General features: G+C 47.2%; 6 protein-coding genes and 1 long non-coding RNA gene across 26 annotated transcripts; 3 read left to right on the plus strand and 4 right to left on the minus strand.

Moving 5' to 3' along the window:
- Positions 1 to 4,471: 4,471 nt before the first annotated feature.
- On the minus strand, positions 4,472 to 48,429 carry SH3GLB2 (SH3 domain containing GRB2 like, endophilin B2). Of its 6 annotated transcripts, none has more exons than XM_006119057.5 (11): positions 48,198 to 48,429; positions 31,863 to 32,004; positions 31,374 to 31,502; positions 28,191 to 28,324; positions 27,470 to 27,562; positions 22,287 to 22,349; positions 15,498 to 15,566; positions 11,651 to 11,740; positions 11,010 to 11,110; positions 7,045 to 7,312; positions 4,472 to 6,072 (listed from the first exon to the last, which is right to left on the minus strand). In XM_006119057.5, the coding sequence occupies exons 1-11, from the start codon at positions 48,258 to 48,260 to the stop codon at positions 5,965 to 5,967; spliced, it is 1,260 nt and encodes a 419-aa protein (XP_006119119.4). In that variant the 5' UTR covers positions 48,261 to 48,429; the 3' UTR covers positions 4,472 to 5,964. The 6 variants fall into 6 exon arrangements, with proteins under 6 accessions (XP_006119119.4, XP_006119121.2, XP_075761330.1 ...); XM_006119059.5 differs by having other exon boundaries at positions 15,498 to 15,521; positions 48,198 to 48,423; XM_075905215.2 differs by lacking the exon at positions 48,198 to 48,429 and adding an exon at positions 47,483 to 47,640.
- A 328-nt stretch (positions 48,430 to 48,757) lies between these two features.
- Positions 48,758 to 88,406, plus strand: MIGA2 (mitoguardin 2). Of its 11 annotated transcripts, none has more exons than XM_075905208.2 (17): positions 48,758 to 48,959; positions 57,468 to 57,711; positions 61,208 to 61,403; positions 63,120 to 63,232; positions 63,524 to 63,586; positions 69,719 to 69,836; positions 70,687 to 70,820; positions 75,420 to 75,555; positions 77,593 to 77,693; positions 78,100 to 78,215; positions 79,090 to 79,162; positions 80,681 to 80,767; positions 82,104 to 82,202; positions 82,553 to 82,687; positions 84,156 to 84,209; positions 86,102 to 86,218; positions 86,973 to 88,406. In XM_075905208.2, exons 2-17 carry the CDS (start codon positions 57,616 to 57,618, stop codon positions 87,171 to 87,173), a joined length of 1,839 nt encoding a protein of 612 aa, XP_075761323.2. In that variant the 5' UTR covers positions 48,758 to 48,959; positions 57,468 to 57,615; the 3' UTR covers positions 87,174 to 88,406. The 11 variants fall into 11 exon arrangements, with proteins under 11 accessions (XP_075761323.2, XP_075761319.2, XP_075761318.2 ...); XM_075905204.2 differs by having other exon boundaries at positions 48,762 to 49,050; positions 61,193 to 61,403; XM_075905203.2 differs by having other exon boundaries at positions 48,762 to 48,959; positions 61,193 to 61,403.
- A 16,335-nt stretch (positions 88,407 to 104,741) lies between these two features.
- DOLPP1 (dolichyldiphosphatase 1) lies at positions 104,742 to 129,148 on the plus strand. 3 transcript variants are annotated; one of them, XM_006128329.5, is made up of 9 exons: positions 104,762 to 104,867; positions 109,527 to 109,581; positions 110,762 to 110,862; positions 115,119 to 115,203; positions 115,484 to 115,583; positions 116,607 to 116,705; positions 119,225 to 119,353; positions 120,851 to 120,940; positions 122,040 to 129,148. In XM_006128329.5, the coding sequence occupies exons 1-9, from the start codon at positions 104,850 to 104,852 to the stop codon at positions 122,074 to 122,076; spliced, it is 714 nt and encodes a 237-aa protein (XP_006128391.2). In that variant the 5' UTR covers positions 104,762 to 104,849; the 3' UTR covers positions 122,077 to 129,148. The 3 variants fall into 3 exon arrangements, with proteins under 3 accessions (XP_006128390.2, XP_006128391.2, XP_075761331.1); XM_006128328.5 differs by lacking the exon at positions 109,527 to 109,581 and having other exon boundaries at positions 104,742 to 104,867; XM_075905216.2 differs by lacking the exons at positions 104,762 to 104,867; positions 109,527 to 109,581 and adding an exon at positions 104,958 to 105,262.
- A 1,455-nt stretch (positions 129,149 to 130,603) lies between these two features.
- Positions 130,604 to 157,010, minus strand: CRAT (carnitine O-acetyltransferase). 2 transcript variants are annotated; one of them, XM_006128331.5, is made up of 15 exons: positions 156,765 to 157,010; positions 153,958 to 154,103; positions 151,565 to 151,828; positions 150,829 to 150,947; positions 148,085 to 148,138; positions 141,472 to 141,637; positions 140,546 to 140,720; positions 139,837 to 140,015; positions 137,255 to 137,355; positions 136,521 to 136,640; positions 135,830 to 135,952; positions 135,002 to 135,137; positions 133,303 to 133,365; positions 132,682 to 132,819; positions 130,604 to 132,029 (listed from the first exon to the last, which is right to left on the minus strand). In XM_006128331.5, exons 2-15 carry the CDS (start codon positions 153,988 to 153,990, stop codon positions 131,814 to 131,816), a joined length of 1,887 nt encoding a protein of 628 aa, XP_006128393.1. In that variant the 5' UTR covers positions 153,991 to 154,103; positions 156,765 to 157,010; the 3' UTR covers positions 130,604 to 131,813. The 2 variants fall into 2 exon arrangements, with proteins under 2 accessions (XP_006128393.1, XP_006128394.1); XM_006128332.5 differs by lacking the exon at positions 153,958 to 154,103 and having other exon boundaries at positions 156,765 to 157,009.
- A 3,106-nt stretch (positions 157,011 to 160,116) lies between these two features.
- PTPA (protein phosphatase 2 phosphatase activator) lies at positions 160,117 to 198,384 on the plus strand. 2 transcript variants are annotated; one of them, XM_006128333.5, is made up of 10 exons: positions 160,117 to 160,254; positions 163,911 to 164,011; positions 167,040 to 167,126; positions 173,750 to 173,875; positions 175,323 to 175,440; positions 177,888 to 177,987; positions 180,266 to 180,390; positions 182,548 to 182,648; positions 187,342 to 187,449; positions 195,155 to 198,384. In XM_006128333.5, exons 1-10 carry the CDS (start codon positions 160,230 to 160,232, stop codon positions 195,227 to 195,229), a joined length of 966 nt encoding a protein of 321 aa, XP_006128395.1. In that variant the 5' UTR covers positions 160,117 to 160,229; the 3' UTR covers positions 195,230 to 198,384. The 2 variants fall into 2 exon arrangements, with proteins under 2 accessions (XP_006128395.1, XP_025043154.1); XM_025187369.3 differs by having other exon boundaries at positions 160,136 to 160,194.
- On the minus strand, positions 177,983 to 189,396 carry LOC142819369 (uncharacterized). Its single transcript, XR_012897248.2, has 3 exons — positions 189,071 to 189,396; positions 183,823 to 183,886; positions 177,983 to 178,796 (listed from the first exon to the last, which is right to left on the minus strand). It is a non-coding gene; the product is annotated as an uncharacterized LOC142819369 (long non-coding RNA).
- Positions 198,385 to 224,736: 26,352 nt separating the features above from the next.
- On the minus strand, positions 224,737 to 227,544 carry IER5L (immediate early response 5 like). The gene has a single exon (XM_075905349.2). The coding sequence runs from the start codon at positions 227,302 to 227,304 to the stop codon at positions 226,225 to 226,227; it is 1,080 nt and encodes a 359-aa protein (XP_075761464.1). The 5' UTR covers positions 227,305 to 227,544; the 3' UTR covers positions 224,737 to 226,224.
- Positions 227,545 to 227,583: the final 39 nt, after the last annotated feature.

The raw sequence follows: 227,583 nt of genomic DNA on the forward strand, positions 1-227,583 counted from the left end.
TGTGAGGGCAGGGGGTGGAGGCTTCATGTACTGCCCCTAGCACAATCCCATTGGCCAGAAACTGGCCAATGGTACTGCTTATTTGAATAACAGGCAGCACACCATGCCCCTCCTCCCTTCCAGCTTGTAGTAGTCACCCAGGAACATGGCCTGTGCAGGGGTGGGGCAGGGAAGCTGCCTGAGAAATATGTTGGGCTGCTGGCTGGGAATCACCCAGGTGTCTCGTGGCCAGAGCCTGCCTTTGGCACCCCAGCCCCTCCCTTCCCCACCCTCTGCCCCCCACTCCTACCCGCCTACTCCCTGTAACCCAAACCCTCTGCCCCACTCCTGCACCCATATTCCCACAGCCCAGACCCCTGCACCCCAGTCCAGTGCCCCAGATCACAACTGCCTCCTTCACCCAAACTCCCTCTTAAACCCTACACACCCTCCTGCACTCCAATCCCCTGCCTAAGGCCACAACCCAAACCCCTGTGTCCTCTCCTGTACCCCAATTCCCTGCTCCAGGTCACAACTCCCTCCTGCCCAACACAAACCCCTGCATCCCAGGTTGCAACCCCTTTGTGTTCTAGGGCACCCTCTTCTGTATCCCAGTTCCCTGCCCTAGGTCACATCTCAACCCCCTGGTACCCCAGTTCAGTGCCCCAGGTCACAACTGCCTCCTTCACCCAAACTCCCACCCAGACCCCACACTCTCTCCTGCACCCCATGCACCATTCTGCACCCAATCTCCATCCCAGACCTTGTACTTCCTCCATGAATATCTTGGCAGAGTTGACCACTTACCAAATTCTTGAAGTACCCCCCCCCCATCACAAATTATCGCCCACTCCTGTCTTAGACTCTCACGCTACTGTATGCAGTGTAATTGACACACCTACAATCTCAGGTGAGTAGAGTTATTTTGGGTGAGGTGGAACTCCCGAAATAACTATTTTGAAATCGTGCATCCGAGGCAGGCTCCCTTAATGTGGATGCACTACCTCAACTTAGAGCCCCAGGAAGCGCTGGGTAGTAATTGGTTTGAATGACTCTGGGGAGTAGTTATTTTGAAATAGCAGCAGTGGAGCTACTGCTATTTTGAAATAACTGTTTCAAAATAAGCATTAGTTCAAAATAACCAACCCCTTAAATAACAGGCTTGGTAGTGTGAACGCTCCGCTTGTTATTTTGAAATCACTTTCTAAGGTAGACTAGGGCTTAGACACTAACAGATTTGTGGGTGTAAAACCCACAAGCTTATGCCCTGATGAATCTGTTCGTCTTTTAAGGTGTCACAGGGCTCATTTTTACAGGGCAGGTCAGATACCTTTAGCGTAAGGTCCAGCTGCCACCACCAGGGGTTAAGTGAAGAAAAAACAAAGCTACAGGTTGGTGCTGCCACCTTATTACCTCTTCATGTAACCCCAGACCCGCTGCAGAAATGTGGGCAAGTTTAATACAACTGAGCAGGGGTCTAGTTTCATTAGCACCTTTGAAAAACCACCTCTCCTTACAACTGCATTGGGGTAGTAATGACAGGAAACCACTCCTTCAGCTGTGTACACATTGCTAACGGCGTTGCAGCATGTGTAGACATAGGCCAATAGCTTAACACCTGTGAAGCTATAGCAGGCCAGCTGTGTCAGTCTAGTCCTGTTAAATTTTATCCCATTATGAAATCTTAGTTGAGGACTGGTTCAGTGCAGCTTATAGTCATGCATTTTAGTCATGACTTTTACTGAAAATATGGACAGCTCACTGGTCCATGACTTGTGCTGTATATCCTGTCTAAATCTTGGACCCACCATGAGTGCTAGAGGAGAGGGAGGGGCAGGCTAGGATCCCTTCTGCCCCACAAGTGACTGGCCTAGGGGCTGCCCAAGCTGCTGAGGCAGTGCTGTAGCCAACCACATTAGAAGTTAGAGGTCCTGAAAAGTGCTCCAATTGTTTCCATCCATCTGCAGAATAAATTCTTTTGCACTGAGACATGGAAAAAGGTCTAGGTTGGATATTAGGAAAAACTATTTCACTAGGGTTAAAAAGGTGATGGAATCTCCATCCCTAGAGGTTTTTAAGTCTCAGCTTGACAAAGCCCTGGCTGGGATGACTTAGTTGGGATTGGTTCTGCCTTAGGCAGCCCGACTTGATGATCTTCTGAGGTCTCTTCCAGCTCTGTGAAGATGTGGATCACCAGTAGAAACATGCTGTGGGCACCCTGCTAATCAGCTGGCTGCCCAAGTGCTCAGCTTACAGAAAACCTGGTCATAGACTGTCACAGAATCTGCAGCTGCTGTGATCAATGTAATAGTCACATGCTTACATATAGCTAGGGAGGAGATCTCAGGAATTTTATGGCAGCTATCACTTCACCTTGGGCTCATCTACATTGGCCCCTTTTCCCGGAAGGGGCATGTTAATTTCAGAGATCGCAATAGGGAAATCCGCGGGGGATTTAAATATCCCCCGTGACATTTAAATAAAAACGTCCACCGCTTTTTTCCAGCTTTTAGAAAAGCTGGAAAAGAGCATCTACACTGGCCCCGATCCTCCGGAAAAAGTGCCCTTTTCCGGAGGATCTTATTCCTACTTTGAAGTAGGTGCTTTTTCTGGAGGATTGGGGCCAATGTAGATGCTCTTTTCCGGCTTTTCTAAAAGCTGGAAAAAAGCGGTGGACATTTTTATTTAAATGTCACGGGGGATATTTAAATCCCCCAATTGCGATCTCTGAAATTAACATGCCCCTTCCGGAAAAGGGGCCAGTGTAGACGTAGCCCTTGAGTTTACCCTGATCCTTTTTTACTTCCTTAGAGCTGTGAGGGGGGCAGTAATTCACAGAAGAGAAGTGCTCTGGCCAGTGATGTGATTGGTCCTGTTGCAAGGGAAGCATAGCACAGTGATTTAAGGCCTGGTCTTATGAGGAAGAGATGCTAGTGCACCTCATCGAAGTGAATCAGAATAGTTAACTATCAAAAATTCAGAGGGGTTAACAATAGAAACATGCTTAACTGGAGAATCTACTCAACTTTGGTGATTAGTAAAGTGACAGCTCTAAGTCAGCAGCAAGACCAGGCTGGTTGTTTGCTCTTCATTTTCATGCACTGGAAGACAGCTGGCTCTCCCTCAACTTGAAAGGTCAGCTTACAGTGGAGGGCTCCACTGTTTTTTGTTTTTTTTTTACCTGTGGAGTTGTAAACATTATCATTGTACAAGCTGTAGCACTTGAGAAGTTCACAGATGTGTTGGGAGAGAGCCATTACTCTAACAGCTAATTGAAGTTTAATATTCATTTTAATCTGGTGTGTCAGCAACAGCCCAATAGCTATACTTAGGGCTGGTGACAGACCACATGTAGAAAGGTAGGTTCACCCTCACTCTGATTCTTGCAAACTTCCTTCATGTGATCATTTCCTAACCTCACAGCAGCATGCTGGATCTGAAGAGCAATGACGGATCAAGGATGATAAAAGGTGAGGGTGTAAGTTAAAATAATCCTGCCCCTAACTCTTGAAAGCTGGATAACAATTTAATTCCGTAGTTATTTTTAAAGTAGACCAGAGCAAACTCAACTTTATTACTTTTGCCAAGTTGTTAGCAGTATGCAGCTGCTGTAAACAATTAGACCAATGGCACAATAGCAATCCCCCTCCCTCCCAACAACAAATCCTGAACTACACCCATAAGGCCTCCAAGTTGTTGTCTTGGCCATCACTCTAAAATGAAGAGCAGGAACTGGTTCATCTTTCTCTAATGCAGCTCTTAAGGCACACAACGATAGGTCCTGTGTCTATGCCTAGTTGAGACAGTACTTTCATGAACAGTGGTCTTGCTGCTGAGGAACAGCCCAGCATGTGGAGGTAGCTGTGTCCATGCTGGTGCCAGGGATTATTGAAGTCTAAAGAGCAGCGTGGGTTGGAGTGTGCAGTTGATTTCTGTAGTTGTTGCATGCGAGACCAACACTTGAGTAAGGAACTCAAGTGAAGTAGCAGGGGATGCTTAGGAGTCCACAGGATTTTAAGATAAATCAGCAAATACAGAGCTTCTATTGGCAATAAAGGAAGAGTCAAGCCCAGAATAGTGGGATTGGAAGTGTAGCCAGAGTGTGGCTGCTGTACCCTTTATAAAGCACACCTATGGTAACACAGCAACTGTTCCTTGGTAATTGAGGTTGCCTGTCTTGTTTGCTTCCGTAGCAGAAGACACTCAAGCTCTACTATGGCAGACTTTCTCCAAACCCCCCACCCAGGAGAGCACGGTGCAAAACTGAATAACTAACTTTTTCAGCACTAGCTCATCTGAAAAGCATCACAATAAAGTTGAGTTTACACTAATGCAATAGGCAAGAGAAAGGAGAAGTGTCTCTGTGGATACAGAGTCTTGTTTAATCGCAGCTCCTAACAGCAGCCTTCCATGGCTCCTAATGGTTACATTACCCCATGTAGTACTGTTCACTGCTATCTAGAAAATGAAGCAGGATCGAAACCACACAAGAGACAGGAGAGCAGACTGGTTGTTTATTGGCAAATAAATGCTGAAAACCAAGAGCCCTATATTCACAGGTGCTCTGTGCCCTGTTACATTAGGATGGTCACAAAGCAATCAAGGCAGAGTGCAAAGGATCAGTGGGGAAACAAGGAAGTCAGTGTCTCTAGCCACACTAGGGAAAGGGTAGTGAACAAAGATCTTGTTACAGTCAAATGCTTTTGCCACACAGCTCGAGCTGCCAAAACAATTTCACTTTGCTATCTAAATCCCTTAACTGTTCAGTTATCACTTTATAGGGAGAGCTGAGCAAGATGCCTATTACTCTATCCATTTTCTGCCTCACTATTTGAGATAGTTCAAGTTACAGGGCTCCTTGCACAGCAAAATGGGAAAGGAGGGATGAGAAAGCAGAACCACTAACTCTTGGCATACAAAGTAGTTAAGAGGCTCATTATAAATATACAAAGTGTAAGACAACCCATCCCACATGCTGTGCTAGAATGTACCAGGTGTGTTCCTTACCAGCGGGATGGGACAAGAAAGCATTTAAATTAATCTGATTAAAAAAGACTAGCAAGCTAACCCCCCCCCCCCCCCCCCCAAAAAAAAGCAGGCCTGAAAAAAAAAAAAAACACCAAGAGGAGTAGTGAGGCTGGACAACACCCCAAGCTTGTTAGCTCAGTCCATGCCCAATTGCTTGGAGGATATGCAAGCAAGATGCACATTCTCTTGCGCTGAAAGGGAATTTAGTTCTTGCAGTACCAGCCTTAGGTCATTAGATTATGGAAACAAAATTTAATAGCCAGTCATTTAGTGCTAGGCAGGGGCACCAAGCACCATTAGAGCCAAACAGGGCTGCTAATGCCCTGCTTTTTTGGTCCTCCATCAGTAAAGGAGTGCTCTGGAGTGCACGAGCAATTGTCCTCAGAGACATGCTATCCAAATACAGCTATATCCCCTACAGCTCCTTTTGATCTTCGCTCTGTTGGAACATGCCAGGGGTAGCGTTTCAGAAAGCATCCAACACCCTTGCCACACCGGAATGCATACAGTAATGTGGGGCAAGCAAGAGTCAAGAGCCTGAGAAGACAAGAGGGAGGGTAGAGGCACCAAGACACAAAAAACCCCAACCAATTTAATCACCATGAGCAGCTGCTGAGGAAGAAACAGGGCTGGCTCCTGGAAAGCCACCATAGCTAAAACACAAGTGGGGAGGGAAGGGCTCAGTAGAGGGAATCCCCATACAGGACACAATCCTTACAACTAAACCCTCAAAGCAGGCTGCATGGACAGTTAATGAATTCAGCTCCAGGGGGTTAAAGGTAAAGTGACCTTTCCTCCCCCACCCACCACCAGCCTTGTCACCACTTTCCAATTCCCATGTTAGTAGTGAGTGAGTTGATCCTGAAGAGAGCAATGGTCTCGTGAAGGAATTGGCATTAAAAATGCTCGGACATGGAGGGCTGCATTTTGCTTGTAGATTCTCCTTCCTGGCAGCATTTAACTGAGCAGTTCTAAGTAGGTGACAGGAACTTTGCCTTTCTGGTTTCCCCTCTCCCCTATGAGCCAGTCTGGATCCATCCCTGGCAGGCTGTACACTGTGATTAGCTGGGGAAGAGAAGAATTAGATGAAATCTCATTCCTCGGATAGAGCCAAGAATCTAATTAGGTTTGTGATTTATTTATATTTCCTGCTGTAACCATCTAGTGTTTCCCAGTTTCTCTAGACCTTTCTCCAACATTGAGTTGGTGTCATTAGTACATATTCTTGCCTGGGATTCCCCAGCAACCCTTCAGTAGCTTCCAAATTTGTAAGTTGTGTTATGGCAGAAATTCCAGCCACCCCATTGTCTCTGCCAAGACACCTCTCGTCAGGCTGCAGCACTGCACACAGACACTCCCCTTAAGGAATGGGTTTCAGAGGCACAGCCAAGAAGTTACTTCAACTTCAGTCTGCTCTGAAGTATTAGTCTCTTCCATCAACCACTAGACCTGTAGAAAAGTCCTAGGAAGTCCCATTCAGCCTTTTCCTCTAACCCCTGGGCGGGTGAGACAGCAGCTGAGGGAATTCTTTATATTGTTATCTAGGCCTTAGTGCAATAATGGTAAAGACAACAGACTTCAGTAGGAGCAAAAGGAAGCAGCAGGCGTGTCTTTGGGTTGATTTATGGCACTGAAGAATTAGGACCAATTTTCCTACTCTTTCCCCATCCATGTGTGGAATAATGTGTCATGTGCACCAAGGAGTATGTGGATGTGCACCACCAACAGAAACATGCTGCTGGCTGTGGCACTCTGCCAATCTGCTGGGCAGCATTTGAATCTCTCCTGGGTGGAAACCCAAGTGCTCAGCTTATGGGGAACACTGATTTGGACCCATTCTACTAACAGCAGTAGGAGTGACTCCCAATTCACACTGGTGTAAACAAGGAGAAAGTCAGACTCCCACTTAATAGCCCCACTAGTGAACAGACTGAAGTGGCTAATCTCAGCAAGCAGTGCCTTGCCAAGCCCTTGTTCAGCACTGCTGTGCAGCAATGCAAAGAGCAGGAGCAGCTGAGATTAAGGGCAGATACCTACCTCATCTGCTAACAGCGCCAGCTCACTGCTGTCAGCCACTTCATAGTCATAGAGAACTCTGGCCTTCCGGGTCCCACTGGCTGGCGGCTTGACATCATTCAGGTTCAGTGCCCTGTCAACTGCTGTGGCAGGGTTAGATGCCCCACCCACAGTGGGTACAACAGGAATGATGGGTACAGCTGGAATTGTGGCAGCAACGGTGGTAGGAGAGGTGGTGGCTGGAGGTGGTGATGTAGATTCTGCATTGCCTACAAATGTACCTGGAAATCTTAAGGAGAAGAGGAAAAGGCAAGTTAGTGAGGCTCCAGCCTTGCCAAGAGAAATAGCCTGTTGGTTCAGGATTCTGACTGCTTCCAAAGGGGGCTCTGAGCTATCCCTCACAAAGGGCCATTGGCAGGGTAACTAGAGATGCAGAAAGGAAGTGCACAACAGCCCGGTCAGCCAGCCCCAATCAAGCAGCTGTCTCCTTCGTAGCTGATAGGGCTGTCTGGTCACCGAGTCAGGCTTTGGACAGCAATGTTCACATTTACAAGAGTGTAACAGACGGTTCTCCAGTCCCCACTGCAGAGCTGGGATCTGAGTATCAAATCAGAAGTACTGTCCCAAACTGTGTCAGTGAAAGGTTTTAGAACAAACTTAAGTCACCAGGAACATGGCATTCACCTAAGAGTTGTCAAGGAGCTCAAATATGAACTACAGGTTGAACCTCTAACCTGGGACTCTCTGGTCTGACCACAGATATTCCAGGACCCAAGTCCCAATGGAAGGCTGGTGGCTGTGAAGCCTGGTCAGGGGAGCGGGCCAGGCCAGGGTGGTCGGCAAAATCCCTCAGCCAGAACCAGTCCAACTTGTATATAAGCAACCTATCACCAACATCAGCCTCTGTACCAAAGAATTGGAAGGAAACACCAATTTTTGGAAGGCTCCAGAGGAGATCCTGGCAATCCCAGTAAGCCTGACTTCAGTAATAGGCAAAACTGCAAAAACTAGCACACAAAGTTAGACACTCAGGGTGTGTCTAGATGGCAAGTTTTTGCACAAAAGCGCGCACTTTTGCGCAAAAACTTGCCAGCTGTCTACACTGGCTGCTTGAATTTGCGCAAGAACACTGACTTTGTAATGTACAAAATTGGTGCTTCTTGTACAAATACTTTCACGCTCCCGCTCAGGGATAAGCCCACTTGCACAAGAATACTTGTGCAAGAGGGCCAGTGTAGACAGGCACCTAAATTTTTGGCACAAGAAAGCCCAATGGCTAAAATGGCCATCGGCGCTTTCTTGCGCAAAAGCATCCATTCCTATCTAGACGCTCTTTTGCGGAAATACTTTTAACGGAAACGTTTTTCCGTTAAAAGTATTTCTGCAAAATCATGCCAGCCTAGACGTAAGCCTCAGGATGCAAGTCATAGAAAACTAGAACTGGAAGGGACCTCGACAGGTCATCAAGTCCAGTCCTCTGCCCTCATGGCAGGACCAAATATGGTCTAGACCATCCCCGATAGACATTTATCTAACCTACTCTTAAATATCTCCAGAGATGGAGATTCCACAACACCCCTGGGCATAGTCGATGACTGACTAATCGAATAGTTAATCCAAATTCAACATCCCTATTAGACACACAGATAAACACGATTTGAGGAAGTGTCAACATAGGGAGGCAGGATTTCTTTACAAATGTATTAGAATTTGTGAAGGGAGTCTGGGGGTGATCCAATCCATGCAGTGTACTTGGACCATCAGAAAGCCTTTGACAAAGTCCCTGATGGAACTTACAGCCACACCTACACTACAGCTTACTTCAACAAATGAAGTCTCAGGGATGTGCATTAACTAACCCAGAAGTGATGTAATTTGTGCCCATGTAAGCAGACAGTGCTATGTCAGCAAGAGAACTTCCTCTTCCCAGGGGCTGAAGTAATTAAGCTGACAGGATCTGCTCAGCATAGAGTGGCAACCCTAGAGCGTTCACAGGGCTGCAGCTGCACCAATGCTACTGTAAGCTCTCTAGTGTAGCTACAGGGTAAGGACAGTCCTTGTGGATCAGTAACTGGTTGGAAATTGAGGGTCGGAATAAAGGGTCAGTTTTCAGTGAGATGAAGAGTGGGGTCCCTCAAGAATCTACTGGGACCCATGCTGTTCAACATATGCATAAGTGATCTGGAAAAGGGTGGGAGACAGTGAAATGGCAGAGTCTGCATCCCAAAGTTATTCAAGATAGGCAAGTCCAAAGCAGACCGCAAGGGTCTCAAAACTAGATGGACTAGCAACAAAATGGAATTCCAAATAAGGCTGACGGGAAGAAGAATTACATCCCCACATCTAGAATGGGTCAGAAAGGTTAAGAAAAATGGGAACTGAGGAGAACTATCACACCATGGTATAAATTCATGGTGCCTTCACATCTGACTTGTTTCCCATCCTGATTCTCCTTTTTGGGATGGGGCAGAGTGGAACAGCAAAAGATGATTCAAGGGTATGGAATAGCTTCCATAGGAGACCACCAAAAATGGGGCTATTCATTGGAGAACTAACTCTTGGGACAGGGAGGGGAAGACAGAATATGACAGACCAATACTTCAGGATTCTGTATTCACCACTTCACATACAAAAAACCCAGGGGCCACCTTACTTGCAGCAAGTTTAATGCCATCAAGAGAAAGCACTCTTCAAACAGTTCGTTGTGCATTGTGTGGGAAAACTCATTGCCACAGGATGGTGGGATGGTCAAAAGCATAACTGGATACAGCAAATAAGATGGGTAAGTTCCTGGAGGCTCGGTCCATCACTGGCTATTAGCCAAAGGGGTCAGTGATGCAACCCCATGCTTGGGGCAGCCCTACACCTGACTGCTAGGAGCCAAGAATGGATCACCTCAGTTGCCCTGTTCTGAATCTCTGGGAGGCTACTGGGCAAGAGGGAGCACGATCTGACCCAGTGCAGCTCTTACATTCACACTCAGTACAAGACCAGCTCACGCTCAGCACCATTTCAGTTAGACGCTCTATGGCGCCTGTGTGGACTGACAGGGGTTCCAGGCTGCACAGTTAATTCAGGATTAATGTGAACGGAGAAGATGAAGAGATTCCTGGTCTTATCAGAGGGCATCTTACTTACATTTCTCCTCTAGAGCTGCAGGCATGGAAAGAAAAGCAAACAGCTGTCATTCTGCAGCAACACACCCACCTGGTCAAAGCTGGCTGCTCTGATCATTGGCCAAGGAACACCCTTCACCCCCACCCCACAGCCAGCTGACCAGCAGTTGCTGACAGTGCATGCAGTACATGGCAATACGTTACATGCAACACAAGTTAGAGTTCAACAGAAGAGTGATAGAAATTTTCTTCACTATTTTTTTCCCCCCCACTATTTGATCTGAGGAAGTGGGTCTGGCCCACGAAAGCTCATCATCTAATAAACCATCTTGTTAGTCTTTAAAGTGCTACATAGTCCTGTATTTTGTTTCTTCAACAGAAGAGTTCCTCTTGAGCTAAGAGCTGTTAATCCAACCTGGTTCCAAGTACGGGTGCAAACTCCCGTTCAACTAGTTAACTGGCCAGTGGAAACAGCAGCCCCATACAGGGCTGGCAAATGCAATGCCCCCGTGAAAGGCTGCCGGCTCCCAGTCCACATGGGCTGGCAGCCCTGCATTGGGGCTGGTTGGTGTCTGGCAGGGGACTGCTCCCTGGGTACCAGTAACTGGTTAACCATTAACTTGCCTAGTCAAGTCTCCTGACCTGTTTCTCCATTTAGAAAGGTGAACTCAAACACCCCAATCTCTTTGGGCCCCAGGGAGCATCATCATGATTTCCCATTACAAAGGCTGCTCAGAGGTGCTTGTGCAGAACGAAAACTTTAAGGACCTGATTTTTAATCCTGACCTCAGTTTTGTGTGACGGTGTAAAGGCGGAGAATGCTGAGAACAGGAAATGAAGCCTCAAAGGCAAGAAGGCTCCATCCCATACCTGCCCAGCTGCTTCTGCAGGTCCAGCATGAACTGGTAGCCCTGAGCATAGTAGGTAGTCTGAGATTCTACGAACTCATGGAGACAGCGAAGGTGATTCACCTGAAGGGAGAAGACAGATCATCAGCTGGTTTGTGTGACTGAGTAGGTGCAGCAGCACAGAAGAGCACCTTACACACACCTATTCCCATATAGGGAAGTGACAGCAGAGATGTGCAGGGGCTGCAAGGTGCAGGATGGTATTTAAGATTTGATCAAGGGGGGTTTGTACCAGCGGCTTCTATCCAGGTGCTTGGCGACTTTGGGAACAAGTGGGCGGGGTCTCTGACTGGGGCTTGCATCTTCTGCTCTAGCTGACTGCACTGGCTTAGAAGCCCCTCTAGCTCATCCCCACAGCGGAAGTTGCTCCCTAGGCAATAGGAAGAGCCAGGCTTCTCCCCCTCAGTGAAGTGCACTGATGCCTGCAGAGCTGTAGGCGCCAGGTAGGATTTTGCTATTTCTATAGCACTGAATGTATACAGCTCATTACGTCCCTGCCTTGTGTGCTCTCGATTTGCATGAAGGCCTCAGGGTACCCCATAATGCCATGAGTCTCCTCTTCCTCCTGCTCTGCCTCAGACCACTTGACCCCTAGGAACTCACATGTGTGCTGCTGATCCCCTCCAGCAGGAGGCGTGTCACTTCCGCCTGCCGATCAAACTCCGTCTGGGCGAGCCGGAGCTCGTGTTCTGCCTGCAAGAGAAAGGGAGCACCGTGCATTTTCCTGGGCTGTAGAGTGGAAGGCTGGGGTCCAGCTGCCTCTGTCCCGGAAGAAGCTGGACACCAGCTACCGACAGGGACGGTCACAGAAGTGGGCACTGATCAAACCCCTCCATTTGTGGGCCCCGATGTCAGATGCACAATTCCTGGCAAGCAGAGCCCCCCTGGATTCACAGGGAGCTCTACATGCTCAGAATGCCCAGCCCCACCACTGCCATGAGTCAATAGCTACTCAAAGGCGAGGTCCCAAGCCTACATGTCTCCAGCAGAGTCCACAAAGCCTACTGATAGCCCAGAACCGCTTAGATCAGACATTCCCCAGAACTGCAAACCTGGAGGCCACAAAGACCAATCCATGACAGGAAGGAGGGCAGGTGGTATAACCCCCCCACCCCACTGAAGTCAGAGAATTGGCATGCTGTATGGAGCTGGGGGCATCCATAAGGCCAGTCCTTTTCTAGCCCTTCCCCCCCCCCCCCCCCCCCAGCCTACTGTCCATAGGAGGAAGGCTCTGCCCGGAACTGAACACTGTGGAAGGGCACCTGGCAGTTCTGCATTCCCATGAGAGTTGGCAGAAGATGCTGCTGAGGAAGGTACTCATGTAGCTCTGCTCTTTTCACCCCCCACCTAAGCCTAGAGAACCAGAGATGGAGGAATTTCCACAGCTCAGCTAGGAGTCATCATCTTACTTTTGCCCCAGCAGTACTGGGGCAGTTTTAAGAGGTTTCTCCATTGTAACTCAGAACTGAGCAATAGTCATCACTGGAGTTGCTCTCAGCTTGTGTTAGCACAAGACCAGGCTCAGGAACGTCCCCTACAAGTCAATTCAGCAGCAGACGCCCCAGGAGGGAACACCCCACTGGCTAGCACTGCTGCCCATGTGGGAGACTAGCTCATAGAATTGGACTAAGGCTTTACATGTAAAGGCCAAAGCCTTGCCAGGCAGAGTGATTAATATACAAAACCAGAGCTCTAACTGGCTTTGTAGACAGCTTGCTTACAGATCAATGGGTTGTTTGCAATGCAGGAACAATAACCAAATAGGTATTTCCAAAGTAACAATCAGTTCAATTAGAACAGTCCAAGGGTTTGTGTTGAGGCCATGGAAGCTGGAGAGCATACCCTGGTAGGAGGTAAGTGGAGTACCCTAGCAAACAGAGTTCTTCCCATGAGCTTCAGTGCAACACAGCCAGTTTCTTCTCAGGGCTTGTATTCATAGGGAAATTGACCAGAATAGCTCTTGCCTGCCACTATTCTGTAAGAGTACGTCTACACAGCAACCTGATTTCCAAATAACTTTTGTCTGTCTACAAAGCAGGCAGTTATTTCAAAATAATGTTGAAATACTGTCAAACTGAAGGACTTCTTACTCTGACTCCCGTAACTCTCATTGTAGGAGTAAGGGAAGTCGGAGGAAGAGTGCTCTATTTTGAAATAAGTGCTGTGTAGATGCTCCCAATTTTGAAATAAGCTACGCAATTGATGTAGCTCAATTTGTGTAGCTTATTTCGAGTTAAGCTGTGTAGATGCACCCTAACAGTCCCTCTTACGCCAGAAAAGTGACACCAGAGATACTGCAGAATAGTTATTCTGGTTAGTTTTCCCCACTTAGCCAAGCCCATAGTAGCAGATGTTTAAAAAATTATTTTTAATGGCTGAGGAAATACAATTGAGTGCCAGCCTAAGAGGGATCACCTCTGAAAGGAGTCCAGTGCCTACACATGCAAATCAAACTTGGGTTTACAGCTTGGTTTTAAAGCTTGTGACACCTGCTGTTTTGGAGCCAGTGTGGTGCTAGAGCTGCACGTACTCCAACAAAAACCCTCTAAGATTGGCTTAAGAGGGAGCAATGGGATTGAACGGTTTCTTGCATCCTCTGAAAAGAGATTAAGTTGGGGGGGGGGGGGAGAGAAGAGGGGGAAGAAAAAGATTTCAGGGAGGCTCAGCAACAGCGTATTATGCATCTGCAGCGAGACCTTTGGGAAACTGTTGGCTACAGATACAGCTGAGCTGAGTTCTGGCAGACAACCCTGGCTCCATTCCCATTGGGCAGAGCCAGGCATGTCATTGCTATCAGAAGTAAAGCATCATGCCACACAAGCCACATGCTTTGCTCTTGCACATCCTGTGATCGCTGCCAACAACTGGAGGAGTGTAAGGGGGCAGGGAGGAAATCTTCCCCCCCCCCCATCCAAGATCCAGGAATGTCTTGGCAACACCCTGAACTGGTTCCAGCATTTGCAGGTCCTAGAGATCTGAGGAGCATTAAGATAGTTTCACAATACAGGGAAAGATAGGGGGATAGTAGCTAGTTCATGTTTTGGTGCTAAATAGGGTATGTCCAATGGAAGAGGCCAGTGGCCCTGGTTGGGACCAGGGGTGCCATAAAGGAATAGCACTTCCTCCTGCATAATGCTACCTGTGCATTTCACCCCTACCAGCTCTTAGTCTGCTCTTTGCAGGCCATGATCATGGCACACTAGGCTCCATGGCAATTTGGGGATCAGGTTAAAGACCCACATGTGCCCGCTGGGTGCCAAGAGATGAAGAACCACCACACCTGCCTAGCACATCAGAAAGCCTGTGCCTGCCCAAGTCTGTTCAGTACCCTACTGTTCCAAGGCCCTAGACAGAAGGTCAATGCCCAAGTCTGTGCAGTCACATCTCAGCAGAATAAATTCACACTATACAAAGGCTGAGTGCTCCAAAGGGGGAAGCGCTGGTTAAGTGTCCTGGCTTGAGGAAGGAAATGAAACATGCATACATCTTCTGCACAGAATCTCCATCTTCATGGAGCCAGAGCATTTCTCCCCACTTTGCTGCATGACACAGAACAACTCTTAAGGACCATCCCCTATGCTGTGGGGCAATCCTTCCTCATGGTTACTTCTGTCTAGACTGAAAGCTCCCAGATCAACCCGATTCCTCCAGAACAAGTAGAAGAGCTGGCTCCTAATAGTGCAATGTACATCAGGGGTGGGCAATAATTTTTGCAGGGGTGCCACTTATTGAATTTTGGTATGTGGGCATGGGCCAGCACACCCTCGGAAGTGGCATGGCCTGGGGCTGACGAGTCATCTGGGGCTGGAGGCTTTGAATTTAAAATAAAAAACCCACACACCAGCAAAGGACTCACAGCCCCAGCCGCTGTTGGGGTAGCGCCACAACAGAGCTGCGAGCCATTTAAATAGGCTTCTGCTGCCTGAGCCACTGCCTGAAAATCCGGTGACACAGGATCTAAACAGAAAGCAGCCAGATGCAGCCCCCGGTCCGGATCTAGCCCCCGGGCTGCATCTTGCCCAGCCCTGATCTAGATTAAGGTGGGAGGTTTGTGCCACAGGAAAGGAGGTGAACCTGCCATTACAGTGCACTGGCTCTGCTGCTAGCCCAGCAGCACAGGGAGCTCATAAGACTACTCTGTACTATAGGCAGGGAGATCAATTTTTTCAGATGCTGAGGCCTTACTAGGCAAGGCAAATGGGTAGGTCTTGGAGTCGTGGCAAGATCGCTTCCTTTCCAGTCCTACTAGCATTAGCTAGATAGAAAACTAACTCATTCACCACCTAACCCCAGAGGCATGCACCTACACGGAGCGATCTCTCTGCGTTCAGCCTGGGAAACAGCGGCACCCTGGAGCAAACACCCCCTTCGCCTTTGGAGGACGAGTTCTGCAGTATGCATTAACTGCCCCCCCCCCCCATTCCCAGCACTATTTCACCTGGGTACTTACTTTTTCCACCTCGTCGCTCCAGAGCTGGTGGGGCCACAGGGCAACAGGAAAGGAGATCAGTGTTGGAGACTTCAAGCAGCATTCAGCAATAACAGCAATTGGTGGGGACACTCCACAGATGCAGCAGGCTAACTCCAGGAACAATCCAGCCCTTCACCCAGCAGCAGCCTTCTGCTCCGGACAGGACACCTTTCAAGGAGCTCATTTTGTATTCCCCCCATCCCCCCATATCCTCAAACTCAGGAATGTCTACATGTGGCCTTGAGGTTTTTGAATTCATACTCCCAACTTATTCTGGATTAATTTCCAGAGTGGATGCTCTTAGTCCAGAGGATCGCACATGTTAAACCAGACGGCTACGTCTAGACTGGCCCCTTCTCCGGAAGAGGCATGCAAAGCAGGCAAGTCAGAATAGGGAAATCCGCGGGGGATTTAAATATCCCCCTTGGGATTTAAATAAACATGGCTGCCACTTTTTCCCAGCTTGGGGAAAAGCTGGAAAAGAGCATCTAGACTGGCGCGATCCTCCGGAATAAAGCCCTTTTCCGGAGGATCTCTTATTCCTACTTGCAAGGGCTTTATTCCAGAGGATCACGCCAGTCTAGACGCTCTTTTCCGGCTTTTCCCCAAGCCGGAAAAAAGTGGCGGCCATGTTTATTTAAATCCCGCGGGGGATATTTAAATCCCCCGCGGATTTCCCTATTCTGACTTGCCTGCTTTGCATGCCTCTTCCGGAGAAGGGGCCAGTCTAGACGTAGCCAACCAGTTTAACAGCCGTTCAAGCGACCCCCTGTATCCAAGCCTCAGGGAGACCATCCAAGCCTCAGGGAGACCATCTGAGAGGAATCCTTAGCTGTCTGTTAGACTCCCTAGTCAGACCCGCCATCGCACTATCGTGCAAGTATGAAATACTCCCTGGTCAGAACAGGATGTGAGAGCTGGGATGGGCAGATGAAGGGAGGGGTAGGCTGTAGCTCCCTGAACAGTGAGGGCAGAGTAGCCCAGCAAAGCAGGGACCTGCACTCCTCTAGCTAGGGGGAAGCAGGAGTTGAAGGACAGTTTCTTCCAGAATGCTGGTGGGGGAATGGAGTAAAGCGGAGCTAGATCTGCAGGGCTAGAGAGGGCAGGTCACCATAGCCTGAGGGGGCCAAGTGAGCAGCTAGGATGGTTTATAGGAGTCCCTCACCCACTGAGCTACAGCTCAGTAACAGGAAAAGCCACATGGAATCCAGGCTAGTCTGGGGCTCTGGCTAGTTCAAAGCAGCCCGGGAGGAGGTGGGGAAGAAAAAGAGACCAAGCCCAGCCAGAGGAAAACAACCCAGCTCCCTGCCAGTGGCTCCCCTTCCCAGGCCTGCTAGAGCTTGCAGGCAGGGACAACAGGCTTTCTCCAGAGAGCTTTGCCTCTGTCTGAGGAAGAGGCTTGCCTGCTCCTAGCACCAGTCTCCATCTCCCATCATCCCTACTAACTGAGGGGCAGGGCGGCACAGTCAGCTGCTCCCTGGGATCTGGCTTGGGAGGTATGAAACAAACACCACAAAACAAAATACAGCAACGGGGGGGGGGAGGGGGCGCGGGGAGGAGAGAACAAGCAAGAAAACATTGATCCAGCAAGAAGGTCCTTGGCCTCATCTTTCCCATGGTGAGGACTTCCCCTCCAGCACAGCCACACACACAATTACTAATGGGGAGAGGGAAAGAGGAGCAAGCTGGGAGAAGGGCTTAGTGGCCTGGAAGCCAGAGACCTGAGCACCAGCCAGATAAAGTCAGAGACTGAACCGAGACCTAGTTCTGAGGACTCCCTACCTAGGAGAGGGTGCCTGGGCTGAGGAGAGGGTGCCTGGGCTGAGGAAGGGAAGATCAGTGTGTAAATATTTTTTAAAAAATGGAACCTCAGGATGTGAATGTTGGAGCAGGTGGAGAGCTGCTCCAGCCCCACTGGTTAACCTTAACTGGTAAGCCTCACCTATTGAGAAGGAGGCTTACTGGTTAACCCTTCACAACCAGAGTCACCATTTAGAACTTCCTGGCCAGAAAGTCTCAAGTCCTCCTGATGCAGGAGTGCACGTCCTTTTACAAAAAGGGCTCATGGCATCTCCATCAGAGGGCCTATGATGGAGGTAGCAGGTTTGGATCTATCCAGTAGAAGGCAGTGGTACACACCTACTACCCCTCACCTCAATGGCCCAAGCTAAAGAACAGAGCTGTTTGTGGACAAAGTGACACCAAACATTTGACTACACCATGAGGCTACAGCACTAGTCTCTGCACATGAAAGTTCATCCATTGCTTTAAACATTGTGAGCTCTTTCCCTTCTAGCCATGTAGTTCGCACACTAGGCACCAGAGTTCAGCTTTAATCTAGCTTTGTACTGCCTAAACCAGCCCTAGATTGTTTCCCCCGCTGTCCAGGACTACACTTGAAGCACTTCCTACTGGTTTAGTATGGTCTTTGTAATCTCTGTATGCTCAGCTACTAAGAGCTGGGCCCAGAGACCTCAACATCCCATACTTGGGGTGGGGAGAAAACATGCTCAGTTCCAATGTAAGCCTTGAAAACCTACAGATATCCACTTTATCTGTGGATAAGGATGCGGATATGCACGACTGACTTTTGCGGATATGAATGAGGATGCAAATTTTATATCTGCAGGGCTCTAGCCATATGCTCCCATCCCAACCCTAGTAGGCAGTGAGGCAGGGCAGGAGTCCATGCAGGCAAGTGCTCTTTAAAAGGCTTCTATCAAAAGGCGGTAGCTGGCAATCCCACTCTAACACACTCCCAGCAGTACAGGGCCTATGATATTTGTTAGGCTGGGGAAGCACATTTGCTCATCTTCTATCCTGGGATGTTTCCATAAGCACCAGCTCTCCCTTCCCACTAGGTAGTGAAAGCTTCAGCTCTAAGCCTTGTGGAAGTGTAGTTATAAGCCAGCATTCACAGGTTAATATTCTCATTCAGTGAGATCTGTCCAGCTAGATACAGCTACTTGCTCAGCAGTGGCAGTGACAGGCCTACTAAGGACAGCATGAATCAAAGATGACCATCCCCCATACACTCTAAAGTGTACCACTGCCCTTTACTGATTGAATTGGTGCCATTTGCTCAAGGTTTTTGGGAGCCCAGCTGCTTGTGTTTGAAGTTACCTAGTTAGGCCCCTGCACTTTTCTGGAGCATGAAAATTCCATGGAGGTGTGTTGCTGGTCAGCCACGTACTGTAGGCAATTGTGCATTTCAAAATGCTTCAGCAAGGCACCAGATCCCCAGTGCCACCAAAGGCAGCAAGTGACACAGGGCCAAGAGAGAATGCAGTGCTACCTTACCTCCTCCCCCCCCTCTCGCTCTAAGGGACACAGCCCAGCTGTTTCAGTAGGGAACTCCAGCTCCAAGCCAGGCTGAGAACAAGGGCCCCTTCTTAGGGTTATGCAATAGGTTTTCCTTAGCGCCTGTCCTAGGAGTGGAGAGCTTGGCAAGCTATGCCAAACCAGCATCCTACAGGAAAGGACACCAGATCCACCTGAGAGTGCGGGTTACCCTGCACTCTGACAGAGCCATGGGGGAGCAGAAGGGAGAAGGGGTGCTCCTCTGCTCCTACATGTCAGCTCAGGACTATAGCTGAGAAACGAGGGCTGGGGTGGCCTAAGGGAGAGGCACATCCTTTCCCTAGCTGTGATGAGCTCCTCCAGGACCATCGCACTCCTCTTCTCACAAACAGAGCTGGACTTTGGCTGTCTGAGGCCAGCTCTGTCCAAGTTGTATCTGGCTTGCCCAGCTGTCCACTGTTTAGAGTCATGAGAAGCTGGGAACCTACTAACCCATTTGCTCACACAAAAAAACAAGCCTGTTATCTGGGAGACAATAATCCCGCCCTCCCCCCGCGACCACCACCAGAAAGGAGGGAGAAAAACAACAAAAGCAGAATTAGCAGCTACAACCACAGGAGTGAAAGGGTTAACATTGTCAAACAGCAGAGGCACATGGGAGTTTGGCCTAGAAGAGAAGCAGGGCAACAGCGTGAAGGGTTCCTCCCCCACTGGGATGCCAGGCCCTTTGGGATGGATGCTGGATTCAAAGCTAGCTGGAGAAACCTCCACAGTTACTAAGGTCTGTCTGCAATGGCAAGGGAAGCTCATTTAACATCTCTCCAGCTCGCAATAGTGGACTAAGCCTTCCTAGAGCTACCACCCAGATCTCTGCTCAGCGCAGGCAGGGGCCATGGTGGCACTTCCTCTCCCTCCACCTGCCAACTGAGGCTGCTAGTTGCAGAAGAAAATGCTACCAGCCCTTGTGAATGTGCAGAAAGCAGGCAGAGCCCTACTCCTCCTCGCCAGTGAGTGAGTTGGCTGACGAGGCCCATCTGCAATTCTACTATTAAAAGGGCACATCCTGTGTAAGAGTTTGGCTTAGCTGTAAACTCTGTATTATGTCAAATCCAATCAAGCCTCCTATTATTTCAATTCTCAGTGCACTCTGGGACAGCAGTTCCCAACCCCCAGTCTGCAGACCAGTGCCATTGTGTGGCAGCTGACCAAGCTAAAGCTAGCTGCTGTACAGCTGCTTTCGGGGCTGGGGCATATATTTTGGTGGACAGGTAACTATTTGCATAGTCATTTTAGGGATGTTAAATATCAGTCAACTGAATAGTCAATTAACCTCATGAATTCTTAACAGTTAGCTGACTATTCCATAGTCCTAGGGGGTGGGGCCGGCAGCCAGTGCCCTCTGGCCCCACTCCCAGGGAGCCCCTTGCCATCCCACACTGATGCGTCGCTATCAGAGGCAGCAGTGTGAGGTGCCATGTGGGAGCTAGTCTGAGGGGAGCCAGTTTAAAAAATGGCTCCCCTCATGGACCAGCTGCCTGTCACCTTACGCTGCTGCCTCTGTATCAGACGCAGCAGCATGGGATGGCAGCAGCCACAGTTGGGAGGGAGGGGGTGGGGGGTTGGGGTTTGAGCTCCAGAACGGAGCCGGGCTACCTGCCGGGCTCCTAATACACTTTAGATGCAGAGCTGCAGCGGGGGTAGGTCCCAGACAGTGCAAGTCTGGACTGCTGGCGAGCCTGCTTAAAAAAAGTTACTGGCAAGGAGGAAATGCGTGTAGTCTACAGCATTAACCAATAAGCTTTTACTTATTGGTTAAACACTATTACATCCCTAATTAATTTATGCAAATAATGTTACCAGTCCACCAAAAGTGTGTGAACTGGTTTAGTGGTCTGTGGTAAAAAAAGTGGTTGGGAACCACTGCTCTAGAAGACCAACTCTTACTACAAAGGGCTTGAGCTGCCCCTCAGAGCTAACTGCAGGGCTGAGCAAGCTGTGGATTAGCAGAGGGGATACACCAGACAGGAGTCTGACCTGGGCTGAGAGGTGGGAAGAATTCTATGGGCCACGGTAGGATTAAGCACTGCGAGCCCATTGTGCAGTTAAGTCTTCTAGTCTGTGGCTATGAGACATGGAATGCCATAAGACACTGAAGTCACAAGCTAGCCAGAGTCTTGGCTTCAAGCACACGCCAGTGTTTTGGTCTGATCAGAGATGCCCAATGCTAGTAAGGAACAAGTCCTGTTTTCCCTTTCCACTCCAGTACTCCGAGTTACTGCAATCCTTCTAGTGCCATTAAAGGTCTCTCCCCTGAACCAGGGGAGCCAGAGCTGATGATTGACTGGAGGAGAAAGGAGAGGTCTGCAGCAATTGCTTTCTCAGTCTCCTACAGACCAGGTTTCTAATGAGTTACTGAGTAACTGGCCTATTGGTAGCAGTTGCACCAGCATCATAATCCAAAAGGGCCAGGACAGATTCCCTCTGGAACCAACACTGATGTTTCAGCCCAGGCACTTTGCTCCAGCACATTAAAAATGCTGAATCACCCCCATGCGGCTGCGGGTTGCTTGTGTATTGGGCTTCCCAATTTGGTGCCAACACAAGTGATCTCCCAGCCTCCCATTCCCAGGCCACTAGCCCTGACAGGTGCATCAGTGTTGTTTCGCCAGTGGTTCAGAACACGAGAGTCACTACGTTTTCAACATTTTAACAGGAGACTGGATATCGTGCAATGGGAAGCCTTGAGCCAAGCGCTGGACATGGATGGCTCAGCCACGCTTGATGCAACATGCTCGCGGGGCAGTGGGCAGCTCAGCCACCCCCACCCCAATTCAACTTTATCTTGCCACAAGTCTCCCACCTGGCAGGGACTCCGAATCAAGGGGACAGTTGTGAGGCCATTTCCTCAACACCTCTAACAAAGAGGGGCCTTGTACTGCTGGCCTGCCATCACTCATGCCATAGGTAGCAAACGAGCCTGAGGAGTGGGATTGGAGGTTTGTCCCTTGACCAATTTAACAAGAAGTCTCCTGAACATCAATCCCCTGGAGGAAGGTTTTGCTCTGGTCAGGGAGCCACATGCATGGTACTCCACCTGGGCAGTAACCCTGCATTGGCCCCACGGAGCTCAGAGGATTTTATTCCTCCCTCTTCCCAGGCCCTGTGGGAGCAGACAGAACACTGGCAGAGGATTCCCAGTTTGGGTTGGGAAAGAACAGAGGGTCAGTAAACACTCAGCTGCCGCTCACGGACACTCTACCCATAGCTCTATGCCTTAACAGGCAAGGTTTAGCCACAGCACAGCTCAACTCCCACCACTCAGGGCAACAGTCTGGTAGAAAAGGAGGAATCCTGGGCAGCCCATTTCACATTAAAATGTTGAAAACAGCGTAATGCTGGGTCCGAGCTGAAACTGGGTTGGGAGAAACAGGTTAGAATGCAGATGTCTAGCAGATGAGGTGATCTTACCGCTGATGCGCTGGCGGAGAGAATGAAATTACGAGGTCTAGTCTCCTGAAAGTCAGGCACAGCCTAGGGAGGGGGGGAATAGAGTTTCATGTACAAGTCACGCAGAAGAGTCAATGGAAAAATCAATACTCCCAGTGAATGGTGGAAGGGCTAAAACTGTTCTAGGAGCTGGACATGGATGAGGTCTCCTAGAGTGCTGGGGGGTGTGAGGTAGCTGCCAGCTGTGGGTGTGTTCTTTGGAGATCATGAGAACTTCCAGCTAAGTCGAGGGCCTTTCCTACACTGGGCTCATCTGTCACCTAGGGGAGCAGATCCGTATCATTTACACCAAGTCAAACCAGCATCAGAGTGGAGTATTCGGAAGCGGTTTGAGCCTAGCCCGTGTGTTCTTGCTCTGGCTGATTAATGTGGATGGATTTGTAATGGTTTTAAGCTAGACCCAAGGTGAAGACTCAGAACACACTTCCAAGTCCTGTGCAGACAGGTCCATAGCATCTCTTGCACATTCACATTTCTCCTCCTCTGCAACCTGTGGATCCTCACAGGCTAAAGAATGAATATGCAGCTAGAATAGCCACAGGATGGGGGACACAAGGGAATCCCTAACTGGGTGAAGTGTGCTCTAGCATCCAACATTGTGTTCATGAGGAAGTGCACTTTCTCTACCCAAGCTGCCATTAGCATGTGCCAATGGGGCTTCATCTACCAGTTCCATTCTCTCCAGTGTCAGTTTCTGCCAGAGGCAAAGCCTCTCCCCCCATTGTTCTCCAGTCTGGTGCCGGCATCTGGAGACCCCTTGCTTTTAGTGCAAGGAAGGAGATGCAAGTCTTCCCCCACACGCTGCATCCAAACCTCAGAAGAGTCCCCCCCCCCTTCCACATGCAGAGGAGCAGATCTGGCCCATCGCCTTGCTGGCCAAGACTCCATTCAGTAGCATGTGCAGACTCTACTTCACAGAAGTGGGGGGAGGGGAAGAGGAAAGCAATCAAGCCATTTTGGCCATTGTTGAATCCTGCTATTGAGGCAGGTAGGACAGGAAGGTTAAAGCTGCAGATTCTTCCCTTATGGGAACATGGACCATGGCATGGGGAAGATCCCTCACGATGGGGGGCGATGCAAGATCCAGCCTTTCCTCTGCCCTAGAGGCCACGTCCTCATTTGCCACTTCAGCATCGTGCAGCAGCATTAGCCAGGTTGCAATCAAGACTATGCTATGGCCTTCAGTTTAACAAGGGCAGTTGGCTGTAAGGGACTGGGTTGGTTGTCAGATACGCCAGTGCAAGCCCCTCCATTTGATTTGCACAAGTAACATCAGAATATGGCCCAGCAAGTTCTAATCATATGCAGCGAGCTGGTGAGAGTCACATGATCCAGCATTTCTAACCTCACGCGGATCTCTATAATCCTCTCATCCAACTCCATCCCACCCTGCTCAGCTTTTTACAGCACACTCCGCTCTTAAACAACTGGCTGCAAATAGCAGCATTGCTGAGCAGATGCACGGCTGCCATACACAAGAGGATGTAGCCAGCCTCATCAATAAGGGAGTTTCCCTCCTGGATTTATGGGGGCGAGAGGCGAATAACCTAAGCTAAAAAGGAAAATACCAAACCCAAGAAGAAATGCAGTAGCTGATAAGGGATTCCTGTGTAGGGCACAGCTGACCAAGTCCACACTCCCACTGGCCAGATGTGTCAAGTAAGAGGAGCTCTCCAGAAGAGCAAGATCCTTATGCCTCAGTTTTCTGGGAAAAGTAGCTATGCTGAAAAGGTCCCTCCTTGGTTTCCAGTATGGCTTCCTTGAATTGGTCTTCTGTGCAGCACATGATATGGAGAAGGCAAGCAGCTATCACACCCCTGCACACTGGCAGGTTTCATTTGCAAGCAGTGGTCAAAAGGGAACATAAGACTCAAGGAATACACCCACCTTCCCTCCCTCCCGTACTGGGAATAGACGAGTGCCCTGGAGCTTAAGGAGGGACAAAACACCACTGCAGACCAAATTCAATCCCTGCCCATCATTGTCTATCTTCTCTCCTCCCCCCCCCCACTTGTTCTCCAACCCCACCCCTTTTCCCACACTGAGCCACAGGGAAGAATCCAGTCGTGTGTGCATATGGGACCCAACCTCCTTTGAGCACTGCTTGCAAGAGGTATTCATGGAAACTGATTGCATGCTCCTGGAACAGGGCTGCAAGCAACCAGGAGATTTCCAGGGTTTTTTGGGCACTCTTGTGTCAGGCAGCCACTAGCTCAGACTGCATTTGGAATATGCTCCAGGGTTGCTGCGGGAGGCAGTTGAGTTTTTTGAAAGGGGGAGGGACAATGAGGGGTGTTTAGAAAGTCACAGCACTAGTAACACAGTTAATACTCACATCTCCCTCATACTGAGCAAATTACAGAAAAAACAAGACAAAACAAAAAAGGTTAGTGAACAAAAACACCATCCATGTCAAAGACAAAGCAAGAGCCCCACAGAGGTTAGAGGGGACACAAACGAACCCAGGGGACAGAACTGCAACTCACTGATTTGGAGATACCAACCTCAGCAGCACCATGAGAAACAAAAGCCAAGGGGAACAGGAGTGGAAGTGCGCAAAAGCAGCACTATATTGGAGGAAGACATGACCACAACCTTGGGGGAAGAGATGTCACTAATGCCAGGGGTTGTTTCCTACAGCAGACTTCAGGTTAGGGAAGTAAAATCCCATTTAAATTAGTTAACCAGTTAAACATTTAACCAGCTAACTAATTAAATGGGAGGGTGGGCAGGGAGGTGCTGCTCCAGCTGGGCTGGCCAGAATACTCTGCAGCACAGAACCCTCTCCCCATCCCCCAGCTCTGCTGAGGCCAGGTAACCAGTATCCAAAAGACCGGGCTTGATAAGATTTTTATCTATGCTGGTATCCAAGGTGACCACCTGAGTCAAGGCTGCTCATTTACGTCATGACATTAGCGTTGTTCCCAGGAAGCAGGGCAGTGCATGGGCACCTGCATTTCAGGACTGTTGAGGATATTTGGGAAAAGACTTAATACCCCGCAACAAGGCTTGTGATCTGCTGTAGCACAGTTCATGGTTGCGGTTGCACTCAGTCTGATGCCTAGCCAGAGGTAACCCTTCCAGAGCTTGGATTACACACTGTAGAGCACTGGGCAAAGCCTTTAAGGGCACTGGGCTACTGAGTCACTGCCCAGAGTTGCACTGCCTAAGCAACTGAAGAGGGAAAGGAAGGCAGATCTAAGAATACTGCTCTAAGAGCAAGGCAGAAAAAGAGAAGGGGTTAGCATACACTGACTGCAGTAATCAAGTACCATTTCCAGAAAAGCAAGGGGCACCATGAGCTGGATGGGCTGGGGGCAGAAGTAGCAGATTTTCCAGATTTGGACCCAGCCAATATTCATCATTTACCTCCTTGAAACAAAGAGCATGTCTCCCCACCTCACAACCTGAGCATCTACCCATGGGGAAACTGGTGTTCTTGAAAGGTGAGTATCTGGGGGAGAACAAGAGTCACCTGAAGTGGGGAAATGGAGGGCATGTTTTCATGCCACCACAGCTGTTCCCTGTTGGGTGGCAGTACCATAGTCTCAGTGACTGGACAGTCTGCTCAGCCAGGGGAACTGGCTTGTGTATGAACACAGTGTCAAGACTCCAGGGTGCAAAAGCCACCTCAGAGGGGACAGAGCAAGTGTTCACAGATGTTAGCACTGGGATCGATTGACTGAAGGTATTTGATGTTCGCATTACTACCCGCACTCCTCAGAGGATGCCACACAACAGGAACCAATGCTGGAAAGAGGGAAGAAGAATCTCTGGGACATGTAGAGAACCAAAGCCTAGCCACACGGACAGCTGGTGGATGGGCCAAGGCCAGGACACCTGGTATTTTGCATCAGGGGGGAGCCAAACTGGGTGACAAGGATTCAGCTTGTTCTGATGGTGGCCATTAGTTCACTGGCTAAAGCTTGAAGCCTCATTGCAAGACCTAAGGCTTGACACAGCTTGTGTGACATGGACATGAGTCCATGTTTACTTTGGCTCTACTGCAAACCTATTGAACAGGATATTCGGAGGAACCCACTTACACAGCTGCATCTGCACTAGCTTTTCCTTCCTATTTCCCCCCCAACAATGCACTGCTAACACAGCCCAAGCAGTAAAGGGAGTATTGTGGTAGCCAGCCCCTGGGAGTTAGCACCATCATGTGACGCAGGGACAGGCACAGACATCTGGTCAGAAAAAAAACGTAGAGATTCTCTTCAATTGCGTCCCAAGTCCTGTTGTCTCAGTTCTAGAGGCAGAACAAGGTTCCCTGCACTCCAGGACTGGATCTGGAGTTTGAGTGGCACTTGTCAGGCCCTGCCCTTTCTGTTTCAGGCTGTAACCAGAGATTCTTGAACTAAGAAACTACCAGCTAATAGAGCAGCCAGCTTGTTTTTTGCAGTTAGCCTGGCCATGCCAAGAGACAGACTGTCAGTCGTCTCATCAGCGAGCTAAGTAGACATGACTTGGGCAGCCAAGGGAGCAGCTATCAAGAGGCTCCAATACTTGTTTCTCTGACCTTGGCAGCATGCTTTGCAGGCTCCTTAATGGCAGAGCCCAGGGCAGGCTAGATCTTGCAGTGCAACACGGCTCTGTTTTGAGCCCTCGTTTGGGATTCCAAGACACCTGTGGGCTCCCAGTAAGATTTACAATTAGCCCCTGCTTCCCCAATCCTCACTTGATTTGCTAGGGGAGAAGCCCACCATTCCACCTGAGTCCCTATATTCTGGCTGGAGTTTTACAAGTTTTACGACGGACACTCTTGCTGTGTAGTGGCACAAGCTTCACCAAGCTCAGACAGACGCTGTCACTCAGAACAGCTGGTAACCTGTCCCTGCCAATCACAAGACAGGGTTTCAAGGAGCAGTTAGACTCAGACCTCCAAGAACTCCCCAGCCAGGCCGTGCCCGTAAACAGGCACGCCCCTCCTGTGGGCAACCAATGCTCAGCAGCCTCACACTAGGCCAAGTTGTTCCCTGGCCCCACTCGTGGAGAGATCACCCACACCCCTATCAGATGCAGCACCGACAGCAACGCAGGCAATACAGACAACTCCGGGTCACAGAGCACTTGGCATTCCCCCTCACATGCATACGTGTTCCAAGCGCTGATGCGCAGAAAGCAATTATGGGAGACATTACCGATGCTTTTGCCTCAGCAGCCTTGGCTTTCTTCAGCCTGGCCTTACAAGCATCCAGATCCAGACGGCGGTTCTCCAGGATCCTCCTTTCTTTCTAGAAAAAGGGGACAAATAAGGAACAAGGTGCTTAAAAATGGTCTCTCAAAAGGCCGGAGAGAAGCCACCTAGGAATCAAGCTGTTTTGTTTGGCAGTGAGGGGTGATGGGGCAGGAGTAACAGATATCCAGCTCCTGACAACGGTGCCAGCATAAGGATAAAGGATCAGCCTTCTCTAGAGGCTAAAGAGGAGCTTCTGGTCTGGCTGGCATTGCCAACAGGGCTATAAGGACAATAAATTAACCTTTATCCCAAGAGGAAGACAAAGCCCCAATTCCTCCATCCCCATGCAGATGAGGGAGGCTAGTGGGAGAACTGGGATTATAACTTCAAGTATGTAGCTTTTATTTCCCTGCCCTAACAGGCTTGTTAGAAGTTTTGACAGGCTGGGGGAGTCCTCTGGCCTTGTTTTTACCCCTCCCCCCAGTTTCTGGAATAGGAAGAATGTAAAGACACTGGTGGATGAACACTGGTCTTCTCCCCTCTCCCCCCCGAATCTGGGATAAATTCATTTGTCAGCTGCCCGCCCCACACCTCCTTACTCACAGTAATGGTTCAGCTCCCCGCCCCACACCTCTTTACTCACAGTAATGGTTCAGCTCCCCGCCCCACACCTCCTTACTCACAGTAATGGTTCGCCAGTCCCCTTCCAGGAAGTTGCGCAGAGGAGTCAGGAAGCTGACAGAAGCAGAGTGCATGAAATCACGTTCAGCTCCCCCCAGGCGCTTCTGCGTCTCTCCAACTTTGAGTAGGGTTTTGCCTGCAAGTTACCAGAGCCCAGATGAGAGAGGCATAAGATCCAGCAGGCATTGTGTTAACACTATTAGCCTTATCATCACAGCCCAGCACATCTAGGTTAGGATGCTCTCACACAATCCATTGTTTGGGTGGGGCACATTGTGGATTCTAGACCAGGTGGTTATGGCTCGCTGCTTGCTGGCGGCCAAGCCAATTGTAGCCAAGACGGGAAGGGGGAGGGGGGAGAGAAGAGAAAGGACATTCAGTCAGCACTATGCTAACAGCCTACCCTTTGTTTGAAGCCTCTCTTCTCAACGGCTCTCTGCAGTTTTGATGTTATCTGCCAGCTGGTGCATTTATTCCACTGCAGTCTTCAGTATCAGGCCTGCCCAGGACTAAGTGATGCAGCCCACACTCTCATAAGGGAGTTATGGGACAGGGATTATTACAGCCCCAGGCATATTTCATGGATGTGCAAAACAGAGCATCAAATTACCAGAGACCAGAGCAGATAAAAGGTGATTGAGGGTCTGATCAGGGCAATGCCGGCTGGCTACAGGCACAATTACAGTCGTTCTGGCTGCAACAGGACCTGCTATGAGCAAGCTATTGATTTAGAGGGCGGTAAACCCAGAGCCTGCTGCCCGGGCTGTGACTGAGCTGAAAGTAAGAGGGAAAGTCAGTGTTTGATTTCAGAGTCCGCTACTTGAGCAGCAATTGGGTCCCTCCAGCAGGCTTAGGGTGCTCTGCTGGATTTTAGAGGCAGAAAGACATTAACCTATGAGAATTCTGGCTGAGGCTACAGGGTAGACATTTGTATGTAAGCCCCGGTTAATCAGTTAACTGGCTGAATGGCATATTTAACTGATTAAATGGTGGCAGGCAGGGTCAAATTCCACTGGTTTCCTTCCATAGTTTTTTCCATTGGTATTGAAGTGACATACATAATGAGCAAGGGCACATGCAGTGAATCCTAGGGCTGGAAGAGAGGTGCATGCAGATTGCACACAACATTGTCTGCAAGAGCTGCATGCTCCCACTGCATCCAGTCAAAACGCTGCAGTTCAGTCAGCACACCCCACAAATTCAGGGTACACAAGCGCAGCGAGCAAAACTGCCCTATCCTGGGAGACCAGCTTGGTTATGACAATCTTGTGGCCCACAGAGATGGAGGGCCACTCACTAGCCCAGATTGCCCATTGCTGGTCTAAACTAGGGATGTGAATGGTTAATCGGTAAGCACCATCCTTACTGGTTACAGTTAACAGGTGTGGGCTGCAGCAGCCCCCTTCCCGCCATGGGGGCAGAAGGCTGCTCCAGCTCAGCAGGGCCTGCCACAGACAGGGGTGCTCCAGCCCACTCCCCCATTTAACCAGTTAACTGGATAACTAGGATTTTACATCCCTCGTCTAACCCCCGCACATTACTCAGAGCACAGATTGGAAAGTGTAGACATGGGGGCGTAGGTTGGAGGGAAAGAGTGGATAATAACATTTGAGCCATCAGAACAGACTGCCAGTAGGATTCTCAGCAGCTATAAATGCCATCCTTAAAGAGGTCTTCAGACACCACCTGCAATTTGCTGCTCCCAGGAGCCACCGCTCATTTCCAGCATATGCAGAGCTCTGCTCCAGTGAGGAGACCAGATTTACTTAGGTACTTTGCTCCCAGCCTTAAACCTTAGGGAGGGGAACTTGTGCCATCAATGTGTTTGCCCCATCTGTTAATCGGCTCCCAAGCCCCTGAGCAACAAGGGCGCAATGAAGGACTTGGTGGAGGAGGGGGTGCAAAGAAGTACAAAAGCTGAAGGAAAAAGGGATAGCTCAGGGGAAGTAAGGAGAATTGAGACATGGCTTGAACCAGTTATTGTATGGAGAAGTCCAGGAGACTGGTAATGGCCCATTTGTATTGGGCTGGAGATCACGTTAGTATACCAAGAACAGGGGAAGCAACCCACCCCTAAGTCATAGTACCAAGACTAGGGAAGAGAATGGAGCAAACAGACTCACTGGCACGGCAATGCTGCTGGAACATGTGGAGTTACAAGGTACTCCCTCTAACACCAATTTCTAGAAACAATGACTTTTCCTGAGCCTTCTGCCACTGATTCATTAGGGCTGCTAGAGCAGTGGTGGGCAGCCTGTGCTTCATGGGCTGCATGTGACCTACTGGGGTTTCACCTGCAGCTCATGGAACCCATCTGCCCCCTTCTCCCACACCTCTCATGCACCAGGGCACTGAAGCCCTTCACTTACTGCTCCTCTCCAACCTTCCCAGCACTTTGAGCATCATGCATCTGCTGATTTACACTCTGTCCCTGCTTCTCCCCCTCCCAGAGCTTGAATGCTGTGAATCGGTGGTTTGCATCTATTCAAGCTCTGGGAAGGAGGGAGCGGGGAAGTGCCAGGAGTCACTGGATTCGTGGTGCTCTGAAAGTGCAGGAGGGCAGGGCTCCAATGCCCTAGAGTGCGAGACATGTAGGTGGGAGGGGGCAGGAGGAGTGTGGGGGCTGCATGCAGTCCGAGTTGGAGAGCCATTCACCGTGGCTGCTAAAGGTACTAGCAGCTGATCTTGCCTTTACCACTGCTGTGACACCAAGGATATAGAAACTTGAACCCAATTGTGTTTAGGTGGAGGAGACACTAAAGCAAAGCTTCCCAAAAGCCACTGTGGAGAAGAGCTTCTCCCTCCCTATCTAGAAATAAAAGCAGCTTAGCACAACTGTACCACCACCTGAAGGTGCCATAAACCCAGTTTATCCACAGTGCACCACATGTTCCATTTAATAGACCTCCATGTGGAAAAATTTGGGATGCTGTCTTAAGGATCCTATCACGGTGTCACATTCCATTTCAGTTCCAACTTACACAAGTGTAGTCAATGGTATACATTTACAGCTTTCCCTAGAAGCCTGCCACTGGTAACTGGCATTGGAGACCAGAAGGCATCAGGTCTCAGATGAAATCTTTGGGCTGGGTGACAAGAGAAAGGTTCCAGAAACTCCAGGGGATTTGTGGAGACTGAACCAAACACACAAGATGTTGCCCGTTTGCCAATGCCAAGTGACTCACCATATGGCGTCCCTGGCCCAAAGTCATTGGCTGCCTCCATCATGTACTGGGCCAACAACTCCCCATTGGTGACACGAGATGGCACCTTCCGGTCTAGTTTTTCATAGAGGAATTCTTCTACTCTGGCACCTGGAATAAGAATGCTTCAGACAGTTACAGACAAGCAGGGAAAGCAGAGGGAGCTGCTCTGCTTGCATAGCCCTCATGTGACAGTAGCCAATGTAGGAGGACATCAGGATTGAGATGGAGGCATCAGAACAGGGAGAAAGTTCAGTATTCAGAATCCACCGGGAAGGTCAAGGCTACTGAATGCCAGCCAGAAACAGGCCCTTTCCTGGGGATGGTGGCTCTGTCTTTGTAACACCATCAGATATTCCCCTGTGGATCTGATTCAACAGAGATCGGCCTCGGGGAATTTCTATTAACTCCATTACTGCTGTACCACAGAGCACCAGCACTGTAAACGCTTGCCACGGAATTGGTGCTTACTTGGGTTTGGCTGCAGCAAGACCTCAGTCTGATGCAAGATCTTCTCAGTCCAGTTCTTGGTAGTGTCCGCCCTGGCCAGAAGGTTTTCAAAGTGTGCATCTAGTTCAGTCTTCTCAGCCTGGCCCAGCTTCTCCTCTGTGAACTACAGGAGCAGAGGGGAGGGTGTAGGATACTCATTAGAAGCCCTGCTCCAGGTTACAAAGCTATTTGAAGAGATTGTGAAACCTGCCATGTCTAGCCAGTTGGCCATTCCCCTCAAAGGAATGTTCCGTGAACAAGTCCATTAGAATCCTCTTTAATTACAATTCTGATGCTTTTGTCTGTACAGCTCCATGAACCTTACAGGTGAGGGCAAGTATTGTGTATCTTCAGCATGGATAGGCAGCAAGGTATCATGCCCACTGCTGAGTGACTGGCAGAAAAGCTAAAATAGAACCTGGTCTGACTAGCACTCAGGGCTAGCCTACCTCTCAGTTTAGGGAGTTATTAAAATCCAAGTTAACTGGAGAGGGATCTAATCAGACTGACAGTTAATATTTCAAATGCTAGACTGTCAGATATTGCATTCCTTTACACAGAATTAATGCAAATTTAGGGCCCACTTCTGCAACATGCAGGCTTCTCCAACCCCCTTTGACAATACAGAGCACCGGGAAGAATTAAGCACTTTGTTTTCAGCCTGGAGAGAAAGTTGAGTCAGCCCCCGAGTTTACCACCAACATTCCCAGAGGAGGGAACATTGTTATGAGGTTCTACTCAAAGAATGGCTGTTTAACCTCTACTATTATGACCAGGGAACTCACATCCCATGTTTCACCCACTGCTTCAGTGCAGCATCCCATGCCCCTCCCCCCCAGCTCCTTTACTAGTACATTGTTCTAAACAGCTAATAAACCTTTCAGGCCAAGGTTCTGGGGAGAACCTGCAGCTGGGGGGAGAAGGGAGAGGAGGAAACAGGGGACTAGAACTCTAACAGCCAATCCATCTTTTTGCCCTTCTGACCTAGAGCTATTCTGGGAGTGGGGGGGTGTAACAGACTTGTTTGCAATAGGGTTCTCAGAAGGCAGATTTACAATTGTCTACAACAGTGCCTGTACCAAGGGAATCATCCCCTTGCTGGATACAGAGCTTATAGAGCCCTCAGCCAAGGGTCTGAAGAGCCAAACACTCTTTGGGGATTAGATAAACAAACCCTCTTGTGCACTGGAGGTAAAGAAATGTAAACCATCTCCTTAATCTTTAAGGGGAGAGGCACCAATACACTTTAAATGGCCACTATTTAACCTTAAATTCCTAAAGTCTTAAGAGTCCCCCTTGCCCTCCAAATCTGAAACACTATGGATGTGTACACAGTTGAGAAGTTATTCTCCTCTCTAATTCCCAGGAAATAGCCAGTTTTCATGCAAGTCTAGAGGTAAGCAAGTTCTAACACCTTCCTACTCAATTTCTACTCCAAGCTCTTTGCCTCAGTTTCTCTTGTCACTCCTTCTCACTAGGTACTTATACTAGCTATCTTCATGAAGTGCTTTAAGATCCTATAGAAGTGTTATGAGCTAAAAGGAAGTCAGGTAACACTGTCAGAACAGGTCTGATACAAACATTTTGTCTACATTTTGCCTAAATTAATGTACTCAAGTAATTGACTACTCAGGTAATCCTATTCTCTCCCCCTCCCCTTCCCAGCCACTCAGTTTCCTTCTGTATTTATTCTGATACAAAATTGCATCACAGCTTAATCAAGCAAGCGCCAAAAAGGCTCATCTGCAGGATTTTATCATACACTGATGCAAACTAGTTTTATTAATGCTAGAAAAGCCTATAAAACAGCTGGATGGTAATGAATGGCCCAAGAAACCATCCACTGTTTATAGAAGGTATGCCACCTTCCCTCGAGATCTTTAATATTTTGATAAGCTTTAATGCTTTATAGCTCCAGATACTCTCAAGTAGATATATACAAAGCCCCTGTTGCTGGCCCCTCTAATTCACTTCCTAAGCCATCATAACCCATTTGTGTTATTGCAATATTGGAAATACCTGGTACAATCACTGACAAGAAATTAAGGACAAGGAACCTGGAGTACAAATGAAGACCTGATCCTCCCTATCTTATCACCCCTTCATGGATAGTCTTAAGGGGGCTGTGAAGCCCCTCTAGAGGGGAATGCTAGAGATGCAAAAGATTAACCAGTTGACCTGTAAGCATCACCCTTACTGTGTGATGGTAACAGTCAACTGGCAGCCTGGAGCAGCCCCTTGCCTGATACGCATTGGGCTGCTCTGGCCTGGGCCACGGGTGTTCTAGCCCAGCCAGAGCAGTCCCTGCCTGCAGCAGGCCCAGCATAGTCAAAGCAGCCCATGGCAGGCGTTAAGGGGGAACAGGCCTGCCAGGTCACGCCACAGACTGGAGCAGCCTCCCACTCCCACTGAAGTAGTTAACCAATTAAATGCAATGTTTCCCATTTAATCAGTTAACTAGTCATTTTACATCTCTAGTATCTCCTGGGGCTGCTAAGGTTTCTTCTTAAAGTCTATGGAGCAAGCCCCACTCTGCTGCAGCAGGGAGAAGCACTGAATGTGGACCACTAGAGCCATGCCAGTACAATGCCTGAAATGAAGCAGTCAGTAGCAAAGCAGAACTGGCACATGATGTGGGAATGCTGCCTGAAAAGCATTTTGGCTTCCTGTTACCAACCATGTGCAAATTTCAGATGCCAGAGATATGCAAAATCCACAGCAGGGCTCTTTGCACAATGACCTCTTATGTCTGGATTGTGCTAGATTTAAAGAACTATTTGCTGAAGTTGTCATGTGTTGCAAGTTCTGTTGAATCACTGGAACAATTAAACTACCCCCTCCAAATCAGCATGGGCAGATAAGCAACAGAAATAGAGCTTGGAAAAACAAATGAGGGATGGGGACAGTTCGAACACATCTGTCTAGAGCCTCCTGCGGATACAAAGTTTGTATCCACACCTGCATCCATATCTGCAGATACCTGTGAATATAAAGAGCATACCTGCAAATTTGCAGGGCTCTAAATCTCTAATCACATCCATCACCTCCTGTTAAGGCAATCTTGGAGGTCATTTATAGCAACCATAGTTACAAGGTTAAGGCAATTGTGATTCAAGGTGACTGACCTTTTAAAACACCCACAACAGCTGTTCCATTCAGGGATTTTTGTATAACCCAAGTTTCAGAATGAAGCACCTAGCACTTCCACAGCTCTGAGTACTTTATGAAAGCAGGCAGAACTACAACAGAGTGAAAACTAGATACAAGAAAGTTAAGTGACTTGTCCAAAGCCACATAGGAAATCAGTGGCAGAAACGGACGAACTATTGTATTCCAAGTTTGGTGCCATAACCACTGGACTATGCTGTTGCCCCTTTGAGAGGCCAACAGGAAGACGGAAAGTAGTACTAGAGTCAGAGGATTTTTGCATTGTCATGTTTCATTTGCAAAGATAAAACCAGTCACAAGAGAAGTAAAGATATTACATTATTTTTCTGGCAAAGAGTGTGCGCGTGCATACAAACACCACGCTGGCTAGCCACTGGTTGAACCTGAGCCCAATTAAAGTGAGAACTGGGTGGCACCTGGAGAGGTGATAGGCACAACTGGTGATCAAGTACATTTATATCTAGTCTAAGCCACAGTCATAACACAGCAAACTGGGGCACCCCAGATATTTGGCTCTAGGATATTAGAGTTCCTATTTGTTTATCAAAATCTGTAGAGAACAGAGCACTGGGGAAATCTTTGGTGCTCCCCTGCTATGGCTGCTCTCCAGTCCAACAGAAAAATCTCTTAAACTTAAGAACCTGAATCTGAAGAGTCTCAATCCCCCTCCCCCCAGGGTTCCAGAAACCTGTGAAACAGCTGTGTTGAGAAGGCTCTGATTCCACTTCCTAGACTACATGGGGAATAAGAGACTGTTGTGGAACTGCCAAGCATCTGCAGCAAAGAGGGCTGGTTGGGTTTGAGGGCTCTTAAACCATTTATGATTTTAGGCTGACTATACACCAGCTGGAAAAAGAGTCAGAACAAGTTTGCCTTCAGACAAAGCTGCACATGAAAGATTGCGGCTGACCCTTCAGCACTGCCTTGTCTAGACTTTCCACAGATTTGGGACTTCACCTGTGACTTCCACAGGGAAGTCATCCTCTCCAAGTGTTATTGCACATTTACAGCTCGGGTGCTACTTCCATAACTAAACACCTCTGTCCCTCAGTCCACTCCTTTTGACAGATTGACAGCACACTTACACATACCACACAGTAGCTAGCAAGTCTTAGCACCATCATTGCTTCAATTCATGCATGCAGAGAAACCTGAAAAACCTAATGCTTTATCTTGCAGCTATCATGGTCATGTGGTCTGAATGATTGTTGCAAACCCAGGCTTACAGAAGGAAGGAGAAGGGCAGCAGGGGGATGGAGGGGGAGAGGTGATTTTGCAAACCCAGGCTTACAGGAGGGAGAAGGGCAGCAGGGGGTGGGGGAGGAGGGATGGAGGGGGAGAGGCGATTTGACAACCTATGACAGGCAATTTTGCAAACCCAGGCTTACAGAAGGAGGGAGAAGGGCAGCAGGGGGATTGGGGGTGGGTGGGGGGGGAGGCGATTTGACAACCCATGACAAGGTTATGTGAATGGTCAGACTTCTGAGTGTTTAAATGCACAGCAGGAAGTTCAGAGGCAATGCAAGATGTGTCACTAGGGATGAAAAGAAATCTAAAGATCTTGTAGTTCACATAAAGCAGAAGTAGCTACTCTAATTTGCCTATTCTTGGTTTTAGTACTTCGGTCCCATTTCCTCCCAAGCCTCAAATGCTGCTCTTCAGTCCCCTCAACATGTAAGTTACACCAGTTGAGACTCCAGTATGCTGATTGGGCCAGATTCAGAGCTAGCTATATTTACACAAAAGTGTACATATATCACCTAGCAGGATGCAGGAAGGTACAAGTTACATTTACTTGACTCTGAACCTCTTAGAGCTGCATTTTTCCCCCAGAGATCTGAACTTTGCATTGGGGCCCATATCTACCAGAAACATGCCCCTAGTGAGACTCTGCTTCTAAGGCAGCCCAGAACAAAAGGCATCTAGAAGCAGCTGTTCGATATGAAAGCGGGAAGATGCACATATGGCACAGTGAAGTAGAAAATCTTCTCCCCTGCCCCTAACGTGCGAGATCTAGGGATAACCCACAACTCCTGAAATCAAGCTGCTCTGTCCCTCTATCTCCATTTAATGGAACCTGGTTGTTAAAGGTTCCAGTATTGATCCCAATTTTGAAATAATTCAATTCTACTTCCTGGGATTCAGTGTGCACCATACACTGTCAACTTGTTCCTACAGATTGCAGATTCCTCCTTTCCCTGTCCTTCAGGCTAGTGCTGCTGCACCTCTGGCCCAGTTAAATATCTGGGCTTGTTTTTGTGCAAGCAGCCAATATAGTAATGAATAATGAAGTGCAGTCTTTCACTGAGTGCTACTCTTACTCTACAAGGGAAGAGAAGAGTCATTCTGCATTCCAAGGCCTCAATAATTCATTGAGGGGTTGGGTTTCCCCTTTGAAGCTTGGAAGACAGCAGGAGTAGTCTGCTTTGTTAGTTCTCATCTGTCCTTCTGTCAAAATAGTTGATGGGGACCCCTGAATTGAGAAGAGGCTAGGGATGTAAACTGATGAGCATACTATGAAGCTTCCTTGTTACCCAGCTCTTACCAGTTCACTCCAGTGGTGGCCACCAAAGCAGTGTGGGCAGGAGGACTCCAGTCATAGCATCTCGGTTAAAGCCAGCTAACCAGATAAGAACTATTGACTAACTCAGGGCACGTCTAAACTACATTCCTCTTTCAAAAGGAATGTAAACGAGGCAAATTGAAAATGCAAAAGAGGCGCAGATTTAAATATCCCACACTTCATTTGCATCCAAGAGCTTTTTCGAAAAAGGGTTTTTCGAAAGTGAAAGCACAATCTAGACAAGGTTCTTTCAAAAAAAAAAAAAAAAACCACCCCACAAACAAACAAAAAAAACCAACCTTTGAAAGAGCAAGTACTCCTGAAAGTGAAGAGTATGGGTTTCAAAAAAAGTCCCCCCCAAAGAACCCAGTCTAGACTTCTTTCCACATTCAAAAAAGCGAACGAATGCAAATATGCAAATGAAGCATGGGATATTTAAATCCATGCTTCTTTTGCGCTTTCGATTTGTCTCATTTACATTCCTCTTTTGAAAAAGGAATGTAAGTGTCTAGCTATAGCTTCAGGGATGGGGGAATCTGAGTCAGGGGCCACTGACCCACAGGGGAAAACAAAAAACCAGTTGGGGACCACACACAAATGAGAAAAACAGAAAAAAACAAAACAAAAAAAATCTCAGACATGGCCCTTGACTGAGAAGGAAAGACACTCCCCACATACCCCTCACATACCAGAGCCTGGGGGGGCCCAAGCCTAGTAGATTTTGGGTGCTCCTGATGTGGAGTGGTGAGGGGGCTGGAGTGCCAGCACAGGCACCCCAATGCTGGGGGGCAGCCCTGAGCCTCAGGGGCCAGATCTAGGCAAGTTGAGGCCTGCATCTGGCCCCCAGGCCTGAGCTTTCCCACCTGTGGTTTAACTAGTTACCCATCTTAGCATTCCTAGGGAAGACTGGATGACCAGTGTAGGTTAGGAAGAGGGGCTAGCAGGCTCTGCATAGCAGCTGAAGCAGCAGTCAAAACCCTGGGGATAGGAATTGCAGCTTGCTAGAATCACCATCAATTCTTGAGAGAAAGGCAATGCTGTGCTTGGCACATGGGAGAAGTCCTTTCTGCTGCTCAGGAGTAAGGTTGAGGGTGGGTCTTAAATGGAGGATGTAACATTCAATGGCATGTGCTGCCTGAGCTGTCCCTGCATCACAGTCACACCTTTAGACTTCAACATTCACAGCTTTAGTGGATGAAGATCAACTCCCTTGGAAAGCCCACTCCGCCAGGAGTCAGACGATTTCTGCCCTTTCTTCTAACATGGTGCCCACGTGATGCAATTCTGTTGTACAACCAGGCCTCCAATGGAGGGGAGGGGCAACTGCTCCGGGGCCCAGCCATTCAAAAGAGCCCAGGACTCCTGGCTGCCGCCATCACTACTGCAGTAGGGAGGCACTAAGCTGGCTGTGGCCAGGGGAAGCATGGCATGGTCCAGGTAGTGCTGAGGACTGGCTGGCCCCCACCCCACCACCTGAGGCCCCACCCCTTCTGGGAGCACAGAGCCACTCCTTGTCCAGGGGCCGGGCAGTTCTGTCTGCCCCACTGTTTAAAACACTCAAGGGCAGGCCCATGTGAGAATAGGGAAGACAGCCTGAGATGTAAGGCAGAGTTTAGATCAAAGTAGGAATCTTAGTCAGATCTTTACTTTTAGTGATGAATTATTTTACTGAGATCTTCCCCACCATAAGTCCTTTTTAAAAAAGAAGCTTAGAGGCCTTTGAAACAGAAGATTCTGTCTTCAGCAAACTATTAGCAAATAGAATGTGTGGCAAGGCCTTCTTGGATATCCTGCCAGTGATTTTACTCAGTGCCTGTCGCACTGTAGGAGCTCATTGCCCTTGGCTGCTGAGATCTCTGCTATTTCAGAGACCGCCCACAGATGATGAATAAAGTTAGACACCTAAAAACCCTCTAATCTAAGCAAAGTTCATCCAACCTCAGCAGTTCTAGTAAGGAAGCTTTCCATTACTCTCCCTCTGTAGAGCACCACTTTGGAAAAAAGCTGTTGCAACTCACAATATGCCCTCAATCAGAGACCTAAGCCCAATTGGCATCAGGTTCCATATACTGGGTAACATGGCAATAGTGGGTAGAGGATGCAACTAGTTCTGAAGCAGTAGCTATTATAGTGGTTACTGCTATAGCAAACTAGCCATGCTCACCCAGCCAAATAGCCACATGTGGCTAGCAGCTAGCACAGGGTGGGCAAAGGGCCTCCGTAGGCCCAATCCAGCCTGTGAAGGCCCTGCTGCTCTCCCACCCCCAGGCCAATTAGGGTCTGGGGGCACACCCAAAGCTCTCTGCTCTGCCCCCACCCTGCAAGCAGCACACAGGCTTCAAAGTGCTGTGCACTGCTTGCAGGGCGGGGGCAGAGCAGAGATTCGGGCACTCCACAGCCCCTAGGCCTTAATTGGCCTGGGGAGAGGGGAGCACTTGTAGCCTACTCCCACCCTGCCAGGAGCATGTGGCACTTTGAAGCACAATGCGCTGCTTGGAGGGCAGGGGGAGAATAGAGAAAGCTTCACACGCTTCTCCGCCCCAAGGTCAGTCAGGGCCTGGGGAAGTTGCATGACGCTTCCTTTGCCCTGCAAGGAGCCTGCAACACTTCCAAGTGCCACGGGCTCCTCACAGGGCGGGGGGGGGGGGGGCCTCCCATGCTCCTCAGGCCCTGATTGGCCTAGAGGTGGGCGAGTGTGCCAAGCCTCTCCCAGGGCATGGGTGCCTAGTGGGAAGGGGGGGCAAAGGGGCTCCCCCACCCCTTCTAGGGTGGCCCGGGGCTACTTCAAAAATGTTTTGAAGTGGTCCCTGGGCAAAAATTATTGCCCACCCTGGGCTAGCATGTTGGACACCATGACACTATGGTAATTCATGGCCATCAAAAGTCATAGCAGGTGATGAATCAAATAAAGTGCTTGTATGGAGAAATGACATGGTCTTGCAGATGCTGGTAACAGCATTAAAGCCACTTTAATGTGCCCCTTTTAATTTTTAAAATCTAGTTTAATTACTTGTTACCATCAGAAGGAACTTGTATTTAAACTAGGCAAAAGAAGCTAACTGTAAAAAACGAATCACCATACATTGTAATAGCTATTTGATCCTGCTTAAAAGACTGTCCATTGAAAGGACACTGATGCTGAGAATGGGGAAATCTTTTCAAAAGGAAAAAAACTGAGCCTCACACATTTGGTGACTATTATTAGTTCTGATATTGGGGGTTAGGGTCTCAGTTTACACGCTAATGATTCAAATAATGCATAATGTGTACAATTTCACAGAACCACTTTCCATAAACATAAAAAAGTAAACCAAGGCACATCTGCCCAAGTAATTATTTCTAGACTCCAAAGCATGTTCTATTTGAGCACAAGAGAAACATTTGCTACCTTGGCAGAAAGATAAACACCAGACACTTGTCTGCTTTGATGGTCAGAGCAGCCCCTTTTTAATAATATTTCAGATTCCCATTTCTATGGCAACAGAGCCCACTTATAAAGATCAGTCCAGAGCCTCACCATCCCTAAGAACCAGCAAGTTATTATTCTGATCAAAGGAAAATTAACAGAATGAGCTGTTTTAAGATTTATCAGCAAACTGAGCCACAGAGCATGACCCGCCACAAGTCTGCCTCTTCCCCACATCCAAAGTGTCCTCCAAAACCCCAATGCCCTGCATCCAGCCTCAGGATCAGAAGAGCTCAGACTAGTCAATACAACTCATCTGGTGGACAATGGTGGTGGTGGGGCACAGCACAGACTGTGGTACAACTCCATAACAGCACCAGGCCTTATGACCAGCAAAGACAGTGCAGAACTACAAGGGGCTGCACTTTTAGGGTCCTCCACCATTAGTAGCAGAGCTGTTATCACTGGATTCCCACCATGGGCACTGCTAGCAAGCTTATGGGACTGGCATGCTCAGGAATTATATTTTAAAGGGAGTAGGATGACAGATGTGTTATAGGCAAAACATGACGCATTATGTGACAAGCCCTTTTTATGGAGCTGAGTGATACTTGATTATGCTGCAGTGTGAGTTGGTTTATTGCTTTTCAAACTGAAGCCTTAGTCAAACTGTAGCAGTCTTACCTATTACATAACCAGCACAGTATACTGCTCTGCACTCCGGCAGAATAAGATCACACTTGGCTCTGCAGTCAGGGAGCCCTTCTGGACTGTGCAGTGAAAGTAATGGGGCATGCAGTGACAAAACGGGCTCCCACTCAGCAGGGAAAGGCACTGCCACAGAGCTCTTGAGACATTTGAGCAAGGAACCCCATTGCTAGCAGCTGCCTTCCACTAGTCTTCAGCCTCCTACTCCAGGACAAGGTCAGCGGAGCAAGTCACTTTCCCGAGATTCAGCATAGATGCTAACATCTAGTCGATGCCTCCTCCGCTGTCTTTCTAAAACGCAACATAACAGCCAAATGTGGCTCAATGAACGTTGCCTTATCGTGAAGGCGAGGAAGGAAAAGACTTACCCAAGATGCAACACAAAACAAGATGCCAAGGAGGGGACTAACTGTCATGTAATTTACCTCTTCGGACAAGATGCTGCACAGCCTCAACACTTGTGGCCACCTCTGCTTGCACTTGCAGGAGCTTGGGCCCACAGCTCCATCTGTACCATACATTTCCCAAGCCCTCCCTGCTTTAGGGCACAAGGCAAACAGCTTTGTCTACCAGCAGGGGTCCAGGAGTTCAGGTACCTGTTGTAATAGACAGGGCCCAGTGAAAGTTCACCATTGGTTGAGCTCAGCTGACTGCCAGGAGGCCAGACTTTTTACAGAAGATTGAAAAACATGCTTGGATTGATGCAGGGTCAGATAGGAATTGTTGTGCCTGTAATGTGAAAACCGAACAACTGGCACCCTTAATGTAGCATGTTACCAAGTTCCTTTCCCATATTCTAGTAGGGGATGGAGATTTTAAGAAAGAGTTAAGCTCCACTGTCTGGACAGATGTTCACTAGCAGCCAAACAGCCTGTAACACCCAGGACTGAGTGATAGCATAGTAGGAATGTAATAATGTAACCCAGGGGTTCTCAAACTGATATCACAACCCCCTAATATGCTAATTAAATTTGTGTGCCCCCCAGGCAGGCCTCCCACCCCCACCCCCATCCCAGTGCACTCTCCCCCCACTCCCTCAGGCAGGCATCAGCATCTGGAGCCTGGCTCCAATTAAATCTTGCACCTCCACCCCCATCCCCGCCCCGCCCCGCCCCAGAGCCAGGCACAGAAGAATCTTACTTTTAAAGTATCTGCTTCTACCCCCGGCCCTGCTGCCTCAGCTGGCAGCTTGCAGGGGAAGCATCATGTGGCCAGTTGCCAGTCTCGGCTGGTCAGGTGGGCCAGAGCAACGTGTGCTCTGCTCCCACCCAGCCCGGCACCCCCCTAGCGTGGTGCCTTGCAACTGCCCCCTCCCCTCCCTTCACTAGATTCTGCAGCACTCCTCACTCCCTTGCCAGATGCAGCATGGGAAAATTGACCGGAGGGAGCACAGACTGTCCGGAGATGCCGGTGAGAAAAATGCAAAAAAGCCACACCAGATCCAGCTGCGACCCCTCCCCCCGTAAGTTGGTCACAATGCCCTTGGGGGTCACGACCCACAGTTTGAGAAATGCTGATGTAATCTATTACCTGATAAGCAAAAGCTTATGTTAATACTAGAGACTACATGTAGCCCCTCCCCTGCCAGCCAATTCTTTAGCAGGCTGGCCAGCAACCGGGCTCAGTCCTTGCTCATGTTGGGTCCAGGACCTACCCCTGCTGCAGCCAGACAGGCACACAGCCTGGCTCATATCTGGCTCACACCAGGTCTGGGAGCTCAGGCCCCTTTCCTCCGGACAGGGGCTGCTGCCATGCCATGCTGCTCCCTCTATTTGTCCTTTTCATATTTGTTCATTTTTTTAAATTGTATCCTTTGGTATATATGGTTGTGACTACTTTCTTCCACTATTTGATCTGAGGAAGTGGGTCTGGCCCACGAAAGCTCATCATCTAATAAACCATCTTGTTAGTCTTTAAAGTGCTACATTGTCCTGCATTTTCCCTCTATTAGAGGCAGCATCATGGGATGGCAGGCAGCCAGTCCACAAGGGGAGCTGGTTTTAAACTGGCTCCCCTCAGACCAGCTCCTGCCTGGCCCCCCGGGCTGCTACCTCTGAGACCACCTCAGAAGTGGGGCCAGAACACACTGGCTGCCAGCCCCACCCCAGGGACTACAGAACAGTCAAGTAAATCGACAATTCATGAGGTTAACCGACTATTCAGTCCCTTGTGCATAATGACTAGTGCATTTTCCTACCAGCCACTGCATTTCCAGAAACATTATTTGATAAATGCCTAGAGCAGCAGAAAGCAATCTAGTTGTTTTTTTAATTAAGAGTATTAGTCCAGCCAACTCAGAGTCCCTTCCCCGGGGAAGTCTGCTGTGCTGAAAAAAAAAGGGCAGCTACCGATCTGCTCTCCCTTCCATTCCCCTGATCCCAACAAAACAGGGAAAACAAAAAACAAAAGAGACTGACAGAAAGTCACATACTATCTCCTCCAGCAACCATTTAGCCTTTTGTAGGTGTACATATCTGCCTGTCAGACTTCTGCTTCATGGTGCCAGTGTTGTGACTAGCTTTTTAATCCAAATACCAGGACTCTGCTAGGACACAGCCCAAATGGGACTAGTCACATTCGTACATTTCAGGGGAATTTTTTTTTAATTAGCATCGTTCAACTAACCCTATCCTCTCCCACCTACCAAAACCCCAGAGAGTCTCCCCTAGTAATTGTCCTAAACAATGCTGCTTTGTTTCTTTTAATTTGCCTGTAATTAATGTGAATATTCACATGCAAGTTGATATTAAGTGGGCGTAGTAGCCAAGAGAAACTATTTATAAATTCCTCTCTACCAAAACCGCCCCCCTCTACCCCATCACTGATGTGAAGAGCTGCTCATCCCTAGGCTGGCTTCTTCCTACACCTTGTGCAAGTCTTTGATAAGTGATCTTTATAAGGCCTTCCAAATCCAAACATGCCATATCTTTCCAGCATTTCTTCTTTCCTTTTGTTAAGGTCATTTGCATGAGAACAGTATTGTTAAGCTCTCCATCTGCTCCTTATTCTGTACCTGAAGTAACTATTTCTCTTCCACTGGCATCTGACTCATTGCTATAAAAGAGAAGACATGCTCACAATAGACTAGCTTCTTGAAGAGCCTGCATTCTTCTGTTGACTTGATGAATAACTCTTCGTAAGCTTGACATCTTGCCTCTCTCATTAACAGAAGTTTGTCCAATAAAAGATATTACCTCACCCACTTTACCTTATATCCTGGGATCAATACAACTACACCACTGCACGCATACTCCTGTTGAGACAGCCAAGAAGGAGTCTATACCATTACTATCCAACCTCCTCCAAGTTGGAAGATAGAACAAGTCCAGGCCCTACATCAGAATTGTCTTAAGACCAGAAAGTTCCACAGACCCCGCCCCTCACCCCTCCATGTGCTAGCTATAGCCTTTGAGAAGGGAAGATGGAAGTTTCAAATAACTGAGTTGAAGCTAGTCAAAAAAATGGAATCTTACTACCTACTACATCGGGGTGGGCAATAAAACAGCAGCAATTCAACAGGGTAAACTCCTGGCAGACCTCTGCAGGTACAGGCACTTTGTGCAAGCACATGTACCAGTGAACTGGATCTTGCCTGTGGGCCAGTATTTGCCCACCACTGTTCTACACTGACTAGGGTCGTGCAACTGGGCACCCTCATAGAACCAGATTTTGTTCAACTAAGAACCTCTCTGGAAATGTGCTAGGAGGCAAATACTAAATCTAGTTTGCCAAAGCTAGACCACATTTCAGTCACCTCAGGACCAATGCATGCCACAGCCCTAACAAGGGAAGTCAGGCATAGTTCTGAGTTCCCAGAAGGGTACTTTCAGGCTTCCACTATTGACCTCTTGTATGGAAGACGGTCTAATATCCTAACAGGACTAGCATGGCTTCAAGAGCAGGGATCGCCTTTTTACTTCAGACAACCTTGCTTTGCTTTCAAATTGCTCTCCAAGGATCTGCAGCAAAACTCACCTATTCTGCCACATTCCACGGTTATAGTTAAGACAGTAATTGGAATGCTAAAGCTTCTCAAGAGCTATGATCTAACAAATATTGCACTGTAGTACATCCAAATCCACTCAAGTTACAGCTAGTCACCTTCCCTTCCTCCTCCCTCTTGGTCTGCCATCCTTTTTTTCCAATCCACCTCTATTTAAAATGTGAGCTCTAAAATGCCTTGCAAATTTCCAGGTACCACATGGACAACAGAATTTTGGCTTATTAAGCTTGTCAAACAAGGCAGCAGCTTGCTGCCTCCTGCTACCAAAGGGGTCTGTGTGTACTTTGACCCTTCTCCACCCTCCCAGGTTGTTCATCATTCACGACACTTTACAAAGCTTTGTATTCTGTACCTATACTTCATTCAAGGAGCTGAGTTACAACTCAGATATGGAACACAAGCCGAGCAAAGAAACTGTGAACTTCACTGTTCTTAACTCCCACTATTATCTCTTCATTGCTCTGTACGTCATTTGCCTTTCTATAATGCCTTCCATGCAAAAAAGTCATAATGCTTTACATGCATTATAGGACTCTGGTATACCTGCAACGATGCTAAGTTCTGAGTACCCCATTACCAGGATGGAACACATTAAAAAGGCAGGATAACAGTTTGAGAAACAGCAACAAAGCGACTAGTAGGCTAACTTAGTAGGGAGTACCGAACAAGCAATTCCATAATAGAGAAAGGAATACATTCAATTTTCATCCATATGTTCCTGTACTAACCATTTACTGTCCATGAATCTGAGACCCACGATCATACCAAAGGAGGGCACCAGCCTTCAAGAGTTTGTTTCAAGCTGCTTTTACTTTGGAAGAAGAGGGAATTCTTCTTCTTGCCTGCTTGAAGCAGACAGGACAGTCCAACCACCACCCCTCCTACATGCAGTAGTTCAAAGTAGCTTTAGACAGAACAATCATCAGACATGCTAGATGGAGGCTACCTTCCCTGTCCTATTTTGCTGGCATTCAAGCGAAGCGAAAGAAAGATGCACCCTCTTTAGGGGCAGAAACAGATTGGTCTAATTAATTCATATTTGGAAGTTTTAGGGGGTAGCCAAGTTAGTCTGTACAGGATATACTTAAGTGGTCTGGTAGCACTTTATAGACTAACAAAACATGTAGATGGCATCATGAGCTTTTGTGGGCAAAACCCACTTCTTCAGATGACCGGAAACTCGAGTTTAGGATGTGCAGACCCAAAATAAAATAGGGGAGAAGGGGAGGGGGGGGGGGGGAGAAAGGGAAGCAGGAAACAAGGAACAGAGGTTATGGAAATAGCCAAGGGAAAAAACAGAAAGGCAGAACTGGGAATCAGTGAATACCTGAAGATTGGGTAGTTAAAACGAAGCAGATAAGAATCAAAGTCAATAGATAGTACCCTTTCTAACACAGGAATCTACACAGAGCTGTTTGCATCTTCTTTGAATGTTAGGCTGTCCCAACCATCCCTCATCACGATTGAAGCCATTAGTATAACTGAACTTGCAGATGAATTGTAATTCCAACACCTCTTGGTGTATTTGGCTAGTAGGACTGGTTTGTTTTTAAGTGAATTCGTACTTGGTTTAGGAGGGCATAGATAGGAGAGGGCCTACCAGCTGACTAGCTTCCCCCTCCAGTGCTCTCAACCATTGCAATACTCCCATAGGCAACAGGGCATCACCATATCCCTTCAATGCACCCACAGAGGTCTTTGAGAGACTGTTATGACAGCGAGTGGTGGAGACCAACAGGACAAGTCTCCCCTACCTTATTCCAGATGCCTATTACGATGACGGAGGAGCAGTCTCCCCCGAAAGCCATAGGAAGCGAGAACAATGTTCACAGTGCAAAGCTGATACCGGGGCTCGGGGGCTTTACGGCCCCTACTTCTCTCCTCCCTCACTCCCGCATTTCTAGTTCGGGCTCTTACTAAGAGCGGGGTCCTACGTGGCAGCCCCGGGGAGAGCGAAAAGCCCACGGTCATAGCGCCCCACATACGCGGCACGTTCCGCAGGCCAGAACAGCGTCACGGGCTCGCGGGAGCCGAATCCCCGGGAGCAGAAGGGTAACGAGAGAAGCGACTCCACACGAGCAACTCCCTGGCTGCAGCCATAACCCAGATACGCGGCAGCGACGGAGCCGAGCGCCCCCGGCTCTCCGCACTCAGGCGGGGGCTCAGCCTCACGGCTCGCTCCCCGGCAGGAGCCGAGTTACCAGCCTGCTTCGCCCCCCACGCGCACTGGGGGCTCCCGCCAAGGGAGCGGCTGCGGCAACAGCCTACATCCCCTCACCCCCCCGCCCGTGCTAAGGGCCCCTCCCGGAGGGGATGACGCTGAGGAGAATCCCAGCTGGGACTCTCCTCGCCCTCAGACCCTCGCGGAGCGGCCCGATGGGAGCGCCACGGAGGAAAACCCAGGGCACGGCCAGAGCGGCCCCCGGAGGGAGCAGGCAGCACGGAAAGAGCCCCCCGCCCCGCCCGCACCTGCACGGCGCGGCTGAAGAAGACCCCCGCGTCCGAGGCCAGCTTCTTCATGTTGAAATCCATCTCGGCGCGCGCGCAGCCGGAGCCCGGCTCCCCGCCGCTCCGCAGCCACCCTGCCCGCCGCGCTGCTCCGCCCCAGCCACAGCAGCCGGACAGCCAGGGGAAAGTAGCGCTAAGCCGAGCCCGTGTTAGCGCACCCGCCTCTTTATAGGGCCCATCGGCGCCCTCTAGCATCCTCGCGACTGCCTGTTAAAGGGGAAGGCACACGGATGTTCCTCCACCCCCACCCCCCCCGTGGGAGAGGCCTCACTATTGTGCCGTGGTAGCTTCGTGCAGGCCCAGGCTGAGCCCACGAACGCAGGGCGGGAGTCCTAGGGGCTGCTTTCTGGGCCCCTAGTTCTGAGGTAAAGAGAAAACTACGGCCCCCGAGAATGCCGTTAGTTGATGCGTCCCCTTTAAGAGTAGCTCCGCCCCTTTCCTTCTTAGCCTGCCAATCACAAACAATCGATACGGACATGAACTCCCTCCTGCTCCTCCTCGACGTTGGGGAATATTGCTCTTTGCTGCTCAACCGCCCTCGCTGCTGTCACAGCGCAGGCCAGGGGCGTCAGATCATAGGTCCGCCTTAGAAAGCCGGCTCTTCTGATTGGCTGGCAGAGGACGGCTTCCTACGCGGTCCTCCCCCGCGAGGGGCAATCAGGCTAGGCTACGGCGCGCAGGGGAAGGAGACGCTGCCCTTCCGAAGCCATGGGACGCGGCGGGGTGAGAGAGGCTCAGCCAGGGCTGCGGGCTCCACCTGTTGGAGGTGGTAGCGTCCGGCGTTCTGGGGAATGCGGACTCTTCCATCTGCGGGGTGGGGAGTGCTATTGTCTCTCTGCTGTAGGGGGGGCGGGATGGTGCCAGGCTCGCTGGAGCCGAGAGGCGAGAGGCACAGGCTGGATGAACAGCCCCGGGCTGGGTTCGAGCAGCTCCCCAGCAGGGCACCTCCCTGCCCCCCTCCCGGACAGCTGTCTCTATCTGGCTTTATTGCCTGAGGGAGGGGGCTGGCCAGCATGGGGTGCGCCCTAGGACTGGGGCTGCACCGGGCTGGGGTGTATCCTGGAGCAGCTCCAGGAAGGGCTGCCTTGCACTGGCATGGCAGGGTTTGTGCTGCTGCGGGCGTGGTGAGGAGGCAAGGTTCGGTGCAGAGGCTTTGGGGGAGTTGGGTGTCTTAATCAGGCGGAGAAGTGAGCACGTTGCACCATAGGATTGATTCTGGAGCCAGAAAGGTAGTTTCCTGGCACTGGGGGGGGAGGAGGTTTGGAGCAGCGTCTGTACAACACTGACGGCAGGTTAGAGTTACGTTCTCAGAGTGGGGCTCATAATAAAGCACAGAGAGAGATGCCCCCTCTTCCTCCAGAGCTTATGAGAATTTGTGATGGGAGAAGTAACTAGGTACCTATGCTCAGGTTTGTGTTGGAGCACCTCAGGCATGATCAGAAGTGGTTTCTGTAGTACCTGACTCAGTGTAGCACTGGAAATAGTTTGCTTTGTATCAGTTTTAAATTTGTGTTTATAAATAATTAAATTCAGCATCCTGCAGTAATGGAAATAATCAATTAAATCACCTTACATTTGTACAATGGTATAACAAACTATTTTTAAAAAAAGTAATTCCAAAAGACCTGACCCTTAAACATTCTTAATTTTCTCAAAAAGCTAATTAATTGCTTTAAACTTATAACCCAGGAGCGATGGATAAGGTATACTGTGTTTGTTAACTTAACAGCATTTCAGGAGAGTCCCAGACAAAAGGAAAGAACTGACCTACACATTGTTGCTTATGCTTTCTCTGTTAATATAATTGAAACAATATGTGTTGCTATTGTCTTGTGTCATCAGCCTCCAAAGTTGGGTATCTGATAATTTTTTAAAGTTTGAGAATAGTAAGAGTTTTTGTTGGTCTTATTACATGCTGTTGCCCTTCAGACTGTTGTTACACTTGTGCTCCATTTATTGTTTTTTGTTGCTGCTATCAGTATTTTTGGTGTTCTTTTCTATCTAATTTTGCCATTTGAAGGTCATATTGTGCTGTTCCAAATAGATTTTTCTTTTACAGTCCAAGTACCACCACTGCGCTTCAGCTTGTGCTGTCTGAGGCAATGCAGTGAAGGCAATCCATGCTTTGATAACTTGCAGGCTGGATTGCTATAGAAAGACATCATTCTGGGTATGTCTAAACTACATCCCTTTTTTGATAAAGGGATGTAAATTAGACATATTGAAACTGTAAATAAAGCCGGGATTTGAATTTCCTGTGCTTCATTTACATAATGGTGGCCACAACTTTTTTTTGACAAGCTGCTTTTCGGAAGAAAAAAACCCGCGGTCAAGACGGGGATCTTTCAACAGAAATGACCTGTTTCGAAAGATCCTGTAAACTTCATTTTTTGAGGATTAGGTGATGCATGTACTCCAGTCCTGCATGTATTAGAATTCTCAAGCTGGTTTCTCAATCTGTATATTGACTAAATTTTATATTTAATACAAAATTGTTCTGTTGTCATGGGAAAATGTTCTGTTTGGACTTGTATATTCTAGACCAAGGCTACTTAACATGCGGCCTGTTTGTTTGTGGCCTGCGGATGGGAGCCAAAACAAAAAAGTAGTCAATATAATAGTCTTCTGTTGATATGTGTTGTTGTAGTTAAATTCCTGGACTACTGTTGCTCATTAAAAGTGCTGTCATATGGTTGGAAATTGGGTAAATATTGCATTTTATTAATATCAGCAGAACTGACTTAAATGGGGCCTGTCTGCTGTGTAGCCTTGCCTTAATCTTTGTATTCATGCCTCTGTATGAAATAAGCTATTTGCATATATATTTGCATGTATATGCAACCACACTTAAGTTGCTTGGCATGTGCTGTTAGTATCATTGTGGCTCCTGGGCTTCCAAAGTTGAGTAGCCCTGTTCTAAACCCTTCCTACTTCTCCCTTTCAACTGCATATAAAAGCTGGGCTTATGTATAACTCAGCCTCATCTGATTGGCCGCATCCTGCAGGCTCCAGGACTTTATGTCTAGGTTATTGGATCTGATTACTATGGACTAGGAATTGTTTTACTGAGTTGGTTTAAAATATGACAAGTTTGGCTTGTCAGTATGGTGGGGCTAAACAAGGAATAAATAGACCATGATTTAGTCCAGCTACACAGACCAAGGCTATAACATCTAACACATTTTGGTTATAAGTGCTGGCTGAACAATTCTTGTTCCAAGTTATTTTGTCTACAACTGTACTTAAGCCCAGTTTAAACTGGGCTGTGGTTGAACTGGTGGGTGGCTGAGCATTGTGGATGTGGCCAGAAAGTGTTATAGTTCTATTCTATTAAAACATAAACAAACATGTAGCTTTGCTTCAGTCTGGTTGCAAGGTGACTTCGCTGCTGTCCACATTGGCCAGCAAAACTGTATTTAAACCAATTGACCCTGAGCTACCATAAAAGCCAGTCAGCCTACATACTTCCTTGTCCCTTGTAGACTAGATGATTGACCTAGTCAAAAAATCTTTGGGGTCGCAAAGGCCCACAGCTACCTGGACTTTGACTTTTAATCCTTGTTTCATTTGAGAGACAGACATCACTGTCTGTAAATCCATGTCTACGCTATGAGATTAGGTCAAATGTATTAGGTCTTTTTTTTTTTTTTTTTTTTTTTAAAGAACCTGATTTTGGAAAGTTGAAGATACAACATATCCTCACGTGTGCTTGAGGTTGACCAAATCCATCCCCAGTAGGATGGGGCTACCTTCGACTTTGAAAGCTATCCCACAATTCCTGCTGCTCTGTTACATTCTAGATTAGGCTCCCAGTGCCTGATGGGACAGAAATATTGTAGCAGGTGGTTCTGGGTACATGTTGTCAGCCTCCCTTAGTGCACTTCTCTCCTCCTTCCCTTCATCTGCTTAAAAACAACGGAAAACAATTTTTTTGCACCATTTTTTCCTGGGTATCTGTGTAGACTCCAAATCAGAGCAAGCATGGACCCCATTGAACTTCAAACTTCTGTGGCAAGCATTGCAAACACCTCACACGTTTTGCTGTGGTATGTCCCAGAGCTAGCCAGGAGCCACCGGAGCGAGGAAGAATGCACACAGATGTATGAGAAACTGCTGACTGGAGCAATGGACATATGCTGGTGTCAGTTGATCATGTTGACAAAGTGGAACGCTGGTTCTGGTCCCGTGAGACACACACAGACTGGTGGGACCACATAATGATGCAGATATGGGATGACCAGCAGTGGCTGCAAAACTTTCACATGCGTAAGGCCACTTTAATTGAACTGTGCGATAGGGATGTAAAATCCCATTTAATTGGTTAACCAGTTAAACATTATGTTGGCTCCCCCACTGCAGTGGCTCCCCCACCGCAGACAGGGGCTGCTCCAGACTGGCCAGAGCAGTCCCTGCCTGTGGGAGCACCCAGGCTCTCTGCAGACAGAGAGGGAGAAGCCCCTGCCTCAGGGTGCCTGGGCTCTGGATGCTGGAGCAGCCCCTGCCTGCAGGGTGCCCAGGTCTTCCTGGACAGGGGTTGCTCCGAATGACTGGAGCAGCCCCTGTCTGTGACGGGCCCCAGCAATTAATTGTTAACCAGAACTGGTAAGCATAATCCAAAACATGATTCTTACAGATTAACCAGTTAACCTTTCACATCCCAACTATGTGCATTGCTTCTTCCCCCTCTTCCTTCCCCCAAGCACAGCAATACCAGAATTAAATCTGCTCTGACAGTTAAGAAGCAAGTGGCCATAGCCTTGTGGAAGCTTACAACACCAGACTGCTATCAGTTATAAAGTTGGGAATTAATTCAGAGTGGGTAAATCTACAGTGGGAACTGTTGTGATCCAAGTAGCCAAGGCAACCAATACCCTTCTGCTAGGAAGCACAGTGACTCTGTGGACACGCAGGAAAAATGGATTTGCCATTATGGGATTCCCCAACTGTGGTGAGGTGACAGATGGAATGCACATCCCTATCTTGGCACCTGACCTTTTTGCCAAAGAGTACATCAACTACAAAGGGTGCTTCTCAGTGGTGTTGCAGGCACTAGTGGATCACAAGGTCTGTTTCACTGACATTAATGTGGGATGGTCAGGAAAGGTGCATGACATGCACATGTTTAGAAACTCTGGTCTCTTCAGAAAGCTTTAAGGTGGAACTTTCTTCACAGACTGGAAAATTAACATTGGAGACATTGAAATGACAATAGTTATCCTTGGTAGCCCGGCCTACCCTTTGTGCTCGTGGCTCATGAAGCCACACAGGTAGCCTGGGCAGCAGTAAGGAGCAGTTCAACTACAGGTTAAGCAAGTGCAGAATGGTGGTAGAATGTGCTTTTTGACATTTAAAGGGAAGGTTTTGAAGTTTATTGACTATGCTAGACCACAGCGAGAACATTCCCATTGCTGTGGCAGCTTGTTGTGTGCTCCATAATATCTGTAAAAGCAAGGGGGGGGATTTCTTGGGAAGGGGTGGATGGAGGCAAATCACCTAGCCACTAACTATGAGCAGCTAGACACCAGGGAAATAACAGAGCATATCGAGGGGTACTGTAAATCCAAGAAGCTTTGAAATCCAATTTTGTGAATGACTAGACAGTGATATGACAGTCATGTATACTGCTCTTAACAAGGTTAAATATATTGGCTGTAACCCCACCACCATCACACGCACATAACGCAAGCAATAAAGATCCTGCTGTTCAGAAATCCATGCATTTGTATTTGGGAAACACGGGGCACAAAGACCAAAAAGGAGCTCAGGGAGGGAGCAAGAGCAAGTGGAGTATTACAATCCCCTTGTTCAGCACAGCAATCACAGCTGTGGCTGTGGGAATGACAGCTTTCTGTTCCGGGAGACATCCCAAAGAGGTGAGTGCAAGGCTGTCCTTGACTGCTCCCCAATCCCCCACAGTCTAGAGTGCCTCGGAGAGGATGCTATGGAAGTTGGTAGGAGGGCAGGTGGTTCAGCACGAGATGTTCCAGCATGTGCTCCAGATACTTCTCCTGTGCCTCTACCAGCTCTGTTTGCTGCCCCATGCACCTCAAGATTTCATCCTGGGTCTTGTGTTCATGTTCCCTGAGCACATTTCTCTCCTCATGCTCCATTCGTATTGCCGTCAGTATTGTTCTCCATGTAATTGTGCCCTGATGCTGCAGGCAGTTGAATTTGCTCATTAAACGTGGCATCCTGAGTAAGTTTTGTCTGTCTTCTGGTCTGTAATAGCCAAACCACTGGAGGAACAGGGGGAGTGGGCAACATACAAACTGTTGTACAGGCTGTAACTAAAAGAGTGAAGGGCAGACTTTGGAGAAGATACATTGTAGAATGCAGAAGCTAATCTTTTATTATGGAAGAAGTCTATCCTAAACAATAGGCATGTGTTATGTACAAGGTCAAAGTTATATTTTCAAGCAGTTAACAGGCAGGCACAACACAGAGATCTGAAGTCTGGACTCTGTTTGGGAGCAGGCATGGTAAGCAAAAGTTTGGTGTTCTTTTGTTTCCCCTCTCACAGCTAGGCATGCATCTGCGTTTGCAAAGGAAGGCCATGATCACATTGGGCTCAGGCATGGTGGCAGGGGCTCATGTGGTCACCATGTGTTCTCGTCTTTGCTGGGACAGTGCAACTTTCCCTTCCCATGTCGACCTGTTTTGGGTGGTGGAGGGAGGGAGGGGAAACTGGCCCGGGTGTGGTGGCAGAAGGACTCTCACAGTCTGCAAACCATGCTTCTTGTGGATGAGCAAATAGAGGTGTATTGTCTTAGTGTTCCCAATTACAAACCTTCCTTTGCTTCATGCAGGTTACCATGCATAATATCAGTCTTCTCTGAATCACTCAGAAAGATAAGGAGCTGATGCTGACTGAATGTGGCCAGAAACCTGGACCTTATGCTGCCATGCTTTGTGCTACAATGATGCCAGATCACTTACTGCTGGGTTGGTGTAGAAAGGTGTCCTACCATGTAGGACAGAACAAGGCAGGCCTCCTTAGGATCCTTGTGAGAAGGATGAAAGAGTACCTCTATGGCTACATCTACACCGTGGAACTATTTCAGGATACCTCTGGTATCCCAAAATAGCTATTCTGTATGTTAAGAGCAAGCCTGTTATATCAAAATATAACGGGCTCGCTAATCCTTTGTCCCTTTAAACCTCATTGCACAAGAGTTAAGGGGCGTTTCAGAATAGCGCTTTAGTTAATTTAAAAATAAGCTATTTCGAAATTACCTCAAAATAAACTACACAATTTGTGCTATGCAAATTGCGTAGCTTAATTTTGAGGTAAGGCTGCTGTGTAGATGCACCCTATGAGAGTTTTATGGAGCCGTGCAGGGAGGATTCCTGCTCCATCTCCACGCACATTAACAAGTGGTTCTAGGGAGCCCTTGATGTGTAGGCAGAGTGGCCACCACAGATAAAACATCATTCCCTTAGCCTACTTGTAGCATGGTTACAAATGTGAACGCACCAGAAGTGCCCTCCTCCTCATCAGCAGCAGTATGTCCTGAGAGGAGAGGATTGTCTCCAAAGTTAAAAAGAGAGGCCCTAGCTATGGGGGAGATCAGATACTCTGCAGCTGTGTCTAGACTGCATCCCTTTTTCGTAAAAGGGATGCAAATTAGACATATTGCAATTGCAAATGAAACGGGGATTTAAATCTTCCCCGCTTCATTAGCATAAAAATGGCTGCCACTTTTTTCTGGCTCGGAGCTTTGCCGGAAAAAAGTGCCAGTCTAGACGCGGATCTTTCGGAAAATAAAGCCTTTTCCAAAAGATCCCTTATCCCTCATTTTAAAAATTTAAAATGCAGTCTAGACACAGCCTGCTTGTCTACTAAGCATTCTCCTCCACCTTTTCATCTACAGTATCTTCCTTGTTGCCTGAGGCTCCCTGAAGAGTCAATTGGAAGATATCCACAGACAACTTTGGGACACTGGTCAGGTCCTCCCTTAGAATCTGATGCTGCTGTCTTCAGAAGCAGCATGTTTGCGGCTCAGAGCCAAACCTACCGTTTGCTTCCTTTGACTTCTGGTACACCTGCCTGAGGTCCTTTATTTTCGTGCGGCACAGCTGGGTGTCCCGGGTATATATCCTTTTTCCGCCATGCCCTCTGTGATTTTGGCATAGGTATCAGCATTTTGTCTGCTGCTTGGGATTTCTGCCTGCAGAGATTCCTCTCCCCATGCAGCAGTCAGATCCAGGATTTCCTGAACACTCCATGCTGGAGCTCGTTCACAACCCTGGGCTTTCATGGTCAGGTGTGCTGCTGAGGTGTACTGCCTGCTCTGCTTGCCATGCTGGCCAAACAGGAAATTCTAATTTTCCAGGACTTTTCATAGCTCGAGAAAAGTGGAATTGAAAGTGCTGGCCAGAGCAATCACATCCGGGCACTGTGGGACACCTCCAGGATCCAAGAACATTGACATTCACATCTCTGTATCTGCACTATTCCAGTGCTGACTATGTAAGGTCAAATTTAGTGTTACTCTTCTTGTGAAGGAGTAGTTCAGAAATCAACTTTAAGAGCCCTTGAAGTTGGCAGAACAGGGTTGTTTGTGGAGACTCGTTTAGAAAAAACTAACCGAATGTGATTAAGTTCAGCCTAAACTCATAGGCTGTGTCTACACTGGCACCCCTTTCCGGAAAAGGGATGCTAATGTAGCACTTCGGAATAGGCAAATCCGCAGGGGATTTAAATATCCCCCGCGGTATTTGCATTCACATGGCTGCCGCTTTTTTCCGGCTTGGAGATAAGCCGGAGAAAAGCGCCAGTCTAGAAGTGATTCTCCGGAAAATAAGCCCTTTTCCGGAGGATCTCTTATTCCTACTTCAAAGTAGGAATACTCCACTACTTCAAAGTAGGAATAAGAGATCCTCTGGAAAAGGCTTTATTTTCCGGAGAATCACGTCTAGACTGGCGCTTTTCTCCGGCTTATCTCCAAGCCGGAAAAAAGCGGCAGCCATGTGAATGCAAATACCGCGGGGGATATTTAAATCCCCTGCGGATTTGCCTATTCCAAAGTGCTACATTAGCATCCCTTTTCCGGAAAGGGGTGCCAGTGTAGACGCAGCCATAGTGTATACCAGGCTTAGTTTATCCCATTATAGTTGTCGTGCTGTTTTAAATGGATTGTAATGTACCTTCAGATGCACTGTACAAAAATGTCTTTATTGGGCAGTTGTATTGTTCTTGCTACTATTTACCATAGTTTTTCCTCCTTGCAGAGAGAAAATTCCCAGTTGGAGACTGATTCTAGAATTGCGAAGCACATTTTGAAACAAAATTGGATTTCCTTGTGAAATTTCTGAGCTGTTCCAATAAGTGTCCTTCCTACACGCTGACTCCTCTGGGTACACTCAGCCTCATTCAGACATGGCCTTTCAGAGATCAGAGGGAATGTCCATCATCCAAGCCTTGGCAATGACAGTGGCAGAGATCCCTGTGTTTCTTTATACAACGTTTGGGCAGGTAAAATAAAAAACCCACAGCTGGATTTTTGCAAAGCTATTTGTGGTTTCTTTACTGGGCTGTCTGCAGCAGTTGTTTTGGAGGGCAGTGAAGAGAAACAACAGAGTGGTGCTGGGGCAAGAGAAAAGGGGGATTTAACAGTTGCTATGAGGTGATAGCAATTATTTGAGGAACTGTGGAAGGAATAGAGACTTTTAGAAGAGGTCAGGTGTCATCTGGGGAGGTTTTGGGAGCATCCTGCAGATAGGAGGGGCACTTGTTGAGGAAGTTTTGAAGGTAAGCTTGCACCTGTTGGGGGGGAGTCCACCTATCTTGGTCTACCACAAGGGTGGTCAATTTTCACAGGGGGGCCTCTTCATGAATTTTGGCACATAGTTATGGGCCAGCTCTGAGCCCCCTGGAAGGGGAAGAGCCTCAGGCAGAAGGAGCAGGGCTGAGGGCTAGAGAGAGAAAGATAGCGCGTGAGTGTAAAGGAGAGATGCTTGGGCGTGTGAGACAGACTGTGTGTGGCACATACCGGGAGAGTATGTGTGTGTGGCATGGAACCAATGTGGCACAGACTGTTTGTGTGTGTATGTGCTGGCTGCTGCTGGGTAAGTTTCTGAGAGAAGCCATGCTTTTTCTCTTGAAGACAGGGAAAGCTGTCCTGCTCTGTTGTCTCCACTCATCCTGCTCTGGAGAGATGGATTATGGAAGGGAAGTATATCTGTGTGTGTGAGAGAGCACAAGCACCGAAATCTTAGAAACCATGCATTGTCTCTCAAGGCAGGCACTCCTCAGAGTCACTCACCATCCATGTTTCAGACTGGAGCAGCTCCAGGCTGCAGGATAGAGCAAGGTTGGAGGAAGGGTAGCTGAATATACGCTGCTTGCTGTAAGCATGCAAGCTCTGCTAATCAGCTGGGCAGGCTGGAGAGATGTGCTTGACAGACCCAATTTGGCCCCAGGTCTGATTTTTGCCCACCCTTGGTCTACCACAAACTTTCTGTTAGCCTTGGACAAGTCACTTAGCCTCTCTGTGTCTCCAAGTCATTTAGCCTAACCTTGTCAGTTACCATCTGTAAAATGGGGATAACAACACTTTCCAATCTCATAGGGATGTGAGGATAAATGAATTATCAGTCATGAGGGGCTCAGCTACTGCGGTGTTGGGGGCCACATGACTATCAAACAGAGAGGGGAATTTAGCTGTGAGGAGGGGAAAGGTTGCAGGAAAAGTGAGTGTTTGGAAGCAAGTGGAAATGGTTCTGTATAGAAACTGCTTTGTGGATAACGTTTGGCAGATATTCTATGTTCCAAGAGTCAAAATTCTTATGGAAACTCCAAATTGTGATAACTTATTGGGCTGATCATAAGTGTACAGGCAGTCCCCGACTTACGCGGATCCGACTTATGTCGGATCCACACTTACGAACGGGGCTTTTCTCGCCCCGGAGCTCACGGGCGGCGGGTCGCCACCCGTGTCTTCCGGGGCGAGAAAAGCTTCTCCCGGTCTCCCTGGTCTGCTGGGGGGGAAGGGGGTCCAGGTGGTGGCTTTGCTCTGGTGTCCCTGGTCTGCTGGGGGGGGTCCAGCTGCTTTGCTGGACCCCCCCAGCAGACCAGGGGGACAGGAGCAAAGCTGCGGAGCACGCCCGCAGCGGGACAGCCCAGGCGCGCCTGGGCTGTCCCGCTGCGGGCGTGCTCCAAGGCTTTGCTCCCCGTCTCCCTGCAGACCTGGGAGACTGGGAGCAAAGCCACGGAGCACGCCTGCAGTGGGACAGCTCAAGTGCGCCCGGGCTGTTCTGCTGCGGGAGTGCTCCGTGGCATTGCTCCCCGTCTACCTGGTCTGCAGAGAGATGGGGAGCAAAGCCTTGGAGCACGCCCGCAGCGGGACAGCCCAGGCGCGCTTGGGCTGTCCCGCTGCGGGCGTGCTCCGCGGCTTTGCCCCCCGTCTCCCTGGTCTGACCAGGGAGATGGGGAGCAAAGCCTCGGAGCATGCCAGCAGTGGGACAGCCGCGGCGCGCCTGGACTGTCCCGCTGCCCGTGTGCTCTGCGGCTTTGCTCCGCGTCTCCCAGGTCAGCAGACCAGGGAGACGGAGCAAAGCCATGGAGGACTTGGGCAGTCCCGCCACCCCCGTCTCCCTGGTCTGCTGGAGGGGGGGGGTGCAGCTAGTGTTCCCCCCCCCCCCCCCAGCAGACCAGGCTTTTCTTGCCTACCCCTGGGGTAGAGCAGCTGGGGGCTGCCGGGTTGGTCCCGCAGTGCCGCTCCGGACCAACCCAGCAGCACCCCAGCTGCTCTGCCCCAGGCGTCCTGATTCAGCTGCTGCTGGTCAGTTTCAGCAGCGGCTGAATCAGGACGCCTGGGGCAGAGCATCTGGGGTGCTGCTGGGTTGCTCCAGTAGCGCCGAGGAGCTGCGCTACTGGAGCAACCCAGCAGCACCCCAGCTGCTCTGCCCCAGGCGTCCCCAAGTCAGCCGCTGGTGAAACTGACCAGTGGCTCGCTACAGGAAGCCTGAGGCAGAGTTGCTCTGCACCAGGCTTCCTGGAATCAGCCGCTGATCAGTTTCAGCAGCAGCTGACTTGGGGACGCCTGGGTTTCTTACGTTGAATCTGTATGTAAGTCAGAACTGGTGTCCAGATTCAGCCACGGTTGAAACTGATCAGTTTCAGCAGCGGCTGACGCCAGTTCCGACTTACATACAGATTCAACTTAAGAACAAACCTACAGTCCCTATCTTGTACGTAAGCCGGGGACTGCCTGTAATGCAAACTGTGCTTTTTTGAAAGAGAGCATCCAGACTGCCTGGGTGCTCTCTTTTGAAAAAGTGGCTTGTCTAGACTCTTTTGGACGTGCCACCTATTCCCTCTCAATGCTTAGAGCAGTGTTTTTTAGTACCTATGCCTGGAAAATGATGGATCTCATTCAGAATGGTATAGTTGGACATGTATATTGTCCACTCCCCATCCATTTAGCTGTAGCTGGACATAAAATAATGTTTAGCTCTTGTAATGTAACTGATATGTGCCTGTGGCAAAATCCAGTCCCAGAGAATTCTTTTTTTGTTAAAGACTTCAGTCGGGCCAGCATTTCACCTCTGGTTGTTAATCTGGACCTAGAATCATTTGAGTAAGATCACTGAGGCAAACTCCTCTTGTGAAAAGTCCCGTGGGATCTTTAAATTCCACAGAGCGAAAGCAGCCCTTGAGTGTTCAAGATCTCATCTGAAATGATTATAGAGAGAACTGTGAGACTCATGCTGGACTTGAATTCTGTCTGCCAGGTATCAGATAGGATATTCTATCCTTCATATCTTGTCCTGAAAAGTTTATCGTGGCTGGGCACTAATGCACATTTGTTGTGCTTTGTTTACCCCATGCATGTGTACATTTCGCTGGTGGGTAAATCAGTGTCTGGGCCTAGCTGTCCAGGATTAAAACTGCTATACAAATGGGTAGTGAGGTGGTGTTCCATTATTGCTTTCTTATATCTCTTTGTTTAAAGTCTGCCTTCTCTCAGCTGCGGCTCTCCCCAGGCCTGAGGAAGGTGCTGTTTGCTACTGCTCTTGGGACAGTTGCCTTAGCTCTTGCAGCACACCAGCTGAAGCGTCGTCGACGTCGAAAGAGACAGATCACCCCGGAAAAGTGTGGCATTAAGCCTGGAGAAGTCCCTGCCCCCACATTACCAACCAGGAAGGTCCCTTCAGTGAAAAAAGGTCGGTAGTGCAAAAGCAGAAGCTTCAGGGAAATGCAATGTTGTGTTGAAGGAACTTTTGTGTATGCATAGGTAGCCCAGGTGCATAGATCAGATCATGAAAGCAGTTTGAAATACTATACAGAGGCAGGATGAGAGTGGGAGGCCACTCCGATGGTAGCCTAACAGGAGCCACAATACAGAATAGACAGCAAAATGGGCTGCCCTAGGCTGTGTCCAGACTCAGGGGTTTTTTCGGGAAAAGTAGCCTTTTTCCGAAAAAACGTCACCTGCGTCTAGACTGCAGCCGCGTTCTTTCAAAATTAAATCGAAAGAACGCGGCTTTTCTTTCGACGGCGGTAAACCTCATTTCACGAGGAAGAACGCCTTCTTTCGAAAGTGCTTCTTTCGAAAGAAGGCGTTCTTGAATGTAAATAGGGCTTCTTCGAAAGAGAGCATCCAGACTCACTGGGTGCTTTCTTTCGAAAAAACTGCTTGCTCTTTCGAAAGTTCCGCGTGCAGTCTAGACGCTCTCTTTCGAAAGAGGCTCTTTCGAAAGTATCTTTCGAAAGAGGCTTGCAGTCTAGACATAGCCCTAGAGAACAAGTGATCAAAAAATGTATGCAAGGCTTTACAATGGGATTTGCTGTTGCCATCAGCTTTAATAGGAAAAGAAACTATAGACCCCACTGTGCAATACTTTCACTTGCTCTATGCATTCAGTGACCTTTATTCTGTAATCCCCACCTGTATTGACCTTGGTGACCATGACTGGCTCCATTTGATGCCTATTAGATGTGGCAGTGGATTTCTGACAAACTACTAATGTGATCTTCTTTTGGATATAGTATGGGCACTGGCAGCCCTGCCCTAAAATCATTGCAGTCCTTTGGAGCAGTAAAGAAGGGGGTGTGGTAGAGGAATGATGACTGGGTTGGGACTCTGGAGGTTGTTGTTTTAAAACTAGCTTTGCTAGTGACTCATCTGACTTGGGCAAGTCACTTCATTGCTCTCTTGGTTCCCCATCTGTAAAATGGGATTAACAGTTACCCTGCTTCCTCAAGGTTTAGTTGTCTGCACAGCATTGTGAAATTATGAAGTCAACCAAGTTTTCTGTCTCTAAACTGGCAAATCTGCTTGCTGTGTTTGCAGTGATGTCACTTATTTTAGCATTGTACATAGCAGGAGAGAAGGCTGAGACAGTGATGCATATTTCTCCAATAAAACTTTCCATTTGCATACCTCCTTTCATCCAAAGAGGTGAATAAGTATTTGTCGTTTCATATCAGATGGGGAAACTGAGGCATATAGGTTAAATGACTTGCTCATGTCACAAAGCAAGTTAGGAGGGAACAGAACTCCAACTTTCAGTTGTAGCAGTCAGACCTAGGTTTTGTCCTTTTTCTGCACATCCTTTACCCCAGCAGATCTATGCTCCGTCACTACATAATCATAGTTCCCCTCGTCGTCCAGAACTGCAATAAAGCCATTTTGCTTTGAACCAGATTTTTCTGTTACTGTTACCTTTCTCACCCTGCTGAAAAGTGATTCTTCTGGAGATGGCACTGCCCTCTTAGCAACCTTCTGAAAACCCTGCTTCTACTGGTGCTAACCTGGGGCAGCACAGGACAAGCTGGAGTGAGCAAGCCCAAATCGTATTGCACAGGTTCTTTTCTGATTGTTGTAGACAAAGTGGAAGGACTAAAGGCTTGTTCTTTTGCAACCCTCACAATTACAGGCTACTCCAGCAGAAGGGTACAAAGTCCTAGCAGCAAGAGCAATGACACTCTCAGCGGGATTTCCTCTATTGAGCCCAGCAAACATTCAAGCTCCTCCCACAGCATAGCCTCGGTAAGAGATCCTAACACCCTTGCTATCCACATCATCTGCAGAGGAAGGAGTCACACCTACCTACCTGCCTACACTTTCACAAGATTGTTATTAGTCATCCAGAACTAGTATGGTGGGCGGGATTCACTTGTTCTAAAAACAGTTTGTTTTCTATCAGAGGTTTTATAGCCCTGCAGCTTGAGGTATTTTGGCCCTTAAAATTCCATCATTCTGATTACCTCTGTGCTTTATTCCTCTCCTCTGCAAACTTCAATTTCAATATGATTTTAATGGCTACTGATTGGAGATCAGCCAGAGCTAAAAACCAATTGTGAAGCTGCACCGGGCCATTTTGGAATGTCTCCAGTTACTGAGGTAAGAAAGGGAGAACTTCATAGCAGAACAGATGTTGGTTCTACCCAGAAGTACTGCAGCCTTTGCCACTGCAACTTGTGTGCAAAATATAGATGTTTAGGGCCCTTCTCTGCTGAGGAAACTTTCTAACCAGCATTAAAACTGCTTAGTGCTATAGCATAGATTCTATTTAAAGCAGCCTGGACCAATTTTACAGAACCTGCAGTGTTTGAGTCGAGTTAAGAAAAAAGTGGTTCAGGTCTGGTTTCTTGGGCCTCATAAAACTGTGTCTATACTGTGTCTTCAAGTGATTTTTAAAACCTGTTAAAGCAGTGCAGACAGGCTCAAAAAAGACAGCTAATAATGTAGACACTGCTTATGCCATATACTAGGTCTACACTGGCAGTTGTCAGGAGATCTCACACCTGTGTATCTCCATTGCTACAAAGTCTGTCAGCATTTCCATCACTGTGTTCTCTACCTCTACTCAGAACCGATCTAAATGATGCTGTATCCTATCTACACTAGTGCTCCCATGAGTGAGGCTGTGAAACAATGAGACACCTTCCTGAAAGCTGTCAATGTAGACAAGGCATTTGAGAGGAAGTTATTTGTTAGACCTACTACCAGTCTAGCTGAAGCATGGAAAGCTTTAACCAGTGGGTTTTTAAAACCTGATTTTCCAATTCACATGAACTTTTTCAGTTATCCTTTCAGCCTCTCCCTTCATCCATAGGATAAGAACTGGCTACCTCGTTCAAGACTTTCCCATGTTTTGCCCATGCCTAGACAACAGAAGATACCATATAGATATCCATTCATTCTTGGTCTCAGAGAAAGGATCGGTGGGAATAAACCCCTGACAGATTGTATTGTTATGCTGCACAGATCACAGCTAACTGGAGAGGCAGTTAAAGGCTTTTACAAAGTGAGGGCTTTGGGGCCACAAGTATCAAATAGGCTACCCAGCAGCCAGTCAAGCTAGTCCCATCCCCTTTTTTCCAACCAATGGCTGAGCAGCAAAATGAAGGAGTCAGGGTTGGAGGCAGCCCTCCTCCCACCCCCATACGTGATTTTTTTTTTCTCTCATTCCCTGGTATTCTTGTTTTGAGAGCGAGGGTGGGTGGGGGAAAAAAACCCTCCCATGTTGCCATTGTTCCCAAATAATTAGACTAGTTAATTTGATTGTGTAGTGGGGAGAATAGCAGAAAAAGGGGCCTCCACTGAAAGCTAGTTTTGGAGTCTTATCCTTAGCCTATATTATTGGGGAAACGTAGGGTGAAACACTTCTGTAATGGGTGACTATAGAACCGATTCAGGATTCATTTTGATGTTTGTGAAATACATGAATGGGGTTTTTGAAGCAGTATACATTAGCCTCTAAGCTAGGGATATTAAACAGACTTATAGGGAGGCCTGAATTCCGCTTTAGGGTCTGGTTCATGGGTGCGGGTATATATTTAGGGCCACACGATCCTCTATTCACAGTCAACTCCCACTGATGTTAATGAGAAGTTTGCATAGAGCTCAAAGATAGAATCTACATTTGTGTAGTGACTAAATGTTTACTTGTGATCATTATGTATTCGTTCAGTACCTTATTGCCACAATTAATACTGTTCAGGGAGGAAATTTTCATTTTTAAGACAACTGCTGTTTCTGTCCTTTATTTCTTTGTTGGTGTGTGTGCGTGAGCGCGAGTGTCCTTTTCAACTCCTGGGTCTTTCTTTCCTTATTGCCTGCACATTTCCTTCTCTGCAGTAACTCCCAGTTCCCACACTCTGGCCTCCAGTTCCACCTCCTTCCACACTGCGTTTGACAAAAGGATCCCCATTGATAAAGCTTACTCTGGCAATGGCATTTAAAATACTGTCCTTACTCTGAACAAGATTAATGGGTGGGGTGGAGAGGGTTCACACCTTAGAGTAGATTGATTGTTTCAGGTTGCTGGTGCATTCAGGCTTGTACTTAATATACTAGTGACACATTTAGAAGGAATTTTTTTTCTTTAAAGTCCTCAGGGTTAGAAACCACTTTTTAAATGGAAGTGGAGATTCTTTAGAATCTGCATAGGCAAGATGGCCAGATCCAGTCTGTGGACTAAAGGTCAGACTAAAGATCCTGAACATAGGGGAGGGGAGGTGAGACTCATGAAGAAGTTTCTGTTCTTATCATCAAAAGTTTGCACCTTGTTGAGGTGAACAGGGTGGGAAAACAAATCTTTGGTGTTATTGTTTGGTAGTTGGTTCCTGTAAGGCTGTTAAAATGCAAAGGCAGGCTCTCTGCCCTTTCACATTCACCAGCAGTCATTTCATAGTAGGTAGACTGGAAGAGACTAGAGACATCAGACAGACTCCATTTTTGCTTCTGAGAACATGATGAGAGCAGGACCTATTTGGAGACAGCCTACAGAGCAGATATATTTTCTACTCTAGCATACTTTGACTCAAAATCTTGGGCCTCAGTTTTGTGCAAATCAGGGTAAGTGGACTCCATGTAAGATAGAAAAGCAATTTAAATGCAATTTGTCTTCTTTGAAACACATGGTTTATAGTTAGCTACTTTTGCATATGTACTTTAAAAAGTAAAGTCAAACGCTCTTCAAACAAGCAAACCATTCTACTCTCTAGCTTTTGGGGGGGGGGTGAGACTTCTTTTTATGCTTTATTCTGGTTACTTCTATAGTGCTACTCTTCTCTGCTGGAAATCCGGTTTTACCCATGGGATAAGTTAGAAAACTTAATAAGAAGCTGATTTAAGAGATGTGTAAGTTCAGAGAGAAGAAAATTCACTTCAGGCTAAAAACATATCCTAACTTCTGATAAGTTTAACTCCTTCTCCACCCCCTTTTCTCTTTGATAAAAACTATCCCAAGACTATTGTTAAACCCTTTCAATATCTGGTGAGTTTCCTGGCGTGTTCAGCCTGCCTCTGTTTCTTTGCAACCTCCAGAAGTTCAGTATTAAATTTATTTCCATGGAACTTTGCAAACAGGGACAGCTAACAGGGAGTTTCGAGAGGGAGTTCTCCAGGTGAAGGAGGAGCGAATACAGGACCCTTGAGATTTAAGGGTTTGTTTGAAGGATCGCGTGCTGTGGCCAGCATTTGGAAGCTGTGAGCTTCTAATAGAGGATTTGAAATCTAGAACCCTCTCAAGCAAGGTGCTTTCATAATTTGAAAAAAATGGGAGAGATTCCAGAAGACTGGAAAAGGGAAAATATAGTGCCCGTCTATAAAAAAGGAAATAAGAACAACCAGTCAGTTTAACTTCTGTGCCATGAAAGATAATGGAGCAAGTAATTAAGGAATTCATCTGCAAACGCCCGGAAGATAATAAGGTGATAGGTAACAGCCAGCATGGAATTGTAAAGAACAAATCATGTCAAATGAATCTGATAGCTTTTTCTGATAGGATAACAAGTCTTGTGGATAAGGGAGATGGTATACCTAGATTTTAGCATTTGATACAGTCTCACATGATATTCTTATCAATAAACTAGGCAAATTCAACTCAGAGGCTACTATAAGGTGGGTGCATAACTGGCTGGATAACTGTTCTCAGAATAGATATTAACGGTTCACAATCCTGCTGGAAGGGCATAACAAATGGGGTTTCACAGGGATCTGTTTTGGGCCCAGTTCTGTTCAATATCTTCATCAACTATTTAGATATCGGCATAGAGAGTACGCTTATTAAGTTTGCAGATGATATGAAGCTGGGAGGGGTTGCAACTGCTTTGGAGGATAGGGTCATAGTTCAAAGTGATCTAGACAAACTAGAGAAATGGTCTGAGGTAAATAGGATGAAGTTTAAGAAGGACAAATGCAAAGTACTCCACTTAGGAAGGAACAATCAGTCTCACACATACAGAATGGGAAGCAACTGTCTAGGAAGGAGTACAGGCAGTCCCCGGGTTACGTACAAGATAGGGACTATAGGTTTGTTCTTAAGTTGAATTTGTATGCAAGTCGGAACTGGCTCCAGATTCAGCCGCTGCTGAAACTGATCAGCAGCTGATTCCAGGAAGCCGGGGGCAGAGCAATTCTGCCTAGGGCTTCCTGAATTGCTCTGCCCCCAGCTTCCTGGAATCAGCTGCTGATCAGTTTCAACAGTGGCTGAATCTGGAGTCCTGGGACAGAACAGCTGGGGCGCTGCTGGGTAGGTCCCCGCAGGACCAACCCGGCAGCACCCCAGCTGCTCTACCCCAGGCATCCCGCAACAAAAGCCTGGTCTGCTGGGGGGGGGGGGGGGGCACTAGCTGCACCCCCTCCCCCCCAGCAGACCAGGGAGACCCGAGCAAAGCCGCACAGGTGGCAGGACCCCGCTGCCCGTGCGGCTTTGCTCCTTTGCCCTGGAGCAAAGCCGCACAGGCGGCGGGGTCCCCCGCCTCTGCGGCTTTGCTCCTGTCCGGGGCAAAGGAGCAAAGCCGCATGGGCAGCGGGGTCCCGCCGCCTGTGCAGCTTTGCTCTGGTCTCCCTGCTGTGCTAGAACTGCATTTCTTGTTTCTGCTCAACTCCCACATAGGAACATTTGATTGGAAAGAACAGAATGGTGTTAATTTCCAGCACAAATTCTCTTTTGTAGTATTTTTCATGATGACCTGCTCCCTCTTTCGTTTGCAATTGCTTCTCCAGCTATTGTTTTCCTCTTAAGTGAGGCTTTCCGTCAGCATTTATTTCTCTGCAATCCTTCTTCCCTTCCCCATCTTGTAGTAACTGTCCTGGTGTTCCTGTTTCTCTCTTTCCCTCTCTTCATCAACCTTGCCAGCGTGTCAAGGATATGTCTGCACTATGAGCTCAGAGTGTGCTTTCCAGCTCAAGAACTTGTACCTGCACAGCCAAATTTAAGCTATGCTTAAGTACAGTTGTGGGAATTAGCTTGGAACAACCGTTGGTCAGAAAGCATGTATGACCAAAATCTGTTAAGTCTTCTAGCCCAGGACCTTACCTGCAGTAAAGCATGTTCTTTAAGACTTCTTATTCCATAGTTTAGCCTCTGTCATAGTAACAAATCAAACTATTGCCATATTTTAAACCAATGCAGTAGGACAGTTCCTAGCTCATAGTAACCAGTGATCCAGAATGTAGATTTTGGAGCCTCCAGAAATGGAGCCCATCGTATGTGCCTGTGGTCTCATAGAGTTGCGGTTCCTAGCCCCTCCCATTGCAGCTATGCTCTACTGTTAGAACAGGAGCTTGATCACAGCTAATGCAGATATGTCTCCTTGAGCTGGGGAAGCAGCACCCCAACTCAAAATGGAGACATACCCAAAGTGAGCATGGTTTGCTTACTGCTTTGTAAGTCAGTGAGTATGGTCAGGGTAGAAAGTATTGTACAAACAGTGCTTTCCTGTCTGATTGAAGAGGTTAATCTCTTGGCTGGAGGAGGTTGATACTTTGCCTAGTGAATGGATTTTGCCTGTTGTGTTAGCCACAATGCTTCATGCCAGATCCTAGCTTCAACTCCCTATGAGGTAGCTGTTGAGCGCCAATGTCTTTCACTAAACTTTAGGGACCCAGGGAATTAGGATGGATTTGCATTGCATAGACTGATTGATATCCCTGCCATTTGGAAAAGCAAGAGAATATTAAAAGCAAGCGTGCCTGAAAATTGCAGGAGAAACTGAGGCCATGCCTACACAATGGGCACAGCAGTGGCTCAGCTACAAAACCATAGTTATGCTCTTGCAGTGTAGATGCTTCCTACAATGACAGAAGGGGGTTTTGATCTCTACAGATAATCCACATCCCAGAGCAGCAGTACCTAGGATGATGGAAGCATTCTTCCATCAGCCTAGCCATACCTATGCCATATGTCTACGTCAGTGTTTCTCAACCTTTTTTATAAAGTACCCCCTTTAAAAAAAAAAAAAAAAAAATCTACGTACCTACAGTCTTCAGACACACCATTTTTTTTCTACCATTGCAACACATTTGTTTAAACAACTTAATCGTAGCTGGGTGGACAATGAAAATAATAAAGCGCTGTAAAATTCAAAACAAAAATTCAGTTTCCTCCAAATTTCAGTTGTGTTGATGTTCCACTCCTCAGACTTCTCTCGAGTACCACTGGTTGAGAAACACTGGTCTATGTCATACTTGAAGGAAATTCTAATAGGGGCTTCTGTTCTTTCTTTTGTCTTCACTGGATAGATAGTGGCTGCGAACTCTTCCAGCCCCACACCAGCATCTGCAGGACCCTGGGAGACAAGAACGATGGAAGATCCTGGAGCAGCTGGCGACTCTAGTGCTGAAAATCTCTACGTTCAAGGTAAACAAAAAATTAAACCTAACTTGAAAGACTAATCCCTTTATGTTGGGAGAGTAGGAGTACTATCTCCATGTTCATTTGGCCCTTGTTGCACTAACAGATATGAACATTTCTGTGCTTAATGTCAACATTGTTCCACCAACTGTTGCTCAGCTGAAGAAATGTGTTCCCTTTCCTTGTATGAGGAATGGTGATCTTTTCATTGAATCAAAACCCAAATGAAACAACATTGGGATGTAATAGTGTAGTTGATTAACTGATAAGCAAAAGCTTATAGATTAATGCTATAGACTACACACACTCCCTCCTCCCCCAGTAAATTTTTTATCAGGCTCAGTCCTGGCTTGCGCCAGTTCCAGGATATACACCACCTGCATTTAAAGTGTATTAGGAGCCAGGTGGGCAGGCAGCCCAGCTCAGTTCCAGCTCACACTAGGTCCCAGAGATCAGACACGCCCCCTCCTGGACAGGGGCTGCTGCCACCCCATGCTGCTGCCTTTGTATCTGATACAGAGGAAGCATGGAGAAGCAGGGGGCTTCAAGAGTGGGGTTGGTGTGCACTGGCTGCTGGCCCCACCCCCGGGGACTACAGAATAGTCGAGTAAGCGATAAGAATTCATGAGATTAATCGACAATTCAGTTAATCGATATTTAACATCCCTAACACAACATCCAGATGAAATATGTTACTTCCTTGTACTCTTTTGGTTTAGGCTACTATTGGGTTTGAGATGAGATTTCCCTCTTCTGTAGAATATTCCACTTTGCAAATAAGCAAGGAGTCTTATTGGGTGCTTTAGCTATGTCAGTGGCACTGATTTCACTGCTTATGTTTGATTGCATTGGCCAGGGATGGAGCTATTTGAGGAGGCACTGCAGAAATGGGAACAGGCATTGATCGTAAGGCAGAGAAACAGCACTAGCACTCCAGTCTCTTGGGACAACATGAAATATGAAGAAGCTATGTCGGAGGAGTTGCCTGAGGTACCTACCAATCTGTCCCTTATATTATCCAGCAAATATTGGGAAGGACCAGATTGGATGGGGAGAAAGGGAGATCATCAGTAGGAGACTAAAGATTGAAAAGAAATCCAGAGGAGAGTGGACTAGACAAGGGAGTATGTGTATAGGAATGTAAAATCCTGGTTAATCAGTTAACCGGTTAAATGTTAGGTTTGCCTAGTGTTTAACTGCTTAACTAACTAAAGTGGGATCCTGGGAGCCCACTCCCCACTGTAGCAATCTCTGCCTCTGGGGCACCTGGGCTCCCTGCAGACAGAGGCTGTTCCTGAGGCCAGAAGAAGCTGCTCCATGAGAGCAGCCCTTCCTGCTGGGGTGCCCGGGCTCCCTGTGGACAGGGTTTGCTCCGGGCCCCCTACAAGACTGGAGCAGCCCCTGCCCCACAGCAGGTGGGGAGCTGCTCCAGCCTCCCCCCCCCCCACACACCTGTTAACTGGAACTGATAACATAAGAATGGCCAGACTGGGTCAGACCAAAGGTCCATCTAGGTCAGGGTCCTGTCTGCCAACAGTGGCCAATGCCAGGTGCCCCAGAGGGAGTGAACAGAACAGGGAATCATCACATGATCCTTCTCCTGTTTTAAACCAGCTACCTAAGTACTTTGATTTGGTGACCCCTGGTTCTTTTATTATGGGAACAAGTAAATAATTTTTCTTTATTCACTTTTTCCACACCAGTCATGATTTTATAGACCTCTGTCATATCCCCTCCTCCCCAGTCTCCTCTTTTCTAAACTGAAAAGTCCCAGTCTTTTTAATCTCTCTTCATATGGGACCCATTCCAAACTTCTAATGATTTGTGTTGCCCTTTTCTGAACCTTTTCCTATGCCAATATATCTTTTTTGAGATGAGGCGACCACATCTGTACACAGTATTCAAGGTGTGGGTGTACCATGGATTTATATAGAGGGAATAAGATATTCTCTGTTGCTCTCTATCCCTTTTTTAATGATTTCTAACATTGTTTGCTTTTTTGACTACCACTGCCCATTGGGTGGATGTTTTCAGAGAACTATCCACAATGACGCCAAGATCTTCCTTGAATAGTTATAGCTAAATTAGTCCCCATCATATTGTATGTATAATTGCGATTATTCTTTCCAATGTGCATTACTTTACATTTATCAACCTTAAATTTCATTTGCCATTTTGTTGTCCAATCACTTAGTTTTGAGAGACCTTTTTGAAGCTCTTCACAGTTTGCTTTGGTCTTAACTATCTTGAGCAATTTAGTATCATCTGCAAATTTTTGCCACCTCACTGTTTACCCCTTACGCTATATTTTTTATAAATAGGTTGAACAGGATTGGTCTCAATACAGACCAATGGTGGGACACCAGTAGTCACCTCTCGCCATTCTGAAAACTTACCGTTTATCCCTACCCTTCGTTTCCTGTCTTTTAACCAGTTATCAATCCATGAGAGGGCCTTCCTTCTTATCCCATGACAACTTACTTTACTTAAGAGCCTTGGTGAGGGATCTTGTTAAAGCTTTCTAGAAATCTAAATAGACTATATCCACTGGATCCCTTTTGTCCACGTTTGTGGATTCCTCAAAGAACTCTAGTAAGGCATGATTCCCTTTATGGAAACTGTGTTGACTTTTCCCCAACAAATTATGTTGATCTGTATGTCTGCCAAATTTATTCTTCATTTCAACTAATTTGTCCAGTACCAATGCTAGACTTACCGGTCTATATGGCCAGGATCACCTCTAGAGCCCTTTTTAAATATTGGTGTCACATTAGCTATCTTCCAGCCATTAGGTACAGGAGCTGATTTAAAGGGTAGGTTACAGTTAATTGTTCCGCAATTTCCCATTTGAGTTCTTTCAGAACTCTTGGGTGAATGCCATCTGGTTCCAGTGACTTGTTACTGATAAGTTTATCAGTTTGTTCCAAAACCTCCTCTATTGACACCTCAATCTGGGACAATTCCTCAGACCTGTTGCCCAAAAAGAATGGCTCAGGTTTGGGAATCTTCCTCACATTCAGCCATGAAGACTGAAGCAAAGAATTCATTTAATTTCTCCATAATGACTTATATCATCTTTAGGTGCTCCTTTAGCATCTCAATCATCCACTGATTGTTTAGCAGGCTTCCTGCTTCTGATGTACTTAAAAACATTTTGCTATTACTTTTTAAGTTTTTGGCTAGCTGCTCGTCAAACTTTTTTGGCTTTTCTTATTATATTTTTACACTTAATTTGACAGAGTTTATGCTCCTTTCTATTTTCCTCACTAGGATTGACTTCCACTTTTTAAACGATGCCTTTTTATCTCTCACTGCTTCTTTTACTTGGTTGTTAAGCCAGTGGAACTTTTTTGGTTTTCTTACATAAGTTGGTTCATATCAAGCAAAATTAATTACACAGGAGAATGAAACAATCAAAGAACCAGACAGAGATCATAAACAGTAGAGAGATGAGGAGCATAATAACCAAGTAATAAACAAATGAGGATTTTACAACCCCAACTATTGATAAGACAGAAAGCAAGCAACCCAAGTTTCTTTTAACTCTTCTAGGCTTTTTCCCTTTATCTGGAGGTGATAGTTTGGATTGCCTTTCTAACAGCCCCAAATTGCCTTATTTTAATGTGTCTGGTTAGGAATGTGCCCAGAAGTGACTGCATGTTTCCCTGCTTATGGATGTTGTGAGGGGGTCACTCACCACTGTAGCGGGGGTCTGTCATCTGTCCCCGGAATCAGTCCATTCCGCCCGCACAGGCCTCCGCTCACATGGCGTTTCCCCTCTGGAATCTTCTAGTCGCGTTGCTCTCTTCGCCACACTGCCCTCCAGCAGTGCCCAAGTCACTCGCTCTGAGCCCCCCTCCCGGGGGTTTGGTGTCTCCCCAGCAGGCCTGTCTGCAGGCCTAGCAGGCTGGCCCAGCCTGACTCTCTAGCCCTGCCCTAGCTCCAGAGAGCGTCCTGCTCCCTTGGCAGCCAGGCTCACACTGCCTTGGCTGAAGCAGCCCTGCCCTTTTTTAGCCCCCAGCTGGGCCTTAATTGGCCAACGCCGCCCAGCTGGGCTGAACTCCCCGGGCCTGCTCCAGGCTGGGGTTTGGCTCTTAAGGGGCCAGTACAGGGCAGCTGCCCTGTTACAATGTTCCTGCTGCTTAACCTAAAGCCTTAGCTCAAGAACAAGGCCTCAAACCATCACATACAGATACACTGTGATTTTGATTCTTTGTTTTTATATGCCTGTAAAAATGCACTTATATTTTTAAAATACAGGCTGTAGCAGGCAGGTCTATAGCTATATCCTAACACTGGACTGAGACTCAAGAGGCCTGGGTTCAAGTCTTGGCTCTACTACTGCTTTGCTACGTGCCTTTGAGCAAATCACTTTCCTTTTTGTGCTTTCATTTCCCCATCTGGTAAATGGAGATAATGCTGACCGCCTTAGTAAAGCACTTTGAGAACCATAGCTGATGAGTGTTAACAAAGAACTATGAATTATTTATTATTAAATGCAGAAACAAATAGGGTTAAAAATAGTTGTCTTGCCCAGTGTTATTTCTCCTTTTAATGCTTTTAACACAGGATCTAGTCAGAATACCAAGACTGTACTCAAATGGAAAAGCTAACTATAGTTGCACACTTGTCTTATTGGAGGAGAACAAATTTGTGAGGCTGGACAATGACCTCAACCATTAGAGGAAAGGAAAGCTAAAAGAAAATAAATGCCAAAATACTCACTTAGAAGAAGAGTCATAGGTTTCTCCAGTCACCTATAAAGTGGATCGTCTAGGGCTGCAAATGACTGTCTCCCCCACATTTAATGGATCAACTACCATAGGGGGGAGCATGCTGGAAAGGCTAACAAAAGAGTACACCCAAAGTAGAAAAGTGTAGTGGTGATCAAATACACTGTAGCTAAAGAAATGGCAGCTGCACATAATGAAAAGCACCAAATTCTGAATTGTGTGGAAGTTAGGGATGTTGATAAAAGATACCCTGAGATTCTTATAAAGCAGAACCTGATGTCTTCAGTATTTGGGATGTTTGTTTTGTGTTCCATTATATTTATGCAAGGCAAATCTGGATTCTGTTTTGCTACCTGCTGTGTGTGTTTGAAGTATCTTCTTGTGTTTCTACAGTTAAATTAAGAGTTGCTTCATAATCAAAACAGCTCTTGTAGTTTTACTTAACTCTTCTAGCTGCAGGCTTAGATTTCCAGGAAAAGTGAAGATCTTCATTTCCATGAAAGTGAAGTATAAGGGAGGTAGACATTGTAAGCCTTTCCTTCACCCACTCACTGATGTTACATGTGCTAGCAGACTTCATTCTTATCTTCTACTGGAGACTAACTCTTCCTTGTAACTGATCACCCATTTGAATTATTTCTACAGGTGATAACGTCAATGTACTATTTTCTCTTAAATGGATAAACAGCAGAAGGAAAAAGTTATAATTTGGAGTGGATGGCATACAAGCTTCCCTGACTCCTGGTTTTATTGCAAGTTCAACATGAAGTGAATCTTTACTTAGTTCAGTTCATTAACTTAACTAACAGTGATCAATTGTGCTCTGTCAGCAACACAATTGGCTATTGAAAGATAGTGTTTGCTTATGTTTAAGCAGGAGTCCCAGAAAAAGGAGTTTGCAGAGAAGCTTGAATCTCTCTTGCACCGGGCGTATCACCTTCAGGAAGAATTTGGGTCAACGCTCCCTTCAGACAGCATGCTGCTAGACCTGGGTAAGATGGGGCTGGGTGTTAGCTAAAGATGCAGTCTCGAGAATATGCTAGAATCCCATTAGTAACTAGAACTGAGCTCCATAGACTCTTATTTGGAGATGGTTATTAAACCTTTCCATTAAATTCTAATATTCTATTTGCCAAGACCACATCAAATTCTTCCTCACCGGATAGAGGTGGCCATTAAGGATGTCAGCATATAGACAACTACACGATTAACCGCTAAGCCTGGGCTTATCTGTTAATCCTGTTGACTACATGCATTCCCCCACCTTGCTGTCTCTGTATCAGAGGCATCAAGGTGTGGGGAGGCGGGAGCCGGTGCTTGGGGGGGATCTCGCCTCGTGTGCCAGCTCTGTGGACCCCGGTTCCGTCACCCCTTGCTGCCTCCTACAGAGGAGGGAGGGCAGGCAGGAGCCACCTCCTCTCCCCCCCCCCCCCCGGTGCTGCTGCCTCTGTCAGAGGTAGCAGCGTGGGGGAATAGGCAGGGGAGGCTGCCACAGAGCAGCTTCTGTCTGCGGCAGGCCCAGTCTCACCGTGTACAGAGGCTGCTCTGAAAAAACAGCCTCTGCAAACAGAGGCACCCTGCTAACAGAGGCAGCTCTGCATCCCATAGAACAGCCTCTATCCACGGTGAGCTTAGACACACCATAGACAGAGGCTGCTCCACAGCAGCAGCCCCTGTTCCTCTGTCTGCGGAGAGCTTGGACCCCCCCCCCAAAGATGGGCTGCTGCAGAGCAGCCTCTGTCCATGGGGAGCTCAGACCTCCCATGGACAAAGGCTGCTGCTGCCCCACACTGTTGCCTCTCTATCAGATGCTCTACCTTTCTTGTCACCCCGCCCTGCTGCCTCTAATAGGCTGTAGCACGTGGTGGCAGGGGGCTCCCCGGGAGTGGGGTCAGAGTTCACTGGCTGTCAGCCCGACCCCTGAGGATTATTGAATAGTTGTGTGACTGCTACATTTGATGCAGTTTCATGACTATGCAATTACACGCTATCTAATATCCCAAGTAGCTGTTACAATAGAGTTTGAGTCTAGTGGTGGTATAGGATGGACATATGAGGAGATAAAACACCTTGACTTGTGTGCATTCTGTGAACAATAGGAGTGGAAATATGCAATCCATTGCAGTCTACCAGCTGCTGGTCCCAGGATTCTAATTATTACTTTGTGTTAGACTGGGGAAAGTAATGAATCTAGCTCTGGAGCTCTAGTTTCTAGTAGTATAAAAGAGTTGGTGGGAGAAAGAGAATACAGTTCTTCAGTGGAAAACAATATTTGAATTAGGAAGCCTCTGCCTTAGCTCCATAATATTTCTTAATAGACCTCATGTATCATGTCTCTTCTGAAGGCCAGCCAAATCTTTCATTGAGTATATCAAGGAAGTGATGAATTTCAAGATTGCCACAAAGGGGCACTGCTGCTACATAAAGACTTGCTAATATAGAGCTGCAGTTTTTAAACTTTTTTTCCGCATGACCCAGTTGAAGAAAATTGTTGATGCCTGTGACCCAACACCGTTTGACTGAAGTGTGGGCTCTAGGGTGGGGCTGAGGATGAGAGCTTTGCGCTGTAGGAGGGGGCTCCGGCTTTGGAGGGGGCTGGGGCAGGAGGGGCTTGCAGTCAGCAGTGCAGCATGGTCCTACAGCAAGCTTCTGGCCTGCGCTGGCACTGCAGACCATGCTGTGCCACAGAAGCAGCCAGCAGCAGGTTCCCAGCCAGTTGGAGTGCAGGGCTAATGCTCGGGGCAGGAGCAGTGTGAGGAGTCTTACGCACTCTCCTCTGCCTCCTTCCCCCTGAGGAGTGGGCCTACTGCTGGTTGCCTCTGGGGCACAGTGCAGTCTGCGGTGTCAGTATGAGCAGGAAGCTGCCTTAGCAACCTGCTGCAAGGAGACCCAGTGCCTGACATTCCACAACCCAGTACTGAGTTACTACTGATATAGAGAAAATTACTGATATAGAGAAAAGTATGCGGGGTGGGAGGAATGGAGCTTGAAGTACAGTACTAAACGAATACTTCTCTTGTCCCCTTCAGAGAGAACTCTCATGCTTCCCCTGACAGATGAGTCACTGAGACTTCGGACAGATGATGAAGACAGTTTGACTTCCGAGGACTCCTTCTTCTCTGCTGCAGAGGTGACTCAAATAAACCAGTCAAACATAACTTAATTTGCTGCATTGAGAACTTGCCCATGCTGATCATTCTGCCATGTTCCTAATGCTGGGGAGACTATGACTATGTGTCTACATCATCTAGCAGCATGTACTAGTAGCTAGAAATGTGCTTTTCAGTAAAAGCAGCTGAAGCACCTGCTAATACAGTTTGTTCTACAGAGGTAGAAGGAGGAATTCTGCCATGCTGGGGCTAAGGAAGTTGTGATTCCAATCATAATGGGAGTTCCAGTGAAGTCTGAGTATCTTGGTGTGAAATGGTGCACGTCAATGCCTTCTCAAGCTGATGGACTCTAAATCTCTTGTTTCTGAAGCCCACTGTTTGTACAGATACAACAAAAAGTTCTGACCTCTTTTGCTTTCTCTACAGCTCTTTGACTCCCTCCAGATTGGGAAAATACCTTTTCAGCTCTCCAAGCCAGCAGCTGCATATGAAGAAGCTCTACAGTTGGTGAATGAAGGGAGAGTTTCATGCAGAACTCTGAGGTGAAGTGCTAAAAGAATCATCAGTCAGTATGACAAGACTTCTTTGGCTGGAGATAAGAACTCAGATTACTTAGTATTCTAAGCCAAGCCCCTACTATTATGAGAGAGAAGATTTTTAGCATCTTCTCGGCTGGCTTGGAAATTCCAAGGTGGTTTTAGTTAGCCCAAGACTTCAGATGCTGCTTGGGATAGTTTAACTTGATTCAGACTTGATACATCCTCATACAGTGAGAGACACTCTAAGGCTATATCTACACTGCAGGCTTCTTGCTCAAGAACTTTTTGTGCAAGAGTTCTTGTGCAAGAGCGCATCCACACTGCCATGTGCTTTTGCGCAAGAGCGTCCTTGGCAGCGTGAATGCTCTCTTGCACAAGAAAGCTCTGATGGCCATTTTAGCCATAGGGGTTTCTTGTGCAAGAAACCCCTGTTGCCTGTCCATAAGAGCTCTTGCGCAAAAAGGCTTATTCCTTGTAGAAAGAGGAATAACTCTTGCGCAAAAAGCCCTGTCTTCTAACGATCTACTATACTTTTTCTTGTGCAAGAACACGCTTGTAGTGTGGACAGTCCGCAAGTTTTTGCTCAAACTCTGCAGTGGAGACGTGGCCTAAAATAACTAGTTTCCTGGGATAGCACATTTCACCTCTGGCTTGTTGACTCAAATCTAGCCATGTAGTGTAATAATCAAAATGACTATCTGAAAGTAGGTCAGTGGCTAACATGAGAGGAACTCATGGTTTATGCAAAGACTGAGATTTCCAAAGGAGCCTAAAGGAACTAGAAGCTCAAATCAAGATCATGGCCTCTGTCTCTTCAGGAGACTTATTAATCTTGTTTTGATGCTAGCGTTTGTAAGATCCTGCTTTCCTCTCCTAGGACAGAACTTCTAGGCTGCTACCATGATCAGGATTTCCTGGCAAAGCTGCACTGTGTCAGGCAGGCCTTCCAGGTAGGAATTGTCTAACTATCAGAACTCTGTTGCATCTGCTGTGATACAGCAGGGTGAGGGATCAGTGAAAGGTATTATAAAGGAGATGCTTATGCCCTAGGTTAATTAAGGTGCGGTTCCCTGTAGACTAGGGAAGACTACTGCAGGCTAATTGAAGCATCTATAGCCAATTAAGGTCCTGTTAGGAAACTAATAAAACCCTCTTGCTTCAGGCAGACAGAGTGGAGTGAGGAAGGAGAGAGGACTGGAGTTCAAAGGTGTGCGGCTGAGTGTGAAAGACCAGAGAACTGGAGGAAGGGAGACCCTGCCCTAGCATAATAGAGAGATGCTCTTCTCAGAGTCCTTTTGGGACCCATGTGGGGGGTGGGGGAAGAGTATAAGAAACCTGCAGGGTTTGAGAGGGGTTGGGGCTCAGACTCCTTCCTTGCCTCTCTTCTCCGCCCCATTCCTGGGCCACTAGCAGGATCTTGGTGCCCAAGAACAGGAGCAAGAGTTGATGTCCTAGCCCTCCATGAAGAAAAGTGGGGGCCCCACCATATCAACATTGGCCATTTTGTTTCAGCACTTGGGAGGATTTCTGTTAGACTACATTTCGCTTCAGGACCTGTCCCTGTGAATGAAAGGGGCTGTCAAGCCTGTCCTAGACACTAAAGTCATCCACTTCTATGGAACAAGTAAAGCACAGAAAGCAACAGTGCATGCTTTCCTTATCCTACCCCTGCCCCAAAATGTGTTTTAGCCTTTAATTTAGGAGTGAGAAGGTGGTTCAGTCTCTGTGTCCACTCAAGATGTGGCTTTGTAGCCAAGATAGACACTAAGTTTATTATAAAAATTGTTATATGCAAAGTTCTTGGCTCTTTGGGAACTGTCTGTAGACTCCCAAACTTGCTTCACCCAGGCTGCTTGGCAGCCTCTGATGGTAATTGGCTTGGAGTTGTGCCCATGACGTTGGGGTGAAAGGCTTTCTATCCTCAGCCATCCAGTCCCCAGAGTAATATCTTTAGGCTGCAGGTGGCTATGTACCTCTTCCAGATCCTTGCATCATCATAGTGCAAGGGGTCACATACACTTTCTTTTTTTCTTACTCCCAGACTTTTCCAGCATTCTGTGCCTATTTCCTACAGGAAAGAAGTCTTTTGCCTCTGTTACCCTGTGGCCTTCTGTTTTGCTTTTATATACCTCACCTTTCTATGGCTTTGTTGTGTGACAATCCTCTCTCCAGCCAGGAAGGACTAGATACTTTTTCTTTAGAACATGTCTGAATAACCAGTAGTTAAGAGGATTTGCTGGGTGACCCAGAAGGCACTAAATCCAATAGTAGCATAGACTTCACATTGCTTATGGCCTTGCGTTGAATAGAGTCCACTATTTAAATTCTTAACTGCTCTCAGGCCAAGGAAAAAGTGAGATCCACATTTGCCTGTTTCACTAATATAAGAGCCCTCCTGTTGTCTCCTGTCTTCCCCCTCATGGAATAAGGATTTATGTTTCTCATCAGATTCATTGGTCTCTTTATAGGCCCTTCTGCAGGATGAGAACAACCAGTTATTTTTTGGGGAGGTTGGAAAGCAGATGGTGACTGGACTGATGACTAAGGCTGAGAAGGTAGGAGGGTGTGTGAGTGGAAGACAACTCAGTTGCACCTTGTATGAGCACAGCTGCACCTTATAGGAACAACTACTCATCCCAATTTCCCCCAAGAAGGTTAATGGCATATTAGGTTGCATTAGGAGGAGTACTGCCAACAGATCTAGAGGAGTGATTATTCCCCTTTATTTGGCTCTGGTGAGGCCACCTCTGGAGTATTGTGTCCAGTTCTGGAACCTCCACTATAGAAAGGATGTGGATGCATTGGAGAGGGTCCAGAGGATGGGCAACCAAAATAATTAGGGGGCTGAAGCACATAACCTATGAGGAGAGGCTGAGGGATTTGGGTCTCTAGTCTGCAGAAGAGAAGAGTGAGGGGGGATTTGATAGCAGCCTTCAACTTCCTGAAGGAGGGTTCCAGAGAGGATGGAGAGAGGCTGTTCTCAGTAGTGACAGATGGCAGAACAAGGAGCAATGGTCTCAAGTTGCGGTGGGAGAGGTCCAGGTTGGATATTAGGAAAAACTATTTCACTACGAGGGTGGTGAAGTACTGGAATGGGTTACCTAGGGAGGTGGTGGAATCTCCATCCCTAGAGGTTAAGTCTCGGCTTGACAAAAGCCCTGGCTGGGTTGATTTAGTTGTGATTGGTCCTGCCTTGGGCAGGGGGCTGGACTTGATGACCTCATGAGGTCTCTTCCAGCTCTATGATTTCCCCCTCCCGCTGTCCTTGCAGCAATCATCCACTTGAAATGGAAAACCAAGTTCCCATGTTTGCCCTCTCTTCACCAGTTCTTTCAGTGAGAACTTTGTATGCAACCTCCTCTCTAAAGCCCCTATCACTGATGTCGTTCACGAGTGGGAAGGAGTTCCAGGGAGCTCCTGCTCACTGGGAGGGAGGAAGAAGGGAAATCAGGTGCTCTGTTTGTAGCTGCATCTGTTCTGCAGAGATCAATGAGTGGAAATATTTAATGTGGCTTTTATTCATTAAACCAACTCCTAGAGCAGTACAACTGTGCTGCCTTCCTGATGCATGAATGGTAGCTTCTTATGGGAATCAGTTAGTCACCTAAAAAGAAGGTTGTTTGTTTAGGTACTTATATAGCTTTCATCGCCGTATCCAAGTGCATACAAAATAAAGCATAAAGTGGTAGTGGTTTTGTTGCCCAGCAGACCTTGCAGAAATAAAATCCTTCTCTTTCTGCAAAACATCACTGGCCAAAAAATTAGGCAAATACGTATGTATAAATCGTTTTGACACATTCAGATCAACAGGCTAGAAAAATATTTGATAGTAAACTGAGACTGTATCGCTTCTGATTGTTCCCACTGTCTCTTTTCTCTGTTTTTATGAAGAATACCAAAGGTTTTCTGGAAAGCTATGAGGAGATGCTACATTATGCACTGAAGCAAGACACCTGGCCAACTACTCAGCGGGAGCTAGAAGGACGAGGGGTTTGTAGAGGAACTTTCTCTAGAAAGATAGAGCATAAATGAAAGCCTGAACCAATGTACGGGAGGGAGCCAACAGTGAACAGGAATTCTAAATTGAATACCTTGGTACTCACAACTTGGTGTCACTGGACCCCAAAGCTACTGCTGTTAAGTTAAAACTACTTTGCAATAGTTTTATGGGAGGGGAAACTCCAGTTCTTAACACCTGAAAGTTAAACTGTGGCAACTAAAGGTACCCAATATTCCAACTCTTTCTTTGCAAATCGTTTTGTAGTTAGGACTATTACACAGGGGATAGCGTCTGGGTATCTCTCTAAGCTCTTGTCTGTGACTCTTCTGTTCTCTGGCAGGTGGTGTGCATGAACTTCTTTGATATTGTGCTGGACTTCATTCTCATGGATGCTTTTGAGGACCTAGAGAACCCTCCTTCCTCTGTGCTAGCTATCTTGCGCAACCGCTGGCTCTCTGACAGCTTCAAGGAGACGGTGTGTTAAATGGTGGTCCTTGTTCAAATGACTTTTTCATTATTGAAATGAGAAAAAAAAGTCAGGCTTTCTCATTACACAGTAGTCTCTTTAAGGAATAATTCTATTTTTCTGTCCCTCTTGCCAATATATGAATTGACCAGTCTCTTGGTAAAACTGAGTAATTTATAGGAAATCTGTGCTGTCTCTAGCAAGTTCATTCCTTAGTAGTTACTCTCTGTAATAACACTGTTGAAGAATAATGTGTGTGGATAACAGATACTCAGCCATCACCTTACTAGCTGTAAAGTAATTAACACTTTCCTGTACTTTGCAACTGGGAGGGTGACTCAGTGTCTACTGCTATGTAGGTCTTTTCTCCATTGGAGACCCTACCACAGTGAATCCTGAGTATTAATGCATATTCTTACATCTAGCTGTCCTGCATATCTTAGACGATCTAATTTACTGGGAGCCCAAAAAAGCATATCTGTTTGAAAACCGTGAAACTCTTCCTGAAGTTCCTGTGATTCTCGTTTCTATTCTTATTTAAAAGCAGATCTCAATATTCCATATTAACTGCTTATAATACTATACAGCAGTAGTGGCCACAGACACCGCACATTAATACAGGTTGGACGTGCCTGATCCAGCACCCTCAGGACCTGACTAATCCTGGATAAGGGATTTTTCTGAACCGGGGAGGTCATTTCAGGCCCCTGCTGCCCCTCTCCCTGTTTCCTGGCTTCACCCACAGTCCAACTGAGTAACACGTCAGCACCTGATCCCGCTCCTGCCCAGCTGAGCCACTGAATCGCGTCCCCCTCCCCCACTTTGTAGCCCAACTGAGCAGCACACCACCTCCTGGCACTCTCCCACAGCCCAGCTCAGCCACGGGCCCTCTCCCGCAGCCCAGCTGAGCTGTGCACCTGCTTCCTAACAACACCTCACAGCCCAACTGACCCGCATGCCCCCCACAGTCCACTTGAGCCGTGGGCTTCCTTTTTCCCGCTCCTTCACAACCCAACTGAGCCACGTGCTGGCTCATGGACCACTGCCCCTCCTCCCACCTCCGCAGCACACTGGGATTCTCTGGTCATGGAACATCTTAGGTCATGCTGGACCATGGATGTTGCCAGACCAGAGAATCTTGGATTTTAGAGGTGCAACCTGTAGTGTTTTTCCCTGTATTTATTATCTGCATTCTGGAGTAGCTGGGGGGGCCTCCTTCATTGTGTGGTATTAGGAGTATTCATAAGCACTGTTTGGTCTGGAATTAATTTGAAATGACCAAGCATGCTTTCAGTTTTTTTAAGTTTAACTTTGGAATTGATCAGGGACCCTATTTGCCATTCAGTAAAAGGCTGCAGAATGCTCCAAGCCTCAGTCATGGCAATATATTGGTAAGTTGCATCCTGTTCTCTGGAAAGGCTCATATCATTACCTGATCTTGTGGGTTTTTTTGTTTGTTTGTTTTTTTTAATTGCAGGCCCTAGCAACTGCCTGTTGGTCAGTTCTGAAAGCAAAGAGGAGGCTTCTAATGGTTAGTAAAACAAATAAAAATAAAATGTAGCTGCAAGGGAGAATGTGTGAGAGTGGTGGCGGGAGGAGATTTGGGGGGCAAAGGAAGGAACACAAAGCACCTGATTGTCCCCAAGATGTGATCTGGACCCTGGTGAAAAATAAATCTAAAGGGATTTTTTACAAGAACAGACTAAACTGTCCTATTACACATCTGAAATATCAGGAGTCTACTGACATCTTTGTTGAAGGGACCTTCTCCCCAGATACCAGGGCACTCTGAATGAAGTTCCTATCCAATCTTGCTTATTTACAAGCAAATCTCAATATTCCATATTTACTGCATATAAAACTAAAGGTTGGACCTCTCTGCTCTGGCACCTCAGGATTTGCTGGACAAGGGGAAGTCCCCTGTCACTGGCCTTTGAGCTTGCCACCCCCACTCCTGTCGGCTGCTTCTGGTCAGTGTACGACCCTGCTGCCCTGGGCTTGGGCTCCAGCCCCTGACCTGTTGCCACATGGCTCTGGCACCAGCCCCCCTGCTGCTGTCCCAGCCAGGGCTCCCAAAAGCCAGAGCTCCACATTTGCTGTCCCAGCCATGGGGCCGCTGGCTGAGTTGCCAGCCACCCCGCCATGCTCTTGACTCTGCCACCAGACCTCCCTGTTCCTGGGTTCTGTGGTCCAGCGACATCCGTGGTCCTACTGGACCAAGGATGTTGCTAGACCAGAGCATCACCATTTAGGGAAGTACAACCTGTATAGTAATGGTTTCCTTTTTATATGGGCTGTTTCTTTTTTGATGGAGTTTTGGACTAAGGTCACTTACCTGCACCCCTCCTAGCACCATAGCTAGCTGATGTGCTGATTAGATTTTGCCCACTGAATTTCCCCTTTTCACTAAATCTGTACGGTTTCCCAATCATGCCATGTCATCACAAACAAGCCTAAGATTAATCAGCAACAAGCCTGAGAGTCAGGATCTCATGACTTCTAATCCAGTTGTATCATTCTGTCCCAGACCCTTGGGAAATTATTTTAAATACAGTGCCATAATCAGTCAGTAAGGGCACATCTAAACTATAGTTTTTTTCGAAAGAGGATATGCAATCTTCTGATCTCGCTTTCAAAAGACGAGCTTTTGAAAGTGACAGTAATCGGGACGCAGTTTGTTTCCAAAAAAACCCCACGTCCAGACTACTTTCACTTTCGAAAGATTCTCTTTTGAAAGTGAGATCAGAATAAGATATGCAAATTCCCACAATTTGCATATCCTCTTTTGAAAATTCTACATAACCTCATTCAGGCGATGTCTAGACTAATGCCTGCCTCACTGGAGTGATCCAAGGCTTATCTAAAATTTGTAAAATGCCTTGATGGTGTACAGGTCTAAGTAACTGTTAAATACTGGTGCTGTCATGTGTCAGCATCTCCAAATCTCTGCTGTAGTACTAAAAACTATTCAGAAATCAAGGAACTGGCATTACTTCATACAATTTCTTGTGTTAAATGGAAAATTAGAGAACTTGAGCTGTTTCAGGACCAAGAAGGTTGCTTGATAGCTGAAGGACTCTTGTAGGCTTCCGTTTGACAGGGGGAAAAAGTTCAGGACAACTGAAGTCCTGTAAGATCTCAAAATATCTAAATGATAGGCTTCTAACTTTGCAAGAGGGATGGCTGAATAAGTCTCTTTTTTGCTTCTCTTCCCAATTTTAGCCTCTCAAATGCACCCCTTTCTGGGGTGTACTATGACAGCTGTTTTAATAGTACATGGTAACAGCAGGAAATGCTAGCTGTCTTGTCATGCTCAGGACATCTACATTTCAGTTATCAGATGAGAGTACCTAATGTGAAGTGGATTGGCTTCTAAATTCTCTCTGGAGCAAAGATGAGGTGTGGATTCCTTTCCCATGACAGGTACCAGATGGCTTTATCTCTCACTTCTACTCCGTATCGGAGCATGTCAGTCCTGTTCTAGCCTTTGGTTTTCTGGGGCCCAAACAGCAGCTGTCTGAAGTCTGTGGTTTCTTCAAGGTAAGCTGGCCTTCTGTACCTTACTTCTATATGTATTTCTTGCCATCAATGAGCATGTATTCATAGAAGGACCTCTAATGGCAAAATACTAAGGAACCTGACTTAGACCAATCTGTTTTAAATCTTCACTTTTTTAAAAATCAGCATCCTGCATAAGATTTATTAGAATTCTTATTAGAACTTGCTACTAACTATGCTACTCTTGTAAGAATATGCAAAATGAGACACTAGACAAAATCTGTAACTTCAGAATAGATTAAGGGCACATATTCCATTTCAATACATTGCTCATCAACTCAGAGGTTAGTCAGAAGCTTAAGATCATGTTGGACAGACATTTGATCTTGAATTCTAAATGTCACTGTTCTTTCTCAGTTCTTATTTGACTCTGCCTAACTTGGCTTTCTTCTTAAATTTAAGCTTACAAAAGTTGCCATAAGATATTACCACAGAGTGGGATTACATTCCTGACTCCGGGGATCCTGTTCTGTGCTCCCTCCATACCCCATTTTCTTCTAGGGATATCAGTCCCGGTCTCCTAAAACAAAATTTCCTACCTCACAGGAAACTGGTATGGTTAGATTATCCAGAGAGTTGGTACATTAAGAAATAGACACTTTGTGTGTTTGGGAAATTTGCAGAGTCCCATATAGAAGATTCTCTTGTAGGGCCGTGCAACTAACATATCTCTGCTTTACTTTGGGTATGGTGGGGGCACATCTCCTTACTATAAACATTCCCCCTCTTTTTGCAGCACCAGATAGTGCAGTATTTGAAGGACATGTTTGACCTGGACAATGTGAGATACACAACAGTGCAGTTGCTGGCGGAAGACATTCTGCAGCTGTCACGGCGGCGCAGTGAGATCCTCCTGGGATATTTGGGTAGTGAGACGACCCCAGAGATGAATGGGACACTGTCCAATGAAAATGGACCTTTGGAGGAGCTTAACTAATATTCAGTTACGGGAGAAAATCCATTTTCCTAAGAGACCTTTTTCTACTCCACCTGTTGTGGTAATCAGTGGCAACAAAAACTGTTTCATTCTGTGGCATCACTGGCAGCATTAACTACCTGCCCGGAACGACTATGTTTTCTTAGTAGTAGGAGTGTTGGCTGGAACAACTCCAGGACCACTTACAGGTTTATGATTTTAACCTCCTGTTCTCTATTCCACGTCTCCTTTTATTTTTTTAAATTTATTTTAGTTGTGAAACAAACTGCCTGTACCCAAAATCCTCCCCTTCCACATTGCAAGGGGCAGCAGATAAGCACGTTCCCACCATTGTGTTCTCTGGGAGCAGATCCCTGATATGCAGGGAGTGCATAGATAGGTAAAATGTTAACAAATTCTGACTTTGGCTCTTACCTCCTCTTTGAATGAGAAGGTATTTTAAAAAGTTCTTCTCTGCCCTCTGGATGTTACTGCTGATTTTAATTTATAAATTTGATAGTATACAATGCTACTTTCAGGCATGATGAAGAAGAAGAGAAATAATTGTTTGCTGTGGGGAGGAATAATGATTCTGTAAAGCACTGAAGACAAAAGAATGGAAGTAAAATGCAGATTTTTTTAATGGCTGGCGCTGGAAGTGAGTTTATCCTTCATTCCCTATGTGGTGTTGCTTTTGTAAACTAGATGTTTTCACTGGTTGTCTGATACCTTTGAAGACTATAATAGGCAGACTGAGAATGTTGGTTATAAGAAAGAGTTGGACTTGTATCCTGATTATCCATGCATAAATATTTCCTTCACTGTACATCAGAGTGCCTTGATGTGTCAGAATTAGCCAATAATAATCAGCCTCTCTTACTGGACAGGTATCACAGGGTATGGAAATACACAGGTGGGGAAAGGATGTCAGATGGCACCTACTGCCATTACTTGTAAAAATGAGCAGAGTGGGAGGAGTTAGATGTGAAACTAATACATTCTGCATTTCGATGGTGTCATTAAAAGAGCTGGGATTCTGGATAAAGCTGTTGAAGGAAAACTCTTAAATCTCTAGTTTCATCACATTAAATAATGTAGTCTTTTGTTTTGTTTTGTTACAGTTAACTATGGAATGAATGTATATATACATATTGTTATAATGACATTCAGAAGTGCTCTCTTGTTGGATTGAAATTGTTGACGGTTAATTGTCAGAAATCTTGTGATGGAGATTAAAATGTGGCTTCTTTTGGTGATGCAGGGTCCTAGACACTAATATAACAGCATTCAGGTGACTTGCATTTGAGACCCCAAGTTCTTGTCTGAGAAGAGCTACAGATAATGTTCTCAATATATGGAGATGTGCCTATCTCATAGAGCTGGAAAGGACTGTGAGGAGTCGTCCAGTCCAGTCCTCTGCTCTCACGGCAGGATCAAGTACCATCCCTGACAGATTTGCCCCAGATCCCTAAATGGTCCTCCTCAAGGATTGAGCTCACAACCCTGGGTTTAGTAGGCCAGTGCTCAAACCACTGAGCTATCCCTCTACCTCCTACTCTAAAGCCACAAGTGAAGTTTGAGGAAGCTACCACGTATCTCTTCATAGGTTTAGTTCATGTTAAAGATAGTTAGTCTCAAAGAGACTGCATATCAGAGTGGAAAATCAGACACCATAACTAACAAGTATTGAGGCAAATAGGGTTCAGCTTTTAGTGTGATCTGCTATTCCATTTCTGCCCCAGGGAAAGGTTGGTTCCTTTTAGTTCAGGAGCTCTTACTGAGCTGTGTCTGGCTGTGTTTTGCAAATTATATTATTATGAGAATACAATTATAGAAGCTGCAGTGAGTGAAAGGCGTAGAAATCTGAAATAATTCACAACTTAGTCCTCTCTGTTTCTTGGTCTATAGTCAAAAGTTCTTCAAACACATCTGTGACACTGTTTCTAAAAGTAGACTGAAAATAAGTATAAAATAATATGGGGACATGAAATACTGAGATCTGGTGTTCCCAGACTCTTGCAAAAAGCCAAGTGTAATATTCATGCATTATGCTCACGATACCTCAGAAGGAAAACGGTAGGGCCCAAAGGCCTGACAAACATCATACACAAATAAACTTAAAAAACAACAAATGATCTGGACAGTTTTTTTGGCATGAGAAAGAGAGAAACAACAAATCTTAGTGAGGCCTAGTCTGTACCTAAAATTAGACTGACCTGGATACATTGTGCCCAGTTTGACATAGTGAAGTCAAGTCAAACCAAACCACACTGTATATGCACCTAGAATTCTTTTGACCTAGCTATCACATCTTAGTTGCCATTAAATGCATCAACACAAAAACCTCTTCTCTCAGAGTTTGTCTACACTACACCCTTAGCTCGAAATAAGCTATGCTATTTGACCTATACAAATTGTGTAGTTTATTTTGAGTCAATTTCAAAATAGCTTATTTCAATTTCAAAATAAACCACTATTCTGAAACGTCCTTCAATCCTCATAGAATGAGGTTTACAGGGACGTTGGAATAGTGAGCCCGTTATATTTCGAAATAATGGGCTTGCTTAAAAGACATGGAATAGTTATTTTGGGACACCAGAAGTATCCTGAAATAGCACCACTGTCTAGATGTACCCTCAGTGTGAGAGGCCATCTGTATAGCAGCATGTTAGCGAAGGCATGCCTTAGGCTTAATGAAACAAGGGCGAGGGGAATCTGAGAGAAGGCAATTGACACCAGGAAAGCTCTTTCAAGCATGCTGGCAAGAGCCAAACAACGTTTAGGAAAAAAAACAGAGGATGCTGGCAGCCTTTCATAACCATATTGATCCGAATTAAAATGTAGATTGAATCCTGAAAGCAAGTTACTGTGACCAAAAAAACCCAAATTATACCATTTTGTACATGGCCATTTTGGATGAAAGATCAACTCTGACGGCTTTGAAGTAATTATAAAGAAGCTCATGATTATGAAGACAAACATAATAAAGAATAATTGTAATTGTTATCAATTCTAAACAATTGATGCTGTTCGCTTTTAGGTTTTTAGAGTTTTTGTTGTCTGTATTTGCCGCTTTTGGGTGTCTTTATGCTGAATGAAGATGAGTGGCTCCGAAGTAACCTGTCTGGCACTTAGGTAAGAATATTAGCTTTCAAATCCTCACTGGAGAGGAGAATAAAACTGGTGTGTGGTTGTTGTTGTTTTTTAAAGCACAACTCTAAACTTGTATGGTCCTCCTTAAGCTAGGAAAAGTGAATTCCTAATCAGCCAAGAGAAGATGGAGGGTGGGAAATGATTCCTTTACTCCTCATAATCATATGTGCTGTCCTTTTGATGAAGACAAAGAACTCTTCTTCGAGGGTGATTGTGGCTGGTAATGTAACTCAGTATAATAGTATTTTTTTTTTTTTAGATAAATACAACCAAGCTTAGACCAACTGACATGATTTTCCTTTCTCTAATGGGGTGGTGCATATTTAAAAAAAAAGAAACCAAACCTATTCCATAGAATCGCTATGGATAGTAATTATATGCTCCAATAATAAGAAATTAGCAGTAGGGATATATTACCGACCACCTGACCAGGACAGCGATACTGACATTGAAATGCTGAGGGAGATTAGAGAGGCTACCAAAATAAAGAACTCTATAATAATGGGGGATTTTAATTATCCCCATATTGACTGGATACATGTCACCTCAGGAAGAGAAGCAGAGAGAAAATTTCTCAATGGCTTAAATGACTACTTCTTGGAGCAGCTGGTGCAGGAACCCACTAGGGGAGAGGCAATTCTCGATTTAGTCCTGAGTGGAGTGCAGGATCAGGTCCAGAAGATAACTGTTACTGGACCGCTTGGGAATAGTGACCATAATATAATAATATTTAACATTCCTGTGGTGGGAAGAACACCTCAACAGTCCAGCACCCTGGCATTTAATTTCAAATAGGGGAATTACACAAAAATGAGGAGGTTAGTTAAACAGAAATTAAAAGGCACAATGACTAGAGCCAAATCCCTGCAAGCTGCATGGAAACTTTTTAAAGACACCATAACAGAAGCCCAACTTAAATGTATACCCCAAATTAAAAAACATAGCAAGAGATCTAAAAAAGAGTCACCGTGGCTTAACTACCATGTAAAAGAAGCAGTGAGGGACAAAAAGGTATATTTTAAGAAGTGGAAGTCCAATCCAGGTGAGATAAATAGAAAGGAACATAAACACTATTAAATCAAGTGTAAAAATGTAATAAGAAAAGCAAAAAAAGATTTTGAGGAACAGCTAGCCAAAAACTCAAAAAGAAATAACAAAACATTTTTTAAGTACATTAGAAGCAGGAAGCCTGCTAAAAAACCTGTGGGTCCCCTAGATGATCGAGATATAAAAGGAGCAATCAAGGACGATAAAGCCATTGCGGATAAACTAAATGATTTCTTTGCTTCAGTCTTCATGGCTGAGGACGTTAGGGAGATTCCCAAATCTGCACCGTCCTTTGTGGGTGATGAATCTGAGGAACTGTCCTGGATTGAAGTGTCATTAGAGGAGGTTTTGGAACAAATAGAAAAACTTAATGTTAACAAATCTCCGGGACCAGATGGCATTCATCCAAGAGTTCTAAAAGAACTCAAATGGGAAATTGCTGAACTATTATCTGTGGTTTGTAACCTATCCTTTAAATCGGCTTCCGTACCCAGTGACTGGAAAGTAGCCAATGTGACACCAATATTTAAAAAGGGCTCTAGAGGCAATCCTGGCAATTACAGACCGGTAACTTCAGTACCGGGCAAATTAGTCGAAACAACAGTAAAGAATAAAATTGTGAGGCATGTAGAAGAACATAGTTTGTTGGACAAAAGTCAACATGGTTTCTGTAAAGGGAAATCATGTCTTACTAATCTATTAGATTTCTTTGAAGGAGTTAACAAACATGCAGACAAGGGGGATCCAGTAGATATAGTATACTTAGATTTTCAGAAAGCCTTTGACAAGGTCCCTCACCAAAGGCTCTTGTGTAAATTACATTGCCATGGGATAAGAGGGAAGGTCCTTTCTTGGACTGAGAACTGGTTAAAAGACAGAAAACAAAGGGTAGGAATAAATGGTAAATTTTCAGAATGGAGAGGGGTAACTAGTGGTGTCTCCCAAGGGTCAGTATTGGGACCAATCCTTTTCAACTTATGCATAAATGATCTGGAGAAAGAGGTAAGCAGTGAGGTGGTAAAGTTTGCGGACGATACCAAACTGTTTAGGATAGTCAAGACAGAAGCAGACTGTGAGGGACTCCAAAAAGATCTCACCAAACTGAGTGATTGGGCAACAAAATGGCAAATGAAATTTAATGTGGATAAGTGTAAAGTAATGCACATCAGGAAAAATAACCCCAACTATATGTACAGTATGATGGGGGCTAATCTGGCTTCGACAAATCAGGATAGAGGTCTTGGAGTTATCGTGGACAGTTCTCTGAAAACTTCCACACAGTGTGCAGCGGCGGTCAAAAAGGCAAATAGGATGCTAGGAATTAAGAAAAGGACAGAAAATAAGACACACAATATCTTACTGCCTCTGTATAAAACTATGGTACGCTGACATCTTGAATGCTGTGTACAGATGTGGTCTCCTCACCTCAAAAAAGATATTTTGGCCTTGGCAAGAGTTCAGAAAAGGGCAACTAAAATGATTAGGGGTTTGGAATGGGTCCCATATGAGGAGAGGTTAAAGCGACTGGGACTTTTCAGTTTAGAAAAGAGGAGACTGAGGGGAGATATGATAGAGGTATATAAAATCATGAGTGGTATGGAGAGGGCAGATAAGAAAAGTTACTCATTAGTTCCCATAATAGAAGAACTAGAGGACACCAAATGAAATTAATGGGTAGAAGGTTTAAAACTAATAAAAGAAAGTTCTTCACACAGCGTGTAGTCAACCTGTGGAACTCCTTGCCAGAGGAGGCTGTGAAGGCTAGGACTATAACAGAGTTTAAAGAGAAGCTAGATAATTTCCTGGAGGTTAGGTCCATAAAAGATTGTTAGTCAGGGGATAGAATTGGTGTCCCTGGCCTCTGTTTGTCAGAGGCTGGAGAGGGATGGCAGGAGGCAAATTGCTTGATCATTGTCTTCGGTCCACCCTCTCTAGGGCACCTGGTGCTGGCCACTGTCTGCAGACAGGATACTGGGTTAGATGGACCTTTGGTCTGACCCAGTATGGCCGTTCTTATGTTCTATTCCATCTCCCACCAAAAAGCCCCCCAGAATAAAACAAACCTGATGCAACCTATGGAGGGGATGGTAATCTCAAGAATACTGTTCAAAACAGTTAAATACAAAGAAGATAATATTCCAGGTGTAACCAGCACTGATCTACAATCTGTAGACAGAAATGTTCTGTTGGTTTGGATATAAACCTCCGAAGGGATTCAGGGCTGCTCTTACTGACCTCAGTGCAGTGCAGATTTGGGTCCGAAAGAAAGATAATGTGATTTGTACCACTTCTAAAGTTGCAAGAATTTATCAGGACCTATCTGTTTTTATATTTACAGTATTTTTTTGGAGTGGCAAAGGGCTCTATTTGTAAATGCACAACTGAGCCACTTGCCATGAGAATCTGTTCTGCACTAATACATTCTCTTGTGTTTGTGACATCACCATATGCTGTATGTATGAAAGATAAAGCACACCCACCTTTCTACATGGCTATTTGGAGAGTTTCTATAAGGGATTCAGTTTTGTGAAGGGGAGCAGTGAGAGGATTATGAATATCAACCTTCTATCCTCCAGCTTGGTGAGAGATCTAACATAATATTTTCCAATATTTGTATTCAGAGCAGAAGATGCTTAGTATTAATAACAAGTGAGACGTACTTGGTTAGACTCTAGAGATAGGTGATGGTAGCACTGTTTTTATAACCAACCCTTATTTTTAAGGAGTTTCAGAAATTCTTAAATCAATCTGGGCTAAAATGTACAAGGTTTTAGCCTTAAGGGAATTTTAAAAAAAAGGATGGCTTGGACATTATAATCAGCATTATAATCCGCACTCCAAACATGCATGATTATATTTCCTTCTTAAACTGTAATTTGACCTCAGTTAATCTGAAGTGGGAGTTGTTGTGATGAGCTTCACTAATGTGCCCATGCACTATTTTAATACATTTTAGAGAGTAGATTAGAGTTGTCTATGTCCCACAGCTGGCTCATGTCAGCTAAGAGTTCAGAATGGTTTGAAGATGAGCATGACCCACACTTTAATGGCAAAGGGAAGAGGATGTGAAATTCTGCTTTCCCTTAACCCTTTTCAATAAGACATTCAGCTGGCACACCTGAAACTAAAGAATGTAACCTTGTGCCTGTGTATTTTTGTTTTCTTTTCCTTTATTACCTGATATGTAAACATTCATGTGTTCCTGTTCTCCCTCTCCTTCCTTCCCCCAGCTAACTCTTTTATATCTGTTTTTGGACGTGACCTTAAATGCAAGTCAAATAAATCTTTCCTTCATTATATAAGTTTTTTCCCCTCTCTCTATATATCTTATCTATATCTACATACACAGTGCTTTTTTTGTGACAGTACTGCCTGGTACGTAGTACTGGCACCTCGCGATGCAGTACTAGGACCTTCAGTCAGAGCTCAGCAACTTTTGCCCTGGAGTACTGGTAAAGTGAAGATTTGCTGAATGCTTCTGAAGACTTACAATGCCTATCCACTGAGATCTGTAGAAAAGTCTAGGTTCCTTTCAGAAGTCAACTACAGCATGTTAAACCTGTCATTTTCAAGCCATGAAGCAACTACATTGAACTAGAATAGGCATGTGCTTCCAGGGCTTTTTTAAGATAGTTTCTTTAAACGGATCACATTTGATGCGTGAAACTCACTGCCACTAGTTATTAGTGAGGTAAAAAGCTTAGCTATATTCAAAGAATTAAACATTCACATGAATAAGAAAATGGTAGTTAAATAAGACAGGATGACCCATTACGCTTCCGTATATAAACCAAACACTAGCAGAGGTTAAAATCTATGGATAGATTAGTAGTTAATAATTGTCTGGGAGCAGGGAAGGCTACACCTCTCTCAGAAACAGCCTTTGCTGGAAGAAACCAGATATCAGCCACTGAACTGCTTCAATGTTGCAATTCTTACCTCCCTCCCTCTCCCTGTTTCCTCTCTTCCAACCTCCTCCCTGCCAAACAAAACAACACAAAAAACCAACCACCACACAAGTAGCTTTGCAGATGCTATACTCTAAAGCAGTGGTGGATATGGGGGCGGGGCCGCTCACAGGCCACGTGACTGGGGGCGGGGCCAAGCATGCGCCGCACGCCCAAGGTCAGCACCGGCATGTGTTGCGATCCCGGGCAGGGGCTGCCCAGGTTCCGCGCGGCGCCGCCGGGGCCAGGGCCGGCAAGGGCATGCGTGGCGCCTCCGGGGGCGGGGCCAAGGCCAGCGCCAGGGCCGGCAAGGGCACGCGCGGTGCCCCCAGGAGCGGGACCAGGGCCGGCAAGGGCATGTGCGGGGGCCAGGGCCAGGGTACGCGTGGTGCCCCCGGGGGCGGGGCCAGGGCCGGCAAGGGCATGTGCGGGGGCCAGGGTACGCGCGGCGCACCCGGGGGCAGGGGTCAGGGTCGGCACCGGCACGCGCGGCGCACCCGGGGTCGGGGCCGGCCATGCGCCCGGGGCTGGCACCTGCCGCACTCCCGGGGCCAGCCCAGATTGCTCCGCGGGCGCATGTAAAGGGCCCGGCGGGCGCCATGGCGTCCGCGGGCACCGGGTTGGGGACCACGGCTCTAAAGCCTTGGAAGAGGGAAAGAGTAGTAGATTTAAGTATCTAGGTAGAGAGGCCTTAAAAAGTGCAACTGTTAATTTCACAAGCAATGGTGGAGAGGCTCCTGTTCTGTGCTCTTGGTTTAGAGCTATGGGTCAATTCACACTTATGTGCTATAACTTATTGCCAAGATATTTATTCAACCTGCCGTTTAGGTGAATCTGCCACATGAAACATAGTTTTGCCTGAGAATGTGATTAAAAACCTTTCACAGAGAGCCTGAGGCACTCCTTTTAATGGTGGACAGTCTACCTCAGCGAGCACTACAGACCCCTTCAAACCAAACATTATACAGAAATAGATTAATGAAATAGTGGCCAGAGCTATCCAGTTTAAGAGAATGCATGTTTTAGAGGTTAAATCAGAACAGTCTTCATATCTGTACACCGTGAATAATGCTTATCTGAATTATGACAAATGCCCCCTCACATGGAATACTGAAAATTATTTGATATTTCTAAAACATTAATATTTTCCTGTTGAATATTGGATTACTGTGAGAACCCCATTAGCTGTAGGCCTGCTCAGAGTTGTTTGATAAGGAATAGAAGCACTTAGTATATCATTTTCTTATTTAATATTGCTCCAGTTTCCTTTCCACTAGACCAGTGTTTCTCAAACTGTGCGCTGCGGAGCCCCAGGGCTCCATGAGACATCTCCAGGGGCTCCGTGAGGTTGACAAACTGGAAACATCGATAGGTATAACACATACAATCAGTGGACCGCTGGGGCTCCGCATACATTTTTATGCATGTAAAGGGCTCCGGAGCCCAAAATGTTTGAGAACCACTGCACTAGATATTCTCGTTGAAGTACCTCTAGTAGGGATGCCAGATGGTTTCAGAAAAAATACCAAACAAAAACATGCCAGGAAAAAAAAGGGGGGCCTCCAAGAGTTGTTAAGCAAAAAGAAGAAACAACACCACGGCCCCTTTAAAAACCACATGGTGAGGCTTTTTGGCCTTAACAGGCTGCCAGCTGCCACCTGCCATCTTGTCTCCCTGCACCGAGCTGGAGATCTCCCCTGCGAAACCCAGTAAGCACTGTAACCGTACCGGACTCAAACCGGTGTAACAGAATGACACGGATGCCCGAAGGAGGATTTACCAGACTTTTATTAATCAGCGCTGATGGTCGTCCCCTCGAGCTTTATAGCAAAAAAAATGGCGAGGAGCGACCCCGTGCCGCTCTGTGCATAGCTTTTTATCGGATACATGAATAACAGTTTGATTGGCTTTTACATTTCATTGGTTAAAGCCCAGCAATACATTATTTCTAACGTTCACGATTGGCATTCCAGTAGTTGGGGAGGGGTACTCTTATCTTATGCCTATGTGCGGTTTTACTTTCTCATAGCTATGTTGCTGATTTCTGCCTGCTTGTGCCTGTCACAAGTTAGAAAATGTGAAATACAGCTTCATTCTTGCTCGACAGGCTAGTGGGCCCCTAACTGCTGTTAGGCTAGCTCCTTATCTTTTTCGGGTAAGGGGCAAATTCCACTACATTCCCCCCTCAAGAGCCTTACTTGTCAGGCTCTTCTTCATCCTTTAAGGGCAGTCTGGTATAGAGTGCCATTATGTGAGGACTTGTTTGTTGGGATACAATTTGGGACACCATTCGCCGTACGCATGCAATGAACAAAGGAATAAGGCAGGGCAATATGCAGACTAAAATTCCTATAAACACTAGCCATCCGAGTATGGCCTTGACCCACCCCATACTTGGTAGCCAAGAGGTAAGCCAGGAGGTGTCAAGGCCTGTCCATGTTTGGACTGGCACGTGGGCTAAGTTTTGCATTTTTTGTGTGATTTCCGCTATTGCATTTTGTGTATCCCCAATTTCAAGGCAGCAATTAGATAGGTTGAATTTTTTTACATAGCCCTCCTTCATTGGCTAACAGATAGTCCAGACCTAAGCGGTTCTGGTAAATTGTGTTTTTAAACGTAGTTTGTTGTTTTGCCAATAAATTTAAAGCTTGAGCAGTTTCATTGGTTATGAGTTCAACAACTGCTTGTAAGCGGATAATTCGGTTAAGCATATAAATAGGGGTGCGGTATCCATAACTGCCATCCTGTGCCCAGGATGCTGGATCGTAGTATTGGATTATACGCTCGGGGGGCCATTCATTGTCTTTCCAAGTTCCTATTTTTATTTTCCGTTTTTCTCTAGTGTATACGCGTTGGCTGAGTTGTTGGCCAATCTCTAGGGGCATGAGGAAGAATGCAGGACGAATGGTCCCGAGGTAACATGTTCCCCACCCATGAGGTGGTAGTTGAGAATATGCTATGGTACCACATATCCAGTATAATCCATTGGGAGCTCGGCCTTGTGGTGGATAAGTACCGTTGTCCCAGAATGCCTGCATTTGAGGTGACAGCATGGCCCATGGGTTGTTAGGAAAAGTGGTATTGTTTGCACTCCAGTTGGAAATTGTGCTGCCATTGTGAATGCAGATAGCTAAGCAGTTTGCGTCTCCAATATGATGGGTGTGGTTGGGCGCCTGAGGTACTTGAATACAATTGTTTCCCACTAGGTTAATGTGTAATGTCCACCATACGGCATCTGTATGGGGTGGATACTGCATTTGGTCATAACTGATATTGTATGTCCTATCCCATTCCTCTGCAACCCATGGCCATTGATCTCCTATGTTAATGCCTCCACAGACAAAACAATTGCTTATATTTAATGATACCGCCACCTGTTCTGCTAATTCTATAAATAAATTCTTCGTACTTTTAGGGATGTCATCCCATGGACTCTTGTTTACTTCCTCCCAAAATTCAGCGAAATGTTTATGCTGCGTACCTATAATTGTTTCTTCTACTTTTTCGATCCATAACAGGGTTCCGGGGTCTACTCCTGCACTGTCTATTCAAAGGCCGAACTGTCGGTTAAAGTATGGCCAATTGCGGGGGTCTTTGATAGTAAAATTGAGTGGAGTATAGGTTTTTGTTTGGCAATTTAATTGTGTGACCCCGGGTCGAAGATCGGCTGTTTGACCTGGCTGTTGCCAGGTTCCCCAGGTGACGCACGACCAGTAACTTAGGAAGAAATCGGCTACACTATTACAGTCTCTATTGAACCCTTGGTATCCCATGTATTTAGGGGAATGCATGTAGTATCGTTCCCAGCTTAAGGTACTGCATGGGATTATAGATGTGTGCATAGCCGAACATGCGTCAAATAAGAGAGATATTGGCCCCGTTGCTGGCACTGGAGTAATTGCTAAAACATTTCCTGATGACCCTCCGACCTTTAGTTTGACAACTGTTCTGGTGGTCGGTGGCTGAAGGTCAAAACAGGTTTTGCCATCACAGATAGAATATTGGGTTGAGTTATAGGTACATTGTGTAATTTTTTTTGTACATTTATAGGGTTTTGCATAAAACAAAGTTTGCTGCACTCGAGTGCCGTGTCTGGTGGTTTGGATACAAGGGGTACAGCTAGGGGAATCTATGGGTTGGGTGCTCACAACTTTAAAGGGCAGAAATATCAGGGGTATCATTGTCATCATCAGAGGAAACATATAGGTCACTCTCCTCACTGGACCCGTCGCGTAAGTTTGAACATCTCTCGCAGGGGACATTGTTAGGTTGTGAATTGTTTTGCGAGGCCATGGCACTGCAGAACTCAGTGTCCTTTGAGAGATCTGGGTCGTAATTAATTTCTTCATCCTCTGTTGAGACATGATAAACCTGGTATTGGTTATTAATGATCCTAATTAAGTATCGCGGTTTGTGCTTCTTATTCCGCCTACGAGTTTGCAATAACTTTCGTAGAAAAAGGAATTGGGGAATTTCTCCTACTATACACTGCTAATTTTGTAGGAGTAATGACCACAATTTTGGATGCCTTAAATCACCAGAGTCCACCGCCTTTGTGCAGTGGGGGCAATTATAAAGTTTATATAGGCATTTACTGCATTGTTGTCAATTATCCAATTTTCGTGGTCCATGTGGTGTTAGGTGACCCGTACGGGGAGAGGCTATTTCAGGTAGACCTCGGTAGGGGCTTGATGTCTTGAAATCTTCTCCCGTGCGTTGAGCACCCACTCCCGGTGGGGTGCAACAGGGGGTAGTTTTGACTAATCTTGAGCCATGCGCTGGGCACCTAGTCCTGGTTAGGTGCGGCAGGGCTTTTGCTGATCTTGAGTTTCAAAGGTCCTACTGCTCTAGCTTTCCAGGTCTCAGGGGCGGTCCCTGCTTTGACCCTGCTGTAGTGGACCCAAGCTTTGATACCATGACATTTTAGAGCGGTAGGTGTGACCTAAAGAACTTGTCTAGGCCCTTCCCATTTCACTGTTAGAGGGTCAGGTTTCCACCGTTTAACCCATACCCAGTCTCCAGGCTCAAACTCATGCACTGGTTCCATTACCACAAAGGGCACAGTCTGTTGCAACTGCCTCCTGAGTCGGTGCAAGAGCTTTGCCCATACCTCTATGCTGGGGGGTTAACCTGACGGTTCTCTTAACAGTTCTCGCGTTATAGGGGAGGGCCTTCCATACATTAGTTCAAATGGGGTCAAACCAGTGGTACCTTTGGGGGTGTTCCTGATCTTGTACAATGCATATGGCAGAGCCGTAACCCAATTTAGCTGTGCCTCATCCATAATTTTGATTAGAGTGGCCTTGAGGGTCCTGTTGGCCCTCTCCACTTTTACCGAAGACTGTGGCCTCCATGCAGCGTGTAATTTCCACTGTATGCCTAGCCCTTGTGCTACCTTGTGGACTGCTTGGTTAACAAATGCCCCCCCATTGTCTGAATTTATTTGTATGGGTAGCCCATGTGTGGGGAGGTGATGATTAAGGAGGTATTTAACAACCCCATTAGATCCTTCTGATTTAGTAGGAAAAGCTTCAATCCACCCTGTGAGGGTACAAATCACTACTAAGAGATATCTATAGGGTCCACACCTAGTCATGTCTGTATAGTCTATTTGCAGGATGTCCATGGGTCCCGCTCCTACTGCAACCTGTCCTGGTGCCCCGATCCTTCCTGTCCTGGGATTGACCTTCGCACATTGGATGCACCGCCTGGCTACTGTTCTGGTTGCATTAGCCAGATATGGGGCATAGACAACCTTCCTAAAAGTCTGGTACATGGCCTCGGCTCCCATATGGGTTCCTTCATGTAGAGCTTGCACCATGGGTAAGAGTTCATGGGTTGGCACTACACTTCGGCCATCAGGCAGTGTCCATATCCCCTCTTGATTTTCTTGTGCCCCAATAGCTGTAGCCATATTGCGGTCTTCTAGACTGTAGGCTTGTGGGGAGATTTTCATATTAGTAGGGTCATAGGCGCTACTCGTTGGTTTACTGCTCGTAAATCGTGGACTGGGTGGTATTTCCCTGGCTCCTTCTTTTCTACCGGGAACAATGGAGTGTTCCAGGGAGATTTGATTTCTTCTAAGATTCCAGCCTGTTGGAATCCTTTCAGTATGGGTTTAATACCTTCCCGTTTATTTTTCGGAATTGGATATTGCTTAATGCTAATTGGCTCCGCCCCGGGACGCAGAAAAATATATACTGGGGTCTGCCGTTTTGCTAGTCCGTATCCTCCATTTTCTGCCCACAAATCCCTTGGAAGGTCACTCCATTCCTCGCTTGGCACTGTAACTGCACAGATTATTGTAGGCTGCCGGTCAGGCCTCTGGAAATGCTCTAGCCATTGCAGGGCGTGAAAGCTTGGCACCGTCAACTGACACTGTCCGTTTTCTGAACAAGTGAGTGTAGCTTGCAACTTACACAGGAGGTCTCTGCCTAAAAGGGGGGCTGGGCTGTCTGGCAAATACACAAACGTGTGAGTAAAGGTGTGTCCTTGAAACTTGCAATCATCAAGTTGGAACAAACAGTGTCTTTCAACCTTCCCTGTAGCCCCTTGGACAGGGAGGGTAGTGGTCAGTGGGCGTCCCATTGGTTTTGTGATTGCTGATACTGATGCTCCACTGTCAATCATTAAGTCAATAGTTGATTCCCCCACTTTCATTTTTACCATGGGCTCTGGGGGAATCCAGAGAGTTTTTGAGCCCAGTCCCCGTCATTGGTCAGTGACGCTAAGTTCTTTCGCCACCTGATTTTGTCCCTGGGGGCACTCCCGTTTCCAATGACCAAACCCCCGACAGAGCGCACATTGATTGCGATCTAGTGGTAGCCTTGTCTCATCTTTTCCCTGGAATCTTCCTCGCCTTCCTCTGCCTCGGCCACCGTGGCCGCGTCTAGTGGGCTCCTCCCCCCCGATGGCTGCTGCCATAATTTTGGCTGTCTTTTCTGTTTTTTCTTCTTCAGTGTCCCGGTTCATGAACACAGTTCGAGCTAGGCCCAACAACATCTCTTCACTCATATCAGGGGCTTCCTCTCGTTTTTGAAGTTTCTTTCTAATGTCTTTGGCTGACTGGGCAATAAATGTGGTGTTGACTTGCCGCCTATTGGTGGGATCATCCGGGTTTATATTTGACCATACTCGGTAAGCCTCTTTTAGTCTTTCCATAAAGGCACCTGGAGTTTCATTAGGGCCTTGTACCACTTCTGAAATTTTTGTTAAATTGGTATTCTTTCTTCCTGCCTTTCGGACCGCCTTTACAAACAAGTTACAATAAGCTCCTCGGCTTGCTTAGCCATGCTGCGTGTGGGGGTCCCAGTCTGGGTCCATAATGGGCAGTAAGGCCAGTTTATTTTGCTCATTTAATGTTGGGTTTTCTTGATTTACAATATCTCTCATGGCTTGGTGGACCCTACTCCTCTCTTCTCCCGTAAAGAGGGTTGTCAATAAAGTCTGGACGTCTTGCCACGCTGGCATGTGGGTGATGATGATTGACTCTATGAGGGTGGCCATTTCGCCAGGACTCTCAGATAAAGGTTTCGTAGTCTTTTTCCAATTTATAAGGTCAGTGGTAGAGAAAGGGACCTGCGTGATCTGCGTACGGATGACTCTTTGGTCTCCGTTCTCTGCCTCGTAACGGGTCACACAGAGGGGAAACTCCGGGACGGCCATTGTCTCTCGGTGCCTTAGATCATATCTTTTTTCTCCGAGGAAATTTGGTTTGGGGGAAAGTAGCTCGGTCAGGTAACCCTAACTCTAACCCTAAATCTCAAACTGCTGGGAAGACAGTAGCAACCTAGTTTCAGTTAAAGTGATAGTACTAAATCCCTTACTGCTCCCAATTCCTTTTTAGTGCCACTCTGGAACCACTGTTACCTGCAAAGCTATAAAGTTGATTTGGATATAATTATAGTCCACTGAGTCTCATCATACAGAGGAATTCCATGTACTCCATGCTACCCAATACTGATAAAAATGGATAGTTTCAGTACACATAGGAATTTGTCACTTCAACCATGTTTCTGCAGAAAAATAAATTGATAAATTAAAATCACACTGCAGTCTGAGTGGCATATTTCAGCTCTGAACTGCTTATTCCCACTGACACATACCTCCCACACTTCTAGTCTGCCCGACTTGCTGCTAGCAGACTTTTGTTTCAGAGGGCGGCTCCTTGGCACAGTATTAATTCACGAGTTTCCACCGCAGTTGTATGTGTGTAATTCTACTCCCAGCTCAGAATGAAGCTATGCAACACAATACCATGACTGCTCCCATACTTGCTCCTCAGGATTCCCTGCTCTGCTATGGATCTTCACCATAAGTAAGGGCTGGCTGGGACCTTGCACTTATGGGTAGCCTCCACTATTTGCAAGCCATGATTTGTAGACGCTCTCCCAAAGCAATTCATTTCTCGCTCCGCCTTTTTTTAATCTCCAAACCACATTTTAGATGCTGGAGAAGAGACAACATATGTCCCAATTCTCCAGCCTCTTTTCTTACAGTGGAAGCAGAAACTCATTCCCCTGTTAACCCAGTTTCCTTTTCTGGGACTGAAGAGGGAAGGTAATTTTTGCCATAGCTTCCCCTATCTCTGATTTTAACAGAGCAGGAGCCCTCCATTCCCTCCTTTTTTTTCCAAGTTGAGGGAGAGAAAGCACACAGCCCTGTTTCCTTCTCCCCATATTTTGGCAACAGGACTACCAAGGGCAGCAAACCTGAGCCTCCTGCCCGTGCGTCTTTTGTCAACAGGATGTGTGAAAGGGGAAACCCACAGGCTTGTTCCCCTGGGCTCCATTTTCTGTCAAAGGAACCAGGAGGATATTTAACTCTGGTCCCAGTCCCCCAATCCATGTCTGTCTGTGTGAGGGGGCAAGATAGCCCCGTCCCCGTTTTTCTCAGTGAGTCTGCGGGTGTTTGGATTTCCTGCCAATGGGGCGGGGACTGAGTTAAAAGCCCCCATATACAGTTACCCCCTGTTCTGTCTAGAGGGCCAGAGGGCGAGGCCGACCCATAGCTCATAAGGCTGCTCCGTGAGACTCGCCCTCACCGAGTGAAAGGCTTTTGGCCTGTTTCGGTTGGGTGTGGGGAGGGGCGAGGAAGCCATTTTGACTAAAAAAATCCCCAGCTTTGCCCCTCAGACCCCTCGCGCGCCACCCATCCAAACAGCTGATTGGCTAAGAGAGAACCACGGCCACCTGCTGATTGGCTAATCTGCATAATGTTTTCCACCAATGATAATACCTTATAACCCCCGCCTTTATTCTGATTGGGACACTAGCTACCTGTGTCTCGCTTAGACAGGGCTGCAGCGCAAGCATTTCATTGGCTATATCGCTCCCCGGATTGGCTTTTTAATTAGATGTTTGTTGATTGGTTGGCGACTCACCTGCTGCGTCTAGCCATTGGTTAGCTTGATTATCTTCCCGCCCGTTGGCCGCTCCGCCCCTTGCGTACACTCTGATTGGCTGTGGCGGCCCGGCCCGGTATCCGGGTAAGATGGCCGCAGTCGGAGAGTGTTCGCTCCCCGCTCCTTGGCGGCCGGTCTCTTTCACCCATGTCGAGTATCTTGCAGGTAAAACGCGTGATTATCTCTGTAGTCTTCTCTGTGGTCTCGGTTCCACGAGAGCGGGCAGTTCTGAGCTCAGGATGAATAGGGCCCCAGCGCCGGGATGGCATCTGCCAAATAGTGAGCCATTGAACAACAGCTCAGTGCCGAAGGGATGCGCATGCGCACTGATGTTGTGGAACGCTGCCAGATAGTGAGCCTTCTGTGCTCCGTATTGCGCACGCGCTTATCCTATGTTCAGGGCTTCTAGCCTTAGGGGCTGCTGAGTGCACGGAGGTGATGGGGTCTCAAGAGACTTGTCTTAACCCCACTGCAGCAGACTCCTGGAGATCATACCCCTCAAGGCAGTGGCATGCTATCACCATGTCACACGTTGCTGCCTTGTGTTGCCAGCTCTCATGGTAGTGTCTTCTTATTTTTTGTTACGTTTGTATTGCCATGTGCTAACTCCAGGGGTGCACCTCCCCTCTCACAACTGGATGTTCCTGCATTGCTTCACAGTGCCACTGTGTCATGGTGTTACCGAGTCACAACATCACTGTGTCACCCTTGTTGTTTGCTGTCTTATATTCTGGGTTGCCATGGTGTGTTGTGTGTTAGCAGCGCAGTGATGCTGGGAGGCAGGTTGTTCTCACGCTACGTTGCCATGTCACAGTGTGGTGCCCATGTTACTTTGTACTGATGTTGTAATGATTAATTTTTGTGGCATAGGGATGAAATGCTGTTATGACTGAGAGAACTGTTGTGGTGCTAGACTGATGTTGTCCAGTTCCTGAAATAGTTTTTCAGGATTATTTTTAGTGTTTCTGGAGTTGGCAGGGCTGTGAAAGCATGCCACGTTTTGAAGGTGTTGAGCTTTGGTTAGATAATGATAGCATTCTCTGGTGGGAGATGTTTAGACTACAACCTCTGTGCATCCTGCATCAAAACTTTTACAGGGCTTGATTTGGGGACTTGAATAGCACTTAGAAGGGCAACTGTCAAAGTCCTTTCAACAGCTGTTAATCTTGCTGGACAGATCCTGTCCCAGCTGTAGCTTCAGCATGATCCCATATTGTCTTTCAACACTGTATGCTCACAGTCCAGCCTATTTTGTGTTACAATAATATCAGTTCTCCCCAGCTAGCAAGGGAGAGAGTTTGGGTCAATACTTTAGTCAGTTTTCTAAATAGCACTTCTGGTGTGTTTGGGGTTAGCCTGCTGAAATTCCAATGTTAGTAATTTATATTTTTCTCTAAATACTTCCTGAAGATGCAGTGGTCTGAAGCAGTGTGGCAAAGGTCCTTAAAAATCTGTCTTCTCAGGAGACCTTTCATGTGGCTGGAGACCTGCTGCTGTCCCATCTTTCAATTAACATGCTTCCTAATTTGTATTCCGGTTCAGAGGGAACTTTTTAACCAGACAGCCTTTCTCTCCCCCTTACCTAGTTGCTTCATGTCTTTGTTGAATGTTCCTTTGGTGTAATTCAAGGGTGATCATTTACTGCATTCCACTAAATTTGGGGAAATAATAAACACACACTGTAACAGAAGAAAACTGCATAGAGGTCTGGAGAAAGAGGAGCAGTGGTGGCTGTAAACACCAGTCAAAGAATTATAACTAATAAATGTAAAATCCTGCATGCAGGAAGGAGAAATAAACAGCACAGAAACATAATGGTGGGACATAACTCACCGGCTTTTCCCATTGTATTGTTGCAGATTTTTTTTTCAGCTTGTCTTAATAATATCCCAAATAATTTTCACATATAGTCCTGAAGCCTTCAAATTCTATCCTGTTAAGGGATTTCCTGTCTGCAGGGTGAATTCTATTAGCAAAATACGGAGTTCCTGATATGTGAGTGTATGTTTCTCCTGGACAACTGGGATTTTTAAGCATCTGGTACTTATAGTTTCTTCAAGAAAAAATGAAGGGACATGTCTGAAGAGTCTCTGTTTTGAGAAATTGACCTTGATACAGAAGATTGTGGCATAGGAACTCCTGTACTTAAAGACATGGAAAATTTGCATAAAATTCCATTTTAAAATTCATAGACTTAGAGAAGTTAAGCATGTTTAGAGTGTTTAGTTGGCATTGGGCACTAACAAAATTAGTGTGTGTAATTAATTGAAGCATATAACAAAAGGATTGTGCATGTGTGCAAATGCACACTTACAAATATTTGTTTAGCACTTAATTGTCGCTACTTAACTGACTGCTTTGTAAGAGTGTTTATTCTTCCACTGTTCTTTATTGTGACATTTGCTGGAATGGTAGCTTTCCAGAGTCAATGCTGCTTTCAAATCTTAATGACACCTGTTGGGAGAGATTAGTCCTGTCATAGTTTTAATGGCATCCTCTAAGCTTGGTCTTCCAGAAGAAATGTGTCTTGTTGAGATGTAAACCTTGTCATGCCATAGCATCAAATCATACTCAAAGATAACTTGAATCTGTTCTTAACATGCTGCAGATTATACTGGAAAATAAGACAAGTGGCAACACTGCACATTTTTGCATCAGTGTAGAAAGTACTGATGGAGTGGAAAGTCTGTGGGTGGCTTCTTTCTTTCTAAGTTTGTGTGACAAACCGTGCTGCCGCAAATAGACATTTATATAGGAAACAGTGGTGATGGTGGCAAAACAAGACTCTGTGATAGGATGTGGTAACAGTGCCATTAATTCATATTTTCACATTACATTCAGGTAATGCTAAAGTGGTAAACCTCAGATTTTTTCCTGTCAGTGCCAAAGGGATGCTGGGTAAAAATTGCACTTTAAAATAAACATGACCAGATGCTAATGTGGGAAACTTAATGTGCTTTTCACCATGACTGCTGCTTCAGCCATTTGCATTTGGATAACTTAAAATAATTTAGTCAGTTTATCCGTGTGGTTCTTGAGTCCAAAATATTTGAGTTAAAACAAAACTTAATATAAAGTTTGATTCCATAGAAAACAAAATAATTCTTATTAACTTTATTGTTTCTTTAAAACTATTAGAGATTTGGGGCATGGGGAAAGTTTAAAAATAGTTGCCTCGTCTTATTTTTAAAACAGGTTCATTGGAGAACTTCATTTTTTAGCCCCTTATTAATTTTTCTCTGGGAATAAACTTTTCTAAGAATAAATAGTATATTATCTATTTGTGCCACTCCTTAAAAACTTGAAACCATTATGATGTAAACATAGCTGGCCTTGTTTTCTCAGATTCTCCTTCTGCCCCCAGTGCATTATTCATTGAAGATTTATAGCCTTTCTACTGTTGGATCAGAGCTGCACTGGCTACAGCCATCTACTAAACTACTGAGTGCGTTATTGCTAGCAGATTTCTAGTATGGTTTAATTGACCAATGTGGACAAGCAGGGTGTTTCTTTCCTGAAAACCAGGCCAGAAACAATCACTCTCAATCAATACTCTCTTACTTATGTCCCTATCTACCTACATAGTCTACTCTGTAGATTGGTTTTAAAATGTATCTCTGCTAGAGCCCTGCTGTTACTAATAATGTTTAATGCAGTGGTGGGCAGGCAACCTGGAGCCCATTGCAAGCAAGACATTTTGTTTTTCTATTGCTATTACAAAAGTGAAACGTGAACTGAGATGCGTGCTGATTGCACACAACATTGACAGTGAGAGCTGTGGGCTCCCTCTGCATCCAGTCAGAGTGCTGCTATGATTCGATTGGTACACAACACAAATTCTAGGTATGCAAGCACAGTTAGCAAAACTATCATCTCCAGGGAGATCATCTTGGTTATGACAATCTTACAATCCACTATGATGGTTGGCCGCTCATGCAGTTCATTCACTAGCCTGGGTCACCCATCACTGGTTTAATCTAATTTATAGATAGCAATGCTGTATGTTAAGTGCTGAACAAGTTTTTCAAACAGGATTAAGATTACCCGTGTAGGTATTTCCTGTTCCACATCTATAAGCATTTTGCAGTTGAGACTCTGGTTCATGGATTTTGGCCTTAGGTTCTTCTGCAGTTCACCAACCATTGATGACTAGTTGACTTGTCATACTGATTCTACTGTGATTGGTGGAATTTTTGTTATGCTTTCTTTAGTTCTACTTTATCTAAAATCAACTGCTTGTAAAGATAATCTTCTACCTTCTGTGGGAGAAATATAGTCCCTTTTGAGAAAATAAAAATTGTCCATTTTACAGTATTTTGATCTAATTATATTTTAAAAAAATATGCGTTACAAATTAGCAGTGAATGCTTTGATAAACAATAATTCCTGAACTAGAGACTGTGTCTAACGGATAATACCTGAACTGAGACCATTTGAAAGCATTCCCAAGGCTTAAGTACAGTTTTCAATATCCTATAGCCTAAAATTCTCTAGGCATCTTACATTAACAGTCACTTAAGGTGGGTTTTCTCTTTCATTTATGTAGTTCATGATCAAAGTTTAGACATAAAGAGCCTGATTATCTGTTTTCTGGCACCTTGTGCTGTCGCTTACACCAGTGCAAAGTGGGAGTAAAACATCACAATTCTGATCTGGTAGCATGTAAAACCCACTTTGCATTGGTGTTAATGACTTACTCAAGGTGCCCGGCAACAGAGAATTGAGCCAAAGATCTATTAAGGTACCCCTGATTAAATTCAAAACAAAAACAAACAAAATTAGGGCTCTTCCTCAATTAACTTCAAGTTCCCTTTGGTTTTGCAGAATGAAACTCTTCAGCCCATTCTCTTGGTGTTGATGCTTTTGGTGCTTCCCAATTGTAAGTGACACAGAGCTTGCCATGGGAAGGGAGTATGCACAGTGAGTCTGAGATGACTATACAACCATCTGGCAATACACCCAGCAATGTGAACTTTGTAGCCATGAGAATACTTTTGTTCAGGGATTGAAGTTAAAGTTCATCATGTCAAATGCTGCTCAGCTCAGTTTGAAATGAGGCAATTAGTATGACGGAACATTCTGTATTCTGCAGTGAAGGAAACAAAATTGATTTAGGAAGGGATCAGGTATTTAATCATGTAGAGTGATCCTGTTTTCTTGGCAGGTAGTCAGGAGGGATCAGATGTTCAGTCGCGGGATTTGATCCTTCTGTGATCATGTGGTGAGGTAGGAAGGATCCTGCTGTCTTTTGGAGACTAGCATAGAATAACTTTGACCTTCTCTTGAGTCAGCTGATTCCAGGGTAGCATTTTTAGTTTCTTCCTTTAAAAGTATCTCCACTATAACGAAGCTTTGTTTTTGTTTGGTTTTTTTTTTTTGGGACGTCTTTTCCCCGGTGAGTTTCATATTGAATCTGCTATGATTAGCATCTTCAAATGATGCTGTTGGATTATGTATCTTTGTATAATATCTATTACACATAATTTTAAAAAATTAAAATCGGAAAAAATGTTGGCAATTTTTATGTGCTTTTTTTATATGCTTACCTTTTCCAAAAGAGTTTGTGGGGACCATGTGTGCTTTTAAGTGAACAAATAGATATGTTAGGTATGGGTGATATGGACTGAGTCCTATAGTGTATACGATGTATTGCTATTTATTACCTCTAACATTTGTCTCAGGGATTGATCTTGAGACAGTTTATTCTGTGAGATTCTGCAGCTTCCAAACTCTAGTTCTAGGGGTCTGTCAAGGTGGGAAACTATTCAGTCTCTCAATACCTGTTGTAAGTTGACAGACAGAAATTGTAGTTGAATTATGCTAGGATCATTTCATTTCCATTCTTCTTGCTCTTCAGCACCTTCAGTCCCTGCTAGTACTTGGGATGAAATGCTGAGTCCAAGGAATGGAGCCTGGGTCTGCCATATAATGCTAGGCCATTGATCTAGGGAACTCACACCTTTGCTGTGAGCTCTGAAGTGCCAGCAAACAGCAGTTTCTATGGCAAGCTAGCACACATTAAACACAGGCTGATTTGTTTCTCTTGTTTGCTTCCTCAGGTGATTTCTCTGGTCAGCTCTTAGCCTACTTGAGTCTCTGTCCAATTTTCATCATAGTCGGCTTTGTTACACTCATCATATTCAAGAGAGAGCTTCATACGGTGAGTCTTCCTCTTTCCACTCTAGGTACTTCGCATGACCAATCTCTCCTGGCCTCACTCCTTTCCCATGTCCCCTGCCTTTACAGATCTAGCATAACAAATGTGACCTCTGTGCCTAGAGGAAAGCACAATTTATTGCAACACTTTTGAATTACTGTCAATCAAGCCTTAGTTCACTGTCCTGTTTTGCCCTGTAGTGTCCCTTACCTGAATTCCTGGATGTGACATACACGTCAGTGAGTGTTGCCAATTTTCAGCTTCTCTTTGTGAGAAACTAAAGTGGGACTTGAATATTATTATTTCTTTCTTGTGCTATGATCCCATGAGATCTTGGGCCAAGCAGGATGAATGGGAGATACAGGAATGGGAAGAAAACCCCATCTGCTGCAGGAGATAGGGTTATTTGCAATTCTGTGGGTTGCACGTTCCCTCTGTGACAGTGTTGAACAAGTGTCTTCGGCATGACTTCAGAAGGGGTTGTGATGATGGTGGTGCTGTCTTTTGAATGAGATGTAAACATGGATCCTAATTATTTGTGGTCATTGAAAATATTTGTAAAATCAGGGAATGTTAACAATTATATGCTGGCCAAACTTCAGTCTGAATAATTGTTCAACCTCATTAAACTGTCTCTGTGGTTTCAGTTGGATACAGTATTCTTCACCTGTTCTTGGTTGTTTGTCATGTTGCCATGTGCTGTTAGGTATCTGTCATTCTCAGCTCCAGAGACTGGGTGCGTTTTGATGGAGGATTAAGTAATTCTTCAAAAGCGACGAGGAGTCCTGTGGCACCTTATAGACAAACTGAAGTGTAGGAGCATAAGCTTTCGTGGGCAAAGACCCACTTCGTCAGATGCATGTAGTGGAAATTTCCAGAGGCAGGAAATTTCCACTACATGCATCTGACGAAGTGGGTCTTTGCCCACGAAAGCTTATGCTCCTACACTTCAGTTAGTCTATAAGGTGCCACAGGACTCCTCGTCGCTTTTGTAGATTCAGACTAACACGGCTACCCCTCTGATACTTGAGTAATTCTTGTAGCTCTTATTTTTCTTCCACAGGGGTTCTGAAGCTTTATTATCCAATGTTTAAGTGACTTTTTTTTTTCAGATCCTTTTTCTAGATAAGTTATGCCATATCAGTGTCTTGGTACTAAATAGCGGTAGAAATGTAGCCGTGTTAGTCTGGTGCAGCTGAAACAAAAAACAGGACTGTGTAACACTTTAAAGACTAACGAGATGGTTTAATAGGAGATGAGCTTTCGGATCTGAGGAAGTGGGTCTGGCCCACGAAAGCTCATCACCTATTAAACCATCTTGTTAGTCTTTAAAGTGCTACACAGTCCTGTTTTTTGTTTTGGTACTAAAAGTTTGCATTAATCTGTGAAGATCACTGATGCCAATTTCAATAAGTCAGTCTTGCCTGTCATTTTTGTTGGTAAGGGTTAGATTTTCAGGAATGTGAGTGCACACGCAATGCCAGTAGGACTTAAGTATTCATCATCTCTGGAAGGCTGAGTGAAAGGGTGCTTCCTCAGTTTCCCAGAAGAAGCAAGCCCATTTCAGGCCCTGCAAGGCCCATTTCACCTCTGAATGTAAAGCAGCAGGAGCACCCTGCTTCTTTCCTGACCAGAAGCTAGTCTTGACGTGATATAGTGTGCCACAAGGTCTTTGCTATGTGTCCTGCCAAGTAGCTAAGATGCGATGGTTGAATATATTCCATACAAGGGATTACAAGCCATTCATAAGATTTCGTCTTTTCTAAAAAGGTGAAACCAAGTCAGTAGAACCATTATGATATTGGGTTTCTGATATTGCTGTGTTTATATAAAGTGTCATGTCATTGGAACTGAATGGCCTAGGGGATTGGTAATGAAATCTCGAGGTTACTAGTCTGATTGCAGTCCAAGGAAGTAGCTTCTCAAAGCTTCTTGGAAGCCTGTGTGACCTGAATTAGTGATTCCAGTCCAGTTCCTAGTGGGTAGTTTTCTTTATCATAAGGAAAAATCAAATTGGGCACAAATTGGTCTCCCCTTTCTAGCAATTAGAAGAAATATTGAAGATAGAATAGGTCATTAAAAATGAAAGAAGGTTTCAGTCCTAAAGGTGATCCTTGTTGAAGTTTGTGGCACTTTGGCGGCGGGGGGATGGGAGGGGAGCATGCGTTGTCACTGCCAGTGATGTATCTGTGTTCGTAGAAGATAACTTTAGGACTGTGAATCCAGCTTCTTTGAGCCCTAAATTCACTTATCTTTATACTAGAATATTTACCCTGCCGTTCCTCGGATCCTTACCTTAAATACCACTTTTTTTTTCTTCAATTAAATCATAGTTCTGGGATGGGAATGGGCATGAGGGGTTCAGTAGGCAGGCTCCCCCAGGGAGAGAGGACAACCCCAACCCTCTCATTGCAGCAACTTGGGGCTAGGTGAGAAGTACCTGTCCATGGGTGCTGCAGCGGACACAGTGAGGGGTGGGGTGCATGTCCCCTGGCTGGGGACGGACAGACAGACACACTGACGAACAGACAAACTCTCTGAAATATATAGTGTATATAGCTGTCTCTCTCCACTCCTGCCCCCAGCTAGCCCAATGGGGTTATAGCTGTCCCAGTCTCCATCTTGGCTCCTTGCTGCTTCCCTGTGTTCATCCTGCAGTATAACTCTCTCCTACCAGACTCTTCTATTTCCATTTTATGAGGAAACAATTGAATGCCAGGTGTGACAGGGTGCAGTCACAGAAGACCCCCTTGACCGTCTTGCTCTCTGGCACTCGCTGCCTTGCCCTCTGGGGCTTCTCACCACCCTCTCCTTCTGGGCCAGGTCTCTCCTAGTCAAGGCACAGAGCTGAGATCACTGCTCCCTGGAAGCCAACCCCCAAATGGGATCAGAAACACCAAATAAATCCATCTTTCGCTGTGAGAGGTTCACCTATCGAAAGCACATTCAGGCAAGCCCCCTTTAACAATGAAAGGAGGATGTACACGCTGATTGCCCCCCTCCCCAACCATTATTTACACTGGGCTTGATTGTAAATAAAAGTAATTAAGTACAAACAGTAGGATTTAAGTGGTTGCAAGTGAAAATGGCCAGAGCAATGTAAATTACAAATTTAGAATAAAAGAAAATGTGTAACTAACATACGAAACTGTTCATATTTCAGGCATACCTTCAAGCCAGGGAAGCTTGGTTGGGGTTCTTTTTTTCCTCCCCCTTGGGGTCCCCAGCTATTTTCTTTTAAGACAGCTCCTCACGAGCACCAGATCCTTGGAGCCTCCTGACACCCCCCACCCCTGTGCTGCTGCCTCTTAGAGGCAGCAGCACAGAGAGTGAGGGGGGGGCAGGTGGGAACTGGTACACGTGGGAAGCCAGCTTTGAAGCCAGCATATATTGGCTCACATGAGCTGCTTGCCCCCTGTGTTGCTCCTGCCTCTCTCTCAGCACAGCTCCTGTTCACAAGGAGCTTTGACGCCCTGTGGAGCAGCCTCTGTTTGCTGAAGGCCTTGGCTCACTGCGGACAGAGGCTGCCCCATGGGATGCTGGTGCAGTTACTGTCCCCAGGGTGCTCAGACCCTTGTGGACAGGTGCTGATGCTGCCCTGCACTACTGCCTCTGTATCAGAGGCAGCAGCGCAGGGTAGCATGCAGGAACCAGTCTGCATGGGGAGCCAGTTTTTAAAGAGGCAGCAGCATGGGATTGCAGGGGGCTGGGAGTGCACTGGCTGCCAGCCCTGCCCCTGAGGACTATTGAATAGTCATGTAACCACTAAAATTTGATGCGGTTACATGATTATTCAGTTGCTATCTAACATCACAATTCTCCATGAAATCTTTGCATGTACAACAGACTGTAATTATTATGATAGGAAGTCCATGATAGGAAGTCCAGGAATAAACCCAGGTGTACTAGGGCCTAGTGGAGACCTAATACACAAAATAATATCTTCTTGCAGCTCTGCTTCATTCCCTGTCTTCCCTCTTCCCCCCCCTCCCATGCAGTGAATAAAGCAGGGATTCTCTAAAACAAATAGTATGTGATGATGACATGTATAGACAAGGAACTGAGTTAATCTTGAGTGTGTATTTGTAAGGTAGTAGTGTGGCTTTTTAAGTCACAGATGAAGTGTGGTTTGGTTTTGTTTTAAGTTGACAGTGTCCCTTTAATGACATTTTGTCACAGTTTAATGAGCTGTATCACTGTAGAGATGACACTGTGGAAAGCTGAGGGATGGATGCTGACACAATTGTCTCTTTTCACAGATCTCTTTCTTGGGGGGGCTGGCATTCAATGAAGGAGTGAACTGGCTAATAAAGAACATTATTCGTGAACCACGGCCCTGTGAAGGTAAGTATGGCTTGGGGGAAAAAGCGGGTACATGGTACATGAGTTGTCTTTGAACTTTAGTGATAATTGGGTTGAACAGTAGTTTTGTCTCCGGTCTCGAGTGTTGTGTTTGCATGTTCATAGGGGGGTTGAGAAAAAGGTGCACACAGTGCCACTGATCAGATAAATGTACTGTAAATTCACACACGCAGCCCAACTTTGTGGCCTGGCCAGATTTTTTTTTTTAAGTGCTCAGGCTGCTACTGTGTATTGAGAGCACTGTTTCTTCTTCTCTTTCCAGAAGCCCATTCAACGGTGGCTACAAAATACGGGATGCCTTCCAGTCACTCTCAGTTCATGTGGTTTTTCTCTGTTTACTCGTTCCTGTTTCTTTATTTAAGGTGAAGCTTCTTCATCAGGTTTTGGCTGTTTTACACTTTGGCCTCTGGGGCATTTGGAACAGGTGGCTGCCTTCTGGTAGCGTGCTTTTCCTTTTTTTTTTTTTTTTTCTTCCCCCCCCCAGTTGATTCCTGTAGGTAGAGCTGAATTCTGGGACCTGTGCGGTCTGTTTTATGGCAGGGTGGGATGTCCTCTGGAGTGAGTTTATCTCAGATTGGCTATAGGACTATGTGCTCTTCTGCTGTCTGAGAATGTTGATTGGGGAGTTGAAGGCAGGGGGGAGGGGAAGGTGTCCCCTTTCTAGTATGAGTCCATCAGAATATGAGTGTGCAAATGCAGTCTCTTGAATCGTGCTGAACTGTGAGACTGCCCAAATCCATGCTGGAGAGCAGTTGGGGAAGTGAGAAGGAGGGGGAGAGGAGAGCTATCCTCTCATGAGCCTATTCTCTCTTGTATTAGCGAGTTTGTCCCTGTAATCTGCAGTTATTCTTGCTACCTTCTCGCATGTCCCATTCACGGTTTGTCTCTACTGCCTGGTACCAGGCTTGCATTCTCTAGTGTGTAAGCCCCCTTTGAGCTCTTCATTGCTCACCTATGACTATCTCCTGCAGCTTTATAAAGTGGAAGAGCAGACCAGAGACCAGATAACACCCTGTGCCATAGGGAAGCACGAATGGGCAGCTCTAGGGAGATCCGAGGCATGATAGTTGCATATGCACTCTGTGTGCCTCACACAGAGACACAATGTTACCATGGGTACATTGGCTTTCTTTATAGTGATCTCCATTAACATGTGGACACTGACTTGCATCCTTTTGGCAGCAGTTGGATACATCTGCACTGGAGTGATAACGGGCTATTGATGCCCTCACTGATGTCTGTGGCTTCCTTAGGTCACTGTAATTTGGAGGGGTGGGAAATAGCAACAGTTCTGTTCCCTGTCACATCTCGTTTTTTATTATTATTATGATTATTATTATTATTGCTCTAATGGTCTTTTCCTCCCTGTCTTTCTTTTTTTCCAGAATGCACCAAACAAACAATGCCAGGTTTCTAGATTTATTGTGGCGACATGTGCTGTCCATCTGCCTCCTCATAGTGGCCTTTCTAGTTTCATATAGTAGGTATGGAGCAGCCATTTGTCTTATTCTTTTGAACTAATCTTTGGCCTTGTGGGTTTTTGACGACACTTTATCCTCCATTTGTGGTTCAGTTCCTGGTAACTATTACACAAATTTCAGGAACTGAGGGAATTTCTGGGTTGCCATGGTCTCTTCGTAATGGGAGCTCTTTCTTCTTCTCCGGATTGTTTTTTTGTGTGGTCTAGTTATGTCCCTCAATAGCCCCTTCAAAATTGCAGTCCAATGGGTTGTTTTAAGCGTATGTGATTGCACTGGGCCCAGTGGCTGCAAACCTAACTGTGTGGAGCATCATTGTGAAGAGAATCATTCACAGATGGGAAGAGATTTGCATGGAACCCTGCATCTCTGTCTTCACACACAGATCTACAAAGCTGAAGACCAGTGCTTCCCTTCCCATTCTCTCTGTCCTCCATGTCCAGGGTACGAACAGAGTCATTTTGTCTACCTCATCACTTTTCTGCACTAATCTATAAAAGCATTGAGCTATATCATGGACCAGTACATTATGTAGCATGTGAAGCTTTTATTGTTGCCTGAAATGACTTCTTGTAGAGTCCGTCTAAATGTAGTCAAAACTTTATTTGCTTCAATCATCTTGCATTATGAATAGACATTGTCTCTGTGAGTAGTGTCTATGTGCCAGGATGATCTAATGGATCATTACTTCTGTGACCTACCAGCTAAAAACTGTACATTGTCTGCAGCAATGTAGCCTTCGTGCTGCTAAATTTGAGGTCAACAAAAATCATGGCAAAAGATGTTCCCTTAACACCGTATATACTGAAAGCCTTTAAACCCAGACATTGAGGGGTTATTGGAGGAGCAAGCTGACCAACTGCTGGCCCTGAAATAGTCTCTCGTGAGATCAACAGCAACAGGGTCCCAGACAGTCTGAACTGCTGCTGTCAGAAACACACAGACATCCTCTTAGGCATTGGACTGCTCAGATTTAGGAGTATCCCTAAAAAGAAATTTCGGTATATACAAAAGTCTAAGTTGTTTCCTGATTATCCATTAGTGTTTTAGGAGATGTAATAGATCTTGATTTTTAATAAAGCTTTTGACACAGTCCCCTATGACACTCTAAGCAACTAAGGAAATACAGTCTAGGGGTGTGTCTAGACTACCTAGTTTTGTCGACAAAAGTGGACTTTTGTCGACAAAACAATACCAGCGTCTACACTACCGCGGAGTTCTGTCGACATAACGTCGACAGAACTCCGCGGTTTTGTCGACGCTGGTATACCTCATTTTACGAGGCATAACACTTTCTGTCGACAGAACTCTGTCGACAGAAGGTGTTATTGCCTGTAACACTGCGTCCAGACTACGGAGTTCTGTCGACAAAGCGGCTTGCTTTGTCGACAGAACTCCATGTGTCTGGACGCAAATTGTCGACGGAAGTTTTGTCGACAGTATCTGTCGACAAAACTTCCGTCGACAAAACGCGGTAGTCTAGACGTACCCTAGGTAAAAACTATTAGGTATGCACAACTAGTTGGAAAACCATATTCAGAGGAGTTATCAATGGCTTGCTGTCAAACTGGGAGAACGTATCTAATGGATTTCCCTCCCTTCCCCCCCTCCCCCCCCCAGCATACAGTCCAGGGTCTTGGTGCTAGTCAATATTGTTATTGACTTGGATGGTGAGTGGAAAGTTTGGTTATAAAATTAGCAGATGACACCAAGCTGGAGGGGGTTGTAGGCATTCTAGTGAACAGGATTAAAACTCAAAATGACCTTGACAAATTGGAGAATTGATCTGAAATCCACAATAAAGACAAGTGCAAAGTATACTCTTCGGAAGGAAAAAAATCCAATGCAGAGATACAAAATTGGGATTAACTGTCTAGGCAGTAGCACTGCAGAAAAGCATCTGTGGATCACAAATGAAAATGGGCAAACTAGAAAAAATCCAGAGGAATGTGCAAAAATGAGAAAAGGTTTAGAATAACATTTCCTCAGAAATCAGGTTAAGGCATATTTAGTCTTGGAAAAAAGACTGAGGCACCAGAGAATGTTTGATATTTTCAAATATGGTAATAGCTGCTACATAGGGGACAGTGATCAGTTCTTCATGTGTGCTGAAGATAGGACAAGAAGTAATCAGTTTAATCTGTAGCAGGGGAGATTTTAGATTCGATATTAGGAAAAATTTTCTATTTATAGGGATAGTTAAGCCAAGAAATAGGTTACAATAGGAGGTTTTGGAATTGCTATCATTAGAGGTTTCTAAGAGCAGCTTAAATAAATACCTTACAGAGATAGTCTACATGTATGCATGTGCCTCTGCATGTAATCTCTCAAGGTCCCTTCCAGGCCCACATTTTTATGAGTCAGTGTTTTTTTTAATAGGTGTCACTTGGCTTTTTCACACCTGGAAGATAACCTTGCTCTGAGTTGTACTGAGCCCTGTAAAACACTGTAAACAACTGTGTGATGCCCTCATTTTGTTTTAAATCCTGTCTCTGGTAACTTTTCCTTTTTTGTTTCCACTGAAGGGTCTATCTGCTCTACCACACCTGGAGCCAGGTCTTATATGGAGGTGTTGCAGGAAGCGTCATGGCGGTTGCCTGGTTTGCCTTCACACAGGAGATATTAACTCCTTTGTTCCCAAGGATAGCTGCATGGTAAACCCTTTTATGTTGTTCTGTGTATTAATTCCCCAAGGCTTCACTATCCTGCAGAACCAGATGTTTGTCCAGCATTGTGTGCCTCAAGTTTACTCTGCACCACAAAAGGGGTCACAACAGTATTTACCTCTTGAAATGTGCTAAACCTGCTGGAGCAGTATGACATCCTTGCAAGAAAGTAATGTCCTAATCCAGAGATAGTGTGAATGTCCTAATCCTAATCTTACCATATATGCTGTAAGAAAAGCAATCATGAGATAATTCAGTCTGTAAAACCAAATGATAGTCATGAGGTTCTATAGGAATGCATATCCCTATGTAAAGGGTTTCATACTGTTCATAGGTTCTCAACAGTCTAAAGGTTTGAGCAGGGGACTGGGAATAGGGATTCCTGGATTCTGTTCTCTGCTCTTCTTACTGACTCCCTGTGTGACCACGAGCAAGTCATTTAACTTGTGCCACCATTTCACCTTTTCCAAAATCAGAATAATTCTTCTCTACTTACTTGGGGAAGGAGGAATTGAGGCTTAATTGTTTTAGCACCTTTCTTCCAAGTTTCTCAAAGTTAAGAAGAGAGCTAAGTGTTTTGAGATAGGAAGGTCTGAAAGTAGCAGTTCTTAGGTGCTGTCTGGTTCCCCCAGACTCACTGTAATGGAAATGGTTGTTCAAATGGGTCAAATCTCCTCCTACCCACACCAAACAAAAAACTGAAAATCAAGTGAAATGGCAACATGTTTAAAGTTAACTGAGCTAGAAACCTTCCTAATAAGGGAGGAAAAATGGCACTTTTCATGGTAAATAGAATTACAGGACTGGAGTGAACCTCGAGAGGTCATCTAGTCCAGTCTCTGCACTCATGGCAGTACTAAGTATTATCTAGACTAGTGGTGGGCATGCGCCCTACAGACCCCACTTGCTCCCTCCCTCCTGCCGCCACCACCTCTTGCACACTGGGGCACCGGAGTTCCACACTTCCTATACTTTCCCCCTCCCTCCTAGTGCTTTCAGAGGAACATGGATTGCCTGATTCACACTCTGCCCTTGCTTCCCTCCCCCCCCCCTTTCCCAGAGCTTGAAATGCTGGGAATCAGCTGTTCATGGTCTACCAGCTCTAGGAGAGAGGGGAAGGAGTGGGGTTCATTCCAAAAGTGCTGGGAGGGAGAGGAGCAGATAAGTGTGGGGCTTCATTGCTCCAGTGCATGGAGAGGTATGTGTGGGAGAGGAGGTGGATGGGTGGGACTGCAGGTGGAACCCCAGTGGACCATGGACTGCCGTAGCCCACTGAGGTGAAGGAGGGGCACTCATGTGGTTGCTCATCGCTGACAGGTGTTTGTGTGTATTTAGAAAGTAGCAATTCAGACAAACCTGTCCAGATTTGCCTTGCAGGTAGCAGTGGTGAATTTCACCCTGTTTCCTGCAGGGCTTATTAGAATTAGAAAAGAACCTCTTCTAATTCTCTCTCCCTCTCTGTCCCCCAAACCTTATTACTTTTAGGCCAGCTTCAGAGTTCTTTTTAATCAGAGATACCAGTCTCATTCCCAACATCTTGTGGTTTGAATACACAGTCACCAGAGCAGAGGCAAGGTAAGCAGGCTGAAAGATGGTTTTGCACACAGGGAACTGTATCTAAATAGTTACATGCTCCAATAGGGTAATAGTTTATTTACCCATATCAGTTGTTGTATTCATATATAAGTGGGTAGGGAGTTAATGTGAAAAGAGACCAAATTGTGGGTTGAATATATTAAAGTGTCTATTTAAAATATAACAGAGGTATTGTTTTATTTAAAATATAATCACTATGAATGAGAAAAAGGGACAAACAAGTACAAATGACTCCAAATACAAAGGCATAGGGGACTGCTGCGACAGGAGAGAAATCAAATGTAGCAACCTGTGTTGTACAGGTTCCCTCTGAATGCAGTAAAGTACAGAGCTGTTCTTACAAATTATGGAGCACTACACAACTGAGGGCCACCCCCACAGCTGCTTCCAGGGTCTAGTGCTTCCCTCTACCCCCACCTTGTGTGGCTCCAGCCAGGGACCTGGATTCTTGGTGCTTCTCTTCACTCCCCACGTGGGTCCTGGGAGGGGCTGGGGCTTAACTCCTGCCTCAGACACCATCACTCTTTTCCCCCACAGCTTCCTAGAACTTGAGGGCTTCTTTAGGGTCAGACTGGAGCTGAAGAGGCTGTGGGCTCCTCTCTGCCTCTGTCTGGCAGGAGAGAGCCCTCATTTGCTGGCTGCAAGCAAGTATGGGGAGGGGGACAGGGAAAGACTCGGCGGCAGCTGCAGGCAAACAAGCACAGATGCCTGAAAATGTAGTGCCTTAGTTGCGTATTTTGAGTATGCTGAGGGGTGGCCCTGGGAAAGTGTATCATATTAAGCAGAACCATCTGGAGTGGGAAGTCTCTGTTTTGTGATTTGAGGTGAATCTGGTATTCCATAAAAAGGGAGTCATGGTTGTGGGCTAGAGTATGTAAGCGTGTCTCTTGGTACTCCTCTTGCTACTGCACTTCAGTTGTGACCTATGGACCCTCTGGTTATTCCAGAGCCTGTAAAAAGCAGGATGTGGTGGTCGTGTCTATCCAGCATATTCCTCCCCACTCTATCCATTGAATGTGCTATGATGCCTGGTGACAGGGCTCTACCTCACTCTGCCATCTCAATTTTCTCATTGCAGAAACAGACAGCGCAAGCTAGGTACAAAGCTCCAGTGATTCAAGAAATGGGAACAGAATGCAGGACTTATTGGAAAAGGACAAAAGTAGAGACCTGTACAGACCTGGGAGCAGCAAGGAGTCTTTTCACAGATGGACCAAAGGAACAGGCAGGGACCATACCCAAAGCCTGGAGGCCTTTGCTCTGGCTTTTGCAGCTAGCTGGATGCTCTCTGATGCATGTGGAATGGTGCAGGAACAGAACCTCATTTAAAACACAAATGCACATTGCCAGTTGGAATGTACCATCATGTCTGAGTTGTGGGAGGGGGAAGAAAATACCAGATGTCTTGTGTGAGGGAGGGAGAACCAAAAAAAGAGCATTTTTTTTCCTGTGACTTTTTTTTTTTTTTTTTTTTTTTGCAGCATGAAATATACACACTATTTATTTATTTTTTTAAATTGAACTATTATTTTTGGGGTGGGTGATGCATTGTTTGTGTGTTTGGATGAAGATGACAACCTAATTTTGGGTTTTTAATGCGGGAGGTAGGAAGGAGAGATGGCGGATGGCTTAGGCAGGAGGGGAAGAGATATTTCTTTGCTTCCTGCAACAGTTGGGAGATCATAATCAATTCTCACTGTGCTTGGTGAGGACATAAAGAAACTACTCAAGATTTGCTTTTAAACACTACTGGCATTCCTGTGCACAAGCCTGCATAGATCTCATAGGGAGGTGTGTGGAGGGGTGTTAAAATGCAGAGGAAGCCCTAAATATACTTTTTTAAAATTTTTTTACTGCTGCTCCTGTTTTGTAATTAGCCAGGCTGCCTTCCACAGGCCCTCTTCTTTTTAGGTATCAATAACTTGAAATACACGTTACAAAAATCCCTTCACTTCCTCTTACTTTTGTACGTTTGACCTGAGAGGTCCTGTGACCTCTGCAGCTTCTGTTGCTGAACTTAAGCCAGACTTTGTTATTGATTTAGGGACATCACTATCAAGTTTAAATAACTGCTAGATAAGACACAACTTCATGCTTTTTAATGACTTTGAGGTAATCATTAAAAAAGCTCTTACTGATATTTTAAGTTTGTATGATCAGTCTCTGCCCTAAACCCTCTTTCTGATAATGAATCTTCCCTTTAAGCCACCAGTAAACTTTTCACAAAAATAAAAAGTTGAGTGCAGTAGCCTGGCTTGAGCACAGCATGAATTACTTTGAGAGATCCCAGTTAGATTCCAATACAGGTTACTGCTGAAATGAGGCTGTAAGTTAGTCCTGGCAAATATTTTTGTGGGTCATGCTGATGGCAAAAGTCTGTGCCAGCCAGCCACCTAAAATGCATAACTACTAAAGGATCTTGCCCTCACTCTGTAAGGACTTTGATTTCTCCTTCCTTTTTCATTCTGTGCTGGTGTGTGGGTGGTTCTTTAAGTGATGAACTTTTTTAGTCTGGAGTTCTGGACAGTAAGTTCTGCTAGATGCTTGGGTACATTCCCCTGTGATGGTATTCTGACAGCCTCTTTGACCCTGTCAGTACTTAGATCCTCTGCACTACACTGGTAAATGTTTTGAGACTATGCAAACAGTAAGTAGGGTTGCTAGGTGTCCGGTTTGAACTGGACAGTCAGGTATTTGAGGGTTCTGTTTGGGAAACAAATTGAGAAAATACCGGACATATAAAGTGTCCGGTATTTTCTAATTTTAGGTAAGTTTTATCTCCTCCTGTGCCAAATTCTGAGATCAGGATAGAATTAAGTTTGGACAGCAACCAATTCATAAGAGACACACAGGAGGATCATGGCAAGAGGAGCAGATGAAAAATTTAAAATGCTCCCCCCAGCCAGCTCTGCTTCTTGCCGGTCTCCCTTTCCCTCATTCCCTCCTCCATCCCATGCTGCATAAGCGTGTCTACCAGCCAGGCAGTAGGCAACTATGGGAGGAGGGGGCAGGAGGGAGAGAATCCCTGGGGCCGGACTCACTCGTGCTTCACCAGGACTGTGCATGGGACGGGCAGCACCCCGGGATCTGCATGCGGCCAGGTGAGTCCCGCTCCCCACCGGCCAGTTCTCTCCCCCTACCCCTCCCCCCATCCAGCACTACTTCCCCGGACCCTCTCTTGGCCAGCCTTGCTTCCCACCAGCCAGCTGGTCCCGCTCTCCCCAGCCAGCTCTGCTTCCTGCTGGGGTCTCTCCTCCCCTTCTTTTCCCCCCTACTCCCCTGCTTCCCCTTCCAGATGTCCAGTATTTTTTTAAAGCCACCTGGTAATCCTAACAGTAAGTCAGCAATCATCCTGAACATACTTCATGGCTGTGCAAGGACTCTTCCCTTGCATTTTGTAGGCTGCAAGCAAGGATGTTCAAATAAAGTTCAGCAGCTGTGTAGAGAGACTCATGGTACCGTTGGCTTGAGGTTTATAACTTGCAGGGCAAGTACAGCTACCAAGCTGGGTGAGAGAGGAGGACATTAGCATCTGTCTGATACTGTCACCTCTACAAAGGCCTAGATGGATAAATATATTCACTGTGTCTTACTGCATGCTTTACTAGCTTCCATTAAAAAGCTACTGAGGCTCCATAGAAAACTCATTGGTATGTTCTGACAGAAGATGTGATTTTGCTCATATCTGATCAACTCTGTTTTTCTAATACTTTAATTTAAAAACAGCATTTTAAATTTTTCATCTGCTTTTCTTGCCATGATCCTCCTGTGTGTGTCTTATGAATTGGTTGCTGTGGAAACTTAATTCTATCCTGATCTCAGAATTTGGCACAGGAGGAGATAGTCCTTTTATTTTAATGTTCTGAGTAAGTTTTAAAAGGTTTTCATTCTTTCTTGTTCTAAACAGAGTATTTTTCTTGGTAACAGCAGTTCTTAAATTTTTAAACTAAGGATTAGGGAATTTGCACTTGATTACCATAAACTTCTCTAATTTAGCACTCACCGGAGTGATCTAATATGAACTCTCCACTGAGATTTGTTTCACTTGCTCAAACAATAGTGCTTTTATTCCTCATAAAAGCACTTTGGCTGGTCTCACCTCCCTCCATTTTTGAGCTGTGGGCTGTTACTTCATTGGGCATTCGTTCAGGCCCATAACCATTTCATTAAAATAGGCCAAAGGGGTAGGTGAGAGAGGGGAGGCGGAAAAGACACCTTAGAAGATACAGTAAATGTGGTGAGGCTATGGCAGTGTTTGTATACAGCAAGGGTGGGCAATGATTTTTGCAGAGGGGCCACTTAATGAATTTTGGTAAGTGGCTATGATCCCTAGAAGGGGTGTGGCCTGGGGCAGAAGGGGTGGGGTTGGGGACTAGGCTCCTGCCAGAGGTGTTTGGGGCAGGAGGCTTTGAATTAAAAACATGGCAAAGGGCTCCTGGCCCCACCACTAGCGCATTGCCTGGCAGCTGCCCAGAATTGCCATGGCTATTTAAAGGGCTCGCAGCTCCAGCCACTGCTGGGGTAGCACTACAACCGGGAGCCATGATGCATTTAAATAGGATCCTGCTGCCTGAACCACTGCCTGGAAATTCGGTGGCACAGGCAGCAGGATATATATAGAAAGCAACCTAATGCAGTATGTAGGCTGGATCAAAGTGTTAAGTGGGCCAGATCCAGCCCCCAGGCTGCATCTTGCCCAGCCCTGGTATCAGTTACACGGTGCATTAAAACCTACAACTTCACAGCACCATCAAGCCAGTGCTCTGCAACCTGTGGTTGGGGAGACAGCTCTTGCAATAGCTACCCTGTGGTTTTCCAGCACAGTTGCTGCCAGCTGCTCTCTCCGGCCACTTCTGTGCTATGGCTGCTTCAGCAGCAGATCTGTGGCACCATAACTAAGCCGCTATAATGCTAGCATAGCTGCAGGCTACAACTGGGAAAGGGTTTTTTTCTAGAGATGTGGATTAATTGCAGTTAAGTCCCACAATTAAATGCATATTTCAAATTAATCACTAAGTTTTAATGGCACTGTTAAACAATAGAAAACTTAATTGATATGAAAATGTAAAAAAAATTACTAAATTTCAATTTAAATTACAACATGGAATACTAAGTGTATAGTGCTCACTTTATTGCAAATATTTCCACAGTAAAAAGATGAACAAAAGATTTTTCAATTCACTTCCTACAAGAACTATAGTGCAATCTCTTCATTGTGAAAGTACAACTTACAATGTAGATTGTTACATAACTGCACTCAAACAAAAGTGTCAAATTTTAGATCCTACAGGTTCTCAGTCCTACTTCTTATTCAGCTAATTGCGAAGACAAACAAATCTCTTTACTTTTATGGGAGATAGTGCTTCTTATTTCTTGTTTACAGTGTCACCTGCAAGTGAAAATAGGCATTTGCATGGCACTGTTGCAGCTGATGTTGCAAGATATGTATGTGCCAGATGCTCTAAAAACTCATATGCCTCTTCACGCTTTGCCCAGTTGTTTGAGGACATGCTGATGACAGGTTCTGCTTGGGATATCCGCACTGCTAGGGATCCTTATTTCTTTTGTTTTTACAATGCAAATATTTGTAACAAAAGTGAGTACTGTACATACTTTGTTGTAATTGAAACCAATATTTGATGTAGAAAACATCCAAAAATATTTAAATAAGTGGTATACCAATATTTAAGTGTGATTAATTGCATGATTAACTTTCTAAATTGCTTGGCATTCCTAGCTTTTTCTATTGCTGTGGGACTGCCACCTCACTGATTGACACATTCTTCCATTGATCTGGCTGCATCTACAGCCAGGGGGTTAAGTAATCATAGCTACAGTGCTCAGCTGTTGATGTAAATTTTAAGTGTAGACTGCGCTTTGCTCTGCTTCTTTCTTTTCCTATCCCTGTCCCAGAAAGCAGCACCTTGTTTAGCATAGCTATAAATACCTGCAGAGGCCCCTGTTGTATATTCTTGGCCAAATCCAGCAGCCTGGGAGGGGAGAGGAGAACTTAAGCAAGAAGTTGACAACTAGTCTTTGAAAGATAGGTAGCCGCCTGTTCCTGTTGGATTGAAAAGGAACAAAGAAGGCAGATAAGTATCAGAGGGGTAGCCATGTTAGTCTGAATCTGCATAAACAACGAGAAGCTGTGGCACCTTAGACTAACATTTGTTGGAGCATAAGCTTTCGTGGGCAAAGACCCACTTCATCAGATGCATGTAATGGACATTCCAGAGGCAGGTATAAGTTATACAAGCACGTGAACAGAAAGGAGTACCAATCAAGAGAAAGGCCAGAGATAAGTAGGTCAATTCAGTTAATTTCTACTCATCTCTGGCCTTTCTCTTGATTGGTACTCCTTTCTGTTCATGTGCTTGTATATTTATACCTGCCTGTGGAATTTCCACTACATGCATCTGATGTAGTGGGTCTTTGCCCATGAAAGCTTATGCTCTAATAAATCTGTTAGTTTATAAGGTGCCACAGGACATCTTGTTCTTCAAAGAATGTAGATGACTGGCCCTTACAGAACTACTTCCTTAATTTCCAAGTATTTGATCTCTTGCTCTGCTCCCTTATGGGGGTCTGGTATGGAGCTACTTAAAACAATAGATACATTCTTATGTAATCTGTTGTTCTGTGACCCATGGTGAATCATGTAAAGACAACTGTCAAACTTTAACCTATAGTAGTTGCTGCATAGAATCAACCCTGTTGGTAACATTTATACTTTTATTTATGTTGGAAGAACACCACAAATCCTTACAGGATGCTGATTACATTTTTTAATATATAAAAATCCCCACTCAATACATTTAACTGGCTGAGCACGTACAGTCATTGACTACGCCATCAACCACATGTCCAATCCAACAGTTTAGCTGTACATTACAAATCTACATATTTCCCTAATTAGTCAGTTAACCAGTAGTTTCTTCAGAGCTTTTACATAGCTTTTAAGACCATGGATACTTCTTGCACAAGTGGCCAGCTAATAAAGGGTAAAAAACAAGCTCACTACTCAAAAAATAACGGGTCACTGAAAAACAAAGCAAGAAGTGATGAGGCCGAGGGATGGCACCACAGCTTGGGGGGGGGGGGGACACTTTTCAAAGAGAGAGCCCTGTAAACAGTTATAATAAAGCAGCCTCCCTATTAATTCTGATTTCTGCCCCCTACATCTTAATGCCCCAGTGTCCAGCCAGTTCTGAAGCAGTAGCTACTATAGTATTATACTGGCAAAATGGCCACGCTCAGCCAGCCAAATAGCCACAAGTGGTTAGCAGGTTGGACACCACAGTCCTAAAGAGAGAATGCACAGCTGGATAAGAATCTTTTGTATGTTTCCCTATGGATGACACACAAAAACCTCAGCTCCACAGCTAGAGAAATGCCACTGAAGCCAATGGGATCTCCAGTTTTGTATCTGGCTTAAGATTAAAATCAGACCCATCCCCTATATTTTCCATTAATAGCAGAGTGCACATCCACCTCATCCTTTTCAATAGGCACTTGTAATCATTCAAAGGCTTTTGTTTTATCGAAGGGAGGGGGGAATTCTTAGTTTCTGAAATTAGCCTTGTAATAAGACATGCCACTATGTAGCCAATACCATGCTTGAAAGCACTTGGGTCTTTGGCCCCATATCACATCTGCAGCAGGGTAACATTGGTTATCAGCAGGCACTATGTTGACTCATTACAGACAGGAAGGGAAAAGAGGTTTACTTTGGCTCTGGCTGAAAGAAACACTTCTAGAATAAAAGCTTCCATAAAATTAGTGTTTTAAATCCCAGCAAGATTTTGCCCATTCCAATTCATCCTGGAAGGGTGCAGTCTCTTAAATGGTTATGTAAGTATTCCTTACATAAAATAAATATTAATACAGATTAAGATTTTTGGATGGCCTCTTGTAGCTTTCAGTCTTGTTCACTATGGAAGAATGAGAGCTAAAGCAGGTGTTTGTACTCAAGAGCTTTGTGTTATGTGCATCCATTGCTTTCTAACCATTTCATTTAACTTAACATTTAATGAAGCTTGTGAATGAAGATTGTACAATCATTAGCTGTGCAGGTGAGTTTGAGTAAAACTTCCCCTCAAGATTTAATTGGGGATGTGAGAGAGCAGGTTTGCATCAATTAAAGTGAGATGGGGTGATTAAGTGTGCATAACAGGTTTTCAGTAGTAGCCAGATGAATAGATGCAGCGCAAATTGGTCACACCCCTCCACCAAGGCACCTTGACTGAATGCTTTTGAGGCCCAACTCTAAAAGAGTAGCAATGACCCTACTGCTATGGTGGCTTTGAAATATGGCAGACGACAAACTCCTACTATCCCTTGTACAGTGGTTCAGCACCCCTCCGTTTGGGCTTGCTGGACTACAGTTATCCCATTACAGGAACAGCATTGGTGGGGGCAAACACTGCACTCTGCTATGGTTTCACATGCTGCCCTAGGAAAGGACATTCAAGTCCAGAGACTGTTTTATAATTTTCTTATTGTCACACTTTTTTAAATTGCACATTTATAAATATAATTCCTTTGTAAAGGTCCAATCAAACTAACACAGACATGACTATTGCATGGAAGGGAAATTATAAATCATCCTGGGTAAAGCAACATTAAGGCCAGAACACCAGGTTCTGCTGAAGTGCTGTTACATTCCTAAGAAAATAGCAGTTTTTGGGGGGCAATGAACATACAGTCTATACATCCTAGAGCAGACCCTTTGCTTTCTTCTCTAGCTCCCACATTTTAGAGGAACCACACCCTTGGCAGGAGTAATAATACATGGCAGGGGACAAGTGTCATTGTGCACTCTTTTCCTTTGCCTCCAACATATCACCTCTGGCATTTAGAGGAATTTGAAAACTTGCTTAGAAGGGCTCATACAGTGTGGCTACGTCTACACTGGCCCCTTTTCCGAAAGGGGCATGCTAATTTGACAGGTCGTAATAGGGAAATCCGCAGGGGATTTAAATAAAAATGTCCGCCGCTTTTTTCCGGCTTTTAGAAAAGCCGGAAAAGAGCATCTACACTGGCCCCGATCCTCCGGAAAAAAGCCCTTTTCCGGAGGATCTCTTATTCCTACTTTGAAGTAGGAATAAGAGATCCTCCGGAAAAGGGCTTTTTTCCGGAGGATCGGGGCCAGTGTAGATGCTCTTTTCCGGCTTTTCTAAAAGCCGGAAAAAAGCGGCGGACATTTTTATTTAAATCCCCTGCGGATTTCCCTATTACGACCTGTCAAATTAGCATGCCCCTTTCGGAAAAGGGGCCAGTGTAGACATAGCCTGTATGTCTACACTAGCCCCCTAGTTCGAACTAGTGGCTAATGTAGGCATTTGAACTTGCCAATGAAGCCCAGGATTTAAATATCCCGGGATTCATTTGCATGTTCCCGGGCCGGTGCTATTTTTAAATCCCCTTAGTTCGAACTGACTGCCCGCGGCTACACGTGGCAGTCAAAAGTTAATCCGAACTAAATCCTTAGTTCGGATTAACTGTTACTCCTCTTGCAATGAGGTGTAACAGTTAATCCGAACTAAGGATTTAGTTCGGATTAACTTTTGACTGCCACGTGTAGCCACGGGCAGTCAGTTCGAACTAAGGCGATTTAAAAATGGCACCCGCCCAGGAACATGCAAATGAAGCCTGCGATATTTAAATCCCGGGCTTCATGTGCAAATTCGAATGCTTACATTAGCCACCCTAGTTCAAACTAGGGGGCTAGTGTAGACATACCCTCAATTACTTATGTAGCATTTCCTTAGACTAAAATAAATGCTGCATAGAAAACAGCATGAGCTTTCAGTTTGCAAGTAAAGTTTATGAAAGCTCATGAGACCATCTACATTTTTTGTTGGTCTCTATGGTGCAACAAGATTTTTTTTTTTTTAATGATTCCCATTGTTTTCCCGTTTGAAAGAGAAGGGGCTAAGTGAAGAGGACAGAGGTTCTACAAACATCTCCAGTACAAAACATGTAAGTGCATAAAGTCAAGGCCAGCAGAGCCTGCACAATTAAAACAAAATCCATTAACATACATCAGTTTAGTAGAAGCACCACAAAAAGCCGAAGTTCAACTTTAGGAGCTTGAAGCTCTGAGATGGAGACCTGTCAGCAATCCATCACTTTATGCTTCAAACCAACACAAAAGGACAGAGGATGGGAAGCGAGTCCAACTGTCACAAAGGCGTTTCACAATAATGGAGAAAGGACAGGGGAAAATACAGGTGTTAGAAGGAAGGAGAAGGGAACATTCCTAGCTGTGGAAAGCACACACAGACCAGTCCCTTAACTCTTCTAGAAAGGCAGGACAATGACTAGGACTGGATTTCCTCCAATTTATGACATTTTCCCACCATCCTCAAGTTCAGTGGCACCATTTCAGTAAGCACAGCATGGACCAAAAGAGAGATTCCCAACCCCTCAAAAGTCTGAGCCAGCAGAAAGAGCCAAGTGGTCTCAGATCTACTCAATCATCTAATTGCACCCAGGAAAATATTTCCCTAGTGGAGGAAGAGTAAAGGATGGGGTGAAGACTGCACTTTCTTGGTTCTTTCCACCATAAATTCAGTAAAAAGATGTTGCTCCAGTATCCCTTCAAGATAAGGAATGTGTACTTTGCACATTGTGGGAAAGGATCTCTGTTGGTTCTAGCTTGGAATACAGCAACACTTCCTTTCACCTTGCAGTCTAATAACTGGAGATTACCACTCTTAAGCTTCTCTGCAAAGTGCTCTTCTAGATTCCTTATGGAGCCCACCTCCGTCGCCCAGTTTTTGGAGAGCTGGGAGCTTCTTGTGCACGTGGGATGGCTCCAAAAGTTTTGGAGCTTTGAAAGAGTCATTTCTTACAATTTTGATTTGAGAGTGGATTGAAGCAGAAGACGCATGTCCAATAGCGCCTTCTCCAGGTAATGTGCCAGGCGGGCTGCATTGGTTTCGGCACAGCTGTTGTAAGCAGACATTGCAAAGTTGATGTGATCATCCATGGGGTTGTAGCAGACTCCATACCCATCTGGAACCACGGGACCAAAACACATCACACAATCTGTCTTCGCTGGGACCTACAGCGGGAGACAACTTGGTTAAATACACAGCTCAGATGGCAGCAGATCACAAGAGCTGTTGGAGAGAAGGGTTCATCAAATGAATGATTCACAACTAACACGCCAGGTAAATTCTCCAGGGCAGGGACATGATTCAGACCTACCTGTTCAGCTCCTAGTACAGTGGATGCTTTAAACAAATAAACCAGTTGTTTCTGCTACTTCCCAGCATTGGGCTTCATATCGCCACCCCCCCCCCCCCAGGAGGCTTGCAGAGGGGCAGTTACTAGCTGAAGTAGACTCATAAGGATAATGAGCTTCACGCAATATTGATGCTGTTTTAGTGTGAAGGCACTGCCTCCTCATTACTACATGCACTTGATCTCTACCTGGCAATGCACTGTCCAGGCTGGGGTGGAGAAGATACAGTAATTGGTTAAAAGGGATCTAGCAATTGTAAGGTCATAGTATTCAGCTTAATTTCATAACCTTCTTAAAAAGGTCCAGCTCAGATTGTTGTGGGGCTGGAAGAGGTCGACAAAGTCAAAACAACAGCTCCTCTGGCACCTATGCAGAGTGGTTCCGAAAGGAAGGGGGTGGAGGAGGAACACGGAGAAGAAAAGGAGAAAGAATGACTGCAGCATTCTCATGTTGGTCAGCCACTTCTTACCTGGCTGGTTGAGAGGTTGAAGTGCATGGCCACGGCGTAGGCTGTATCCATGAACAGTTCTGGCATGCTCACTAGATCCTCAATAGCTTGAAGCTTCAAGCCTAGCAGGTGACGGTCTATTGCATTCCCTTTTATTGCCTGAAAGGAAGAGAATCTAGATAAGAGATCGGAGAAGTAGGGAAACTAAAATCAACATCATCTTTAGTCTGAAAGCAGATTTTTTTAAAATCCTCTTTAAATTTAAAGTAGAAAAACAACCTATGACTGTCCATTCGATCTGGTGCAATAAGAAAGAAAAATTAAAACAGACAGATGGAACAAAGCAAACCCTATTACTTCTCAGTATGGGATCCCTGTTATTTTTAAAAGCCCCTTCAGCAGCCCTGGTATCTACAGACCAAGGTCATGGGGAGAATAGGAATTCTTCAGTGTAGCTGTAGATGTGATTTTCTTTCTCCTTTGGCCCCAGAGCTCCAAAGCTCTAACTGATCAGAATCAATCCTAGGGCCAGTATTAACAGGCCTGCTTACATGCTTAGTGCCATAAGTTGGGACTTTTCTTCCAACAGCACCTGGTTTACCTCTGCACAGTCCCAGCCTTGGAGAAATATAGGACACTCACCATGTCGGTGTAAGCTCTGTGTGCCTGCGTAGCTCTCCTTAGCAGTTCCACCTTCTCCTCGTTCTAAGGAGAATGCAAGGAATGGACATTAAACATTTGCTTCCTGGTGACTTCAGTAGCTCACCTGCAGGATAGCGTTTCTGCCCCTGCAGATATCTGCTTCAAACTATTGTTAATTTAGATCATACTAGCTGGAGTTACCCAGCATTGCTTGGGAAACTGGAGGAGCAAAATGTAGAAAAACAGTAGTCCATTATCTTTTTTTGAATGGTAGAAAAGTTGCACTGATTTCTATAGGGATTAAAATATAGGTCCGTGTCATCCCCAGGGGTGGAGGGGCGGTACACACAGGAGGGGCACTCCAGCTTGCGACCAGGGCTGCAGGTGCCGTGGGGGGCAGGGCAGGTGCCCGAGCTGTTGTACATGTGAGGGTCGGGGCACTGTGTGCCAGTGGGGATGGCGCAGGAGCGGAAGAGGGTCACTTATGTAACCTCGTGGGGGTCAAGTCCTGGATAGCGCTGGGGGCCGCAGGCGGCACAGAACCTAGGGTGGGTGGGGTGGCCCCTGCAGCGCAGCGCAGCGCGGCAGGTTACTTTTTTATTTTTACAGCTTGAGCTTGGGCCTGATTGGGTCCAAAAATACCTTAAAACCTTGTCCTGGAGGAAAGGTTATCCCATGCAAAGTTTGGTTGTGGTAGCTCTTTTAGTCTCCAAGTTATTAGCGCACAAACTTACAAACATTCTCCTTTATATATTAGATTGTTTGGCTGAATTATTTCTCTTCCAGCTCACAAGACTCTATTCTTAAGTGATTCCATAGGAACTACCAGTAATAGCCCTTTATCCTAGGGGACATGTCAGTGGAACAATTCAGATGACAGAAGAATAATTCAGCAACCAAAAGGAGGCAAGACTTTGCAAGGGGAATACTGTAGAGGTTCCACAGCAAAGGGCTGAATGCTGATTCCCTGCAAATTGATTTTCATCACTTACTAGGTTCTAGTCTCGATTCTTTGTCTTCTAGGAGAGAACCAGAGTCCATATCTTTTCCCTGGAGGGACTGAAATGTGTCCTGAACCTTTAGCATAACAAGTCCTCTCTCTGAAACTGGACATACGTGGAGCCAATAGTGGCTCTGTATATCCAAATCTCGGACACCTCAAACACTATTCTGTGTGGACAGGAGATTGTTTCTTTATTAGTACAACACCCCATCCAAAAAAACTGCTGTGGGTTAAAACTGTAGAAGTTAATGCATTCTACTGTGTTTCTCCCTATTAATTTAAATATATTCTAGTAAATCTACTCCCCAACATCCCACATTTGTTTGCCTATATACTGTCCAAAGTTCATAGGTCAAAACATAAACAAGGAAATGACCTTTCGAATGATACATGGAGAACCTTCAAGTGCAATAAGGTAATACTTAGGGCCTGAATGGTTACAGGCTCAGACTGGTCACATTGGAGACGGGTTGAAGCACTCACTTTGTATTTACAGAGAGGCAAATGGAAAGCTGATGGAGACCTATCATTTTGTAATTGTGTATTCCAGATGGTATCGTAAAACAACCTCATAGCAAAGGCAGTTTTAGGCTGAGATCTGTGGATACAGAAACCACCTTTGTGGGGGACTTCAGAAATGGTTCTTCCCATTTCTGTGGGGTGAGGTTATTTCGTGCCATGTGTTGGAACTCTCACCTGTTTGCTAGGATTGTCCAGTGCCTGTACAAACTTCAGAGAGTCCACGGAGGTAGAGCGGATGGTGTCTGTTCGGCCCAGGCGGAACATCCTCAACGAGGCACTCTCATATGTAGCACAGACCTGGCCATACATCCTGAAAGATGGGGATGAGAAGCAACTACAGGGGAAAAATTATCCTTGACAAGAATGGGCTATGCAAATCTGATCCTTGGCAGGGAAATTGTGCAGGTGAATTTCTGTTGTATTTCTCCCGTACATCTTTCCCTCTTCCGAGGGAAGAGTAAATTCCATGCAAAGAGCAGAAGAAATGGGAATTAGGAGGACTAAGTTGCATCCCTAGCTGACTGACTCTCCTCTACTGGTACTTCATACATTGCTCTTGAAGGGGCTAATCTTGGCCACTCCTTTGTGATTTAAGGGCCCTACACAGTGCAGTTCCAGTGCACAGGGAAAGGGTATGTCCACACATGGCTCTAGATCCGTGGTGTCCAAGCATAGTATAGTGGCTACTGCTATAGCGAACTAACCACACTCAACTGGCCAAATAGCCACATGTGGCTAGTGGGTAGCATGTTGGACAGCAGGGCTCTAGATCTATTGACCTCTAACTCTCCCACATGGAGGCATAGTAGAAGAGTGGACTATTGTAGTAGCTCACCATGTTGAAGCCCAGTGGTGTCTGGGGTTTTCTCCTAGCCCAGGTACTTGGGTTTGGTGTTGACCTCTAGTCAGCAGTTTCATTGAGCAAGGTAAGAATTATCTGAGGCTCTTTCTTCTAAAGATATAAGGTGCTGAAAAGCAACTTGCCTGCAATGTGCTCCTTACCTATAATAAGCTAGCTGCAGGGCCAGCTGAATAAACGCATCTGGACTTATCTTCTCTGACTTGGGGAAGTTTTTCCCAAAGTGGTGAAAGACCATCACCTTGATGTCCAGATCTTGCACCATTCTGCAGAGATAGAGAAGAGAAATTCCTCAGGATGCTCCTTGCTATCACATGGCAAGGGGACAGGTCCCAGAGGATTTGTGAGCCTCAGAGACATCAACCTGCTCACGCCAAATCTGCACAAGGACAAAGGGATCTGCCCCACTTGATCTTTTCACAGTGAGCTCAACCTCAGTAACTGGATGCCTCATGTTAAGCACTGTGCCTGTGGTTAAATGCAAGGGATTTGCCCACTGCTGGAGACAGGATCCCAGATTTGTTGGTCAAGTGGCTTGATCCAGTGCAGCAGGTCGAATTCCTGACTGGAGACATCCCTCTTTAGACGTTGATTGGGATGAATAACCTGTAAGTCCCCTTTCAGCACTGCAGCCACCAGGCAGGAGCAGGTTTGGCAAGGCACTTTTCAGCCACATGCTGTACAGTTTACACCCAACAAGACACTGGGCAGGCTTCCTGAAGGGTGCAGTGAGACCACAAAGCATGGAAATGTTCCTTGCCACGTAGCTCTCTGCATGGGTACACAGATTATTGTCTCACTCACTCACTGAGCTCTCCCACCCGGTTCACTCACATGTTGAGGTTCTGCTTTGCCTTCTCGATGTCATTCTTGATTTCTGGAGTGATGTTAAACCGCAGCTTCTTGGGCATTGGAAGAGGAATCATGGGGGATCTCACCAGCTCTGGTGTCTTTCTGCACAGCAAAACATCATTGAAATCATTTCTCCAGACCTCTACCTCCAGCCCCTTGGGCCAATGGGATTCTGCCCAGCAGACAGACTCAGATCCCGCAGTAGTGAACATGGTGTAAATCCCTGACTATGACATTTTGGGTCTGCATATAAACGGCAAAGTCCTCTGTCACAAATTTCCGCCTTATGGCTTGACAGCTGCTCCCTCCCAGTCTGCCTCTGGTGAAAAACTAGGAGAACAAATGCTGAAGTTTGGGTCCTAGTGATTCCTTTACCAAGAGATTACAGGTCTAATGCCTTTCGAGCCCTTTAAAAAAATGTTTTATGGATTCCACCAGGGACAAACATTCTGCCACCCAAGAGCCATATTAAACTTAAGCAGAGGCATATCCCCAGAGTTCAAGCAGCAGCAAAGTTTACCATTCTGAACAGGTGGCTAATCCCTGGCCATTGCTACAAGAACTGCAGGACCTAACCCGAGACACCATTAAAGTACCTCCTAAGTGGATGCCTTGCAGGGGTGGGGGATGAATGAAGCGTGCAGGGAAGGGGGTTTACTGGGCTTGGATGGTTTGAGATCCGCGTCCAAGAAGGGAAAGACGTGCACAAGCCTCACGTGTACTCCACGATGTGGTCCAGAAGAGCAACGATGGGCGGGCCCTCCGAGGGGGCGTGCTCATACACCAGGCCGCAGGAGCCATCCTCAGCAACGATAAACTGCCAGGGAAACAAAAGGCATGAAGGTAGTGAAGAGAGGCCTCTTCCATATGCAAACACCAGCCCCAGGGGGTCTCACTGCCATGTACTGGGGACCCTCAGCCCCATCAGTGCATGGTAACATGCAACGCCATCACCCACCAAATCCTCCTAGCCGTGGCTGTGGAATCTAAGTTCCCTGTAAGCTGCACAGCCGCGTAGCTGTCTAGTTAGTGCAGTGCAGGCCATCGGGCAGGCTATGCAGGGTGGGAACCTGCAGCAGCCAGGGGAGGGATGACCAACTCTGGCCTTGGCCCAACTCTGCCCCGCCACAGCTGGCTCAGTGTGGACAGCTTGGTCCTGGCTTGATTGAAGTGGCTGAGACCCAGCTCCAGGCCTCCCCCACTGTGGCTTGGGCAGCCTTAGGCCTCCCCACCTGCCACGGCCAGGGCTGCCCAGATCTCCCCTCTCCCCGTTGTGGCTCAGGCAGCCCAGATGCCCCCTCTACCTGCTAAGGCTGGAGTCGCCAGGCCATAGAGCTTTTTAGCTCCGAACCCCCCCTCCACTACTGCACCCCCCCCACCTTCTGCTGCAGCCCCAGCCCCGAGCCTCAGCCCCAGCCAGAGCCCTTGCACCCCAACCCTCTGTCCCAGCTAGTGTTGCCAACTCTCTGACAGGACAGACTGGACCCTATTTGTGGCAATGGCATCCAGTCCATCCGAGTTGACAATCCTAGTCCCACTCCTGAGCCCCTCATCCTTAGCCCTAACCCAGAGCCTGTGGTCCAGCCAGGGCCCTTTAACCCCAAATCTCTGTCCCAGCCCTGAGCCCCTCAACCCCAGCCCCACAGCCACATCTGGAGCCCTCACAGACCTGCACCCCCAATCCTCTGCCACATCAGAGCTCCCTCCCATATCAGAACACTTTGGCCCCCACCCCCACCACATGAATTATGTTATGTGCACCAATATGGAGATGATATATCACACATCACCTCTACTTTGCTGCACATAAAATTAATTCCACTTGGGGTGGAGAAAAATTAGAGGAAACACTGTTAGGTATCATCATCAGATGGAAGATGATCCTACTGACAGAAGATACGTCGGAGAGCCAGTGTACTCTGCAGCACGGCACAGTTTAAAGGGTCTGATTTCCATGGCAGCTCACACAACATTGCAATAACATCCCCTGTCGGTTCTGTGCAGACTTACTTTGGTTAATTGCAAAGCTGGAAGAATGTGGCATTGCCCTGTAAATAAACAGTGCCAAGCAGAAGCTGGAGAACCCTAGATGTTAGTGTAAGAAGAATCCTGACAGAGCATGGACTCTATCTCCCAGAAAGACAAGGAGATAGCCTCCTAATGGAGGACGTGGCCCTTGGATGAAAGGAGAACGGATCACAGAAATGATGTTTTGAGATGGTAGAAGGTGCCTGAAAGAAGCAGGTTAGTTTCTGGCCAAGACAAACAGGGAAAGCAACAATAACCATGGAAAAAGAGAAGAAACAGACCTTCTCAGGCTTAGGCAGCTTCCAAACAGACACGTTACTGAACACCGCAAGCAGACAGCTAATTTATGAGCAATACGCCAAATACACAGGGCAGAGTTGGAACTACAATTCATTCGCAAGTTTAATTCTCATACCGGCTGGCTGGGACATTATCAACCTACCAAACAATGAAGGTGCCAATGGTTCTTTGTCTGTGTAGATTCTGGTGTTAGTACTCTTCCTCTCTAAACGCTAAGTAAAGGTCCTTATCTGCTTCCTTTAACTATCTTTAGGTATTTATAGACTAACAGTTTTGCTTGTTACCTACCAGCTCCGTTTTCCCTTTGATATTTATATATACCCACTGCCTCTTTTTGTCCCCCCTCCCACTTCCTCTCCCCCTTTCTCCCCTATTTAATTTTGGCTCTGGACATCCAACACTCCAGTCATCTGAAGAAGTGGGCTGTGCCCACGGAAGCTCATGATACCATCTACATGTTTTGTTAGTCTTTAAAGTGCTACCAGACTATTTGTTGATTTTTTAGTTTATCCTGTACAGATTAACTCGGCTACCCCTCTGAAGCTAAAGAATAAATTGACTGCATTGGGTGAGTGCTGCCAGGGACATAAGTAATGAGAACTCAGTGGACCTAGCAGGAGAGTGAGAACTTGTTTGTAGAGCCCTGCACAGATACAAAAATATCTGCATCCATATCTGCAAAAATAAGCTGTGACTATCCACACCCACTTCCGCAGATGTGGCTATCTGTGGATTTGCAGGGCTCTACATGTTTGACTGTGGGAGAGAATCTCAAACATTGCAAAGGAGCGGTACTAAGCACATGGGCCCTTACGCTGTCAACCCCTTGCTCGTCTCACTTCCCATGCCCCCTTTGATCTGGGAAAGTCTCCTACAGAATTATTTGGAGGCCCAGTGGATCTTCCAGTTTCAGGAAGTTTGTCTCCCCCAGACACAGTGCCTCTAGTTTCTCAAAACCACCAGCACCCACCTGCAGGGTTTTGTCAAACCATCGGTTCCCACTGTTCCAACGACTGCCTCCCCCATGGAGCATCTGAGCTGCCACCCGGCTCCTGTAGATATCATCAGACACCCGCGGAATGGGCGAGTCCAGGCAGACAGTGAAAATGCTCTTCTCAATTGAACGCACGGACTCCTTGTTGGTCTTGTCTGAGAAGGGGGGAAGTGGAAGACAATGGAAGTTGTTTGAAAAACTGGGTTTAATTGGAGGAAGGATAAAATTCAGGAGAAGAAGTTGATTGTACTCAGTGCCCTGATTCCCTTTGTAAGGAATCATCACTGCGGCGTGGCCAAGAGGTAGTCAAGAGTTGAAGCTATGGGCTGATTGGAAGCTGCGAACCTTACAGGGATGCTGTTCCTCACTCATATCATCCCTCTGATTTTTTTAATCTGGATTATTGGATTTCATCCATTTGGGGGGTGAAATATTCCAGAATGTCAGCTCTGTCCTGGACCAATCCTCGAGCACTCAGAGGACAGGGTGTTTAAACAGAAATAACAATGTTTTGAAATAGGTCTAAGCTGAGCACAACCCATGTGGATAAATACACCACTCCCACACGCAGACTGTTAGAAAGTCCATTATCTGGGCAGTCTCTGCCTCCAGAGGGCTCTTTAAAAGAGGGGGAAGCCCAGAGAGCACTGTATGGAGGGCAGCAATTTTGAGCACGGTAACCCACCTTTGATGAGATTGTTGTAGGCTTTGGCCCAGCTATTTCGGTGGTTGCTGGTGAGGATCCCAATTGGCTCCTTGTTTGTTTGGAGGGAGGTGTTCCAGATCTTCTCCAGCTGGGTGAAGATCTGGTCGGTGGTGAGGAGGCTCCCGTCGCTGCTGTAAACATCCAGCTCAAAGAACTGAGAAGAGGGGGAGACAAAGCAGTCAGTCAGTCAGTCTCACAAGCTGACAACAACTTTGTCCAGGAGGCAAGAGCAATGCTCAGGGCTCAGCTAAGGAGCTGATGATCAGTAGGTGAAGAGGAAGGATTTCCCAGTGGTTAGGACATTGCCTGGGATCTGGGAGACAGCTTCAATTCCCTGTTATGCTACCTGCTTCCTGTGGAACCTTGGGCAAATGACTTAATCTCTTGCTGCCTCTGTTTCCCATCCATAAAATGACATAATAGCACTTCCCTACCTTCCGGGGGGTTGTGAGAACAAATATGTTAAAGATTGTCAGGTGTTCAGACACTGCAATAACGAGGGCCGATAGATAATTAAGCCTGACAGAGGAAAACATTCTTATTGCAACATTTGCTGGATTCTACCATTGCTGAGATTTGACTATGATTGTTGAATCCATTTTCCAACCCCTCTCCCCACTCTTCTAGCTCCAAATCTAGAGTGTTCCGGGGCTGGAGCTAGGAGGGCAAGAGATGTGGTAATGGAGTATTCACATATAGCTCACACATGCTGCAGTCCCAGCCATGGAACCCAATCCTCCCAGTTAATAGGAAACCTACGATGGACTTCAAGGGGAGACTGGTTCCCCGTGGGGGTGGATTTTGCACTCAGAATTATTTTGCTTATTTCTCTTCCTTGGCAAAACTAACCAAAGGGGTATTTAAATCCAAAAGAATAACCCAGTTTTCCCAAGACTCCCCTGTACCTGGAAGTTGTGAACAACAGTGATGTGTGTAGGCGGCTTTTTTCCTTTGGCATAATTCACCACAGAGTCGTGCTTCGGGCCCGGGATGCGGCAGGACGAGAGGATCTGGTAGTACTGGTTCATGCAGAGAGGTTTCCCGCCCAGGTATTCCACTGGCAAGGTCTCGCTGGAAACGTGTGCAGAAGGAGCAGGATGGGAGAGGGAAGAAAACAGCAATCCGAATGCCTATCTTGCAGCAATCCACACTTGGAATGCGCTCCCCATGCTCAGGGCCCTATCATGGCCACTCTAGTGGGACACTAGGGGCTCGTCTACAGTAGAATCACTACAGGGATGCACTTGTACTGATGTCACTGCATCGCTGTAGCGCTACAAGTGTGGACGCTCTATGCTGATGGGAGAGAGACCTCTCAGCAGCATAATTACTCCACCTCCCTGTGGTGGTAGCTATGTTGGCTTGTCGCATGCACATGGCACTGTCCACAGCAGCATCTCCACCTTCCCGGGGGGGAGCCATTCCTGGTACAGGAGTCCCCTCTCCCACAGGAATCTCTCCTGGCTGCCTCTCCCCAGGGGCTGAGCTGCACCAAGGCCATCCTGGTCCCTCAGCATCTGCAAGGTGGGATCTGCCTGTACTTCAGCCTGGAATTCCGCAGCTGGGGCAGGGGCAGGGACCTGCTTCCCCTCCCTCCCTAGGGTCCCAGCCTGGCCGGGCTCCACGTCTGCTGGGATGGGGCCCTGTGCCCCCTGCAGGGAGCCCTCCCCTGGGTCAGGGTCGCCAGCTTCTCGCTTGCTCTGGCTACGGGTGGTGACCGGGGCCCTGTGGGGTCCATCTAGCAACTCCTCTAGGTCACCCCCCATCAGCACCTCCGTGTGGATGAGTCAATGGGAATCACACATCACAACGCAGTGGGGCACCGGGTCACAAAGCAGACAGCACCCCCACTGCGTCACAGCCACACCATTGCAAAGGGATCTGGGACCTGTTCTCTTGAAGGAGATGCATGCAATTTAGACCATAGTTTACAGGGGATTAGCAGAGGGTTACAGGTTCAAATCCAGGCCTATGTCTGGAGTGACCCTATTAGTCGTCACCATCTGATGCTTTGTGTGATGGGTCAATTTACAGACTCTCAAGGCCAGAAGGGACCACTGAGATCTGCTGAACTAGATAATCACAAACTTTTGTACTGGTGACCCCTTTCCCCAGTAGGTCTCTGAAAATGACCCCCCTCCCCCATCAACAAAAACATTATTTATATTTACACTATTATAAATGCTGGAGGTGAAGGAGAGTTTGGGGGTGGGCAGACAGCTCACAACCCCCCATGTAATAACCTCCCAACTCCCAATTTGAAAACCCCTCATCTAGCATGTCCTGCTGTACAACACAGGCCAGAGAACATCCCTGAAATAGTTCCTAGCGCAGTGATTTTAGAAAAACATCAAATATTCAGTTAAAATTCAGAGAAGAGAATCTACACGAACTTTTGGTAAATTGCTCCAATGGTCAGTTACTCTCACTAGTAACAATTTACACCCTATTTCCAGACTGAATTTGTGTAGCTTCAACTTCCATCCCTAACATCATATTAGACCTTTTTCTGCCAGACCAAAGAGCCCATTATTAAATATTGGTTCTCCATTCTGGAACTTACACACTAATCAAATCACCCCGAACCTTCTCTTTGTTAAGCTAAATGGATTAAGCTCCTTGAGTCTATCACTAGAAGGCAGGTTTTCTAACTCTTGAATCATTCTTGTGGCTCTTCTCCGAACCCTTTTCAGGTGGACACAGGGTTCCAGCAGTGGTTGAACTAGTGCCAAACACAGCGATAAAATAACCTCTGTGCTTCTACCCCTAGAATCATAGAATCATAGAATAATAGGACTGGAAGGGACCTCGAGAGGTCATCGAGTCCAGCCCCCCGCCCGCAAGGCAGGATCAAGCTCCGTCTACACCATCCCTGACAGATGTCTATCTAACCTGTTCTTAAATATCTCCAGAGAGGGAGATTCCACCACCTCCCTTGGCAATTTATTCCAATATTTGACCACCCTGACAGTTAGGAATTTTTTCCTAATGTCCAATCTAAACCTCCCCTGCTGCACTTTAAGCCCATTACTCCTTGTCCTGTCCTCAGAAACCAAGAGGAACAAATTTTCGCCTTCCTCCTTGTGACACCCTTTTAGATATTTGAAAACCGCTATCATGTCCCCCCTTAATCTTCTTTTTTCCAAACTAAACAAGCCCAGTTCATGAAGCCTGGCTTCATAGGTCATGTTCTCTAAACCTTTAATCATTCTTGTCGCTCTTCTCTGTACCCTTTCCAATTTCTCCACATCTTTCTTGAAATGTGGCGCCCAGAACTGGACACAGTACTCCAGCTGAGGCCTAACTAGTGCAGAATAGAGCGGCAGAATGACTTCACGAGTTTTGCTTACAACACACCTGTTGATACAACCTAGAATCATATTTGCTTTTTTTGCAACAGCATCACACTGTTGACTCATATTCAACTTGTGGTCCACTATGACCCCTAGATCCCTTTCCGCCATGCTCCTTCCTAGACAGTCGCTTCCCATCTTGTATGTATGGAACTGATTGTTCCTTCCTAAGTGGAGCACTTTGCATTTCTCTTTATTAAACCTCATCCTGTTTACCTCTGACCATTTCTCTAACTTGCTAAGGTCATTTTGAATTATGTCCCTATCCTCCAAAGACGTCGCAACCCCACCCAGTTTGGTATCATCTGCAAACTTAATAAGAGTACTCTCTATCCCAATATCTACATCATTGATGAAGATATTGAATAGTACGGGTCCCAAAACAGACCCTTGAGGAACTCCACTTGTTATCCCTTTCCAGCAGGATTTAGAACCGTTAACAACAACTCTCTGACTACGGTTATCCAGCCAATTATGCACCCACCTTATCGTGGCCCTATCTAAGTTATATTTGCCTAGTTTATCAATAAGAATATCATGCGAGACCGTATCAAATGCCTTACTAAAGTCTAGGTATATGACATCCACCGCTTCTCCCTTATCCACAAGGCTCGTTATCTTTTCAAAGAAAGCTATCAGATTAGTTTGGCATGACTTGTTCTTCACAAACCCATGCTGGCTATTCCCTATCACTTTATTACTTTCCAAGTGTTTGCATACGATTTCCTTAATTACCTGCTCCATTATCTTCCCTGGGACAGACGTTAAACTGACCGGTCTATAATTTCCTGGGTTGTTCTTATTCCCCTTTTTATAGATGGGCACAATATTTGCCCTTTTCCAGTCTTCTGGAATCTCCCCTGTCTGCCATGATTTTTCAAAGATCATAGCTAAAGGCTCAGATACCTCCTCTATCAGCTCCTTGAGTATCCTGGGATGCATTTCATCAGGACCTGGTGACTTGCTGACATCTAACTTTCCTAAGTGATTTTTAACTTGTTCTTTGTGTATCCTATCTTCTAAACTTACCCGCTCTCTGCTTGTATTCACTACGTTAGGCACACCTCCAGACTTCTCGGTGAAGACCGAAACAAAGAAGTCATTGAGCATCTCCGCCATTTCCAAGTTCCCTGTTACTGCTTCTCCCTCCTCGCTAAGCAGTGGGCCTACCCTGTCCTTGGTCTTCCTCTTGCTTTTAATGTATTTATAAAAGGTCTTCTTGTTTCCCTTTATGCCTGTAGCTAGTTTGATCTCATTTTGTGCCTTTGCCTTTCTAATCTTGCCCCTGCATTCCCGTGTTGCTTGCCTATATTCATCCTTTGTTAGTTGTCCTAGTTTCCATTTTTTATATGACTCCTTTTTTATTTTGAGATCATGCAAGATCTCCTTGTTAAGCCAAGCTGGTCTTTTGCCATATTTTCTATCTTTCCTACACAGCGGAATTGTTTGCTTTTGGGCCCTTAACAACGTCCCTTTGAAATACTTCCAACTCTCCTCAGTTGTTTTTCCCTTCAGTCTTGCTTCCCATGGGACCTTACCTACAAGTTCTCTGAGCTTATCAAAATCTGCCTTCCTGAAATCCATAACCTCAATTGTGGTGGTCTCCCTTCTACCTTTCCTTAAGATCATGAACTCTATTATTTCGTGATCACTGTCCCCTATACTGTCTTCCACTTTCAAGTTCTCAACTAGTTCCTCCCTATTTGTTAAAACCAAATCCAGAACAGCTTCTCCTCTGGTAGCTTTTTCAACCTTCTGAAACAGAAAGTTGTCTCCAATGCAGTCCAGAAACTTATTGGATAGCCTGTGCCTCGCTGTGTTAGTTTCCCAACATATGTCTGGATAGTTGAAGTCCCCCATCACCACCAAATCTTGGGCTTTGGATAGTTTTGTTAATTGTTTAAAAATGCCCATGTATGCATCCTAAATGCCCATGTATGCCCTAAATGCCCATGTATGCATCCAAGGATCACATTAGCTCCTTTGGTCACAATGTTACATTGGGAGCTTATGTTTACTCTATTATCCACCATGACCCCAAAATCTTTTTCAGAATCACTGTTTCCCAAGATAGGGCCCTTCCTCCTGTAAGTATGTACATTTATGTACGTTTAGCTGTATTAAAACACAATACTGTTTGCTTACACCCACTTTACCAAGTGATCTAGATTGCTCTGAATCCATGATTTGTCCTCTTTATTATTACTGTTCCCTCATTTGTGTGTCATTACAAATGCTATCAGGGATGATTTATGTTTTTTTCTTTCAGGTCGAAGATAAAAACGCTAAATAGCATTTTTAGCCAAGAACATATCCCTGTGGAACCCCTCTAGAAGCACCCTTACAGTTATATTTTGGGTATGTCTATCCAGAGATAAATGATCCCACAGGATGGTCACGGCTGGCCCATGTCAGAAGACTCAGGCTCACCAGTACACTGCCTTTAACACCTGCTGACCTGGCTGGGTTAAAGTCGGGGCTCCTGCCCTGGGTTTTAAAGTGACCAGCATGGGTTAAAGGCAATGTGCTTGATCTGCTCTAGGCTTCTCAAATATGCTAACAAACTTGTTAACGTCACATCTGCAGTCCTAGTTCAGGCTACGTCTAGACTGCATCTCTCTGTCGACAGTGGAATGCAAATCAAGCATGTCGAAATTGCTAATGAAGCAGGGATTTAAATATCCCACCCTTCATTAGCATAAACATGGCTGCTGCTTTTTTCGAAATGGAGCTTTTTCGGGGGAAAAACAAAAAACGGCAGTCTAGACAGGGATCTGTTGAAAATAAACCCTTTTTTGACAGACCCTGTAAACCTCATTTTTTGTGGAATACAGGATCTGTCGAAAAAGGGTTTATTTTTGACAGATTTCTGTCTAGACTACTGTTTATTTTCAAAACTCCATTTCGAAAAAAAGCAATGGCCATGTTTATGCTAATGAAGCACGGGATATTTAAATCTGTCGACAGAGGGATGCAGTCTAGACACAGTCTTAGAAGTCAAGGATTGAATGGGGGAATGGGGGATAGAACTGTTCCCACCCAGTGGTATTCAACCTGCAGGCTGCTTCAACACACAGCTGTGGCCCTTGTGACACAGTCTTGGTTTGTGGATGGGTGCGGATACAGCCCACATAACACACAGACAGGCAGCAGGTAAATCGTTTGAGAATCATAGAGAATGCCTCTGTAGATTGGAAGCTGAAACACACTGGAGCGCCATCTACACTGTTTTTGTGGAAGAAGAAATGCAAATGAAGTGCTCATTTGCATATTCTCTTCCAATCCTTTTTGCGGAAGAGGAATTTGGGAAAAAAACCGCAGTGTAAACGGGGCCATTTTTCAGAAAAAAATCCTTTTGCACAAGATCCCTTATTCCTCAAAAAATGAGGTTTATAGGATCTTGCGCAAAAGGGTTTTTTTCCGAAAAATGGCCCCGTCTACACTGCGGGTTTTCTTTCCACAAAAACCTCTTCTGCAAAAAGGATCAGAAGAAAATATGCAAATGGGAGCAAGAGATTTGCAAATGAGCACTTCATTTGCATTTCCTCTTCTGCAAAAAACAAACAGTGTAGACGGAGCCTGGAAGCTTGTGTGTTCTTGCTGCCTGAGCTGGCCCTGTTCTGTGGATAAATTAAGGAAGTGATACGACAGGGTTTCATTCAAGCTCAGTTCCCTGCAAATACACACGTAAGAGCCTCTCTCAAAACCCAATGTGAAGGGAAAAGATTTTGTGGCACTGCAGCTTTGCAATCCTGAATGTGAGATCTAAGAAGCAGAATAGACTAGGCTCAAGAAGTAAATAAAGCGCATAAAAAGGGGAAAGTCTATTTGCTTTTCTGCTGCCCTTTCAGTGTCAATGACCCTGGCTGTTGTCTGTTATTCTTTAGGTATGGTATCTGGTATTCTTTAGATACGTGGATTTTCATATTGACTGTTTCCCTTTCAGAAAGAGAAATTTTTGATCTGGGCATCCCCTAACTAAAGACAGCAAGGAAGGAACCATCACTGTGCCAGAAATGCCTTTCACTCAAGAAGAGCTCTGGGTGTGCTCAAAAGCTTGTCTCTCTTACCAACCGAAGTTGGTGCAATACAAGATATTCTCTCACCCACCCCATTTTTCTAATATATGGTGACCAACTCTACAGCAACTCTACATCGAACTCACTTGTCGATCATGGTCTTGAAATCCAGGGCACCCTTGATCAGCTTGGCAGCAAATCTGGAAAAGCCAAACATAATGACCAGAGAGATACAAAAATCAGAACATTTGAATCCTGACCCCTAGAAATAACAATGGTTTGGATCCCTCCCCACCCGTGTAGAGCGAATGCTGGGCTTTGGGTTAGTAGAGCAGAGCATGTTCTTAATATCTTGAGCCCTGACCAACTGTGGCTGTGTTTTGGGTAACTGGGGCAGCTCCAACAAAGTACATTTTTGTTCAACGATACAATCAGGGGTTTTGTTTGTTGGTTTGTTTGTTTGTGAGTTTTTTTAGTATTTGTGTGTATGTAGCTCCTAGAAGCTCCAAGTAGGTTGGCCAGACAAGTGTGAAAAATGGAGTCAGGAATTGATGAGTAACAGGTATCTACATAAGAAAATACATACATCAGGACTGTCTCTATAAAATTGGGACATCTGGTCACCCTAGCACCAACCAAGATTGGAGCTCCCTTCTGCAGGGCAGTGGGCATACAGAGTAAGAGAAGGAGCCTGCCCGGAAGAGTTTAAAGACGTGACAGATGGGGTGTGCACGAGGAACAGAGGCGCAGAGCAGGACATCATATTAAAGTCTCTTGTACTAGTACCAGCGGGCCGAGGATGTAAAAGGCACTGGGTGCACTAGCATAGAAGTGGCTCAGGGAAGTTTAACCACCATGTCATCTTGGGGCTGCTCTACAGCTGAATTTTGAAAGACTGGAAACAAAGACACATTTCCATGAAAAAGCCAATGGAGAGAGCATTTTTAAAAAACTACACTCTCTCCCATCCTCCCCCCCCAAAAAAACCAACAACTGTATATTCTCTTCTACTGTCTGAAAACAAACTTTGCTGCATTTTGCCTTACCCCTGCCTTGAGAAAGTGAAACTCATGACTAGAACCGCAAGTAAAGCCAACTAGCCTTTAATTTTCAAGCAGGGAAGAACACAGAGGGCAAAGGGTCTGACAGCAAGTTCGTTGTTTTGTTTTCTCTTTAAATTGCAGCATGGCAATGCCCAAGAATTCAAAAATTAGAATTCAGGTCCCATTAAAAGTCATGAGATAAAAAGAAGTTGGATTCCTTTTATTTGCCTTCTGGTTTCTGTGCTGATTTCAAGTTTCTCTTGGCAACCAGGAGGGCCAGATATTTGACACTTGTTTTGTTTTAAAATGTATGCTGAGTTTTTCATACACTTTTTTGATTCCTGCATCTGGGGCTTTAATAAAAAGAATACCATGGATCAGCACAGTTGGCAACTCTGAAATTGTTTAGTTTTAATAAATTCCAGAGTTATAAGGATTTTTAGCCCTTACACTGTCCCCTTCAGATATCTTTCCTCTCACAGGGCTGCAACAGATCTGGTATTCTGACCAAGTGAATACACAAGACCTTGAATTGGGGAGAGGGAAGGATTCTTTCACTCTTATTTCTCTTTAACACACTTCTCTGATTGGCCAGTATTTTTAACTCAGCCAGAAGACAGCCTGATGACAGGAGCAGGTGATAATGGGTAAATGTGGAAAAGGTAACCCTGTATAAAGGTCAATGCTATGGCTGTGCATCCACAAAACCGAGACTTCCCAGAGCCAATCCTAAAAGCTTCATGTTCATGAAAACAATGAGCCAAAAGCAGGGACAAAAATCAGTGGCAGGCTCCAAAGAGGCTGAGAGAATCAATTCCATGAGAGTGGGATGGCTTTGAAACAGCATTGCCAGCCCAACGTTCATTAGTAGAAGGGAAACACAAACTGCCAGCAGTTCAGTTGCATAGAGGGCTTGACTAAGGGAAAGAAACACTCTGGAGACAGACAGCAGCTGGAGATTTGACTTGTGCACCTAATGACAGGAGAGTGGGAAGCCCTCTTTTAAAGTACAGAGTCTGAATGAATCTGCAGATACATACAGCATTAGCTGAATAACATAATTCATGCAGTAGTCTGACTCTTCCCCCAAGTATACAGACTCTGAAGGCAAATGTTGAGTTCCCTAAATTGTGTTAGATATTTTGAATGGTTCCCATCACCATCATAGCTAAGCACCTCACAATCTGTAATGTATTCTTCCTCACCATCCCGCTGCGAAGTGCTAATTCCCCATCTATCAAATGTAGATAATGAGACCCAGGGACTAAGTAATTTGCTCAAAATCACAAAGGAAGTTGGTAGCAGAGGAGGGATTTAATTTAGGTCTTTTAAGTCCTGACTTGTAGACTACCCACTGACCATTTTTCCACTTCCACCTTTCACTTTTGCGAGAATCCTGCTTGAGAAGCTTCATTCAGATAAGCCCTCAGCTTCCCTGGAGCCAGTACTCGTATCTCATTCCCTGTGGTGCTTCCTGTTTGGAAAGGCTGCAACTGATAGACTTCCCATGACTAGCAATCTCTTCGGCTGGGTGAAACTTGCTAGTACTTGTCTTCTCACACGAATCCAAAGCAACTCCCCAACAATGTTCCCTCTAATCATTTCCATCCACATGCAGATTTTTTTCCAACCCATGTGCAGAATAATTTTTTGATGTGCACTCGGGCATGTGCAAACGTGCATCACCAGTAGGAACAAAAACCTAGCTGTGGGCACATTGCTAATCAGCTGGTTGGTATTTCAATCTCTCCTGAGCAGCTACACAAGCACACTAGGGAACACTGTTCCCCAATGGTCTTACAAAAACATCTGAAACTTTGGGGTAGAAAAGCCAAAAAGGCCTTTACCTGAGCTGACCTTGCTGATCCAGAAAATCCTGTTTAGGTAAAACCACGCCAGGGCTGGAGTGAACCACAACCGGTAGGCGATATTCGAGGTAAGCCGTCTTCAGCCACCAGTCAGAGAGCTGGGACAGAAACAGGCAAGAATTAGGACTCTGTTTTTCAGGGACCAGGATGACCTCTTTGCAAGCTTGACTGGTCTATGCCCCACAAAATGGCTGGAAGACCATCCTACAACACGCCATATCTTTCAATACTTTGCAGGTGGAGAAGACGGGGGGGGTTTGGGTCATGGGATGATTTTTTGGCCATTCTACAGACTAGGTAGAGCAGGGGACTTGTGAGATTGGAGTGCGGGGGAGGGGAAGAGAGAGGGAGGGCTGGTGCTCTCCGGGTTGGAGCAGTGCTTTCTCCCAACCTCCTGGGGATCATTTCAAAGGAATAAGATTTTAAGCTGTAGTAAGCAGTGCCCACAGCTTCCTATTCAGCTGTGTGTGCCTCAGCTCCTCGTAGGGCTTGCGCAGCTCTGAGAAGAGAGATGGGCAGCAATAAGCAGCGAATCGGGTCTCTGCACAGGGGCTCATCATTAAGAGTGTCTGGGGGTGTCTGGGTTAGCAGTCACAAAAGCATAGGAGACTGGCTGGGAACCAGGATAGCGATGGTCCTTATAGGACTTGGCTCAGATCCTGCCTCTGTTCTCTCCTACATTGACCTGGCCTCAGGAAGTTTAACATCCACATACCCAATTCTCAGTTTTCCTGGCTCTCCTCTCCAGGCCCTTCTGCAGCCTGTCCCCAACGCCGCCTGGTTTCCGGAACTCGTCCACCAGCCCCTTGGTGTGGTTCCATTCCTCCTCACTGATGATGGGCTGCAGAGCCAGCAGGTAGCGATCCAGGGTCTGCTGAAGGGGCGGCACTGGCAGATGGGGCAGTCCCTCCTGGTGGGCTAAGTATCTGCCTGGGAGCTTCCCCAACACCACTGGCTTCAGTAAGCCAGATGGCTTTGCCTGCAAACCACAGAACACACATCCAGACAATCTTCCCCGCAGCACTAGTGAGGGACAGGTGACCTGAGTTGCTGACCCCTCAACATCAGGAGCAGAGAGCTCAAAGCACAATCACCAGATACACAACTCGATTACTAGAGGTGGAGGATCATGAGTAGATCCTCATGCAGGCACAACATTGGTATCCGAATCTGCAAAAATGATCGGCAGATAGCCACACCTGCGAATGTGGATACTTGCATATATAAAACAGATATCTGCAAATTTGCAGGGGTTTAGACACAAAATTTGTATCTGCATCCATATCCAGAAAATGAGCCATGGATATCCACAAACACATCTGCCATGGATACCTACCGATATTAAGCAAATATCCATGGATTTGCAGGGCTCTAATCATGAGACATCCCAGAACATCAGCAGATTCTCAGTCAACTAAAGGAAATGCCACTGGGTTAATAATACATTTGCCTTTCTTTGATTCCATTCCTCTGAGGTTCTCCTAGCACTTTACAAATATTAATGGGAATAAGTCTCAAAGTATCCCCCACAACTCTACTGTAAGTAAGTACTATACACCAGTGTTTCTCAACCAATGGTATGAGTACCCTTAGGGGCACTTGAGAGATGTCTGGGGGAAGGGAAGGGTACGTCAACACAACTGAAATTTGGAGAAAACTGAACTTCTGTTTTAAGTTTTACAGCGCTTTATTATTTTTGTACTTGTTACACCCAAAAATGTCATCACCTGCCCGGCTATGATTAAGTTGTTTAAACAAATGTGTTCCAGTGGTAGAAAAAAAATTGTGTGTCTGAAAACTGTAGGTACCAGGGGTACTTTTTTTTTTTTAAGGGGGGTACTTTTTTTTCAGAAAAAGGGGTACTTTATTAAAAAAAAAAAAAGGTTGAGAAACACTGCTATACACAGAGTTTCCACCCACTAATGAAATGCAGCCATTTTGCGGTAGGACACAGAAGCTGCCAATGCAACACAACCAATGGCCTCCCCAGGAATTGAAATTGGGGGGGTGTTCGAATTTCCGGGGTGGGGGTGTCAGGGCCGAGAAGGGGTGAGACCGTGAGGGTGAAGGTGGGCTATATGGCACCCTAGTTCAAAAAACTGGGGGGGGGGGGAAATTCGGGGAGGGGGGTAGGGAAATCTCTGAACACAACTGTTTAGGACAGGAAGTGAGGAAGAATCTTGTAGTCAACTGAAACTGCAGGAGGAATTTAGCCAAGTTGGAACTGGATCAGGGTTAACAATCCTCATGCAGGAAATGACTGGGCAAAATCAAGAAAAAAAAACAGAAGTCCGTCTGTGGAGCTGGACATTCTAGTCACAAGACTTTGGCTATGGGACCACCAAGTCCCTCAGGTCCCCAAAAATCCCAGCTGGCCATAGCGGAAGAGATAGCTTCACAAATTATTCCCATTCAGCCCTGCTCAGTAGGAAACTGGAAGATGCCAAATGGAAACTGGGGGGAAGAGCGTGAGGATGTGTGAGAAGGCGAAAAAACAGGGAGACATTTTTAAAGGAGAGGGGAATTGTGGGTGAATCAGAGAGGCTCAGGGGGGGACAGATGAGGGCAATTTTGGCAATAAAAGCTGCCTCAGGGAGCATGTGCTGTGACAGTTTCTTTGGGCAGAGAAAGAGCTCATGAGGAGAGCAAAGAGCAATACCAGCCTTTGACCAGGAGCAGTGCCATCTCCCACCCTTCCCCAAAACTGAGAATGTTTGGGCAGGAATTTAACAAAGTTCCATTAGTGAGGATTTAAATCCTGTTTTCTATGCCTCCCACCCCCACTTTCTCTCACAGTGGTTCAGAAGTCCTTGCTAGAGATGTGTGACAATGGATTGGAGGGAAACGAGCGATACCAGCTACAAATTTGCCCTTTCAAGGAGTCGAGGGGAGAGTATTCCCCAAGGTGAAGTGCAGAGAAGCACAAAGGGCCCAATCTTGCCTGGTGCCAATCACCTCCTGGATGGTGCACAGCCTCTCAAATAAGGTGCATGGCTCCTTGCAGGATCTGGCAGCATGGAGGGATCAAGATCTCTGGGAAAGTGTGCAGGGTGGAAGAGGAAGGCAGGGGTTAACCTGTATAGTCTGAGGATAATTACCATACTGTACCTTTCCTGACTGCTGCTGCTGCTTCTTTTCCATCGGTGGAATGGAGAAAACTCTGTAAAACTCTCACTCCCTCAGCCTTCCTCGCTAATCTTACTCTGCTCTATCACGTACACACTTAGCAACCTTTGCCATCTGACTGTGCTATTCTGTTGAGAGAACACAAGACCACACATTGCAGAGCAAGCAGCTGGGTGGGAGGGGCTGCAAAACACCTCCCATGTGCAGGCAAAATACTTTTGCAACTTTTGCAACCTTTCTCCCGCCCTCAGCGAGAGCAGGAGCTTGAATCACTTCCTTACTCCATCCTCTGCAAATTAATTGTTTTACTCTTATTATTTACCAAGTGACAGTGCTGGAGAGGAAAGGGTGGGTAGCAGGCAGCCTTGTGAGCTTTCTCTAACAAGCTGATCAGGAGTGTCTGCACTTATGAAAGGGGAATCCAATCTCTATGGCCTATTCAGGCTTTTCCTGCCCCACACAGACTGCCAAGTTGGGGTGGCCACTGCAATGGCAGAGTTCTTGATGTGAATAGCTGTCCACCAGAAGCTAGACAAAGACCCCTCAATTCCATAGACCAAACACCCATCAGATGGGAATGAAGTCAGTCCACCGGCTGGGGCTGAACCAAGAGCCTACTGACAAAAGTCTGTATCCTCTAATCCAGTGGTTTTCAAAGTATGGCTCACGACCCAGAATGTCAGGCACAGGGTTGCCTTGCTGTGGGGTGACCAGGTGATGAGAGGGGATGCTAAAGCAGGCTTCCTGCCTGTCCTGGCACCATGGACTGTGCTGCATCCCAGAAGAGGCCAGCAGCTGGTCTTGATCCCAGGAAGGGGGACTAGGGGCTCCACACGCTACCCTGAGCCCCACCTCTGAAAGGGGCAGTGCTTGCTGGCGAAAGCAACATGCGGAACCACTTGTGTGCCTCCACCTAAGAACGGAACGTGCTGCTGGCCTCTTCCAGGGCACAGAGTGGTCCAGGGTGACATTAGCACCCCTGCTGTACCGCTGACTGGGAGCCATTGGAGGTGAGCCTGTGCCTGGCAGCCAGTCCACAAAGGGAGATGGTTTTTAAACTGGCTCCCCTCACAGACCAGATCCCACCAGGCACCCTGCGCTGAGGGTGACAGCAGTGTGGAGTGGCAGGGGGCTCCTCAGGAGTTGGACTGGAGCGCACTGGCTGCTGGCCCCAATCCGGGGACTATAGAATAGTCAAATAACAGATAAGAATTCATGAGGTTAATCAACTATTCAATTAATCAATATTTAACATCCCTAACCTGTACATGGTTACATGGAAACATAAGATGATGAATATAAGCCCCTTCTAATCTTAACAGCATGTATTTAACTAAACATAATTAAGATCACCCTACAAGCAACCAAACTTTTATACAACAATATTCTAATAAGAAACACCATGAGAGAGCTATTTTGTGTGTTTGCCATTTTATTAGAAGGAAAAAAAGGCATGGGTGGATTGCAGTGAAAAAGAAAAAGCAATTATGAAAATATCACACCAACGCAAACAAAAAATCCGAGCATCTCATCTGGATATTACCCCAAGCAGCCCTTACTTGTTCATTTTAGTGCCGGTAACTACCAGGCATGTATTGAGATTCCAGTGGATAAATCTAGAACAGAGGAGCAAGCAGCAGCTCACAGTCTCTCCTTTCCACCTGAGGAATGGAGGCAGTCTATGCCCACCAGGTGAGCCTCCATCCAGGTGATGCTTACTGGTTAACCATTCACATCCCTAATAGATACTTTTAAAGAAAAAGTAAAAGTCACAGAACCTTCAAGTCACAGGACAGGCAGCACAGCTGTGATGTGGAGAAAAGGGAATTCTTTCCACAGGTTAAAAAAAACAATCCACAACTCTGCATTCTCCTCAGCTCTATCAACTATGGCTTGTAACAGTATTAATTTCAACTTTGTTTCAACAGCAGACAACTAGTGTGGAAAGAGATTTAGTAAAGGCACTCCTGGAATATGTGAATATTTTCTTAATCAGATAAAAAAAAAAAAAAAAGGAAACCAAGAGGCAGCGCCCAGGTGAAAGAATTAATCAGTTTAGTAACTTAGCTCTTGGCAGAAGTGTGAGTTGACAGAAGGAACATAATCAACTTCTGCAAGTGACAAAGGTCACTCCCAGCCCAGGGAAGACCCAAGAAGTGTTTTGCTGGTAAAAGACACAAGGGGAAAAAATTTTAAAAAGAAAAAAAATGAACAAATTGAACAATACTTACAGCTTTTCACTGACTGTCATAATTGAAGACTGATCCTGGCGACTGGCCAAACCTCCCTCCCTTTAATGAAGTTACTATACATCTCGAGGAAACTCCCGTCCTTTGCAAACTTCCACCTAGCAGTAATCTTCCCGTCGCTCTCTGCTTTTTAATGATCTTTCTTACAAAACACTTGCACGTCATACAAGAAAAATCACACCATAGCTGTACAGAGACAAGCTAGATCTTCTCCACCCTCCTCTTTCCCATCCTGTATTAAGTCAGGGAAGGACATTTCTCTTAATGCCCCCTTCAAATCTCCAAAACAAAAACAAAACATAAAAATAAAAAACAACAAACTTTTCAGGTTACTCTCAATTCTGCATGTGTCTCGTAGCCTCTGGAAGCCCCCTGGTTTCATTCTCAGGAGACCACATCAGACACTCCTGGATAAGGCCATGCATGGGTTGTTAAGGCCATGCACTGTCCCAAGGTTGTTCAAAGCTGAGAAAGCTCCCCCTGCCCTCCCCCCAACGTTAACCCAGCCTGCAAAGCAAGCAGTGATCAGCTGTTACTTACCATGCTCCTTGCTATGAAGGCCAGCATTCCCCTGCGTGTGCACCACCCCGGCTACTAACCACTGCCCCCGAGTGAGCAAAGTCCTGTCAACTCAGCAGCCCCGGCCTTGCGAGACACAGAGACTGTTAGCTACAGTGTAACTTCAGCAGCAGCAACCCAGCTACAGCGTAACAAGTCCGCACGGCCGTCCCTGGCTCAGCAGCCGCTGGGGGAGGGCGCAGCAGAGCAGCCATCTTTGTGTGGGGCACAGCCCTCCTCTGCAATGACCAATAAGCAGAGGCGCGACCATCTTTGTGAGGGGCAGGGCTCTGCTCTGCATAGCTCTCTGATGACAGCTGATCCCTGGTCTAAACTAGTGCAGTCATCTCCTCCCTTTCTCAGTTCCTGATCTCAGGAGTTAGGAGGGAGGAGAGATCAGCAGAAGGAATGGCTGCTGAACTAGGACTTGTGCCTGCAGAGAGAGGAATGTGTATTAAGTGAAGATATGACAGCCCCTGCTGATGAGCTGAAAAGTTTAGTCTTTCATTCAGTCTATAGCAGTTCATGCTTTTAGCTCTTCAGTGTTTTGGCCAGGTGGTAGCAGTCACACATGGTCACTTTACTCCACTCCAACCGAACTGCTGTTGGTAAAATCACCTACTTATCTTGCCACTCTGACCTTACAACTAGGCTTGGCAGGTTTCCACTTCTATGTTTTATAAGTTTTGATCCCTATCTGTGTTTATTTTTAAACATTTCTTTAGATGGGTATCGGAATTCATACTGTTGTGGGAAATTAAAGGGGGAATTAGACAACTATTAGACAATGAAATTCCAAAAGTTAAAGCTTTGTAAACATGAAAGCACTCTGTGCACATATGTCAAAATCCACAAAGTAAATATCTTTAAATCAACAAATCGTATCTGTTTTTACTATTCATTTCCGAGACTATTTGTTTAATTCAAAAGTCTAATTTAAAAAATCAATGGATTTTGAATCCAAGTTCTCAAACTGTTTTTCTTACTTTGCATATTGTACATTTTAGTTATTATTCATGGGAATGTTTTTGTTGGTTGGTTTGTGTGCGTGTGCGTGTGCGTGTGCGTGTGCGTGCATGCAGTGAAATAAATGTTTGCTGACATCTACTGACAAACATTTAATTCTTTAAAGCCAATGTATCAGTGATGGGCAACCTTCGTGGACTAGTGGGCCACATAACTAGTGGTGGGCTTGCAGCCCAATAGGGTTCCCATGAGATGCATGTGGAGTATGGGAGCAGTCTGGGGGGTGCACAGGCCACAGGTGAAACCCCAGTGGGTCGCATGCGGCAATAGGGCTGCAGGTTTCCCACCACTGCTATATATAACCTTTCCCCTCAGCCCACCCAAGCTGTTCAGATCCCTTCCCTGACTTTCTCCTACATTAAACTCATCTCTTCTTCTTCTTCTTCTTCACCTTTACAACTCTGCACAATGCTACTCTTTAACTACTATTTCTGTTTTCTGTTCCTTCCTATTTCCCCTCTCCCCAGCAGTGTTAACCCATTGGGGGGGGGGTCCTAACCAGAAATATTTGGGGGGGCACCACACAAAACACAAACTAATAATTAATAGAGGGCCCCTTGGAGCTGCACAGGGCCCTAAGCAATAGCTTAGTCTGTTTATGCCTAGCACCAGATTTGCCCCTAGGCCTGTAGACTGTGCTCCATCCAGCATTATCCCACTCTTATCTATGCATTTTTCTCTGTGCTATAACTTATGCTTGGGACAGTCTCTTTCTCAGTGCCAAATGTTCTTCTTCTCCTAGGAATCCCTCCTTAAAGCAGATATCCTTCTAGGACATATTTCAAGAATAGTACACCAATAAAAATGGTAAGGAAAAATATGCATGCTACAGGGAGATGAAATCCACAGCCCTGGGTTACATCACAGTGTCTGATTCTGACTTCTAGTGACTTGTAGCAAGAACAATCTCTGCCTTTTGATCCCATACAACACTGACAGTGCTCAACACTGAATTAACAAGAGAGGGGATCAAGATGAAGTAGTTGAACCTGTGTCTGGATTTCCAGACCTCCCACAGTTTAGAGATGTCTTTTTCTCTTCCTTTCTCCCTCCTTTTATAAAGAGGGAGGCTATCTGCTAAATTATGGGCCAGAGCAGGGATTAGATCTTGGAGAGCATTTGGAACTGGAGTTTTGGTTTATCATATGCAGAACTAGTAGTGGCATCTATAGTTCAGATTACTTTACAATTTCCATTATAAGATAGTTTTCACTTGCTTATAACCATGACAAACTTCAACTATTTGAGCTGAAATGTCCAGTGTTGGGTGTCTGACACACGCTGAATATTTTGGGAAAGTTTCAGCAAAAATGACCATGCCATTTCTGAGACTGAGTTTGGGGGAAAAATACCTTTTTTTAGTCCCCATCGATAATTATTTGGCAAGGATCCAGTGGAAACAATATGAAGTGTTCCTGTAATGAAAGACTATAGTTCAGGTGTTCTCAAACTTCATTGCACCATGACCCCCACCTGACACCAAAAATTACTTCATGATCTCAGGAGGGAGATTGATGCCTGAGCCTGAGTCCCACTGTCTTAGGCAAGTGTGTGGGCAAAGTCAGAGCCCCACTGCTTCGGACAGGGTGGTCAAAGCTGAAGCCCAAGGGGCCTGGAACATGAGCCCCATCACCAAAGGTGGAAGCTCTCAGGCTTTGGCCCCGAGAGGTGCAGTTTGGGCTTCAGACCCGCGCCCCAGCAAGTTTGTCAGCCTTGATGATCACCTTAAAATGGAATGGCAACCCACTTGGGGGTCCGTATCCACAGTTTGAGAACTGCTGCTGTAGTGTAACGCAAGCGTGCAAGCAGGCAGAACCTTAATTCTGGAGTTTGTGACTTTGGGCTGCTTGACTTTGAAATCGTGTAAGCTACAAGAATGTAGCTTTTTTTCAGCATAACAGAAAAGAGGCTGCCCTTGAAATGGGAATCCGGAGCTGCGTTTGGATTCCCACATGTCACAACTCCAGATGTCAGAGACTCCAGAGTCTGAAGTGTGCTCTGGTTCTGAAGCACACACATCTCCTGATTTTGGGGGTGCCAGATGTGCCATAGCCCATCGCACCTCAGAGGCAGGTGGGGGAGTCTCCTAGCTAGTGAGTTGTGTTCTGCAGGGCTATCTACTTCCCTGGCGCCTGACATTAAGTCAAGCCCCAAAAGTTCCTTAATGAATGCGAGTGCCCCGCACAAACATGGCCGCCTGGGTGTGGAATCCGGAGCGCCCCGCACAAACATGGCCGCCTGGGTATATGTGTGTGGAATCCGGAGCGCCCCGCACAAACATGGCCGACGGAACTACTACGACTGCTTGTGTGCCCCGTGCAATATGGCCGCCGTGCCCGGCACAAGTATGGCCGATCGACGCGTCAGTTGTGCTAAGAGGTTAAAGGTGATAACGGCGGGGAGGGGGCTGGTTCCAGGAAGATGGCAGAGAGCGAGCGGCAGACGGGTAGGGGGGAAGCTCCGCAGGGGGCGGGGGCAGCAGCGTGGTGCCCTGCAGGGGAGTGGGGCTGCGCTGGGCAAGGGTGCTCCATAGTGGGTGGGGCTGTGTGGTGCCCAGAGCGGGAGAGGCTGGGTGGTTCCCTCTGTGGGGCAGGGTCCTGTGCCCCGCACTGCGTGTGTGTGGCGGGGAGGCTGGGCGCTGATCTCTTTGGGGGCAGGAGATCTCTGTGCCCCATAGGTTGTGTTTGTTGGGGGGTGAGGCTGAGTGATGCTCTCTATGGGAACTGGGTGTCTCTGTGTCCCATGGTATGTGTGGGGGAAGGCTGCATGATGCTTTCTGCACGGGGGTCCTTTCCCCTGTACTGTGAGGGGAAGGGGCATTTGAGCAATGTGCACTGTGCGGGCTGATAGTCTCTGTGCACCAAAATTGCGGGGAGGTCCTGGGCCCTCAAGAGTCTGTGCCCTGAGATGGGAAAGGTGAAGGGGGGGAGTCTGTAATATAGGGTTCCCTGCTTTTAAGTAGGAATGGGCTCTTGAGGAACGGTTACTGTGCTTTGGAGTCTCAGGGTGTGGGGGAGCAGGTTGCAGTGCCCCTCTCTGCGATTGTTATTCTGATGGCCTAGACTGAGAGCCCCAGAAAGATTGATGCTAGTCATGGGGGCAGTTATTCTCCCCTGGCTCACTGGTGAAGACTTAAAAAACAATGGATAGTCCTGCAGCACCTTAGAGACTAACCAAAAATGTAGATGGTATAATGAGCTTTTGTGGGCACAACCCACTTCTTCAGAGGAATGGAGTTAAGGGGTCCAGGGTACAAATAAATAGCAGAGAGAGAGTGGGGATGGGGAGGGAAAGAGAGAGGGGAAAATGGGGGGAAAATATTGTCAATTAGTGACTATGCTGTATGAGGCTAATAGAGTAGGCTCTAAGTACCTGGTGCTTAGCTTTTGATGTCATTAGGGTGTGGAATGTAGTGGCCCATCCAGTCCAGGTCTTTTTTTAAGCCTTGTTTCCAGGTGTCAGACTTATACATTAAACCAAGTTCTGTAGCTTCTTTCTCGAAATGGTTTTGTAATAGTCACTTCTAGATCCATTCGTGAGTGCCCGTTAAAATGTTCCCCAATGGGTTTCTGTGTATTAATATTTTGAATATGAAAAAACTTAAAAAACAACAAATAGTCTGGTAGCATTTTAAAGACTAGATTTGTGAAGACTTGTACAGGAAGGAGTAGCTGGTAGCAGGGTCATTAAGGACATAATAGTCCAGTGTTTCTCAACCAGTGGTACGAGTACCCTTAGTGGTACATCAACACAACTGAAATTTGGAGAAAACTGAATTTTTGTTTTAAGTTTTATAGCGCTTTATTATTTTTGTATTTTTTACACCCAAAAATTCCATTGCCTGCCTGGCTATTATTAAGTTGTTTAAACAAATGTGTTGCAATGGTAGAAAAAAAATGGTGTGTCTGAAAACTGTAGGTACTGGAGGTACTTATAATTTTTAAAGGGTACTTTATGTAAAAATGTTGAGAAACACTGTAATAGTCAATGGTGGCTGTGCTTCTTGGGGGCAGCAGAGGGGATGTGAGGGAAAGGTGGTTTACTGAAGTTGTAGTTGGCACCTTGGACCTGTCTGTCACCTGCTGTTGCCTTGGGCAGCTGCTATTCTAGGGATAGATTTTGGTCCTTTTGCTGCTGCTGCTTTTAATTCTCCCCAGAGCACTGTTCCTTCGCTCTTGCCTAAAAGTTGTTGTGTGTGTATATTACGGTAGCCCATTTTGTGCTAGGTGCAATACTACAGCTAGCAAGAGACAGTCTTTGCCCCAGAGGCCTTGCTTTCTAAATAAGAGGGGTGTTGGAGGGGGGTTAGGGAGCACAGAAAGAGAAAGTGATTTGCTCAGTGATGGCAGAACTGGGATCATAGCTTGGGCCTCCTGAGTCCCTGTCTAGTGGCTTATCCCCAGACCGCACTGTCTCTGAATCTTCCTCTGCCCTCTTACGGGTGATCAATATTCTTGGTAGCCAAAGCTTTCCTTCATCAGTGTACTGGGGGGTTATTGAACTTTCTGTTTATTATAATTGATTTTAAAGCATTTTAAAAAAAACTTTTACACTAATGCAATATTTCTGGATACAAATAAAATTCCACATGCACTCTAACATGCAGGGGGAAATTAAGGGACAGAAGTTAAATGACTTTCCTAAGGCAGCACACTGAAGCTGTGGCGGAGCTTGCAATGGAATAGTTTTGATTCCTAGTCATCTGGTGTGATTCTAGAGAGTGCGCCCTTCCTGGAAAAAAAGGAAGAACCGTGAACACTTTTGGGCAGTATTATCTGGGCAAGTCGTTATAAATGTTCAGCTTTTGTTAGAAAGTGATGTTTTAGAATTTGCTGTTAGTGCTAAGAATTTTTATTGAAGACAGTGTTGTCTCAGTGCTTGATGTTGGACAAAAGATTTGAAATCTTCTAGGGCTGAAAGTATTAATTGAGGATATTTCATGCTAAATATCCTCTTGGTTTTCTGGTTCATGGTTGTTTGCTGTATTGCATCTTGATTTTAAGCTTGCTTATGGAAACATAGTGCAAATGTGCCTTTAACCTTGTGGCAGTGTTTCCAGCTCTGCAGTGTCCTCGCATGGGACTGCAGGCTGAGACTAGAACCAGTTGTTCACCTTGGACTGCAGAGGACTTGGGAAAGGAGTGACCCTTATATTGGGATTTATTTTCTTTTTGTGAAAGCTCACGGAAAAGAGGCTTCTGGCTAAGTGTGTACCTGAGTGGGGAAGCAGGAATGTTGCTGATGTTATGCATGAATTATTTGCATTTATATTGTGCCTGCCATCCCAGGATCTCAAAGTGCTTTACAAAGAGCCTCAATTCTGTCCCACAGTTAAAAGATGGTACTTCCCAGCCTTACCCTAAATCCAACCTTGGGACAGTGGCACAGTACTGAGAGAAGAGTGCCACCTACTGCATTATTGATGCTTTGTCTTCACTGCTTGAAAGAGGATTTATTTTTACATGGAGTTGGCTCCCAATGTAAAACCACAGTCTCTTAGGTGCTCAGGGCCACTCGTTTTTTAAGTTACAGACTAGCACTGCTACCCGTCTGAGACATTTTGTATTGAAGACCTATCCTAATGCTATGATTGGCATGATGCCTACAAAACACTGAACAATGATTAGACTGGTGGTGTGCTGAGACCACTGCCTATCATGCTGACCAGGATCGTCTCATTGTTTACTTGTATTCTCCCCCCACCCCCCAATCTGTTGTCTTTTGTTTTGTACTGATATTGTAAGTTCGTTGGGACAGGATGTGTCTTTTTGTTCTGTGATTGTATACTGCCTAGCACAGTGGGATCCTGAGCCCTTACTAGGGCTCCTTGGTGCTACAATAATACAAATAATAAATAATAATGCTATTATCTGCAGTCTCCTGGGATGTCTTGACGGGGGAGGGAGGTCAACTGTAAGGTACTAAGTAGACCTGACATGGATTAACATGTGAGACCTGACAAGATCAGAGCACAGGGTGTGAACATTAAAGCACTTTTTGGGCTGGGAAAATGAACATTGACTTCTGAGAAGTGGCTGGAGTTAAAGGGCGAGTCTTTAATAGTCTTTAATGTTTAAACTCTCTCTCTCCCTCATCTTGCAGGCTCCCCAGAGGAGGCAATAGCTCCCCTCTGCCAAAGCTTCATGATCCCCAAAAAGGAAATAAACATGGTTCCTGACATGGCCAAGTGGAAACGCTCTCAGGTATGGAATTGAGTCTGTAAGGGTATGTCTACCCTACAGGATAAGGTCGAAGATACGCAACTTCAGCTACATTAATTGTGTAGCTGAAGTCGAAGTACCTTTCCTCGACTTCTGGCATTGTCCACACTCTCCCTTCAAGTTCCCTTACTCCTCGTGGAAGCAAGACTACCAGCATCAACTGGAGTGCCTCTCTCAGTTCAAATTAGTGTGTCTTCACTAGACCCGCAAATTTGAACCCTGGAAGATTGACAGCAGCAACTTTGATCTTCTCTGTAGTGTAGACATACCCTTAGGAGCTTGGTGTGTTCCAGGGGCAGCATTTGCATGGAAAAGGCCAATCCTGGTTTGGGCCTAGGTAATTGCTCCCCCCCCCTTTTTTTTTTTCCTCAACAACTTTTCCTCTGGTCCCTCTTTCCCCCGCCTCTTCTTTACTCTACAAGTTTGAGCCTGGAGTACTGGCACCTTTTTTCTTACACACAAAGCACCATCTTTACCAATCTGTAGGATTAGACAACACAAAGTATTGTCAAGGTAAAATGCTTGAGCCATGTCTACACTCTCACCTTTCCTACTAGTGCAGGTGAACAGTTTTTTCCTCTATACAAGGACTGAAAGCCTGGAAGAGGAGGAAAGCGATCCCTCTGTGAGCTTTGATCAGCACGCAGTCGCTGTCTGTGCTTCAAGAAGATCTGTACGCCTCATGATCATGTTGAAACATGTTGCTAGCAGAGTATTGGGCATGTTTTCCCTTAGCAGCCCAGACAGGGTGTGGCCTGAGAAATGTGACTGTGGTTAAAATGATTCTGCTCTCACTGGGACCATGGTATTAAAACCTATCTACAGATGGTAGCAATTGTGACATGAAAAATATTCAGTCAGGTTCTGATAAATAAGAAATGTAAGGTCCCATTTATGCTGCAGCTAAAACAGAGTTAGAGGACCTGGTTACAATATGGTTAGAGGTTGCAGAGCTATAGCTTTGGCTAGCTTAAGGCTTCAGTCTAGATGTCACCAGGTATACTCAGGATTTAACCTAACTGTTGTGATGGGTGTCTCTACTCAGGCTAGTGCAGGCTGAGCCCAAAGTGTCATGCTAGGTGGACTAAAACTATTAGAAACATCACTTTCATAAGTGTTCCCCATTCCTGCATAGTAAGTGACTTATAACTGTCTTGATATGCCCACTCTTGTCTTTCAAACCATGCTAGAACCTGGTTTACCCCTGCAGTGATTGAACTGAAGTTTGACATGGTTTCGAACATAGTTTTCTGTCTAGTGTTGATAGGGCCTTTGATTATAGCCCTGTCCACAGAACAGAAGTATCCATTCAAAACTTGGTTTTTGGGTGAGCCATGATAGAGCATGTTGTGTCCTTTTTTTTTTTTTTTTTTGTCTGATCCTTTAAATCTTAACTAAGTTCAAAAACAAAATTTTAAGTGCAATCCCCAAACATAACTTCTTAATGTTGTTATAACATAGCTTTCTATCCTCAGCTATGTTTATGATCCATCCTATCACACTATAATATGATCCCTGATATAGTAGTTCTTAGACTTGAGGTGACTGGCAGTCTAGGTACTAGCCAAGAAACAGACAGAATTTGGCCCTTTCTATTGTTGATGTTGGAGAAGGGAGATGAAGATATGTTAGTTCTGCTGGCACAGAAAGGCTATTAGCAGAGGTTTTACTACTACCACAATTGCAGTTGGCACATTGCTATACATTGAGACAGCTTCAGGCTGTCTGTGCACTTGACTTTTCCCATTGTTAAATACCTGTCTCCCTGTGTATGTGAACTTGTGACAGGTGGCCTGTTGGTCAGTCCTGCTCTTTTTGGACTAGACTGAGACCATTCTCTTTGTCAGCAGAACTGTTTCGTTAGACTTTAACCTCTCATCTAACTGGTCTGAGTGATGTAATGATTTTGACGGTTTTGTGCATTTCTTGAACTTGGTGCCCACACGCAATGTGGTATCTGCTCCAGCACATTGTGACCAACACCCTTTTCACCAATTTGATTATTTTTTCTCTTGTGGAAGAGACCATTTTAAATGGTTAAAAAAACCAAGAATATGAGTCCTGCTTAGAGGGCCTGTAGTGACACTGGGGTGACTGTTTGTAATGATGTCTGCTTAGCTTGGTGGAGAAAAAATGGCTGCAGAGGAAAGCGCACAGTTCCTCAGGTAAATGTTTAGGCTTGAAGCCCAGAACTGTCAGGATCTGTGTTCTTGTGTCTGTGGTCCAAACTTGCTGCTGAGGTGTGGAGACAACAGGGTGGGAATAGCTTTTGGATGGGGACCAAGCTATGATGCCATCAAAGGGTTTTAAATGATAATAAGGTTTAACAAAGGCTTGTGACGGAAACCTCCTTTTTTTTCCTCTTCCCAGGGTTTGTCATATTTTTGCCTAGAGCTTCTGTGGTAGGAAGTCATGGGGGCGGCAGGGGACAATGAGCTTGCCTGAAATGAAAAAAGCCATTCCCTACTCCTAGAGCTTTGTGGCACTTTCACCACTGTGCTTCCTAAGCAGCCTGACAAGACTCTGTATGCAATGCTTCACGAGCAGAAAGAAGAGAAAGATATGTGTTTGGGGTATCCTGTGGCCACTTCTCCTAATTGTGGGCAGTATGAAAGAAGGCCTAGTGCAGAGAGCGGGAGAAATTTGGGAGAAGCAATGTGGAGTAGGAAGAGACTGTGCAAAACCTGGACATAAGGAGCATGGATGTGGCATAGTAAGAGACAGGACCGTGGTGAGGGATTCAAGGAGGAGGGTCGTCGTTTGGGTTCGGTTAGTGTGATATCAGCACCGAGGGCTCAGAGTGCACTTAGTGCTGTTCTAGGAGTCCCCAAGGACAAGTCAGTAGCAGCAGAACAAGCCGTGTCCTGGGCTATCCCAGGAAACTTATGCTCTGGATTGGGAATCGTCTGTTGCTTTTTTTTTTTTCTAGGCTTCTCACACCGGCATTGCTTGCCTCCAAAGTAATTGTCAGTGCTCAGTTAACACCCCTTCCATTTGTGTTTGTTTGCAGGCATATGCGGATTACATAGGTTTCATCCTCACCCTGAACGAAGGTATCAAGGGCAAGAAGTTGACCTGTGAATACAAAGTCTCTGAGGTGGGAAAAGGGCCCAAGCCTGTTGTTTCCAATCTTGTACTGCTCAGCTTTTGCTGGTTTGCCTTCCATAGCAGGGCCCAGGGCTGCCATGGCTCCATTTTATTCTCCCTCAGGCATTACCCAAGCAGCCATGGTATGATAGAGCCAGCTGGGGGGACTACAAGTACCATCATGCAATGGGGCAGCGGTTCATTTGGTAACTAGGTGCCTTTTACTTACTCACAAAACTTAATTGAGGAAGCTGGGTTGATTAAGCAGTCAGGGCAAAGAAAAAGGTGGGGCCCTGTTCTGTCCACACGCACTACACTATTGCTGCCTGCTCTGAGCCAAAAATTCCATTATAAGAAGCCATCTTATTTAATGGCTGTAGTGGAGAATTAGGAGTCTTGGGTTCTGTTCCCACTGATATGCTATGTGATCTCTGGCAAGTCACTTGCTCTCTCTCTGCCTCAGGGTCCCCATCTTTCAAATGGAGTTATTAGTACTGACCTCCCAGCGAGGGCTGTGAGGTTTTAGTCATTCATGTTTAGTAAGCATTTAGAACTGAAAGATGGTCAAAGTCTTGTTCGCCCTTTCCCCTCGGTGCCAAGGTTCCTTGGGTTTCGTGTACCTTTGCCCCTGAGGGGACAGTTAGGTTTTTTTTGGACTGCAACAATCTCCCTTTCCTGGGTAGTTGTCTGGGCAGCAGTTACAACCACTCTTGGCCTTGGTGGGAACCCTGTCATAGGCTCTAATGACTATTGTTTGAACAAGGGGTGTGATGTAGAGAGGCTCTTTCCATGCAGCTAGCCTTGCTCTGCCATGCCTGAACTCTGAGCCCAGTTGGGCTCTGCCTTAAGCAGCATTGGCTCCTGTGAGCTCAGAGCAGACTTTTGTCTGAGTCCAGACTGTCTAATGCTGCACTTCGCTTTCTTCTAACTCGATTTATGAGATGTGTGCAGACTATAGACTGGGTAGGGGAAGGAGCTATGCTTGGACTGAGGTGCTTGCTCTAAGGACTGGTTCAGAGGTGTTCAGCCAGTCTTTAGAGGAAAGTAGGACACTAGTGACCTGGTTCCCCCTGGAAAGTTGTCTGTCACCTGGTGGCGTTTGTAAAAGTGCATCCCCTTGTGTGCAAGTGGGCTAAAAATTATCTCAGCCTGGATTCCACTACACTGACTGAGGTCAGAGGTGGACTATAGAGTGGACTTTCAAGGTTATACTGCAGATTTCCTCTTCCTGCGCATTACCCACTGGAACTTGTCATGTTTCTGTCAAACTAAGCAGTGGTGTAACAATGGGCTGTGTTTATTGTATCAATCACTGAACTCCTCATCTTCCACATGGCACTAGGCCGAGTCTAGTACAGAGCAACTAAGAGAATTTCTGGAGAACCCCTTATCCATTTCCAAATTTAGACAATCACAACTGTGCAGGTTAATGGGGCTGCTTAAAGGAGACCTGCAAGTGGCAGAGGAGGAAATGGACTTCTGCCCTGTCTGGTTGCTGTTTTCTGGGGGTAAGGAAGAGGTCTGGAAGAAACCTTTTTCCTTCAACATTTTGGTTCTTATTAGAGATGCCAGGGCTGGCTGTTCTTGTTCTGGGGAAAGTTCCATTGAGGAGCAGGACATGTGGATTAGAAACTCACTTGCCCTTTGCCGATAGAATAGTGATCTGGAATTACTACCAAAAACAATTTTCTTCCCAACTTTTATTAAGGCATTTGGTTACATAGGAACTGCCAAAATCCCCACATTTTAAGCAGTCTGAATAAAACCCATTCCCCCTTCCATTTATTCAGGGTTTGCCTGCCAAGTGTGCCTCTGTCATAGTTAGGTTGATCTCCAGTCATCACTAAAATCTTACAAAGAAGAGAGGGTAGCAAGACTGTTTTGTACATTAGCAATTCAAATCAGAATAATAATGTTAAACCCCAGTCCTTCACCCTTTCAGGCCTTTAACTATCATAAAAAAGCATAAATCTGTTCCTCTCACTCTTGGCAGATCCCCTTGAAATGGCTTTAGTGCCTGTGACAGGTATCAGATGTGATGTCAATAACTAGGAAGGTTGCAGGAAACTTATCTGGCTGCCTTCATGCTGAGCAGGTAGAAACCTGTGACTGAAGGCAAAATGAATCTGCTTTCCTCTTGAGTGGAGGGTTCCATGGGTTGCCCTGTTGATGAAGCTGCATCCATTTTCTTCTTGCTTCCCTACTCCCTCCTGAGGTTCCTCCTTCATCTTTGTATCTCCCTATCTGCCCTAAAACTTGGAACCCCTTCCTGTACCTAATGCTGTCCCTCCAATCCCTCCTTTGCATGCATGTCTTCCTTGAAGCTGCTCCCTTATTGGCCCATCAAAGAAAGGAGTGATGGGAGGGGAGAGAAGACAGACTATTGAGTGTCTGAACCCAGTCACGTACACCGGTCTTTCTCAGCTTTTTTTTTTTTTTTTAAATAAAGTATACCTCAAAAAAATTATAAGTACCCCTAGTACCTACAGTTTTCAGACACACACCCTTTTTTTTCCTACCATTGCAACACATTTGTTTAAACAACTTAATTGTAGCCAGGCAGCCAATGAAATATTTGGGTTTAAAAAGTACAAAAATATTAAAGTTCTGTAAAATTTAAAACAAAAATTCAATTTTTTCCAAATTTCAGTTGTTGATGTACCCCCTCAGATTTCTCTCGAGTACCCCTAAGGGTGCTGGTACCACTGGTTGAGAAACACTGATGTAGACTCATGGCTACCCCCTGAGACATTTGAACCCAGTGGTGTAGCTGAAGGTGTTACCCCGTGAAGTGAACATGCTTCAGGTGTGAGCGCACTTGGCTCCCACTGAAATCAAATGAATGCACTCCATGCCTCTCCCGAGGAGCTGCTCCACCTTGCAGGGCCAGACCTTCAGACTGTAACCTCTGTGGCACAAGCCTGGGTTTTCATCTTGCACTGAACGTACAGACTGCACTTAATAAATGAGCGGTCTGAGCATCTGCCTGTGAGCTGCATATGACTACCCCAGTGGAGACAGAGTGTCTGGCTGCTTGCTGGGAGGTGTTCCTGGAGCTGCATCCCAGGCCAATCTGTAACAGCTGTTGCTTTGGCATGTAGGTCTAATAAGGCAGGAAAGGGTTAATGTTGAGCTTTCAAGTGAGGCGCTTTGGGGTGAGAGAACAGGCAGCCTGCAGAGAGGTCTCAGTTCCTGTGATTTGTTTATTTGTGTTTGCCCACTTCCATCTCGCATTTGGGAATCCCTGCACCTGAGTGGCTGACACAGCTCTGGGTGACTTGCTTGGAGTCTAGGAGGGGAGGATGGGAAAGAGGCAGTCACTCTAGACACCAAGGAGCCTGGCTGCTTGGGCTCTAGAGAGAACATTGTCATCTGATCGCCTCCAGGTGGCTGGCTGGCTGCTCACAAGAGACCCTGTCACTAGGCCACTGTTCCATAGCAGGCGACAGGGTTCACCTTTGTGATCACAGGGCAGATTTTGGTCTGGGAGGGTGACAGGTTGCAAAATCAGCACAACAGAAAGAAGAGTGGTGGGGGAGGAGGGAGGATTTGCCCTTGCTCTGATGCCTGGGAAAGTAAAGTGAAAATAGAGCCTAAAAACTCAGCCACCCAAGACCATGCAGCCGTGGTGCCGATCTCCCAAGTTCCTGTGAGCTTTGCTGTTTCCCCTGGTAGCATGAGTTTGCTCTGCCCTGTTCATTCTGCTGGGTAATGGAAACCTGCCCCTTTTAATAAGCCCCCTTTCAAAAGGCCCCAAGCCCAAAATGAGCTGCGGCTCTTTAATTATTTATTGGCATGGCTGAGCCAGCAGCTGGGTCCTGCTCTCCTGCATTCAGCTGGGCTGTTTTTAATCCCTTTAAAGCGGGCAGCGAGGAAGGGATGCGTGACTCTGCCTCCCCTCCCTGAGGCCTGGAGGCAGAGACTGCAAGGGGGACAAAAGAAGAAAATCTCTTGCCAGCCATTTATCCAGCCGGCACCGGGCGCCACAGTCACAGCTCGGCGAGAGGGTTTGAAATACGGGAGCTGCTCGTAACGAGCTGCTGGCGAATAAATCACCAGCGTTATTTAATTATTTAACAAAAGCCACTGCCAGGGCCTCTCTTGTTAATTGGAGGGAAGTGTGGCAGCTAGTTCAGGCTGAACTGAAAAACAAGCCCAAGCCCTTTGAGGAAGGTCCTATCTCTGTGTTAGGGGTTTGTACAGTGCCTAGCACCATGGGGTCTGGATCGATGACTGGCTCCCTACATGCCATTGCAATAGAGACAATAAATAATAATAGTCTTGGCCCGCTTCACTCGAATCACAGGTGCTGCCCTGTCCCTGATTCCAGCCTGTGAACTTACAATGGCTCCCAGGTTGCATGTGGCCTGTTGTCTTACCTGGTGCATCTGCAGATGGCTGTGATTGGGCAAGGCCAGACTAAAGTTCTGCTATCCCTGCTTTAATCTGTCCTTGCCCACCCCCCAAGGATTCGGGGCTCCTTTGACAGCAGATAAATCCTAGATTCCTGCTGAATGACTCTATGCCGCACCCGACTTGTTTCCAGCAGCTGCTCCAGAGCCAGTGTCCAGAAAGGCACCCACTCAGCTAGCTGCAGATGCTACCAGAGACCTCTTTGCAGCGGAGAGATTGTGTGTGCGGGGGGGGGACGACTCGCTGCTGGTTCAAAGACAGAGACGCACTGCCTGCCGTCTCTCCTCCCCCGCCCCTCTAGTGGCACTTCAAGGGCTAGAAACTTGCTGGGCTCTGCTGTTTCCTAGGCCTCTTCTGACAAGCAGCATGAAGAATTGAACCACAGCCCAGGAGACCATCCAGCTTCACACGGTCGATGCCTCCAGCAAAGTCAAACCAGCCCTTGCTTTGTCCGTCCTCTTTCTCTCCTTGAAGGAGGAATCCCCTTTGGAGACCGTGGTGCCTCTGGTGCCAGTGTTGTCACAGTGGTGACCAGCGCAGCTCTGGCTGCCCCAGCTCGGGAGTGGAGAATCCCGAATGTGTTGGCAGGTGAATGTATCTGACAGTCACTAGCAGTGCTGCCTCGTGCTGCCTTCTGCAGCTTAATCCACTGATTGGAGGTTGGACAATGACCCTGCCACCAGGCTGCTGCTTGGCAAGAGATCCAGGGCCATAGTGCTTGCCCCCAGAGGGCTTCTGCTCCCTAGCTCTGGACCCAAGGGGCGTTTGCATGTCTTGGGCTCAAACGCTACAGCCTTGCAAGCTGGCTGCATTTATCAGCACCATGTTGAACCAAGCTCTGTATTGCCTGCCCGTCTCTGCCCTGTAGGTTTCTCTCAACCAAGGTTCCCTGTTGCTTAGAATCCTGCTTGTCCTTTGCTCTGCCCATGTCAGCCCTTCCTTTAACACCTTTACAGGCTGCCTCTCTCCCCATCAAAGTCAGGCCCCTCACCGTCACCTTCAGGGGGCTACACCTCTGCTTTTCGTGCTCCTCGGTGTCATCTCACCTCTCCTTCCTCGTCATCTTCCACTCTGTCGTCCCACCTCCCTCCTCTTTGGGATGCTCCCTCCCCTCCCCCCTCCCCTCTCACCAATCGCTTTTCCTCCCTGCTGTCAGATCCAATCTCTCCTCCTGTGAATCCTCCTTTGATTGAGTGAAACTGTTAGCGCTTCTGAGCGCAACCGTCTCTTGTAGGTGCACGTTTGTGAAGTGATATGTGCCTTGATCGTCTGATTTCTAGGGAGGCTCGGTAGCTCTGAAAATCAGATGCTGACAAGTATAAAGAGGAGGTCCTGATTGAAGTCTGGGCCTCTTTGTGCTAGGCACTATGTGAACACCTAGTAAGAGCCACTCTGTGCCCCAAAGAACTTGTAGCCTAAATAGACAGGGCAAAGAGTAAAGGGGAAACAATCCTCAAATGTATTTTAGTGTCTAACTCCCCTTGTAATAATTTGGAGTTAGAAACCTAAATGCCTTTGAAGATCTGGGCTGAAGTGACCTGACCAAGGTCAGCCAGCGGGTCAGTAGCAGTGACGATGCTTTCTAAACCATACGCTTGGTCCTGTGGGGAGCATTAGATCTAACGTGTGGTACAGAGCACAAAACTGTGTCTCGGAGACCCCTGAATGATGTAGCCCTGCCCCTCCAACCTGCTCCTCCCTCCCCATGTTTAATCAGGGTTCTCTTTGCAAGTATTCCAGCTCAGGACTTGCTTTTTATAAAAAAAATGAAATCTTAGGCTCTGGAGCAGTTAGGTGACCATTTAAAAATGTGCAACAACACAGCATCTTACATAGCTGTAGGATTGCATGGCGGGGGGGGAGGGGGGGAGAAACGGGTCTTAGCTCTTCCAGGGATTCAGCCTTCTCAAGCTGCTGACCTGGTTTTGCAGAGCCCAGGTCAGTATGGCAGGTGGGCTGCTGACTGGGCTATCCTTCTGATGTGAAGGGTTGGGGCTGGCCACTGTGGACCTTAGAGAGACAGTGTGTCCCATTATCCCCTTCCATCCCTTGGAAGGTCAATTTGGGGGTCTGTGGCTCAGTGCCAGGGGAATGTTGGCAGGCACAGATAAAACAAATGCTCAAGCCTGGGATAATGGTTTTAGGGTGACCGGCTTGCGCTTCTGTGTGAGGCTTTCTCCTCCTGTCTGATTGTGAGCTGTCACTCATTCTGTCCTATAGCCAATTGAAAAGCTGATGGAGCTCCTGGATACCCTCGACAGATGGATAGATGAGACCCCGCCAGTGAGCCAGCCCTCTCGCTTTGGGAATAAGGCTTTCAGGACTTGGTATGCCAAGCTAGACCAGGTATGTATGGGGTTAGGAGAGAGTCTCTTAGATATGGACCGACTAAGGGTGGCTTCTCCAACAAGAAATACATCCTGCAATCATCATGGAAAGGCTCCTATCCTCATGTTGTAGCTGTGCGGCCAACAAATTAACCCGTCAGCTAGCTGGTTAGATGGGGGCCATCTTTCAGGTCTTTTGATGTCAAGCCATTGGTGTGATTCATTAATTCCTGACCCTGGTGCTGGTTTGGAACCTTCACTGGAGCACAGCTCACCTTTACATGCACTTTGTCAGGCGCTTTGTTCCCTGGAAGTATTCCAAGGAGCCCCACTGACGGCTGTCTCCTTGAACCATCCATTGTGTCCTCCAGCCTGAAGATATGACAGCTTGGCCTGCCTCAGCTGAGAGTACTCCTCCCAGAGAGGGCTCCCTGGAGCCCAGGGAGGCAGAGCATGCGGTAGTGGGCATTTACCCAAGGGCTCCTTCAGGCCCCATAGACACACTGTGATGCGGTTTCATTTGCAGGGCAGTTAGTGCCAGCGAAAAGTTCTAGGTTGATGGCTTTGGAGCCTGAAGTCCTGTCTCTCTCTCTCCAGATAAGGATATAGGCCAGGCAACGACAGGGTAAGTGTCCACACACTGTTTCCCAGCATGCAGCAATCCTGCCCTGCAGAGTCCACCTCCAACAGTTGTAGGGGAATTCACACTCTGAGCCATCTAAGTTTGGGGTTCTCTGCTGAGGCTGCGAACAAGTGGGGGGGGGGGTCTGTCTCAGTGGCTTATTGGGATGGATGCTTTTTAAGTGGAAGAAGTTCTTACAGCAGGCAGGGGAATTCTCTTTGACTAAATCTCTGCCACGCTGACTGGTGACTTTCACCAGGGGTGGGGACCATAAGGCCTGGGGGCCAGATCCAGCCCCTGAGGCTCATGGCTCCCCCACCCTCGGCACTGGGGAACCCACGCTGGCACTCAAGCTCCTCTGCTGTCCCTCTGCGGGGCTGGAGCACACAAAATCTACTAGCCTGGGCCCACCAAGGCTCTGGTGTGTGAGGGGAATGTGGGGAGTGTCTTTCTCATTTTCAGTTGGGTGTCATGCCAGTGAGGTTTGTGGTTTGTTTTTTGTTGTTGTTTTGCTTCTCGCTTGTGCGTGGCACCTGATGGATTTTTCTGTGGGTCAGCAGCCCCCAGCCCAAAATAGGTTCCCCACCCCTGACTTACACATTCACCAGCTTGGAAGACAATTAATGCTGCTCCTTACATTGGTCTGTAATGGGTGCCACTGACTAATGTTGGAGTTCCTCATTTTTCCCAATCAGTCTGCTTTGTAGGGGGGTGGCTTGCTCCATGCCAAACGAACTCCAACCAATAGTGAGTGTGTCCCTTCCCACATCGGTACCTTGGACTCACCTTTTGGCTTGCGGCAGATCTAGGCTAATGCTCAGGAAACATTTTGTTGTGTTTTAAGGAAGCAGAAAACTTGGTTAAGACAGTGATCCCTGAGCATCTGGCTGAAGCTGCAGCAGAGGTAGCTGTGTACCTGAAGGAATCCGTGGGGAACTCCACCCGCATTGACTATGGGACAGGTACCGTCACATGCACACTCAATTTGTCCAGTCTTGCTGGTCTGATTCCCCAGAGTGAATTCACCCCTGCAGTCAATCTATGTCATTGCCATTGCAGGGGACTGCACTGGATTACGCCAAGGCCAAAACTGGCCAGGAGAAAGGAGGGAATCGGAATCTGATTCAATCAGAGCTGATTGATGTAGAGTCTTGGCTGCCTCTTCTTACGTCAGTGGTGGGCATCCTGCAGCCCCTCACGGTTCCATGTGTGGCTCACAAGACATTTTGTTTACTGTTGCCCACAGGGTTGTCAGATTCTGCTGGTTTCTGTCCATGTAATTTTTTTTCCTACTGGTATTACTAAAGTGACACACGCAAAGCGAAGGCACGTAAAGAGAGGTGTGCTGATTGCACACAGCATTGATCGTGAGAGTCATCTGATCCCTGTATATCTAATCAAAGCACTACGCTGGTTCAGTTGACTCCCCCTGCACGTTTTTGGTACACAAGCGCTGTTAGCAGAACTACGCTATTCCAGGAAATCGACTTGGTCATGACAATCTTGCAGCCCACAGAGATGGAGGGCCACTCATGCAGCCCACTCACTAGCCTGAGTTACCCATCACTGTCTTAAGCTTTTCAAAATAAGCCTCCTTAGCATCCCTATAGCATCTTTCATCTAAGGATTCAGTGCTGTAGAAACATGAATTGACCATTGCAGCCACTGTTGAAATGCTCTCACCTCTGGGGAGTACCATGGGAGCTGTTTAAGAGCAACGCTGCATGCTGGCATAGATGAGGAGGGGCACTGGAGTATTGTGTGCTGCTGAATCACAAGGGGGAGTTTTAGGCACTAAAATGTAATGGTTTGGATTGGAATCCAACCAGGAAATTAGTTAATATTTATAGTCTGAGAAGTGTCCTCAGATCATAAGGGACCACAGATGGTTGCTACGTATGGCAAAAAGACCCAGATAGGATCTTTAAGAGCAGAATCGGGCCCAGGGAGATGTGTCCAAATCAAAAGCTGGAGTCAGTCCATTGGCTTTAGTTAGGTTATTGTGGATTTACATCAGTGTGAGGGCACATCCTGAAACTAAGAGGAGTCCTACCTATATATATTGTTGAGAAAGGAATGTCTAGATAATGACTTAATCAAACAGTGGGAGTGAGGGTCAGTGGAGCATGCCAGGCGTCTGACACACGTGATTTCAGTAATGTGCTGGCTAAGAAGAGGAGGAGAATTGAGGTAAAGAGATGAAGAAATACAGGTTTGCAGCTCTCCTCTTCTGCTGTGTTGCAGCTATTGATCACCAGGGGGAGATGTTGCCTTTAGTAATGGACCGTTGGCTTAGAGACTGTTGGGCTGTAGCTTAATGAGGGGAAATTGAGTCTCTCCTCCACTCCACTGTTTTAAGCATAGGGCGCTCTATTCTTTCAGCTTAGCACAGCTAGACCTTAGGTGCAGCTTGTTCATACCCCAGCAGCTGCATAGCTTTATAAAGTGGTGCTGCCTCCTTTATTTACTCTCTTTATTGCTGTAGTTTCTCCTATCCAAAGGGAAAGAAAAGCGCCTTTCTGCATCCAGCTCTGATATTCTGAGTGCTGCACTTCTTGTGTTCTCTTCTTTGTTAGCCAGCAGAAAAAGCTGCACAGAGCAGGTGGCCCGTGGCTGACAGTTGGGCATCTTAGGGTGGTGGTTTTCTTGGGGTGGAGCAGAACTAGTGTCCCTCTAACATGGTGCCTTTTGAAAGTAGGATGAAATCTGTTTAATTGCTGATGAGTGTTTGTTTCAACCCCCAAACACATACTCCCTGTAGAGCTCACTGGGTTATTCTGGAATTCTCCAGCCGCCCGCCCCCCCCCCCCCCCATTCTCTTGTTAGGAAAGGAAGTTGCTCCCAACACTCCAGTCCCTCAGTGCCTGGCTCTCAAAATATTTCATTCTGCAGGAAAGATGGCTCTAGGGGCCACAGGCCACTGTGGGAGAATCACAGAGATGAAACTGACATCTTAATTCCCTAAGTAAGAGGAGGGAAGAGTATTTGTGTGTAGATGCAGGAGACCTGTTGTCTGGTGGTTCAATTTCTGGATTCAATTCAGGGCTTCTAAATCCTGCCACCGATTCACAGTGTGCCCTTGGTCAAGTCACAACTCTTCTGTGTCTGTTTTCCCATTTTACAGATCGGACTAATCCTTTGCTATTTCATAAGGATATATATTTTATTAATGGCTGTGAAGCACTGTGGGATCCTTAGATAGTGGGTGCTATGTAGGTGTGAAATATTGTTGTGTGTTAATAATAGATGGTGTCTTTTGAAGGTAAGAAGGAGCCTTAGTTGGTTGGTGTTGTACCACCCATGGAGATGAGGACTTCTGTCTGCCAAAGAGCCATTGTAGTACCTGCCAAGAGCTAATCTATTATGGGAACTGCTAATGATTTGTTTGTTTTCTTTTCTTCAATCCAAGGTCACGAAGCAGCATTTGCAGCCTTTCTCTGTTGCCTGTGCAAAATTGGTGTTCTCAGGGTGGATGACCAGTTGGCCATTGTCTTCAAAGTGTTTAACAGGTGAGGCAATGCAACTACAGGTAAGGTGGAGCTGTTCCTATGGCATTCTCCCCTCAAATCCGTCTGTGGTTCACTGGTCATAAAGCATGTGGCCTGTAACTACCAGTCCACCACACCTGATTCTCACTGCCCCTGACACCTTTCTTGTTGTCACACTGCCTGATGTACGGTGATCTGTGTGTCTTTTCTCCCAAGGCAAGGCTAACAGGTGACTTGATCATTGTGTATATGTACCTTCATGGAGAGAACGTACCAGCTGCTAAAGGATATAATAAAAACCAGTGAATGGAAGATAAAGCCAGACTTATTCAAAATAGAAATAAGGGATAATTTTTTTAACAAGTGGAGTGATTATCTTTTGGAAGAATCTAGCAAGGGAAGTGGTGGATTCTCTGTCTCTTAATGTTTTCAGAACCAGACTGGATGTATTTCTGGAAGATATACAGTGGTCATTACAAATTAGTAGGCTCAATAGAAGAGTAACTGGATGAAATTCTGTTGCTTATAGTAGATGAGATGAGACTAGGTGACCTAATGGTATCCTTTGACCTTTCAGTCTGTGAATCTGCCAGCCCTCCATAACTCCTCCTGCATTGTGGTGAGTGTCAAGAGGTGAGGTTTGCAGTGGTGCAAGCAGAGGACAAGCCATTGGGACTTTTGCATTTTCATAGAATCATAGAGCTGGAAGAGATCTCAGGAGGTCATCAAGTCTAGCCCCCTGCCCAAGGCAGGACCAATCCCAGCTGTGCCGCTGACTTGCTGTGAACTTGGGCAAGTCACTTCTCCTCTTTGTGCTTCACTTTTCCCATCTGCAAAATGGAAATGGTGAATCATTCCTCATTGGAACTGTTGTACAGCTAACTTGAGGATATCTGTAAAGTGCTTAGGCGATGTGTACACTACCCTGTTGTTACGGAAAAAGCTACACAAATTGTGAACTGCAATTTGTGTAGGTTTTTCCACTTCTTTTTTCGAAAGAGGCTTTTCCGACATTTGGCCCATCTACACTGGGCCAAGTGTTGGAAAATCCCCCTTTTTCAGAACATCCCTTCTTCCTCGTAAAAAGAGGTTCACAGGGATGCCGAAAATTTTTTCGGAGGAGCAGACTCATTCCCTGGACATGTCAGAAGTCTTTTCTGGGATACCTCCGATAAACCAGGCAACATACAGAAAAGTTTTGCAGCAAAGTAAAATATGCAGATCGCTCTCTTTTTTTAAATCCTATTGAATAAAAAACTCAATGCTGTGTCCACCCTTAAATTTACTGTCATGCCCAATTTTCTCTCTGATCTTGTGCCAGGCAGGACCAGACTAAGGGATGGGCTGGCCAGGCAGCTGCCCAGGGCGTCCACCTATGGGGGACACCTGGCTCCCGGCGGGCTGCAGTGGCCGCTCGGGGCAGAGGCCGTGTTAACCCCCACAGCACCGGCCAGCAGCGCCCTTCCCCCCACGGCCACAGGGCCCTGCACAGCCAGGTGTAGCCAGCCCCGAGCTGCGTGCCATCGGCAGTGGCTGGGCCGACTGGGCAGCACATGCGCTGTGCGTCCACCCATGCATCCCAGGGACAGGCCCGCGCATGCGCCATGTGCCCGGAGGCGGGGCCATGCGCCCCGGGGGGGACGCCAAAATGGCTTGGGCTGGCCCTGGTGGCAGGGATGTATATCGAGCATGCAGTATTATATGCAGAGCACTGTATCAAGTTCTAGATCCAGAGGTCTCTCCTGGTCTGTAAGGAGCACCTTTAAAAGTTTACTCCCTCTTGTCCCCTGTCAAATGACCACAGAGCAAGGCAGCTGTTCTCCATAGGAACTAGCTCTGTCTTCACTGGGGACTCTGCTGACTCTCTTTGGAGGATGTGGGGGACTCTGATTTTTATGCTGTTACCATCACCTGCTTACATGATGTCATCTGAGCAAAGTGCTGTCCCTTGATTTCTCTGCTTAGCCTCTTATTTGTAGCTGAATGATCAATATCAGGCATCTGTTAACTGTAAACTTAACCTCAATGTGAAACAGACTGAGTCAAACTCTTTCACAAACGGTTTGTTATCATTTGTTTCTCTTCCAGTATGGATTCTTGATGCTCACTCAGCCATAAGGCTGTTGGACTGGGTGCTTGTGCTGGGTCCAGAGAGAGCATATTTGGGGCATCTGGTCCTCTCCTATATATATAGATGGGCTGTCTGAATGGAAACCCACCATTATTTGTTTCTACAAGGAGGAGAGGCCATGAGCCTTTGCATCGAGTGCCTTCCATTAACCCTTCCCCTCTGTCTTAGGTACCTGGAGGTGATGCGGAAACTCCAGAAAACTTACAGGATGGAACCAGCTGGTAGTCAGGGAGTATGGGGCCTCGATGACTTCCAGTTTCTGCCCTTCATATGGGGCAGTTCCCAACTGATAGGTACTAACAGATCTACAAACGATGCTATCTCTTCACTTCTGTCCTTCGGTGTGAAGTTCCTTAGCAGTTTGGTTGTTTTTTTTTTTCCAGTTATGTGGGACTTAAAAAAAAATCTCATCTGAAAAGTTTGCTTGCAGTTAAGAGTGTTTGTTCTCTCCTTTCAAAACAAAGCCAGTCAGTTGGCCAGCTTGTGAAAAAAGGTTACAATGGAAATGCTGAAACATGTTTAAGTACACTCCTTTTTTTTAATTGAGACTCTTGATGTATTTTGGTGCTGAAAGACAGTTTTTCCTCTCAGTGGTTTAGTCTGCTCTTACTGCAAAGGCACTGGGCTGGGAAACAAATTGGGTTAATTTCAGCTGTGCCGTAGAATCCTGGGGCCCCCTTGAGCAAGTCACTTAACATCTCTGGGCTTCATTTTCCCCATCTGTAAAATGGGTTCATTTCTTTTGTTCTATCTGTTTGGATGATGAACTCTGAGGCAAGGACTTAATTTATGTACACCTAGCTTAAGAGGGCACTGGGCACTGATTTCAGCAAGATCCTCTCAGTGCTGCTGTAAACAAATAATGTGTCCGCCAATCTGATCGCAACAAGGCAACATGCATCTAACACAATGCACTGGCTGGCTCACAGAATAATTCTATTTTGGAGCTGTGCTGCAAGATACCATTAGTACACAGATGGGCACCCTCGTCATACTGCTCAGAGCACATGGTCAGGTCTAGTGGCGGAGCAGGTATACAGACTGGGGAATGAAGGGAAGGATCCACAGCAGAGTCAACTGCAAGTTATCAGAGCTGGGAGGCAAGCCAAAGTCTGAACCAGGAGTTGAAGTTGAGGATCAGAGCCAAGGTCAGATGCCAAATGCCAGAGCCAAGAACGGTTGACCAGGAGTGAAGGCAGAGGTAAGGCAGGAACAGAGTTGGGCGCAGGAGGTAGGCACCAGTGGGGTCAGATGCAAGCACCACAGAAAACCACCACACAACTTCCTGTTCTTTCTCCTGGTTTAAAGTTGGACCAATTGGTAGAGCCTGGCTATCTTCCAATCGGAGCTCCTGTGGGTGGGTGTCTTAGCTAGGATGATAGCACTAGCAGCTTTTCAGCCCACTTGATTTCAGTAGCCATTGGGTAGAGGCCAGAATGTGGCAGCTGTCTGGGGGCTCCCAGGGCTCAAGATCCAGAACATCATAATGAATCCTATTGACTTGGATCTAGAGACAAAGTCAGTGAATCTAGTATGTTGCCTTCTTAGAGTTTGGGGTTAGAAATACGGCCTCTTGTATGGAAGAATGAGCTAATCCTGACAATTTACATCCAGTAAAATCCACTTCAGTCTCTAATAAAATAATGCAGCAAAGAGCATCTGTAAACATTTATGGGATCAAATGGACTGACCAATGAATGTCATTGGTATGATTTGTTCCTTATACACCCAAGAAATGTTACATTTTTGAATTTCAAAATAAGTGAAAGAAATGGAGTAGTTGTAATATAACTTGATTTGGTAATGTGTGTCAGGAAATCTCATAACTTATGTTGTCTTGGCTGGGAACCATACAGAATGAATGAAAAACTGGCTACATGGGCATATACAAATGCCAGGAACAGATCTGAGGGAATACTTTAAAATTCAGTGTTCGCTCATTTACCAAACAGATGTAGATAAACAAAGAAGAGCCTTGAAGGAGAGCAACTAACCTTGTTAACAGGCTGAAGAAAGATTAAAAAGACTGAATGTATGTAGCTTTGCTAGCTGAGGGCCATGGGCTCTTGAACCTACCAGTATTTGAATGGTACAAACATTCAGGAGGGGAGTAAGTTATTACCGAGTCCTACAATGAAAGGATAAAATTACAACAGGCTGTCGGGTCACACTGTCAGAATGTCTTCTCTATTAATCCATGAAAGAGTTTCCCAAGGGAAATGCATGCAAGTCCCATCTCTGGTGACATTTAAACCTCCATCGGATAAAGACCTATGTAATGTATGGTTGGTAGGGACCAATTCTTCACTGACCCCTCTATTAGTAATTGAGCATGAAACTTGCCTCTGACACACCTGAAGGTGTTGAAATAGATTGTATCTGTAGAGGCTGGAGCAGGAATAGACCAAGCTGTTTGACATTGGTTGGCATCTGAATTATTTATTTTTCAGAGCACCCAAACCTGGAGCCTCGGCACTTTGTTGATGAGAAGGTGGTGAACGAAAACCATAAGGACTACATGTTCCTGGAATGTATCCTCTTCATTACTGAGGTACGGGTGAGGAGTCTTACTTCATCAAGTCAATGGGAGCTGCAAGGCCCCGTGCCTATGGACACTTAGATAAACAAAGTGTCTCATGGCCTGCCAGAAGCTTACCTGGGCGGGCCCACAACTCAAGTTTGAAAACCCCTGCTCTAGGTCACTTGAATGTGCTCCTAACCACCACAGAGCTTGGGTCAGTCCAAATCGCAGCCTGGCCATTGGCATTCTGTGGTAAAACAAACTTATTAAATGTCCATTCTGGTGAGCTAGTGAGGAGATATGTTGCTGCACTAAGCCTGGTGGTAAAGCATTCAGAATCCTATCCTCATTGACGTGTATAGTGGAATTTTTGGAAGGGGGAAAATAATGCTGGCAAAAGGCTTCTTCTGCAGTGACATACGCTGTATATTTACTAGAGGGTATGGTTTCTAAAGGGTGGTGCTTATTGCCACCTGTCTGCAGTCACACAATGTGAGTGTCTAGAGTGAGACAATGTAAGTGAGGTAGTAGCTTTTTTTAAGACACACTTTTTAGCTTCGCACTGCTCTTCTTCAGGTCTTGAAGAGCATGATGTAGGCTTGAAAGTTTGTCTCTTTCTAGCAGAAGTTGGTCCAGAATCAGCTTTATTTTAGCTTGGGGTGTGTAACTTGTTCCTGTATTGGTCTATTACAAATATGCATCTCTGGGGACAGGTATAGAAAACAATAAGCAAAATACTGGCAACACTTGCTAGGTTGAAGTGGATTTTTAAAACCTCTCTTCCATCATTTTAATTATTTTTCCTTGCAAAAACTAGCTTTTTGGCTATTGATTGATAAATAAATAAATATTTATCTGTCCCATAGATTTCATTGGCTCCAATGAAATCTAATTATTTTTTTTGAAGTACAGTACCATGTCTAGCAGTTACAATGCCACCTAGTGGCATGAAAAGCTGCTCAGGGTTCTTGTTGGGTGAGCAGATAAAGACTTGGGACACTTTTAATCCTATTTTCCTCATAAATATTGTTTCAGACAGATTTATCGTTTCAAATGTAATTGTTTCATTTCATGGAGAGAGGCTGCCGTTACCACTAGGTGGAGCTACAATGGCTTTTAATACCAGCTTTTTATCCATTAAATCAACAAGCCAAACAACAAATAAGCATGGAAAAATAAGGGGGAAAAAGGTTTAAAAACTTACTTTAATGTTGTTGTTTTTCTTCTGATCCCTTGATTGAAAGCCTGCTTTCCCTCAACAACATTACCTACACACAAAGCAAATGTTGCACATTTAGACACGAGATTGAGTGCATTTTGTAAGTATTGGATCATTCCTTGCTCTTGAACTGTTCAAACAGCAGCAGCTCAGCTGTGTTTTTTAAAGAACCAATGCAGTATTTTCTTTAACTTCTCCCTTCCTCTGCCTATATGTGATGTTTCAGTAATATAGACACTAGATGACGTTGATTTGAATGTGTATATTAAACCTCAAACTGTTAAAGTAACAGTAACATAATCTCCAGGCTGAATCCGCTAAAACTTTCTCCTTTAGTGCTCCCTGTACTGCATATGAGTATTGTAGCAAATGTTAAAGATGATTCCTAAATGGCTTTGGTCTGTAAATAGGAGTTCCTTATGTGCAAAAGGAAGTAGAGTGTTGTGTAGTGGTTAGAGCAGGGGACTGAGAGCTAGGAATCCTGGAACTCCAACTCCTTTGCTGGCTCTGTGACAGAGGGCAAGTCATTTAAAATGATTGCAAGATCCTCTGGGCGTGTTCTGGTTTTTTGGATGGGTTCTTATAGAACCTAGGATGATGGAACTCTTAAGTGCCGCTGCAATGTAAAGACTGTGAATTGAATTAATCAGTGCCTCAGTTTCCCTGTCTGTAAAATGGAATCAACATTGATGTGCTGGATGGGGAAAATGTGAGGCTTTCTTCCTGTATGTAGCAGTGGGTGAAATGTGCCACTGAGAAGTTGTCACTACTGTTGAATCAGGCTCATAGGACTGTTCTCTGGTTTTAACTTCCACATTCAAACAGCTGTGTTTAAAAAGAAAGTGGCAAAAAGCAAGCATCAGAACATCTTCCCCACCCTCCTCAGCCAAAAAACCCTTCAGAAGAAATAATCTTCCGTTGCACAATTCCTCAATCACTAGTGAGCTGTGACATCTCTGGGTGCTTTGAATGCTGTGTATGCAGTGCGGTTGTAGTTGTGTCAGTCCCAGGGAATTAGAGAGACAAGTGGGATGAGGTAATCTCTTTTATTGGACCAACTTCTGTTGGTGAGAGAGTAGCTTTGGAGTCACACAGATCTGAAGCAGAGCTGCGTGTGGCTCCAAAGCTTGTGTCCAATAAAAGAGATTGTCTCACTCACCTTGTCCCTCGAATGCTGCTAGTTATTGTGTGCCTACAATGTGCTGGGCACTCTGAAAGAGACAGATAAAGCTGGTCCCTTGTTAGGTCTCCAGTATAATCTGTGGTACGTATAGGGAAAAAGCTCAAGGATTTTGTGTGCATGCAGAGGGCTGAAGCCTGAACAAAACAAGGCTGTTCCTTTAAGAGCCAAGGGCAGGCAGTGAAGAATTTCAGTTTCAATCTGGCTTCTAAATTTGGAGGTTTGGGAAGGGAGGGCTCAGGTTTCAGCTGGAAGGGAAGGAACTGACAGGAAGGCACTGCACTGAGCAGTCCCCCCCCCCTCCCCCTCCAGTTACTGACAGAGGAACCATTTACAAAAGGCTGATTCTCTTGGGAACAGAGAGGCAGGAACGCAGCGTCTGTGAGTAATTTCCTGCTCAATATGGCTGCTCTGACTCACTACATTCCCCTGGGGTCACTGCGGGACTGCAGCGCTCTTGCTGTCTCGCTCGCTCACTCGTTTTCTCCCTCGTCTCCCTTTGTGGCTAGAATGAGCTAATTTTTTTTCTCCCTGTCTGCCCTCCCTCCCCAGTTTGAAACAATAGCAAAGCCTTCTGCTGGATCGGACATGGGTTAGGAAGGCCGCGGTCACAGATGTGTCAGGTGCTCCAAACGCCCAAATCCTGTATGGCTTGAATTGGGTCTGGCCATCCTAGCCGGCTTTTTCAGAGCTTCCCATCTGCCTTAACTCTTTCAGGGCAGGAGCACAGCCAAAGGCGGGTTGATCAAGTCTGTGTCCAATCTGAACGAAGGAGAGGACTAGAAAACACAATGAGGCTTGTTGCTGAAATGCATGCAGCAGAATCTTTCATAAAGGGAAAGGTGCTTTTTAAAAACTGCCTTGCAGTGGATCCCGAGCAACTGAGACTTGGGGCAGTCAGATGGACTGTTCCAAACCTCGGCAGTATAACCCCCCTCAGGTGCACCATCTTCTCAGTCATGCACGGATCATGATGGGATGCCAAATCTTTTTGCTTAATGACACACCAGCTCCATTTAATTTTGTGTGTTTCATCTTTTATCTGCAAGGAAAATGTGTGTGTGCGCGCACGCCAAACGAAGGGGAGCAGGAATGGCTTTGTGGCTCATCAGTCATTCCCCAGCTCAGAAGAACTGCAAAGAGGAAGCAGAAATTCATCTGCGTTCTCATCGCAGCTGTTCAGAGCAGGCAGAACTACGGAACTGTTACCCACAATGCTTCAGCCCTGAGGTCAATGGAGTCTAAATGTTGTCCTCAGAGTGATTTTTTTTTTCTTTTCCCCTTCTTCCTTGTATGCTGCTGCCACTTTGCCTCTGCAGAGGGGCAGCAGTTTCTCAAAATGGATTGATCAGCTTTTTTATAGCAGGCAGCTTCAAAAGCATAAACGCTTTTTTTCGCTTGCTGCATAGGTGGAGGAGAGGGAATTAGTTATTAAGGACACAGGGTGCTCCTATCAAGAGAGTCAAAAAGACTCTTCTTTCCCCATGATCCTTTTTAGCCTGAGCTTTGGTCTCATGGTTTCTGAAATCATGAGAATTTCACTCAGATTGGTTGCATTGTATTTTCCTCCCTGAGGATCTGTTTAGTTGATAGAGAGTGACAAACAATGGGACAATCTAGAGGTAGCTGTCTCTGAGTTTAGCTTCCCCTACCGCCACTCCCCAAAATCTATCTGGAAAGAAGCTAGCATCAATTATTAAATTAAAGCCATGGTCCATTTGCTGCATCTCTTGTAAGGTGGAGCAGCAAGGCTCCACCCTGCAACGTGAAAAGCAAGAACTTTAAGAACCACTGGACTCCCAGTCACCCATCTCTGCTCATGGCAGGTGCAGTGTTTGCATCCAAGGGCTACAGCTGCTGCCAACCTGCGGTGCCCTCTGTATTCACAGTTGGCGGTGGTGGTCGCTTCTGCTTGTTGTTGATGTGAATAGAGAATGAGTCATTTTCTTTCTTGGAAAGCCCAGCAGCAGTGTTGCACGGGGAGGTTTCTGGGTACAATGGGAGCAGCGCTGAGCTGGACTGTTTTTTGTTTAATGAATTTGTACAAGGAGATGGAAAAAATGCAATTAGAATACACTGTGGGGCAGAAAATGCGTAGTGCTTTCTGAGTATTGGGGGCTTGGCAGTCCCCTCTCCAGGTGATAGGGCAGCTGCAGGAGGGCACGCTGAAGGAAGGAGGGGCAGGCACAGTGACATGGATGGTGCTTGGGTCACACAGCCCGGCAGGAATGTTTGTTGAAGTGAGCGTGACTGTGAGTCACTGGGCTGGTGCACAAACTTCCCTGTTGGCTGGGCTCCCTTAGCTCTCTTCCTGTGTGTTTTAGATGAAGACTGGCCCTTTTGCTGAGCACTCCAACCAGCTGTGGAACATCAGCGCTGTACCTTCCTGGTCCAAAGTGAACCAGGGTCTCATCCGCATGTACAAGGCAGAGGTGAGTGACGGGGAAGGAAAGAGGAGTGTGGGCTCACCGAAGCCAGTATTGCAAGTCGTGGGAACCTTTCCAATGAGCTCTTCACTTCTTCTGCTAGTTCATCACTTCCTACGCAGCTGGGTGCACGTCATTTGAGAGCTTCTCCACAGTCAGCAATCATCCACTGAACCCTTGTCCCAAGAGGCTGTGGCTTATGTACCGCACCCCTCTCCTGTACTGTTCCCCCTAGTATCCTCTAGTGGGAGAGTCTGGACCTAGCACCCATGGCAAGCTCCTCCCAAACAGACACCGAAACACGTCTCGCTTCTGAGGGGCTGGGCCTGGATTACCTGTGATCTAACCCCAAAGCTAACGCTCCTCCCTCATTCTTTAGATGATTCTTGTCTTTGTTGTTCGTTCTCTAATTTTTGCTCTCATGCTAATTATAGGTCCCCAGATTAAGAGTTGTGGCTTGCAGTACTGAATTGTCCCTACAGAACTCGATTATTTGCCCCCCACCTTCCCCATGTGGAGACTCATGAACCAGGCTTGCAGCTTGCCCACATAGTCCGAAACCAAATCAGTTAAATCATCAGTGTTGGTGTGTAGACCAAGGGTGTTAAATATCGAGTAACTTACTAGTAGAGTAGTCAATGGAATTTCCATCAACTACCTGACTAGTCGATAGGCACTTCCGCTTTCCTCCTTCGAAATGTACAAGAGCCCCGCAGACTCCAGGCTGCTCGCTGGTGTGCCAGCTTTGAAATAGACGACAAGTTCCACAGGGCAATTCCCCGGGACCCAGGGTCAGCTGACCCCAGGCTCCATGTAGCGTTTCAAAGCAGCAGCGCTGCACAGAGCTCAGTATGGGCTCTGTGCGGCACTGCTGCTTTGAAGTAACCCCTCTTCCAACCCCCTTTGCTGCCTCTGTGTGATAGCTGCAGCAATGGGGGGAGGGAGGAGAATTGACTAGTTGACTCGACTGTCTGATAAGCATTTGCTTATGGGATAGCCGACTAGTCCTTAACATCCTTAGTGTAGACAAGCCGCTGCTGCAGCCAGCCTTCCCCTGACCCCTCCGCTGTGTGGTCAGCCCATGCAACATGCTCTGTTAACCTTGACCTGGGGGACTGGGCAGCTGTGGCTGTAATGCATCTCTCCTCCCCACAAGCCATGTGCACACCTTCTTCCTGCCCCTGAGGAAGCTGGACAGGAACTTCCACCCACATAGTGCCTCTGGGAGAAGGACGGAAGGAGCAGGGAGCTGTAGGCCAGAGGAAATGTTCTCCTGGGGAAGCCATGCCAGTGTGCTAGTCGTGGGCCTGTGCAGGGGTGCCAGGAGCTAGTGCCTTTCCCTTCCTGTGTGGCTCTAAGTAGTGTAGCTGCCTGGCACTGGAAGCACCATCTTCCCCATGGGTAGGGCTTGAAGGGGTTAATATCCTGCTCAGTGCTCTCCTGTTCAAGGCAGGCTCTGCTCCTGTCACCAGGAGAAAAGACAGTCCTGACTAAGCAGCAGCACTCCGTGAGTGCATGAAAGGGTTAACTGTGCCTCGCCTCTCCTCCACTCTCTCCCTTCCCTTCTCCCCTCCCCCTTCCCTTCCTCTGAGCTTCACATCCTGTGTTTAGGTTCCAGCCCACATACCTCTCTAATCTGCGAGGCGTCACTCCCAGGGACCAGGCTGGCTCCTTCCGGCAGCAGCTCAGCTTTCCTCTGAAGTGCTGGGATCGCCAGGCAGTGGGGTAATGCCCCCCACGGCTCCCCTGCTTCTCTGGCTCCTTCAGCTCAGCGGCTTTGTGCTGCCTCCTGTGTCTAAACCGGAGCTGCAGCAAGAGCCAATACCTCTCTGGGCTGGGCCTCTGCCCGGTAAGCCAGATTCTCTGGAGTAACCCGTCCAAGCCTGTGGTTACCTTAGCACAGGATTTGGCTCCGCGGGGGCTATTAAAGCACACTGGGGTTCTCCAGCCTACCAAGGTGTGAGTGACTTGCTGGCAGCTTACCCCTTACCTTGCCCTTGTCTTTGGGCTGTTTTCCTATAATAAACATGCAAATTGCTATTCCAGAACTGCTAATCCAGGCTGATGCTCTGAGTTCCGGACTCTGGAAGGCCTTGGCCAATCCTGTCTTTGTGAAGCTCTTTTTCAGACTGGGAAGTGGTCTTAGTGCCTGGCCATTTCAATGGGCACTTGCTAAATGCATCCCAATCCCTGCTGTCCTTCTAAGCTGTCCCCAAGACCCCAATGTTAATACTAAATCTAGCATCTGTGTAGTGCCCACCTACCTACCTAGAGTTACTGATGGCAATGTAACGTAGGCACAGGCACCTGGATGCTATGCTAGTGGGTCCTCTTGAAATACCTAGAGAGACGCACCCATCTTTGTAGAAAAATGCAGAAGCTTTTAAACTGTGATGATACAGTAGTTTAGGACCGGAAGTGAAAAAATGCAGACTACAGTTGAAAGTTGCAGGACATATTTTGGCAGGATGACGCTCTTAACAAGGACAGTAGGGTCCTTGTTAAAAAGTGCGGTTGGCTCTCTGGTACCACAAGTGGTCAGGCTCTAGTTATCACCAAAAGCTTAAGCTTCTCGCACCATACAGCACTCTCCTAATGCCATGATGAGCCCTTAGCTCGGTGTGGATACAGCACAGTTCCCTGCCAGCTACTTTTGGAAGTCTCCCATTCAACTACTGACCCGGTTCGTGTGCCTTTTGTGGAATCAGACAGGAGCATAGCAGATGTTGGGCATTGCTTTTGGCCCCAATTGCAGATGTGGGGGGATTTTAAAAAATATTTATTTAGTATGGCTGAGCAAACTTCAGCCAAGAAGTTCCAAAAGTGATGAGTTTTTATTTTGGTGACTAACTTGAGGCACCTTGAGACAAAGGTTGGCTTCCACCCTTTGAAAATCAACTCCCCTGAAGGTATCTCAAGTTGGAGACCTAAAATCCCTCTTGAAAATGTTGGCCCTTAGCTACTGGCCCCTGAAGCAAGTTCGTATTTCCCGTTCTCAGCAGCACTGTGTTTGCCAGCCCTCCCTTCTGCCATAGGTAAACGAACTCCTAATTGCTGGCTTGAATCTTGGTTCCTCCCCCAGGCAGGCAGCTGCTGTTGACAGAGCTGGGGGCGATTTGCATTCATGTTCTCACTGACTTGTGCATGCGGGAGCTCCCTCTCCCCCTCTCTCTCTCAGGCTGGCTAAGATCTGAGCAAGGCCACTGTCTTTTTCTTCCCCCATGGCTTCTTGCTGTTGATTAGATTACATTAACTTAATCTTCAGTATGGAGGCACCAAGCCAGCAGTGTTCCAGCTATTTAACGGCTTCTCAGGTATATGTCTGCTGTGATTGATGGTGAGAAGCATCCAATGTCATCCAGACACAGCAGTGCTGCCACATCATCCTAAGAGGCAAGTGGAGCCAGCCGGAAGGAAGGGGAAAGGGTCATTCTTTACCAATTGTCCTAAAGAAGACTGAAGTCCATCCACTCAGAACTACTGATGCCACATAAACAGTGTGGGGCAACTGTCAAGTTCTAAGGTCCGGCTCATTTAGAAGGCAATGGTTGCTTCTGTCTCCTCTTCGCACTAGTCTCTCAACTGACTCTTGGATGCAGCAAACCGCAAATAGGAATGATTCCCTTGTGATTGGGATGTGTTCTCTGGATCCAAGGCTTGTGGGTGCTCAGTGGATTGCAAACAAAACATCTTCTGCCTTATTATTGTTTTTAATGGAGGAAGTTTTTGGCCGGAAGTGAGTGGGACTTTCCTTGCTCTCTTCTTCAAAGGACAGAGAACGGAGCATGGCGAAAGCAGCAGCTGTGGTGTGTTCTCCTGAGTCTATTTTGAATTTCCTGTCCTTTTTTTTCCCCCTTCAGCTGCAGTCAAATGGGGAATACTTTCCCTTGTGACCAGTCTAGTCACAATCCCATCTGGGAAGGCTGCAGGAAGAAACCCTAACCCTGCTTGTGCTGGGAGGAGGAGAGGTCTCTTTGCTGAACGCTCGGCCTCTCTTTCTGGCAGGATGACTGGAGAAGTCCCTGCCTCTTGTGGAGTTCCACAGTTTACCTTGCACATATTTGAGGCCCAACGTGCTAGGTCAGAAGTAGATACCCACCCTTTGCTTTAGTGGTGTAATCTATTCTGCAGGAACTCAAACCAGCCAAGATCTACAACAGCACATCTCCTGTAGAACCCTGGTGGTAGAGGGGATGCTGGAAGCCACCTCAGCTCCACCCACCAGGGTCTTAAGGCTTCAGTTTGTCCCCTTCTTCCCCTAGGTCAGCTTTGCCTATATGGTCTCCCTGCTTTCCAGTTCTTTCCCTGAAGCCTCCTCTCAGCATTTGTAGTGGCTCAGCTTTTCACAAGGTGGCTGGTGGTTTCTGACTGCCCTGTGTACTGAATGGCTGGTGGTTTCTGACTGCCCTGTGTATTGAAGACACCTTGTTGGTGATCTGATGCTACCCCTGGACTTATTCCTTTTTGGTGCCTTGCCCCAGGAGAGCGGAGGCTCCCTGTGTGAATACTATTTCCTCAGCAGTTATTCAGCCTTCCCGCATTCCGACTCCAGTCACAGAACCATTCCAACTTGTTTGAGCTTCTGCACGTTGTGAAAAAGTTAGATTCTGCTGGAAGCAGCCTGACCTTTGGCCCCTGCTGGAATTCCACAGGCCTAGGCGTCTTCTCAGAAATCCCACTGCTTCCCCGATGACGACAGCACCATGGCAGCTGCCTGCCTCTGGCTGTAAACCCTGTTCGTGCTCTGCAATGGGGGAGGGTGGGCTGTCCTCCTCGACATACCAGTTCCTTTCCCCGAGGAGCCAAGCGAGTGCCTGCTGGTCCTTTCAGCTCGCTTTGTGGAGACCAGGGTGCACTAGCCTATGGGTGGGTGTGCTGGCACAGTGCCAGGTCTCCTCTCAAGTATGGTCTGACTCCTCTCTCTGTCTCTCTGTCTCTCTCTCTCTCTCTCTAAATCAAGTCTGCTTTAAAAGCAGTGACTGCAACAGAAGTGTTTGCCCCGAGGCAGAAGGGCCAGGAGTCCTGGGGTTCTCGGAGGATGTTTCAGAAGATCCAGATGAGCCTCTGGAAAAGGAGTCTGCGTTTACATTCCCACGTGATGGGATTTTTCCTCGTTCTGCTGAGCAGCATTCCTGGCTCAGTATCCCAGTTCCCTAGCGGGGCAAGGCCTGAGATGGCAGTGCCTGTGAACCACGGCTGGGGTAGGGAATGCACAGCGTGCCTGGTTCTCTTGCTTGTCCTTACAGTTCAGTACATCATCACAGGAGCACTGCTTGTGCCAGAACCGTTTGGAGCGTTTACATCGCGGCTGCTGTCCCCAGTCCGTTCTGGGACTGCGGACCATACGCCGCAGTGCTCCGCTTCAGTGTTGGGAATAGATGCTTCTGGGAACTGTCCAGCCAGAAGGCACTGCGGATTGCAGCAGAATTCAGACAGGCTGCAGGACTTGTGGCTTCCCATCCATGCTGGAAACCGTTTTCAACTGCACCAGCTCAGCCTCACCCACACAGGCAGGGTCCCCATCCTCTGCTGCGGAGACAAGAGCACAGCGAAGAAAAGCACCACCAGCAACTGCTGCTACAGGGGGAAGTGCTTGGTCCCTGTGTTACAGGCAGATTGTTCCTTCTTTCTCTGTCTGATGGTGCTTTCTGATCTGTCTGAGGTCTGGATTACTGGGCAGCCTGCTGCTGCCTCTGCTGGATTGGGAGAGCTCCTGGCATGCAGAGTGACTGACGTTCACCTTGTGAGCGTTGTTGTTGTTTGTTTGTTTGTTTGTTTGTTTGCTGGGAGCTGGCGGTGGTTGTCGAGGGAGCGCTTTGCTGGTGTGGGGAGTAGGGTGCAGCCTGGCTGCTCCTCTCACTCCTACAGCCCTGTCAACTAGGACTCCCATAATGTGATGGCACAGATACCCCACTGTGCCATACTGGGGTGAGCCCTTTCCAGCCTGTTTCCTGGGCTGGAGCAGATACCCCTGTTTATATGCTGAAAATCTTTTCAATTTATTCCACCCCTTCTCTGCAGGGAGTGGCCATTTTGGAATCTAAACTGTGCTGCCCAGTTCTGTGGGCGCCGGATCCTGGTGCCCTACCAGAGGAGACTGCTCACTGCCCCAGTTCAGAGTCTGATTGCTCCTTCAGCAGCTGCCGTTGCCGTGCACTGTAGAGATGGATGCAGATGTAAATGTGAATCTTGCATGCCCCTCTGGGCTATGACAAGGACCAATTCTGTACCCCTCCACTGGAAAGGCCAGGCGCTGAGAGAGCTGCAGCGACATGGTCAAAGATCCTTTCCTTTGATCCAGTTCGTACCGCCTGCCCCTTGGCCTTGCCCATGGCGAAGTATCCAAAATGAATCCTTTTTTTATAGCACACCGATTCTCCCACTCCGGGCCCTGGACCTGCTGTGGGCTAGACCCACTTCTGTTCTCTTCAGCTGCATGGAAGCAAGTCATGTTCTGTAGCCCCCACAGTGCCGCTGCATGGGCCTCACTCCCCAGCTTGCACGAAGATGGGTGGAAAGCTGATGTGTGGCCTGGAGAGCGAACGCTACCTCACAAGCGAGTTACTTGCACCCCCTTTTCCCTTCTAGGTGCTTTCATTCCGCGGCCTCCCCCTCACTTGGACTGGGCCCGACCACAGCCTGCTCTCTTGTGAGGTGCAGGGGTTGCTTGTATGCTGTGTTGGACAGTCTATCCCTGCTTGTGCCACTGGAACCCTGACAGATGCTTGTGGTGGATGGGGGGAATTCTCCTTTGCTGCTGCTGCTCTTTCAGGAACAGCAAGCCAGCATGTTCATTGGAAAGCTAGTACAGCCCAGCTGGGTCTGAGGAACAGCATCTCCTTCCTCTGGCTGTCCCCTTAGCAAGTGGCCTAAGTTACATCAGTGTTCACATTGACTAGGAAATACAGTTCCAAGTGGTGAAACTGAAACCTTATCTGGAGGGCTGGAGAGTGCAGAGAAGAGGTGCCTGGATCGACCAGGCTGGGAGAATAGAGTGAAGAGACTTGGGTGGTGAGGGGGCAAGTGAGAGAACACAACCCAGGTGTATAAAATAATGAATTGGGTGGAGATGGTCAGTCAGCACTTCCTTGTCTCGAAGTGAGGGTGCATCCGGTGCAGTTCAAAGGCCGGGGATCTGAAAGCAAGAAGAGAGAATATCAGTTTGGACATTGTATAATTAACATGGTAAATTCATTGCTCCAAGGCATTTGAATCCAAGAGGCCAGAACTGCACATCCCGGGGCAGAGAGGGTAAATCTCTTCCCTCTAGATTCTGGTAACTCTCATGCTGGTCTTTGGCCCTAGATCTTTGCTGTGGCCAAGTGGTGAACTTAAAAGTAATGATAGAGATGGGACTTCGGAGGTAAATCGCCCTCCTCTGCTTCCACTGACACTCAGTCTAATTGGCCGCAGGGTTAAGGTCTCGCAGCCCAGCTGAAGACAAGGGGGGATCGTGGCTGTGCAGAATCAAGCCTGTGGTGTTGGAAATGAGCAGAGGGAAGTAACAATGTAGCTCTTCCTTCATCGCCCCTCGGGATCTCAGAGCTGAGCTGCCCTGTGTTGATTGCCCATGTGGGCCCCGAGCCTCAGTCTGAGCCTGGAAGTGGGTGGGTGAAGTGGAAATGTGCTCTGTTTTACTCTGCTTGTGGTGCGGGGGGATCCCCTGCCTGCAGCACACTGGCTTGACATCTCTCCTTCTTTGCTCCCACAGTGCCTGGAGAAGTTTCCTGTGATCCAGCACTTTAAGTTTGGCAGCTTGCTTCCAATCCAGCCCGTCACATCTTAAGAGGCCCTGGGAGGAGTCGATGGAGCAGAGACGACAGTGCAGTGCTCTTCCTCCCCCTCCTCACCTCTCCAGTCCCCAGCCCATTCATCCCCGCAGGTCTTTGTATGTACAACTAGAGAAAGTTACAAAGCACTTAACAACCTTGCATGGAAGAAGTGACCAAGAGCAGCTGCCCATGCAAGTGCTCCTCACCCTGACACTGGGAAGTGACAAAACCAGGGCTGTGCTTCTAGCCTCCAGTATGGTCTGTCCTCCGCTGTCTGTGGCTCGAAGGACTGCTGCGTAGTGAGCTGGGCAGGAGTATGATTTGAATGGGGCGTGGGAAGGGGATACCTCTAGTATGGTTTTACAAGAAGACCTCTGCTTTTATCCCCTGGTGCAAGGGGATTGGGAAGGGGAGGGGAAGGCATGTGTGCGTGGGGAGGGGGGCAGTTAGTTTTTTTCCCTTTTGAATTTCACTGAAAGCTCTTTTTGCTGTCTTGCTTGGGGAGTCCAAGGCTCATCCTGGGGTGTGAACATGCCTGGGAGTCAGGTCCCCATTGTCTGTGCTGCTGCCTTGGCTTGCAAGGGGTGTTATTTAAAGGGTAGAGGAAGTGGTAGGAAATCTCTGTGGGTCACTTGAAGCCAGGGTGTCCTCTCTCCCCTCCCCCTCCCCTGCCCTTCCTGGAGACTTCCTTTCACACCACCTAGTCCTCTGCAGGGTGCCACCTGGGGCCTGGAGTGCTATGCTGGCTTTGGAGCTGAGCACAGGGGAAGTCTTTGGCCCCCAAAGGGTTGCATCTGTGTGTGAATGGCTACGCAAAGACACTGCTCTAGCAGAGCCTAAGCCAGTTACTTCCTCCCCTCTGTAGCTAACGGGCTCAGAGCCCTCTCCTTCAACTCTTTGGGCTCACTGAGGCTGGGCACAGCCCTCTCCTCCACACTCACCTTTTCCTCTGTGGTGCTTAGCCACCCACAGGAGGGCAGCCTGGATGTCCTCAGTGTAATTTATTATGGTTGCTTGTGTGTGACTCTTAGGTTGTAGTGACAGCCCCATAATAAAGGGATTTTTCCCATTAAGTAGCACATCCCTACACACTGTAGACTTTACTATAGGGAATGTAGCATAGGGCGGGTATATTGGCTTTAAATCCATTATTTAACTGCTGGAGACATGAATACGTGCCCGTGTCCTGGGGCAACCTTTTGTGTTCTTAAAAAAAGGCTTTCACCTTCCTCATTCCCTGCCACAGCTGCCCCGCATTGGCAAACCGTACCATTATTTTTTACCAAAACCCTCTGTAAGCACCAGCCGCACTGTGTTTAGAAGACCTACTCAGCATGCTTAATTCATATACTGGTTCTAGACTCTCACTTCCAGTGGCTTAGACTAGGGGCACATCTGATTAAACGAGGGACTTCTTGGTGATTAGCAGTGCTAGAAAAGGAATGGCAGAAAATGGCTGGGATGGATTTGAGGGGAAATTTTACAGGTTTGCTTGGGTCTATTAGAGATTCTTTATAAGTTCCTAGCTTGAGAGGGCAAGTTTGCTCCTGGAGTGTTCATAAACATTGATTTGGTGGCAGTTTGCCCCCGGCATGCCACCGCCACTGTATCTACCTGTGCCCCGCAGGTTTGGGAGTTCACAGCTCTGGTTGGCCGTGAATCGTTGTCCTGGTCAATGAGTGGTATGGATTGGGATGCTGTTTCCTGCAGCTTCTAAGGGCCAGGAAGGGCGATTCATAGCCAATGAGAGCTGTGCTCCTCTGTAACTGCAGAGGTGCAGGTAACTATAGTGGTGGGGCCTGCCAGGGCCTAACCCTGGTGGACCGAATCTGGCCCACAGGCTGGTATTTGCCCACCCTAGGTTTGGAGCGTGGCAGGGTTAGCAAAGGCATTTTTTGGTTTGGCTTTCTTCGTGAGTACAATGCTAATTTTTCTCCTGCTGCTGTCAGCTGCAGCTAGCCTGCCTAACCTTTTCCTGTCCAAGCCCTTTGCTTACTATTAAATTATTGGAAAAAGTTTATTTTGCTCATGGAATTGGGTTTTTCATAATTTTCTCTTTGCCCACATCTCCTGGAACAAGCCTCTTCCTTCTCCAAAGCTTGTGCCCTGCATTTAAATTAAGATGCTACCTGCTTCTGAGGCTAAAAAGAAAAACCTATGCCAAGCTGCAATGGTTCCCTCTTTCCCATTGCTTTGGGCCTGCGCTTGTGTACAGTGTAGGACAATTGCAGGTGCACTGAATCTCCTGGGCTTTTTAAAATAATGGCTTTATCAACTTACATTTTAAAGAAAATGTGAGCAAAAAGCCCCAGATCCATCCCTGTTTTACTCCCAGATCATCAGGAGTAAAATTACAAGTCAATCCACTGGGAAAGTGACTTTGGAAGACTTTAACTTGTTGGGACCCCTAAGTGTTTTCTGTTTTGGTGCTGTACTTAAAAGGATGCAGTTCAGGGACCAGAGCCCACTGTTATAGAGCGAGGAAGCCTGGTTCTCATCTTGCCCTCACCGCCTTGTTGCACGACCTTGGGCAAGTCCTCCCGTGCAGTAAAGCAGGTCTAATAATAGCTTCCTCGCAGACTGGCCATGACCTAGACTGAGATTTGCAAAGTGTTGTAGGAGATTTGGACACCACAATCTCTGTAATTTTAATGGAAATTAGGCTTCCGGCTCAAACTAAATGAAAATCAAGGCCTCCACAGCCTTTTGCAGAAGGTGCAATTAGAGTGCAAAGTAGAGCACCAAAAGGGTACATTCCTTCCATTGCATTCGGTTTTAGTGATGCCAGCACCTAAGTCTGGATGCAGGACAAAAGGAGGTGCTATTTATTTATGGACCATCTAAGTCTGCACGCTCATTCTGTTAAGAATTTGGAAGTTTAAGCTGCTTGAATTTGTGTGAATCCTACTGGTCCAACTTTAATTTGCCCTCAATAATCTGGTAGTAGGCTGCTTCCGTTCCTTCATCATTACTGTGATTCCCATCAGATCTCAACGGATGGCCTGTTTGGGTTTTGTTCCTTTCCCTGAATGGTTCCACATGCATGCCTCACTACCCGAAACACCACCTGGCTTCTCCCGGGGCTGTAAAAGCAATACCTGAGCATCCCTCACCCCCATGTTCTCCCATATTGTGGTTTTAATTAAAAGTCGATGTGTTTTGCACCTGGTGCTTGTGTTCGACTGTGTTGGAATGGGGCTAGCTTTGGCCAACAAACTCCTTGGTGGCTTTGCTTCCAAAGCCAATGGCTGCAATGCTGGCTCTAGCCTCCCAGGCTGCCACCTTTAGTAGACTGAACAGGCTCTTCTGGGGTGTTTTCTCCTGGTCATTGCTCTGTCACACCAAAAATGAACAGCCCTTGTGCATAAGGGCACGCTTGCCTCATCCAGTTCAACAGTCAGCCCTCAGTGGAATCTTTGTGTACATTTACTACAACACGTATGTAAGCAGCAAGGCCTAGAGGCCCACTCACCTGCAGGCAGATACCTCCTGGAGATTCTAAAACTCCCATGAACTGAGCCTGTTTTGGTGGTAAGGTTCTTTCTGAGGCTGGCTAAGAGCTGAAATGAAGACATCTCACCTGTGAGGCTGTCCTGCTGGGGAGTTCTAAGGCATGGCTTTATGGGAGGTTCAGGACAACAGCTGTGTCTAGCTCCAACCCAAACCAGTGCCTGGATCTTGTCTACAAGATAAACTGAACCTAAGAATGGCCATACTCCGTCAGGCCAGAGGTCCATCCAGCCCAGTGTCCTGTCTGCCAACAGTGGCCAATGCCAGATGTCCCAGAGGGAGTGAACTGAACAGGTAATGATCAAGCGATCTCTCTCTCCTGCCATCCATCTCCACTCTCTGACAAACAGAGGCTAGGGACACCGTTCCATACCCATACTGGCTAATAGCCATTAATGGACTTAACCTCCATGAATTTATCTAGTTCTCTCTTAAACCCTGTTATAGTTCTAGCCTTCACAGCTTCCTCAGGCAAGGAGTTCCACAGGTTGATTGTGCGCTTTGTGAAGAAGAACTTCCTTTTATTTGTTTTAAACCTGCTGCCCGTTACTTTCATTTGGTGGCTCCTAGTTCTTATATTATGGGAACAAGTCAATAACTTTTTCTTATTCACTTTCTCCAATGAATAAGCTTGCAGAAGGTCTAAATAAATCTGAGTGGTATTGTCAATAGGTTATATCCTTTCCTTCTGTATAGCCTGCCTGGCCTGGGTTGTTATGCTGCTATGGGTGCTAGTGGATCACAGAAAAGGATATGGCAACTGACCATCAACTCTCTTGTGTATATCCCATTTTTCTTTAACGGTACAAAATACATGACCAAAATTCATTTAAAAAAAAAAAGAGTTGTCAGAAACCTGAGAATCCATTTATCCAGGATTGGGGAACGTTTACATCAGTTGCATTTAAACAGACTATTAATAAAGATCAGAAGAGAGTAATTTCCACAAGCTTTCAGCTATTGATTGTAGTTATACTCAAAATCCCTAATCCAGGACTGGGACTCTTTCGGTTATGTACAAACACACGGGTAGACATGGTCTCTGCTCTGCACAGTAGGTAGCCCTGATTTAGCAATGTGCTTAAGCCTTGTGTAAGGACGCACTTAAGCAAGTACTTTAGTGTTTTGCTGAATTTAGTTCCTCTCCTTATAGGCCCAGAAGAGGCCTTTGATTAGTTGACATCTTTCTAGGACTATGTCTACACTACAAAGATAAATCGGAAAAAGAAACACAATTTGCAGTACACAAAGTGAGTATCTTTTTCCGATTTACTTCCAAAAAAGGCTTTTCTGGAATTTGGCCCATCCACGTGGGGCTAAATTTTGGGAAAAACCCTCTTTCAGAATATCCCTTCTTCCTCATAAAACGAGGTTTACAGGGATGCTGAAAAAACGCGTCCGCTTTTCTGACTTTGCTTTTCAAAAAAAAAAAAGACACGTTCCTTGGACATGGCAGAGCTTTTCTGGGATCCCTCTAGTCTCCTGGAAAAGTTCTGCTGTCTAGACATAGCCTAGGATACCTAGGAAAACTTTAGTGCTCCTGCCAAAATTCAAGGTATCTAATTAGGACAAAAGGTAAGTTCAGTATTTTAATATGCAAATGATCCCTGAACTCAGTGGTAGCTATAGCAGCTGCCCCCTTTGAAAATTTGGCAAGTGATAAGGCTACAACTTTGGGCTCCAATCCTGCGAATGTTTGCATATCAATGGGCCTAGTCACATGGAAAAAGATAAGACTCTGCATAAGCGACTGTAGGGGCCTCAATAGATCTACACTGCAGCCTAATAAAAATAAGTCTCTGAGCCTGGGTCAATTGACTTAGGCTCACAGGCTGCAGGCCTAAGAATTGCAGTGTAATTTCTCCCCTTGTGGGGTTTCAGAGGCTCCAGCCTGGAATGTCTGCACTGCAATTTTAAGCCTGATCGACGAGGCCTGCACAACTTGGAAAGCGGTGAGGGCCATGTTACTTCAAAGAAAACAGCTGTGGGCCGCAAGTAGGGTTGCCCGATGCTCTCCCAAAAAATACCGAACATGTGGGCTAAAAAGTTTTGTCGAGCAAAAAAAACCCCCCACCACCCACCTTCAGCATGCAACCACAGGAGGCACCACCAGGCTTCCGGCCGCTGTCCAGCCAGAAATTCACTGCACGTGTCCAATATTTTCTGAATTTTTTTGCTGGGCAGAGAGCACAAGTACCAGACTGGTAGAAAACTGGACACCTGGGAACCCTAGCCGCAAGGGTAAGTTTGGGGGGGCGGGTGATACTTTATTAAGAATTTTTCAATTAAAGCAGGCCTGCACAACATACGGTTCCCAATGCCCTTTACCCTCTCCACGTCACGCCAGTGTCCTGGCGTCTGCCGGCGTCCTGCCCTCTGGCTCGCGCCCCAGCTCTTTGCGCCGGAGCTGTACTCAGGCAGCGCGGTGGCGAGAATCGCCGCACTTCCCCCTCCCCGGCGGCACTCCGCTTCTCTGCCTGGCCAGGGGCTCGGATGGGGTCGCACCATCTGTAGTCACAGTTCGCACAGTGAGCCCCTGAAGGCCGCAAGTTGTGCAGGCCGCTGTAGACCAAGCTCTATGATCTGGAGTCAGCTGTACCTGGGCTAGCTGCAGTGTAGATGCATTAAGCAGGCCCACTGACCAGAGGGTGGGGGGAGGGAAAGGGAGCAGTTGCCCCCAGAACCTGGTGATTCAAAGGGACCTGGGACTCCTGGCTGCTGCTGTGGCAGTGGCTGGAGCCTCAGGCTCTTTAAATGTCTGCTAGAGCACCATACCATGCACTCTGGGCAGCGCAGAGGGCTGGGTGGGGGGTGCTGTACTCTGGGTGGCACCGAGGGCTATTTGGGGGATGGTGCAATGCACTCCGGGTGGTTCTTAGGGCTGGCTGCCCCAGATCCTGCCCCTTCTGCCCAAGGCTCCCCTCCTGAGGTGCGTAGCCAGCCAGCCTTCCTACATCTTGTCCAGGGACCTGGGGAGGCTGTGCCCCTGGTATTAAGGTCCTGATCCTGCAATCACAATGAGGATGAAGTAAAATCATAGCTCTCAACTGTCTCTGGTAGTGGCCCATACCAGTAATATTCCACTCAGTGGTAATAATGCTCCAGGAAGAGTGGGGGCCAACTACTGCTACTGCAAACAGATGAAGCTTTTCAGTTCCCAAGAGTCAATGGACCTGTAATGTCAAAGAACTTTATAGATTCTCCATTGTGCAGATTAAAGAAAAAGTCCGACAAGGTTTAAGACATTAGAATATATTCCTCAGATTGACACTGCTCGGGTCTAAGACACTGAAAGGCGTGTGCTGATGAGTTTCTTCCTTTTATTTCAAGTACATTCAGACAGCATAAATCTTTGTTTTTAAAATCAGTTCATGAATTACACAGCTTCTTTGCAAAAACACACTCTGATAGGCTAGAACTAAACTTACTAAAAGCCTGTAACACAGATCACCAGCTCTCTTAGCTAGGTTGCAGCAGGAACCTCTCGCACCCGAGTTTATTCCTTTCCAAATAACAGTAAAGGATTTGACTGTATCTTGCTGATCCATCCACATTTTAATTTCCTTTGAAAAGATACATATTACAGGATGCTGGAAATCCCCAACCCACTGGAGCTGCCAGACTGGCTGTTTTGGCCTGTAAACGTTAATGCATACTAATAGCAAAGCAAAAAGGATTAGGAAGAAATCTTGGAAGCACCAACTTTTATAATGATCAGGACATCGATGATATAGAAGAGTTTGGGAGCAAACTGTCAAGTCTTTCACTTTGTGACAGGAAAATAAACGTGTGTGTGTGTGTGTGTCAGTCATTTCCTGGAGACAGGACCAGCAATTTACTGGTGTGGGGCATTTCCTGGAGACAGGACCAGCAATTTACTGGTCCTATTGGGGCAGGCGCCCACATCTGAAGGCCCCACCCCCAGCCTACAGGGTGGATCTAAAGAGCCCTAGACTCCAACTTATTCTGCGGGGACAAATAAAAAGGAAAACAGGGACAGGTGCGATGGTCAAAGGGCTAAAATGAGGGAACCGGATGAGGACACTGAGCGGAGAACCCCGGACAGCGCCCACTGCCCTTCGAAGGTCTCAAGAGAGAGAGAGCCAGCGGACACTGCCCAGTGGAACTCTGCCTGGAGGTGTGAGCGGATGCAGGAGTGGAAATAGGCCCCACAGTCGCAGGACCCTCGCTCAGCCAACCTCTGCTCCCTGTACAATGTATTGGTACAGGGAAGGAAACATTGTCCTATGGCCAGGATTCAAAAGACCCAAGTTGGAGTCCCTGCTCTACCCAGGACTTTCTGTGTGACCGCAAGCTCTCTCTGCTTGTTCTGGGTACATGAGTGAGCCTCCCAGCTCAGAAGACAGATGTGCAGTGGTGGGGTTCATGCTGGCATGTTAAAAATAGCCATGTGAGATATTGGGGCACTGGTAGAGGCTCAAGCTCCCCCCCCCTCCCCCCCCCCAGCTGGGACCCAGGGAGCAGAGTTATGGCCTTCCCTGAGGAAGCCGCATCCACGCAGTTATTTTCAGTGTACTAGTGAGAGCCTGGCTAGCACAGCTCTGTCTGCTTGAGTTGGGAGGCTGGCTCCCAGCTGCAGTATAGATGCCTCCTCGTAACATGGGGATAACAGCTCTTTACCTCACGGTGTGTGTGTGAGAGAGCGGATAAATACGTGAAATGGGGCTACTGAAGACACATTGCATAACACTCAGAAAGGTGGCATGATAATATACTTGTGCAAGTTTGGGCCTCCTGCTGCTTGCTCCACTCATCCGTACCTGCTCACAAGTTCCATCACCTACTGTAAACTCACATTTAATCCCAACTGAAGCCAGCCTGGTTGCATTTCACCGGAGTTAGGGAAAAATGATGTTAACCCTGTAGAATTTCAAGTCCTGTTTTTGTCATGCTTCATTTTTGGCCTTTGTTGCACATTTGGATCACACAGGAGGGTTCTACTTTTAACCAGCTCCATGACAATCCACTCACTGGTGTTGGAAGGTATCATTAAAAATATCAGAGGTGGTTAAAACCAAGTCCTTTGAAACAATGTCTCGGAGAGATTCTAATCCAATCCCCGTGCTGGGTGGCTCCATTGTTTTACAGAGAACCTGAGGTGTGGCCAGGGGAGGAGAAAGCTGAGGGACACAGAATGGTTTGTTGTAAAGTGAGTGTATCAAACCCCAGGGATTTTCCAGTACCAGCCGCGCCAGAGCCTCTGCATAGATCCAAGGTGCTGCATGGGTGGGGTGTCAGATATAAACAACATTTCCATGTAAAGGCTCCTTAAACAATGTTGGGCCGAGTTGCTCTGACCGCAGCTGAATTCCTGCCCTTAACTCATATAGTGACTGGCAGGAGGAGCACTAATGGCGTATGAGAGAGCATTAGCCGGGGCTGTTAAGTTCCTGGCTCATGGCCCTTTTTATCACATTCTTGTCTTCTGATTTTTAATTAAACGGAGGAGTCGCGGCTGTTACAGCATAACAAAAAACACCTTTATGGTTCTCTCTAGGGGAGGAAAGAGCTGTCCTGTCTATTCAGTGGTCCAGGGCAGCTGCTCCAGGCCTTGCACTTTGGGGGGGGCCCCATGCTTCGGGGGACATGGGGCCTGGGTGACATGGTGACCATGTGACCAGCCCTGCTCTGCTCTGGCCTGCCTTATGGCATGACTCAGGAGAGCAGGGGTCAGAGGCTTTGGGGAAGGGATGGAATGGAATGGGGCGGGGTGTGGATAGAGCAGGGGCAAGAAGAGGTGGGGCAGGGTGGGGCCTGGGGCAGAGTCCCAGGCCCTGCACCCCCCAAGGGCTGGTTCTGAAGAGAGTCCATTGTCAGGACTAGAAGGGTGTCCTATTCTGGGTAAAAATGATCCAGTCACAGACATTGGACAAGTATTTGATTGGCATAGTAGGATATATTCTCTGCTGAGGGCTTCTACGCTGCCCTTGCAAGGGGGCTAGTCTTGGTGAACTAGAAGGCCTTTTCCATTGTCTGGCCTTTGATCCTGTGATTGTTTCCCAAGTCAGAGTTTCTAAAACTTTGCCACAAGCTTTGGCTTCATCCCAAGAGCCCAAACAAATACTTAGGACTCAGCTGATGTGGGAGGGCAAAGGCTTTCAGCAGGAGCAGGATCACCTGGAGAGTTTGGGGTCTGTTAGATTCCTCCTAGTCTGGTCTCAGCAGAGCCAAAGCCAATGGCCACGGAGGTCATAGGGAGACTTTCCATGGACTTCAGTGAAAGTTGCCTTTGGCCTCATGAGGTACTGAGCATCTCTCTCCTGTCTATTCGTGAAGGTTCAAATGGACTTCAATGAATCGGGGGACCAGTGGCTGATTGCAAAGCCCTAAAAGAACAAAACACCCTTTCTTTCAAAGCAAATGAATCTATTTCCCCAAGGTGGCTCATGTAGACCCTGGAGGAGGCTGAGGTCTTGTGTATTAATTTGTAATTTCATAAACGTCCATCAACTTTCCCATTAGGCCCCAGTTGTCACGGTCAGAAACTAGGGGCTAGGGTTTCCTCAGCCGGCTCAGCCCTCGGGCTGTGGGCCCACCTGGGTTGTGGCGGGCTCTCTTGAGTGGCCCACCCACGTTACTGGCTGCAAGGCGCTAACAGGTCTGTGTTTAAACTCAGCTCCAGTCTTGTTCCTGATGCTGGCTCCGAACTTTGGCTTGTCTCCAAGGTCCTGATGCCCAGGAGTGGCCCGAGGCGGGCTGTAGCAGCTTGTGCCCCAGGTGGAACGGACGATCGGCGCCCCCGCCTGCAAGGCCGTCAATGGGGTAACGTCATTATCGGGCGCCCCATGACATCATCATTGGGCGCCGTTGAAGGCGACGCCCAGGTGACAGCCAAGTCGGTTTATAGCCACGGGCCACCCCTACTGATTCCACCAGCTAAGTTGGCCTCTGGCTCTACCCACTAGGTTGGGCTGCTGCACTGCTAACCATTGGGACAGCCTCATTCTCTAACCACTAGGTCAGACCACCTTGCTCCTGACTATCACTATAGGTCCCCTCAAGGAGGCCAGGATCACAGCTTGGGAGAGCTCTAGTCTAAACGATACACAATGGAGGTAGAGAGTGGACTTAGATTAGTACACTTCACTACTGCAAAAAGGGTGAAGCATCTCTAAGTGCCTGCTCAGAGTTGCCTCCCTTGAGGCCTATGCGTAATGGAGAGGGGCGGCCCCAGACTAGCTGCCAGCAACTGGCGCCCTAGGTGAACCATGCAATCGGCACCCTCACCTCCAAACGCCTCAATGATATTGCACCGTCTTTTGGTGCCCCATTTAACTTGGCGCCCTAGGCAACCGCCTAGTTCACCTATATAGCTGGGCTGCCCCTGGCTAGTGGACAGGAATCTAGCACAGTTCCCTGTTCAGCGCTTAGTTCTCTAGCTCAAGCAGTGAAAGTCGTTGCTCTTTGCTCTGAAAAGCCTGGTTCAGTCTCTGGGCAGCTGGTACACAGAGTCACTAAGGGTATGTCTACACTTGCTCCCTAGTTCAAACTAGGATGCAAATGTAGGCGACTGAAATCGCTGATGAAGCGGGGATTTAAATATCCTGCGCTTCATTAGCAAGATCTCACCGGCGTGTTACTCCGCTCAACAGATGTTTTGAAAGTGAAAGTGCACACCAGGACGCGTTAGTTTGAACCAAGCCCTTTGGTTTGAACTAATGTTATGCCTCAAAAAATGATATTTAAATCCCCGCTTCATTAGCAATTTCAGTCGCCTACATTTGCATCCTAGTTTGCATCCTAGTTTGAACTAGGGAGCAAGTGTAGACATACCCTTAGTGACCTATGGGTCCATAACACAGCAGGGACTAGAACCCAGGTCACCTGATCCACCAGCCACAGCTTCCTCTCCTTCACTGCTGCTACTAACTGTATTGAACCAGTGGCCCTGGAACAATTTCAGGGGTGGGGGTACTGAGCTGCACCTCCCCCTGTAGGCCTGTTGAGATCAGGTTGCCAGTCTGACTAAATGGACCAGATTCCATTGCTGCAAATGGTGCCTGGTCTGTCCAGCCTGGGAGAGTTGGCAAGCCGCACCACCACAGGCTGGGGCCACCAGGCTTTTGGCCATCCTATCCTGACCTGGGAGAAGCAGGACTTGAACCCACAGCCCTGTACCTCCCCGAGCAAGTGCCCTATCCCCTAGGCCACGTGGTAACCCACCCTAACATATTACCATTAGGGCGACTTTATCTGGCTGCAGGATTGGTGGGGCCGACTGGCTGTGGAGCCCGAGGCAGAGCCGGTGGGCTGCAGGAACCTGAGGGCCCGCAGGTGATAGGACCCCAAGGGCTGGTGGGACCCCAGGGAGCCAGCAGTGCCCACAGCAGCAGGACCCCAGGGGCTGGCAAAGCATGTGGGACCAGTAGGCCCCTGCAAGGTCCACCGGGACCTGGGGGTGCTGCATCACACCCTGCACTCCTATTTCCTGTGTCTATGTACTGATCTTGTACCAGGGCTAGCCTGGGGCTGTAGTGACTGCACAGTGCGGTGGCCAGGCACGGACCAGAGATTAGAGCAGAAATCCTAACTCCACTGAATTCAGCAGGAGCTTTGCCACTGACTTCAGTGGGGTCAGGCTTTCATGGTAGGTCTTGGGCAGCTGGGACCGAAGGAGGCATCTTGTAGCGTTGCTCATGCCTCTCACATTTGGCCCAGCCCTCACACAGGTGTAAGGGTGGAGTAGCAAGTCAGGGCGGGGCCAATCAGGCTACAGCTACACCGCTGGTTTTTTTCCAGAAGAAGATATGCAAATCATAGCCTCAGTGTGCCAGTAGGTATTTAAACCAGGATAAAAGCAGCTTCTGCAGGGGTAGGGAATTGGTCTGGGATCTTTACTTGCTGGAGAGTTGAGTTGAGTTTGCTGCAGGGAAGTTAAATGAGCTGCTTAGGTAGGAGAGGCTCTCTGGAAGGTCTAAGGCTACATCTACATTGGAAAGATTTTGCGCAAAAGCAACCGCTTTTGTGCAAAAACTTGCCGCCTGTCTACACTGGCCGTGAGTTCTTGCGCAAGAACGCTGATGTTCTAATGTGTGAAATCAGTGCTTCTTGTGCAAGAACTATGACGCTCCCGCTCAGGAATAAGCCCGCTTGCGCAAGTGTTCTCATCAAGAGGCAGTGTAGACAGGCAACATGAATTTCTTGCTCAAGAAAGCCCATTGGCTAAAATGGCCATCGGAGTTTTCTTGAGCAAGAGAGCGTCTACACAAGCACGGATGCTTTTGTGCAAAGGCACATGCCAGTGTAGACGCTCTCTTGCGCAAATACTTTAACAGAAAAACTCTTGCGTTAAAAGTATTTGCACAAAGTCTTGCCAATGTAGACGTAGCCTAAGAGTTTATCTGAAGGCTCCATAGAGTGAGGTGGCAACAAAACTGCTGTGTTAATAGTGGGGATCCCTCTGTAAGGGCTGTGGGGACTTGCTTGCTTTTGGGGAAGCTCATCTTCCTCCCTGGGGGCTGTGAGCCTGTCCCAGTACCCCTGAAAGCCATGCTTTTCAGCCTCTGAAATGCACCAGGTTGCAGTATGCTAGGGACATATTAAAACAATTTTTTTTTGGCAGGGGCAATTACTCTGAAACATCATCCTCTCCCTCAAACACAAACCCTGGGTCATAGGCGTGTGCAGCACATTTCAGTAGGGTGTGCACCGAAATAATTTTTTTAAAATGTAGTCTTTGACCCCCATTAGCCACACCTCCTGACCCCCATTAGCCACGCCTCTGGAGGTAATACTTTTGGGGCAATATGGACACATGACCAGAAATAAAAGGTGTCATATGACCCCCCCCCAAGGACATTTACCACCATCCTCTTACCAATAGGGATTAGTTTGGCCCTCACCAACCCCCCCCCCATGCAACTATCCTGCAATTGCATTAACCCAATGTGTGTGACTAACTCGGGGGGTGGAGAGGCTGGGGGGAAGTGTCCCCTCTAAGGGTTTCCTCCCATGAGCACAATAAATTTTGTGTTGTGCACTAGTACTGAGTTTGTGGCTTTTTTGGATGTTCCACTGTGGCACCCAAGTTATTAATAAGTATGGGTATGTCTACACTACCCCGCTAGTTTGAACTAGCGGGGTAATGTAGGCATACCGCACTTGCAAATGAAGCCCGGGATTTGAATTTCCCGGGCTTCATTTGCATAAGCGGGGAGCCGCCATTTTTAAAACCCCGCTGGTTCGAACCCCGTGCAGCGCGGCTACATGCGGCACGAGCTAGATAGTTCGAACTAGCAAGCCATTCCGCACTATCTGTATGCCTCGTGGAATGAGGTGTACAGATAGTGCGGAATGGCTTGCTAGTTCGAACTATCTAGCCCGTGCCGCGTGTAGCCGCGCTGCACGGGGTTCGAACGAGCCGGCATTTAAAAATGGCGGCTCCCCGCTTATGCAAATGAAGCCCGGGAAATTCAAATCCCGGGCTTCATTTGCAAGTGCGGTATGCCTACATTACCCCGCTAGTTCGAACTAGGGTGGTAGTGTAGACATACCCTATCTTATAAACCTCTGCCTTTCCCCTCTGCTGCCCTGTCTTCTCCCCTTGCTCCATCAGCTCCCCTGGTGCCTGCTGCCCCCCAATCCCTCACCCTCCTCTGCTGTCCTGACTCCTGCCCTTCTAACTGCCCTCAGCCTTCCTGAGACCTGCCCCCCTCCACCAGCCGTTCTCTCCCCCCTGTGCTCACTCTTCCAGCAGCCCCACTCTGATCATGTGAGCTACCCCTCCTCATCCCCTCTTCTAACACCTCCCTCTACACCTGCCCTGCCTCTCTCCTCTGGTGCTGGTTCATCCCCTGCAGGTGTCTGCCCTTCTGCTTCATCCCCAGAATCTCTTGGCACTTGCACCTCCCCTTACCCCTGCACCCTTCTGATGCTTCCCCCTTTGCCCTCTTTTTCCCTGATGCCCACCCCCTCACCACCCTCTGCCCCCATTCCCCTCATGCCCCTGTGCCCTCACACATGTCTTGCACCATCCCTGCTTTCCTCATGCCCACCCCTTCTTTCAAGCCTTCTCCCAGAACCTCCCCTTCTCCCCTTTAGCCCCCAAAGCCCTTCCCCTCTCTTCTCCTAGCATCATCCTGTCCTCTCTCTCACTGACACCTCCCCCTCCTGCCCTTTTCCTCATTGTCTCCACTTGGCCCCCTGGCATTTGTCTCTCTCCTCCACCCTGTCCCTTGGTGTCTGCCCCTTTCTTCTCCTGACCTGCCCCCCTCTCCTCACCCTCAGCACAAGCCCCTTCCTCTCTGACCCTTTCCCCCTATTTTTCCCTCCTCCTCCAGCAGCCACGGCTGGTCTGTAACAGAGTTCTAGGGTCGCCTTGACTGTCACCCTTCTGGTGCTTCCCCTACTCTGTCTTTCTTAGGTTTCTCAGCCCCCTTTTGGGCCACAAACCCCCACCCTGCAGTCTCTGGTTCCCAAAGTTCCGGCAGTCTCCCCATCACTTGGTGCCTGCACCGAGTCCGACTCTTAGGGTTGCCAGGCGTCCGGTTTTCTACCAGACAGTCCGGTTTTTGAGCTCTCTGTCTGGTAAAAAAAAACAAAAAAAAAAAAAAACAAAACAGAAAATACCTGACATGTGCAATGTCTGGTATTTCCTGGTTTTCCAGCTGGGCACCAGACTGAAGCCTGGCAGCGGTGGGGGGAATGACTGGAAGGTGGGGCACGATTGGCACTGGGAGCCTCTAGTTGAGTGTTGGGGAGGAGGAGAAGCCCTGTCCCTGAGCATGTTGTGGAGCTGCAGCTGGGTTACCAGGTAGACCACCGCCAAAAAAACTGGACACACCTGATCATGGACAGGGCAGAGGGACTGGACGGTGGCGGGAGCTGGCCAGGAGGAAGGGGGTGGGTGGGAAGCAGAGCTGGTGGGGGGTCAGAGGCTGTAGGGCTGGCCGGGAGGAAGGGGGGATGGGAGGAAGGAGGTGCAGGAAGCAGAGCGGAGGGCGGGGGTCAAGGAACACGGGGTTGGCTGGGAGGAAGGGGGTGCAGGAAGCAGCTCTGGGGGCACAGGGTCCAGCCGCGCTGCCCCCGACCCCCCCGACCCCAGGCCCCCCCGACCCCGGGCCAGCCGTGCTGCCCCCGACCCTGGGCTCCCCCTCCCCAGGCCAGCTGTGTTGCCCCCGACCCCGAGCCCCCCCAACCCCAGCCCAGCCATGCTGCCCCCGACCCTGGGTCCCCCCTCCCCAGGCCGCACCGGACCGGGCCAACCGCACTGCCCCCAACCATGGGCCCCCCTCCCCGGGCCAGCTGCGCTGCCCCCGACCCCAGCCCAGCCATGTTGTCCCCAACCCCGGGCTCCCGCCCCGGGCCAGATGTGCTGCTCCCAACCCTGTGGGCCAGCCGTGCTGCTCTTGACCTGACCCCCCCCACACACACACACCAGCTGTGCTGATCCCGAGCCGAGCCGAGCCGATGCCAGACTACTAGCCACACTGCTCCTGATCTCCTGCCCGGGGCACACCCCCTGCCTTCCCGCCCGGGGTTTAAATTTACCTTGCTTGCTGAGGAGGCTGCTCCCTGCCTTCTGTTACCCGCTGGTTTTGGCTGCACATGCTTGGCAAACCCAGCGCAGAGTCTGTTCCCCAGCACACCAGGGCGGCCTTTGGAAACATTGGGGTGTGCGTGGGCACACCCGGCACACCCCGTGCACATGCCTATGCCCTGGGTGGTATTGTACATCCACAGATGTTAAGGCCAAGAGATATGGTGATCATCTAGATTCTAGGCTGACTTCTTGCATAATACAGTCAGAGAAGTACATCCTGTGTTGAGCCCAGTAACTTGTGGCTGAATGAGAGGAATTTCTCTTGGATCTCTAGCCTTGATTTAAAGACTCCAACCAACAGAGAACCCTCAGTTTCCTTTGGCAGAGTCCCAGGGGTTAGAATTCACAGGTAAGAATTTGCACCTTATTTCTAGTCTGAACTTTGCAGACTCCTACTCCCAGTCATGGGATTTTGTTTTAACTTGGTCTGCTGAAAGAGAGCCCTCTGGCATCTGCTCTCTTCTCACCACCTGGGTATAATCCTAAACCATGACCACATCCTGTGCATCGATCATGTTTTACCTACCGTGCAGTGTGTGGGGTCGGGAAAATTCCTTCGGTTCCTTCAAGTAGCCGACTTAATATTCATGCTCTGAGGGCTTTGGCTCCACTGGAAATGCTACAGCCTCCCTGTACGTGCTACCTGTGCCAACTGTGTCCTGTCGTGGTAGGTAATCCACTTCACCAAGAGGTGGAAGCTGGGCTGGCAGAAGAATTCTTCTGTTGATCTAATGCTATCTATGGAGGCGGGAGGAATGGACACAGGTCAGCTTAACTATGCTGCTCAGAGCAGTGGATTTTTTTATACCTCTGAGTAATGTAGCTGGATCCCTCTAATTGTCTAGTGTAGACCAGCCCTGAGGGTCCATCCTACTGAATGATGTGCCCTTATCTTCAATATGGCACAGTTCAGCATCCCCAGAGCTGTGGGTGGTGGGGCCCCTTGCTGACAGCTGCCATGAGGCGAGTCTGTTGGAGGCACAGGAAGGCTGGTGGGGAGAGAGCCTGCTGGGGACTCAGGAAGTGCATGAGGAAGGCAGGTGGCTTCTGAAGTTGTTACCAGGTGAGGACTGGGATTGATTTGTATCTGTCTGGCTATTAAAGGGGGAAGGGAGCCGGTGCGCCCCGGTGTGGAGGAACAGCAAGAGAGTGACTGGCTGTGGGCAGGGCTTTGGATGCTGCAGCCACCATGATTCCAGGCTCCAGTCCCAGGGATCCAGCAGCTAGGCAGTGTGGTCCCCACCCGGTGGGTCAGCCCTGAGCTCCCTCCAAATCCCCTGCCCTGACTCCTGCATGGCCCTGTGCCCCTCCCCCCACACTCCATCTCACACTTAAATTTCTTACCGGTACTGTGCTATCACAATTGTCCCCATGGCTTGCACTGACCCCAATAGGATAGTACCTGTAAGAAACTTGTTACTTTCACCCCTGCTGGTTATATTACATTAGCTGCTGTGGCTTAATGGATAAGAGCAGCTAGGAATACAGGCAACCTACCAGAGATAAGGGATACACAAAGGGAGACCCCCGTTGGGGTTCACAAATCTTTCTTTGGGACCCCAACTTAGTCTTTGCTGTGCAAATCTGGTGTACTTCTCTTAGGCAAATTATAGAACACTAGAACTGGAAAGGACCTCGAGAGGTCATCGAGTCCAGTCCCCTGGCCTCATGGCAGGACCCAGAACTGTCTAGACCATCCCTGACAGGTGTCTGTCTAACCTGCTCTTAAGTATCTCCAGAGATGGCGATTCCACAAACTCCCTAGGCAATTTATTCCAGTGTTTAACCACCCTGACAGTTAAGAAGCTTTTCCTAGTGTCCAACCTAAACCTCCCTTGCTGCAGTTTAAACCCATTGCTTCTTGTCCTATCCTCAGAGGCTAAGAATAATAATTTTTCTCCCTCCTCCTTGTGACACCCTTTTAGATACCTGAAAACTGCTCTCATGTCCCCTCAAAGTCTTCTCCTTTCCAACTAAACAAGCCCAATTCTTTCAGTCTTTCTTCTTAGGTCATGTTCTCTAGATCTTTAATCATTCTTTTTGCTCTTCTCTGGACCTTCTCCAATTTCTCCACATCTTTCTTGAAATGTGGTGCCCAGAACTGGACATAATACTCTAACTGAGGCCTAATCAGCTCAGAGTAGAATGGAAGAATGACTTCTCGTGTGTTCCTCACAACACATTTGTTAATACATCCCAGAATCATGTTTGCTTTTTTTGCAACAGCATCACACTGTTGACTCATATTTAACTTGTGGTTCACTATGACCCCTAGATCTCTTTCTGAAGTATTCCTTCCCAGACAATTGCTTCTCATGCTGTATGTGTGAGCCTGATTGTTCCTTCATAAGTGGAGTACTCTGCATTTGTCCTTGTTAAACTTCATCCTATTTTCCTCAAACCATTTCTCCAGTTTGTCTGGATCATTTTGAATTATGACTCTATCCTCCAAAGCAGTTGCAATCTCTCCCAGCTTCGTATAATCTGCAAACGTAATAAGCATATTCTCTATGCCAATATCTAAATAGTCGATGAAGATATTGAACAAAACCAGTCCCAAAACAGACCCCTGTGGAACTGCACTTGTTATGCCTTTCCAGCAGGATTGTGAATCGTTAATAACTACTCTCTGAGTACGGTTATCCAGCCAGTTATGCACCCACCTTATAGTAGCCCCATCTAAGTTGTATTTGCCTAGTTTATTGATAAGAATATCATGTGAGACTGTATAAAATGCCTTACTAACGTCTAAGTATACCACGTCCATCGCTTCTCCCTTATCCACAAGACTCGTTATCCTATCAAAGCTATCAGATTGGTTTGACATGATTTGTTCTTTATAAATCCATGCTGGCTGTTACCTATCACCTAATAATCTAGTTGTTAAAGCATACACTTGGGGATTGCAGCTGTATTCCTGGCTCTGCCAATGGCTTACTGGATGACCTTGGGCAAATCAATGCACTGCTCTGTGCCTCAGTTTCCCCATTGGTAAAGTGGTATTTGGGATAGTGAGATACTTCCTGGGAGTGTTTGAGATGTGCATCATTCATGTCTACAGAGTACTCTCAGATCCCGAGATGCCAAATACAAAAAGTTCTTAACTTACCTTTTACATTTTTTGACAGTTTCTTACTTTTCTCATGTTTCATAAGCTGAGGATTTCGTCCTTCATCCCAAATGGTGTCATTGTATTGCCAAGATGGTTGCTTTGTGGCTAAATATTCAACTTCTTACATGCAAGGCATTTTTTTTTGTAATTGTGTTGAATCATTTTCATCTTTCATGATGAACTGCAGTGATTAGAAAACATTTTCTATTCTACTGCCACTTTACTCTAACTTTCATGACACACCAAATAAACCTTTTAACTCAAGGGATAGGGTTAAACCATGGAAGAGCATTCATCATCAGAAATATGACTAGAATGCAAAGAGGTCAATGTGAATAATTACTACTTGGATGCTAATTATTCACCACTACACAAACCAAACATATTAAACACACTGCTAACATGAATGGCCTCTCGACCATATTGCTTTGTCCCTCACAGCTCTCCTACTGTTTTCCCTGCATGAGAGTAATTCAAACATCTGCTAACATAGGCACCTCCCAAAATATATTTCTGCAACTCACACACAAACCGGAGAGACCTTAGTAGACAGAAGAGAGGAGAAGAATAAGGAACTGGGAGCTGAGGTGTCTATAGAGACTTGGATTTAAGGAAAGGCTGGTCCTGGAGAGATATCAGTAGGGGAGCCTGAGAGAGAAAAGAGTTGGTATCTAGGATCAGGACAGTTAGGGTATGTCTAGACTGCATCCCTCTGTCGGCAGAGGAATGCAGATTAGGCATGTCGACATAGCAAATGAGGCAGGGATTTAAATATCCCATGCCTAATTTGCATAAAAATGGCCGCCGTGTTTTGCCGACTCAGCACTTTGTCGGCAAAAAGTGGCAGTCTAGAGGGGGATCTGTCAAGAAAGAAAGCCTTTTTCAACAGATCCCTTATGCCTCCTGCAAGGAGGTTTACAGGATCTGTTGAAAAAGGCTTTCTTTCTCGACAGATCCCCCTCTAGACTGCCACTTTTTGCCGACAAAGTGCTGAGTCGGCAAATGCGGTGGCCATTTTTATGCAAATTAGGCACCGGATATTCAAATCCCGGCCTCATTTGCAATGTCGACCTGCGTAATCTGCATCCCTCTGCCAACAGAGGGATGCAGTCTAGACATACCCTTAATGTGACTCCCTGTTTTCTCTGACCTACCGCGTAACCAGGTGTTGAGTTTCAACAAAGAAGGCAGAAGTGGCCTCTCATTTCCTGGCTTTCACCTTTTTAATAAGGGGCCCAATCCAGTCATAGACTCATAGGGATGGAAAAGACCTCAGGAGGTCATTGAATCCAACCACCTGCTAAAAGCAGGATCAACCTCAATTAAATCAGCCCAACCAGGGCTTTGTCAAGCTGGGAGTTAAAAGCCTCTAAGGATGGAGATTTCACAACCTCCCTAGGGAATCCGTCCCAATGCTTCACCACCCTCCTCGTAAAATAGTTTTTCCTAATATCCAACCTAGACCTCCCCCACTTGAGACCATTGATCCTCATTCTGTCATCTGCCACCACTGAGAACAGCCTCTCTCCATCCTCTTTGGTACCCCGCCTTCAGGTAGTTAAAAGCTGCTATCAAATCCCCCCTCACTCTTCTCTTCTGCAGACTAAGCCCAAATCCCTCAGCCTCTCCTTGTAAGTCATGTGCTCCAGCCCCCTGGTCAGTTTTGTTGCCCTCCACAGGACTTTCTCCAATGCGTCCACATCCTTTCTGCAATGGGGAAGGGGGGGCAGAATTGGATGCAATACTCCAGATGTGGCCTCGCCAGTACCCTTGAAGTCAATGGAAAGACTCCCATTGCTTAGAGCAGGCCCTGGATCAGCCCCAAAAGGAACTGAATGCTGGTGAAGGTGCTGAACAGACAGCCCTAGGCGTGTTTCTCTCTCCACTGTCCTGCACTTTGTGTGGTCACTTTCACCTTGTGCAAACCAAGCAAGTGTAACCTGCTGCTGCAAATGAGTAGAGATCTCTATCTGTCTGCATTTTTACATCCACTGTGCATGGGTGCTGTTCTTTGGTGCTTGTCCAGTGCCTAGGACAGGGGGATCCTGGCCCTTTATGGAGCAATACAAACAACTGGCCACACTTGCGAGGTTTGTCTGGAATGTGATGACTGTTGAACTCCATGACCAATCAATTCCAAAATTTCCAAGATTGCTCTATGGATGGACAGAGCCCTGTTGATTTTGGTCAAAACTGGAAAACCCGGAGGAGGAAGTGGGGTAGACATGATGTCCTTAGCATCTGAGAGCAAGGTGACTCCTTCAGCTACCTTGGTAATTGTCTATAGATCAAAGAACCTTAAACTGAGAGACAAGTCAGACACTTCCTTGTGCCTTGCTTGTTGTATTTTGCAATTACCAGCTGTGCTCCTCTCTTTCCATCTTCCCCACCCGGCTCAGAGTTATTTCCAGTAAGTTGGCCTTGTGGCTAAGGCACTGTTAGACTCAAGAAATTTCAATTCCACTTCCACCTCTGCTGCAGATGGCTTGTGTGACTTTGGGCTCCCTGGGCCTCAGCTTTTGATCTGTAAAATGGGAACAGTACCACATCCTTTGAGTCTTACCTAGGTAGACTGTAAGCTCTTCGGCACTGCCTCTCATTCTGCATGTGCAGCACAATGGGGCCTTTTCTTAGTTGGGACCTCCAAGTGCTACTGGAACTCATCTAAGAATAATTTGAAGGTTGAATTTGGCCTCCTAAAGGAGGCAGCTGCTGTCTTCTGAAAGGGGGCCAGCTACCAGTCTATGGCCCAGGGTGCACTGGGGCCAGACTTCGAGCGCATCTGCCCTGTGCACTAACTGGATTTATTCCGAACCCGCAGCTTTTGAAAGTGTGGTGCAGTAAAACAAAGATGAAGAGACCCATGCTTGGAAGGCACTGGCCTCCGGACACACGCAGCTTCTTAAAGAGACGGCTCTCTGAACAGCCACATCTGCCCCTTCTTAAAGGGGCCAGCCGGTAAGCACGTGCTCTCCCTCCTTTGTTAAGGAAGAATCCCCATCTCTGCTCCCTGGCAGAGCAAGGTGACTCCTGCCAGAAAATGAGGGATTCTGCAGAGACGCTAAAGAGGCCCAGGAGAGACCCGTGCATGAGATCTAACCTGGGGGGAGCATTTTGAAAGGAGGGGGATGCCTGCTGCTGTTTTACAATCGCAGGTTTAGGGTCTAGGGTTTGTTTACTTCTTTCTTTTTCCCAAGGACAGACAGCAGAAGCTCCAGGGAGGAAGAGATGTTTATGGACAGTGAAGGAACAGGTCTTTTCCTCAGTGCTTTTCCTTCATCCATAGCCCTCAGTCTGGCCTGGCTCAGAGCAGCTGTTGCTACTTTTGCTGCATGGAAAACTGGGCCTCTTCCTTGTCTTCATCTCTCCTCCTCTCCCCCTAGAATTTCCTCTAATGAGTTCTCCAGTTCTTCTCCAAACCTAACTAATCACATTCCCTTCCTGCTGAGGTCTCTGCACCCAGCCTGGAGAATGCCAGGCCACATCATTGGGTTGTAGCAATGGCCATGAGCCTGCCTGGAATACACTGGTGGATGTGAATGGTCCTCCCTGTAGGTTATTTCTTAACCCCTCCCTCTTCCCCGGCCGCTCCCCAGTGATGTGGGTCTCAGCTCTCCAAAGGCCCAGAAGCAAAAATAGAACATAGTCTAGGAATGAGGGAGAACCCACAAGTAGAGGGGAGGAACAATTTTCTTCAGCATCAATAGCCAAATCTCTTGCCTCTGCTCCATGATGAAAGGTCTCTCAGGTTGGAAAGCTTTTAGTCCTGGAAGCAACAAGAGGAACCACAAGGCAGATCTGGGATGGAGTTGAGGGACGCCCCCTATAACAATGGAGGGATATGTGTGTGTTGGTGGCACTCCCCACATAAGGGTTTAGTGAGTTTTCTTTGGTAGCAGATGAGCTCAGCCAGACCTGGTGTCCTTCTCACGCCAGCCCATCTGTTCCAGACCCTTTCGTAAGGATCCCTAATGGATCAGAGGGCAGGAGGGAGGGCAAGTTATGCCCTGTCTGTCCGGATGTGCACAGCGCCCCTAAACGGTAGGCTGGGAGCAGCTGTAGGTTTCAGCTTTATGATGAAGACAAAAAATTATCCTGGGAAGAGGGAGAGAGACAGGGTGTGAGCGTAGAGGGGAGCAACCTTACACTGTCACCTCCTTTCCAGCCAGAATGCGACTGACATCATGATTAATTTATCAGGTGCTTATGAATATGCAGATGAGGCTCCAGTTTCTAGGCTCGGCTTTCAGGCGAGAGATTGTGTGATGGGGTTGCTGCTGCCGCTGCCGCCTCCTTAAGCAGAGAAATGTCATGTGGTGGTGGTGGTGGTTAAAATATATAAATAAATGAATTTGCTTCCAAATAAGTCAGGATCTCCACAGGCCTGCCTGGGCTGGGAGAGCTACTTATTTCCCCCAGTGGGTGGGATTCTTGTGGGAGCCCCTTAGTTTCCCCCTCTCCACCCAACAGTGTCATTTTTTGGAGGGGTGTCAGTGTTGTGAATTTGCAGCTGTTCACGTTTGTCCATAAGAGAAGGCAAAAGAAACTTTTCCCCAGGGAAAAGGTTGATTTGCCTGGAGGTGAGAGGGGGCTGAGTCCAGGTTGTGGGGGTGGGTAGGGCTGCGGGAAGCACAGGGCTACTGGCCGCAGGGCTCCCCAGCAGATGAAACCTCTACCAGTCACGCCTTCCTCTTGGAGTTACAGCTGGGGAAGGCAGAGGAACCGGTTGTTCAGGCAGCCTGTTTCTACTGAGGGCCAGAGAGGAAAATGCTGGGGTGTGTGTGTGATTAAAGCAAGCTTCTGCGGCAGACTGTGGACTGCCTACCCCTGCCGCAAAGGGATCCTGGTAGCGCCAGAGACTAAAACGGGATGCACCAGGGTTTGCTGGAAGGTGGCTTTGTGGGAGAAGGACGGCGGTAGGCAGAACAATAGGAATGAACGACTTCGCAAGTTCACGGGAACCTTTCCATGGCTGAGGGGTGGCTGCCGTCAGTCACGCCGAGGGCCGGGTGCGCATGAGGTGAACGAGGGTTGTCCCCTCATTAAAATGGATGACTGGGACTCAGCTCTGACTTTGATTCCCGGCTCTGCCACTGCCCTACTGGGTGACCTTGGGGAAATGGGCGCATCCCAGCAGGGTGCTGTGCCTCCATCTGTAAAACGTGATGATCTGTTCCTGCCTCAAGTGGCAGGGCTGCTGCGAAGCTGGATTCATGAGGGTGCCGACAGGGTTTGGTGACTGCCCAATGGAAGAGACTGGAAAAGGGTGAACTGTTTTCTTCCACTATGAAGGCTGCAGCTCCCCCTCCCCCAGAGCAGAACGGGTTTAAACAGCTCTCCAGTCACTAAGGGTTGGGAAAATCACAATGAACCACCCAGCACTACCTGGGGCCCTGTGGGTTAAATCCTCTTCAAATCAAACTCCTGACAAGCTGTGGCTATGGATTCCCTAAAGGTTTTTCAGGGAGGAGGAGGGAGACCAATTTTCAGCTGTCATAGAACTCGGAGCCACTGCTCGTGGTGCCTCGAGACGCTTCCCTCAGCGGAACCTGCTCCCTCTAGGCAGGAAGGTGCCCCTGCTCGCCCAGAGAAATGGGCACCGTCAACTCCTCCTGGGAAGGAATGGGGCTGGGGGCTGTGTTTGGGCAGTGATATAGAGGGGGCTCCAGGTTACAGCATTGACACCAATCTGAATGGAGGGTTGGGATGATCGGCCTGACTCTGAGGGAGCCCCTGCTTCTCTGGATGCTGCTAAGCCGTCCCTTCAGCAGAGGCAACCAATGCCTGGGGAAGGGGAGGCAGCATGAGGGCACCCAGCTTCAAGCAGGAATTAAAATCTAGGGGAGCATGTTTGCCCACATGCCCCCCACACCCCCTATGCCCTGCAGAGATGCCTGATCTCTGGGGCAGCCAAGGTCAGACCAGTTCCCAGTCTTGGCTTGGTCGTATTCCCCACCAATGCCAGCCGCTGCTGTTGTACCATCTCAGCACTGATATGTTCAGGAGGTTCACTTGGGCTACGTCTACATTGGCAAGATTTTGCGCAAATACTTTTAACGCAAGAGTTTTTCCGTTAAAGTATTTGCGCAAGAGAGCGTCTACACTGGCATGTGCTTTTGCGCAAGAGATGTGCTTTTGAGCAAAAGCATCCCTGACAGTGTAGACGCTCTCTTGCGCAAGAAAGCTCCAATGATCATTTCAGCCATCGGGCTTTCTTGCACAAGAAATTAATGTTGCCTGTCTACACTGGCCGCTTGCGCAACTTGCACAAGAGGGCTTATTCCTGAGTGGGAGCGTCATAGTTCATGCACAACAAGCATTGATTTCTTACAATAGAGCATCAGTGTTCTTGCGCAAGAACTCGCGGCCAGTGTAGACAGGTGGCAAGTTTTTGCGCAAGAGCAATTGCTTTTGCGCAAAATCTTGCCAATGGAGACGTAGCCTTGGTCTCTTGACTAGTTTGGTTCAGTCTCTCTCCTGTGGTTATGGGAAAATAGGAACATGGAGAGATTCTGCAGTCACCCATGCCTGGCTCTCTGGGAATGCCAAGTCAGGGAGTGTGCCATTATCTAAGAAGGATAATGTCATTCATTATAGGACCCTGGTCTTTGATTGCTAATGGGCAGAGAGCAAAAGAAGCTGGATGGGTCAGTGGGTTTACACTTTCATAGCTTATGTGATCTAAATCCTTCCAGCATGCTGTAAAGTAGTTACCTCTCCCCACCGTACACTGCACTCCCGTCTGTGCCCTGTGACGCACTAGCCAGGAGAGGTGCCTTTTGTCCCAAGAGCACTGTTTTCCCAGAGGAACAATATCCCCCCTTGCAGATTCTTGGGGGCTAGTGGTAAGAGATGGGAAAGGAGGGTCAACAGACCAGCAGAAAATATGCAAGGAGTGATGAATGGCTGCCCGTGCACACTGGCCTATCCCAATAGCCACAGTGCAACCTTGGGTAAAAGATGCCACTGACATGCCTCCTGGCTCCCCCCAGCTGAGTGATTAGTAATGTCATACTAGCAACACCAGGTGGAAATGGTCCCTCACCTCTCCCCCATCTCTGTGAAAGGATCAGTGTGAAAAGGTTCTCTATTCCCCATGTGTTTCTGCCAGTCCTTGCGCAAACCACTGAAGGTCGGACTTTCCAAATAGCTAAGCAGGTCCAGTGCTGAATTAAAATCCCCGTTGGTGTAAATGAGACAGTTCTATAGTGCTCTCATGCCCCCACACTGTGGGAACACATTATGCCTGGGGACGGGGTAGCGATGTACTGACTGATCTCTCCCCGAGCTTCTATTCTTGTCATCTTTTCCCAGGGGAAGGAAGATGTTTAGTTTAGAAAGGTCTGTCCTGGGATTTCACACATCACTGACCAGTCTCTCTTTCTCTTACAAGGTGCATGGGGGAGATGTCACTAAGAGATGACCTAGAGGGAGACTCATGGAGCTGCCAGGAGACGTGGGATGAGCTAGCCAAGCAATTGCTTCTGAGCAAGAACCCGACTTCTCAAAGTACCAGTCCTGACCTCTTCCCATGACCTATGACCTATGACCTCAGTGCTTGGCTCAGGCAGCACCCAGCCACGCAACCTAAGCAAAGGGAGAAATGTCCGATCTCCTCCTTTGGAGGGGAGTTTGTTTTAACTGAAGCCACTTCAGGATGCATGTTAGAGGGCATGGGATGTTGGTCTGTTAGCCCAGAGGGTGAGGAGTCAGCCCCATACTCTGGGGTGTCCCTAAGCTCTGACTATCAGCTGCTGGGGTCGGGGGATGGATCACTTGCTAATTGTTCTGTTCGGTTCCTGTCAAGCAGGTGGTATTGGCCACTGGTGGAAGACAGGTCACTGGACTAGATGGACCCATTATGGCTGGGCTTATGTTCTAGCTGGAAAGCCCCTTGTAGCTGGCGCTCAGGGGCTGGGTCTTGGTGTTCAGCAAGCCTCAACCCAGAGGGGACTTCCAGACCCATTCACCTCCAAGGATGGAACAGCTCAGAGCCACTCTGGCACTTCAGGGCTGCCACTCTTGGAGGGAAGGTGTTATGGGCCTGAAAAACCTCCCTGGGGCCCTGCTGGGTTTGAATGGCCATTAAACATTGGGCCAGAGCCGGCTTGGGCAGCCCCAACCAGGGAATTGTGAGAATCCGCCAAGCACCCTGGAGCTGCTGCTGGCCAAGGTAGGGCACGTGAGGGGAGAAAGAATAAGACCCTCCGTGACCAGCAGTGCCCTCAGCCCTGTCTGGGCAGCGGATTGCGAGGAGGCTAGGGGCTGCTAGCAAAGAGGGCTGGGTGCCCCCTATGGGGCAGAACAGAGAGGAGGGCGGCGGGCCCCTCACCCCTCATCCATCCCCATGAAAGCCGAGCTGATCCCTGAGCACCAATCTCTCCCTGTCCCCTGGAGCGGCTCGCCGTGCTATAGAGATTGGGGGGGGGGGGGGGGGTCTGGCCGGCTGGAAGACGCTGCCAACTCCTGGTCGCGCCGCTGCTGCAGGGCTGAGCCCGGGTCTGCAGCCAGCGAGCGACCCCGCGGCTCTGCGCCAGCCCCCGTGCGCTCCGCTTGCAGCATTAACGGGGGGCGCTGAGTGCAGGGGTCTGGGGCGGGTTGTTTAGCTCTTCGCCGGCACAAAGGCTCCAGGTGCAGCTCTCCCCCCCCCCCTCCTCCAGGGCCATCCTGGCGGTCAGCGGCCCTCCTGCCCCAACGCCGCCCGGGCGCAAAGAGGCGGCTCCTCCAAAATTCGCCTCTGCCAGGGCAGGAGTCGGGGCGCGTCTTCTCCCGTTCCCCGCAAGCAGCCCGGGGCCTGCAGGGCTCCGCAACGGGCGCTAGGAGGAGCTCTGGCAACTGGCTTGCCTTGGAACCAGCGCGCTAGGAGGGGTTGAATGGAATAAAATAACAATCAGACACACAAAGATTTCAGAGACTTCGAGGAGAAAGAAAGAAAGAAAATTAAAAAAACCTTCCCCGGCAGCGCAGGGGGCAACAAAGCCGGAAAGTTCCCGTGCGCCGGGGAGACAGTTACAGCCCACACCTAGCGCAAGGGCCCCACAGCCAGCCCGTGTGTAGCTGAGCCGGGCGCTCTGCGGGGGCGGGTAGCGAACCAGGCTTTTAAAGCGTCGTGATTAAACGCGATATACTCGGCGCCGTGTTCGCCTGACTAAGCGGAGTCCTGTTGTTTGTACCTTTCCCGGCGCAATTTCCACCCTCCTCCTCCCCAGTCAATATTGCTGGAGAGGAAAGCACAGAACTTCATTGCACTGTGTGTGCGCGTGTGTGTGTGTGGGGGGGGGGGGAGGTTCGAATTGCTGCACCCATTGGACCTCCTCCATCCCCCCCCCCCCGGGCTCTCCGGAGCAATCGTGGCAATTCTGCTGTAAAAAAGCCGGGCTGGCCACAGCCCCAGCTGTCGATTTCGCTCCACCCCTGCCCGCTTTTCTCACGGGCTGTCCACGCTCCCCTCGGCTGGAGGTGGTCAGGGAGCCTTGATCACCTTCCTTCGTTTGGGTGAAGGAGAATAACACACACCACCAAGTGGCACAGAACGGTGATAACAAACTGACTTAAAACCCAACTTCACCGGTGGGGGAGGAGGGGAGAGGGAAGGAGGCGAGACGAGCAGGCTGTGACAGTAGCAGCCCCCAGCAGCTGTAGGGTGCTTGGGAGAGTCCCAGGAGGTCCTGGGACCGGAATTAGCGCTAGCGCGCTCTGCTGCGCTAGGAATCCTCGTGGGGCACAGATTTTTGAGACCGCTGCCAGGCATGTAGCTTACAGGTCACCCCGCTGGGAGACCCAGCCCTGGACAAATGGCATTTGTACCTCTGGTGCCAGAACGCAAAAGCAGTGAGTGTAGGGCCAGTTGGTTTTAAGAGGAACTAGAGCAGCTTTGATTTACGTGGTTAAAATATCCCCCCCCCACACCCCTATTATCTAGAAGCGCAGGCAACTTACAAAAAAAGCAGTTTCTACCTCCCCCTTGCTGGTCAAAGTGCTGTTTTCAGGACTCCCCCTTTGGGCAAAATGTTCGATCAATTAATCTACTCAGGGAACAGTCACCTGAGAATCGCCCACCTGGCTCACTTTTAATAAGTAGCCCCTCTGCTTAAAAAAAAAAATTAAAGATTTCTGGCAGCTCCTTCCAGGAGAGAAAGGCCAGGCTCTGGTCTAGCTAATATTCCCTGCGAAGAGTGTAGGGTGGATCTATAGCTCCAGCCGAAATGGAAAAGCCTGTCTGTATAAAGGGGTCATAGAGCCGAGCTCGAGCGATTTCATCCTGACTCGCTGCAAAACCTTCTGCGCCTAGCTCTGGAGGTTAGGGAGTTCAGGCCACTGAAGAGACCACCACCAGCTTTATAATGGACTTTTTATTAAGATTATAAATTTAAACAAATCTGAACAGTTTTACCCGGTGATATACCATTCAATCTGCACAAAAATACAGGGATACAAAGAAAAGAAAAAAACCCCAAACGTTTGGCAACGCGTCCTTAGTACACATAGTGCTTATACTGTGAATGTTGGGATGACAGGGCTGGAAAAAAAATCCAATACCTTTTTACAACAAAAGGTTTTTTAAAAAAAATAAAATAAAGGGGGGCAAGTCTAGAGCCCCCGATCTCGTCACAAGACCAAGCAATGCTGGTTTTATGATTTGGAAGGCTGAAACCAGAACAGTCAAACTCAAAACAAAAAAACCCCAGCACACCACATTCAAAGAGACGTTAAAAGTAGTGTTAACACGTTTACCTGTGGCAGTCACACACACCTAGGTGAAGGTACACAAATACAGAGCGAGGGTGGGGTAAGGAGGGGCGCTGCAGAGCTGTGCATGATGGGAAATGTAGTTTGCCGGGGTGTCCCCAAACACAGTGTCCGTTTCAAACGCAGTGACCGGCAGGACTACAGGTCCCATAGAGCAGGCAGAAGAGTGGAAGGGGTAAAACAAACCCGCCCTTCTTTCTCCCCCATAGGGAAGCTATTGTACTCTGCAGTGTTCCCCGGCACACACGGTAGACAGAGAGGTCGCAGCAGACAGGTCTTTTCTGGGAAGAGAGGAAAGTTGAAATGTTTTCATTTCTGCCTTCTGACTTTTTAAAGAAAAACACGGAGGAAAGCAGACCACCAAGCAAGGGGAAGGCTGCTCCCCAAGGAAGCGCGCGGCTGGAGGGTGGCGCTGACCCGCGGTGGCTTTCGAAGGCGGGGGAGGGGAGAAGAAAAATGGAACTAAATTAAGTAGTTTGAACGGGCGAGACGGAAGGATTTAACCCACCCCGCGAGCCACGAACCGTGCAAACGCTGATCTGCCCCGCGGGATCCAAGGAGCGTCAGTTCCACAGACCTGAAGGTGCCGATGCAAAAAACAAAACAAAACCCAAAACAAAAAAACCGGTCACACTTTACTCCCCCTTTTTCTTTAGGGCCCAAAGCGGCAGCCCCCCCCTCCCCACCCCGGCCCCCTTAGTCCAACGGCCCCTGCAGCGTCCCTGCCCAGTCCCACCCCCTCCAGCAAACGCAGCTCCTCCAGGGGCAGAGAAGTGCCGCTCTCCAAACTCTTCCCCGGCACACACGGCTTCCTGCGGGGAGCAGCCCCGTGCCTCACGTGGCAGGCTCCCGGGCCGGACTCGCCCCCGAACTCAAGACAAACTAAAGCCCGAGCGGACACGCGCGCTAGGGAAATAGGTGCTTCTCATCTCTGCAAAAATAAAGTCCCGAGATCTGCGGTTTTTTATTGTACAGTTTATAAAACATCAGCTCGGCGGCCCCCCTCCCCCTCAGCCGCCCGCCTGCCCGCCCCTCTTTGTTTCAGGGGCCCCGCGGCTCGCTCCCCCTTCCCTCCCCTAGAACGCTACGATGGCTCGAGTCCAGGCTCCCAGGCTGGCCAACGCCTGCTTGCCGCACAGCTGCCCGTTGAGGGGCTGCTCACAGTCCGCCTGCTGCCGGCTCACCAGCCCCGTGAAGCCGGAGCCGAAGATGGTGATCAAGTTGGAGATGTTGGAAGAGTCCGGGGGCGGCTCGGGGCTGAAGTCCTCGAAGCGGGCTCGCTTGCTGCAGGGGGCGAAGGGGGAGCCGCCCCCCACTATCGCCCCGCCCGGGTCCCCGTCCTCCTCGTCCTCCTGCCCCGGGTAGTACTTGCGCTTGGTGCCCGGGCTGGGCGGCGGGGCGCCGGGACCCGCGGCGCCCTGGCAGCAGCAGGGGCACTGAGAGCAGCAGTCCTGGTGCAAGTAGCCGTTCTCCACCGTGGTCACCACATGCGTGTCCAGGTCCAGCACCGTGGTGCGGCTGCTACAGTGCGCCGGGGCGCTGGCGGCGCTCGGAGGCGCCGGGCTGCCGAAGTCACAGCTGGCCGGCACCGGGTAGAGCAGCCCCGGAGAGGCGCAGCCGCCGCCCCGGTAGAAGCTGGGGGAAGAGTCTCTGCAAAGCGCCGAAGGGACCGCCGGCTGCGGCGTCTGAGGCGGGCCGGGCTGCAGCTCCAGCGGCTCGTCCTCCTGGGGCGCAGCGGGCAAGAGCGCAGCGCACACGGGCACCTCCAGCAGCTCGCCGCCGCCGCCTCTCGCCAGGGCCGCCCCAGCCACGCCGCCCAGCCCGCAGCCCCGCGGCTGCTGCGCGCTCGCCTCTCGCTCCTCCGGCTCGACCGGCAACTGGAGCGGGCTGAACGCCGGGGGCACCTCTCCGGCTGCGGGCGCGCAGCCCGGGGGCACGCCGAGCTCCTGATAGTGCTGCTGGCGGCGGTAGAGCTCGGCGTAGCGCTCGCTCAGGTAGAGCTGCCGGGCGTTGCGGAGCACGTAGGAGACCAGCAGGTTCTTGTGCAGCTTGATACCCCCGCGCTGGGTGCGCGAGCTGTGGATCTTGCGCAGGGAAAGGCTGATGAGGCTCTGGGCGTCCAGGGCGCACTCCATCCTCCTCCGGCTCCCCAGCATCTGCTCGCTCCGCGCTGGCAACCAGACGCCCCCGGCCGCATCCACCCGGGCCGGGAAGGGGCTGGGGCACAGCAAGGCTGCTGGCGGGTGGGGGCTGTTTCTCTCTTTCTTTCTTTATTTCAAGGGGCGGCCAGCGCTCCGAGGGGAATCACCATCACCCGTGCGCCCAGCGCCGCTGCGCCCCGTGCAGCCACCACCCCCTCGCCACCCGCCCGCACCTTGAGCGCAAAGCAATGAGCGCTTTTCTGCCCAGCCCCCGCTATTTATATGTCTTCTCCG

The sequence above is a fragment of the Pelodiscus sinensis genome, chromosome 23 (genome assembly GCF_052426305.1).
Source record: "Pelodiscus sinensis isolate ZL-2025 chromosome 23, ASM5242630v1, whole genome shotgun sequence".
NCBI classification, from domain to species: domain Eukaryota; kingdom Metazoa; phylum Chordata; order Testudines; family Trionychidae; genus Pelodiscus; species Pelodiscus sinensis.

Excerpts from the sequence above, each read along its gene's own strand:
- SH3GLB2 (XM_006119057.5), bottom strand. The coding sequence starts at position 48,260 with ATGGATTTCAACATGAAGAAGCTGGCCTCGGACGCGGGGGTCTTCTTC. Across the intron at positions 28,325-31,373 it reads TGGGCCAGGGACGCCATATG|GCAAAACCCTACTCAAAGTT; the intron begins GTGAGTCACTTG and ends GGTAACTTGCAG. Across the intron at positions 6,073-7,044 it reads TGGCGCTGTTAGCAGATGAG|CTAATCACAGTGTACAGCCT; the intron begins GTAGGTATCTGC and ends TCTCTTCCCCAG.
- MIGA2 (XM_075905204.2), top strand. The coding sequence starts at position 57,616 with ATGGCCTTTCAGAGATCAGAGGGAATGTCCATCATCCAAGCCTTGGCA. Across the intron at positions 69,837-70,686 it reads TGAAAATCTCTACGTTCAAG|GGATGGAGCTATTTGAGGAG; the intron begins GTAAACAAAAAA and ends TGCATTGGCCAG. Across the intron at positions 78,216-79,089 it reads GTTTCATGCAGAACTCTGAG|GACAGAACTTCTAGGCTGCT; the intron begins GTGAAGTGCTAA and ends TTCCTCTCCTAG.
- DOLPP1 (XM_006128328.5), top strand. The coding sequence starts at position 104,792 with ATGGCCGCAGTCGGAGAGTGTTCGCTCCCCGCTCCTTGGCGGCCGGTC. Across the intron at positions 110,863-115,118 it reads TCAAGAGAGAGCTTCATACG|ATCTCTTTCTTGGGGGGGCT; the intron begins GTGAGTCTTCCT and ends CTCTTTTCACAG. Across the intron at positions 115,584-116,606 it reads TTCCTGTTTCTTTATTTAAG|AATGCACCAAACAAACAATG; the intron begins GTGAAGCTTCTT and ends CTTTTTTTCCAG.
- CRAT (XM_006128331.5), bottom strand. The coding sequence starts at position 153,990 with ATGGAAAAGAAGCAGCAGCAGCAGTCAGGAAAG. Across the intron at positions 137,356-139,836 it reads GGTTTGACAAAACCCTGCAG|TTTATCGTTGCTGAGGATGG; the intron begins GTGGGTGCTGGT and ends TTTCCCTGGCAG. Across the intron at positions 132,030-132,681 it reads TCAACCTCTCAACCAGCCAG|GTCCCAGCGAAGACAGATTG; the intron begins GTAAGAAGTGGC and ends CTCCCGCTGTAG.
- PTPA (XM_006128333.5), top strand. The coding sequence starts at position 160,230 with ATGGCAGAGAGCGAGCGGCAGACGG. Across the intron at positions 173,876-175,322 it reads GGTATGCCAAGCTAGACCAG|GAAGCAGAAAACTTGGTTAA; the intron begins GTATGTATGGGG and ends TTGTGTTTTAAG. Across the intron at positions 180,391-182,547 it reads GGGCAGTTCCCAACTGATAG|AGCACCCAAACCTGGAGCCT; the intron begins GTACTAACAGAT and ends TTTATTTTTCAG.
- IER5L (XM_075905349.2), bottom strand. The coding sequence starts at position 227,304 with ATGCTGGGGAGCCGGAGGAGGATGGAGTGCGCCCTGGACGCCCAGAGC.